The sequence below is a fragment of the Ovis canadensis genome, chromosome 8 (genome assembly GCF_042477335.2).
Source record: "Ovis canadensis isolate MfBH-ARS-UI-01 breed Bighorn chromosome 8, ARS-UI_OviCan_v2, whole genome shotgun sequence".
Taxonomy (NCBI): domain Eukaryota; kingdom Metazoa; phylum Chordata; class Mammalia; order Artiodactyla; family Bovidae; genus Ovis; species Ovis canadensis.
Window position 1 is genome coordinate 35,001,520 of NC_091252.1, and position 288,358 is coordinate 35,289,877.

Below are 288,358 nucleotides of genomic sequence, written 5' to 3' on the forward strand. Positions count from 1 at the left end.
TAAAACCCCGACTATCTAAATCAGTAATGAAAGCCGACAAGCTCCTAATTGAAGTGACCTTGTTTGGTCAACAGAGACAGACAGCTGAGGCAGAGTTCATCTCTACCTTAGTGGGGTTTACAGCCTCCCAGGTGCCATCCAATGGTGGCTGTTTACCAGTAACCTTAGTAGGTCTTTTGTGACAACTTTAAAGCTACAGATTATAAACCAGGCAAAAATTACTTTCCTTCCTGTAGGTGCTCTCAGTCTAAGGTAGGCAGGGGATGAAAACAGGCACCTCCAGAAGGTGGGGTTTGACCTCCCTGCAGATAAGAGGCTCATGCCAGCCTTTTTGCTTTTGTGAGAAATCAAAATTCAATATATAACCTGAAATCTCCCCAGTTTATTCAAGTCAGATCACAGGTTCCAGAAGGGAAGATGAACTTTTCATTTATCTTCACTCTACACTTAGATACTGTGTGCAACTGCCTCAGCCAAAATCTTGTGGATTTTGATGCATTTTATCTGTTTACGCAGATCAACAATGCTTGGCTACTCTCAACGGTAAACACTACATCCTGTTGATAGAGGGAGGGCAGTGTCTGCGGGAAGCATGAGCGCAGTGTTCCAGGCCCCTCTTCTTTCTCCTTTTTCAGAGGCTGCAGGGGAATATGTGCCTTTGCACCATGTTACCAGCGACCCTAAATCATGATTAATTTAAAGCCCTTTCTCTCCTTGGTTAGGCCTGATGCAAGCAACTGCTTTTCTGTCACATTGATTTTTCTGTCCTTGCAGATTCAAAGCCAGGGTTGAGTCTTCCTAACAGGGTGAATTCTCTGACAAGGAAGTTTTGCAACCTAATTTACCACTGGAGTCAAGCTTGTCAGTGAGTGCCAGAGGGGAACTGTCGCAATCCACTGGTTAAGTATGCATTTAATTGTGTTTATCCAAGCAAGTTTGTGATTTCTTCACTCTCTCCAGCAAATATGTTATTTGTAATACCTATCTTCTGTAATCTAGGTGTTTGAAAAATGTCTCTAACGTGTGTGGGCTAGAATGCATTTTATTTTCCTGTGAGTCTATTCATTGAACAAGGGCAGTCTCTGAGGAACCATCAGAAACTGCTTGCCATTTTTCCAAATCCTCTCTCTCTGCAGTGACCATGACTTAATCCTGAAGGAAAACAAGGTAATCTTTTCAAATAAACATTCTCAAGGATGTTTAGAGGGAACCCAATTGCTAGTATGCAGAACCCTCCCAGTGATTGAAAATAGTTACACTGAGGGAGTACAATTACAGTAAGCTGGAGTGTTTGTAAGCCTTCGGTATTTTCAGATGATTAACAATAATAAGTTGAATTGCAAGAAAAGATATGTGTGTGTGTGTGTGTGTGTGTGTGTGTGTGTGTGTGTCTGTGTGAGTTCAAAGAGTCATCCAGGGTCTTTTTATTCAGTGCTGTTGGTGGAAAATGAGGCAGAGGGAAATTAAAAGCTTTCACTAGGTAAGGGACATTGGCAATGTTTGAACCTAAGCCCGTTAGGTTTCACTGGACTAACCTGCTTCTTGTGAAAGTAAATAAGGGAAGAAACATTAAGTGGAAAGAGAGCACTGAAACAAACACACTTGGCTGCATGCAGTTTATTAGTGCAAATTCCCAGTCTCAAGGAGCTTGGCCAGCAACAGGGAAGATTTAGAGGAAGGATTGAATAAACTCGAAATTACCTGGATGATAAAATCAACTAAATGCAGATGACATTTGCTGGAGTCTATCATATTACTTAGAACATGATTTTGTATTTTTATAATATTCAAAACATTTGTCAAATACCTTTCTCTTTCCCTTTTTGGTCTGCAGACTTTTGAAAGATAGACCTCGTTTCTCATTTGGGCCTGAAGTCTCAAGATGGAATGCTCATCCTGGCACAAGTGAAGGCAGAAATGATTAAAAGGAATGAGTCTGGTCTTGATTTGACATTCTGATCTCCCATTGTTTGTGGCCTGATATTCTCTAATTTATATATCTTTTAAGTTGCCTGTATAGTCAAAGCATCTTTTTATGTCCCCACCTATGCATGACATAAATGCATCATTACCTTGTTAAAAATCTTAGAGCAGTCTGTTTGTTTCTGTCCAGTAGAAGTGCATTATGGGCCACATGTATAATGTAAAATTTACTAATAGCCACATTAAAAAGTAAAAAGAACAATATATCTTATTTAACTCAACATATCTAGAACATTACCTTTTCAATATGTAAATATAAAATTATTAAGATACTTTACATTCCTTTTGCATACCAGTTTTTTGGAATTGGGTATGCATTTTAACTTATTAGGCATCTCAAGTCAGACCTACTTTCAGGCTATAATGCTGATGATTACATTCCTAGTGATCAATGGATACACAAGACCATTGTGGTAAGAAGAGCTCTGTCGCCATATGTAAATGTAGGGTATGTTTCTCCCTGCTTAGCAAGCAACTGTGGTTTGGAAACAACACCATCCTCAGCGGTCTCTATGAAAACTTGGATTGACCAACCGTCCCAATCTGACCAGGGTTTCCTGGGACATAGGGCTTGCAATGCAATAACCAGGACAGACCTGAGTAAACTAGAAAGGCTGATCATCCCACATTTAACCCATGCTTGTCCAATCGACATATGTTATCATCCTGGTCACTGTGCTGCTTAGAATAGTGGCCACCTTTGAGGCAAAAAGGGTTGAAAGCAGTGAAGTTGCTGCCTCTTGGCAACAACCTATGGATTAGTGGGGATTTTTTAAAATAGAAAACAAAAAAGACCTACTGTTTTTCCTTCTTCTCCTACTCTCAGCCCTTTGTGCTTCACTTGTGCTGTGGTTATTGCACTCCATTCTAAATGACTCTCCTGATGGATTATGACTCATTCTAGGTACTGGAAAAATCTGAAGTTCACAAGATTTCCAACCTGTGGATTTAGGGACCCTTGGGAGATTGGAGAATTGCAAAATCAGGCATCTGAAAGTGCATCCATCCATTTATCTCTTCTTAATCAACAGATTCTAAAAGTGAAGTCATAGCATGTGGATTATAACACTTTTTGACAGTTCCAAGAGAAGGAATGAGTAAGCATTCAATACATGTTACTGAACTGCTAATATGTAACTTGACAAGGTTAAGTGCCCTATGTGAAGCGCTTAACATATTTTATTGCACAATATTTGGATTTCACATCAATCTTACAAGGTTGGCATTATTATCCTTGTTGTTTTGAAATAGGAAAATACAATATATATAATTTTCTTTATTCACTATTCATCTAAAGTTCTTTTAAAAATTATGTTCTCAATGGATTTAGCATTTAGTGGAGAAAACAGGCTTCTGGGCATATGGCTGTTATGAGCATCTAAAGAGATAAGAAATACCCCTGGAGAAGAGAGAAGAGCAAGAATGCTTAAGAGCAGAGGTTGGGAGTGGGCATGAGGCATAGAGGTGACCAGCAAAACTCCCTGGAAGCATGGTGCCTGATGCCTGACACACTAGTTTTTCTGCTGTATCGTAAATTTCTCTCCCTTTCCCGAGAGAGTTCCATTATTCTACAATGACAAACTTTGGTTTATTTTTCTGCATCATAGTGACATAAGTGACAGAACTCTGAATTATGAAGCAAAAGAGTTGGGTTCTCCACTAGGTTCTCTGGATTTGCTTTTTATGAGGTCTTTAGGTGAAGTCTTTTAAGTATTTGGGACTAGAGTTTCTTCACTTGTGAAGTAAGGCAGATCAGCCAGTTTATCCACAACACTCTCCATTCCAAACTTAAGATACTACGAGGCCTTCAGATAGTGTCTTCCTTTTCCACTTTTACTGTTCTTCTATTAAGAATCATTACCTGGAAACCATGGTTCAGAGGCATGAAATTGCATCTGAGTGTAAAGGGAACTCAGCTTACAAGGAAAACATTTCATTTTGTTTTATTTTTGCCAAGGACAAAAATTCCTTCCATTATACCTGCAGGGTTTTTTCACTTAAGTATGGCCTAGGATGAACTAGTGAATATTTGGCAAATCAGAGTAATAATGGCAGAGGGACAAAATTTCACCAAATGCCTCAACCTAGCATTACCAGATTCACAATTGAAGAATAATGAATTTAACCCACCATTTATTAATACCTGAAAGTTTCCTATACAGAAGCCAAGACAAACAAACCTCACATTCTCACATGAATGTGCTTTGGTGACAGACCAAAATCTTAATCTTAGAATCTGGATTTTCTAAGAAATCAGCTTTCTTCTTGTGTTTAGCTTTGTTGTGCCTGGGAATGCATTTAGGTATATAGCTATGAATCAGGAAAGAGGGAGAAGGAGGGAGAGAGAAAGAGAAACTGTTGTGATGTGTTCCCGATTTTAGCATAAGTTTCCAGCTCGAATATAGAAATTATTTATAAGATTACATTAAAAAATAAAAGGATGGAAAGGGAAAAACTGTTGAACATGATCTTATTTGTACACTTAGCCTTTCACACTGAAGTTTTTTTTTTTGAGGGGGAGGAGTTTCAAAAAACTTAATATTAGTTTTATGTTTTGATTTAAATGAAATGAAAACATCCCATGTTTTATGAACAAACATGGTAATTAACTTCCATTGTGTATTAACATACAAAGTAATATACGTTAGTTATAGAAGACTCTGCTTTCATAAAATGGATATTTTTCTTCACTGAATATTGAAGTTGATAGCTTTTTTCTCTGCAGCTAACCATGTGATAGATTTGGCCACATGTAACTCAGCAGAAAGGTCCATTTACTGACCATATCATGATGCTCTTCCATATCCAGCTGTTTCTTAAAAGGATACTACTACAGGTTTAAACCCTGAATATTTAATATGGCACACTTACAAAGTCATCCAACTCCCCATGACAGAGTTACAGACATGGTGCACACTTATCCAGAGTCAGTATATCCAACATCTGTTTTCACCAGTTATTGGAAAACACTAGCGTGAAAGTCTCTGGCATTTTCCACCTGAACTTTGCTACTGTAAATGTGGCCAGCCCACCTTCACACGGCATTGTGATTGGCATATAGGAGCCAGTGGAAGATAACATCAAACCTTAGCAACAATTGTCACCAACAACTTCCTGTTTGGTATGAGTACCACTCGTGACTACCACATTTATAAAGAACTCCACGCTTTCATCATACCGGAAACAGGTGTATCTCTAAGACTTGACTTCCTCTCTACATCTTGCCTTCCCAACTTCTGTCCCTTCTCATCACCCTGCACCCCCACAGCTTAGGCTTGCTTCTCTTTGCTCAGGCTGCAAGCGGGCTCACTTTTATCTGCTTATAAAGCCAAGCATTAATTTTGTAAAACTGTTCTGCCACATATTTTAGCCTCTTCCTGTTTGAAATTAATCTGTATGTTAACAGCTTGCAAAGCCTTTGAAGCCAAGCTTTTGCACAAACTTACATCCACTGTGTTGCTAAGTCACCATATCAGTGTTATCTGCCTTGTCACCTAGCCCACAAAGCAATAAGCAACTTAAACTTAGAGATTTAGGGTTCTTTCTTCCTCCATCTAAAGTACCAGATTTGTATGCAAGAAAAGTGGCTTAGAGGCCTGGTAGTATGAACCATGGGATTATTAACTCTTGAGAGTTACGTGCAAGTTGAGGATTACAATTTGCAATCGCATGCAAACTCCTGTTGCAAATCCTTTAAAATATTTGCCTTTTATATCTTTTGTCTTTTCCCTCCTGAAACTTTCTGCCCTCCAGCATATCATTTTTACATACAGAAAGGATGGTATTTGACCTATTGAAAGGCTGGCTGTGATGTTTAGTTCACTCATCCGGAGGCTGGTACAAAGGAAAGGTCAAGCTTGCCCTTAGCTCTGCTGGGTCAGTCCCTGTCCCTGTTACCCACTGTTCAACAACCTACCCTGACCCATTCCTTAAGGAACTTGGCAGAAAAGCCTCCCTTCTTTGTCTTGCGTTCATTCTTTGGAAGTAAACTGCAGACCTACTAGCTACACAGCACCTTGCTTCACTATGAGAATCACAGATAAATATGACATCTGGTTCCTGTTCTTAGACGGTCACCTCTGTTCATGCCCTTCCGGCCCTCTGGGCTCACAGTCTAGTTGGCAATCTGCAGAAAGAGCTTTCTCTTCCTGGAACTCTCTACTGAATTATGAAAGCAGTTGGACTTTACCATCTTTTCTAGATTTGCTTTCTTTTATTCCTCTAAGCTCACCTATGTGGCAGCCAGATTGTACTGTTTAATGTCCCCTGAACCCACCCTGCCTATAAAATTCATGGAAGAGCATGTCACTCTATTGCTCATCACTAGGGATATAACCCTTCTACTTAAAGGTCTATTTTAAGTATATTTTCTTTTTGCCTGGATTAAATTATTTTTTTCCTTTTTTTTGACTCAGTAAGTGACAGAAAAAAAATAAACCACAATAAATTTTAGAGTCTAAAGGATCTCATTCTGCATTTGGGGTCTACTGCTTACTAACCATGCCCCATTGGAAAAGTCAAGGGGCCTCTCTGGGCCTCAGTTTCATCATCTACAAAATGGAGAGAATAATACTGCAAAAGAGTTAAGGCTTTTTAATTTAATTATTTCATAATTCAGGTAGTTTGCATAAACGGCTTAGCACAGTGTCAGGCACTTAGTGGGTACTTCTTAAATGCTAGTCAGCATCCCTTCTTGGAAACCTCCACTATTAAATTTTGTTTTGGGTCTAAGTTTGCAGGATTATTTCCTGTGTTAGACTCCAACTTTCTTAATAATCGGTACTACAATTTATTCACATGGGATTCCCTGTAACTTTGCACAGCAGCTTTGTACCCAGCAGATGCTCAGGCACATTAGATACATCACTGTGTTACTGTAAAAATACAGATAATTCTAGGTCTGTAAAGAGCAAACCTGTACACAAAGCTCAAGTTCTTTAAAGCCTTTACTGTGCTCAGCAAGGTTCCCGAGTGTAGGATAGTTACAGGGAGAAAGTGGCAGCTATATGTGCAGGCTCACGTAATTTAGGGCCGTGTGGTGACCTCTCCCTGAGGTCACACACAAAATGAATCAGGAGAAGAGAGAACAGAGGCACAACCAGCTGCTCTCAGATCCATGGACATGCCAACAAGGGGGAGAGACTCAGTGTTTCCTGATTAATCTTTGATGATTTATTCTTTGGACGCCATTTAAAAGGAACATTTTAAAGTAAATTAATTGAACTCCCATGACCTTTTACCCTACTTGTATCATCAAAAGAAACCAGATCTTGAATTTTTAAAAATACCCTGTTTTCTGTGACTTACAAGCTACTGAGGAATCTCAGTTGGGTTTTCTTTTTCTTTTCTTTTATTTATAAATACAAATCCAGCTTTCTTGGCTGTAAATTGAAACATCCCAAGTCTGAAAATCCCAATTTTTGTCAATAGGTGTTGAGTGAAGGGTGTCATAGGGATGAATAAATGATAAATATAATCTAAGACACACAGAATGGGCAAGTATTAGGTTGGTGCAAATATAACTATGGTTTTGGACTGTGAATTGTAAATCATTATAGCTAGGCTCAAACACACATTTTTGCCGATGAGAAATAAGTTTTTGTTTATTCCTGTAACATTAAAATCCATGCTTTGGGCTTTAACGAACTCTTGCAAAGCATTTTATGCCTCATGCTGGTTGTGGGAGTGTTTTCTCTGCAAAAAGTTGTCGAGATGCTTGAAGAAGTGGTAGTCGGTTGGCGAGAGGTCAGGTGAATATGGTGGATGAGGCAAAACTTCCTAGTCCAGTTTGTTCAACTTTTGAAGTGCTGGCTGTGCAAACTGCAGTCAGGCATTGTTGTGGAGAACTGGGCCCCTTCTGTTGATCAATGCCAGCTGCAGGCATTGCAGTTTCCAGTGTATCTCATCAATTTACGGAGCAGACTTCTCAGATGTAATGGTTTCCCTGGGGATTCAGGAGGCAGTAGTAGATCAGATGGGCAGCAGTGTTGTTGATATTGCATGGTCACCAAACAGTGACCATGACCTTTTTTTTTTGGTTCAAGTTTGGCTTTGGAAAGTGCTTTGGAGCTTCTTCTTGGTCCAACCACTGAGCTGGTCATCTTTGGTTGTCATATACAGTCCACTTTTTATCGCACATCACGATCCAATCGAGAAATGGTTTGTTGTTGTGCAGAATAAGAGAAGACGACACTTCAAATCCATGATTTTTTGATTTGCAGTCAGCTCATGTGTGCATGCGCGCCAAGTCACTTCAGTCGTGCCCAATTCTGCGACCCTATGGACTGTAGCCCACCAGGCTCCTCTGTCCATGGGATTCTCCAGGCAAGAATACTGGAGTGGGCTGCCAAGCCCTCCCTCCTCCAGGGGATATTCCTGACCCAGGGGTTAAATCTGCATCTCTTATGTCTCCTGCATTGGCAGGTGGGTTCTTTACTGTTAGTGCCACCTGGGACCCACTTAAGAGCTTTTTCACCTTCCAATTTGCTTCAAATGCCAAATGACCCCATTGAGTTCTTTGGCAACTTCTCATGTAGTTATAAGATAATCAGTTTTGATGATACACTCAATGGGCCGTTGTTAACTTCCGGCCGGCCACTGTGCCCCTCATCCTCAAGGCTCTAATCTCCTTCCCAAAGTTGCTTGAACCATCACTGCACTCTATGTTCCTTAGCAGTTCCTGGGCCAAATGTGTTGTTGATATTGCAAGTTGTCTTTGCTACTTTATGACCCATTTTGAACTCAAATAAGAAAATTTCTTGAATTTGCTTTTTGTCTAACATCATTTCCATAGGCTAAAATAAATATAAAATAGCAAGCAATAAGTCATTAGCAAAATAAACATAAAGCGAGAAATGTGTATTAAAATGATGTATGACATAACCACGTTTATTTAAGAATATATTCCAATGTCAAATGGCAGATTTCAACAATGCAAAAGCTGTACTTTTGTGGCACCAGTCCAATATTTGTTGCCTTCAATACAGTCATTTCCCCTGTTGGCCTGATAATATTTCTGAGTTTGTCCCATTTCAATATAACTTGGGTAAATTCTCATTAGTATGAGCTGGCATTTTTCAAAGTGCAGGTAGCCCGTCTATAAATGAGTTATAAAATCAAGATTTCTTTAAATTAGTAGAATAGAGTAATATTGAGAGTAAAATAGAAAATATGTAACTTTCATTTGCATGTTATATATGTATTATGAAACATAATTAGTCAGGTGCTGAGCTGGGGTGTAAAGTGTATTTTTCACTGTGACCATATCTCAAAAACTTTGGAAGGTGTTGTATCTGTTTGGCGTCATGGTGCTTTGTTTACAAATTTCCCTGGGATGGTGATATAACTCTGGGCAATGAAATGTCAAGGGAATTCTGATGGGGAAGGTTGGATATGCTTAGGGATACAAGAGGAGATTCTTCTCTCAAAAGCTCGATGCAGAATCAAGCTACTGTCCTTTGTTTCATTGGATGTTGTTATATCTGTACATGCTTCCTGAAACTGAGGCACCAACTGGCAAACACAAGAGGATCTCACATGAGATCATGTTGAACATAGCACAGTAAGAAGAGGAAGGAATCTGGGTCCTAGGTTTGGTCTTAAGCCATGATATTAAACATTTCTAGAACTATTCTACTTCTGGGTTTGTTATATGAAATAATATTGGGTTGGCCAAAAACTTTGTTTGAGCTTTCCATAACATCTTATAGACAAACTTGAATGAAATTTTTGGCCAACTCAATACATTCCCTTACCTTTTAAGCCACCTGAATTAGTTTCTTATGACAGCATAAATAACCCTGAGAGATAAAGACAGGTTATTTTAGGAAGTAAAGGTAAATCAAACACTCATGTAAAGGTCTGGTGGAAAGAAAGTCTGGAAAGGTACTCTGGGTCAGATCATGATGGATTTTGAATTCCAGTCCCAAACATTGGTACTGACTCAGTACAGGCTTATAGCTGTGAGTATAGATTTAGAGTGGTCTGTCTAGACTCAGTCTTTGTTTTCTACTTGTTAGTTGAATTACCTTGGGAAAATGATTATTTTAAGCAGTAATGTTAGAACGTTGATTTGGTATCATTGTCCAGGGTGGACTGAAAGTTGGAAGAAACTGGTGTCAGTGAGTCTGGTCATTAAGACTGGTGTGATGACCCAGTAATGAAGAATGAGAGCTATGCTCTGGAGATGGTGAAGGAAATAGGAATGGAAGGATGAAGGAATTACTAAGAGTCTGGACCTGGTGATAGACTGCATATGGGAGATGTGGCTGAGGAAGGAGTTAAATCTCACCATGAGATTTCAGTGCTTGAAGTCTGGAGTGGGGAAGGGATAAGGAGGTCTAGTGTGGTAAGAATAGGGAGTGGGCAGGGGAAATGACTTCCTAAGATCCTCTTTGTGAGTTTGGCACTCCATTTGGTTATAACTCCTCATCTGAAATCTCATTTTATGTACAATGTGCCAAAATTTTGAGAAGTTAAGGAGCTTCTCCTAAGCGACATAATCAATGACTAAGCCAAAATTTAGTCCCAGGCCATTTTTACTTCAAATATCTTGAGAGCCACTCATGACCAGGACAAGAAATAGAAAAATCAGGAGGAAATGAAAAGGTTTTAGTGAGAAGACAAAGTTCAAACTATCGATGCTTAATACAGATAGGAAATACAGGAGAGATTGTGGATAGGGCTTAAATAGAGATATTTTTAGAATGATGGCTTTTTAAATTGAAAATAAAATATGGAGTGAGAAAGAATAGGTAAGTACTGAAGACAGAGAAGTATGAAAAATGAGTGGGAGGACAATTAGGATGGTCCGGATATAATGAATTCCAAGGGAAAAGTGTGCGGCAAGAGATGAGGTTCCATAATGATGCTGCTTGAAAGATTAAGAGCATTAGGGGCTGAGAAAAGGGTACAACAAGAGGTAGCTTTTTTTTGGTGGCTTTCAGGCAAGAGATCCCAATAAGCTTGGCAAACATATATGCTGCTGCTGCTGCTGCTAAGTCACTTCAGTTGTGTCCGACTCTGTGTGATCCCATAGACAGCAACCCACCAGGCTCCCCTGTCCCTGGGATTCTCCTGGCAAGAACACTGGAGTGGGTTGCCATTGCTAGATTATAAGATATACGAGTTAGTTAGGGTTAGGCACCCTCTCTGTGTCTTCAGTGATAGGACTGCTGTTGCTGCTGCTAAGTCGCTTCAGTCATGTGAGACTCCACAGTCGGCAGCCCACCAGGCTCCCCATCCCTGGGATTCTCCAGGCAAGAACACTGGAGTGGGTTGCCATTTCCTTCTCCAGTGCAAGAAAGTGAAAAGTGAAAGTGAAGTCGTTCGGTTGTGTCCGACTCTTAGCGACCCCATGGAGTACAGCCCACCAGGCTCCTCCGTCCATGGGATTTTCCAGGCAAGAGTACTGGGGTGCCATTGCTAGATTATAAGACGTATGAGTTAGTGGATGAGAAATTGTAGACTATTAACAAAAGGTCTCAATGGTAAGAAAAGGTTTAACAGGAAGGGGAAAATCTTTTTTTGTTTACAGTAGAAAGAAAAGAAAATAATTTGAAGATAGCTTAGAAAATAGCTGAAGGTGTCTAGAGAAAGGGTTAAGGAGAGAGAAAAGAAGGAGGAGGAGGAGGAAGAAAATGAGGAAGAGGGATGAAGGTAAGAGAAGGAAGAAAAATAAGAGTGAGTATGGAGGTATCTGTATGTAAACGGCTTTGTAGTCCAAAAGATGTGAGTTCAAACATGAGTAAGTAGTTATCTTCAGGACAAAGGAAATGGCAGGCTGTGACTTTTTCCTGCAACACTTAATGCCTTCAGGAGAAAGTGAGGAGAAAACAGGCTTTGTAACTTGCAACCAGTGACTCAGGAAAATGGTGCAAGAGTATTAGTGAAAGCAGCCCTGAAGTGATGCTGGAGTTCATTTCCCCACACAAGTTCCAAAGGGCACTCCCCAGAGGAAGAGTTCAGAGCTCTAGCTGTGGCTCTGCTCTGTTTAGGTGAGAGGTCTTAATTTCCTTTTTTTTTTTAAATCATAAGGACATCAGTTTCTGTTATCTATATAATGGAACGCTATGGCTATGGCTCTTTATGGTTTGTTATAATTTCATATTATATATATATATGTATAAATAAGACAAGAAGATGACACTGATGATAATGGTGATATATAACAATAATAGTTATAGCAACAGCATACAAAATTATTTGTCTCTATAGTGGGACAGACATATTTATAGTTTCTGCCTACATTATCTCATTTAACCCTCCCATCAGCCCTATGGGATTTCTATATTTATACCCAGTTTACAGAAAAAACTCAGATATAGTGATTTAATTGCCTAAATTTAACAACCAATAAGTGACAAGGCTAGAATTCAACCTAGGTAACCTGACTTCAGATAAAGAATTTTGAAAATAGCCTTCTATTTTGCCATGTATTACTACAATATAAATTAAGTCTTACACTCTTAAAACCGGGTGTAAACAAATTTCAACAGAAGATATGTTTCAAGTTTATTTATTTTTATTACTAAGGCATCTGTTTTGCAGATCCCATTGACTCTTGACTCCATGGTGTTTCCATAGTTTTGTTTGTTTTCCCACTCAGAAAACAGCACCTCCCATCTTCCTGTAGCTTCTTAAGGAAGATAAATGTCTGAAGTTGTTTGGTATTTGTTTCTGTGAGCAGCAGCATAGTTGATCTGGGAAGGATGCTTTTCCTCTAATGAGCAGCGTTGGCAGCTGATGCCTCAAACTTGTTGGCTGACCCTGAGCTGATGAGTATCAGGCAAAGATGATGAAATGGAAGGGAATCCAGATCATCTTTGACTTACCATGGGGTTACATCCCAATAAACCTATTGTAAGTTGAAAAGCATTTAATACAGCTAACTAGCTAAAAATCATTGCCTCACCTACCTTAAATATGCTCAGAACAATTACATTAGCCTATAGTTGGGCAAGATCATCTAACAAAAAAAAGCCTATTTTATGATAAAGTATTGAATTTTTCATGTAATTTATTGAATAAGGTTCTGAAAGTGAAAATCAGAGTTGTTGTATGGTTAGGAAAGGTTAGGAATATACGGGTTTTATTACACTCATGACCATTGACTGACTGGGAGACACAGCTTGTGGCCATAGATCAGCATCAGCATCAGCTCTTAGCGACCCCGTGGACCGCAGCCTACCAGGCTCCTATCAGTATCTACTGCATATTGCTGGGCCCAAGAAAAGATCAAAATTCACAATTCCAAGTTCAGTTTCGACTGAAGGTATATTGCTTCTGTACCATTATGAGGTCAAGGAATTATAAGTTGAACCATCAGAAAATTGGGACCATCTGTATAACTCTTTAAAGGCTAGAGAAAATTCTTCACTATTGCATAAAAATGAGGAATCAAACTTTGAATGGGTTTCCTCAGAGTGTCATTTTAATGACTCTGCCTGAAGTAGTCTTTGGGCTAAATTGCAAGCAAATTGTGTAGGGTAGGTGATATTTTACACTAAGAGCTAGCTGCAGAGCACCAACATAGGATTCCAGACTGTTAATCAAGTCTTAAAAGGTTGTTCTAAAGAGCCAGCTGGTAGGATATCAGTGCGTTCATTACTGCTGCAGTTCTAGAAGCTTATTTGTAGTATCTTCAAACTCAGCTGGCTGTGTCTTGGAATTACTGGAGCTACCTGGGAATTTGATCAAAAGAAAGGTTAAAGAAGTTAAGCCAGGTGACATCCTCTGTTAGCATCTTGAAGAAAGAAGCAGGGGCACAGCTTAATTACTCCACTGTATTTACCTCCCTGGGGGACAGTGCTAGGGACTATGAGACAGTGACACAAGGCTTATATGGAACTGGCTATCATAGAGTTGACAGGTTATTATCCAGGGCTCTGGATTCGTGGGGTCTGTAACTCATGTAAGATATTGTCAGAAGATTTTCTTTTCCATTTCCACATAGTCTCTCATGCATAGCCACAATCCTGGATCAATGTTCTCCAGGGTGAACAATAGTGTTTTGAGACTCAGAAAAAATTCATGTTCTCTAACCCTGTTCATATGTTTTTAAGAGCAGCTTCAATAGAAAAAAAGGTTATTGATTCAGAGCCACAGGTCTAGAGGATAAATAGCAAAAGTCATGTGGAACTCAGGCAGGAAGGCAAGGGACGTGGATATCAGCCCACACAGTGGTCTCAGAAAGGGTTAGGCACCCTCTCTGTGTCTTCAGTAATAGGGCTGCTGCTGCTGCTGCTGCTAAGTTGCTTCAGTCGTGTGAGACTCCATAGTCGGCAGCCCACCAGGCTCCCTGTCCCTGGGATTCTCCAGGCAAAAACACTGGAGTGGGTTGCCATTTCCTTCTCCAATGCATGAAAGTGAAAAGTGAAAGTGAAGTCGCTCAGTCGTGTCCAGCTCTTAGCGACCCCATGGACCACAGCCTACCAGGCTCCTCTGTCCATGGAATTTTCCAGGCAAGAGTACTGGAGTGGGTTGCCATTGCTTTCTCCACAGTAATAGGACAATTCAGGTCTAACTGAGGGAAAGTCAATGGTAATCTCAAAGGACCTCAGTGATGTGGAAACATAGCCTGGCTTTTCCCATGGCAAGGCTGCTTCCTACTTCAATTTTGCTTGCTCTTAAAATATGTTTGTATTTTTAACATATTTACGTATGTTACAAGGTGATCTTCCCAACCCAGGAATCGAACCAGGATCTCCTGCATTGCAGGATTCTTTACCAACTGAGCTATCAGGGAAGCCCAGTTAAAATATGTTTGTTCAAAATCTATTTCCACACTTTTTTTTCTAAGGGTCTACTCCCCATTTTTGTCAAAAAAAAAAAAAGTACTCTCTTGTTAAACTCTCAAGAGTCCCTTGGGCAGCAAGAAGATGAAACCAGTCAGTTCTAAAGGAAATCAATATTCATTGAAAGGGATGATGCTGAGCTGAAGCTATAATACTTTTGCCACCTGATGCAAAGAGCCAACTCACTGGACAAGACCCTGATAACTGGGAAAGTTTGAAGGTAAGAGGAGAAGGGGGTGACAGAGGATGAGATGGTTAGATGGCATCACTGACTCAATGGACATGAGTTTGGGCAAACTCCAAGAGATAGTAAAGGACAGGAAAGCTAGACGTGCTGTTGTCCATGGGGTGGCAAAGTGTCGGACATGACTTAGCGACTGAACAACAATGTTAGACAGGATGTAATTGTACAGAGGACTTGATAGTAGCTCTTGAAAATCTCATTCAGAATGAGTAGGAATGCTGTAGGCTTGCTTTTTTTTTTTTTGACATTTCAGGTGTTCTTCTGACTTGTCTTACATATTAGATTTTCTTAGATGTTAGCTACTTTGATACTATATGGAATTTACTTAGGAATATTGTGTTTTCATACTCTGAAATTCAGGCTAAGCTTGCTTTATAATGTATTAAATATTTTGAAATCAATATTGTATTTCTGCCCTACCCTCCTCACCTTTCCCTCCCCTCACCCCCCACCCCCGCCAAGACTCTTCCAATAGATTTGGGCCAGAAGAGTTGAACTCATGACTGAATGCTCTTCCCCTCACCTTGTCTCCATATGCGACATGTCAGACCATAGACCCAGGCTAGATAGACTCTAGATTGTTCCAGTCCTAAGATGGACCTTCTAAAATTTTCCAGTCTTGTGTGAGCAGAAAATCTCATATAAGCACATATTTATACAACATATTTTAACTATTTTTTTTCTAAATCTCAATATTTTGCTTTTCAGTATAATTAATATTATGACTCCTCTGTGAAGACAGAGGCTTACTTTGGTTATGGATGTCTCCTTGATGTATTTTTAAAAATACAGATCACATTGTGGCACTTCTTTGCTTAAAATTCTTTATTGGTTTCCCATTACATTGAGTAAAAACCCAAATTATTTCCATGGGTCTAAAGACCTGTATGATGTGGACTCTGTCTCATTGGAGGCCAACATGCTGGTCTCTCATTCTTCAGTCAGAGAGGGCTCTTTCTGTTTTTGCAAGCTCTTTCCCACCTCAGTGGGTGACACACTAGGTGACATTAGCCCCCTGACCTACTACAGAATACTACTGAAAGAACTTCCCTGGCGGACCAGCAGCTGAGACTCTGTGCTCCCAATGCAGGGAGTCTGGAATGCTCCTTTGCAAAGATGACTTCCTCTTATTTAAAAGTCACATCTTCAGCTATGTCTTCCCGAACCATCCTATTTAACTAGATTTCTTCCTCTCTTCTAGGAGCTCCATCCCCATTTTCTGTATTTTAGCAACAACTTTCTTTCCTTAAGAATACTTATGAGAGTTCATTTATCATGTTTATTGTCTGTCTTCTCTGCTTAGCCATGAGATCTATGAGATCAGGGGCCACATGCCTGGGATATTCCTAGGGCTTAGCAAAGTACATGAAACATGGTAGATATTCAACAACTATTTGTTGAATGAATACATGAGGTTGGGTGGGATGTGATGATAAATGTATCACATATTTGTATCCTGAGTGTGGAATAATAGACAAAAATTAAACAGTTGAGTCCAGATGATAATAATCTTCAGTAGCATTCTGTTTTTTTAAATATTTATTTGGCTGTTCTGGGTCTTAGTTGCAGCTTGAGGATCATTGATCTTTAGTTGTGGCATAGGGAATCTAGTTCCCTGACCAGGGATTGAACCCAGATTCCCTGCATTGGGAGCACAGAGTCTTAGCTGCTGGTCCATCAGGGAAGTTCCTTCAGTAGTATTCTGTAGTAGGTCAGGAGGCTAATGTCTCCTAGTGTGTATTTTAGACAGATTGATCTGGCAAAAGTACAGCCAGCTTGATTGTAGTAGAAAAATAGCTGCAGACAGACCAGTAATAGTAAGAGATGGAAGAGACTGAAACTGAGAAAAGTGTTTTAGACAAGGAGCAGTGTTGATTAAAAACTTTGATTTACTGAAGCAGGTAGGCAAGAAGAAGGGAAAAAAAAAAACTTCTTTTGATGGATATTTTATTCAGAATATAAGTTTTGGGAAGGTTGTTAGGGAAAATAGAAGGAAAAAAAATATTCCTTGTCTCAAGTCTCCATCCTGAGGAATTACTTTCAAAGATGTGACTTAATGTAGTTCAGCATCATTTCAGTACTTTTGTTCCATGGAAGGTCTTCTGGTCACACCTGGGATAAGAATCTTGAACAGTTACTTAATTTTTAAAAAAGATCCTCTAATGTCTCCCAGTACAGAGTCATATTAACTGAAATGTACTGATATTTGATTTTGGAACCTTTTTAAATGGAGTGTTGTAGGAAAGGAAGGCTAGGCTGTGTTTCTTTGGGAAAGATGTTCTTGGTGGGATATAGGATTATGAGTTGTGTCTCCTAGGATTGAGTTGTGGCTCTTTCCTATAATAATTGCCCCTAGAGAAGGCAAGTCATTTGACCACTCAGAACCCTATTTTCTGTTCTATAAAATGGAAATGGATCATACCCTACCTTACAGTAAATACTTTTAAGCTTGGAGCTACTTAACAAACTCTCATGACCAGGAATCGCAGATACTCTGCAACTCCATCTTGCCGCACAAATCTACGTATCAGCATTCTAACTTCTGTTTATCCAGAAGTTAGTGGAAAGGGATTTACAGACATGAAGGATGGAGAGGAGGAAAATAAGAAATATAACTAGACTAGTGTGACCAGGGAATGGTAGACTAGTAGTATAGGGTTTGTGAGCGGTACACTTACCTTTGCAATTAAGATCATCAGGAGATTGTTAGCACCAAATAGTAAATGATCAAATATTGTAATTTGTAAAAAAAAAAGAAAAAAAAATGGTGGAGAGGGACAATTTTGTGAGGGTATAATAATCAGGGAAGGAAGGAGAGAATCTTCCTGTCACGTTACTGTTGTTGACAACAATTCTGTGGCTATGAGGCAATGGTTTCTGAACTTTCCTAGGTCAGGGACTTTTTGGAGTCTCTGATAAGAGGAATAGATCCTAGAAAAATTCCATGTATATGTGTGCGTGCTAAGTTGCTTCAGTCGTGTCTGACTCTGTGCGGCCCTGTAGCCTGCAGTCTGCGAGTATCCTCTGTCCATGGGGTTCATGAGGCAAGAGTACTGGGGTGGGTTGCCATGCCCTCCTCCAGGGGATCTTCCCAACTTAGGGATCGAACCAGCATTTCATGCATCTCCTGCATCGGCAGGCAGGTTCTTTACCACTAGCACCACCTGGCAAACCCCTACCATGTATATATTCAACCCCATTTTTGTCTACAGATCATCTGAAATCTTTTTAGAGAGGAGGTGACCCATGGATACCAGGGTAAGAGATCTGGCCATAAGACAGAAATTAAACTTTCTTTATATATCACTCTGTTTTCTATTTTATTGTTTTCATTTAATTTTCAATGGGATTGTTCCCTTGGGTCATAAGCAATCACGAGGGGCCTGGCATTGTTCTAAGAACTTCCTTAACTGTTAACAGCAATCCTGCAGGCTAGTGGGCTTCCCAGGTGGCGCAGTTGATGAAAAGCCCACCTCCCAATGCAGGAGACAGAAGAGATGCGGGTTTGATCCTGGGGATTCCCTGTAGTAGGAAATGGCAACCCACTCCAGTGCTCTTGCCAGAAAGATCCCATGGACAGAGAGCCTGGTGGGCTACAGTCCATGGAGTTGCTGAGTTGGACACTACTGAGCATATAAATGCAGTAGGGTTTGTGGTGTTTTTTATGAAACGTTGACTAATAACCAAGTCAAGTTTTGAATAGATGAGTCTGGGGAGCCTGACTATAGGTTCTAACAGGAGACCATCAGCTACTTGATGCCTTTCACAACAGATTATAAAGTAGCCCCTGGTCAAGGCTGCCCTTTTCTCTAAGGTACACCCCTGGGAGGGGACGACTGCACAGCGCAGAGGAAGAAAGATCACTCTTAGAGTCCTCTCACATTCAGGGTACCTTACAACATGTCAGACCACTATCAAGCCCAAGGTGTGTGGGTGTGCATGTATTTTTTAAAAAATACAGAGAGTTTTGCTATTCAAGTTGAAAGAATGACCAAAAAAGCCAAAGTTTTATTGAGATCAGAACAATTTCTCAAAGATTTGTTTTTCCAGGTCATTAGAATTTCAATTCCTGATCTAGAAAAGAGATACATAGATCTATATTTATTCTTCTACCTCTTACAATAATAGATATTTAACTTTGATAACACTAGTAATCAATTCCCAGGAAGCAAGCTGTTTCTACAACATCAAAAATTGCACAAATATTCTTTGAATAGGCTTCCCTGGTATCTCAGCTGGTAAAGAATCTACCTGCGATACAGGAGATCCTGGTTTGATTCCTGGGTCTGGAAGTCCCCTAGAGAAGGCATAGGCTACCCACTCCAGTATTCTTGGGCTTCCTTGATGGCTCAGTTGGTAAAGAATCTGCCTGCAATGTGGGAGACCTGGGTCCAATTCCTGGGTTGGGAAGATCCCCTGGAGAAGGAAACAGCTACCCACTCCAGTATTCTGGCCTGGAGAATTCCATGGGTTGTATAGTCCATGGGATTGCAAAGAGTTGGACATGGCTGAATGACTTTCACTTTCATTCTTTAAATAAGCTAAGTGTATAAATGGTTGAAATGCTAAAATTGAGGAATTCTGGGTTTATGATTAACGCTAATATTTGAAGCAGTTTTACAGAAGTGCATATAATTGGAAAAGCAGGTTTGTTTGGGTAAAATCAAAGTGTTTATTAGTAAAGTTCTCTGAGATACTTAGATGAAAGACATTGTAGAGGTATAAAATACCATTATTATTATCATCATCATTAATAGCCAGTCTAGTACTCTAACGATTTTCTTGAAGTTGCTTTGTTGGTTTTTCATGTATTAACTTTTTGGACATGATTGCAATTAAGGCATTAGAAACTGATGATTTGGGTTAACTCTGGGAATAAGAAGAAAGCAAATTAAGCAAGCATCACCAAACCAAAAAACTCTTTAAGATGAGCAAATTTTCCATGGCTTAAGAGTACTTTCATATTTACTTCTAAAGCTACCCTTTCATATAAATTAATATTCCAGAATGGAAGGTTGGTTATATCAGAGAAAAACAGAAATTATGCTAGATCTCATAATACAAGATTTCTCCAGTATTTATGGATAATGATGATAGTTCAGGTTGCATTAAATTTGAATTTTAGCAAATCATGTCAAAAGAAATGACATTATCTTGTCCAAAGTCAGAAAACCCAATGACTCTGAAATTGGTTCTTGGGAATAGGTCCATATGGTTAGTTAATGTTTTTTGATGCTATCTGGGTGGTGTTCTGGAAAGCAAACTGCTTTTTGCTGTGAAGAACAACCAGATTCCAAATATTTTCATAGTTCTTTTACTGAACATTGATATTTTGCCCTACTTTCAATTTTTCTGTAGACATAGGCATTTTGAATGATGACATGTTCAGATAAAGTAATAGTTTTCCTGAAAGAATGATTATACCTCCAACTAAAAAATCAAACTTGGAAAAGAGAAATAGCAATATAAAGAAGCCAATATGGCTTTTAAAGGAAAGGTTTGAGTCACTAAAAAAGAACTAGATAATTCTATTAGTTACAAAGTGATTTTTAAAAACTATGTTAAAAGAAGCATAAAAAACTGAAAAAAAATGTTGCAAGCCATCTTTCATGAGCTTCCTTGTTATCAGGTCTTGGATGGATGATTTTACTACTGAAAAGCTGTATTACAAGTCTTGACAACTAAACTCCAGTAGAAAAAAGAAAAAGGTTAGTGGAGCATATTGATAAAATAAAATTTCAAATTAAACAATGTTTAAAGGAAAAACTCTACCTTCAACTTAAAAAATTGTTTTAAAAAGACTTTCAAACATAAGCCAAAGCATTTTCCTACTTTAGAAAATAAAGTCTATGTAGTCAAGAGTTTCTTTGATCATTGAAATGTCCGAAAGTATCTAAAGATCATTATTTTAAAAGTAAATTTAATGTTCACGATGGTAAACCTATTGCAGCAATTTTTTTCAAATTGGAATGTTCTGATAAGTGAAGAGAAACTAAAAAGCCTCTTGATGAAAGTGAAAGAGGAGAGTGAAAAAGTTGGCTTAAAGCTCAACATTCAGAAAACGAAGATCATGGCATCCGGTCCCATCACTTCATGGGAAATAAATGGGGAAATAGTGGAAACAGTGTCAGACTTTATATTTTTGGGCTCCAAAATCACCGCAGATGGTGACTGGAGCCATGAAATTAAAAGACGCTTACTCCTTGGAAGAAAAGTTATGACCAACCTAGATAGCATATTCAAAAGCAAAGACATTACTTTGCTGATTAAGGTCTGCCTAGTCAAGACTATGGTTTTTCCTGTGGACATGTATGGATGTGAGAGTTGGACTGTGAAGAAAGCTGAGCACCGAAGAATTGATGCTTTTGAACTGTGGTGTTGGAGAAGACTCTTGAGAGTCCCTTGGACTGCAAGGAGATCCAACCAGTCCATTCTGAAGGAGATCAGTCCTGGGATTTCTTTGGAAGGACTGATGCTAAAGCTGAAACTCCAGTACTTTGGCCACCTCATGCAAAGAGTTGACTCATTGGAAAAGACTCTGATGCTGGGAGGGATTGGGGGCAGGAGGAAAAGGGGACGACAGAGGATGAGATGGCTGGATGGCATCACTGACTCGATGGACGTGAGTCTGAGTGAACTCCGGGAGTTGGTGATGGACAGGGAGGCCTGGGTGCTGCGATTCATGGGGTCGCAAAGAGTCGGACACGACTGAGTGACTGAACTGAACTGAACTCTTGTGTTTTTCAGTGTGTGTAAGTTCTATGAGAACTTTTTTTTAATGATTTCTGTTTTCATTTCACTAAATTAAAAATGCATATGCAGTGTATGCCAGATCACCTAAAGACTGCTGTATGGACGCAGGGTTTCTATTTGTGTTACAATTGTTTCAACATTGAAAGTTCACCTAAGTAGTCAGTATCTAACTCTTCATGTCCTGTGACCAGTCTCATGTCAAAACAGGAATTGTCCCCAGTTAGCCATTGAGATGCTTTTTGCCAGTTGTAATGTCCGAACTTGTCTTTTACAATAATGAATTATAATAGAAAAACCTTTTTATTGACTAAGCTTTTTAACAAATCATGGTTGTTTATTTGATATAAAATTGGAATCATGAAGAAACTAACAAGAGTGAACTTACTACATAAATGAACTTGATGTTTTTTGCTATGTGGAGTGCTACATCAAAGATGATTTTACCGTAATTGGTTACAGAGAAGCGGTGGCAGTTTGGGACCTCCCCTTTTCACACGGAGGAGTGGACACACGCAAATGAATAGAGCCTGAGGGGATGAAGTCAGCATACTCACCATATTCAGGCCAGGAGTGAACGGCAGGTGTGGATCTGTCTTGTCTTTGTATGTTCAGGTGCTTCTTGTTGTTGTTCAGTTGCTAAGTTGTGTCTGACTGTCCCTCACCATCTCCCGGACTTTTCCCAAGTTCATGTCCATTGAATCGGTGATGCCATCCAAATATCTCATCCTCTGTTGCCTTCTCCTTTTGCCTTCAATCTTTCCCAGCATCAGGGTCTTTTCCAACAAGTTGGCTTTTCACATCAGGTGACCAAAGTGTTGGAGCTTCAGCTTCATCATCAGTCCTTCCAATGAGTATTCAGGATTGATTACCTTTGGGATTGACTGGTTTGATCTTCTTGAGGAAACTTGTAAATGTTCAATATTAGTAAATGCAGAAGAAAATATAAGAAAAATATTTTTAAAATTCAGTGAAAATTTAGTTTTTTTACATTATTATATTTTGGGATTTACTATTACATTTTACCAACAATGGGTTGATGGTAAAGATAAGTTAATGATCAAAAATTTCTCTTTTGATTGTACAATACTGAAGGTTGAGAAAATTGATATAGAGGAATTCAATTTAATTTAGACTCACTGTAAAACAAACTGTCAAAGTTATTTTTGAAATAAACAGCAAAGCTTGATAACAGCATCTTCCCTCCTGCCTTCCTCCCTCTCTCCCTTCCTTACATCCATCCATCCTTCTTCCCACCCTTTCTCCCTCTCTTCCTTCTTCTCTTTTGATCTATCTCACCCTCTCCTTTCTCTTTCTTTCTCTCCTTCTTACCCTTTTCTCCTGAAAGTTGAGAAAAGCAAGATAACACCCAGCTATTAATTCTGGATAATTGAGATATTATTTATCAAAGTAAAAGAATTTCTAAAACAAATGTCATGTACATTTTCTTTTTCCTTGAGTCTTTAAGTATCAAGAATGGTTTGAGTTTCAGGACATTTGGGCCATATTTTTTTCCCCTACTGATTTATTCAGCTCATACTCATGTGAAGACTTAGCAAGTCAGTATGAAATTAGACCTTAATGCTGGGAAAGACTAGGCAGGAGGAGAAGGGAGCAACAGAGGATGAGATGGTTGGATGGCTTCACTGGCTCAATGGACATGAGTTTGAGCAAACTCTGGGAGATAGTGAAGGACAGGGAAGCCTGGCGTGCCACAGTTCATGGGGTTGCCAAGAATCGGACATGACTTAGTGACTGAACAACACACGTGAAATTAGAGTTCATTACTCTTCAGAGACCCAGGTGTCCCTGGAAACAACTTCCACTGAATTCTTAATTCTTTAAAAAGAAATTTAAAAAACTTAAATCTTTAAAAAACTTAATTCTTTAAAAAGATTAATTCAGCTCAGTTCAATAAATAATATTTGAGAATGTACTATGTCCAAAACACTACACTAAGCCCCGGAGGTAAAAAGATAAGTTGGAAATTATTTCAGCTCCCAGGGAACTTAGAATCTGGTGTGGGATGTTAATACGGAGAATGGAAAGGTAAACATTAATTTAAAAAAATGTATATTTTATGTTAATCTACTAGTGCTTCTTAATGCTTTTTATAAAAACTTTCTGGCTTTTTTTTGAACTAGATTTCTGAACTTATGAAAGAGTTACTTCTATTTTACTGGTTTCACAATGTGAGCGAAGAGGCATCATTATTACATATGATATTCTTTGCAATATGAAAATGCCCTCAGGCTGGGATTCATGGATAATAGTGAAAGCAAAATAAGTAAAAAGTGAAACTGTGTTGGAAGAAGGCTGAGTCCCACATGGACACATTAGCTAGTGTTGAATGACAAACGATAGCAGTGTTTGGTCTTTTTCAGTCCTGATGGCAGGAATGAGGAGCTCAGGTAGCCATAGGTGGTATGAGCCATTAAGGAGATGTTCCTGGAACAATCTCTGTGTTAAAAATAAAAATATAAGCCTAACCAGTACAGATGTAAGATAAAACTAATAGTTAAACCTTAAATAACATGGCTGTTGATTATTTTGCTTTCATTTAAAAAGTGCTCAATATTAATGGAAGGTGGAGTATTTAATCTACACTTGGAGCAGGACACATAACTTAGTATAACAGCTATTCAGAACCAGAAAACAAAACAGCAACAACAAAAAACAACCGTTGTGCTATCATTGCTTATGTAATCAGATGTGAATAAGGGCAAGAATATTTGCAGGGTGGGTGGTAGAATGAAAGTGATGAGCCCTGAATGTCCTCTTTAAATCTGAGTTCATCAATTATGTCTTGGTGGGTGGTAGTATCATGGAGAAAGTCTGTGGTCAAATATGTTTGAGGAGCATTGGGATAAATAAAGCTAAACAGACTTGTTTATTGTTGGACATTTTCTAGCCTTGCTGATGTGCCCTATAACTCTCCAGGAGGGGAAAATTTTAGAGAGAATTCCCTAAATGCATTCAACTATGAAACACTTCTAGAAGAACTCACAGGGGAAGTGAGTCCTTGGAACATAGTTTTAGAAACGTCTATACTAGTATAGAGCATGTGGAAAACACTATTATTTTAAATTTTTTTTATTTTGAAAGAAAAGAAAGCCAATTTAATTATCTCCTGGGTCCAGCATGAAGTTAGGTAGGTGCTTGGTATGTGTTATCTCATTTTATCCCAATCCCTGGGATATATTGTTACTTTTTCCCTGCCATGCCCCTGACCACCCCCCAATTTCCAGTTGCAGCTTAGGAAACTGAGGATCTCAGAGGTTTACCTGGTAAACCAGTAAGATTAAGGCTGGGATTAAAGTTTATAGTTTTTTAAAAGCTTGAATTTGGAAATTTTGACTTGCAAATGAAATAAGTTGAGTCATGAATTGCACGACATGATTGATTCATTGCTGAACTCAAGAAGCACTATTATGTGAAGCTCTGGTGGGACAGTGATGAAGATGTAGCTCCTTCCTAAGAACTTAAAGTATGGTGGGGAAAAGCAGACCCATGAATAAATAATATCAAGGCAGTATAGTAAGTGATCAAAACAGGCTCACACACCTCTTTGCATTTGTTCATAATATTTTCTCTCCACAAAGTACAGTGAACCTGAGCCCTCAATCCCAGCCTTTCACACCGATGAGAAGTTGTAAGACTGAATTGCAATGCATGTTCTCCATGAAGTATTTTCTAGGCACCTTGCCCTCTTCCTCCTTTGGAATTAATTATTCTTCATACTATGTTCCCATTGCATTTTGCTTTTCCTCCACCAAAACTTAGTTTTCAAAGTGTGAATTGAGATGTGTCTGATTATCTTTCCCTAGATTGACAGTATTGTGAAGAGTGATATTATCTCAGATATTCTTAGAGCCACCAGTGCCCAAAGAAGTGCTTTGCTTGAATATAGCAGACCCAAAGTAAATGGTTTTGTTTTGTTGCTTGGCTGTTTTGAAATAAAATAAATCCTTTTTCTTTTTAAGTTGAATTTTACCCTTGTTTACAAATCATTAGCAATATGAACTGTAGCATCAAGAAAATTCTTAGAGACAAAAAACTGTAGAATGTTCTTCCTGTTTTATTTTTTACTTCCCATCATTTTGTCATTAACTCATAGACTATGAGGAAACATCAGAGGAAATACGGCATGGACTATGTTGTTCATTAGGAAACCCACAAGAGCCTTCTCATGAACTATTAATAACAATCCAGTTTGATTATGAGGCAATTTTAGCAATTATGGAGAGAACATGAAGACTAGGAAGAAGTCCCTCATAGAGCCTTTAGCATCAGTCTTTTTTGAAATCTTGAGTTATAGACAAGTCCCAGGGGCATCTAAGGCAAGCCTGGGGAAAATGCAATTATTTTAACTAGTAATAATTAAATTAGCAAGAGTGTAAGCATTTACTTTTGTCAAATCTTGTTCAGACTTTAGAGACTTTGCAAGAGATTTAAATATATGAAAGGATCTTTCTTCTCTGTTTGTAATCTGAAATTAGTTGGTTATTTAAAAAACGGTTGAAGTTGGGAATCATAAATGTAATATATGTGATTCTTGAACAATCAGCATAATGGGAGCCTAGTTATTTGTTTATAAATGATCAAATCTACATGGCAAGTTTAAAACATAAATACATTGCCTCATATGTTTTAGCCTTTAAAAAGAAGAGGTAAAAACAATGAAGTGTCTCACAGTAAGTACAGGAATAAATACATAGAAACATAGGAAGGGGAAGGGTTTGTCAAACCTGTAACCATTTTGGTTTCATTTAAGCCATATTTTAACTCTAGATATTCCCTGAGAAAATTGTTTAAAGCAGGAGTCAGCCTATTTTTTTCTACAAAGAGCCAGATAGTAGATAAAGGCTTTGCAGGCTCCTACATTCTTTACACATAAATGAGTGGGCCTGCCTGTATCCAATGAAACAGTGAAAAGCAGCCAGTGGGCTTGATTTAAAGCTTGACACTGCTGCACATCAAGGTCATCTGTGGGAAGTGACTGAATCTCTGAGAAGCCATCTCTAGCTTTGCAAGCTCAGAACAGGAACAGCAGTCTCCTTCTTCGGAGAAATGCTCACCCCACACCCCCACTGCGATGATGTCAGAGTTTGTGCTGGCACGTTCCTCTCTGACTGAGGGTCTCCCTTGGCTGATTCAACTCTTCCTCCTTCAATGGATACATTTGTCATTGGCCCATGCTAACGTGAGTTGTCCTTCTGTGTCTTGGTCCTGGGAGGGTCTTGAAATGAGTACAAATGAGTAGGCGCCTCGCTGCTGAAGATGAGGCTAGCAGGAAAGGGGGGCAGCTGCCACTTCTTTGGCTTTATTGGTGCACCAAGCTGAAGACCCCATGTCTTCCTCAGCTGAGGCCTTCCTGAGCTTGCAGAGATGGACATGATTGTGGATGAGCAGTCATCTTCCCCTCCTTATAAAATCCCCCTGAAGTGGGATCTCTCCAGCTAATGCCACTCTGGGGGAGATATTTGGCATGCTCGCCCTTGATCCAGCCCACAGGTTGTAAACTTGATCACTTCTCCATGCTGTGCTGGAATTTACTCCCGCTTGGCTATTCTCCAAGTGTTGTAAACATCCTAATCCCTCCGGGAAGCTTTTGTGAAAAATATTTTGTTTCTCAAAGAAGTCACTGGTCCCCTTTCACAATCCTGAGCAGCATGGTCTTTGGGGAAACTTTAGCAGAAATGAGCAGGCGACACCCAGATGGGCCTGTTTCTTCTTGTCGCTTGAACCATTGGCCGCTCTTGGCACTGTGAGAGCCCTCCTTATGCTCTCACGTGGCTGGTGGATTTTCTGGTTAACGTGAAGCTTTGAACAATCCGAATCCCTCCATGATTTCGGAGGATTGTTTGGACTGTGTTATGGCAACAGGGTGGGCCCCCAAAGAGGATGTTCTTGCTCAGCGTTCACTGATTCCTAAAGGCACACAGCTCAGCCTGCTACATGTTTACTGAAATACCCCTGTGGTTTGTCAAACTGCAGTTAAGTTGATGTTATTTTCCCAGGCACTCCCACTAAAAACAAAAACTGGGCTGATGGCTCAGAAACAAGTGATTCATGTGCATCCAACATGAAGGAAACTAAAGGCAAGTCAAAATGAAAGCTGGAAAGAGCTCTAATTATTTGTAAGTCCTACTGTATGATTATTAAACTTGTTCGCATTAATGAGATCTGTCAGTCCTGACTGAATTTGTAGTTTTATAAAAAGGGGATTATATATCTACCTCATTGAAGCTGAATATGAATTGTGCCATATAATAACAAATGATGATTTATGAGGGACTTTCCAAGTATGAATACTAAGATAGGTGGTTTTCTTTGATCGTTATTACAAACTCTCAGGCAGGTATTGTCCCCATTTTATGATGAGAAAAACTGAGGCTTCGAGAGGTCAGATAACAAGCCCTCAGTCAAACCAGCAACAAATGATGGAGTCAGGACCAAAATCTGTGGAAGTACCACACATAGCACTAAACACCTGAAGGGAACTGAAGAATCATGAATTTACTGGCTTTTTTTATTGGGGGCCAGGTTTACGTTTTTTTGGACTAATGGAGTTTGCACCCTTGTTGAATATATTTGCAAATATGTAATGCACAATTTCTCTGAGAACCCTAAATTAATGTTTTATCCTCTAAAACAGTGGATCTCAGCCAGGGGCAGTTATTTCGAATTCCCATTTCCTTACCCACGAATATATGGAAATGCCTGGAGACATTTTTGGTCCTCACAACTGGGAGGGAGCTGCTATTGGCATCAATACAGAGGCCGCAATTGCTGCTAAAATCCCACAGTGTACAAGATAGTCCTTCTCTCAGCAAAGAATTAACCTTCCAGAATGTCAATAGTGCCAGGTTTATGAAACTCTATTTTAGGGTGCTCTGGAAATTAATAGATTCTTGGAAAGATCAAGAACTTGGATAAGCAGAGCTAAACAGCTCATATCCATAGAGAATTCTATATCTAGCAGTTTTCACATATCAGCCCCTTTAGCATGTCTCCAGCAAGACTTGTCTGTGATGTCACTGAATATTATAAAAAAGCCAAACTGATATCAAAATGGGGCTCCAGTGTTTCAGAGAAGATAGCTTTGGCAGCCATGTTCCTTGTTTCTGTTCTTTGGCAGCCATGTTTTAAAATCTTTTTTCATTCTTATGCTGAACATTTTTTTCCAAAAAATGGCAATGTCTGAAACTATGGCTCTTCTTTTGAAATACAGCATATGCTTGTTTAAACGGTCCATGTAGCCAGAGTTCCAAACATGAGGCTTTTCACATTTGTTTCTCATCATTTTTGACAATTAGCCTCCCTTATTTCAATAAACACCTCACTCTTAAAGAGTAGTTCTTGAGTACCATTTATCTTTTCCTGGGTGGAGTTAAGATTTCCCATGAACAATCATGTCACATTTTTCTTTGCAAAATGTTTTTCCAAGTGTTTAACTCTGTGGGCAAACCTACAGGGTAGATAAAAAAGGATATCTTGAGAATTGAAAGTCTTCTCTAAGCTCCTGATGCTAATCCTTTAGTTTCCACATTAAGGAAACCACTCCCCGACCCTGACTCCGCCTCTGAAAGAAGTCAGGACTTAACATTAAGGATATAGTTTTACTTCAATACAGGCAAATAACATTCTTGTTGGCAACTATCCAGGAAATTTTAACCTAACATATATGTCTCTGAGTTCAATAACCTTTTACTGTATCAACTTCAGAATTTGAAGAAAAACTAATAGAAAGTTAAAATAATTAAGTTATAAACCTGTTGTTGCTGCTGCTGGTGCTAAATCGCTTCAGTCGTGTCCAACTCTATGTGACCCCCATAGACGGCAGCCCACCAGGCTCCGCCATCCCTAGGATTCTCTAGGCAAGAATATTGGAGTGGGTGGCCATTTCCTTCTCCAATGCATGAAAGTGAAGTCGCTCAGTTGTGTCCGACTCTTCACAACCCCATGGACTGCAGCCTACCAGGCTCCTCTGTCCATGGGATTTTCCAGGCAAGAATACTGGAGTGGGGTGTCATTGCCTTCTCTATAAACCTGTTAGAAACACATAAATATTGATTGATACACTGTTACATCTATGGGACCAATCAATTTAATTAAATAACATCATTTCTAACTCCTGAAAAAGTTTGAAAATGGCTGATTATTTTTATTGAGTTTTAAAATTGGGTTCTAAAAGTCATATCTAGGACTACTCTTAGGTTATGAAAAAAAAAATTGAGGGGCACTTCTACACTGGTATTTGAGAGACTATTTTTAAGGCAGGAGATTGGCTTCCAAGAGACATTTAAAGTACCAAAGACTTGCATAAAAAAGATGAAACCATAGTCTCCCCACTTCATCTTAACTTCATCTAAACCAGACAAAACCATGAAATTGAGTTTTTCTCCTTCCTAGTTCTTTACTGTCACATAGTAAAGTCATCCTTTGTGTCTATATTCCTTTTTAAGAGGAAAAAAATCCAAAATTTACAAAAAAAATTGGAATTGATCTCATTATGAATGGGCATACAGAGCTTTACTAGGGAAGTATTGCCCCCAGAGTTGGCCGTGACAGTATCAGCTGAAGGAAATGCCCTTTTGCTTATAAACATAGAATGCTGGTTTAGACTGAGCAGTAGTTGTTTTTTGCCTCACTTCTCTGACAGCTGAGAAACAGAGTTTCTGCATTTGCTAAACCAAAATTGTGTGTGTGTGTGTGTCAATAAAATGCATAATCAATTCCGTGGTATATAGACATATAGGCAAACTCAGACAACAGGTATAATGTGTACCAGGGTTGGACATACCACTTGTTTTCCAAGGAATTTCTCAATTGGAAACAAATTTGTCAGTCCGCCTCATAAAGCTTCTTCCTCCTCTTCTTCCACTTCTTCCCCTCCATTACCTCTTCCTCCTCTTTGCTCGACTGCAGTCAAAATGAGAAGATTTAAGGATAGTTGTTTACCTCCATCAGAGTGTGAATTTTACAAAGAACTATTTTATAGTCTGGATTTGTTGGTTTGTGATTTTATTGGCTTGCCTAGCAGGCTGCTTCTCCCTGGAGAAATTAAGTCTTCAGACTTCTGGTTGGCAAAGTCTTTGAGTCCCTCTGCTGTGCTCCCCTTGGGGGATGGAAGTGTCCCAGGTTGGTCTACAGTGACTTTGCTCACTGAGCAGTGTGCTACTGTTCCATGGGAAAATGCCAGTTGGCAGCCAGGCATGAGTGGTCTGGACAATTAGCAGGCTTCTGTTCAGTTGCTGGTCTTATTGACTACAGAGCAAGCATGTCACTTAGATGAGAGAGGAATTTGGGCATGTGAAGGAACTGGCCAGGATCCACTGGCAATGGACTGGTCCTACCCCAATCTCCATAAGCCATCCAAATATACCAAATACATAAGACTCTCAATCAAAACAAAACAGAGAGCTTGCTGTGCATGCAAATTCAAGACAAGAATGGTAGTACTTCTATTCCAGATAGATTTTGTCTGTAAGCCCATTTTGATGTAGGAATGCTAAAACTCTCCATGTCAATAACTTAGGAGGGACTATTCCTAGATTTTAAAAAGTGAGTTACGGTTGGTGTTAAGCTCACTTGGTGATATTTCTGTAGCAATGTTGAGCCTCCTTGGATTATATAGCTCTTGAGCAAAATAGTTTACAAAAGTTTCTGGGATTATAAGGAGTTGAGCAAACACTGACTAGAGACATCTTGGATAATCAGAAGACACATTTAGGATTAAACTAGATTATTAACAGATGGTTGGGAAACATCTAGAAAAAGAAGCCGTGAAAGCTCAGAAATTCCACAGATTCACTGAAAACAAATCATACCAAAGAAACACCATTTCCTATTTAAATCAGCTTTGTTGAGTGGTAGATAAGAAAAATATTATAGGTACAGTGTTTCATTTTAGTAGGACATTTGATAAGAGTCTCAGTTGAGGAGATTGTTTTGTAATGAAACAATCATTGGATTTGGAGTCAGAAAACTGACCTGACTCCCACTTATCAGTTCCGTGAACTTTCATAAGTATGTGGCTGTTCTGAAGCTAGATTTCTTCATCTCTTAAATTGTTGTATTTACTTATGTATTTTCAATCTCATTCCAAAATTACTGAATGCTTGAAAGCAAGGTTAATAACTGTGGCTTGGATGAAGCTCTACTTAGACGATGAACTCACAGTGAGATAAAGAACTAGACTCATCAGTTATACCTCAATTAAAAAAAAATTTTTTTAATCATTAGGAAAGAGAACTAGGTTTAAAGGCTATTGGTCAATGGATCAATATTGGCTTTATATAAGGATTTTATTGAGCGTCCCACACAACTCTAACTTTTTTCTTGTTCAATGTATTATTGAAACATTTTGTAGAAATATAGAATTGATTATACATAAATATAGGAGGATAGCTTCCAATTATAGAAACAAATTATCAAAATATTTTATACCTGCCATGCTGAGCTAAAACACAATGCCAGGTTTATTACACATAGACATGTTATGCATAGATATATTTTTATTTATTTTTTTAAGTTTAAATTTATTTATTTTAATTGGAGGCTAATTACTTTACAATATTGTATTGGTTGGGAACTGACTACAATAGGAAATCAAGAAAAAACGCACTAAGGAATTAAATTGAAAATAAGACAAACAGCAGAAAAATTCAGATGATTTCCTCCACTTGTGCAAAAATTTCACCTTATATCAGTTAAACAAACATTCACTGAATTTTCCCAGTCCCTGCCTTTATGGAACTCATCCTGAGCTAGGAGTTGATACTAAGATTTGCTCCATGTTGTGACAAAGGTATGCAAAAGGGACTGTTGGAGCTGAGAAAGTGACATGAGTGAGACATTTTACATGTGGTGTACATATATATGTTTAGGTGTGAGTGTACCTGTATGGGTCAGGGGAAGCTCAGCAGGTTGTGCTGAGCGGATTCTGAGGAATTGGAGTTATCTAGTTGGACAACACGGGGAAGAGCATCCTGTATTAAGGAGATCATGGCATGGAAATGCATGGCATGGTTTAGGAGTATTAAAAATTTTATATGACTAAGGCTTGGATTTGTATATGAGCCAAGTTATGAATGGCTTTTTTTCAGTCATATATATATTCTTTTTCATATTCCTTTCTGGTATGATTTATTATAGGATATTGAGTATAGTTCCCTATGCTAGACAATAGGACCTTGTTGTTTATTTTATATATAGAAGTTGTATCTGTTAATCCCAAACTCCTAATTTATCCCTTTTCTATCCTCTCTTCCCTTTGTTAACTATACATTATTTTCTGTGCCTGTGAGTCTATTTCTGTTTGTAAATAAGTTCATGTGCATCATATTTTAGATTCCATATTATGCGTTATTCTACAGCATTTGTCTTTTTCTGTCTGACTTCACTTAGTATGATAATCTCTAGGTTCATCCATGTTGCTATAATGGCATTATTTTATTCTTTTTTATGGCTAAGTAGTATTCCATTGTTTCCAATCTTTTTCCATTCATTCATCATGGACGTTTAGTTTGCTTCCATGGTTTGGCTATTGTAAATAGTGCTGAAATGAGCATTGGTGTGCATGTATATTTTCAAATTATGATTTTCTCTAGGTATATGCCCAGGAGTGGGATTGTTGGATCATATGGCAACTCTATTTTTAGTTTTTTAAGGAAACTCCACACTGTTTTTCATAGTGGATGCACCAATTTACATTTTAATATACTAAATTATTTGAACTTAATCTTACAGGTGGTGGGGAAAGCCTCACTGATTGGTGATCACTTGGTGGCATCACTGGATTTGTGTTTAAGAAAGCAACTTTAAGGACTCAGTGCTGCATGGACAAGTCAGAAGAAGCTGGAAGCAGGGAAATATTTTAAGCAATAGGTTAGTTATGAGCTTTTGGTTGCAAAGGATAGAAACCTAAATTGATATAGTTTGAGCAAAATAGAAAGTTGATTGGATTGTATAACCAAGTGAAGATGTAAAATAGGCTTTAAAAATGACTCTGTAAGAATCAATGACCTGAGCGCCATTTGGATTTTCTTTTTCTATCTCTTGTCTTTAGTTCTTCCTATGTCAGCTTCCTTCTCTCATGTGAAATTCTTTATTAGGCTTGATTTGTGACTACAAGCAGCTCTCTTCAGGGAGTTTCAATAATCTTGTATAAAGGCAAAGTTGGCTAGTTGGGTCATGTGCTCATCTATGGACAAATTACTAAGTCATGTGATGGAATATTTTGACAGGCTTAGAGCTCACCTGCCTATCTAATACCTACTTCTTAGTGAAAACAGAACCTTGAGTTTGTTTTGGGATGTAATGCATCCAGCACCGTGCAATTTATCATGATTCGTTTAAGCCAAGCATTACAATTTTATTCTGTATTTTATTCAATTTTTGCACGTGTGTATTTTGCAACTGAAGATATCCTTGAAACCTACTTCATTCCAATGAGATTTCCAGGAAAGTATGCTGCATAAGTTTCTGAAAATCCATTTACTTTATTGATAAAAATGATTGGAATAAACTGGGGCCCTCTTTCCTCCTGCTTTTTTTTTTTTTTGCTTGACCTTAGAACACATATATAATTTGAGTTGCAGGAGCCAACTGGTGACCATGAGTTAACATGCATGTGGGAAATGCCAAGAGAATTACAAAGGCATAGACCCAAGTTTTTTGAGCCATTAAAACTAATGTGAGCAACTTTCTACCTCCAGCATTATTATTAGGTCAGAAAAACAAATCCTTGTTTGCTTAAGCTACTGTTAAACAGTTTTAATTACTTGCAACCAATTACCTTTTAAGTGTTATAGTACTTTTAGTCAAATACTTTGGCCGTGGAGTAAGGTCAAGCGAGAAATTGACAGCGACAATTCAGAACACACATCTAATACGATGAGGGAGGAGAACTAGTTTCCCCCTGAAGACAACAGTGTGTAAAGGATAGAAACTGTCTCTGTAGGATCATTTTAAGTGTGAGAATGAGTGACAGGATGAGCATGTCTCAACTATTCAAAGACATATGCATGGAAGAGGAATTAGACTGATTTATAGTCTTGGTGTCATTTTTATCTCAGAGTATGGCAGAAACATAAGGAGACCCTACAATTTGGAGGTAGGATGTTTATAACTGAATAACTGCCAGGAAACATTTAGAGGTGAGTTTATCCTTAATTTTGTGGGATGTGAAGCTATGTTCTCCTGGGTATAGTGAAGAGAGCTATAGCCTATATTTTATCCCTGCCTTTTTGTTGCTTACTGGCTCAGTCATGTCTGACTCTTTTGTGACCCCATGGACTGTAGCCCACCAGTCTCCTCGGTCCATGGAATTTCCCAGGCAAGAATATTGGAGTGGGTTGCCATTTCCTTCTCTAGGAGATCTTCCCAACACAGGGTCCAAGCCCGTGTCTCTGCATCTCCTGCGTTGCAGGCAGATTCTTTATCACTGAGCCACCAATGCTGCCTCCACTTAGTGCTGTCTGCTTGTGTGCAAGGATTGTTGTTGTTCAGTTGCTAAGTTGTGTCCAACTCTTTGTGACCCCATGGATTGCAGCGCGTACACAGATGCAGGGTGCTTGTTTGGTGGCCATGCTAAAGAGGAAGAAACTTATTCAAATTTTTTGCCACCTTTGACTATCTGATGTTCCAGATAAAAAATTTTTAGAAAACATAGAGACACAACCCAACATTTTCCAGGTCTTTCAACTTGTTTTCCATCTTTGGAGACAGCACGTATTTGTGGTTGAGTCTAGGCTCAGGAGCTAGGTGATCTGAGTTCAAATTTGACTTCACTTACTTATTTTGTGACCCTGGGCCAATTACTCAACATTGTGTATCTCAGTTTTCTCATAAATAAAGAAGAGATAATAATAATAACAACAACAAGTATACCTATTTATATCAAAGGGCTGTTGTAAGGATTAAATAAGTTAATTCATGCAAAGTACTAAAAATACATTAACTCACTGATGCTTTTCTTTCATTGACTTTTGCTATGTTTTATATAAAATAATTCACAGTTTAAAATAAAATTGGAAAATATTTTTTCTTATCTAGTATGTTTCAGACACTATTAGACCATATACAGAATATTAACCTTGCCCACCAAGAGCTCACAGTCTACTTGTGGAGATGAAGTACAAAACTCACAAGAAAAAAGAGCACATACAATTAGAAAGAGGAACATGTACAACAGTGCAAGCAATGTCACATGGTGGTAACATTGTAAGGCAAATTATTGGTGTGTGGGCTTTTTATGTTTGCTGAATGAATTTGTGAAAAAACGTTGGTAAAATTTAAGTGCTCATTTGATATCTCATTATACTTGATGCTGGGAGATGGCTTAAAAGAAAAACCAAACGTGAAAGGTAAAATAGACAGAGATTAAGTTAGACCTAACATCTCCTAAAGTATGAAAAATTACAGATTATGTGGGTCATTAATAAATAAGTAAAACATCAAGCAGCCTTCCAGCATTTGTGAAGAATTACTCTTGGAAACAGATAGGCTGGAAATATGGTCTGAGTTTATGAGAAGTTTATGTATATATCTGATCCCAGGCCAGGAACAGATTCCAAGCATGTCCACAGAGTTGGTTGCACATGTGAGTGTCCTGGGAAGCCCAGCCATAATTCTATTTCCCTGAGTTGTTCAGTTTCTGACTGAAATGTTCTTGGAAATGTAAATACGCTGAACACTGTAGAAATCAGAATGACTTATATGATTATTTTTCTGTAGAGCTGTGTTTTAATCTTTGTAGCAAATAGGGTTAGTATTTCTCAAGACTTATTCACTCAATTCTGATTAAAGTTCTAATAGTGTTAAGAATCATTTACCTTTCTTCTAAGGCATTTTAATAACTTTCACACTTTTCAAAACCACAGTTTACTGTGCTTCTGCAAAAGGAAACAGAAAAATAAATGGAAAGAGCCAGGCATGAAGTGAGTTAAACTGGAGAGTCCAGCCCCTAAATTCCAAGTATTTTAATGGATATTCTTGTTTTTCTCTGTTTTTAGGAAAAACTTGCCATCTCGAAATCTGAAATCACATTAGTTTGTAAAGGCTATTCTGTTAGAACTGGAGGTTCAAAAAGTCTTGAGTGAGAGGAAGCTTTTGAAATTCCACCTGCACAGAAATCTTTCCACAGCCTGGCTGACAGTTGCTCATCTAATCTCTAGCTGAGTCTTTCCCGTAACAAGTAACTTATTTCTATACAGGTCCATTCTATTGTTGAATATCTGGTATGAAGTCTTCTATATACAGCCCGGATGTCATTTGCCTCTTCAGTCTCTGAATATTTGTAAAGTTATGTTTCTATTAAAACCCAAATTATGATGACTTTGAGTATCTATGGGACTTTGTAAGAGTCCAAGTCTTTTTAGAAAACTTGGGTATATTTTTCATTGCCCCCCACCCACGATGGTGTTGTTTCACGTGTTCCCTCACAGATCCAGTCTAGTTCTTGACTCTGCCCCTTTAATCAATGTGCTATGTTACTGGCTCAAACCCAGATGGTCCTTATAAAGTATCCACTCATTCAGGCCCAGCTGCCTGTTACTAATGATCACTGCTTTGGAACTCCCATTTTTCCTTTTGCCATCCAACGTGAGTACAGAACAAAATCTTCTTGTAGTTCTCTACAGCACAGGCTGTCATTTTCATGAAGATTTATCAATGGTTTGGAATTATTTGCCATTAGATATAGTTACCCTTGAGCCTATAGGCCATAAAAGTCTCACAAAACATACCCTATGTAGCCCCTGGCTTTCTTCCTCCTGGCAAGATCAATTCATCTCCACCAGTTGGAGCGTCCTGGGGTCCCCCAATCACTAGGCCACGAGAGAAAAAATTCACCTTTCACACCACTCTCAGATCTACCTTATTCTGTCCTCACACCTGCTTTTTTCCCTAGGTAATTATCCTGTGAGATTCAAGGACAATTATGTTAATATGTAACAATCCAACATCAGTCATTTCCTAAAGTGTGAGTTTTTCAGTTTTATGAAATGTTACGTAAAGGACCTTCTATCAGGAAAGGGTCTTGTTGGAATTAACAAAATACAACTGTGGGTGACTTAAACAGGAAAGAAATTTGTCAGAGGGAAATCAGGTGGCTCTCAGAATCAGGCTTAGATAACAGTGACCTGTGAGGTTAGACTGGAGGAAGCCGTTCAGGTCTAGCTACAGTTGGGGTCTGCTTAGAGAGTTGCCCCAGCACAGCCATCTCCGGACACTTGTTTTAGCCATCAGCATCAGACTCAGTCTTCTCTTACCTTCAGATGCTAAACTAGTGTTATCGAATAGAAGTCCCCAGAGTGACAGTATGTCTTCACTGTTCAACAAATAGACACTGGTCAGGTGTAGTTATTGAGCACTTGAGATGTGGCTAGTGTGTCTGGAGATCTAAATTTTCAATTTTATTTGACTTTAACTAAAATAAATTTAAATAACCACATGTTGCTATTAGCTTACTATATTAGCTCAGTCCTAATCTATCAGAGCCTGTTAATTTGGGATTATCAGTCATTTTTTTCCTAAAGCCACATTTCCAGGTGTAAAAAGAGCCACTTATATTTCTAATCCTTGACTCTTAGATCTCTATATTTGACCATCTCTGTATTTGACCTACGTGAAAAATAAATAGCATCCTCCCATAAGCATTGTGCATCAGCCATTGCACAGAGGTGGCATGAATGGGCTCTTCCAGCATTTAACAAGGCTAGGTGCATCTAGTGATCAGATAATGAGAAGATCAGTAGATCTGTCCATGTTCATAGGTCTTAGTTAAACATTATAGCTCTGAAGTTAGACTTTCTAGATAAGAATTCTGGCTCAGCCATTTGCCCACTTGGTGACTTAAGTGACTTCACTAAAGCGTTTGTGCCTCGGTTTCTTCATGTATATGATGAGAGTATCCAACTCAACACATAAATAAATTCATATAAAATACAGAAAAACACCTGATACACTATAAGCTCTCAGTGAATATTGGCTATTATTGTTATTAATGCTATAGATATCAAAATGATTTGCAACAAAAGTGGATACTAATCCACTGAAAACATGAATCGGTGTGTCTATGGAGCCACTGTGAATCAAAACATAGACTGGAAAGTTAAGGTCAAAAGACATGGTTAACTCAATGGCCTGACCTCTAGAAGGGCAATCTTAACCTTCTTAGTTGAGAATCTATCTTGTATTGTGAAATTATGCCTTCTAAAAACAAGTTAATAAATTGTTTGGTGATAAAACTTCTATTCCGTATGCTGAGAGATTTAAAAAAAATTGCCGATTTAGAGCAGAGTGTGGAAACACACACACTCAATGAAGGAAACAGTGTCAATACGACTAATCTGTGCTGACTCTGAAATACACATTAGTAGCTTTAGGAATTATTCCTGTCGTTATAGTGAGGGTTTTTATTTTTATAAAAACAGAAACCAAAAATGTAGAAAAGAACTCCAACATTCAGGTTACTACATGGAGCTTTGCAGTGGTGAAAGAAATTGTGCTTCTCCTATGTTTAAACATTTATTTCAGTCTTGAACTCTGCTTAAACCTCACCATGGGCCTTCAGCAGCCAGCGTTTAGAACCACACAGTCCTGTCTTAGGCAAGCTTTATATTTTTTCCTTTGCAAAAAGAAAAGAAACACAATAATTCCAGTCTCTCAAAAATGGTTTCCTTTGTTTTTCTAAAAAATTTCAAAAAAAATTGAAGGAAGTGTCTTGCTGTAATTTTTTGTGTGTATCCCTAGAAGACACTGTCTTATCTAGCCAGCACAATTTTCCATCTGGTTTTAAAAACTAACAGAACTTATTTTAGAGAACTACCATGTTACAGGCAGCAAATGAAAGACTTATAACTTATTCCACAGGAAAAAAAAAAAAAAAAAACAACCTGGAGAGTCTACTCCCTCATATGAGATCAATAAAAGTGCCCCCACGTGCATGTGTATATAAATTTTGCAAGTCTTCCACACATGTGTTTTTCAAATGCCACTAGCTTGTAGAAAATAGCAAATCCCCTAGTTTTCTAGGAACCAAGTCAATAAGATGTGGAATCTTCATCAGTCAAAAGCCAAGTACTTTGAAGTATTCATGCATACCAGCTGGAAGAAAAATACCATTGCTATACTTAAACCTAAACACATGTACTGCATGATATTATTACTAAATTGGGTATATTAAGGTTCACAAATTCCTGGGTGCAACTATGCATGTTTAGGCAATTTCTAGGCTGATTAAAAAAAAAGAAAAGAGACAAGTGATATCTAAATTGATGTTTTAATTTTTTTGTAGTGGATCTTCTAAATTAATATGATTTATTCTGAATACTTTAAAAATGGTTTTGAGTTGATTTCCTGATAATGAAGATGAGTTTTTCTCGATCCAGGTGCCTCATGGTTCCATGAATGAGGACACTCACTTGTGAGACAGGTGGCCTAGGTGAGAGGAACTTTCATTTATGCAAAATTCTAGTTCTGTCACACTAATGTGTTCATAGTGTGAACCTTAAAAACGTTCACACTAATGCCATGTTTTACCCAACCGTATGCATAAACCTGAAGCTGGAATATTTATATTTACTCACATTTTCCACAATTGTCTTTTGAAAGAAAAATTTACCTTTACACACAGAATATTCTGTTTTGAAATAGTAACTGCTAGAGTCAACAAAGTATGTTCTATTAGGGGATTAACTTGTCCTTGTCCAGGAGGATAAAGGGTCAAGGGAGCTAGTGGAGAAGAAAATAAGGAGACTTGATTTGTCTCTTCTCTTCCACGAGTGGTAATGAGGTCCCTTTCCGTCTCACTTTGTGTTAGAGACACAAGACTGTTTATCTCACTAGGGAATCTTCAAAAGACAAGAGGCTATTCTGGGAGAGCAGAGCAACTGATGGTCCTTTTTCCCTTAGATGTCTCTGGACATACACTCCAAACATGAAACTTTCAAAGAAAAATAATCCTCTGAAACTGCCTCTTATTTACTTAACAAATCTCTTCTTCCCTCCTCTATCCCATCACTCATGGCTAGAACAGCCTCTTAGTACTGAAGGAAGGGATTGGAATGTAATTCAAATGAGTTAATTCTCTGATGAATGAGAAACAGAATCTCAGAGGTTAATGAAGGCTTCTGGGGTTATTTCTTCTTGTTTTGGAAATTAAATAATGAGGACACATTATCAAAGAGAATTATATAAGCATATATGCTATTAAAATACAAGGGACCTGATAGAAATCCAACTGACCAAGAATCTTCCAAGTAAATAGTAACCCTGGCAGCTGGGAAGACCAAGTCTAAATAGCTTTTGCGAGTACACACTGAGACTGCCTTCATAAGACAGCTTTATACAGTTTTAGCTGGTAGGGGGCTATTTGCTTTATAAAATCACAAATCAAGTGTTTTGTTTGAATGTCTAATTAACTTATTCCTCTCCTTTCCTAACCCATGTTTTTAAACACACATGCAAACACAAATTCATGCCACACGTAAGATTTGGTATGATACTGGTGTCACGTTTGAATGTGAATAGCTAATTTTGGGAATCATTTAGCAAATCCATCATGAATAATGTCTTAATCCAGAGGGTTTGTTTTCTTTTTTAAATTTTTTATTTTCTTTTTTTTTTAACACAAGCATATAATTTCTGGTTTAAACATTATATATTCTTGAGTAGGAATGAAGTGCCACGTAGTCTTTCAACACAGTTCCGAGTGTTTGACCTACCCTAGGAATATCTCCCTACTCCAAAGGAAAGGGTGGTCAAGATATTAAATTTATTCTTTAGAGGGTTAGTTGAGGTTTATTCTCTATCTTTCCCTCCCATGAAAATCTCTGGTGTCTGCTACCCCATGCTGGGAACCAGTAGACAAAAGCCTGGTGGTGAATCAAAAGTTGCAATTCAAGCCCTGAGAGAGAATTTCTATTAAAATGGACAACAGATGTGAACAAAGGAAAGAAATAGATCAAAGATGTGAACTCCATCCATGAGATTATTTGCAAACACAAAGCATGTAGGTTTTTTGTTATTTTTAACTTTTATCAATGCAAACTTCTGGGTGGAGGAGGAAATAACACCAAAAAAAAAAAAAATAATGAAGGGAATAAGCAACCATAGAATAGAAAGAATCATGTCTATGGAAAAGAATGGAATTGAAAAGAAAACATTTTTTGAGCACCTTGTTTATGTAGGCACTGGTGGGGATGCTGAGAGTAGAGACACTTATAGCTTGACATGAGCTCTGCTTTGGAAAATCCAAGAGTCCAGTGGAGAAGTCAAAATTATGAAATAGCTGTAATGTAAGAGAAATGCAAGAATCCCAGAGGATGCAAAGTCAAATTATTCATTATATATGCTGATATAAAACTTTGGTATCCTTTTAAGAATTCTGAATTGTTTTCATAATTAAATCATGACCTGAGCAATGGTTAGCCTTCGCATAAGAATTGAAACAGTTTGGAAACAACTCAAGTAATTGTTGGCTTTATGACTTACTCCTGTGCTGAAGAGTCTGAAGCAGTTCTGTAGAAGAAACAGTGGAGGCAAAGGATAGTGAATTCAAAGCCAGTGACTTTTAGCACCTTACCAGATTGCTACTTACACTTAGTCATTTCCTATAACTTCAAACTTAACCGCATCTCTTATTACTTCCTGACCAATTAACATTCACACCACAAATGACAATGCCTTTTATTTGCTATTTGGCATTCCCTGCTACTGCTGCTAAGTCACTTCAGTCGTGGCCAACTCTGTGTGACCCCGTAGACGGCAGCCCACCAGGCTCCCCCGTCCCTGGGATTCTCCAGGTGAGAACACTGGAGTGGGTTGCCATTTCCTTCTCCAATGCATGAAAGTGAAAAAAGGGAAGTCGCTCAGTTGTGTCCGACTCTTAGCGACCCCATGGACTGCAGCCCACCAGGCTCCTCCGTCCATGGGATTTTCTAGGCAAGAGTACTGGAGTGGGGTGCCATGGCATTCCCAACCCCAAGTAAATACTCACAAATTAATACCGCTTAGTCCAGACTCCACAAGTCTTTGAATGCAATTTAGAGGTTTCTATTGAAAAGTTATTGGGTACTTGTTGATATAGCTTTCATTTTTATAATAAAATGTTAAGGCTGGTGACAACTGTAATTATCTTAAAATAGCCCTATAGCAGTGATGAATGAAAAGGATGATGGTGCTTACTTCAAATGCTCATTATGCCGATATCAAAAAACTTGAGGGGAGAAACTACCTGAGTTAGTAGAAGAAAATGGGAGAAAGTATTGGGCTTGTCCTTTCTTTAAAAATTTATTTTCATTTTAAGAAGAATCAAGTTTAAATACACTAACTGCTTATTTTAGGACCTTGAAAATGCTCTAAAGTCTATGGAGAAATGTCTATTTAGTTCTTTGGCCCATTTTTTGATTGGGTCGTTTATTTTTCTGGAGTTGAGCTGCAGAAGTTGCTTGTATATTTTTGAGATTAGTTGTTTGTCAGTTGCTTCATTTGCTATTATTTTCTCCCATTCAGATGGCTGTCTTTTCACCTTGCTTATATTTTCCTTTGTTGTGCAGAAGCTTTTAATTTTAATTAGATCCCATTTGTTTATTTTTGCTTTTATTTCCAGCATTCTGGGAGGTGGATCATAGAGGATCCTGCTGTGATTTATGTCTGAGAGTGTTTTGCCTATGTTCTCCTCTAGGAGTTTTATAGTTTCTGATCTTACATTTAGATCTTTAATCCATTTTGAGTTTATTTTTGTGTGCGGTGTTAGAAAGTGATCTAGTTTCATTCTTTTACAAGTGGTTGACCAGTTTTCCCAGCACCACTTGTTAAAGAGATTGTCTTTACTCCATTGTATATTCTTGCCTCCTTTGTCAAAGATAAGGTGTCCATATGTGTGTGGATTTATCTCTGGGCTTTCTATTTTGTTCCATTGATCTATATGTCTGTCTTTGTGCCAGTACCATACTGTCTTGATGACTGTGGCTTTGTAGTAGAGCCTGAAGTCAGGCAAGTTGATTCCTCCAGTTCCATTCTTCTTTCTCCAAAGAAGACATACGGATGGCTAACAAACACATGAAAAGATGCTCAACATCACTCATTATTAGAGAAATGCAAATCAAAACCACAATGAGGTACCACTTCACACCAGTCAGAATGGCTGCAATCCAAAAATCTGCAAGCAATAAATGCTGGAGAGGGTGTGGAGAAAAGGGAACCCTCCTACACTGTTGGTGGGAATGCAAACTAGTACAGCCACTATGGAGAACAGTGTGGAGATTCCTTAAAAAATTGCAAATAGAACTACCTTATGACCCAGCAATCCCACTTCTGGGCATACACACCGAGGAAACCAGAATTGAAAGAGACACATGTACCCCAATGTTCATTGCAGCACTGTTTATAATAGCCAGGACATGGAAACAACCTACATGTCCATCAGCAGATGAATGGATAAGAAAGCTGTGGTACATATACACAATGGAGTATTACTCAGCCGTTAAAAAGAATTCATTTGAATCAGTTCTGATGAGATGGATGAAACTGGAGCCGACTATACAGAGTGAAGTAAGCCAGAAAGAAAAACACCAATACAGTATACTAACACATATATATGGAATTTAGGAAGATGGCAATGACGACCCTGTATGCAAGACAGGGAAAGAGACACAGATGTGTATAACGGACTTTTGGACTCAGAGGGAGAGGGAGAGGGTGGGATGATTTGGGAGAATGACATTCTAACATGTATACTATCATGTGAATTGAATCGCCAGTCTATGTCTGACACAGGATGCAGCATGCTTGGGGCTGGTGCATGGGGATGACCCAGAAAGATGTTCTGGGGAGGGAGGTGGGAGGGAGGTTCATGTTTGCGAATGCATGTAAGAATTAAAGATTTTAAAATTTAAAAAATAAAAAACTAAAAATTAAAAAAAAAATTGTATTTGAAGAAAAAAAAAATAAAGATCTTTTCAAGGCTCAAAAAAAAAAAAAATAAAGTCTATGGAATAATTTTGGAAGTCTCTCTTTTTTTTTTTTTTTTTTGATAAGGATATTCACATAAGTGTGGACTAAAAAAGATGCCCAACTTGAGAGTTGTTAGTTAAGTTTTATTTGGGGGCAAAATGAGGACTGCAGCCCAGGAGACAGACCTCAGATAGCTCTGAGAAACGGCTCCAAAGAGGCAGTCAGAGAAGGTCAATAGGTAAGATTTTGGTGAGGGGGGAGTTCAGTGCAGGAGCTTACTATACAAAAGGTTTTCTCCTAGTCAGGAGAAGCTGATGTCACCAGGAGGGTACGTAGTGATTTTCTAGATATGAAGAGATGGAAGGATTGGAATCATGAAATCAGTTCCTGAAGATATCTATCTAAAGAGCTGTTTGACCAGGGTCGCTGGAGCACAGAGTGCCTCACTCCGCCCTGAACTCCCTCAAGGGGTGCTGGAGGTCAACTGCAGCAGCGCAGAGTTCAGTCCCCACAGAGGCAGACGGCAAACACCACTATTGTTCAGTCGCTGGCAAATGCTCTTGGCAAGTGCCAATTTGTAGTTGATATAAGGTTAAAGAAGTCTGTAGTTAAAACTTTCCTGAACAGTGATCTCAAATGGCAGGGATTCTAAACCAAGTCAAGAAACTGTTTCAAATTCTAAATTAGAAAACAAATGAATTATTCTTCAATTTGTAATAAATTACAGTGACTCTATGGTAGCATTCAATTGTATTTTTATGTGCTAATTTCTTTTTTATGGTAGGCATTCACACCAATATTATTCAGTAAAGAGCATTGCCCTAGGAGGTTAAATGATTGTAAAGGCTGCTTCTAAAATTTTATATGTTCAAAGTTAATTCACAAAATGGAAGATAAATTTATTTTTGATTTCTCTTATTCTGAGTAGCTAGGGCTAGTAAAAACAGAGATATTTAAACAAATGGAAGAAAAAAAAAACAGTATGATTTTAATTTGCTGCTGCTAAGTCACTTCAGTCGTGTCCGACTCTGTGCGACCCCATAGACGGAAGCCCACCAGGCTCCCCCGTCCCTGGGAGTCTCTAGGCAAGAACACTGGAGTGGGTTGCCATTTCCTTCTCCAACGCATGAAAGTGAAAAGTGAAAGGGAAGTCGCTCAGTTGTGTACAATTCTTAGTGACCCCATGGACTGCAGCCTACCAGGCTCGTCCATCCATGGGATTTTCCAGGCAAGAGTACTGGAGTGGGGTGCTATTGCCTTCTCCAATGATTTTAATTTATTTCTATGTAAAAGTAGATTTTATTTAGAAGTCATCTGTTTTGTGATACAGTTTCCAAACATATATTGTGGTAAAAGCTAAGTTCTTACCTTTAAATAATGTAACTTCATGGATAAACACCTTAATTAATTGGAAAGGGTAACATCCAGTTTCCCTACCCAAATAGAATGAAATAGGACATAGAGTAAAAAATCAATAGCACTTCAGAGTGATCAAATTATTTTCACGGTGAGTGGATGGATTCATGGGCAAAGTCAGTTTTAAAAGAGATAGGCAGCTACTTAAGGTGCACATGAAAGAAAGTTAGAATGGGAATTCAACCTAACAACACAGTGATTTTAATTATTTGTAATGATGAGGGATGGACCGAGGAAGAGCCTGTATAAAAGAAAATTATAGAAAAGAACCCCCAACCAACATTTCTTTTTCTAGTCACTTTCAACATATATCTTCCCACCATATTTTTTCAAAATTCCTATCTGCTTATAGGTAATGAAATTGTCTAAAGTCAGTGTAACCTGTTCTTTTAATCCTCTTGATCTGATGAATACAGCAATATATCAAAGAGAAAGACCCAGCTTTGGGGAGAGAAGCAACATTCTGGAATAACATCTAATATGGATGATCAGTCCTTGAGAAACTAAAGACTAGTTATGCATAGTTATAAAGGGAAATTTGGAATGACAGGGATATCAGAAGAGTTTAAAGACCATTAAGAAAAGGTTCATGCACAATAGCTGAGTATTCCATAATAGACTGGACATCAATGAAATGGGATGGTTTTATGCCTGACTCCCATATGTTCATAAAAGAAGCAAATCACACAAAAGAAACAAATTGCTTTCCCTCCTAGTGAATATCATGGGTCCAAAGCCTGGGTTCCATAAAGTGTATTTTCTTTTTCTCCAGCTCCACTTTCTCTCATGTCTTGCCTTGCACTCCACCCTTCAGAAGCACTGAAGTGTTCATTGTGTCCTTGCTCTCTTTACTCGTTTCCTCCAGTACACATTTCTGCCGTGCTAATCCTTAGGAAATTCTCTCTCCAAGAAAATCTTTCCTGTGTTTTATTGCGACCATTCATTTTTAATGTATGCAGTTCAGTCATTATATTATATAGCAAAATTTCCCTGATCTTCAATTTGAACTTGGTTACATCTTTGGGAACTCTTAAGTAAATCCTATGCAATTGCATATATGAAAATATCATCCATTTCCTTGTCTGTCTTCTCAAGTAAACTTTTAGCATGTCTCATATAGGTATAGCACATAGTACAAAACAGTGCTCAGCATACACATGGTGAAATAAACCAAATAGAATTGAAAGTTGCACTGTATTAGAGTTTGTCAAAATGTTGTCCACTACCTGGTGGGTGTGTGCGTGCTCAGTTGCTTCAGTCGTGTCCAAGTCTTTGCAACCCTATGGACTATAGCCCATCAGGGTCCTCTGTACATGGGATTCTCTAGGCAAGAATACTGGAGTGGGTTGCCATGCCCTCCTCCAGGGGATCTTCCCAACCCAGGGACTGAACCCATGTCTCTTATGTCTCCTGCCTTGGCAAGTGGACTCTTTACCACTAGCTCCACTTGGGAAACTCCTACCACCCCAGTGGAAGTAAGTGTTAATTGATCCGTCGAGTCTGACACTTTTTGGCTTCCATGGCGGCTCAGGTGGTTAAAAAAAAAAAAAAAATCCGCCTGCCATGCAGGAGACCTGGGTTCGAGCCCTGGGTTGGGAAGATCTCCTGGAGAAGGGAATGGCAACCCACTCCAGTATTCTTTGCAACCCCATGGAATATAGCCCACCAGGCTCCTCTGTCCATGGGATTTCCCAGGCAAGAATACTGGAATGGGTTGCTAGTCCCTTCTCCTTTAAAAAGTGTTTTATACTCGGCAGTGAAATTATGTACAGAAATTGAGTAGGCATTTGGAAGCTTCAACTACAATTTAATATTGTTGCAGTATTTGAAGCCATGACTTGTCTCGCTGAACAGGGTACAGTCCAGGTTGACTACTCTCAGACTTCTGTGGTGTGTAATATATGGCAGGATGTGCATAATAGTCATGTGCTATAAGAATGCACGACAACATTCAGGTTAGTCAACTGTAACCCCAAAAGGTAGAGAAATGTGAGAGAACATAAACATTGTATATTCTTATAACTTGCCATTTTCAATCATTATATTTTAATCAAGTTAATTTTCTAATATAATAACAGACAAAATATATTATTTATATACATTTCTCATTAATGTATGGTAAAAATAAGCTTCATTGGATAATTTTTGGTTAAAAAAGAAGCCTTTCTCTAAATATGGCTATAGAAATACTTGAAATGATGATGCTGATGATGGCGGGGATTCCATAGACATAAAGATTGAAACAGTTTCTGCTGCTTTTATTTGGAATAATGATTTGTCATATGCTGAGTTCCATTTTATAGCCATAAATGATGGTGGAATGCTGAAATCACAGTTGTTTATTAGCTAATATGTTTGGCTAAGGTAAAGAAATCATTCAAAGTCAAGTCAATAACATATGAATCATAAACTACAGGTTTAAAACCAAAAGGATTCTAGAAAACAGACTATTAAATTCAAAAGCTTAGAGAAGCAGATGTTTAATATTTCACATTTGTGTATTACTGATTTTAAGTCTTTTTGTAAAGTAGCCCTTTGTAAAAATAAGAAATCATATACAACTATTGAAGTAGTAGTGAAGGCTGACTCAAAAATGCTTTCTTAGAAACATTGGGAAAATCTGCAAAGTAAGATTATGCATCTGTTTTTACTGATGTTTTTACTGATCTAAGTTTGATGTTTTCAGGAATTTCTTAATTCTGTGGAAGGCCTAAGCATAGAATAAACAAAACTCTCAGGGTATTTTTTTTATTTGCCCTTGACATATTATTACAACAGCAATTCCTTTAGTATCTGTGCAAACTGAACATGTTGGTAACGTGAAGGAAGAGGTTTTTTTTATCCTCATTAATGACAGTTAAATGTTAGCTCTGAACTGTGTAAAAGTAAAACTAAAATAGATTAAATTTTAAACAAATCTGGTTTGGGGTTTGTTTTGCATAGGAGCATTGATATGATAATGTGGAGCTTGGGTTAGGATGTAGGTAATGCACACAGAAGTCTTGCCATTAAAATAAAAGGACACCTAGTGTAGACTCTTAGTGTAAGAGTACCCTAGCAATGGAGGAAGATTTATGGGTTAGGTAAGTTTAATGGATTAAAGTAGAAACTATTCTCTTTATTATGATAATATGGAAACTGATTGTAAGGTACTGTTAGTGTACCCTGAGGTGAGAGGATGAAAGGGAGGAAATTCTGCCAAAAGAACTTAAACTATGAAATACATTCTTTGTGCATCTGCAAGATAAGAAACAGTTTGGTCCCAAATGTTTAAAGATGGGAATTGGACCACTGGAATTTCTTGTCTCTCTGTTTTTGTATTTTCAAATGATCTTAATACTTGCATGCATGTGAGGAAGGTATGCAACCTGCTTTTCAGTGGCTGATAAAACTGAAAAGCAAAAATAAAAGTTAAAAGCTTGAAAAGAATAGAACTTCTATAGATTATAATAGATTTTATGAAACAACAATTATTAATAAAACAGACAATGATCTTGATATTGCACATCTGTGAAAAGTTATCACCAAACACCTTACAAATTTAATAGAATGTTGCATTGTCTGTGATTCTGATTATCAGTTCAGTTCATTCGCTCAGTTATGTCTGACTCTTTGTGACTGTAGTGCTCCAGGCTTTCCTGTCCACCAACAACTCCCAGAGCTTGCTCAAACTCATGTCCATCAAGTCAGTGACATTATCCAACCATCTCATCCTCTGTTGTTGCCTTCTCCTCCTGCCTTCAATTTTTCCCACATCAGGGTCTTTTCCAATGAGTCAGTTCTTTGCATCAGGTGGCCAAAGTATTGAAATTTCAGCTGTGGCATCAGTCTTTCCAATGAATATTCAGGATTGATTTCCTTTAGGATGGACTGGTTTGATCTCCTTGCAGTCCAAGGGACTCTTTAGAGTCTTATCCAACACCACAGTTCAAAAGAATCAGTTCTTCTGTGCTCAGCTTTCTTTATGGTCCAACTCTCCCATCCATACATGACTACTGGAAAAACCATAGCTTTGACTAGATGGCCTTTGTCGGCAAGGTAATGTCTCTGCTTTTTAATATTCCATCTATGTTTGTCATAGCTTTTCTTCCAAAGAGCAAAGGTCTTTTAATTCCATGGCTGCAATCACCATCTGCAGTGATTTTGGACCCCCCCCAAAATACAGTCTGTCACCGTTTCCATTGTTTCCCCATCTATTTGCCATGAAGTGATGGGACCAGATGCCATGATCTTAGTTTTCTGAAAGTTGAGCTTTAGGCCAACTTTTTCACTCTTCTCTTTCACTTTCATCAAGAGGCTCTTTAGTTCTTCTTCACTTTCTGCCATAAGTGTGGTGCCATCTGCATGTCTGAGGCTATTGATATTTCTCCTAGCAATCTTGATTTCAGCTTGTGCTTCATCCAGCCTGGCATTTCACATGATGTACTCTGTATATAAGTTAAATAAGCTAGGTGACAATATACAGCCTTGAGGTACTCCTTTCCCAATTTCAAACCAGTCTGTTTTTCCATGTCTGGTTCTAACTGTTCCGTGTTGGTTCTAACTGATTCTAATAATAGAAAAGCCAGAATTATAGTTTATCTGTCTATATTTCTTTAATTATCCTAGTAATTTATTTTTATTTTATTATTCAAGTAAAGTTATAAATAAATTACTAATAGAAACAGTTCATTCACCATGAATCCTATGAGAACTGTTCTAGATCTGTGATACTCAGATTTGAATGTGCATTTGAATCAGCTCAGGACCTTGTTAAAATCCACCTTCAGATTTACAGAGCTCAGGTGGGGTCAGGGAATCTGCATTTCCAATAGCTCACAGTGATACTGATGCCCTTCCTTGGTCTGGGGACTACATTTCAAACAGCAACTTTCCAGATAATAGCTCTTGTCATTCTTCAGAGAACATTTTTAGCTATTAAAGTCACTACACACTCTTGTTTTAGGGAAAATGGTATTTAATTTTTGATTAAGCATTTAATGTATAACAGGAGTACATAAGAAGCGCCTAGGGACCAGGCAGTTTCTCTGCATTTTCCACAGTACCTGGTGGGCAGTGCCTCTGGTCTGATGGTGAGTAAGCTCAAAGCTTGCTCAAGAGAAAAAGGAGGCCAGGGGAACTTTGCAATTTATCAGTAGCAGTTCCCTGGGAACTTAGCCATACTGTTTTTAAGTGAAGATATATCAAGCTCTTTAATAGCATATTTTCCCTAGGTTTTTGATCTGCTTCAAGTCATGCGTGGGATAGAAGTCCGTCCACCCTGTAATTTCACTGAAGGCGAACTGGACATGGTTTTTTTTCCTATCAATTTATCAGTATAAGTATCGGTGCACAAATGTAGAAATTTAAGGCTCTCATGTGTTACTCACTTTTAGAGATTAATACATGATAAAAGCCAGAAATATAATGATTTCTTCATGAATAGTTGTATCTTCTAATGAGAACAAATGAGACTATGGTGTTTGACCAACGTAAATATGTCCCTTTAGTTCTAGGTAGTTCACAGGCTAAGTGACATATTTAATACTGATACCAGTATTAAATATGTTAAATATAAAAATGCAACCAAGAACCTTTGACATGAAAAGAAATGAAAGTGTAAATCTACATAGTCTGCGAATCAATAATTTAAAAAATAGTCTTTGTTGTGGAGAAGGAAATGGCAACCCATTCCAGTACACTTGCCTGGAAAATCCCATGGACTGAGAAGCCTGGTAGGCTACAGTCCATAGGGTCGCAAAGAGTCGGACGTGACTGAGCAACTTCACTTTCACTTTCACAACTGCACACATTTTTACAAATATAACAAAAATGAAGGAAAAAAAATAGTCTTTGTTGATTTGTAAACACAGCACAATGTACTTACACAGAAAACTATGTGGAAAGCTCATGACTTTGTATGTAAATAAATAAATAAATGCAGATATAAAAAAGTATCCTAGCATAGTATCATTATGATTCTTCCAAAGAAGTATGATTTCTCAGTGTTATGCCAATTTATATGTTACCTTGTTCTAGAAAACACATTCTTATCATCCCACCCTTATACTGATATTTGGTAGTGTTTATTACAGAAAAGGGGCTTCCCTGGTGGTTCATCTGGTAAAGAATCCACCTGCAATGCAGGAGACCTGGATTCAATCCCTGGGTTGGGAAGATCCCCTGGAGAAGGGAATGGCTACCCACTCCAGTATTCTGGCCTGGAGAATTCCATGGACTGTATAGTCCATGGGGTCAAAAAGAGTCAGACACGACTGAGCAACTTTCACATTAAAGGATACTCTGATGGCAGACCCCAGACAAATATTATACATGCAGAAAAAAGATCATTAAAATTTAAAAAAATCTTTAGAATATTTGAAGAACGTTTGATACTGTGAAGTAAAAAAGTTTTTCTTTTTGCTTATCATTCCTAAAGAGCTTTCTTTGTATACAAATGTTTTATACATCACAGAGTTAAATTTAAACAGTTATAAAAATGAATTGTGCCACTTTATAGTAATTATCAACTCTCAAAGCAAGTTTAAAATTAAATTATAGCATGAAAATTCATTAAAGTATGCATAAATGTTAACAAATGCAATTGAATTATAGAAATTATATGGTCTCATTTGAAAAGAAATTCTAAAATAATAATAAAAAGCTTCTAGACCTTTCTTTGTTGGCTAGCACACCAAGAAATCCCCATTCAACAATGCAACATTTAATAAAATGTCCAAGATGAACACATGGCTTTATTTTTCTAGCTCTCTCGAAATGGCATTTGAAGTTTTCTATTTTTTCCCCAAAGTGTTTAAGATGAAATCCCTTTTGAGTCCACATCATTTCCTATTTTTTCCAACGACAGTAAAATCTGATTATTAGCAAAACGATAAGAGTGCTTTCTGGCAACCAGCTGTCACAGAGTCATGCTGGGCACTAGAGTAAAGAAAGAGTTACAAGAAAACAAAGCAACCAATCTGTAACTCATTTCAGATATACTTATAGAAAGTTTGAAATAGCAGAGGCCACAACACAATCGGATTGTAACAGGTGAAGAGAATATCTTTAAAAACTTTTACTTTCATAATGACCTAGTGATATACATAGTGATGTACAAAGCTAAATTTAGAAATATTACATGAGCATTGATCTAGGATTTGAAAATCTCTAAAGAAAGGAATCATTTGTTGGATTGAGTGAATAATCATAAAATGTTACTTTCAAATAACTATCCACTTCCTTTGCAAAGGTATTTTTTTTATATTGTTAAATAATCCACCCCTTGTTTTAAAATATTCTATAGTTATTTTCATGATTTGATATTAAAATATGGCTTCCAGAGATCTCTGTTTGGTCAAAATTGATCCTTCTGAAAAGAATTGCTTTTTTTTTTTTTTTTTTGCAGTTATCCAATACAGGTTGTTGTACCTATATGAATTTCTCTTCAGTTGACCAAAAAGTCCATTCAAAATAATTTTTTGGTCAACCCACTATCTGTTGGGATTCTCTGTTGGATTCTTATGTTGTTGCCAATGCAATCATTCTTAAAGGAAATGTTGGGATATCTTTGTAAAAATGCTTCTCGATGGTGACAAAACTTGTTGATGTTTTCCTTTTATTTCCAATCTGACTTTAAAGTCTCCAGCCTTATTAACCTAATGCTTTGGATGTTGTAATTGTTGTGAAAAAGACAGTAGAGAAAAAGACCACCATGCATAATTAAGATAGATAATAATGGAAAAATAAGTGTCTCCTATGAACTTTGAATGTGCCAGCAAACATTTCATTCACCATTTAACTGATCCTTTATATAACAAGATTCTAAGTGGAACTGATGTTAACTGAAAATGGGCATTTAGATACAGATTTTGTGAAAATGATTCTTAAGCCCCAATTCTCTGCTAATTTCATGTTAATTCTGAGTAGTATTTATGCCAAACTGAGGTTAATTTAAGTCAACCATTTATGAGTGTTTCAGTTCAGTTCAGTTTAGTTCAGTCGCTCAGTCATGTCCGACTCTTTGCGACCCCATGAATCGCAACACACCAGGCCTCCCTGTCCATCACCAACTCCCGGAGTTCACTCAGACTCACGTCCATTGAGTCAGTGATGCCATCCAGCCATCTCATCCTCGGTCGTCCCCTTCTCCTCCTGCCCCCCATCCCTCCCAGCATCAGAATCTTTTCCAATGAGTCACCTCTTCACATGAGGTGGCCAAAGTACTGGAGCTTCAGCTTTAGCATCAATCCTTCCAAAGAAATCCCAGGGCTGATCTCCTTCAGAATGGACTGGTTGGATCTCCTTGCAGTCCAAGGGACTTTCAAGAGTCTTCTCCAACACCACAGTTTAAAGGCATCAATTCTTCGGTGCTCAGCCTTCTTCACAGTCCAACTCTCACATCCATACATGACCACTGGAAAAACCTTAGCCTTGACTAGATGGACTTTTGTTGGCAAAGTAATGTCTCTGCTTTTGAATATGCTATCTAGGTTGGTCATAATTTTTCTTTCAAGGAGTAAACGTCTTTTAATTTCGTAAAGCAAATACTAAGTAAGTTGGTCCAAACATTATGTATTGTGATTTTTTTTCATGATTCATTTTTTAAAGCTACTGTGCTATGTATACATAATTTGAATCAAATAACAAACATGGATAGGCATTTTATTTACACAGGCTGCCTTAATTCAAGATGTGATAGCCATCCATGGTAAACATTTACATTGTTAAACAGGCCTTTCCCAACATTTGAGGGGCAAGGATAAGAATAAAATTGTATACTAGACATATACCATGTGTCCAAATATTTAAAAGGTATAAACTGAGTTATCAAATTTTTAATTTGTTCAAACTTCATGCTCTGTGAAATATACTTTCATATCAAAAGAATTCTGTAAACCTATAATTTTTTATATGCTGAAAGTTGAGATGATATCAAAGAAAATTGAATTTAATTATTATTGCACATATTTGAATATTCTGTTTATGACCCAAGTATGTTTGATGGCTAATAATATAAATACATGTTATTTATTTTAGCACATTTCTGCTCTAATGATATTGCTATTATCAACATTTTTGCATTATTTTTGTGTATTGGCCGTCACGATCTAAAGCATTAAAAGTATACCTATTGAAAACATTTTTATCAAGATGCAAATTACATGTAAAATATTAAAAGTGGTTTTTATGTTTTTAAGAAAGTATATTTTTCCAAAATATTAAATTTATCTACTAACATAAGGGCAAGTACAAATTTTTGTTTTCATGTATCAAATGTAACAATTATTTAAAAATTTAAAAGTTTATTTTTTAAATATATTTTTAAAAACTGATCTTTAAAAATTGATATTTGTTAAATATTTTTGTTAAAGTATTCTAACATTCAGTATTCATCTAGTTGTCCTTAAATAGTCCTGTAAATAGTCAGGATCATGCCTTAGGTATGTTGCTTGACCACAGATATATAAATTTAAGGGTGATATAAATTGTTTAATCCTGCAAGAAGTTCATTAGTCACCATATGCAACTTTAGTGTATCCAAGGTAATCTCTGAGTGCCTTCAGAACCACAAATTGAGACATAAAGAGAATCCTAAATATGGATGCTTTCAGTGCTACTGGAAAATCATTATGCAAATGTACTGCGTTCATACTATGTGAGAGGAAGGATTTGGTTAATTCATTTTTCTTCTTTCTTTATGTTTTGGCCTCCCAAATCACTTTGAAGCAGTGTCCATCTCCAGTGTTGGCAATGACACATCTCACAAATATTTAAGCACTGTGGACTTCCATTTTGAGGGTATAGGGCAAACGATGGGTTAAAGGGTTTCCCTGGCACTTAAATGGTGCTGGTCAGGAAGACAGTTATTTAGGGTTCCAGGTGTAGCTCAAGGGCTCAAACTGAGCTCTGCCTTCTGAGTGACATAGTCTCTTATGTTCCCTCTAATCTAAGTTTTTTTCTGTCTGTGATATGCAGAATTTTTTAAAGTATAGATCCCAAGGCAGGGCCCTTCCTGCCCAGGTTCCCAGAGCAGAATTTCATTTTTCCCCCAAGTATGATGCAGAGGGCCTAAGAAATCAGCTTGGGAATTCAGCATACAGTCACACCAATCAAGATATTTTAATGATGGAGAAGTTCAAACTCACTTCAACTTGGATTTACTAACATTTAAAGGAAGAAAAGATACTTTGTAGGGTACATATTCTGTGATTTGCACTTATGTAAAGTATAATTTGCCTGTTTGGGAGTTAAATGGGCTGGGCGTAGAACATGGCCATTTACAACTAATATTTGTAGTTCCATACCAGTCACCTTCCTGTTAAAGGTGACCTGACATGACCTTGAAAAAATTCTCCTGCAAGAATTCCATGTGCTTTGTAAACTATCTTGTAGACTCATGTTTTAAATTAATTATTTGCACTTAACATTCATGGGAAATAGATGGGGAAACAGTGGAAACAGTGTCAGACTTTATTTTTTTGGGCTCCAAAATCACTGCAGATGGTGATTGCAGCCATGAAATTAAAAGACGCTTACTCCTTGGAAGAAAAGTTATGACCAACCTAGATAGCATATTTGGAGAAGGAAATGGCAACCCACTCTAGTGTTCTTGCCTGGAGAATCCCAGGGGCAGGGGAGCCTGGTGGGCTGCTGTCTATGGGGTCGCACAGAGTTGGACACGACTGAAGCGATGCAGCAGCAACAGCAGCAGATAGCATATTGAAAAGCAGAGACATTACTTTGCCAACTAAGGTCTGTCTAGTAGTCAAGGCTATGGTTTTTCCTGTGGTCATGTATGGATGTGAGAGTTGGACTGTGAAGAAAGCTGAGCGCCGAAGAATTGATGCTTTTGAACTGTGGTGTTGGAAAAGACTCTTGAAAGTCCCTTGGACTGCAAGGAGATCCAACCAGTCCATTCTGAAGGAGATCAGCCCTGGGATTTCTTTGGAAGGACTGATGCTAAAGCTGAAACTCCAGTACTTTATCCACCTCATGAGAAGAGTTGACTCATTGGAAAAGACTCTGATGCTGGGAGGGATTGGGGTAGGAGGAGAAGGGGACAACCGAGGATGAGATGGCTAGATGGCATCACTGACTCGATGGACATGAGTTTGAGTGAACTCCGGGAGTTGGTGATGGACAGGGAGGCCTGGCGTGCTGCGATTCATGGGGTTGCAAAGAGTCGGACACAACTGAGCGACTGAACTGAACTAAACTGAACATGATATTAATTACCTCTATGCATTATAATTCTGTCAGGGGAAAACATATTTTTATATTTAAAACAAGTAAAAAGAGACAGAGATCCTATCTATCCAAATGGCAAAAGTCTGGCATCTGGTAACTTATAGTATCAACCTGCCAAATATGTCCTGCTGCTTTACCATGTGGCCACCTGCCAAATAGCTCTGTATTGCATCCTCAATAGGTTTAACAAGAGGAAATGGAAAGGGACTCAACTATAATGCTATGGTTCAATTAGTAAGCACTTGTTCAGAAAATCTTAATGGTTTAAATTGAATATCCTGTCCAGTAGAATGTGCAGGCTTACAGCTTGAAAAGAACACAGCTAATTCTGTTTAGATATTTTAAAATACCTATTTTAAGGACATCGCTTATTTATTAATTACATGCTTAGGATTCATATTTTAGATAAAGGGCCCATAAAGTACAAGTATTTGAGGGTTGAGTTAATAGGAAGTACAGCATAAGCATAAATTCCTCCTCTGTTCCATTATTTATGATTTGGGGTTTAAACAAATTGAATTTCTCAGAAGTAATGCTTCCATCAGAGTCTAGTGCTCCCATACTTAAATCACTTACATGTAGGTATGTTTAAATGTAGTAAAACACATCACTCATTTTGTTTTTCATATCCATAGGTTAAGAGTCCCTAAGTGAGGGACATGAAAGCCTTATAGAATTGGGCATTTGGAGGAAAGAAACAAGAGAATTCATATAAAATATCCAAGAGAAATACATAGGATGGGAGTGGGAGGTGGGAGGGAGGCTTAAGAGGGAGGTGATATATGTATACTTAATTCATGTTGTTATGCAGCAGAAACTAACACAGCATTGTAGACTAATTATCTTCCAATTAGAAATTAAAGAAAAATACATAGGACAAAAGAAAGGTTTAACTTAGAATCATGACACATTTATGGCGAAAGTTTTCCTGGTTGTTGTTCAGTTGCTAAGTTGTATCCAACTCTTTGAGATCCCATGGACTGCAGTATGCCAGGCGTCCTTGTCCTTCACTGTCTCCCAAAGTTTGTTAAAACTCATGTTCACTGAGATGGTGATGCTATCCAACCATTTCATCCTCTGTTTCCCCCTTCTCCTTCTGCCCTTAATCTTTCCCAGCATCAGGGTCTTTTCCAATGAGCTGGCTCTTCAAGTCAGGTGACCAAAGTACTGTAGCTTCAACTTCAGCATAAGTGGCCAAGTATTTGAGTTTCAGCTTCAGCATCAGTCCCTTCAATAAAATATTCAGGACTGATTTCCTTTTTGATGTCTGGTTTGATTTGTTGTCCAAGGGACTCTCAAGGTCCTCCTCCAACACCACAGTTCAAAAGCATCAAAGGAGAAAAGGAAAGTTATACCCGTTTGAAAGCAGAGTTCCAAATAATAGCAAAAAGAGATAAGAAAGCCTTCCTCAGTGATCAATGCAAAGAAATAGAGGAAAACAATAGAATGGGGAAGACTAGAAATCTCTTCAGGAAAATTAGAGATACCAAGGGAACATATAATGCAAAGATGTGCACAATAAAGGACAGAATTGGTATGGTCCTAACAGAAGCAGAAGATATTAAGAAGTGGTGGCAAGAATACACAGAAGAACCATACAAAAAAGATCTTCATGACCCAGACAACCACAATGTATGATCACTGGACTAGAGCCAGATATCCTGGAACATGAAGTCAAGTGGGCTTTAGGAAGCATCCCTATGAACAAAGCTAGCAGTGGTGACTGAATTCAATCACCAACTCCTGGAGCTTGCTCGAATTCATGTCCATTGAGTCAGTGATACCATCCAACCATCTCATCCTCTGTCATCCCCTTCTCCTCCTTAATCTTTCCCAGATCCAGGGTCTTTTCCAATAAGTCAGTTCTTTATTCATGTGGCCAAAGAATTGGAGTTTCAGCTTCAGCGTCAGTCCTTCCAATGAATATTTAGGATCGATTTCCTTCAGGATTGACTGGTTGGCTCTCCTTGCAGTCCAAGGGACTCTCAAAAGTTTTCTCCAACACCACAGTTCAAAAGCATTAATTCTTCTGTGCTCGGCTTGCTTTATGGTCCAACTCTCCCATCCATACATGACTACTGGAAAAAACTAGTTTTGACTAGACAGACTTTTGTTAGGAAAGTAATGTCTCTGCTTTTTAATGTTGTCTAGGTTTGTCATAGCTTTTCTTCCAAGGAGCAAGCATCTTTTAATTTCATGGCTGCAATCACCATCTGCAGTGATTCTGGATCCCAAGAAAATAAATTCCATCACTGTTTCCATTGTTTCCCTATCTATTTGCCATGAAGTGATGGGACCAGATGCCATGATCTTCATTTTCTGAATGTTGAGTTTCAAGCCAGGTTTTTCACTCTCCTCTTTCACTTTCATCGAGGCTGTTCAGTTCCTTTTTACTTTCTGCCATAAAGGTGGTGTCATCTACATATCTGAAGCTACTGATATTTCTCCTGGCAATCCTGATTCCAACTTGTGTTTCATCCAGCCTGGTATTTCACATGATATAGTCTGAATATAAGTTAAATAATCTAGGTGACAATATACAGCCTTGAGGTACTCCTTTCCCAATTTGGAACCAGTCTGTTGTTCCATGTCTGGTTCTAACTGTTGCTTCCTGACCTGCATAGATTTCTCAGGAGGTGGTCTGGTACTCCCATCTCTTTTAGAATTTTCCACAGTTTGTGGTAATCCACAAAGTCAAAGGCTTTGGCATAGTCAGTAAAACAGAAGTAGATGTTTTTTTCTGGAATTATCTTGCTTTTTCGATGATCCAGTGGATGTTGACATTTGATCTCTGGTTCCTCTGCATTTTCTAAAACCAGCTTGAACATTTGGAAGTTCTTGGTTCACGTACTGTTGAAGCCTTACTTGGAGAATTTTGAGCATTACTTTGGTAGTGTTTGAGATTAGTGCAATTGTGTGATATTTTGAACAATTTTTGGCATTGTCTTTCTTTGGGATTGGAATGAAAACTATCATCTTTCAGTCTTGTGGCTACTGCTAAGTATTCCAAATTTGCTGGCATATTGAATGCAGCACTTTCAAGCATCATCTTTTAGGATTTGAAATCGCTCGGTTGGAATTTGTATTCGTATTGATGCTTCCTAAGGCCCACTTGACTTTGTATCCCAGGATGTCTGGCTCTTGGTGAGTGATCCCACCATCATGGTTTTCTGGGCTGTAAAGATCTTTTTGGTATAGTTCTTAAGTGTATTCTTGCCACCTCTTCTTTCATATCTTCTGCTTCTGTTAGGTCCATACCGTTTATGTCCTTTATTGGGCCCATCTTTGTATGAAATGTTCCCTTGGTATCTCTAATTTTCTTGAAGAGATTGCTAATCTTTCCCATTCTAACGTTTCCTCTATTCTTTGCAATGATCATTTAGGAAGGCTTTCTTATCTCTCCTTGCTATTCTTTGGAACTCTGCATTCAGATGGGTGTATCTTTCCTTTTCTCCTTTGCCTTTCACTTCTTTTCTGAGCTATTTGTAAGGCCTCCTCAGATGACCGTTTTGCCTTTTTGCATTTCTTTTTCTTGGGGTTGATCTTGATCACTGCCTCCTACACAATGCCATGAACACACACTGTCCATAGTTCTTCAGGCACTCTGTCTATCAGATCTAATCCCTTGAATCTACTTGCCACTTCTACGGTATACTCATAAGGGGTTTGATTTAGATCATACCTGAATGGTCTAGTGGTTTCCCCTACTTTCTTCAATATAAGTCTGAATTTGGCAATAAGCAATTCATGATCTGAGTAACAGTCAGCTTCTGGTCTTGTTTTTGCTGACTGTATAGAGCTTCTCCATCTTTGGCTGCAAAGAATATAATCAACCTGATTTCAGTGTTGACCATCTGGTGATGTCCATGTGTAGAGTCTTCTCTTGTGTTGACAGAAGAGGGTGTTTGCTATGACCGTTGCATTCTCTTGGCAAAATTCTGTTAGCCTTTGCTCTCCTTCATTTTGTACTCCAAGGCCAAACTTGCCTGTTACTCCAGTATCTCTTGAACTTCCTACTTTTGCATTCTAGTCCCCTATGATGAAAAAGCACATTTTTTCTTGGTGTTAGTTCGATAAGGTCTTGTAGGTCCTCATAGAACTGTTCAATTTTAATTTCTTCAGCATTATCGGTTGGGACATAGACTTGGGTTACTGTGATATTGAATAATTTGCTTTGGAAATGAACAGAGATCATTCTGTCATTTTTGAGAGTGCACCCAAGTACTGCATTTCAGACTCTTTTGGACTATGAGAGTTACTCTACTTCTTCTAAGGGATTCTTGCCCACAGTTGTAGATATAATGGTCATCTGAGTTAAATTTGCCCATTCCCATTCATTTTAGTTCACTGATTCCTAAAATGTTGATTTTCATGCTTGCCATCTCCTGTTTGACCACTTCCAATTTACCTCGATTCATGGACCTAATATTCCAGGTTTCTATGCAACATTATTCTTTACAATATTGAATTTTACTTCCATCACCAGTCACATATACAACTGGGCATTGTTTTCACTTTGGCTCAGCCTCTTCATTCTCTCTGGTACTGTTTCTCCACTTTTCTCCAGTAGCATATTGGGCACCAACCTGGGAGTTCACCTTTCAGTGGCGTATGTTTTTGCCTTTTCACACTATTCATGGGGTTCTCAAGCCAAGAATACTGAAGTGGTGTGCCATTCCCTTCTCCAGTGGACTATGTTGTGTTAGAACTCTCCCCCATGATCTGTCCGTCTTAGGTGGCCCTGCACGGCCTGGCTCATAGCTTCACTGAGTTAGGCAAGGCTGTAATCCGAGTGATCATTTTGGTTAGTTTTTCTGTGATTGTGGTTTCCATTCTGTCTGTCCTCTGAGGAAGCCTCTTGATGGCAGGGATGGGCTGTGGGGGAATCTGGGTCTTGCTCTGAGGGGCAGGGCCATGCTCAGCAAATCTTTAATCCAGTTTTCTAGTGGAGGGTGGGGCTTTGTTCTCTGCCTGTATTGTGGCCTCAGGTAGGCGTAATGGCAGTCCTTCAAAGGACTTGTGCCAGGACTGTTGTATTCAGTGCCCCAACCCCAAGGCCGGCCACTGTTGAGCCATGCCTCTTCTGGAGACTCCTGGACCCTCACAGATGCGTCTGGCTCAGTCTCTTGTCGTGCCCCTGCTCCTTTTTCCTGAGTTCTGGTAAACACAAGGTTTTGTTTGTGCCCTCCAAGAGTCTGTTTACCCAATAGTGTGGAAGGTCTGTAATCACATCCTACTGGCCTTTAAAGTCAAATTCCCTGGCGGTTCTCAGTCCCTTTGTGGGATCCCCAGGTTGGGAAATCTGTTGTGGGCCCTAGAAGTTGTGCATCAGTGTGAGAACTTCTTGGTACAATTGCTCTCCAGTTTGTGGGTTGTCTGTTCAGTGGGGCTTACACTCTGCAGCTCCCAGTTTGGCTGCAGCCAGAATCCCTGCTCCTGTGGCATGCCACTGTTGACCCGGGCCTCTGCAGGAGACACTCAGCTGCTCAAAGGCAGCTCTGGCTCAGTCTCTTGCGGAGTCCCTGGTTTCTGCTGTGTGTATGGTTCTGTCTGAGCCCTCTGAGTGTCTCTGGCAGGTATCAGGTTTTATTCTAAACATGATTTTGCCCCTCCAGCCATCTTGTTGGGGCTTCTCCTTTTCCCTTGGATGTGGGGAATCTTTTTCCAGTGGGATCCACCATTCTCCTGTCGATGGTTGTTTAGTGGTTAGTTGCAATTTTTTTGGAGTTCTCACAGGAGAAGATGAGTGCATGCCCTTCTACTCTGCCATCTTGGGAAGCCATGAATAAGTGTTTTCTGAGGGCAATTGAATTTACCCAGTGTATAGAAGTTGGGATTGAATTCAACAGACTGGTAAATTCTTTTGATCCCAGCCAATAGCCTTAGGGAGTAAATGTCTCAAGATGGGAGAGAAGAGTAGGGCTTAGGTAGCACAGGGGAGTCGGTGTGCTGCCCCAGCACTTTTTTCTGGAGGCATTTACCCAGTTAAGGATATGGATAAAGGGATGAGATCAATTTGGGCCTGTCTTATGTATATTATCTGTAGCAAAGTGTCACACACACGGCAGGCACCTGCATGGTGGTTCCCTGGCTTTTAGTAGGAGCCTTAGATGAATGTAGTTAATGGGGAGGTTTGGTATTAATGAAAACAACTTTTAGATTCATTTAAATATTTTCTGCTGTAATTTATTTATAACACCACGTCTCTAGATTAGCAGCTAGAGATTGGTATTAACTTACTAGTATTTTTTGTAGGGTAACAGAGACGGGCAACAAGAGCAGCTATGTTTACATTTTCCTTTTTGTAAAAATACTTCAATGATGAAATGATCAGATCTCAGTAAGTTCTCTTCCTATACTTGGTTACCAAGAAAAATTAATTCTTCATATGTGAAATATGAGCAATGATGTAGCCTCATAGGGTCTTGAGGGAATTAAACAAGACAGTATCTAATATTAGCATAGTTCCTGGCTCAAAGTTGCAGATTAATTAACGATTCATTATGGGTGCAATATATATGTCTTGTTAAGAATAAACAATAGCAAAAGCAATAGTGGGTACTCACATTCCTGTGATGCTTTATTGAGTTCTTTAGATAAAGAAGGAAACCTGCTTAGGATTCTCTATATGATCAACATTCTTAGGATTTTCAAATATGTGGGTAGTTGAAATATTTGTATTTGAACCAAACAAAGAATAGAACAAACAAATATTGTGTATTTTAATAAATTGATTCCATACCAAAAAAGTTGAAGACTTTAGATAATGAATTCAAATAGCCTGATCGTATGATCATCTTGATAAATGCAGAAAGAGAAGTTGGTAAAATTCAATGTCCATTTATGACGACAAAGTGGATATGGGGGAACATGTGTATGTGTGCTCAGTTGCTCAGTCATGTCCAACTCTGCAACCCCATGGACTATAGCTTGCCAGGCTCCTCTGTCCATGGAATTTTTTTAGGCAAGAATACTGGAGTGGCTTGCCGTTTCCTCCTCCAGGGGACCTTTCTGACCCAGGGATCAAACCCGTATCTCCTGCATTGGCAAGTGGATTATTTACCACTGTGCCACCTGGGAAGTCCACGGCAGAGGGGGGAGTATACCTCACTATAATAAAGGCCACATTTGACAAACTCACAGCTAACATATTCAACCATGAAAAGCTGAAAACTTTTCCTCTAAGATCAGGAACAAGGCAAGTATACCCATCCTTGCTGTTTTCATTCAACATATTATTTGGAGTCCTAGCCACAGAAATCAGACAAGAAAAAGTGATAACAGATCCAAATAGGGAAAGAAGTAAAACTGTTGTCATTTATAGATGACATTATACTATACATATAAAACCTTAAAGACTCCACAAAAGAACTGTTAGAACTAATAAATGAGTTCAGTAAGTTGTAGGATATAAAATCAATAAGTAGAAATCGGTTGCATTTATATACATGAACATATATATATATATGTATATATTATATATACTATATATAGTGGGATATTACTCACAATGAAAGAGAAGGAAATCTTGTCATTTGTGACAGTGGGTAGACCTAGAGGGTATTATGCTAAGTAAACTAAGTCAGAAGGTCAAATACAGTATAATTTCACTTATAGGTAGAATCTAAAAAACAAAGCAATGAACAAATAAAACAGAAAGAGACTCAAGTACAGAAAACAAGCTAGTGGTCACCAGATGGGTGAGAGTTGGTGGGTCTGGCAAATTGGTGAACGGGATTCAGAGGTACTCCAGTTACAAATAAGTCATAGGAATGTGATGTGCAGCAGAGGAAATGTAAACAATAATATTGTAACAAACTTGCATGGTTACTGGACTTATTATAGCAATCAATCCTTAATCTACATAAACATTAAACCACCATGTTGTACACTTGAAACTAACAATATTGTATGTCAACTATACCACAATAAACTATTTTAAGAAAAAGAATTCAAAATGACTTTAAAGTGTAATTACATCTTTTTTTTTTTTACACTTTGGAATTTAAAAAAATTATTGAAATATAGTTGATTGCAATGTTGTGTTAGTTTCAGGTATATAGCAAAGTGATTGTTTTATATAAATATGTGTCTTCTTTTTTTACATTCTCTTCCATTGTAAGTTATTAGAAGATACTGAGTATAGTTCCCTGTTCTATACAGTGGATACTTGTTGGTTATCTTGGTTATCTATTTTATTTTTAGTAGTCTGTATGTTTTAGTCTCAAATTCATAGTCTATCCCTCCTCCCATCTTTGGTAACCATAAGTTTGTTTTCTGTGTCTGTGGATCAATTTCTGTTTTGCAGATAAGCTTATCTGTATCATTTTTCTTAGATTTCACTTATAGTCAATATCATATGTTTGTCTTTGTCTGGCTTCATGTAGTATGATAATCTCTAAGGTCCATCTATGTTGCTGAAAATGGCATTATTTCATTCTTTTCTACGGCTGAGTAGTATTGTATATATGTACCACGTCTTCTTTATCCGTCTGTTGATGGACATTTAGGTTGTTTCCATATCTTGGCTTTTGTAAATAGTGCTGCTGTGGACATTGAGGTGCATGTATCTTTATGGATTATGTTTTCTTCCAGATAAATGCCTAGGAGTGGGATTGTAGGATCATAAGGTAGCTCTATTTTTAACATTTTTAAGGAAACTTCATGCAGTGTTTTATAGTGGCAACATCGATTTACATTCCTCCCAACAGTGTACAGGAGTTCCTTTAAAGTCACTGGTCATTAGCTGAACCTGAAGTTCTTTAAAACATTTTCTATTTATCTTTAGAACTTGTAATATATAAATGATAATGTATACACTAGACATTTGAAATAAAAACTTAAGTACACTTAGTCTTTACTATGAACATGTACACGGAAAATCATTGCTGTGTAATTTCTGAAGCTAGGAAATTTTCGTATTGCATTTGCTATAGTGAGAAGGGCTCTGAGGTCAGCATCACAAGGCCTGTATTGTCATGATCTTTCTACATCTAATACGCTTACCAAACCTGGTTCATTTGCCCCAAGCACAGCAAGGCAAATGTGGAGGTTTACAGCAGATTAAGGAGTCATTCACAAGGCAGCTAAGCTAGGAAACCAAAAAACATCTCACATCTACCTCTCCAAAGGCCAGGGGCTCAGGATGCTTATGGAATAAAGCTGAGATGTGGTGGGCAAGACTGGCAAAAGGTAACTGGAGACAAGAAAAAAGGTGGGTTAAGGGGACTTCTGTGTAGATCTGCAACTGAGCTCTGGCTCCTTCAAGGTATGCTTGCTTGGTGTGCTCTGAGGGTGGGTTTTGGCCCTCTGAGGTCAAAACTTCACCAAATGGACAATTGCGCATGGACAGATGGAGAGCTCATGGGCTTACCCAGTCTTAAACAGCTGCAGCTCCAGCAGGATGCTGCCAGCTCCAAGTTCCTAAAAAACAAGTTGGACAAATGGCTTGGTGCTTGGATAGTATGCTTGGAGAGCAAATTTTTAATAAAAACAACCAAAGTGTGAGTGAGTGATGGCAGGTTATAGGTGTAATGGATTTAACTGGTGATTAACCTGGGCTTCAATACCAGGTAAGTTTCTTACTCTGAGACTCAATATTCTTATGTTTAAAATGAAATATGGTTCCTTTGTACTTTGCAGAATTAAATAAGATCATAGATGTGGAATGCTCTGAAAAAGGTGTCAAGTGTGGTAGAAAGGGATTTACATGAGTGTTGCTATGCTCCTGTTCAGCTCTTGCTATGCCAACTGCTGTTGCAAGGAAACCTAACTAGGCAGTGTCATGGTTACCTAATTTTCAGGAATTGACTTCCCCAAACCTAACAAGCATGACATGAAACACAATGCATATTGAGACCCTCTTGCTTTGCACCTCCCTGAGAAGAGCATGGTTTGGTCCACACACTAACTACTATCTTCCTCTTTACATTTCAAAATTTGGCCCAGCCTATGCAGCCTGAGTGTTCCAACTGAAATTATCTCATTTTTCTCTGTTCTTTGCACAGGTGTTAGTGCAACTTAAGGACTAAATTGTTTATCCTTTGCTTTGTATCCAAGAAAACGTTGGATCCTTAAGGGTAAAGTGTGTATTCAATGTATGGTTTTACACCCAACAGAGTCTAGCAGAGTGCTTGGCCCCAAATAGGCAGTGATGAGCAGGTATTTCTTTAATGGTGAAGATATGTTACAGGATTTGAAATCTCATCCAGCATACAACATTTGCTAGGAGAGAGAGAAGCAAGGGAATGTTGGGGCAATTAGAAGATAGGAGATGGGCAAAAGGTAAATTGAAAATAAATGGGTTTAACCAGTTTAAACAAGGACAGGGAACAATATTTTGTAATACCTATAAGGGAAAATAATCTGAAAAAATATATGTATGTATAATTGAATCACATTGCCGCACACCCAAAACAGAGCATTGTAAATGAGGTATATATGTCAATTTAAAAAAAAAGAGAGAGAGAGAAAAAGCAAAACTAAGTTTGGACATGATGAACATGAGAGAACTGAAACGAAAGATTAATTCAAGCCTGCAGGTCAAATTCAAAGATCTGTAACAGGAGATTTTTTTAAAACCAGGAAAGAACATATACTTTTATTAAACTACAATTTAAGTCCGTCGTACAGCAATCAAGTATCAAAGATGCAGTAAGATATGTGAAAAGAATGAAGAGAAGGGAACTATTATTTCACGCGCATATTATGTGTCAGCATCTGGAAAAATGCTTTATATATATAAACTCCAGTTTAAGAGAAAGGATGTGGTTTTCTGTTAAGCTATAGACAATGCAAGGGTGAAAGCAACTCTAGGGATGATACTTGGATTAAGGAAGATGGTGCATTTCTGGGGTTTAAATTTTGTGGTGTTTTTCCTCCCTCAATATTAAGAGTTATAATGCAGGACAAAATATCTGCCATTGCTTGTTAAAAGAAAGCCTGAGAGTGCTGAAAGGAATAGCTAGCGACAGATACCAGGAAATATTTTCTATATTATTGTAAGATTTGCAAGGCATGTGCATGATCTCTGCAATTCATAAGCAAACAGAGAAATCATGCTGGGTTCTTTGACTTCTATCAAGCTCGTCAAAGAAAGCAGAACAAAATGAATTGCAAAGACATATTTTTGAGGAGAGATGTTTGAACAATATATGAGATAACAAAATGAAAGGGAAGTTAATAGCCATGATTTTTTTTTTTTCCCTAGGAGGGGGAAGTCAAATAAATAGTCTTTTGTTTTCTTTTCTAAGAGAAATGTGAATTCTAATGAATCTTAAACTACATATCACCTTTGGGGAGCTATTAGTTTTTGTATGGAGTGGTTGATAGAATGACATTTTCCTATTGAATCTAGATAAGAATAGTCCAACACTGTAATTGTTTTCAGAAGTTTGAAGTCACCAAAAACATATTTCAGCAGAGAATGTAAAAGAAAAATTATGTTTAAACCGTGGGAAAAAATACAGAAGTGACATTTTGAAAGGGAATGGGGTGTCATTTAAAGTTATTTCAATGACAGAGGAAAATTCGACTGGCTTTGATTCTCATAGCAGATTCTCTTTCCTCCCCTAGTCTGTGTTATCATGGGTTGGATAGTATGCAGGTAAATTCTTGCTGTTTTCATCCTTGAATTCCAATCAGTCTCAGGATTTGTTTTCACATGTACTATCAATCAATAGAGTAAAAGGCACACATTAATATATAACTTGAACTTTCTTCTCCTCCTGGAGATACAAGAAGTGAACTAGCTTAAAAAAATGCATAAGCCAGTCCAAACTTGGTCGATATCTCTTTTATTTCCTTAAGTCAATTTTGTCAACTGACAAACAAAAAAAAAATTACAAATTTATTAACACTTAAATGCATAATTTACTCTCAGGCATGGAATGATCCAAAACAAACAAGCCAGTGTGTGTTCATATAACTAAAGTTATATGAATTTTTGAATATACTACCTCATAAATCTAATACATTGCTGAACTTAGGAAAAAATAGTGTTGACACTTAAGGGGCCCACCGTTAATTATCTCTCATTGCAGACATCATGACCTCCCTTTATTCTATAGGATTTTTTTCCTCCTTATGGTGCTGTAAATATTTCATATATTTTTTTCCCCTATTAGGTCTGTGGTGCTCCTCACTGGCTATGGTCTCAGTAAATTTTCTAGGATATTCTGCCATTTCTGTAAAGATGTTTGCTGTTACTTATTTTCTAATATAAATCTGTAGTTGGTTTTAGTGTATTCAACTCTGCTAATGAGGAAATAGAGCTTTAGGCAGGTCGATGTGTGGGCGTGGTCGTCTCAGTTCCCAGTGATGCACTTGTTCTGGGGGATTGGCTGTAAACCGTGTTGTTTGGCTCTGCTCTTTCCTTCGCTGCAGGCTCATCTAGCAGGACTGATGCCATTTCCTGTGACTTCTGCCCTCACGATGCCTCGCCTGACTCTCCAGTCTAAACTGGAACCTCTAAACTCTCTTCTTCACCTTATACGTTCTCCTCAGCATTTAATAATTTGGAGTTTTACATTTGTGTGACTACTAATGGATGTGTCACAAACTCTCCTATAATCCACGAGGGAAGGAACTGTGTTTCCAGTACCCGCTACAGAGACAGATGCAGAGAGGGCGCTCAGTACATATTCGTCAAAGTATGAGTTAAGGTGAGATTCAGACCCAAGTCTGCCCTACGGTAGAGTCATGGATTTACCCATTAAGGCGTGGTGGCAGGGCTCCCGCGGCCAGTCCTTGCATGTGGAGTTTGGAGGGCTGGTGGCTCCACATGCACTACCCTGTAGGCTGTATCCTGAATTGTCCTATTGAGACTAGATTGGAAGCTCGTTGAGCGCATGCCCCACAGTTTACATTTATTGTAAGTGAAGCATACAGTTGGTTGGTCTTCAGTAAATACTGAATATCAAGAGCTGATCTTCAAGTGTACTCTACACGGAGCATTCTCTCTCTCATTAACCGCGTATTCCTACCACGGTTCCTTGGCATTCTCTGGTCTGCTTTAATAACTGATGATCATATTCATGATTGTGTCACCAGGCTGTGCATGGTGTTAATGTTTCCTTCTTTCTCCTTTATTTTAAGACATTTGGAGTGATCAAGCTTTCAAATCCTTGAAAAGGTGAACGTCACTGTCTATGGCAAGCTGCGTATTTTTATAACGTACCGCACAACTTTGAAAGCAACACAGAAATTCAGAGTACTCAGATTGAAAAATGAACACTTTTTATGTTTAAAAGTGAATGAGTTTTACATATTTTTGAAGTTACATGCATTTTTCTTCCCATTTATAAGAACTGGGCACAAAGCAGGAGATTTAATACTCTTCTGCTTTGGGTCTTTGTTGATTTTTCTTCCCACCTCCACTCCATCCCATCCGCTCCATTCCTTTTTTTCTTCATAGTTTCGTGCTAACTTTGGAGCTGCAGACATGTCATAGATCACAGGATTTTATATATGAGCTAAGAGCAAGAATGCTAAAATAATTTCTTTCTCAGGCCTCAGAGATAGATGGCAGGTCAAGACACTTGAGTTCATAGCCAAACATACTGAGGCACAGAGCAACATGGCAGTAATTTGAGTTGCAAGTGCCAAAAGTGCTTGTTCAGCACTAACAAGAAATAGGAGAACAGGATCAGTATAATCTCATATTCTTATTAAATTAAAAAAAAAAGCAGAGTAATGCCAAGGTTATGACATGAACTGACAAGACCAAAAAAAAAAAAGAAAAAAGAAAGAAACTCAGAAAACAAAACACACACAACTCAGAGATTTTCAGATGCTTCATCTTCTATTTGCAGGCATGTGAAAGAATAAAAATAAGCCCCATGGCATGAGTTATAGATGAAGTATCTGCCTTTAGCTTGGAATTTCCTGGCATTTTTCAGCTTGTGACACAGACTTGATGTGATTAAACAAGGGCTTTTCTCCAAATGTAAAGTTTTTTTTGTTGTTGTTTCAAAGCTGAATCTAATATGCTCTAACTTTTTTAAATGGGAGCAGATGCCTCTGTTCTGTGAGCTGGCTACCAGACTCTCAGAACTAAGTGGCGAGTGGAGGCCTGTTCTGGTAGAGGTTAAGGAAACAGTCCTCCATATTTGTCTTTTAGAACTACACATTACCCCTGCGCTCCCAAGCAACAGGGCCCATGTCCCTCCACAGGATGAGGCTGGGCAGGGAGTGGCTTCCCTTGGATTGGATTTTGTTTGGACTCCCTTGGAGAAGTCTCTGAAGAAGCACAGTCTTGGGGCCAAGATCACCAGTGAGCGACAGTATCGCTGTCCCCAAGAGATGAAAAGAAAGAGGGTCAGGGGGAACCTCTAGTAGGGGAGTACAAGATTGTCGAAATTACTATTGTCATTTTCTTTTTCAGCATATTAAAAAACAAAGACATTACTTTACCAACAAAGATTGATCTAGCCAAAGCTACGGTTTTTCCAGTAGTCATGTTTGGGTGTGAGAGTTGGACTATAAAGAAAGCTGAGCACCGAAGAATTGATGCTTTTGAACTGTGGTGTTAGAGAAGTCTCTTGAGAGTCCCTTGGACTGCAAGGAGATCCAACCAGTCCGTCCTAAAGAAAATCAGTCCTGACTATTCATTGGAAGGACTGATGCTGAAGCTGAAACTCCCAATACTTTGGCCACCTGATGGGAAGAGCTGACTCATTGGAAAAGACCCTGATGCTGGGAAAGATTGAAGGTGGGAGGAGAAAGAGACAACGGAGGATGAGATGGTTGGATGGTATCACCGATCCGATGGACATGAGGTTGAGTAGGCTTGGGGAGTTGGTGATGGACAGGGAAGCCTGGCGTGCTGTAGTCCATGGGGTCGCAAAGAGTTGGACACGACTGAGCAACTGAACTGAACTGAAAGCTGGAGGGGTGCTAGAGAAATGGGGAGAGGTAGGCTGAGTGAAGTGGTGAACAGTCTGGCAATCTCCTGGGGCAGGGGCAGCCAGGATTCTCTGCATCCTTGGTATTTTGTGGGATGAGTCATGTAGGGATGGCAAATAGGGCCAGACCCTGGTAAGTTCAGCCCCACCCCTGAGGTAGTGGCTGTCATCATCACTGAGGAGCACAGACTGGACTAGGAAACTCCGTCCTGAGCAGTCCGCAACAAATCATGAGGGGATGCAGAATAGGACCAGAGACACACCTTAGGTGAGTCCTTCCTTCTGCAGTGGGAGTGAAGGGAGGTAAGGAATACTCCTTGCTTTCTTTTCAGCTGCTGTGATCTTGAACATATGCAGCAAACGTAAATATGTGCTTAAAACCATCTGGAAAAGACCCCCTGCCCCTAAACTGTTCCAATGTCAAATGTCACCACTTAGTGATATATTTGCATTAATAATGCTTTCATAATATTAATAATAAGTATTATACTTGAGTTCTCTTGGTTTTGGTTTTTGTGAATCTATTGTGTTTTTGATCTGTGGTTTCCCTGATTTTTTAGTATGTTAACCCATTACTATATCTACTTGCTTTTGACTGGGAGTTATACAGACTCAAATAGCATTCTTCTTTTTACCATCTGATCTCTCTCTCCAATAATAATCAAGCAATAATTCAATAAATCTGGTGAGGGTTGGAAGGAAGGAATCTATATCTCAGGTTAGCTATAGATTGTTGTTTAATAAAATTTTCTCTACCTGTAGATCAGCTCTACGAAGGAAAGCAAGCTATTGATTGATGGGAGGATTGCAGATTTATCGAGTGGTCTATGACTAGGATCTTGAAGAATTCTTGTCCCACTGATGTGACCATGCACACATCACCAAGCTTCTTGGGGCTCAGATTTGTTGTCTGTGTAAATGAAAGGTGGACATGGTGGCCAACTTGGATGATTTCTAAGGTTCTTTATGGGTCTGGGTCTGATACTCTATGGGGAAATGATTCTGAGAAGGAGGCAGGGGGCTTGAGAAGCACAGGATGTGGGGGCTGGCAAGGAGATTCGAAGTGGTGCAGTGTTTCAGATAAGTGGATCACATTTCTCTAAAAAGATTTGACTGGAATCTATACTTCTTTGTTTTTGAGCCACGTTCTTTTGGGCTTACTCTTTACAAAGAAACACCATCCACAGTCCTGGATGGTGTGTGTGTGAGACAGAATAGTATAAGTGTCATGCAGAAATGTGATAAAATTGATTTAAGGCCATGCTCGAGTATATGACCTGTAAAAACATTTGAAACCCCTAAAATATGAAACCTGAAAGTCCACAAAGGCAGCTCAATCTAACAACACCTTCACAGACAATATTTATCTTGGTAAAATGTTGATAACATTAAGGAATTAGTCATGAAAATATCATTGCACTTTCCCTTAGAAGCTTTAAAAGATGATGGGCCTAGAAGAGTTACAGACTCTGACCCACAGGGGTTGAGTGGGCAGGTAGAGAAATTTTCCTGAAGAGCAGAGTCACTTAGCAGCAGGCTATCAAAGGTGACATAGAGCAGAATTAGCTGCTCCCTTTTAATGCTCCTGAAATGTTTTCCTGGGGCCTGTTACAGCCGTTACCAAATATCTCACCTGTACTACATGGCTGTCTCTCTTCTCCTCTGATGACTCCTCAAGGAAGGGAACCTGGTCATTTATTTCTCTCCCCTCCAGAACTGCTGTTCCAAAGACTAAAACTCAGACCACTGAAACCACTCATGCCTGTTAGTCTCTGAACTAGCTTGCCCAACTACCTGAAATATTCACTCAGAAGTATAATCATCATCTCAGACTTGACGCTGTAAACAGAGCTCTTGCTTTCCCCCTCAACTTCTTCAGAATTGGCTGTGTCTCCATTTCAGTAGTTGGCACAACTCTCCACCTAGTCATTCAACCCAAACCCCCAAAACTATCCTTGATTCTTTTTGCCATTTACAGCCTGACCTCTGATTCTTCAGCACCATCAGCAAAACTTATCCTGAAACCACCCACTCTTCTTCCCTTCTTATGACCACTTTGAAAAGTGAAAGTGAAGTCGCTCAGTCGTGTCCAACTCTTTGCGACCCGTGGACTGTAGCCCAGGGGATCTTCCTTGGTCTAGGGATTGAACCCAGGTCTCCCACATTGCAGGCAGACGCTTTAACCTCTGCACCACCAGGGAAGCCCACTTTAACTCAAGCCAAATTGAAGACTACTATGATAGCATGCTTCAGTTTCTATGCTCAGCCCAAACCATTCTCCACGTAGCAGCCAGAGTGATCTTTTGAAAAGTTAGACCTAAGTAGGTCACTTTGGTGTGCCCTGGATTCCTGTTGCATTTAGAGTAAAATACGAAATTTATTCCAGAGGTGTGCTCCGGCATGTCTTGCTGTGTACCCTGGCGTGTCTTAGTTCTTTGACGTCCTCTTGAGCTAGTCTACCCATCACTCACTGTCCTTTAGTCACATAGGCCATCTCTGGTTGTGAACACAGGACTCCATCATTCGCTTGTTTCTTTAGCAACAGATTCTCTGCTTCATGAACCTCACGGGGCTGGCTTCTTCATATCAGGCTGCTGTCAGCCCAAATGTCTATTTTTTAGTGAGTTCCTAACTGACCATCCTACCTAAATTAGCATCCACCCCTGATACCTCTTATCTGTATTACATCATCCTGTTTTGTTTTACTTGGAGCATTTATCACTAGTAAACATTATTATTTGTTCATTTTTTATGTGCTTACTTATTATTTTCAGCTGTCCCTCATGTGGAAGACCTGTATGAGCAGGAAACTTGCCTGTTTTGCTCTTCACTGAAGTCAGTCCTAGAACAGCACCTAGGTCATAGTTGTTGTTCAGTTGCCAAGTTGTGTCCAACTCTTTGTGACTCCAAAGACTGTAGACCGCCAGGCTTCCCTGTCCTTCACAATCTCCCAGGATTTGCTCAAATTCATGTCCATTGAGTCAATGGTGCTATCCTGACCCAGGGATCAAATCAGCATCTCTTATGTTTCCTGCCTTGGCAGGCAGATTCTTTATCACTAGAGCCACCTTAGGACATAGTAGTGCTCCATAAATAAATGATGACTGAATAAGTGAATCCATCCATATTTCCAGCTCCATTCCTGAACTCTGCCTTTAGTGAGAAGTATACGATGACCCTTTTGGTATGGAAATCAGAGAGGATGGTGAGAGAAGACAAGAAAGGCATAAAATGTGGCCTTGTTTCCCTTACCTGTCTCACCCCTCCTTAAGACACCAGAGTGTGCGGGAGGTGAGCTACATGATGTTGCTGGGAGGTCTGAGCAGCCCCTTCTCATCCCACTTTTGTTAGTATCATAGTTTGATCAATGAAATCAGAAGTGACACATTAGGAGTAGAAAAGGAAACAGGAAGTTTAAAGTTCATGTCCTGAGCTTCTCAGGAGTTATTTTACTGGGCTCACCATTCTTATTGGTTTAGATGAAACTGAGGGTGTCTTGGAAGGCTGATCTTGTTCCTGGGCCTCTGGATAAAGGGAAATGGCTTTGGTGCATTTGGATGAGTTTCTGTGATCTACACACACACACACACACACACACACACAGTATGAGGCCTTGACCTTCAGAGGGCACTTATACCTATGTAATTTGGGACATACCAGGACTCTCTCTCTGATATCTAAAAGCTTGAAATGTATTTGGGAAGGTGACATATGCACAAGGAATATGAGATACTTATTTAAGGAAAAGACTTAAATACTACAAATTGTTACAATGTATGTGAACAGTGATGACTCAAAAAGCAAAGAGAAATAACTATGAGTAAAAATTATTAGGTCTTCATCCACATTTTCCCAAGCTATGTAAAACCATAGGGGATTTAGTGAGGCTGCAGAAAATAGTTTTCTCAATACACTGGAATTGAATATTCACCAGTTTGGTTTTTTTTTGCAACTTTTTTTTTTTTTTGCACATTCAATTAGTAACAGTTAACATAACCAATATGTCAACTGTATTTTAAAATAATGAACTAATGGATAGAATGTTTTTACATTCTTAAATATTAAGATTTTTAGAAGAGAAAATGAGTATTTGTCTTTCTGTAGACATATTTATCTCTTCACTTTTTAGAACTTATTTTCCAAATAGAGATCATATAATTCCTTTATTATTTTTCACATACTTTGCCCTTCTTTACCTTTTAGCAACTCAGAAAGAAAGAGAAATCAACATACATTTCTTTTCTTTTAAGTTCAGTGGCTCTAATGAAAATCTTGGAAAGAGAAAAATTTGAAACCAGTTGTTTCATGGTAATTGTGGGTTTATCTGGTAAATTTCAGGGCTCTCCAGGTGGCTCAGTGGTAAAGAATCCACCTGCCAATGCAGGAGGCACATGAGACACAGTTTTGATCCCTGGGTCACAAAGATCTCCTAGAGGAGGAAATGTCAGCCCGCTCTGGTATTCTTGCCAGGAAAGTTCCCTGGAGAGAGGAGCCTGATGAGGTACAGTCTGTGGGGTTGCAAAGAGTCAGACCAGGCAGGCACACTGGTAACTCTGCTCTTGGTAACACCCAAGATCACTCTGCACATAAACGTACACAGCTGTGGGTACATAATTGTGGATGAGATCCTGACTTGCCCCGGTTTATCAAGCAAACTTTTGCAATGTGATATGCGCTGTTCTCTACAGCTTGTCTGTAAGCTGACTGGCCCTCCTTAAGAGCTTCCTTTGCAAGTTGCACAGGCTCTTTCAAATCATTACAGAACATTGTTAGTCTTGTATGGACTTTGCCTTCATGCTCTTCAGGACCCTATTGCTCTAATATGATCTAATTTTTAAAAGGAAAATCCCTGTGACTTGAGAAAATACAAAGTAAATGCAGGACAAAGTAACTTGGTTAACATAAGCTCTTCTCTGAAAAAGATAATGAAAACCTGCCATTTGATTATTTAGGCAAATTTGATATATTTCAGCCTTCATTCATTTGCACATCTTCAATAGGTAATTTTTTTATCAAAGACTACTAGGTCAAGAATTTCTAGGGTCATCCCCTGCATAAGACATTTGTGGGTTGAGTAGCTTTTATAACTGACTTCTTTATCAGAAAGACTTCATAGGCAGCTGCATATTTTATTGCCTTTCCCCATTCTAGTTAACAAGGAAGAATAATCCATTGAGAAATGCATAAATACATATTCAGCTTATACTGTGGCAATTTAAAAAGTGTTTCTGGAAACGCCATGAACACTTTATGGATTGTGAACTCTTTCAATTTTCAAATTTATAACATAACCATAAAAGTTTTGAAGACCTTTAGGGGGGAAAAAACAAGCTCACTTCTTCCTTAAAACTTATGTCTGAAACTGATTAGTCTCATGAAATGCCCCTTTATGTAGGAGAAAACTTTAGAAAACCTAGGACTTACCATCGAGTCAAGACCATTTATATCTTAAGTCATGTTTGTTTATACCTGGCGTAGTCACCCTGGCTTAGACATCTCTTTTATGATCCCTGGTTTTAAGTGGTTAGTGTACAGAGCTGCATGTATAGGAGAGCATTCACATTTATGTTTGTCCTGGCATGTCCCTTCAGTGAATTCTCCCAGGGTAAGTAGGGAGAAGTACCTGAGGCCTTCACTGGATGTGTAACTAACCTGTTCCCAGAGCAGACAGGGCACCTTTTAAGGCAACTGCTGAGATGTATCCTGTCAACTCTTACTACAGCTCAGTACTGTTTGTTACTTTCCAGTATTATTCATTTGATATAATTAATTTTATTTATATATCATGCAATGACATTCCTATTTTTACTGCTTCCTGGAGCTATTCCAAGCAAAAGCTTAATTTGCATAACAAGTACACTGTTTCATCTTTATGTGACTTTCTTTCCCTTTGTGAGGTCCTTCATATGCATAGTGCGCTTGCAGATTAAAAAACTCTTGGCGCAGCAAAGCCATTGCTATTTATTTACTTTAAACAGAAGGTCAAGAAAAATATTGATTAACTACAGTGGGACTGTCTTCCTATTTTAGCATGACTACTAATACTACTAATACGACTATTAATGTTAATAGAGAGTTCCAGAAAAAACATCTACTTCTGTTTTACTGAGTACTCCAAAGCCTTTGACTGTGTAGATCACAACAAACTGTGGAAAATTCTTAAAGAGATGGGAATACCAGACCACCTTATCTACCTGCTGAGAAATCTGTATGCAGGTAAAGAAGCAACAGTTAGAACTGGGCATGGGACAACAGACTGGTTCCAAATCAGGAAAGGAGTATGTCAAGGCGGTATATTGTCACCCTCCTTATTTAGCTTATATGCAGAGTACATCATGTAAAATGCCGGGCTGAATGAAGCACAAGCTGGAATCAAGATTGCTGGGAGAAATATCAATAACCTCAGATATGCAGATGACACTACCCTTGTGGCAGAAAGCATAGAGAGCCTCTTGATGAAAGTGAAAGAAGAGAGTGAAAAAGTTGGCTTAAAACTCAACATTTAGAAAACTAAGATCATGGCATCTAGTCCCATCACATAGATGGGGAAACAATGGAAACACTGACAGACTTTATTTTTTTGGGCTGCAAAATCACTGTAGATGGTGACTGCAGCCATGAAATTAAAAGATGTTTGGTCCTTGGAAGAAAAGTTATGACCAACCTAGATAGCATATTACAACTTTACCAGCAAAGGTCTGTCTAGTCAAAGCTATGGTTTTTTCCAGTAGTCATGTATGGATGGGAGAGTTGGACCATAAATAAAGCTGAGCTCCAAAGAACTGACTCTTTTGAACTGTGGTGTTGGAGAAGACTCTCAAGAGTTCCTTGGACTTCAAGGAGATCAAACCAGCCAGTCCTAAAGGAAATTAGTCCTGACTATTCATTGGAAGAACTGATGCTAATGCTGAAACTCCAATACTTTGGCACCTGGTATGAAGAACTGACTCACTGGAAAAGACCCTGATGCTGGGAAAGATTGAAGGCAGGAGGAGAAGGGGATGACAGAATGAGATGGTTGGATAGCATGACTGACTTGATGGACAGGAGGTTGAGTAGGCTCCAGGAGTTGGTGATGGACAGGAAAGCCTGACGTGTTGCAGTTCATGGGGTCGCAGAGAGTCAGACACGACTGAGTACCTGAACTGAACCGAGTCTGACTACAAATGCATGTGTGTAAGTTTTCCCTTTCTTCCTCTATCCTGTAGCAGTAAAAATAGTGTAGACTTCAGAATATAGAAAGAAGTCCTTGGTATTTTAAATTTTTACTTGCTCATCTTAAATTGACTTGGCTTGCTAATTTTAAATTGGTATGTATAATTGTTAAAGTGCAGGATCATTATACAACTCCAATCCATGGAAAACATGAGTTCACATCAGAAACAACTGAAAGGTAAAGAGAAGGAACTGTATGAGAGCACAGCTGATGCGACCAGTCTTAATATTTCTATATTTCAAAATCCTAAGAGATCTTTGGTTCAAGGGTTCCTGCATGGTGGCAGGCTTATGTTTGAGGGAGGTGGCACTCTTTGTATTATTTCTATAATGAAAAGTGTTTTAGTTCCTAAATTTCCCTATCCTTTGTGACTGAAAAGAAATGGGACTTTTATTTTACACATTTATTCATTCCCATTGTGTTTCTAATGTTTTTGCTGTTAGACAATGCAGACAGTCTATACGGTACACATAATTTCTATTTCTGAGGTGCAGAAACTGGGGTTCAAAGAAGATAAGCAAATGTTCACGGCCACAGGTATTAAGAAAAAACTGGAATTTACATGTAGGTCTCTGATTATAAAATCCAGATTCTTTCTTTTGTGGGATGCTGTCAGTGAACCCAGGGCCTTTTGCCTTCTTTCATTATTCTTCATGCTTTGAATATTTAATTGTCCTTTAACATTTTTCTGGATGCACCCCCAAGTTTTCTAAGTCCCATTAAGGGTGAGACCCAGGTCTGCCAGAACCGTCTAATAAAGGAAAAATTCTCTGAAAGAAGGTCCTACCTGGGGCAGAGAACGCTGTATAACATAGTTCTCCAAACATTTTCAGTGAAGCAGAGTTAGTATAAGTGTCAAGGTCAGGCTTAAAGCGGAGCAGCAAGGGAATGAATGCCCCCATTGGTCATCTGAGGCCCAAGGAAAGTGGGCAATTTGGCTTTAGCCATTGTGTTTTAACTGTATATGGAGTAAGAGGGTCTGGCCTGAGGAAACGCAAGGAAACTGAGACTTAACTGGATTTAAACTGAATTTATCTGATGAGTTTGGGGAAATCCATGTGCCCAATTTGAGTTGCCTGTGGGTTTGTTTAGCTGCAGGGGTAGGTGAAGGTGTTAGTGCTAGAGCCTTTGTGTGGTGGAAATTTCGCTGAACTTACTTGTTGTACAGGCTGCACAGACTGAGGGGCTGTGGGAAAACTGAAGAAGCTGGAAGGTCTCCATGAGCTCGTGAGAGGGAGGGGTGACAGGGTTTGCAGTGACTCCGTGTGGCATGGTGTGGGGGTAGAATGGTCTCCCATGTCTGTGGGGAGTGTAGCACGCTCTGGCATATGCAGCTGGCAGTGCCAGGGGCATCAGGGCCTCTTTCCAGGAGCATTTAACGTGCTGTCAGCAATGGTGGAGGCCTGGCATGTTGGTGAGCGATGGAGGAGCATTAGGCAGGAATGCCCTGGGGCCTACAGTCCAGTTGAGTGGCATATCTGAGATGGCTTCTCAGACCCCCAGAAATATTTGGAGGGGGCATTACAGGGACATCATCAGCCTGTGTGTGGAGGTGGGTCAGGTTTGGCTTATTACTTTTATCTCCTAACCTGACCACAGCTGCATCCATGATACAGTGAGCCAGAGGATCATAATTAGTGGAGAGTGTTAAGAATTCTAGGAAACCAGAGGGTAATGGGTCTCCACAGTACAAGGGCAGGGCCCGCTGGTTTCTGACCAGGGTTTGCTGCTGGTGATGCAGCCCAGTGGCGTGCCACACGGCTTCTAGGGCTCTACCCTGAATGCCTTAGTCAGCTCCAGGTTCCTTCAGGAGGGACAGAGTTTGCATTGTTTCTTTTGTATTTTTAAGACACTCAAACCAAAGTCTTTTCTGTTTTCTGTCTTGTGCTTTATGTAACCAGAAGTTACTACTGTGTCAGAATACATTCATGAAGAGAGTACCTTTAGGTCTGCAGTGTTTGCTGTTGAATAATTTTGTGCATGTGTGCCTCAATTCAAAATTCCTCCCATGCAGTTTCTGTGTAGAAGAGTTTGTGTGTGTGTGTGTGTGTGTGTGTGTGTGTGTGTGTTTTAATCGTCGGTTTTGTACCTTAAATGCTGAATACAGTGTAGCTTCAATCATCTCATCAGAAATTCTGTTGATTGTTGGGGAAGAGTTAGTCCAGCTTATATCTTGTTGACCTACAATCAGGACATCAACGACCTCTGCAAAAGGTCCAGGATGATTACAGATTTAGTAGAAAACCTGAGATAAAGAAGAAGAGGGAAAGTTGGAACAGGGCAGAATGTGTGTATGTGGAGACCCAAGTGGTATATCTCCCTTCTCAGTTCCAGATGGCGACTAGAATCCTCAGTCACATTTTTTAACATGCATCCCTCCAAAATGGATTAAAAAAAATGATGTATAGTTAGAGTATCTAAGACCAGAGCTTTAGAAATATGAGTGAGAAACCTGTGGTTAGACAATGGCAAATGACTCTAGGATGAAAATATGACTGTTTATTTCAGTTATACTTCATGTAGGAAAAAACAAAACAAAACTGTCTCTCTTATTTTCGTAAGGCAAAATATTTAACCCAGCACTTTCCAAAATGTGTTCTTAGAAGTATCAGTCTGGTCAGATGCCAACCAGAAACTGGTTTTTCAGAATTTCATGGCTTCATAAGTTTGGGAGGTACTGTTACAAAAAGCAAATCACATTTAGACACTCCTAGAATTTGCAACAGAGAAGGCAATGGCACCCCACTCCAGTACTCTTGCCTGGAAACTCCCATGGACAGAGGAGCCTGGTGGGCTGCAGTCCATGGGGTCACTGAGAATTGGACATGCCTGAGCGAATTCGCTTTGACTTTTCACTTTCATGCATTGGAGAAGGAAATGGCAACCCACTCCAATGTTCTTGCCTTGAGACTCCCAGGGACGGGGGAGCCTGGTGGGCTGCCATCTATGGGGTCACACAGAGTTGGACACGACTGAAGCGACTTAGCAGCAACAGCAGAATTTGCAAGACTTTAATAAACCAATATAGTCTATAATCTCCAGTCAGGGGAAATAGCTCACACACACTCTGCTTTTCTCTGAGGTCATTTTTTTAGGGGAGTGAAACCACTTTGAGAAATGTGGGTTTGCTCACTGAGAAGGAGTAACTCAACCAGGCAAATTAAGGATGAAGACAACTAACAGAAAAACTACCTTTCCCATTGAAATCATTAGCAAATTAAACGGTGATAAGATTCTTCATGGCTACATATTTTCGTCTGAGTTAGTTTCCAAAAAGTTACCCAGAACAAGCGCCTCTTAAATGTAAGATACTGGTTTTGGTGCTCATAAAAACTTCCTAGAAAATCAAGCTTTTACACTAAAATTATACAATTGACCTGAAGAAGTTACTGTTCCCTCCTTAAAATGAAAGTTAGTCACTTAGTCATGTCCTACTCTTTGTGATCCCATGGACTATAGCCTGTCTAGCTCCTCTGTCCACGAAAATGTCCAGGCAAGAGTACTGGAGTCAATTGACATTTCCTTCTCCAGGGAATCTTCCTGATCTAGGCATAGAACCCTGGTCTCCTGTATTGCAGGGAGATTCTTTACCGACTGAGCCTCCTTAGGAGATCTAAGAAACATAGAAAATGGCTGAGGATATTTCTAGCTGATAAGAGAAGAATTAGCAGGTATTGTGTGAGAGCTGACATTATCTCTTGATTGCTGAGATGTCTATTTCAGAGACAAAGAAACATCTGCCATCTGAAATAAACATATTGCCAGATATATGGCACAGTGACTGATAAAACAAGTAGGAAGAAACCAGGTTGCCCCACTCATTAAGTTCCCCTTTTAGAAAGCCCTGTATAACTTGGATAGCTGTCTGCTTGAGTGATCCTGCTTATCCCTTCTTGCATTCTAAGTCCCCCCTTTTTCTTAAAAAAATCCGCTGATAAAGAATGAACCTGTGTCACCCTGAAAGAAAATGAAAGTTGTTAATTTGTGTCTGACTCTTTGTGACCCCATGGACTATACAGTCCATGGAATTCTCCAGGCCAGAATACCAGAGTGGGTAGCTGTTCCCATCTTCAGGGGATCTTCCCAACCCAGGGAGCGAACCCAGGTCTCCCATATTGCAGGTAGATTCTTTACCAGCTGAGTCACCAGGGAAGCCCGAGAATACTGGAGTGGGTAGCCTATCCCTTCCTCAGGGGATCTTCCCAACCCAGGAATTGAACCAGGGTCCACCTGCATTGCAGGCAGATTCTTTACCAGCTGAGCTCCCCGGGAAGCCCCTGTGAAACCCTAGGTGCCCCATTCTCCAACCCCAGTAAAGGTAGCGACTTAAGTCTCCACTGCCTCAGTTTCTCTCTGTGACCTCACTGGCTTGTGGGTGTTCTGGGTACTCCTCTGAATGAATCTTATTCTTCAGTTTCCTTATGATTTTTTGGTGTGGGTGTGTGCTGTAGTCATAATGATCTCAGGGACTGGCCCTGCCACAACATTGGGAAAAACTGGGGGGAATGTCTGTTGGAGGCTTGCCCCAGCATGTATAGTCCAGGGGGTACCCCAGCATTTCTAGTTGATAGCATTACTCTCAATAGGCTGAAACTTCCCCCAGTGGCTCAGCAGTAAATAATCCACCTGCAATGCAGGAGACGCGGGTTCAGTCCCTGCGTTGTGAAGATCCCCTGGAGGAGGACATGGCAACCCACTCCAGTATTCTTGCCTAGAGAAACTCATGGACAGAGGAAGTTGGCAGTTTATGGTCCATAGGGTTGCAAAGATTTGGACACAACTGAAGTGATTAAGCATGCACAACAATGGTAAGTAAAGTGACTTAGGAATTCTCCCTACATAGGAGTCAGTCCCTCCCAACATTTCCAACCCGCCATCTTGGGGCAGAACCTTAAAGGCTGAGAACATGGAATTTCCAGGTTCTGCTTGGTGCTTGTCTAGACAGACTGCCCCAGGTGCTGAATGCCAGGCTGGGTTCAAGATTTGTCTTCTGGGGAATCTGTAAACATTGCTTTATGTACCAAAGGAACAGAACTTGATAATGTCCAAAGACAGCTGAAGCAGAAGTTTATTTTAAAAATCCATTATGCAAGAAATTCTAACTCAAAAGCAATAATTAAGGAACATTTAGAAAATCAGGCAAATATGCACTATAAGACAATGCAATACTAGAGGCATCTTCATCGCCTGGTTATGGGAATGGGACTTTGAGAGGTGTGAACATTGCCTAATTTGGAGAAAGTGTGGCAGTCCAAGCTAGGAGCACAAATAGAGGCTATGGAACCCTCCACTGGGTCTTTAAGCAGGAAGCAGTGGAGACAGACCATGCTCTCTATCATTTTAAAGGCCCCGAGTTCACCATCAGAAACTCACTGGAGGAAAAGCCAGGAAAATGCCCACATCTTCACCCTCTCTAATTTCTCATTATAGTTTCCTATTTTTTCCTCTCTCAGGTCATACAATATAATGTAAAACCAAGATGGATTTTAACAGAGGATGATCCAGATATGTAACTAATCTTTAGACTTCCTAGAAATAAGTTTTTCACTTTATTATACGAAAAATTAAGGTAACGTAAAATTTAGACTTTACAGACAATTTATAATTAGCTAAAATTGTGACCTTTTCCAATACTCACATCTGAATGACATTATTCTTAAAACTGCTTAGGGTTTGTTTTAATGTTTTTCCAGAGGTTAGTGCTATAAAGCATTGTAGGTCATGTGGAATTTTAATTTTGAATCATGAGAAAAAATATTTTGCTTATAATAGGATCATTACTTTTTTTCTTTCCTTTGAATATGAGCTACAAGGAGAATAAGAGAAGAAAAACATGTTCAATGTTTTGTTAGTGAAAATAATTTTGATAAATGTTATAGCTAAAGATTAGAATTCTGTTTCATACCTTTAATACAAATTGAGGGTGCTTTAATACTTTTGCATATCATTATCCACTGATATTTCTAAATGTAATGACGTGAAAGCCTATTGCCATCTAAGAATAAATAATGCAAGTATGCTTGAATTTCTGTACACGTCACACTTTATCGAGTGAGTATATTTCATATGATAACAACTCTGTCCTAGAATACGGAATACTCAAACTGATGGAAGTTTGATTTTAAATGTAAGCATAATATCAAGGAATATGGACACATTTTATAATTGTTTTTATATCACTCAAGAAGTCCTGAATGAGTCTGGGAAAGTGTGCAAGAGACAAAGGAAGACAAGATTAATAGTGTTTTTCAAGAATCTTATGGCTCAGTTGGAAGAAGAAAATAAGTGTGTGGAAAGCTAAATGATTAACAAGAAGAGTAAAAGTAAAAGGTAAGATGAATAATAAAGACATGACTTATTAATGGAGTTCAGAGGAGAGAGAAAGAGGATCACGTAAGAGTGGTAGAGACTGAACCTGACGTAAAAGGATAGGGAAGATTGTATTAGGGAGGACCACTTCCACTCTTTGCATGCGTAAGAGAGTGAGAATATGGAAAGATTGTAGCAGCAACAGGACACTATGGTTCTAATGCAGGGGCTAGTGAATAATACAGTTTATTTGGAGTCAAGAATCCTTAGAGATGGAGAGCTGTATTTCTGAAAAGAAAATGAGATTGGATTATGGAGACTCTTGAGTGCCAGACCAAATTTAAACTTTGTAATATAATGTGAAAGCACAGGAATACAATGGCATCAGTTGATTTTAGGAAGAGTGACTAATGTGTGGGAGAAGAAGGGAAACCTGGAGGCAAGGGATATAGCTATTTGTCTGCTGGTGTTGGCCGACCAATTTTTGGACCACTGAGTTAGACGGTGGTCATGGAAGAATGGGAGAGAAGCCGGGCCTGCATGATTGTGACTGAAAGTGGGAAAGAGAGGAATCAGTGATCACTGTTTCTAAGGACACCATGAACTGGCTCTCTTTAAGTACCATAGAAATGAATGTTGCAGTACATTTTAACCATGAGTTGACACATTCACTGGCTCTTAGGGGTAAAAGTGAGATCAAGTAACTTTGGTCAAGTTTTCTGTTTTTAGTGAAGTTTGTGTATCATTATTTTATAGACGTGCTCATTCAAACTAGTTGTCTGGGCTCTGAAAGCATGGCCCTGGGCCCTGTCATATTGCCTTTCCCCAGAAGAGGTATTATAGGTGGGAGCAAAGATCTTAGGGTGATATTTTAAGTGTGTGAACATCAGTATCTGGAATTTTATTGCAATAACTTAAAATATAAAATGAAAATTGCAGCATGCTCAGCCGCATATTTCTAGTCGAATGCAATGCTTTCGCATACCCAAAGGATTTGAGGACAGTTTTCTATTTCAAAAAAATATTTTCTTAGCAATTTCATGAAAACTTAGTATAGCAATGTCTGTCTGTCTATCTCTCTCCCTAAAAAATATCCTGATCATTTTGAGTGAATTGTTTCTGAGAAGTGTAAAGCAGCTCAATCTTGTTTATGAAAAGAATGTGAGAGAAGTTCTGAATTTCTCCAAGGGTTCTGCACAACACTGTCGTATTATTACAACCTCAATATCCTGTGTTAGCCACACTTATTGAACTCGTCACATTTTAGTTTTATGGGAGAGCAATGAATGTAAAAGGCACATAAAACCCACAGCCAAATGGTTGACATCTGACCTTTAATCATCTCCTAGACTCTGCCTTAGTAACACACCACCTCTTCTTCTCTCCATACACAGTGGGTATATTAACTGCTTCTTAACTTACTAAGCATCATGGTGTTGTTTAAAAAAAAATCACTGGCTTTCTTGATCCTGGGGGCCTTCTGCATCCTCACCCCTCTGTTTTGTTTTTTACCACTTATTTTCTGATTTTTGGCCCTTCAAATTGCCACTTCCTTTGTGATTAAAATTAAGATTTGGAACCTCAAGCAAAGGTGTTAAAAATAACATACTGAACACTCACAAGATCAAGAAGAAACTAAGTAGTTTGTTTCGAATTTTGAAACTCTGTCACCAATTATATAGTTCCTAATTTTTACTAATATATCAATAATTATATAATTTGAAATTTTAAAGTATATATATGTGGCAGAAAATTAAAGAATTCAAGATGGAATTTGTAGAAAGGGACCTCAGAAGAGGCCTGTCCATCCATCACTTGACAGGGATGAAGGTTGAGAAGTTTGGAGGTTGTCACTAATGTCACATGGCTACTTATGGTTGAACTGGGACTGAACCCTCTTAAGCCCCAAACTGCTCCCGTACAACTTTGCCCTCAGACATGACATCTCTGTCAGATAGACAATGCTGTGCCTTAAATAGACAAAGATTGAGCAGGAGTGCCACACTCTGCAGAGTAAACCTGGAACTGGATCCCATCTATGAAGCAAGTCTCTTGTTTGCTGTCTCAGTTCCATGAACGTGCATGAAGTATGGATCACAGACACTCCACCTGCCTTAGTTTTGCCTTCATGGGATGAGAAGGGGTATAAAAAGTTTGGAAACCTGACCCACCTCAGTCCATAAAAAGACTTTTGTCTGGGAACCTAACCACAAGTGATTCATTAATAGGCGATTGAAAGATTTTTTTCTTTTGGTCAGGAACTCTCATTTTCCCCCTTTTATAGAAATGAACAATTTGAAACACAACTAAAGTATAAGATGGTATCAATCCCCACTTAAAAATAGTTCTATCTGCTATACATAAAGATATTTATTTCTTATGATAAAATATTTGTTAGCTCTTCCATAAGTATCCCCTTAATTAAATATACCATTTGTTTTGTCAAAAGTGCAGTACAAAACGTTCTTTATAGAATATTTTTGTGCATCCAAAAATAGTAGTTCAGTTAGTTAAAAATATTTTTTTTAACTCTAATTTTGTGTTTCTAGTAGATGAATATGCTTCAGGTCAGACAGTGTTGTGATTTCATTTATCGATGTTCAAAAGAAATTAGTAACTCGGGATTTTTATCATTTATTCTTTAATGCTTACTAAAGATAAGTACTGGCATTTTTTAAAAAGTTCTTACTTATGTGTGGATTACATTTCACTTCTATAGTATTCTTCCCAAGGATCATATGTTATGTTTGACCTTTTAATAACTGACTTCAATTCAAATAAGAAAAAGTAATGGCATTAAACTACATTAAACATTTATTAATATAGCATTTAAACTCAAGGAAAATGCCAGACTCCAACATTCTGACAATGAAAATTCATCCTAATCAGCCTTTGTCTCTACCCTTTGTAAGAAATGCAAGAAACTGGGACACCTTCTGTGTTAATCTGAATCACAGCAAGTACCACCCACTTGTGAAGTTAAAAATCTTCTCATCATATTTACTTTGTATTAAAAAAAAATAGATATAGGTTCTCTCCAATTGCTTCTCCAAGTTGTGGTGTGAAAGAATCAATAGACAAAACGTGAATCATCGCTAAGGGCTTGAAATCCTAGGGACGATCCCATTCAGAGGGAAATATAAGATAGACTATATTTAGTGGTGGTGGTGATATTTATAACTGCCTCAAAGTCACTCAGGTAGAATCCCCACAAACATTTTAATATTAATTTTCAACTCTCTTTATAATTGCTTATATGCCTTTAAGACTCTACCTCACTTGGTAAAAACAAGACTTAAGTCCTCAACCTTCTAAAAGTAGCCTGGGCAAGCGATTCAGATGAAGGTCTTGATTAACACACTCTCTCTCCAGGTCTGCTCTAACAAATCAAGCATTTCCTGGAAACCCGCCCACAGATTGTGGAACTATTTTTAGTAGCTCACCTCCCAGTAAAGGCAGCTATTAGATCCCCTGCCCCTTTCAGGTGCAGTAAAATAGAACATTAAAGAGTGTAATTCAATGATTACAGCTGAGGACTGTAACCAGGAGCCCAGGGTCTCTCTCCTGCTGGGCACTCTGGGACATGCCTCTGAGAGCCTTCCTCTGCCCGCTGCCAGGTGAAACCTACACAAGGCACGCCTGTACCCTGCAGAAGTGATGCCACCTCAAAAAAGGCACTGCTGGGCTTATTCTTTGTTCACACACATAGCGTGGAAAAGAAAGGAGGGGGAATTCGTTTTTTTAGAGAGATCCTGTGCATTCCTGTAATTATCTTAACAGTCTCAGGAGGTAGCTGGGTAGCATCATTCTCTCTGTATCATGCACAGAGCTTATCCATCAGTGGTTTGTGTACCTCTGAAGGACACATGGCCAACATGCAGCAAAGCTGGGTTTAAGCCCAATCCATGCTATTCCTCTCTACTTTTGCAGAGGAAACTGACAAGCCCTAGAACAAGGTGGTTGAATCATTTATTGTCCAAAGCAGAATGGGAGGCGACATAGGAAACATTTTCCCATGAAAAGCCTCATCGTCTAGGAGGAAATGGAAGGTGGGACTTTCAGGGAAATATGTAGCTGCGTAGGAGGTAGAGAGTGTCCAATCATTCTCGCAGAGCTGCAGAGCTGCAGAGCTGATGCTGATCACTTCTGTCTCCCCCCACTGTGGACTAGTTTGGACTTCAGTCACTGGAGCAGAAAGCTGTGATGGAAAATGAACTTTCAAGGGCTGTTTATCTCATTAAGCAATGTTTCTTCTGCCTCTCCTCATACTCTAAATGTTTTGTTTATTTTAGGGGAGAATTTTTTTGAAAATTCAAGCTGAAAAAATTTGGCTTGCAAACATTTGCATGTTTATGAAGGGCAAAGACTATATACATTTTGAATCCCTGTAGCCTCTATGACATAAAAATAGTTAACCAAGTATGAGATGATCTCCCCAGTCCAGTGCAGGGAAAGCATTGTGGATACCTAGTAACTAGCCAACATTAGCCGTTAGTCAGAGAAGGCAATGGCAACACACTCCAGTATTCTTGCCTGGAAAATCTCATGGATGGAGGAGCCTGGTGGGATGCAGTCCATGGGGTCTCTGAGAGTTGGACACGACTGAGCGACTTCACTTTCACTTTTCACTTTCATGCATTGGAGAAGGAAATGGCAACCCACTCCATTGTTCTTGCCTGCTTGCCTGGAGAATCCCAGGGATGGGGCAGCCTGGTGGGCTGCTGTCTCTGGGGTCGCACAGAGTCAGACACGACTGAAGCGACTTAGCAGCAGCAGCAGCAGCAGCAGCACAAGCAATTAGTAGCAATTAAGGCATAGTGGCATGAAGTTAAGGTTTTAAGCATTTGGAGTCAGCCTGGTGGTGGTACTCATAGGCCCTCAGATCTCTGAAGAGAAGGAACAGCTACTCTATGGTTACTTCCTGGAATGGAATCATTTTAGAACCAAAGATTTGTTGAACATTTTGCACATAGTTTTTTTGTTAGTTTGCTTTTATACCAGTTTGTGTGTTGTTGCAATTGCTTCGCTCATGCAGAAGACACCCTTTTATTTAAACCATGAAATCTGACTGTAGTTCTGAAAGTGAGTGAAAATAATCTGCTAGCAGAAAAGAATTCTCAACAAAATCAATGCTTGTTTTTGTTTTGGCCAGAGCCCTTTCCAGGATGCACTGTGTATGATAAGGCAGCGGTTAATGGAAGCCTATGCTTTAAAAGGAGACATTTAGAGATAACAGACAGAGAAGGCAATGGCACCCCACTCCAGTACTCTTGCCTGGAAAATCCCATGGATGGAGGAGCCTGGTGGGCTGCAGTCCATGGGGTCGCTAAGATTCGGACACGACTGAGCAACTTCACTTTGACTTTTCACTTTCATGCATTGGAGAAGGAAATGGCAACCCACTCCAGTGTTCTTGCCTGGAGAATCCCAGGGAGAGGGCTGCCGTCTCTGGGGTCACAAAGAGTCGGACACGACTGAAGTGACTTAGCACCAGCAGCAGAGATAACAGAACTGGAAGGAATCAAGAAAATTACCACTCTAGGACCAAAAAAAGAAAAAGGAAGTCCACTTGTTAATGACTGTTGAGGGCATCAGTGTGGTTGGAGTCTAGATCAGTCAACATGGGCTACTTTATGCCATGGTGCCCAAATATTTGAGAACCTCAGTGCCTTTAACAGGAAAACTTGACTGATCAGTCATATTGCCCGTTATGATTGACTGGGCTTTACTCTGCAGAATCCTAGTCATTCCAGGCAGAGCAGCCTCTACCTGGAAACACGCTAGCGACCGCAGCAGAGGGGAAAAGTGTGGCTCTGCGTGGGAGTGACCACATTGCTTCTGGTTGCTATTGACTTTTGTGGATCATACGTCAAGCCTCATTTCCAAGGAGCAGGGAAGCATAACCCTTTCCCAGGGAGGGAAAGCAAGCCTCAGTAACTGGTGATACAATCTATCACAGAGTCCAGTAAATAATTGATGCTTACAGAGTTAAGCAGTCTGAGTAATGAAGAAGAAGTTAAATGAGTCCCTATACACTTCATTCAACAAATATTTATTAGATTCTTTAAATATTAGGCAGTGTACTGAGTACTATTTTATAAGGCAGGTAGATGATAATATGTGTTCATCAAGCATTGCACTTAAAGGAATACATTTCATCTATCTGAGAAGAAAGTTTGTGTGGCTTAGCTCATTTCCCTGAGACAAAGCAAAGGCGCAACATGAACTGTTTTAGTTCTGTAGTGAGGCATTGCAGATTTGCAGATTATAGGTCATAAAAACTCAAGGTGCTTATAAAAACTCTAGGTTATTATGCCGCAGTTTCTGTAGGTCAGTGTCTTAACACGGTGTGACTGGCTTCTCCACTCAGGGCCCCATCCGGCTGAAACAAGGTGTCAGCTGAGGTTCCCATCTGACACTTGGGGTCCTCACTGTGGTTAGCAGAAGCCATTTCCTGTGGTTGTAGAATATTCAGGTTCTGGTGTTCCTGCTGGTCGTTGGCTGGGAGCCCCTTTCAGTCCTAGGGGCCACCCTGGGCTCCCTGCCCTGTGGCCTCCACAGGGCACTCACATGTGTTTACTTTCTGCCAGGCCAGCCTAAGTGTGTATCCCTGACTTCTTCTGGTTTGACCAACTGGAGAAAAGGTGCTGCTTTTAAAGTGCTTGTGTGACTCATTCAGATCCACCTAGGTAACCTCTCTATTTTAAGGAGAGCTGATTTGGGATCTTAATTACATCTGCAGAAACTTTTCATGGATTAACCCTTCACTAGATGAGTATTTGATTGAATTATTGGGATCTATGTTATGTGAACACTAGACTCTGGGCAGCAGGGCACCTCCCAGAGTTCTGCCTAATACCTGGTCCCACTGCAGGGACGTGGGAGTTAGTATGACTTGCATGGGGCAGGACCGATGAGAGGCCTGTTCTAGTATCATGTGGTTCTCCTGAGTAAGAACTAGATTTATTTAGATTGGTATCTAATTGAGGGCATTTTGTGATTAGTAAAAGCCTGGCTCTGTGCTTCTGATGTGGTTTCTCTAAGAGTTGCACTGAACGTAATCCCTTAAATGCTAAGAGGGTTAGCATCTGAAGAGGGTAGCAACTGAAGTAGTCAAGAGTTCTGGCAGTGTTCTCAAACTTGGTAATTGGGGAAAGTTTAATAAAAAAGGCTTCCCCCGCCCCGTTCTTCCTTCCTTCCCTCTCTTAGCTGTAGGCAAGCTAGGAATCAACAAGCTAGAGTGCAGTACCTCTCCTGGGCCAGAAGGGAGAAGGAGAAGGTGTGGGGCCAGGAAGCTGGAGCGGTGAGACAGGTGGAGAGGGACACCTGACTGGAACTGTGGCCTTTCATGGAAAGATCCAACCAATCTATGGAAATTGAGCAGGGTCTTGGTAGGGAGTAAGTAGCTTGACTGCATTCTCCTGCCACCCTCTTATATTTAGCCAAGAGGGCAAAAGAGGCTGTTGGTTCAGTCCTCAGAGGCAGCCTCCTGGGGCAAGAGGAGCAGATCTAGAAGGACAAACAAGAAATATGCGGCCCAGTTACCAAAGAATGTTTCTTGGCTGTGATCGGGGTCATGGGCTCTGTTGTGACTTGCAGCTGCAGTGTTTCTTCGTCTGTGTTTCATAGAATGCTTTAGTGAGCTTGATTATAACTTACATCCCATTAAACTCACTCATTCGTATGTATGGCTGTCTTTCTGCTAGCTTGAACTTACCGAGTGCAAGGGTCATATCATTTTCATCTTTATACCTATAGTACCTGTGTGCTTGGCTCAGAGGAGGTTATTAACAAATGCTTGTGGAATTATAATTATATGAAACCAACAGTAAGTTATTATCAAAGACCTATAAATCGATTTGGTATTAGAGGTCTAAACAAATATACACTGTTCCAATTGCTAAGATGTTCTAGTCCATGTGAGCCGAGAGAGAAGGTGCACTTAACCATTGATGCAACGTCTTACCCTATGACAAGCTGATGTTCCACTTCATTCTCTACTTAAAGGTCAGCAATTCCAGGTTATCCTACATACTCCATTCAATAAGTATTAAAATCAATCAACACAGAAGGACAATAAAAGGTAGGGAAATGAGATCGCTTGGAGCTGCTTGTAATCAAACGGCAGCTGGCTGTCTATCTCTTGATGGCCTCAGAATGAGAGGGTTAGCTGTCCTGTCTTCCTGCCATTGTCACGTGTGATTCTGGCTGCCAGCAAGGAGGGGCATATGCTTAGTCTACGGAAAAACTGTTTTCTCCTGCTTTACTTGTTAACATTTTTTTTCAAAGCTAGGTAAAGATAAACGTGGTCAGCTTGATTGATGATCATTGTTTTGATTCCTATAGAATCACATGCTGAAAAATCTCAGGGACTGACAGTCTGGAGAAAAATGTAAACGTCATAATTTTGTTAATTGTTTTAGCATGTGTTTCTTCCACATGTCTAAAAGCAACTGTAATTGAGGATTGTGGTTTCTGGGCCACAGCCAAAATTACAATGTGACTAACAACTGAGGAAAATATAGTGGGATATCATGTGGTGTTGGATCTTTTATCTTTTTTTTTGATTAACCTCTGCCAAAGTGAGTATTTTCCAGTATTGAAGTATGTTACTGGAGTATGAAAAGAAGAATTGTATGTAATTCTTCTTTTGTATGAAAATACAAATTGAATTCTTGGACTGGTGTTTTTCATCAGATAAAAAATAACATATAAAACTCACTTTTAAATTCTGTGACTATCTATTCCATCCTGGAGTTTCCTATAACACCAATACAGTATACTAACACATATATATGGAATTTAGGAAGATGGCAATGATGACCCTGTATGCAAGACAGGGAAAGAGACACAGATGTGTACAACGGACTTTTGGACTCAGAGGGAGAGGGAGAGGGTGGGATGATTTGGGAGAATGACATTCTAACATGTATACTATCATGTGAATTGAATCTCCAGTCTATGTCTGACGCAGGATGCAGCATGCTTGGGGCTGGTGCATGGGGATGACCCAGAAAGATGTTATGGGGAGGGAGGTGGGAGGGGGGTTCATGTTTGGGAATGCATGTAAGAATTAAAGATTTTAAAATCTAAAAAATAAAAAACTAAAAAAAAAAAAAAATTGGATTTGTGGAAAAAAAAACCCCAGCTCTCATTAAACATTTCAATGATAAGAGTCTTTCTCAAGGAAACAAATATCAGGAAATTCAAATACAGGTAAGAAACCATAATCTGCCCTCACCTTCTCGCTCCAAAGCATAATAACTCTATTGCGAATGCCTGAAACCAGTGGGTGATCTGACCCTGAGGCTTCATATACAATTTCTTATTTTTATGACAGGAATTTCACAACTTCAAGGCAAAGTTGAAAAACAGTCTATTTCTCCACTTAAGCGAGTGATCAGGTTGCTGCAGGAACAAAGCAAAGGGCTGAGCTCACATGCTCAGCCAGGAGCTCTCTTGCAAGCTTCCTGGTTTGGGATAGACTGCAAATGCTATTAGTATATTTCCTGGTATTTCAGCCTTCTGCGAATTGCGCAGTAACTAGATCTTTGAACAACGAGCATTTGGTAGCCAGAATCCCACAAAAACTTTCCCATATTTTTCAGAACTGTCTGCTTGTTTGGGGGCTGTTCTCTCATTGTTTTATACCATTCCTTCTGTTTCTCTCCCCACATGTCTGTAATTCACAGATATTTTTGTCACATTTAAAACTGACTCTACATATGTGACTAAGCTGACTGTTGGTGCGTCCAGCAGGTCATAGGAAGCTGTTGCTGACACAGTCTCTTCATTTTCCGGACACACTCACACCCCCTCCTTTATCCAGGCTGACTGGCCCCACAGCTGCTGTGAGCTGCAGAAGCGAATGGAAAGTCTATCCTGCCAGTGGCTGGAGAAAAGTTTCCAAAGTATCATTTGGAGTAAAATCAGATAGAAAATCCAAGTGCAGAGAGCAGAGGAAGAAAGGACAGCTAAGATAAGCGTTCTAGCTTCATGGAACTGTGTAAGGGCTTTGAAGAGCCTGAATTGTTATGTAAAAATCTGCCAAATGATCATGTACAATTTTTTTCTTCTAAGAAAAGTTTACATTATATGCTCAAGGGGTTTGGTTAATATTAAATTTTATAATCAAGAGAGAAGGAAGATTAAAGGTCAGTAAGAAATAATAAAATTAGGATACAAAGAAAGAAATAAGGATGACAGAATAGCCCTTTACTCTTCTCATCAGTTACTTTAGACTTGACCTTGTGAGCTGGCATGTAAGGATACCATTTATACAGCAAACACACATCTAATTTAGAGATGAGAAAATGAAGATATAGAGAGGTTAGCAATGTGTGTGCAAGCTCACACTTAGCTCATAAGTGTCAACCATAGGCTCTGGGGGCTGCTCTTAATCACTAGTTTAAACCAAGAGGCTTTCTCTTTTTTCTCTTGTTATGTGTTATAGCATTGTTTTTTAAAATAATCTGGAGGATAAAGTTATACACCAAACTATTATTCTGGGTGTCACAATTATGGGTGATTTAAAATTTTATCCTTATCTGCATTTTATATAAAATTATTTTCTTATCTCTAAGAAATTAAAGTTCAAGGTTGTTAATCCCTCATCAACAAAGGGCACCAAGACTATGAACAAGAAAGAATAGTTTGGTATTAATCTATAATGACTACCATTATAGTGAAATGTGACTTGTTCATAGTAATTAGTAAGATGCTTAATGAAATCGGTGAATTAAAAACAGCCCAACAAAGAGTAATTTTAATGTAAATTTACAATACTGGACTAAATAAATACCTTTTATTTCTGTAACATGTACACTGATGCCCCATGACCATGTGTCCTGGTTGTGTCTTCATAGGCACCAAGAAATGGGGACTTGGGCTAGTTATGTGGTAATTTCTGCTTTGAAAAATTTCCCGGTAAAACCCATCTTGGTGGAGATCTTAAGGAGCTGATTCATCCATTACTTATTTGCTACAACAGACTAAACACAGGGACTTCTCTGATGGTACAGTGTTTACAGCTTCAGCTCCAATGCAAAGGGTGTGGATTTGATTCCCGGTTAGAGAGGTGAGATCCCGAATGCCTCATGGCCCAAAATCCAAAACATAAGACAAGCAGTGTTCTAAAAAATTCAATAAAGACTTTAAAAATGGTCCACATCAAAAAAATCTTAAAAAAAAAAAAAAGAAGACTTAGGACAGTCGCTTGAGGAAAATTCACAATTTTCTATCAATTATCTTTTTAGTGGAGGCAGTTGAACAGTTTTTCTTTGAGGCAGGGTTCCTGGTTAGGCTTATTTCCACAAAAGGATCTAAAACTAAATAATTGCCCCTTCCCAAATCCTGACGTGTAGGCTGCTCCTTGAACCAATCCACTCAGGATGTGGACCTTCTGCTCTCCATTCAGACTTTGCCTCTCCACAGAGAATGAAATTGGGTGGCCTCCAGCCCCTTTCTCCAAAGCTCTGCTGAGGAAGTGACCCTTCGGAGGGTGGTTTGAAGGTGATTCCCTGGGCCCTCAAATTTCTCTGCATGCATCAGACCAGACCACTGAAAAGCAGTACCACTCAGACCACATTGTCTTACCCCATTCAGAATTATTATTCCCTAAGCTTTTGTGGCATGTCCTCAGTTCTTATCAATGTATACTATGAAACTATCAGCCGCCTGACTATGTTTCCAGATATCACCTACTACTTAGGCAAGAGTACACTTCCAAAATATTACTTGAAAAATTGCTCAGATTTAGCGCTAGGATTTTTTTTTTCTTTGATGAAGTGATTTTTTTTTCCTAACAATAAGAATATTTGTGGAGGGGGGGGGCGAGGCCTGGAGAATCCCAGGGACGGCGGAGCCTGGTGGGCTGCCATCTATGGGGTCGCACAGAGTCGGACACGACTGAAAAGACTTAGCAGCAGCAGCAGCAGCAGGATGAGGTTGAGTGTCTCTGGGAGAAGCCAAGATGACTTTCTACTGAAATTCTCACTGAGTTGTCAGTGTTCCAGGTTTGATCAGACTCAGTGAAGCCAATTCACTCTGCTCAAACTTCCAAAAGTCAGAATCCTAATGTGGAATGCCATTGTCCTTCAAGTGAGGTCTTTTCCTGCCATCTTTAAGTTTGCTAAAAAACCACAAGAAGCAGAACCATGAGAGATAGACAATTTTAGGAGAAATTCTTTCAGGGCTTAGGGTCTAGTGAATTGTCCTGGCCAATCAAACATTCATTTCTCCATAATTCAAGGCCAAATTTTTTCTCCTTTCAGGGTGATGCTGGATAATCCTGTTCCATCTTCTGTGTTTTTAGCTTTCTCTTGAGTTGGTACAGGAGGAACATCCCCTTTCTAGTCTTACAGTGGTTTTCCCAGGTGAACAAAATATAGTTAGGATTCCGCTTAATATAGCCTATAACATCATAGATTTGCCTTGTTATGTTAAATTTCAGTTTAACCTTAGTTTGGATATTTCAAAGTCTTGTGTGTGTGTATTTATATCTATGTAAATATAAAATTTATATAAATGTATATCTCAGAGCTGACAGATCACACTGATTGTTGTGAATTTTACTGAGCACACTCAGAGGGCAAACTTCTTTCAAAATTTGGGTCTTGAGAAGTGCACATCAGTATTTTCTTCATTACTGCCAAAAAGATTATGTAACTGATTTTATCTCCTGTTGTTTCTATTCAAAAAAACAACAACAACTTACAAGGAATTAAGGTTAGATCACGTAGAAATGTATAAGCCCTTGGAACCCTTGTGATATTTATCGAAGTTTGGCCTTAAATACTCTATTCTCAGTTATATTTACTTTCATCTTTTTATTGGTTTTATTTTTGTAAGTCTATTCACAGTCATCTGTAAACAGAAGTGAGGCAAAGAACATAACAAACAAATGAACAGATCACTTGTCTGCTCAGCCCCTCTCTTTAGGGTGTGGCAGTTTTCTATGGTCTGTTGGGTAAAATCAGAAATCCTCACTAATATACAAATTTTCCATTGGTGAAATGAGAAATGCTATAAACTTTTATAGTAAAATATAATTTAAATACAAGTAAAAATATTAGAAGTCAAATTCTGCTCTTTAAAATGATCAGTTTATGGAGTATTCTAGTAATTATGTTATCTGAGAGTTATCTTTAATTTTAGGCATAAATTATACTTATATACATATATATATAAAGAGAGAGCGAGAGAGAGAGAGGGGATATATATATATATAATGTCAGTAGTATGGGTGTGTATTCATATATAATAGAAGTAGATTTTATACTAAGATCTGTTCAGACTTTATACAGTCACTCTAAGCAGTCAAATTATCATTGGTGAGAACTGGGAGGGAACTAATCCTCTGAACTTTTATATTCTTGTTTCAATTCTAGATAATGAGAGGTTGAAAACTTTAAGAACAGATGCATACCGTGTGCTATGTTTTGTGCAAAAGTAGTACTCTTGCCTGGAAAATCTCATGGACGAAGGAGCCTGGTGGGCTGCAGTCCATGGGGTCCTTAAAGTCGGGCACGACTGAGCAACTTCACTTTTGCTTTTCACTTTCATGCATTGGAGAAGGAAATGGCAACCCACTCCAGTGTTCTTGCCTGGAGAATCCCAGAGACAGAGGAGCCTAGTGGGCTGCCGTCTATGGGGTCACAGAGTCAGACACAACTGAAGCGACTTAGCATCAGCAGTAGCAGACAAATAAAAGAGTTACTTTGTTTATCTACAGAGATAGAAATCGTATACCCCATTTTGTTGCTAATTAGACATGAAAGAAGATGGCTTTCCTATAAACATCAAGTTCTTCTTGTTGCTTCCAGCTCCCTCAGTGTCAAGTTTCTGATTATTTCTAAGAGCTTCTTGTAGAAGGCATTAGGAATGGACAATTTATCATGTTCCCAGTATTAATCTGGGAAACAGTGATGGGACTGATGATCTAATACAGTTAACAAAAACGCCACCATGTATTTTATCTTTATTTTTTCCCCCCATCACAGGAAATGGGGAAGGGACTCTTTCCAGTAGTGAAGAACAAAGGCACTTTGGGGGGTGGGTTGGATTTCATATATTACCTTCCGCAAGGTTTTTCTTTTTTCCTTAGAAGGCTGTAATCAACACACAAAAATGCACAATGGTTATAATAGTTGAGCAAATTTATGTCTTTAATTATATATTTCAATACAGTTTACTTTTAGGAATAGTTTTGTGAATGCTATAAATAACTTATAAATGGAAGAATTACACTGAGAATGAAAAGAACTTTGAAAATAAATATTGGCATAATCCGGCTATTATGAAAAAGGAATGGATCCAATTAAAAAATGATGGCAGGTCTCATCTTGATATCCTATTCTTTTTAAAATTATATTTAATTCATAATGTGTTAGTTTCAATTATGCAACAAAATAATTGTTATGCATCTATGTTTTCCAGGTTCTTCTCCATCATAGATTATTACAAGATACTGAGTAGAGTTCCCTGTGCTATAAGTAGGCCCTTGTAGTTTACCTATTTTATATATGTGTGTCTGTTAGTCGCTCAGTCGTGTCTGACTCTTTGTGACCCAGTGGACTGTAGCCTGCCAGGCTTCTCTGTCCGTGGAATTCTCCAGACAAGAATACTGGAGTGCGTTGCCATTTCTTCTCCAGGGGATCTTCCCAACCCAGAGACTGACCCCGGGTCTCTTGCGTGGCAGGCAGATTTTTTACCATCTGAGCCACCAGGTGATGCCCTTATATAGAGTAGTACCTATGTGTTAATCCCAAAGTCCTTATTTACCTCTCCTCACACCAATTCCCTTTGGTAACTGAAAGTTTGTTTCTGTCTGTGAGTCTATTTCTGTTCTTAAAATAAGTCCATTTGTGTCATTTTTTTATATTCCACATATAAATGATAGACATGATATCTTTTTCTGGCTGACTTCACTTATTACACTTCACTTAATATCGTAATCTCTAGGTCCATCCATGTTGCTGCAAATGGCATTATTTCTTTCTTATGACTAATATATTATGTATGTACACATACACATATGTATAAGTATTTATACACCACATCTTCCATTCATCTGTTCATTGACATTTATGTCTATTTGTATCAGTGAGTACCAGAAAACATTGATCCAGTGTCTAGAGATGATGCCTGACCCATTTTCCTGAAAAATTCATCCCATAATTTGACAATTAATAGACCAATTATATCAATGAAGAACACTGCATTTCTTCCTTTTCTCATAGCTAAGACTAGTGGTTATAGCCAGGTAGAGGATTTTCAGGGCTGATGACGCTCTTTAGAAATTCGGGGCCCATTCGTGTCCTTTGCGCTTTCCCCACTGACAAAGTACATACTTTTATATCTGACCAACAAGGGAAGCCTTTTGGAGGAAAAGAATGGCAGAGTATGAGGATACTTGGAAAAGAGTGTCATGTGCGGACAGCGTGACCACAGATAACCATCTCTAAAATCAGATTGGTATTCCAGCTCTGCCTGTCCTAAACTGTGTGATTTCAGAAAGACTTTTTAAAGTGATGTTTTTTCCCCTAACTAAGCCTCAGACATTTTGAAAATCAGAAAGAAGTATTTCTTTCTTCTGAGTCATTGACCAACTACCCCCAGCTGATTCAGCATGCAGAATGTGCTTGCTGTTTACTTGATCTGCTGCAGAAAAGCTCCCCTGGAAGGCTAGCCCCTTAACTGAAACTGGTCAGGAAACTATCGCTAATCAAAGGAACTCAAGAGGTTATTACCATACTGTCATCATCCATGCATTAAGGAGTCTATTAGCAATTGCTAAGGCATCTGTCTTTCCAGATGCAACACAAGCCACTCTGGCACTGGAAGAGATAGAAAACACCTGGATAACCAAGAGGGCAGGGAGCAGTGCAAGTACCTATCTCCCCGAGACAGCGCCATTTGTATATTACTTTAGATGACTTTAGATAGCCGCAATAACATAACCAATAGTTTGTGGCCATCACCACTTATGAGAAAGCAACAGTTCATTAAGGACTCGAGCAAACTGCCATATTGACCCAGGGATCAAGACGTGACAAAAAGTATACTTTCCTTCCGAAAAAAGCAATGAAGGATAATTTCTTTCAGTTGAAAAAACTAAGTATTTATTATGTTCAAAATACTATGTTAGATCATCGGGGCTTACAGAATTCTGCAAAACAATTCTTTTTTTCACAACTTAACTGGTAGTTGTGAGAGCCCTAAACAATTTTAATTCCAAGTAAAGTGAAAGTAAGCATTACTGACTGGTTAGATGTTCAAAGGGAAGGCTGGTCTCTTATATTATGCTCGAGTGTGGGCAACCTTGAAGAAGTGATGTTTGAACCAGGCCTTGAAAGACAAAATTTGGGAGGAGGAATGGAAGAGAGAATAAAGAGTGAACTTGCTCTCAGATGGAGGGACCAGTGTAAACAAAGGCAGAGGGGCAAGGAAATTTAAGAAATGATGCGGTTAGTTTTCTGAAACAGGAGGGTTATAAGATGGGACTGAAGAAGAAAGCTAAAGAAGTGGATTGTTTTGAGAGCATAGGGGGCCTTGGATATTAGACTAAGGAGTTTGTTATTTAATAAGGAATTGTCTGTAATAGGGAAATGTTGAGGGGTTTTACACTGTGGGAAGATGTGATAGCAACCTGTGTTGTAGAATTTGCAGTTTGAGAGAGGCATATGTCAGTGTTCATCAGCTTTTTCTCCATTATCGCCCTTATAAGGAACATTTGTAGACATCAGCCTGATATTGCACAGGTTTCCCATACAGTCATGTTCTTTGAGAGCGGATCTACTGCATCTTGTTTCCATCACTGGCCAGGATATTCTGTTTTTCTTATCTTTTTAAATTTCCTTTAGTGTGTTTGAGCCTTGAGTAGCTGTTGAGATAGAGCAATCTAACATCATTAGGCACTTGGTGAGTGTCATAGGAGTAAAATTGCAAAAATGAGACTTCCCTAGTTTTGAACCCAATGAAGAGCTGTGTAATGTTTGAATCAGATTTTTTTTTTTTAGAAGTTACTATTGTTATAAAAACATCATAACAAACAGCAGGTTGCAAGCATATTTTGATCATTCTTACTGAAGAAAATAAACATTTATTGCCAACTGTGTAAGGGCAGGTTTGATGACTGATGGAAAAATCACACTGCTTTGTCAGTTCACATAAATAATAATTCATCAAAGGAACATGTGTTGATGAGTGCAGTCTGGTTTGGATTGAAACCGTAGTGCATTCTTGAGCAACAGCTAAAGTACCTGAGCCTCATTAAAAAATCTCCAGCACATTATCTAAGCATATAAACAATTCTTCCTAAGCTATGTAATGAATCTCATCAGAAATGCTCAGGGATGACTAAGGTGGCCTCTATTTACCTTGAGAAAAACATATCTGGGTGCCCAAGAAAGTCTGATGAGTGCTTAAGAAATATGATCTGAGTTCACTTTTACAATAGATGGTCAACAAATTGATCTGGGACCAGATGAGTGTTTACCAGACGCTAAGGAAAATAACAAGCATTGGCTGCTCAGCTTTCTCTGATAATCATTGTTCAGTGAAAAAGGATAGACTGTGATATTTTCTCTGGTGAGCATTCCACTCTTGGGCCACCCCAATCTAAAGGCCCTCTGTGCTGTCGATGAACTGACGAGATTTGGCAAGCTGGTGTGTGAATCTGGTGGCCAGGTGTCTTGGTGCGGTTGAGACAGGAGCTAACAGATTCGACATGTAGGAATATTGCTCCCAGATGCTCCCCCAAGGGAAAGAACAACTTTCTTTCGGTGACCTGTCCTTTCAAGATCAGTCCTATGCTGCAGGCACTGCAATTAATTAGCTCTGTGAGAGGAAGCAATGCATCATGGGTGTCTTTCTGCCAGAAAAAATAAGCAGTTCCAGAGGGTGCTGCCGATTTCTTAGTAAAATCCAGTGGTCTGTGTCTGGAGGTTGTCCAAGGCAAATCAAATAAAGAAATCTTCAGATATTGAGGTGATAAGGGAGAAAGAACACAATAATGATGAATGGTGCTGATTTTGACCTGAAGAGAAACCTAACAGGCAAAGCCGTGTCCCAGATAGTCGTGGCCCTTGCTGCCAAAGTCTGCAGAAAAATACAACCGGAATTCGATGCCCCTGATGTCAGTGCCGTGATGTCCAGAGCCCCACTGCCTGTCAGTTCTCAAATACTATTGTATCACTTGGAAACAAATATCTGTCTGACAGTATTTTGACATTTGTATGTTTAAGAGACTTTGTTACTCAATATGAATTGCATTAGCAAAGCTTTTTCAGCTTGTCATTTCAGCAGAGTTCTCAGCGTTCTTGCTGTCTTCCAAACTCTAGAATGAAATGCCTATCTTGTCAACCACTTTCATGATTCCAGATTACACATCCTGAAAAATGAAACCATCTCTGTGCAGAACTGGATTGACAACATCTGAATCCATGTTGCTAATGAGACAGTTTAGGCAAAGTAACACAGATACTGGGCAGGCATGGGTTATGTTGCCCAGGTTTCAGGGAAACTAGCCCAAGTCATGGCTCTCTCATCCTCTAAGGGTCTCTGTCCTATACCCAGGGTCTAAGAGGAAAGTTTGACTGATTCCTTCTTGGAATATAAATGTATTTTATTCATTCATTCTATTACATGAAATTATTATTGTTTACTTCCCCCAAATTAAATAGATTTCTGTGTTTCTATTTCCCATTGTTCATTTTTAGCCTTCTGTATCATCTCTTGGGGCTTCCCAGGTGACTAAGTGGTAAAGACTCACCTGCCAAAGCAAGGGACAGGGGTTCAAGCCTTGGGTTGGGAACACGCCCTGGAGGAGAAAATGGCAACCCAGTGTTCTTGCCTGGAGAATTCCATGGACAGAGGAGCCTGGTGGGCTACAGTCCATGGGGTTGCAAAAGAGTTGGAAGTGACTGAGCCTGCTCACATGCATTATCTCTTTATTACTCTGAAGAGCAGGAAAGAAGTCACTCTGTTGTGTGAAAAATATGTCCTATTGTAGGTTCTGGTTAGGGTCATCTGGGACAGTTCTGATAATGTTTCAGATATTCCATACGCCTCACTTCAGGTTACATAAACCTTCCTTTTTATTAGATTTCAAAGAGAAAAAAGAAAAAGTAATGTGTTTAACTCCTGGGATTTAAAAACCTGTAATTAATTTGAACCAAGCTGTATTACTTTTTGCAAGGCTCTCTTTTAAAATTTTTGTTGGTTTATTAGAAAAAAATCAAAAAGACTTTTACAGTTTTCTTTTAGAAATAGGATGGATTAACTGGCCTTAGTACTTCATAGGGCTTCTCAGATGGTAAAGAATTTGCTTGCAGTGTGGCAGACTGGGGTACAGTGCCTGGGTTGGGAAGATACCCTGGAGAAGAGACTGGCAGTCTGTTTCAATATTCTTGCCTGGAGAATCCCCATGGATAGAGGAGCCTGGTGGGCTACACTCCATAGAGTCGCAAAGAGTCAGACATGACTGAGTTACTAAGGACAGTACTTCTGTATTATATTAATTTTATATTATACTGTATGTGAATTTCCATTCTTTTTCTTTGAAGCTTGTGTCAGTGATCATTTTACTGTCTTTCAGCTCTGAATCCACCCTTCTCTGCCCTGCTTTGGGAAAATGAACTGGACCCTGTAAACATTTTCCCTTTGCTGCTGGTGTGATGCTCAACTTTGCCAATAGAGGGCACTAGAGGGATACTACAAGTTGATGGTGCCAGGTTGATACTTCCCTCTGGGTTCCATGCTTCTATTTGTTATTCAGCGTGGAAGTCTGGAAGTTCCAGCTACACTTTGATCAACCAGGGGCTGCTTCTGGGTACCTCTTATGGACCATATCTGTGGTAGCTTTGGTTGAACTCTCAGACTACACCCTCTTTGAAGAAATCCGAATCTCAGTTTGGGGTCCCTTTCCCTCAGCTAAGAGGTAGTGGCTGCCTTTTTGCACATCGAAACTCCAGACTGCTTAGAGTTCTCTTTTAGCCCTTTTAGTAGTTCACCTCCTTTTATAAATTAATAACTACTTATATTTCTTTATTTTCTACTCAAACTACTGATCTGATTTCTGTCTCCTGACAGGACCCTTACTGATGCAAGTTGTTTACAGGTTCTTAATGTTCTTAATGTATACATATCTAATCCATTTAATATTTTTCAAATTTTCCAAGAGAAGGGGAGGCCCTTGCTTCTGTATTTGTAATTTTTTTATTCCCTTCAAAACTTTGTATAATATTCCGTATTAATTGGGCTTCCCTGGTAGGTCAGTTGGTAAAGAATCCCACCTGCAATGCAGGAGAGCCTAGTTCGATCCCTGGATCAGGAAGATCTGCTGGAGAAGAGATAAGATTACCCACTCCAGTATTCTGGTCTGGAGAATCCCCATGGACAGAGGAGCCTGGTGGGCTACAGTCCACAGGGTTGCAAACAGTTGAACATGACTGAGTGTCTTTCAGTTTTACACACTGACTTTCACTTTCGCCACATTAATTAAACACTTCCGACCAACAATGATGAATAAGACAAGGATGTCAAGAATCTCATTGTCCAGTAGGAGAGAGACACAAACAAGCAAGTAACTTTAGACTGTGATAGATATGCCAGTGAAGAATGGGCATGGTGTGGTGGCCCCACCCTGTGTTGGGTGGGGCTGGGGCTGGGGCTGGGATGGACCTCACTGAGCAGTTGCTACTGAACTGAGTTTCTGAGATTGAAAAGAGGGGTGGTCCCGTAGATTAGGGAAGAAAGGGCAATGCAGACAGAGAGAGGATGTGAAGTTTCAGGAATCCATGAAGCAAGACAAGGCCAACTTGAGGAATGTCAAGTAGTACACTATTGTAACCTAAGGGAATTGTGTCAGTGTGTGTTTTCAGGACTATAATGTGAGTAGGGGAGGAGGCAGCATTAAGAGTGGTGGGAAAATGAGGCTGAGAGAGAGGAGTGGGTTAGCTCCAGACCAGACTGGACTTTGCATGTCCTGCTGAAAAGTTTGGATTTTATCATGGACAGCTACAAGTTCAAAGAACTCAAGGGATATAAAGAATATAGAGACAAAGTTAATTATTAGTTTTTTGCAGTGAGTATATTTAATCCTTTACAATGTGGAATACATTTTTGAAGGATGCAAAGAAATTCAAATCCTTAGCCTCGCCTTGGAGTTAAAAGAGGGAGATTTAAGTGTTAGGAAGGAACAAGAAGCATTAAATTGACAGCTAAAGAGCAAAGTGTGCCCTGGGGTTTGAGGCAGGAGAAACTGGGTAATTAAGAAGAATAGAACTGTCTGGTAGGGCCCTTGGGCACCTAACTTTCTTCCTCTGTCTGCATTGTCCTTTTCTCTACATCTGTAGGGACTATTCCTCTCTTCTTTGAAAACTCAGCTCAGTGACAACTGTTCTGTAAAGTGTATTTGATCCCCATCCCAGCCCCACCCGACATGGGGCCCCACCACAAACTTATCAAGTACATTCTTCTATGGTGTTATCTTCATACTGGAATAGTAAAAGGTTGCTTACTGGTATGCAGAGTTACTTGCTTGTAAATATGTAGAGGGACTGCATTGTAGGGAAAGAACAACCTTTTAGTAAAGGGAAGCATGGTCTCGGAGTGATTTTGGTAGCAGGAGAAAAGCTTCTGAAGCTGAAGCTCCGATCATTTGGCCGCCTGATGCCGACTTATTGGAAATGATCCTGATGCTGAGAAAGAGTGAGGCCTGGAGGAGAAGGTGGCAGCAGAGGATAAGATAGTTAGATAGCATCACTGACTCAGTGGACATGAATTTGAGCAAACTCCGGGAGACGGTGAAGGACAGGGAAGCTTGGTGTGCTGCAGTCCATGGGGTTGCACAGCTTAGCAACTGAATAACAACAAGGTGGATTTTTGCTGGTAGATTGCTGATTATAAAGATTTTTCTATGTTGTTAGCAATAATGAATGGAAGGGAAGAAACCAAAGATGAAAACCAGATGCTGTTGAAATGTTCTTTTGGATCGAATTGTAAAGTATATTTCAAGCATTGAGAAGCTACATGTTTTGGCTGTTGGTTGGAAAGATGTAAAGAGTATTTGTGTTTAATTTACATGGGTGCTCTCTCCTTGGTAGCTCAGGTGGTAAAGAATCTGCCTGTAAGGTGGGAGGCCTGGGTTCGATTCCTGGGTTGGGAAGATCCACTGCAGAAGGAATAGGCTACCCACTCCAGTATTCTTGGGTTTCCCTGATGGCTCAGCTGGTAAACAATCTGCCTGCAATGTGGGATACCTGGGTTCGATCCCTGGATTGGGAAGATCCCCTGGAGAAGGGAACAGCTACCCACTCCAGTATTCTGGCCTATAGCATTCCATGGACTGTATAGTCCATGGGGTTGCAAAGAGCTGGACATGACTGAGCAACTTTCACTTCACTATCTCCAAAAGAAACAAGCCACAACACACCAAGTGTCATAAATCAGAATGTCATGCTGAAAAGTGTTTCACATTTCCATTCCTCCCTTAGGAAATGGTTGACCTCAGAATAGGAATTCAGAAATCTCCCTGCCTGCTTCTTTGCCTCTAAGAAAACCGACACTGGTTCCCCAAACCCCTGATTAAGAAAGAAGCTGGAAGAACAAGCAGAAGTGTTTTGAGACTGCGAGTACCCCTGCCAAAACCCAGTGGGAGTGTCTCTGGAGAAAGGAAGGTCATAGAAGTTTAAAAGTTTGATTATTTTTCAAAGTTTTTGCTACCTTCCCAGTAAATAGTACCTTCCATTCTTCATTCTTACTAGCAAATTGTCATTTACCACCCAATAATTCTCTTATTAAGGCCTAGAGGATTATTATTTTCAGGAATGGGTGAATTTAATTGCCTTGCTGTCTCCCACAACTTTGCCAGAGTATCTCAGGGGCCAAAGTTCTTCTCATCTCCCACCTCCCAGAATATATTCTCTTTTATTATGAAGCATGAAACCTGGACTACCTTGAATCAAATGTATGAGAGGAGAAAAATGCATCAGGGCAAAGGGATCGCTCAGTTCTAGGCTTGTTTCTGTGAAGGTCTCACTAGTTCTGACCATTGGAAAGTTATTTAATCTGTCTTGTCTTTTTAATTAGTAAATGTGCATATTAACATATTTCTCTGACTCCTTATAAGATTTTTGTCCGGATGAAACGAAATAATAGACATTGAGAGTCATTTTGAAAAACTGTGGTGTTACCAAAATGTAAGAAATCCTTTTGTTATCCCGATTACAGTAACCCGCATGATTAAGAAGTGTAGGTGGTAGTGTTTGGAAAGATTTGCTGGGTATAATGAGACGGGGCATCACGACATACACAGTGGCCTGTGTGTTTTGCTTCTCTTTGTGCGTGTACAGTAATGACCTACCAGCTAGTGGCCCAATGATCTCCTGCGTGGCTGTATCTTCATCTTTCCTCGTTCATTAACAATTATTTATTAAATGCCTATTGTGTACAAGAAGGTCTTCCCTGGTGGCTCAGGTGGCAAAGAATCTACCTGCAATGCTGGAGACCTGGGTTCAGTCCCTGGGTTGGGAAGATCCCCTGAAGATCCCCTGGTTGCATGGCAACCTATTCTAGTATTCTTGCCTGAGAATTCCATGAATGGAGGAGATTGGTGGACTTCTAGTCCATGGGGTCCGCAAAGAGTCAGATATGACTGAGCAACTAAGCACAGCTCAGCTCAACATGTAACAAGAAAGGTTTCTAGATATTGGACATACTGCTTAAAGGAAAGAGACAATGTAGCTTATACCCTAATTAGAGGAGACATAAACAAGTAAATGCACAGTATGGCAGATGGCATTATGTGCTCTGGAGGTAAATAAAGCAGGAAAGCAGAATGTTAGGCTGTGGGGCGTTATGGCCGACTAGCCAAATCTTGCCCATGGCTTGCTTTTACAAATGCTAACCATGACCATTCATTTATATCTTGTCTGCTGCCTTGAGTAAGTAGTTGAGATGGAGAGCAGCTTTTTTTTTTTTAACCATGAAGCAAACAATATTTACTCTTTGGCTTTGTGCAGAAACTGTTTGAAGCTCCTGATATAGGCCTTTGTAGGCCATCTCAAAGACTTGGATTTTTACCCTGAGTGAAATGGGTTACCCATCGAGGGTTTGTGGAGTTACGTGATCCAGGTTATGTTTTAGAAAAGTTTGTCCTGGTGCGTCTTATGAGACTAGATTCTGGGGGCAGGAATGGAAGCACAGAGCCCAGTTAGATGGCAGTTGCAGTGATGTAAGGAGAGTGACTCACTCCAGGGTAGAAAGGATAAGAAGGGGGGGTGAGTATAAAGCTGGTTTCCAGATAAAATTTTAAGGTAATACAGTAAGGATTTTGGCCTGAACAACTGGAAGGGTGGAATTGCCATCAGCAGAAATGCAGAAGCGGCCAGAGGAGCAGGTCTGGGGATAGAAGTGAGGGGTTTGGTTTGTACATAGTGAGTTTGCACTATTGCATAGCCCTTGAAATAGTTGTGCCAGTGAGGCAGGTGACTGAATAATGCTGGAATTCTGAGGAGAGGGCAGTGCTGGGGATAAAAAAATCTCACAGTTATCAATGTACAGTGGTTGATCAGTGCCATGGGACAAAACAAAATCGCGTCCTTGACTTTACTGCTCTGCTTTGTTTTGTCCACTAGTGCCCAGACAGACTCTGTTTTTGGTGGAAAGATAAGGGAAAACTTTGTTTGGGTACAGAGTTTGATGCCTGTGTATTTCTTGATAGCTCTACAAGTCATTGTCCTCAAGCTACATTTAGCTTAAAGGAAGTAGGAAAGGGAAACATTCGAAATTTAAAAATGATACATTGATCTTAGTTTTGAAAAGCAAAAATCCTGCAAGGTGTATGTCTGCTTTCAGCGTACATCCTGCTCAGTTTCTCGGTTGTGTCCAACTCTGTGACGCCAGGGACTATATCTCACCAGTCTCCTCTGTCCTTGGGATTTTCTGGGCAAGAACACTGGAGTGGGTTGACATTCCCCTCTCCAAGAGGGTAGGATAATTTGTCCCAGGTGCACTTTTTCTCAAAATAGGTAAACAAGAGTAGGAGAAGTTCCATTTAGTTAAAACCTACTGGATTCCAGGAGTTTTACAAACAATAGTTTATTCCACAGCTCTCCTGTTGAATTTTGAAAAATTGGGTGGAGTTATTCCAGTATATCTATCATTTGATTCCTCCCGATGGATATTCAGTGAAGATAATTTCTGGCTCTTACCATTTCATTCTCTCTTCTAACAGAGAGAAATTGAAAATAAAGTCCCAAATTAGTGCAAACACATTCTTGACTTTCAAAAAGGTTCACTTTTAGGTCACTTCTAAATTAACTTTCTATTTAATTAGAACAGGTTGGTCCAGCCCACTAACTGCTGTTCTAATTCCAAGGCTAAATATAGTTCCGTAAAGCATCAACTTAAAAAGTATCTGTAGTGTAAACTCCCTGATACTGTAATGATTATTTTTATTTAAAATAGGCACATTTGTAACCATGGTCTGTGTAGGATGAGGGGACAGAGTGTACATTGTTCAGCTCTCTAGGTTAAAGTGCATAGCATAGATACTACACATAGCTGAGGAGAGAAGAGAGGCAATCTGCTGATTGAGTCACTGATCTGGAATTGCTCCCTATTACCTAGAACCGGGTTTCTCAACCATGGCACTACTGACATTTGGGCTAAGTGGTTCTTTGCTTGGATGGTGGGCTGTGCTCCATAGAATACTGAGCAACATCTCTGGCCTCTATCCTCTTGCTACTGATTGCAGCCATTCGTTTTCTAGTTGTGATAACCAAGTGTCTCTAAAGATTGCCAATTGCTTCTGGGGGGCAGTGGGTGTTGAGAACCACTTACATAGAGGGTAATTTCTGTTTCCTTAGTTAGGCATTGGAAATTTTCTGTGATTTACCTTCAAGTGTTTTCAAGCTTTCCCTCCATAAATCTACCTTGAAATGCCTGGTCTACTTATCATTCTCCTTAAAAGTTTTTTTTTTTTTTTTTTTTTTTCCTTTTGGAGTTGGTGCCTCTGTAAATGCTCACTCACTTCCCACTATGGAATTCTATCCCTTTCTTCTAGCCAAATACTATCAATGCGTATAAACATAATGTAGTCCTTTGTGTTTCATGAAACGATAGCATCAAGCCATAGAAACTGAAGGAGGTTAGCCTAGTTGTTTTGCACGTGAGGGCAATGAAATCAGGGGAGCCACTGTTGACTGAGTTCATGGGGGCTACATGGGGAGCAGGCAGCAGATGCAGAGCCCGTCCTCTAAATCTACCATGCCTGACATCCCACCTGCTTTCTGGATGTCTCTGGTCCCATTTTACTTTCACTCTGAAACTCTTAGAGATTTTGTTCTTATGATTCACTTTCGTAATCAGAGTCCTTCCACACTGAAACATAAACATGCCATTTAATGCTTGAATGAGATACAAGGTTCTTACATAGACATGACAGAGAGAAATAATTTCATAGATTTATCATAATTCAGTAATAGAAATTATATTTTTGAAGGAGAATTTTTTAAATAAATAAATTTATTATTATTTTTTAATTGTCCCACAGGATTCTGAGGCACTATTCATTTCTTTCTTTCTGTAACTTAAACTTTTTATTTTGTATTGGAGTATAGCCAGTTCACAATGTTGTGGTAGTGTCAGGTGAACAGTGAAAGGACTCAACCATGCATATCCATGTATCCATTCTTCCCTCAAACCCCCTGGAGGGGAATTTTTTAAAACTCAATATTTTATTAAAAGTTCCTCACATTAGCATTGTCCAATAAAAATATGAGACAGATATGTAAAGATAATAGTTTCTTGTAGTCACATTAAAAAAGCAAAAGGAAACAAGAGTATAATTTCATTAAAATATTTTAATTAACCCTATTATGTCCAAAATGGCAAGTAGATGGGGAAACAGTGGAAACAGTGGCTGACTTTATTTTCCTGGGCTCCCAAGTCACTGCAGATGGTGATTGCAGCCATGAAATTAAAAGACACTTACTCCTTGGAAGCAAAGTTATGACCAACATAGATAGCATATTAAAAAGCAGAGACATTACTTTGTCAACAAAGGTCCATCTAGTCAAGGCTATGGTTTTTCCAGTGGTCATGTATGGATGTGAGAGTTGGACTAGAAAGAAAGCTGAGTACTGAAAAATTGATGCTTTTGAACTGTGGTATTGAAGAAGACTCTTGAGAGTCCCTTGGCTTGTAAGGAGATCCAACCAGTCCAATCTAAAGGAGATCAGTCCTAGGTGTTCATTGGGAGGACTGATGTTGAAGCTGAAACTCCAATACTTTGGCCACCTGATGCAAAGAGCTGACTCATTTGAGAAGACCCTGATGCTGGGAAAGATTGAGGGCAGGAGGAGAAAGGGACGACAGAGGATGACATGGTTGGATATCATCACTGACTCAATGGACATGGGTTTGTGTGGACTCTGGGAGTTGGTGATGGACAGGGAGGCCTGGTGTGCTGTGGTTCACGGGGTCGCAAAGAGTCGGACATAACTGAGCGACTGAACTGGACTGAACTGAACTGAATGCCCAAAATATTATTTCAACATGTAATCATCATAAAATTGTTAATGAACTATTTTACATTCTTTTCTCTGTATAAAGTCTTTGAAATCTGGTGTGTATTTTATAGTTACTCATACGTCAGTCGGAGAAGGACATGGCACCCCACTCCAGTACTCTTGCCTGGAAAATCCCATGGATGGAGGGGCCTGGTAGGCTACAGTCCATGGGGTCTCAAAGAATCAGGCACAACTGAGCGACTTCAGTTTCACTTTTCACTTTCATGCATTGGAGAAGGAAATGGCAACCCACTCCAGTGTTCTTGCCTGGAGAATCCCAGGGACAGGGGAGCCTGGTGGGCTGCCATCTATGGGGTCACACAGTGTCAGACACGACTGAGTCGACTCAGCAGCAGCAGTAGCAGCAGCAGCAGCAGTAGCAGCAGCAGCAGCAGCAGCATGCATCAGTACAGAGTAGATACTTTGAAGTGCTCAGTGTGCTAGTGGCCTGTAGCATTTCGTAGTGCATTATACTCACATGGATCTCCTCACCTCATGGATGCTCTTGTGTATGAACTACTCGATCATAGAACCAAATGCAGTCTTTCCCCCGTATACCTGCTCCTCAGAACTCTCTGTCTGGACTAGTATCAGCCACCTCCATCTGAGCCAGACACCTCTGTACCACTGTGGCTCACGGTCCCCATCTTGAGCCTTTTTTTTTCAAAAAACATTGTCATCTGATAGATCTCCAATTGCTCTCAGTGTTGACACAAAAGCTTCTCAACTCACTCTCTCTCTCTCTGGTTTTCACCCTACCTGAGGTTATAAATGGCTTCCTAGTCCATTTCCCTTTGTGTAGCCTCTCACCCTGTCCACCGGTCTCTACACTTACGTGATATGTGATCATTGATCTGACCATTTCCTTCCCCACGTTTCCCATAGGTTTAAGAATTCAGTCTCAGGATTCAGTGACGCAATCAAGCACCATGCAGTCAGCCTTCTCATCCCCGGCTGCCCGTGTGGACCTTGTTCCAGCACCGCAGGTCCCGCTCTGTCCCCTGACAACACTCTGCACTTGACGCACTTTTGCTTGTGACTTTGTTGCTCTGTCCTAGACACCCTTTACCATCTTTACCTTGACTTTGATTGTGGAGACCTTAACTTGTGTAACTAAAGTCAAATGTACCTTAAATACAAAAAGCTTCCAAACTGCCTGAGAACATGCCATCACAGATAAAAGCATGTCCATTTATTTTCTCATAATTACATGTATGTATGTCTGCTTTTGCCAGTAGGTTATAAACACCAGAAGGCTGATTTTGTTTTATTTGTCTACATTACATAAGATGTCAAATCTGAAAGTGGGATTGTCTTATAGTAGGAAGTCCCCCAGTTCCTTTTCAGTTGAGATGACTATTTCTGTCTTGTCAGATTCAAAACGAGTCATGGGTCATGGTCCAAGGGCCTCCTCTTCATCCTTGAGTCTGTCATATGTTGCCCATCCTACATACCCACTCACGCCTGCAGACGGACAGACACCAGGACAAGACACAGGCGCTTTCTCATGTGCGTGGACGCAGATGACAGCAACTCGTTAGAAATGAAACCCACCTTTACCAACCCCGTGGAACTCTGGGAAGAAACTACTCAGCTGCCCAATGCTTGGTTTTAGCTAGTGTTGTAAAATCAAATCTTTTGAACAAAGTTATTGACAATTTGAAATATTGACTCTTTAGGGTCTTACCATTTCTAAATTGCCAGGCCTAAATTTTGGTGCTAGCCCATGAGCAGCAAAAAAAAAAAAAAAAAAAAAAAAAAAAAAGAAAACCAAAAAGTTCATCGAAAAATAGGAAGAGGGAAGTTGTTGAAAAATATCACACAGAATCATAAATACCTAATATTAAATTTCAGTAACTATATTCCAGTAGAAATGATGATATTTTATTATTTAATTAAATGTAATACTATTTTTAGGCATTGGTTTGGTGGTATATATTTAAGGAGAAATAGGGTTAAGTGGGTTGTGACTTGCTTCTAGGTAATTTGGTGATGGAAGGAGGTATGGATGACATTTAGTTGTTTCTGTCAACCAGTGTGAAAACCAAACATAAAGGTAAATTGTTATCTGTAAAAGATGTTTTCATTCTTTAGGCATGTTCCTGTGGCTAAGGCTAAAATGAACCCATTTGAGATCTTCTTTAAATAGAAATTTTTAATAATTTTAAGTAGCAGTTAAATAGATATTAAAGGATGTCATGACTTCATATTATTTTTAATGGCTGTAAAAAAGGGTCTAATATTGAATTAATAGCATTCTATTCTATGACTTTTCTTTATTTAGAAATATTTTGTAATATTGTAATATTTTGTTAAATATCAACCTGTCGTGTTGTACATGAAATTAGTAAAAGTCAGAAATGGATTCATAAAAGATGTTCCAGTTTGAATTCTGGATTCTCTTTTGACATGTTAGAATTTTCAAGATTTTTTTTTTCTAGTACACACCTATGACCCACATACAACCTTCTACTTGACCCAGATTCAAAATCCAGTCCTTTCAAAAGATTCAGGGAAGTTTGTTTTTTATCTGCATTTGATGTAAGGACTGCTTCACTTAAACAGTAATTGCTCCTGTGAAGCAACCAACTCGAGGTAATTCTAGTTACTGCTCTTGTATGGAGAACAAAGACACACAAAAATACACAAAGACACAGTCTGGGTGAAGTTACCTGGCTCAAGGGCTTTTCTGTATCACAACCAAAGGGGTTTTATTGTCTGTTCCCTTGGTTAATTTAGTTTTCCTCTAAACATTGTAAAGACTAAGAAGGTTTAGGGAGAGAAGGAGGAAGATAGTACTATCATTACAGAATTCATGTGTTGTGTTAGGCAGTGTTTTAAATTCTTTACATGAATTACTTCGATTTATAAAAATTTTGAGTTAGGTATCATTTTTCCCCCCAACCCTTAATTTAAAGATGAAGAAAATGAGCTTTGGAAGAGTTAAGACATTTGTCCAAAGTCTCAGAGCTAACAGGCCATGGAGCTGGGATTCAGCCCATTGTCCCTACTGCAGCAGGCGACCTCCACCATGACAAGACTGAGCTTCCCAGAATGCAACATGCCACTGACGTTTACTAAGGGTGAACTTTAGCAGACTTAAGTAGACATACCCAGTGTATGCTGCAGCTAGCTTGTATCAGCTTACAAGAGCTGGTTGCTGAATTTTCAAGTGATGGTTGTTACATACAGACATGTTGTTGGTTGTCACTAAGTGGTGTCCAACTCTTTTGTGACCCCATGGACTATAGCCCACAAGCCTCTTCTGTCTGTTAATAAGCATTAAAATCCATAAACTCAAATTCTAATAAATTTTTTAAAAGATAGTAAAAACTAAAAACATCACTTCTAAATTATTTTCCCGCAGTTTGCCATTGCCTCTGCTTGAGATTACTCGTATCTGCCGCATGTGCGTGGAGGAAATGTAATAACTATATGATGATGTACGGCTGCGCTCTTATCTCAGCTCCACCTCCAAGGACCTCATGTTGACTGCTCGACATTAGCCATGGGAGGAGCCTTTGGACCATGGAGTTGGGTAAACACTACAGATCTGTATCTTCCATCCTGGGAAAGCCGTTTGTTACTATTTACCAGCACACTACTGTGCACAGCACTTGGAGTTGATACGCACACCTCAGTTCTTTGATGCCTTTTGTTTCTGTGAACTCGTGAGCATTAGATGCGTATTTACCCAGCATTCACTGTGTGTGCGTCAGGTGTTTACACTATACACTTCTGCCACCCTTGTTCAATGTATACCTCTTAAAGTAGCTATAAGGTAGATGTCATCACTCCCATTGTGTAGATAAGAAGCTGAGATTTAAAGTGAAATAACATTCCCAAGTTCGTACAGTTGGTAAGTACTGGAAGAAAAGCTTGACTCTGTGCTTTGTGAATCCACGTTTCACAATTCTGCAGCTTATTATGGGGACAGTCCAAGAGGTAGTTGTGGTCAAGGAGAAGCATTTTATTAAAGCCATACATTTTCTTTCTATTTTACTACTACCGTACTCATTTGAGTGAATAATCAGCACATCCACTGGAATGCAACATGACAGTTTGTAATGTTGAATAGAAAAGTGAAGGCTAGAATAGAGGATAAGAGGAGCTTTAGAGGAAAAAGCACAAAACACATGGCAATTCAGACTAGCTGTCTCATACAAAGAAAAAAAAAATTATATTGTCCCTGCCCTACAAACTGGGCTACACAACACATCACCCCCTTCTGGGGATACAGTGTTCCAACAATAACTATTAAGGACAGAAAGAGCTGAAGGCTTCTATTCTTGAGTCGATTTTGCTATGAGATGCCCACCTGATACTTTGTAATATAGAGCCATGGCTTCCTTCCAAGAGGACATTTTAGAGGGGCTTAGTGGACAACCTTAGTTTTTATCATTTCAACAGGTAATTTTATAGGTCAGTAGCACAAACCCTAAAGTTTCAATGTTTTAATACAAGACCCGTGAGTGAACACAGTTTACTTCTTGCTCCCATCATAATCTGATACAGATCAGGTATTTGTGGCTTAGTGTCCCTCTAGTTATGGCTCAGGGAGTCAGCTACTTCCATTTGCAATGCCTCTATTTCAGAGTTCTTCACTTCCAGCTAAGGCATCTATGGAGAATTCACATTTTTCTTAGCTTCATGAAGCTGAGCTTTCACTCACATTCTTCTACTGTGCCCTCATTCACATGGCCACAACCTATTTATAAGTGAAAGTCACTCAGTCGGTACGACCTTTTGCTACCCCATGGACTGTGTCCATGGAATTCTCCGAGGCCAGAATACTGGAGTGGGTAGCCTTTCCCTTCTCCAGGGGATCTTTCCAACCCAGGGATTAAACCCAGGTCTCCCGCATTGCAGGAGGATTCTTACCAGCTGAGCCACAAGATACAGTTAATTTCAGAGAGCACCATTGATGGTTGGTGCTAGGGACCGTCTTCTCCATGTTCCTTAGAGCCTAATAAGCTTTCTTTCATTCCATCCACTCTTACTTTACTCTCGAGTCAAAGTAGATTTCTGTCTGCCAAACACACCAGAAGAAATAAAGCATGACATTAAGACTACTGTATTTCTGTTCCTCTTTATAATGGCAAGATTTTGACAATGTAGTCTGAAGTCAGTGTAGCTATTAAGCAGCTTCACTTGCAGAGCCTTCTCTAACACAAAGGCTAATCAGAGTTCTCATTATATTTGCTCCTTGGCATTTAAGTTCAGGAATTAAAGAAAAATATTGGAGAAATCTATCATACTGTTTTTATAGTTTAGCCAGTGAACCACTCAGTTGCTCACACTTAACTTTGTTCTTTATGTGGTTTATGTGAATTCTCGTTTCTTTTAATTAGGAATGCTAAATATTTTATTGACATGTTTAACTTTTGCCCATTTTGGTGGGTTCTTGTACATTATCTTTTGGAACTCCCGAGGCCCAGTGTAAAATTTGCCCTTGTAGATTAATGTACAGTCGTCAATGGTTACTGCTTCAGAGTAGCCAAATAATCATTAAGTATTAAGTATTAACGTGAGGTTTATGAAAAACCGTTTCTAATCTCTGCCTCAAATCTCACACAAAATACAATGAAAGGGCAGAGAATGGTTTGCTGAGAACTAAGGAAATTCCTGGGACACAGGGCTCTTTAAGTTAAAACTGGGATAGTTCCAGGCAAACCGCAACTGGTCAGTCACCTTATGCGGGTTCCTCCTTGAAACACAGATCTGGTTTCTTCTAACTGACTTTGTGTTTTTATCTTAGGCCCCAGCCCCTGTCCTTCAAGTGGAAAAGAGACTTTTTAAGATAGTGTCCTAGGCATATACAGGAGAAGAAAATCAAGCATTTCATTCAAGTAGATTCATGATGGATTTGTTTGGATCACTGGAAGTTTCACCTTGGCAGAGAAGATTCACCATAAATGTTTCAGCAGAGGAAGTTTCCAGTTTTCACAATTGGGTCTTTGTATCTAAAAAGTTTCTCTCTAGATTTTAAATTAAGATAATGTATGAAATTATTCTCCACTAGTTATTCCAACTTGGCTTTCAAACTAGTAATTTTTTTTTTTTTTTCACAACAAAGAAGGGAAATAAATAACAACCCAGAGAGAGGAACTTTTGACCTGACAATCAAAGCTTATGCCATTCAAACCTCTCTTCTCCATGCCTTTTGATGCTATCTAGCATATTTCAATTTTCTTTTCCAGTGGCCTCAGTAAATGAGAAGAAATGTTGACACTGCTCATATGGCATTTAAAAATTATAACTTCAGCAAATTTGCTTAAGAAAAATGGACTTTGCTGTTAAAAGTGACCTCTTTTCCTCCTATTTTAGTAAAAATTTGTATTACCCTAAAATATTCTGTCCCTTATATGAAACGTAAGGCCTTGTTGTCATTTCATCAGCCCTCTCTGGCCCTGCTCTGCAGAAATTCACTGACAGATTATTTTCTCTCAGCAAACACGGGGCTCCAAGTTATAAAGATAAAATTAAATGTCATGTAAAGTCATAAGAAAGTCTAATTCACCTCCAAACAGTGAAGAGAGGAAAGAAAAGTTAGATTTTATAGAGTGCTTGGTGGTCCCTTAGGTATAGTTAAGTCAGATTGAGAATAAAGGGAACCTGGAAGAAAGCAGAGTTGAGACAGATGGAAACAGAGGGTAGATGAAAATAAAAGGGCTAGGAGAGCCAGAGAGCCTGTTGTGATGACATCATTTGTGAGCATGGATCTCACCATGTCTAATCCACCCCTTGAACTTTTCAGATAATGTCAACTCATATTTCCTTTTGTTCTTAGCCAGTTTGCTTCCAAACAAAAGATTTCTGACTGACAAGCTCTCTCAGGAAAGGTTGCATTCTAATTGTTGACTTTTGTGCAGCTCTCCGGGACTAGAAGCATAATTGAGTGACACCCTCTCAATTTTGTTCCCTTGCAATGCAAATTCTTATTTATTCATGTACTCAAACAGCAAATACACATGTTTTCTGAACCCACAGAAGAGGCAAGGATCAGGGGTGATGGGGGGATGAGGAATACAAGCTCTGAGGTGGACTGATTGCCCAAATCTGCACAGTTTTTCCACTTATGTGACTGGCTCGCCCCTCAGCCAACTGACTCATGACAAGATTGTTTTAAGAATTAAAAAGAATACTTGTAAGATATAAGATATTGAAAATAGCAGGCACCTTATAACTGACCTATCATTGTAATTGGTATTAATAATATTGATATTGTCATTTTGGATACGTACAAAGTATTCAGCTAGTGTCTCCATGATATAAATAGAAAAGGAAAGGACACAGATTCACAACAAGAAGTTGTAAGTGCAGGCTGTAAAATAAACACGCTTAGTGGTTCAGTTCAGTTCAGTTGCTCAGTTATGTCCAGCTCTTTGTGACCCCATGAACCGCAACACGCCAGGCTTCTCTGTCCATCACCAGCTCCTGGAGTCTACCCAAACCCATGTCCATTGAGTCGGTGATGCATTCCAACCATCTCATCCTCTGTCGTCCCCTTTTCCTCCTGCCCTCAATCATGATGCAATCATCTGCATATCTGAGGTTATTGCTATTTCTCCCAGAAATCTTGAGTCCAGCGTATGCTTCCTCCAGCCCAGCTGGATCTCCTTGCTGTCCAAGGGACTCTCAGGAGTCTTCTCCAAAACCACAATTCGAAAGCATCAGTTCTTTGGCGCTCAGCCTTCTTTATGGTCCGACTCTCACATCCATACATGACTACTGCATGCAAGTTGTATAACTGAAAAGGGAAAACAACACATAATGTTTGCCATGTAAAAATAATCATATGCCCTTATTTTTGTCCTTATTTTATATAAAAGGTACCAAGTTTTATCCATTGTTCTATAGCTTTTGTTTTTCACTTGATATCCGTGATATGGCAGAAGACATGCACCTCAATTTGTATGTCACAGTGAATTATATTTGATAAGGTACTTAATTATAACTTGTGTGATTTAGCTAGCCATTGGGATTGTAGCTGAACTTAGGCTCTTACACATTCAGCAGTACGTCACTTTTGAGGCACTGCATTTTCACTTAAATACAGTTCTTAAAGGTGATATTGCTGTGTCTGCAAGCACACACATTTGTAATGTGGATAATGATTGCCCACTTGTCCTTGGAGGGCATGCAGACAGTAATGTATGAGGTTGGTCGTTCACTGATAGCATCTCCAAAAGTGCTAATCAAAAGTTCAAATACTTCCCACTTTGATGGGTAAGAAAAAAGAGTGATACAATGTAGACTTGATCTTCAGTTTCCTTTGTGCAAGTGAAGCTGAGCAACTTTGATGTTTGAGAGCCATTGTCTTTCCTTTACTATGAATTGTATTCTGACCATTTTCCTATTTGGTTATTGGTCTTTTCCTTTATAAATTTTGGAGAATTAACATTTTGTCTATGATAGAATGGCGTACTTTCTGTTCATTTGTCTTTTGAATCACTGTTCTTTTTTTTTTGCAAAGTAGTCCTTTAACAAATTTTGTATCAAATTTATAAAGTGTTCCTTCTGTGGCTTAGGTATAATTTCAAGTAAATTAGAAGGTCCTTTTTATCTTTTTTATGAAGGCATTTCCCCACATTTTCTTCTAGTATTCTTGTGCTTTAATGTTTTTCACGTTCCAATCCTAATGAATTAGGAATTGAACCTACTATGCAGTGGGAAGGACAGATCCATTCCAATATCATGTACTGATTTGCTACATGTAGTATATAATGAATTATCATTTGTATTTAGTCTATTTCAGGACTCTATCTCATAAGTCTTTTCCCACATGTCAGTATGAAGCTGTTTTAAATATTAAATCTTTATAATCTACTTAAATAGTTGGTTTAATCTCTACTGATTGTCCTTTTTCAGAGATTTGCTGGCCACTTGTTTGCTTAATTTTCTATGCAAAATTTAAAATCATCTTGTCTATTTATACCCTCCCTGTAAAGCTGATATTTTTATTGTGCATTCTAAGTCACTTCAGTTCTGTCTGACACCTTGCGACCCTATTAACTGTAACCCACCAGACTCCTCTGTCCATGGACTTTCCCAGGCAAGGATACTGGTGTTGGTTGCCATTTCCTTCCCAGGGGATCCCCCTTCAGGGGATCTTCCTGACCCAGGGATCAAACCCAGGTCTCTCATGTCTCCTGCACTAGCAGGCAGGTTCTTTAACACTAGCCCCACTGATTGTATTAAATTTAGAAATTAAGTTTGAGAGAATTAATATCTTTATTATGGAAAAGGTGGTCTTTCAAGAGCACACAATGTGTCTTTCTGTTTGCTTAAGTCTACTTTGAAGTCTTCCAGTGTTTTAAAATTTTGCTTCATACAAGTGTTAAGCATTTCTTAAGTTTATTCCTAGGTTTTTTTCCTTCTGTGTTGCTTTTGTACGACAAAGTAATGTCTTCAGTGTTCTAAGCATATAGCCATATATCTACAAATAGTTGATGTATACTTTTAAAACATGTATACTTCTAAATTCTGTTTCTGTTTGTATTGCTCAGTGCCTCTACCACAGTGCTAAGTGATAGAGGGGTAAGAGAATCTTTGTCTTGTTTCTAATCATTAAGAGTCTGTATAAGTGAGCTGACTGAACAGTCTCTGTAAGACTAATGCTAGAGTTTGAAATCCACAAATCAGATAGTCAGGTAGGGGAGATGGATGTAAAGAAGGAAGAATGAGGACAAGCTGGAACTCACAGACACAGCTGGGGACCCATGAAGATGGACTGAAATACATGTCATTTCCAGGAACTGTTGGTATCTTTCACTTCAGAGCTGAACAGATGACTGGCCTTCAGTCCACACTTAAAGAAAAACCAGTAGAGAAGCTTACTGTATTATATTATCTTATTATTAGTGACCTTATCTAGTGCTGTTTACCTACTTTGCACAACTGGAAAGAGAAGGGAACACGTTTATGTATCTTACTCTTACTTGTCATTCAGGATGGATTTGCTATTTTTTTTTATTGCCATTATATTCACCATTTCCCTTTGTTAATCTTCCTCTCTGCTTCCATCACTTGGGGAAATGTTATTTTCTTACGCTGTTTAGCACTTGTTCTCCCTTCTGCTGATAACTGTACCCTGAATTTCATCTGGGTGCCACCTTTTCTCCCTCCCTTTGTCCCTGGACTTCAGGTCAAGTTGATTCAAGCTCCTCTGATTCAGGGTGAGAACATGGCTCATATCTGGTCAATCACATTCCCATGGCTATGGCAATTTACTCAAAGATGAACAACTGACCTAATCAGAACCAATACAATAGAGCAACATTTGATTGGAATTCTTGAAGAATATACTTACATTGGAAATAAAATTAAGAGAAAATGGAAGCTAACTTGTCTCTTGTGGAGCCTAGAAGCAAAGCCATCCATTGGAAGACAGCAGAGATGAAAAGATCAGGATCTTTTGATTTTATTTGAGCCCTAAATCCAGCTATGTATGAAGTAAGCTCCACCCATGAGCTTTTCAGTTATAGAAGCCAATAAATTTTCACTTTCCTCAATCAATTTTGAATTAAGTTTTCTATCATTTCTGACCCAAACAACCCTAAGGCATAACATATAACCAACAGATGCTCAAGTGCACCCATTGATTATAACTGTGATTCTCTTTTCCATGTTCATAGCTACTCCATATATACCGCCCTCTAGCCTTATTCTATGAGCACCTTTAGAGCAAGGAGTGATTTTTAAGTTTCTTATCCCCAGGGATGATTATTAATATATTTTGCAAATATCAGAGACACAAATAATGTTTGTTGAGTGAAAGAAAAATAAGTTAAATGTTTTTTTTTGCCCAGTGAATTTTTTTGAGCCTGGTGAGTAGCTAAGTTAGACACCTGCCATTTCCACGTCTGGCCAGGGTTCTCATCCTTTCTTCTTTGGGGTGTGTGCTTTTTAGTGTTTGTTTTCATTCACATTGGTGAGAAATTGCCTGATTCTTTACCTTTCTATTTTTACCTTCAGGAGTTTGCCCTTCTCTTTTTGATTTGTGTCACACAGCCACCTGTGTTATTATTCAGTTTTTTAATCTTTGATTACATTATGTATTTTTTTTTCTTTTTTGATAGTAATTCAGTCATTCAAGCTGTTTTCTATGAGCATTTCCACCCACTTACAGGATCTCTTACTGAATTTACTTCCTGACACCTGGGAGTATTATTTACAATCTATCTTTTAATATGCATTTAAGGCTATTTTCTACCAAGCCCAGATGACAACTGAGTAAAACTATACCCTATGAATCTTTCTAAAGATGAGGGAAATAGACAACCCCCTCTTTCTGCAATTAGTTATTCACTGAAAATATGTCAGATGGGCATTGTGAGTCTACTTGTGAGCTAGGAGTACTGAGAGATATAAAGATGGAAAACACGGGCCCTGCCCTTTTAGAGCAAAGTAAATATAACATGAGGCAAAGGGGAAAATTGCTGCACAAATGTATGATGATTCAGTGAAGAAGTGAGAGAGAAATGAATGCATTTGACTCGGAACTCAAAGATGATCCAATCCAGGCCATGAACTGTGAGTGAGAATTTTAACTGTGGGGCCTGACACCCAGTGGAGGAAATGGTAAGAATAAAGGTAGGGAAGTCTCTGTTCTCATCCCAGTGCTTCATTTTTGCCGTGGTAGATGCTGGGAAGAAAGTAGCTGATAAAATGGCAGAAATTCCTGCCATCATGGCATTTATATTTCAATGGGGATGATGGACAATAATTAGGATGACTAAGAGGGCTAGGTAGCATTTTAGACAGTGGTAAGTATTTAGCAACAAATAAAGCAGGAAAGGTAATAGAAGATGTTAGGATTTGAGATTTCTGATAAGATTGTCATAGGAAGTGAGATAGAGCTAAGTACTCTCAATTTTTGCAGTTGGAATCTGGCTTAGCAGGCTAACATTGACTGGTACCAGTTTTGGCAGCTGGGCACTACCTCTTCCTGAGTATGAGCTGCCAGCCAGTCAGGAAGGGCTGAGGTGGGAGGCGAACATGGATATGGTGCTGCCTCTGCCCTCCAGGACCTTACAATACCATTGTCACCTATGATATAAAGTGATTATGAAAGTGCCAGGAAGGATAGGGAAACTGAGAAGTGCTTAAGTAGGAATTCCATTTAGCACCAAAAGTGGCAAAGAGCCAGAAAAGTATTCAGTCCTATAGAATTCTAAAAACAGTTCACAAGAAGAAGAATAGCTGGTTACGGTGGCTTTTTGAATTTTCTTTCATTATGAATATGAGACAATAACCTAAAACAACTGAGAAAAAAGACAGACTTGCAGGTAGCATCTTAGAATACGTGTTACTTGAAGTGTGTGAGTGAAGTGAGGTACAGTTTGACTTCCTTGGGTAGTAAGATAGTGGTTGCCCCAACACGCGGCAGGCTTCATGTGGGCCCTGGCGGCCAGAAACACAGGGCCCTTGTCTGGCATCTTATTCCTGATGTCCTTGCCTGTCAGTCAGCCTCCAGCCACCTGGGTTCTTTCCATTATGTTTTTGTTCCTTGTAATAAAATGGATTTTCTTTCTCAGAGAACGAGCATAAAGATACCCAGAAAATAAAGCCAGGTGCCTGTTCGCAAGACTGTAGCAAGCCAGCGTGCAGATGAGGCTTCTCGGCCTGTCCTGTAATTTCCCCCAGAGGAAAATGCTGCTGCTGACATGAATAGCAGAGGCCAGACAATGATTCTTAGGGAAGATAAACAGGCCTGTGACTCCCTCCTGACGGCTCCCACTCCTCTCCTCAATGAGCGATCATGGAGCAAAAGGTCAGGGGGATAATTCTGCACCTGCAGCCTGGGACGGCCAGGCTCAGTCCTCACACAGAACTCTCCCATAATTGATGCTAATTATTATTGAACCAAATGCACCCTTTCACAGAGGGGCATGTGGGAGGCTCTGTCACTGTTGGGGTGATTTTACCTAGAGCAAGTTTAGAATTCTTTGCACAGATGGACACACACCCAAGGAGACCCAAGTATCACATAAAAGTTCTTCATAGAAAATATTGTCATTAGAAATTCCTGCAGCTTTTTAACGAGAAGTTCGGGACTCAGGTGAATGACAAATGCTACCCAGTACCAGGGCCAGAATACCGAGTGGAGGAGCATGATTTATTCATAGGGGCTTGAACTCCACTGCTGGGCCTCTGGGCTGCTTGTAGGATTTTGCACCCTGCCATCTGGACTCTGAGACAGGTTAACAACAACTTTGGAGACCTTGGAACCCACTGGGGATTTGCTTTCATGGACATCCATCTGCTTTCTGGTGGTTTTAATGAGAGTAGGGGCCCAGTGAACAGGATGAAGAATGGAAAAGAAATGGAAGAGAATTCACCCAGCTGTACATAAAGCAGAATTGACTTTAGCAGAATACCAGTATGGAAGTGAGAACTCCCCTTCACATTAACCACTCCCTGTTTAGGAGAACAATTTTAAACAATGTTACGTTTACTTTTTTCAACACATCAGTTCTATTTTTCCTCTCTTGTGATGATAAATCAATGGTTTTTAAAGGATGTCCTTATATATAAAAATAGTATTGCTTGTGAGAGTGCACCGTGCCATCTGGACCCTAAGACAGGTTAACAACAACTTTGGAGACCTTGGAACCCACTTGGCTAATTCTTCAAATATACTTTCACCCCTTACCCAGGACTTCTAATTATACATAAATGTGCATATAAAGGGATAGAGTGTGCTCAAATGTACAGTTTTATTATAATCATACCCCTTAAGCCAAATATTGGAGGGAAAAGAGTCACATAGTCACTCATTCATCAGAAAATTATTGCACCCAGACTATATTGTGAGGCTTTTTTTCTGGATTCTGACCCAAAGATGAGGAAAACCTTATCCTTCTCATTACTTTTCTTTCAGTATTGGAAAGATGTTCCTCCACTATCGTCTAGATTGCATTGTTTCCAGTGAAAAACCTACTATCAGTCTTAGCTTTGCTCCTTTGTAGGTAGTTAATGTGTCTTTTAATTTTTTTTCCTGGCTGCTTTTAAGATTTCTTCTTTATTCATTATAAGTAATTTAACTATGTTAGGCCTTGGTGTAGTTTTTTTCGGGTTTCTTATGCTTGGGTTCATTGAACTTTTAGGATCTATGGTTTTATTGTTTTTTTAATCAAATGTGATAGATTTTTGTTCATTAATTCTCCAAATATACTTTCACCCCCAACCCAGGAACTCTCAGTTCAATTCAGTTCAGTTGCTCAATCGTGTCCAACTCTTTGCGGCCCCATGAATCGCAACACGCCAGGCCTCCCTGTCCATCACCAACTCCCAGAGTTTACTCAAACGCATGTCCATCGAGTTGGTGATGCCATCCAGCCATCTCATCCTCTGTTGTTCCCTTCTCCTCCTGCCCCCAGTCCCTCCCAGCATCACAGTCTTTTCCAATGAGTCAACTCTTCGCATGAGGTGGCCAAAGTACTGGAGTTTCAGCCTCAGCATCAGTCCTTCCAATGAACATCCAGGAATGATCTCCTTTAGAATAGACTGGTTGGATCTTCTTGCTGTCCAAGGGACTCTCAAGAGTCTTTTCCAACACCACACTTCAAAAGCATCAATGCTTCAGCGTTCAGCTTTCTTCATAGTCCAACTCTCACACCCATACATGACCACTGGAGAAACCATAGCCTTGACTAGATGGACCTTTGTTGACAAAGTAATGTCTCTGCTTTTTAATATGCTATTTAGGTTGGTCATAACTTTTCTTCCAAGGAGTAAGCATCTTTTAATTTCCTGGCTGCAGTCACCATCTGCAGTGATTTTGGAGCCCCAAAAATAAAGTCTGACACTGTTTCCACTGTTTCCCTGTCTATTTCCCGTGAAGTGATGGGACCAGATGCCATGATCTTTGTTTTCTGAATGTTGAGCTTTAAGCCAACTTTTTTACTCTCCACTTTCACTTTCATCAAGAGGCTTTTTAGTTCCTCTTCACTTTCTGCCATAAGGGTGGTGTCATCTGCATATCTGAGGTTATTGAGATTTCTCTCAGGAACTGTAATTATACATAAATGCTCAAAGTTGGTCCACAGTTTGCTAATGTGCTGTGCTTAGTAATTCAGTCCTGTCCAACTCTTTGTGACCCCATGGACTATAGCCCGCCAGGCTCCTCTGTCTTTGATTGATTGTCTATGAGGATTTTCCAGACAAGAACACTGGAATGGGTTGCCATGCCCTCCTCCAGGGGATCTTTCCATCCCAGGGATCAAACAGAGGTCTCCAGCATTGCAGGCAGATTCTTTACCATCTGAGCCACCAGTTTCCTCATACTGTATTCATTTTTTCAGTCTTCTTTTGCTCCATTTTTAATTTTTTGATAGTTTATATTGCTATATCTTTAAGTTCACTAATTTTTTCTTACACTATTTAATCCATTGTTAATCCTGTCCTTCAGATGTATTTTTCATCTCCAGAAGTTCTATTTGTACTTTCTTTGTATCTCCCGTGTCTCTTTTAACATGCCCATGCTTCCCTTTACCTTTTGTGAATATACAGAATATAATTATAATAATATAATAATCCTTATATCCTTTCTACTCATTTTGTCATCTGAGTAATTTGAGTCTTTCCATTAATTAATTTTTCTGCTCTTGAAAGGCCTGATTCTTTGCAAATCTGGTGATTTTTATTTAATGAGTTTACTTTTTTGAGAAAGAAATGTTTCTTTAAATGTTCTTGAGTGTTTTGGAGGGGATTCAGCCAAGTTTTTACGTGACTCTTTCAAACCTTTCTTTTTTGTTTTGTTAGATGGAACAAGAATGTCATTTGAGCTAGGAAAAATTTTGCTCCACTATTCAGGCAAAACCCTTCTGAGTACTCTATTTAATGTCCTATGTGTTTAAACTTAAATTTATTTATTTTAATTGGAGGCTAATTACTTTACAACATTGTATCGGTTTTATGGGAATTCTCCACTGTAGCTTGTGGGAACATGAACTATTCTTGGACTTGTATAATCTCTAAAAATTGTTCCCCCTGCTTTGGTGAATCTTTCTTCACTAGGGTCAATTTCCTCATAGGCATGTGCCGATTAGTTCTTAGTTAAAGCCTTACGGGTCTTCTGTATATCTCCAGAGCTGGTTTTCTCCATTCCGGGCCTCCGCCCTGGGAATTTTACCCACATTGATCTCTCTATTTCCTTAACTCTGTCCTCTCAATCTTTGAACCTGCTTCTGAATCACATGGGGTGCCTGTTAAAAAATGGAGATTCTGAGGTTATCCACATGATTTGAATGATAATTTCTGGAGATGAGGCCCAGAATATTGTAGGTTGATCACACAATGCTATTGATTTCTGAGAACCACAACCCTGATGAAGTCGTTCTCAAGGTTTATCAGTTGCCATCTCCAACAGTCTTCTCTGGATCTTAAGTCTCCTTGACTTTGTCTGATATACAGCCATACTCATTCTCCCCTCTTGGATGTCCTCAGGATTAAAGTATATTAAAACAGCTATTTGAGACTTATCCCAGCTCAACAATCAACCAATTTGGGGCCTAGGAGAGGAAAAACTTGGCCTATAACTTAAGAGACTCAAGTTTTGGACTGACGGGGTGCCACTGACTTGCCTCAATTACACTGGGTCTTGTTTTCCAATTCCCCATCTGAATAATGAGACATAATAATTACATCTACCATACCAAGTAGCTATAATAATCAAATTAAAATGGAAAGAATGCTAGACATACTATAAATATCTCTCAACTTTTTCTGTATATGTGTTTCAGCTCTTTGGCCTTGTATCTACATTCTGAGTATCCCTTAGGGAGATATTCCAGCTTACGTGTTCTGTCTTCTTCTCCATCCAGTGTATCACTCAGCAGATCAATTGTTTTTATTTTTTGAACTTTGTGATCATGGTTTTCTAAGATCTCTAGTTTTTTTTTTTTTTCATAGAATGAGTTAAATATCAACTAAAACCTCTCTGAGGATATAAATTATACCTATATATTGCATATAAGCTGTCTTCTGTTTATTTTAACTCAGTTTCCATGAGTGTTCTTTTATTTGGTGAATATGGCACTTTGTGTGTGTGTGTGGTGCTGGTTTTCCTTAAATCTTAGTGAATCTTGATTGTTCATATTTGCAATTGATAATCAGTGTTTAATTGTGAACATATCTTCTGATTAGAGTAGCTTTCTCTGAAAATTGTGCGAAGGATAAGGAAGTTTTCTGCCACAGTGTGCATGTCCTAAGTCGTTTCAGTTGTGCCTGACTCTTTGCGACCCCATGGGCTGTAGCCCACCAGACTCCTCTGTCTATGGGATTCCCCAGGCAAGAATACTGGAGTGGGCTGCTGTGCCCTCCTCCAGGGGATCTTCCCCACCCAGAGGCTGAACCTGGGTCTCTTATGTCTCCTGCATTGGCAGGTGGGTTCTTTACCACTAGCACTACTTACGTCATTAATAGGAAGCTGCTATGGTGTGGAGGCTCCCTATTCATTCCACAGTCTTGAATTAGTTGGGGCACTGCTTTATTTCTCTAGGTACAATATTTATTCTGGGAGTCTTTTATGCCAAAAACACACAGTTTCAGAAAATCTTGTATTTATGCTTTAGCACAGGAAACTAAAGTCTACTATCCTCCTTGTTTGTTTATTTCTCTGGTTTCCTTATGGAAGGTGACATTTCATTAAGCTTTACTCAGTTTTTCTCTGTACTTTGACAAGAGTGCTAAAATTGCTAACCTGGAAGATCATTCACATTTTCAAGATCTAGATTTTCTTTGGAGGGAGTGAAAGAAAGGGTATTTGGAGGAGTCATACCTACTATCTGTTGCTTAGCATAAATGGGCCTAAAAAAAAAAAAAAAGGTTCAGCGGATCTTAGTTAGTCAGAATCTGTTGCTTCAGTTTCTCTGTTTATTTTCTAAGGTCCTGTTGTCTGTTGACTCTGAGCTTTGTTTATATGTGAAATTGCTTAACAGTAATTTTCTCATCTGTGTGTTTGGACTGTTGTTTTCTCCAATTTTGTTTCTCTGACATTCTGACTCCATCTGCTTCCTTTCAGGAATTCCTCAAAATTTCCCAGGAGCTGGTGGCGTTCTTTCTGTTTGTGACAATTTTTGTTAATTTGTTTCTTTCAGAACATTTAAAGATGTATGTGCTTGGCCCCCATCCTGAAGTAATCTTTATCATAGTATCTCTAGTTTTAATAATCTAGGAGAAAAAGTTCAGTAACTTAAATATGCTTCTAGAGATTTTTTTTACTGTATATGTCCCCAGATTTTGAATACACAGCTTATTTGGAACTTGTAATCATCTTTACATGATTGTCTTAAAGAAGATCTTTTATCTGACCTCATAATTGGTTGGGAGAAGGCAATGGCACCCCACTCCAGTACTATAGTCTGGCAAATCCCATGGATGGAGAAGCCTGGTGGGCTGCAGTCCATGGGGTTGCTAAGAGTCGGACACTACTAAGTGACTTCCCTTTCACTTTTCACTTTCATGCATTGGGAAAGGAAATGGCAACTCACTGCAGTGTTCTTGCCTGGAGAATCCCAGGGACGGGGGAACCTGGTGGGCTGCCATCTATGGGGTCGCACTGAGTCAGACACGACTGAAGTGACTTAGCAGCAGCAGCAGCATAATTGGTTGATGAATTAAAAAGTTGGATGAAACACATAACCATAAAAATGATACATGGACTGATACATTTTGTTTCATTTGGATATACACATGTACATTCTTGTGTCAGTCTTTTGATTACCATCCATGTTCTTTTTGAGTATCAATCAGACAGTTCAGTCACTCAGTCATGTCTGACTCTTTGCGGCCCCATGAATTGCAGCACGCCAGGCCTCCCTGTCCATCACCAACTCCCAGAGTTCACACAAACTCACGTCCATCGAGTCAGTGATACCATCCAACCATCTCATGCTCTGTTGTCCCCTTTTCCTCCTGCCCCCAATCCCTCCCAGCATCAGAGTCTTTTCCAATGAGTCAACTTTTCGCATGAGGTGGCCAAAGTACTACAGTTTCAGCCTTAGCATCATTCCTTCCAAAAAACACCCAGGACTGATCTCCTTTAGAATGGACTGGTTGGATCTCCTTGCAGTCCAAGGGACTCTCAAGAGTCTTCTCCAACACCACAGTTCAAAAGCATCTATTCTTTGGCGCTCAGCCTTCTTCACAGTCCAACACTCACATCCATACATGACCGCTGGAAAAACCATAGCCTTGATTAGATGGACCTTGTTGGCAAAGTAATGTCTCTGCTTTTTAATATTCTGTCTACGTTGGTCATACTGTTGATACTGTTCATGGGGTTCTCAAGGCAAAAACTCCCCAGGTCAGTAGGTGCCCAATATGCTACTGGAGATCAGTGGAGAAATAACTCCAAAGAATGAAGGGATGGAGCCAAAGCAAAAACAATACCCAGTTGTGGATGTGACTGGTGATAGAAGCAAGGTCCAATGCTGTAAAGAACAATATTGCATAGGAACCTGGAATGTCAGGTCCATGAATCAAGGCAAATTGGAAGTGGTCAAACAGGATGTGGCAAGAGTGAACGTCGACATTTTAAGGATCAGCAAACTAAAATGGACTGGAATGGGTGAATTTAACTCAGATGACCATTATATCTACTACTGTGGGCAGGAATCCCCTAGAAGAAATGGAGTAGCCATCATGGTCAACAAAAGAGTCTGAAATACAGTACTTGGATGCAGTCTCAAAAATGACAGAATGATCTCTGTTCGTTTCCAAGGCAAACCATTCAATATCATGGTAATCCAAGTCTATGCCCCAACCAGTAACACTGAAGAAGCTGAAGTTGAATGGTTCTATGAAGACCTACAAGACCTTTTAGAACTAACACCCAAAAAAGATGTCCTTTTCATTATAGGGGACTGGAATGCAAAAGTAGGAAGTCAAGAAACACCTAGAGTAACAGGCAAATTTGGCCTTGGAATGCGAAATGAAGCAGGGCAAAGACTAATAGAGTTTTGCCAAGAAAATGCACTGGTCATAGCAAGCACCCTCTTCCAACAACACAAGAGAAGACTCTCCACATGGACATCACCAGATGGTCAATACTGAAATCAGATTGATTATATCCTTTGCAGTCAAAGATGGAGAAGTTCTATACAGTCAACAAAAACAAGACCAGGAGCTGGCTTTGGCTCACATCATGAACTCCTTATTATGAAATTCGGACTTAAATTGAAGAAAGTAGGGAAACCACTAGAGCATTCGGGTATGACCTAAATCAAATTCCTTATGATTATACAGTGGAAGTGAGAGATATATTTAAGGGACTAGATCTGATAGATAGAGTGCCTGATGAACTATGGATGGAGGTTCGTGACATTGTACAGGAGACAGGGATCAAGACCATCCCCATGGGAAAAAAATGCAAAAAAGCACAATGGCTGTCTGAGGAGGCCTTACAAATAGCTGTGAAAAGAAAAGAAGCAAAAAGCAAAGGAGAAAAGGAAAGATATAAGCATATGAATGCAGAGTTCTGAAGAATAGCAAGAAGAGATAAGAAAGCCTTCCTCAGTGATCAATGCAAAGAAATAGAGGCAAACAACAGAATGGGAAAGACTAGAGATCTCTTCAAGAAAATTAGAGATACCAAGGGAACATTTCATGCAAAGATGGGCTCGATAAAGGACAGAAATGGTATGGACCTAATAGAAGCAGAAGATATTAAGAAGAGGTGGCAAGAATACACAGAAGAACTGTACAAAAAAGATCTTCACAACCAAGATAATCACGATGGTGTGATCACTCACCTAGAGCCAGACATCCTGGAATGTGAAGTCAAGTGGGCCTTAGAAAGCATCACTACAAACAAAGCTAGTGGAGGTGATGAAATCCCAGTTGAGCTATTTCAAATCCTGAAAGGTGATGCTGTGAAAGTGCTGCACTCAATAGGCCAGCAAATTTGGAAAACTCAGCAGTGGCCACAGAACTGGAAAAGGTCAGTTTTCATTCCAATCCCAAAGAAAGGCAACGCCAAAGAATGCTCAACTACCACACAATTGCACTCATCTCACACGCTAGTAAAGTAATGCTCAAAATTCTCCAAGCCAGGCTTCAGCAATACGTGAACCATGAACTTCTAGATGTTTAAGCTGGTTTTAGAAAAGGCAGAGGAACCAGAGATCAAATTGCCAACATCCACTGGATCATGGAAAAAAGCAAGAGAGTTCCAGAAAAACATCTATTTCTGCTTTATTGACTATGCCAAAGCCTTTGACTGTGTGGATCACAATAAACTGTGGAAAATTCTGAAAGAGATGGGAATACCAGACAACCTGACCTGCTTCTTGAGAAACCTATATGCAGGTCAGGAAGCAACAGTTAGAACTGGACATGGAACAACAAACTGGTTCCAAATAGGAAAAGGAGTACATCAAGGCTGTATATTGTCACCCTGCTTATTTAACTCATATGCAGAGCACATCATGAGAAACACTGGGCTGGAAGAAGCATGAGCTGGAATCTAGATTGCCGGTAGAAATATTAATAACCTCAGATATGCAGATGACACCACCCTTATGGCAGAAAGTGAAGAAGAAAAGTTGTGACCAACCTAAATAGCATATTGAAAAGCAGAGACATTACTTTGCCAACAAAGTTTCGTCTAGTCAAGGCTAAGGTTTTTCCTGTGGTCATGTATTGATGTGAGAGTTGGACTGTGAAGAATGCTGAGCGCTGAAGAAGTGATGCTTTTGAACTGTGGTGTTGGAGAAGACTCTTGAGAGTCCCTTGGACTGCATGGAGATCCAACCAGTCCATTCTGAAGGAGACCAGCCCTGGGATTTCTTTGGAGAGAATCATGCTGAAGCTGAAACTCTAGTACTTTTGCCACCTGATGTGAAGAGTTGACTCATTGGAGAAGACTCTGATGCTGGGAGGTATTGAGGGAAGGAGGAGAAGGGGACGACCTAGGATGAGATGTCTGGATGGCATCACTGAGTCAATGGATGCGAGTCTGAGTGAACTCCTGGAGTTGGTGAAGGACTGGGAGGCCTGGTGTGCTGCGATTCATGGGGTTACAAAGAGTTGGACATGACTGAGTGACTGTACTGAACTGAACTGAACTGAGGTTGGTCATAACTTTCCTTCCAAGAAGTAAGCATCTTTTAATTTCCTGGCTGTAATCACCATCTGCAGTGATTTTGGACCCTCAGAAAATAAAGTCTGACACTGTTTCCACTGTTTCCCCATCTATTTGCCATAAAGTGATGAAGCCAGATGCCATGATCTTAGTTTCCTGAATGTTGAGCTTTAAGCCAACTTTTTCACTCTCCTCTCTCACTTTTATCAAGCGGCTTTTTAGTTCCTCTTCACTTTCTGCCATAAGGGTGGTGTCATCTGCATATCTGAGGTTATTGATATTTGTCCTGGCAATCTTGATTCCAGCTTGTGCTTCTTCCAGCCCAGCGTTTCTCATGATGTACTCTGCATATAAGTTAAATAAGCAGGGTGACAATATACAGCCTTGAGGTCCTCCTTTTCCTATTTGGTGAGTACAGACAACCTGTTTATGGGCTTCCTAGGTGGCTCAGTGGTAAAAGAATCCTTCTGCCAATGCAGGAGATGTGGGTTCAATCCCTGGATTGGTAAGATCCCCTGGAGGAAGAAATGGCAACTCACTCCAGTATTCTTGCCTAGGAAATCCCATGGACAGAGGAACCTGATGGACTGTAATCCTGGGAGTTGCAATGAGTCAGACACAACTGGGCTACTGAGCCTGCATGCACACAACCTGTTTATAATTCCAATTCATCTTTCTTTCATAAACATGCCCATAAAGTATCATCTGTTTTCTAGATTCAGTTTCTCCACAATGTGTAAGAAGTTAAAACCATGTGAGTAGAGGATTCCTCTGTATCTATCCATCCTGTTCTCTCAATCAGTCATAGTTGCTTAGCCCACAACTATTTTGCAATAATTATTTTAACAATTCTCCTTATTGCAGTCCTTCAAAATAATCCTTATTGAAACAACTCTTTGTACTGTTATTTATTTATAAGAAGAAAAGAAAAGAAAGAAAGATATTTATTTATATATTTACCATAATAAGTATATTAGGCATAAACAGTTTTGGAACTAAAATAATTAATTCTTATGAACATATACTTTAATTGATAGGTATAAAAATGCAAGGGACTTTTTAATAATGAAAAATCTCAGCTGTGAGTGTTCAGAGATTGTGAGCATGCTGCTATGTTTAAAATGGGAAGAGAACTCTGGTTGATCTGAAAATTATTTAAAATGGACACTGGTTAAAAAGGCTTTGTTATGAATGTGCTATCATCATTTATTTCACCAAAAGTTTTAGGCATTCTGCTAGGCTTTGGGGATGTAGAGATCAATATGATGAATAAGAATAGATAAAAAAAGAAACGAAATATAGCAATAGCCTCAGAGACATGTTAGTTTATGCATATGTGATAAAAAGGGCATCATAATTAGTGGGAAAGGAACCAACTGTTTAGTCGATGATGTTGAGAAAATTATTCACTTTATGAAGAAAAATGAAATGGGATTCCTATATATTGCCACATACAATAGTAGACTACAGATGGACTACAATATTTAAGTATGAAAGACAAAATTGGAAGGAATAAAAGAAAATATAGGATAATATCTTTCTGATTAAGAGATGGAATGGGGAAAAACTTCTTAAATAAAACTTAAAGTACAAACCATGAAAAAATGTTATTTTATATCAAAATTAAGCATTTCTGTTATGTGAGGAATTGAATGGGCTATGTAACAAACAGATAGCAAAAATGGAAGGATGTATTTCAAATGCCTAAATCTGGGAATGGATTAATATGTCAAATACACAAAAACTTTCTGAAAATGATCAACAACAACAAAAAGACAAAAATCCCAATAGAAATATGGACAATGATGTAGATAAGAGAAACCACCAAAAGACTAAGTATATAACATGATTCTGAAACACAGTACTAATCCAAGAAATGCAAATTAAAAACAGAAATATAATTTTGCATTGCTGGAAAGGCAAGATTTGGGAAGCAAGCAATGCCAAGTGTTGGAGAGGATGTAAATGTATTGATAGTCTCGTGTGCTGTGGGAAGGAGGGTGACAGATTAAGCCATTTGGAAAGAATATTTTCATACTCCTTAGTTAAACAAGAATGTGAAGCTCCTGTGACCCAGAAATTCATCTCTTGAATTATGTATATATTTACCATACGTGTATATACACACATACATTATACACATGTGCATACATACATATAAAATGTGGTAGTGGTATCGTTAAGTCATGTCTAACTCTTGCAATGCCCTGGTCTGTAGCCCGCTAGGTTCCTCTGTCCATGGGATTTCCCAGGCAAGAATACTGGAGTGGGTTGCTATTTTCTATCCCAGGGGATCTTCCTGACTCTGGAATCAAACCCAGGTCTCCTGCATTGCAGGTGGATTTATATGTGTGTAGACATATGTTTGGGCTTCCCCGGTGGCTCAGCAGTAAAGAATCTGCTTGGAATTCAGGACACCTGGATTCAATCCCTGGGTGGGAAGATCCCTTGGAGAAGGGACTGGCTACCTACTTCAGTATTCTTGCCTGGAGAATTCCATGGACAGAGGAGTCGGGCAGGCTATAGTCCATGGGGTTCTTTGTACATATACACACATTATACACATGCTAAAGAAATTCTCATGAGGTCTAAAGGGGCTTGTAAATGAATGCTTATTGCTGCGTTACTGTGGTGGTAAAGATTTGGAAGCAACCAGTAAATGTCTTGGGAGAACAAATAGGTAACTTGTGGCAGCTGTTTACCACAGAACATTGCGCATCAATTAGAAGCAATTGATATTGAATGTACATGTGGAACCATCAGTTCAGTCACTCAGTCGTGTCCGCCTCTTTGTGACCCCATAAACTGCAGCACGCCAGGCCTCCTTGTCCACCACCAAATCTTGGAGTCCACACAAATCCATGTCCATTGAGTCGGGGATGCCATCCAACCATCTCATCCTCCATTGTCCCCTTCTCTTCCTGCCCCCAATCTTTCCCAGCATCCGAGTCTTTTCCAGTGAGTAAGCTCTTTGCATCAGGTGGCCAAAGTATTGGAGTTTCAGCTTCAACATCAGTCCTTCCAATGCACACCCAGGGCTGATCTCCTTCAGAATGGACTGATTGGATCTCCTTGCAGTCTAAGGGACTCTCAAGAGTCTTCCCCAACACCACAGTTCAAAAGCATCAATCCTTCGGCACTCAGCCTTCTTCACAGTCCAACTCTCACATCCACACATGACCACTGGAAAAACCATAGCCTTGACTAGATGGACCTTTGTTGACAAAGTGATGTCTCTTCTTTTCAATATGCTGTCTAGATTGATCATAACTTTCCTTCCAAGGAGTAAGCGTCTTTTAACATCCTGGCTGCAGTCACCATCTGCAGTGATTTTGGAACCCAGAAAAATAAAGTCAGCCACTGTTTCCCCATCTATTTGCCATGAAGTGATGGGACTGGATGCCATGATCTTCGTTTTCTGAATGTTGAGCTTTAAGCCAACTTTTTCACTCTCCTCTTTCCCTTTCATCAAGAGGCTCTTTAGTTCTTCTTCACTTTCTGCCATAAGGGTGGGGTCATCTGTATATCTGAGGTTATTGATAGTTCTCCCGGCAATCTTGATTCCAGCTCGTGTTTCTTCCAGCCCAGCGTTTCTCGTGATGTAATTTGCATATGAGTTAAATAAGCAGGGTGACAATAAACAGCCTTGACATAACTCCTTTTCCTATTTGGAACCAGTCTGTTGTTCCCTGTCCAGTTCTAACTGTTGCTTCCTGACCTGCATACAGGTTTCTCAAGAGGCAGGTCAGGTGGTCTGGTATTCCCATCTCTTTCAGAATTTTCCACAGTTTATTGTGATCCACACAGTCAAAGGCTTTGGCATAGTCAATAAAGTAGAAATAGATGTTTTTCTGGAACTCTCTTGCTTTTTTCATGATCCAGCAGATGTTGGCAATTTGATCTCTGGTTCCTCTGCCTTTTCTAAAACCAGCTTGAACATCTGGAAGCTCATGGTTCACATATTGCTGAAGCCTGGCTTGGAGAATTTTGAGTATTACTTTACTAGCATGTGAGATCAATGCAATTGTGTGGTAGTTTGAGCATTCTTTGGCATTGCCTTTCTTTGGAATTGGAATGAAAACTGACCTTTTCCAGTTCTGTGGCCACTGCTGAGTTTTCCAAACTTGCTGGCATATTGAGTGCAGCACTTTCACAGCATCATCTTTCTATGGATGGATCTTAAAAATATATTGAGTAAACAAATCAAAACACAGAATTAGTTAACATATTAAAACCTAGAATATAACACAATATCACTTATAAAAATTCAAAAATATACATAAAACAGGGCACAACAGAAACACGAATTCAAAAGTGTGCATTTTCACTTTACCCTTTGCCTATGGATGGCAAAAGAATTGCAGTTCTATGAGTAAATAAATAGGTAAAATTTGGCAGTGGGTGATTTTAAGATGACCATGGGTGACAATGGGTAATGTATTCAGAAGCAGGATTATCTCAGCCTTCCTCACTTGAGATCCAAGTTACTTAAAAGAAAAGAAACCCCTATAAAACATCTATTCCTCAGAGGACTCATGAATTGTCAAAGTCATCAGAATAATAGAATATAGCAACAATCATGACAGAGAGAAGTGCAGCGTTTGGCCAAACGTCACTAATGCAGTTAAGTTTATGTCAAATGGACTGAGCCACGGGTACCTAGGTATCTAATCAAATAACTTTAAAGTGTGTGTGTGAGTGTTTTTGGATGAGGCTAGCATTTGAATCAGCGGACTGAGTAGAGCAGATTGTCCTCCCTGTTACGAGTGGACCAAATCCAATCAGTTGAAGGGCTGAATAGAACCAGAAAGCTGAGTAACAGGGAGCCCCTTTTGCCTGAATGCCTTCAAACTGAGATGTTTTTTTCCCAGTCTTCAGACTCAAACTGAAGCATCCACTTTCCTGAGTTTCCGGTCTGTGGACTATAGTCCCAGGGGTTTCATAATCACATGAGCTGATTCCTTATAGTAAATCTCTTTATATGTAATATTTTTATATCCTATTGGTTCTGTTTCTCTGGAGTACCCTCACTAATGTAGTCCCCACTGTCCCAAGGTCCTTCTCTTGTACAGTGCTAACCTTATGAATGCTCACTTCTATCCTGGAAATCGAGCCCTCACATTTGTGTTCCAGGCAACAAGCCAAAGAAGAATTGGAGAGCCAACTTCCTGCCAAGTTGACTCACCCTACAACTTGTGCCACTTGCTACTGGCTGGTTCTGTGGCTATTTTATCTGCAAAAGAAGGTGGGAAATGAAGTTTTTCAGTGTGGTACAGTGCCATGCCCAGGAAAAAGTAGGTTCTACTCTTTAGGAAGAAGTGGTGTTTGAATAGTGGATTGGTCCTTAGTGGTCTGTCTCAGCAACAGCCTTTTGCACACAGTTGGCATTCCAGAAATATTAGTTGAATCAAAATTTTAAATTTTCATAAAATTATCCTGTATCATAGAATTGTAGAGAAATGAAATACTGATCTCTGAGCCTTATTACTCTGCTTCTGTTTTGATTAATTCTTGCATGAATTAGTTTAAAACATACATTCTAAAAGATGCTTTTGAGTGACTTCTGTGTTGTTGTTAGCAGTCACTCAGTCGTGTCCAACTCTTTGAGACCCCATGGTCTGAAGCACCATAGTTTTTCCTGTCCTTTGTCTCCCAGAGTTTGCTCTAACTCATGTCCATTGACTTGATGCCATCCAACCATGTCATCCTGTGTCATCCCCTTCTCCTCCTGCCTTCAGTCTTTCCCAGAAGCAGTCTTTTCCAATGAGTCAGCTCTTCACATCAGGTAGCCAAAGTGTTAGAGTTTCAGCTTCAGCATCAGTCCTTCCAGTGAATATTCAGGATTGATTTCCTTTAGGATGGACTAGTTTGATCTCCTTGTTGACCAAGGGACTCTCAAGAGTCTTCACCAGCACCACACTTCAAAAGCATCAATTCTTCAGCCTTCAAACTTCTTTATGGTCCAACTCTGACATCTGTACGTGACTACTGGAAAAACCGTAGCTTTGACCAGACAGCAAACTGATGTCTCTGCTTTTTAATATGCTATCTAGGTTTTCTTCCAAGGAGCAAACATCTTTTAATTTCATGGCTGAAGTCACCGTCCACAGTGATTTTGAAGTCCAAGAAAATGAAGTCTGTCACTGTTTCCATTTTTTTCCCATCTATTTGACATGAAGTGATAGGATCAAAAGCCATGACCTTAGTTTTTTAAATATTGAGTTTTAAACCAGCTTTTTCACTCTCCTCTTTCACATTTATCAAGAGGCTCTTTAGTTCCTCTTTGCTTTCTGCCATTAGGGTGGTGTCATCTGCATATCTGAGGTTACTAATATTTTACCCAGCAATCTTGATTCAAGCTTGTACTTCATCCAGCCCAGCATTTCACATGATGTATTCTGCTTATAAGTTAAATAAGCAGGGTGACAATATACAGCCTTGTCTTAACTCCTTTCCAAATTTTGAACTAGTCCATTGTTCCATGTCCAGTTCTAACTGTTGCTTCTTGACCTGCATACAGATTCTCAGGAGGCAGGTAAGGTGGTCTGCTATTCCCATCTCTTTCAGAATTTTTCAGTTTGTTGTGATCCACACAGTCAAAGGCTTTAGCATGGTCAATGAAGCAGAACTATATATTTTTTCTGGAATTCTCTTACTTTTTCAATGATCCAATGGATGTTGGCAATTTGATCTCTGGTTCCTCTGCCTTTTCTAAATCTAGGTTGTGCATTTGGAATTTCTCGGTTCGTGTAGTGTTGAAGCCTGGCTTGAAGGATTTTGAGCGTTACATTGCTAGCATGTGAAATGAATGCAATTGTGTGGTAGTTTGAACATTCCTTGGCATTGCCTTTCTTTGGGATTGGAATGAAAACTGATCTCTTCCAGTACTGTGGCCACTGCTGATTTTTCCAAACTGGCTGGCATATTGAATGCAGCACTTTAATAGCATCATCTTTTAGGATTTGAAACAGATTAACTGGAATCCCATTACCTCCACTATTTTTGTTCATAGTGATGCTTCCTAAGGATCACTGGACTTCCCAGTCTAGGATGTGTGGTTCTATGTGAGTGGTCACACCATTGTGGTTATTTGGATCATTAAGACATTTTTTGTACCGTTCTTCTGTGTATTCTTGCCACCTCTTCTTAATATCTTCTGCTTCTGTTAGGTCCATACCACTTCTGTCCTTTATTGTACCCATCTTTGCATAAAATATTCCCTTGGCATCTATAATTTTCTGGAAGAGATCTCTAGTCTTTCCCATTCTACTGTTTTCCTCTATTTCTTTGCACTGATCACTGAGGAAGGCTTTCTTATCTCTCCTTACTGTTCTTTGGGACTTTACATTCAGATGGATTTATCTTTCCTTTTCACTTTTGTCTTTTGCTTCTCTTTTGTATACTGTGAGTTTTTCAATTAAGTTAATGAATTATTATAGAAGAATCTTTAGCAGACAAAAGGTAAAATTTTATCAGGCAGATAGAAATGATATATACGTATAAATTATGTAAGTAAAAGTCAATACTTCTAAATGGTTCTACCATGTTTGAAAATACATACACTTTTAAGAAGTGTAAACATTACCTCATTGATCTTATCGTATTAACTGGCTAAGAAAAAACTTTTTTGTTGAAAGTAAAAGCTAAATTTAAATCTCAGCTCTGAGTTATCATGAATTGTAAACAAATGGACGCTATGTGATGAAAGCTTTACCTGTACAAATATATTTACTCCCATATATATTATAAATGCATATATTTTATGCATTTTAAAGATAGTTTTTTTTCAGTGTTAATTTGTGATACATTTGTTGACTATTTTATACATTTTTATATAAAATATACAAAATTCAGAGCATAGAGAATGTCAGAGCCCTTGACTTAATCTTGCAAATCAACATTGTATGCTTAAGGGATGGTATGGGAAGGGATGTGGGAGGGGGATTCAGGATGGGGAACACATGTACACCCATGGATTCATGCTGATGTATGGCAAAACCAATACAATATTGTAAAGTAAAAAAAACAAACAAACTGTGACATGACTGTAAAAACAAAACAAAACAAAAAAACATTGTATGCTTAGAAAAGAGGTGGGTCAATACAATAATTCATTTGTCATATTGATGCACTAGAAGTCAATTATATTTAAAACAGACACGCACGCACACACACACACACACACACACACACAGCACTTAATGGCTTAAGGTTAAAAGCAAAAATGACCAAACTAGCTTACTCATGGAAAAGAGAAAACTCACTTAGCCACTGCAGAAATAACACTTCCTGATTTTGCAAAGAGGTCACGAGTGGGCCACCTCCGCTCCTGCCCTGGGATAATTCCCAGTGTGAGCGACGCTATTGCTGGAGATGCAAACTCTGGTAGAAAGGTCTCCAGGGCTATGGGATCCCATGGCAATGGGCTGAGAGAAACGACTCGGCCCTCTGCTGCCAAAGCTCTTTGCCAGGCTGTGAAGAGTGAGGAAGCTGTATAAACTATGATTAGTTCTTGGTATTAACAGCTGGGAAACATGTTGCTCATCTATTAATGCCACTTGTCCACTCTGCATATTTGCTGGTCTACTTTTTCATCTGTATTAGTCAACCATTGCCACCCTCTTCTTACCATCTTACAGAGAGAATGGGAATCTGTGATGTAAGAAATGGTCACTACAATTAGATTATTTCTAAAAACAAATAAGATGGAATGCTGTATGCAGAAAGAATTGATATAGGCATCTAAAATGTTTGTAATTTCTCACAGCTGAGAGAATCAGTTTTTTGACTTTAATATTAAATAATAGAAAGTAAATTTTAGCTTTTGAAGACAATTTATTTTTCTACTCTGTGATGTATTTAAAACTGAGAATATATTTGACTCTAAGTACAATTCTAGTGTTTTGTCCAAATTAGTTTGGACTTAACTAGAAATAAATTCTTAGAATTTATTTATAAAACAGCACATATTAATAATATTCCCTTTATCTCTATAAAGAACAAAATATATAAAGAATTATAAAAGCTACTTTTAAATGGCAGCAACTGAAAGAACTCCCAGTTCCTTCAGTTCAGTTCAGTTCAGTTCAGTCGCTCAGTCGTATCCAACTCTTTGCGACCCCATGAATCGCAGCACGCCAGGCCTCCCTGTCCATCACCAACTCCCGAAAACTCACTATTCTGTAATTCAGTCAATATGATTACACTCTTTTTGAGATTAGCTCTTTGCAAAATTTCTCATAGAAACTACTACTTGAGATATGAATATTGTAAGGCAACTACTATTGAAAAAGAAAGAGAGTTCCAGAAAAAGCATCTATTTCTGCTTTATTGACTATGCCAAAGCATTTGACTGTGTGGATCACAACAAACTGTGGAAAATTTTTTTAAGAGATGTGAATACCAGACTACCTTACCTGCCTCTTGAGAAATCTGTATGCGGGTCAAGAAGCAACAGTTAGAACTGGACATGGAACAACAGACTGGTTCCAAATTGGGAAAGGAGAACGTCAAGGCTGTATATTGTCACCCTGCTTATTTAACTTATATGCAAATTACATCATGAGAAATGCTGGGCTGGAAGAAGCGCAAGCTGGAATCAAGATTGCCGGGAGAAATATCAACAACCTTAGATATGCAGATGACACCACCCTTATGGCAGAAAGTGAAGAGGAACTAAAAAGCCTCTTGATGAAAGTGAAAGTGGAGAGTGAAAAAGTTGGCCTAAAGCTCAACATTCAGAAAACTATGAACATGGCATCCGGTCCCATCACTTCATGGGAAATAGATGGGGAAACAATGGAAACAGTGAGAGACTTTTTTCGGGGGGAGGGGTGGGGTGGGTCTCCAAAATCACTGCAGATGGTGACTGCAGCCATGAAATTAAAAGACACTTGCTCCTTGGAAGAAAAGCTATGAACAACATCGACAGCATATTGAAAAGCAGAGACATTACTTTGCCAACAAAGGTCCATCTAGTCAAAGCTATGATTTTCCAGTAGTCATATATGGATGTGAGAGTTGGACTATAAAGAAAGCTGAGTACTGAAGAATTGATGCTTTTGAACTGTGGTGTTGGAGAAGATTCTTGAGAGTCCCTTGGACTGCAAGGAGATCCAACCAGTCCATCCTAAAGGAAATCAGTCCTGAATATTCATTGGAAGAACTGATGCTGAAGCTGAAACTCCAATACTTTGGCCACCTGATGCGATGCTGGGAAAGATTGAAGGTGGGAGGAGAAGAGGTCAACAGAGGATGAGATGATTGGATGGTATCACCGACTATATGGACATGAATTTGAGTAAGCTCCAAGAGTTGCCAATGGACAGAGAAACCTGGTGTGCTGCAGTCCATGGGTTTGCAGGGAGTCGGACACAACTGAGAAACTGAACTGAACTGAACTGAACTATTATCTGGTATTTGGTCCATAATTCTGGAAGTAAAAGAACTGAAATCCAGCTTCGTGAATGAGTTTGACTAAAATTTGTAGCAAAGATTCAAGCAATAATTTTCTATTACTTTCATGAGAAAGTGATATATTTCAAAACACAACTCTCACAGCATTACCTTAGCAAAGCAGGGTGATATTTAGTGGTATCTTCCCCACAGTTAAGTTCCAGAAGACTGAATCCAACTGAATAGTGAAGAGACCACATAGGGAAGCTAAAACACAATTTTTTTTTTAGAATAATATCCCTGGTATTTGGGCTTTTAAGCTATAAGATTTTTTAATGTCCCTTTTGGGGTCCTCACTTGGAGAAGGCAATGGCAACCCACTCCAGTACTCTTGCCTGGAAAATCCCATGGATGGAGGAGCCTGCTAGGCTGCAGTCCATGGGATTGCTGAGAGTAGGACACAACTAAACAACTTCACTTTCACTTTTCACTTTCATGCATTGGAGAAGGAAATGGCAACCCACTCCAGTGTTCTTGCCTGGAGAATCCCAGGGACGGGGGAGCCTGGTGGGCTGCCATCTATGGCGTTGCACAGAGTCGGACACAACTGAAGTGACTTCAGTAACTTGTATGTGATGTGGCCATCTGAGCATTTCATAGCTAAGGACTGACCTTGAAACCAATTGCTCAAAACATCTGTGTTATGAAAAGTGAATTATTTTGGATCATCCAATTAAGTCAGGTCTAATTAGGACAGCGGCTCTGTCCAAATTGGGGTGACTAGGATCTCTAGCACTGCCCTCTGGTGGCAAGCTTTGCTCACCCAGTCTCACAGGCATGATTGGTGGCTCTTTTGTCAAGTCAGCTGAGCGAAGCTTTTAGAGTGTCTTCAAATTGGTGTACTCATTCAACAGCTCTTCCTCTTGGGCACTGGATTTCAAAACATCATCTCCAGAGCAGAAACATCAACATCACTTGGAATTTGTAAAAACTGTAACATTTTTGTGGGGCCACCCCCTACTGTCTGAATCAGAAATTCTAGAGGTAGAGAGCAGTGCTCTGGATTTTGTTTTAACAAGCAGTTCAGGTGATTCTGATGTCCACTAAAGTTTGAGAACTGTCTTCCTGTTTTGTCCAGTGATTTGAACTCTTCAGAAACACCCAAACCAAAATGTTTTGCCAGATCCCCAACTTCTTTCCCTTAGTCTCTTAGCCTTCACAAAGACCAGAATTGTATGTTTCAGTTCAGTTCAGTTGCTCAGTTGTGTCCGACTCTTTGCGACCACATGGACTGCAGCAAGCCAGGCTTCCCTGTCCATCACCAACTCCTGGAGTTTACTCAAACTCATGTCCATTGAGTCAGTTTGCTTAATAGTAAATTTAAGCAATTGTAACAGTGCTGTTTCAAGCATTTGTTTTTACGCATCTCTGCTTGTGTGTATATTTCTACAGTATAAATTTCTAGATGGTAAGTTGCTGAATCAAAGAGTATACATGTAAGTATTAATATATTTACTCTTTGTGACCCCATGGACTGTAACCTGCCAGGCTTCTCTGTCCATGGGATTTTCCAGGTAAGAATACTGGAATGGGTTTCCATTCTCTTTTCAAGAGTATCTTTCTGAGCCAGGGATTGAACCCAGGTTTCCTGCATTGCAGGTAGATTCTTACCAATGAGTCACCAGGGAAGCCCAAAAAATAACAAATGAAAAATTAATATATTTCCTTATTTCCTATATTCTTGATGCTCTGGAATCTGGAGCCTTTCTGAACCTGGAGAGACTATTCCTCTGAGGGTCACCTAATTTCAAGAGAGAGCAACAATTTGCCTGCAAACTCACCTTTAATATATAAATCAATCAATCTAAAGCCCATACTCTGAACTCTTGTTCTTACACTCCAGCAGGAAACATTCCTCTTACCTGCTTATCCTATAGCACAGAACCCACAGAAAATTTTCAAACTATCCAGTCCTAAGTCTGCTCAGCTAGCATACTCTGCCTTGTTTGTTTCTGCCATGAACTCTGATACCAGAATACTTGGATTTAAATTCTAGCGTCTCTGCTTCCTGGGTATGTGGAACTTTTTCCTTGGTAAGTTATTTGATTGCTCCATTGACTCATTTTTTTCCTCAGAATATGGTTGATAATAACAAAATCTACCTCACAGAGTTTTAAATATTGATAAACATAGAATACTTTTAATAATACATAGCATGTAGTAACTATTTGCTATCATTTTTGGTCAACTTATTTAATCAACCTCAAACAAGTTGAAATAGTTTAATCTTCATAAAGAACATTTGTAAAAGCCTATCTATTATATTTCTAGCAAAATAAATCATTAAACAATTTTTATTAAAATTGTACTGAAGTTAAACTGTATTGAAATTGAATAATATTTTGAATATTTTCCCACCTAATTGTTCAGTCTCTCAGTCATGTCCAACTCTTTGTGACCCTATGGACTGCAGCACACCAGGCTTCCCTGTCCTTCACCAACTCCTGGAGTTTGCTCAAACTCACATCCATTGAGTCAGTGATGCCATACAACCATCTCATCCTCTGTTGTGCCCAGCTCTTTCTGCCTTCAATCTAATAGATTTTTAAAATAATCTCTATTAGCCTCTTTTTTAGTTACAAGGTGATTGAAAAATTTTAGGGTATTTTGAGGCTTTGATTACCTTTTGCTGTGAAATATTTAATTTTTTCTCTTTTTGTTATTTATTGTTTGACTAATGAATATTAGTCCAGTATTTAAAATTGAAGATCTTTTTGTGATTATATCTTAATATTTTTATACCAGTATTAGCCAAACATTTAAAATTTTATAGGATCAACTGGTAATGCTTTTCATTTATGATTCCTGGCTTTATTTGTTTAAAAGTCTCCTATAGTTTCTTCAAGTACTATAAATGAAGTATTCCTTCATTTACAATTCAGTCCTTCTAAGCTGGATTTTGACCACCTTAAAGTTTTTTCTTTTTTTTTTTTTTTCAATATTCCGACAAGTCAGTGTCTGTATGGTCATAAAAATTCCCTGAAACTTTCTTTGTATACTTGTTCCTGGTCTCATCTCCCATCCTTTTTTAGCATTTTCCCATATGTGAAATATAGGATAGAATCTCTTACCTTGGGAATATCTCAAAAGAAATTTCTTATTTAAGCAGTCTATCCATCTCAACCATTGACATAGAAATTTGTTTGCAAATTAAATTTTCCATGATGACAATGGTTAAATCTCTGTATGTCCTAGACTTCACCCACCTGACCAAATAGATAAATTGATTTCTAATGTTCTTTTCCAAGAGTCCCAATCATGCTAATCATTTCTGCAAATCCAAGGACAACTTGTTCACCACTGTGGCCTTCCTGCTTGGCTCTGCTTCATCCTTCCATTTTTTTCTTTCACTGATGCTAATACTGTTATACTGAAAAGTGATTTCTACTCAGTGGGGATTTTTTCTGATCACTATCCAAATCCTCTTCTCTGTCTCATATTTCTACTGATTTGTTCATTAATTTTAACATTACATACTGAGTAATTATAAAGGGCTTATCAATGGCAGGCTCTTGCGATACCTCAATGATGCAAATCCCAATGGCAGAGATTCTTGTTCTTATGAAGATTTTGCCTCGGAATTGTTATGGTGTCTGGAACACAGCATGTACATGTATGTGCATAAATAATGAAATGTGCTTGTAAATAATTGGTTGGAAATGTTAATTGATTTGGATGCAGCTATGTTCTCTCTGTGTGTGTATGCTTTTTGATTAAATTAATAGGCTTAATTTTCTGGAACAGTTTTAGGTTGTAGATAAACTGAGCTGATAGTACAGAGTTCACATATACCTCTTCTTCTGCCCTCCTCATCAATTTTTCCTATTATTAACATCTTACATTAGTGTGGTATTTTTTTTGTTGTAACTGATTAACCCATATTGATATACTACCATTAAAGTCCATGGATTATATCAGGGTTTATTCTTTGTGTTGTGCAATTCTGCACATCTTGACAAATATATATTGTGATGATATTTATGATTGCAGTATCATACAGAATAATTTACTACTCTGAAAATGCCTTTTGGGATCCTATTCTTATTTTTTTCTTCCTCCCCACCCTCAAACCCTTAACCCCTGGGAACTACTGATCTTTTAACTTGATGGTTTTGCCTTTTCCAGCATGTTATAGACTTGGACTCAGACAGTATGTAAGCTTTTCAGGTTTATTTCTTTCATTTATTAATATGCATATTGATAAATGTGTCTGTGTGCTTAGTCATTCAGTCATGTCAGACTCTTTGTGACCCCATGGACTGTAGCCTGCCAGGCTTCTCTGACCATGGGAATTCTCCAGGCAAGAATACTGGAGTGGGTTGCCATGTATCCTTTAGGGGATCTTCCCAACTGAAGAATCGAACCCAGGTCTCACGCATCGCAGCCCAATTCTTTACCATCTGAATCACCAGGGAAACACAAAGCAGTAGTACTGAGTCATCCCCAGCTCTGTGAAGTGAAAGTTGCTCAGTCATGTCTGACTGTTTCGGACCCCATGGACTATACAGTCCAGGCCAGAATACTGGAATGGGTAGTCTTTCTATTCTCCAGGGATCTTCCCAACCCAGGGATCAAACCCAGGTCTCCCACATTCAGTTCAGTTCAGTTCAGCCTCTCAGTCATGTCTGAATCTTTGGGACCCCATGAACTGCAGCATGCCAGGCCTCCCTGTCCATCACAGACTCCCGGAGTCTACCCAAACCCATGTCCATTGAGTCGGTGATGCCATCCAACTATCTCATCCTTTGTTGTCCCCTTCTCCTCCCACCATCAATCTTTCCTAGCATCAGCATCTTTTCAAATGAGTCAGCTCTTCCCATCAGGTGGCCAAAGTATTGGAGCTTCAGATTCAACACCAGTCCTTCCAGTGAACACCCAAGACTGATCTCCTTTAGGATGGACTGGTTGGATCTCCTTGCAGTCCAAGGGATTCTCAAGAGTCTTCTCCAACACCACAGTTCTAAAGCATCAATTCTTCGGCACTCAGCTTTCTTTATAGTCCAACTCTCACATTCATACATGACTACTGGGAAAACCATAGCCTTCACTAGATGGACCTTTGTTGGCAAAGTAATGTCTCTGCTTTTAATATGCTGTCTAGGTTGGTCATAACCTTTACTTCCAAGGAGTAAGCATCTTTTAATTTCATGGCTGCAATCACCATCTCCAGTGATTTTGGAGCCCTGAAAAATAAAGTCAGCCACTGTTTCCACTATTTCCCCAACTACTTGCCATGAAGTGATGGGACCAGATGCCAAGATCTTAGTTTTCTGAATGTTGAGCTTTAAGCCAACTTTTTCGCTCTCCTCTCTCACTTTCATCAAGAGGCTCTTTAGTTCTTCTTCACTTTCTGCCATAAGGGTGGTGTCATCTGCATATCTGAGGTTATTGATATTTCTCTCAGCAATTTTGATTCCAGCTTGTGCTTCTTCCAGCCCAGCGTTTCTTATGATGTAATTTGCATATAAGTTAAATAAGCAGGGTGGCAATGTACAGCCTTGACATACTCCTTTTCCTATTTGGAACCAGTCTGTTGTTCCATGTCCAGTTCTAACTGTTGCTTCCTGACCTGCACATAGGTTTCTCAAGAGGCAGGTCAGGTGGTCTGATATTCCCATCTCTCTCAGAATTTTCCAGTTTATTGTGATCCACACAGTCAAAGGCTTTGGCATAGTCAATAAGGCAGAAATAGATGTTTTTCTGGAACTCTCTAGCTTTTTCCATGATCCAGCAGATGTTGGCAATTTGATCTCTGGTTCCTCTGCCTTTTCTAAATCCAGCTTGAACATCTGGAAGTTAACAGTTCACATATTTTTGAAGTCTGGCTTGGAGACTTGTAAGCATTACTTTACTAGTGTGTGAGGTGAGTGCATTGTGCAGTAGTTTGAGCATTCTTTGGCGTTGCCTTTCTTTGGGATTGGAATGAAAACTGACCTTTTCCAGTCCTGTGGCCACTGCTGAGTTTTCCAAATTTGCTGACATATTGAGTGCAGCACTTTCACAACATCATCTTTTAGAATTTGAAATAGCTCAACTGGAATTTCATCACCTCCACTAGCTTAGTTCTTAGTGATCCTTCCTAAGGCCCACTTGACTTCACATTCCAAGTTGTCTGGTTCTAGATGAGTGATCACACCATCATGATTATCTGGGTCATGAAGATCTTTTTTGTATAGTTCTTCTGTGTATTCTTGCCACCTCTTCTTAATATCTTCTGCTTCTGTTAGGTCCATACCATTTCTGTCCTTCATCAAGCCCATTTTTGCATGAAATGTTCCCTTTGTATCTCCAATTTTCTTTAAGAGATCTCTAGTCTTTCCCATTCTATTGCTTCCCTCTATTTCTTTGCATTGATCACCAAGGAATACTTTCTTATCAGTCCTTGCTATTCTTTGGAACTCTGCATTCATATGGGTATATCTTTCCTTTTCTCCTTTGCTTTTTGCTTCTTTTCTTTTCACAGCTGTTTGTAAAGCCTCTTCAGATAGCCATTTTACTTTTTTGCATTTCTTTTTCTTGGGGATGGTCTTGCTCCCTGTCTCCTGTACAATGTCACAAACCTCCATCCATAGTTCATCAGGCAATCTATCAGATCTCATCCCTTAAATCTATTTCTCACTTCCACTCTATAATCATTAGGGGTTTGATTCAGGTCATACCTGAATGGTCTAGCAGTTTTCCCTGCTTTCTTGAATTTAAGTCTGAATTTGGCAATAAGGAGTTCATGATCTGAGCCACAGTCAACTCCCTGTCTTGTTTTTGCTGACTGTATAGAGCTTCTCCATCTTTGGCTGCAAAAAATATAATCAATCTGATTTCGGTGTTGACCATCTGGAGATGTCCGTATGTAGAGTCTTCTCTTGTCTTGTTGGAAGAAGGTGTTTTTAATGACCAGTGCGTTCTCTTGGCAAAACTCTATTAGCCTTTGCCCTGCTTCATTCTGTATTCTGAGGCCAAACTTGCCTGTTACTCCAGGTTGTTTCTTGACTCCCTACTTTGCATTCCAGTCTCCTATAATGGAAAGGACATCTTTTTTGGCATGCATTTAAGGTTCCTTCATGTATTGTGACTTGATAGCCTATTTCTTTTTATCATTGAGTTATATTCCATTCTATGGATGTACGATAGTTTGTATCCATCCACCTATCCAGGACATATTGTTTGCTTCCAGTTTTTGATTATTACAAGTAAACGTGCTATAAACATTCATATGTTTTGTGTATATATTAACTTTTTTATCATTTGGGAAAACACCTAAGAATGTAATTGATGTACCACATAAAAAGGAAGAAAGATAGCGTTAAGTCATGTCTGACTCTTGTGACCCCATAAACTGTGGCCTGCCAGGCTCCTTTGTCCAGGCAAGAATACTGGAGTGGGTTGCCATTTCCTTCTCCAGGCTACCACATAAGACTGTGTTTAAATTTGTAAGAAGCTACCAAATTGTCCTCCAAAGAGGCTGTACCACTTTTTACTCTAATAAATGAGAGTTCCTGTTGCTTTACACCCTCACCAGCATTTTGTATTGTCATTTTTAAGATATCAGTCATTCTAATAGTTGTATAGTGATATGTCTTTGTGTTGATTGCTCTAATGATATAACATCTTTTTAAAGTGCAAAAATTTAGAAAGGCTATTGTATTAAGCTGATGTGAATAATTAACATCACATTTTCAATGTAGAAAGAGATAAACATTATGTCACTTCCTCTTTTCTTCATTCAAATATTTTCAGTGGGTCCAATCACTTATAAGATGACATATATAATTTAATATTAATTTAAAAGGCCCATGATTGTCTAACTGTAATTTTGTTTAGCCCAAATTCCTATCCCTTCCTTTTGGTTTTTGCCAAAGAGGTTTTTGCCAAAGAGGCATACGTTCCTCTTTTGAATTTTGAAAATATAGGCTGAAAGTAAAGTGAAATGTTAGTTTCTCAGCTGTCTGATGCTTTGTGACTCCATGGACTGTAGCCTGCCAGGCTTCTCTGTCCATGGAATTCTCCGAGGCAAGAATACTGGAGTGGGTAGCCATTCCCTTTCCCCAAGGATTTTCCCAACCCAGGGATCAAACCCAGGTCCCCTGAAGTGCAGATGGATTCTTTACTGTCTGAACTACCAGGGAAGCCCTGTGCAAATATGAGCTATATTCTATCAAGACCCTGTCCCTTTGGACAGGTAAATCCTTTTGTTAGAAATGTCCTCTTGCCCTCCGTTTCTTTTGCCTTGCAAAGACAAAGTGCCTGCTTATTCTTCTATATTTGGCTTCCCTCTTTCTTTGATCCTTCTCTGTCTTCCTGATCCTACATTGACTCACATAAATGGGTCAGTGCCCTTCAGAATTTTATGTGGTCTTTCAGGTTAGTACCTACTGATTGTATTGTAAATGTCCTCTTGGTTGGGAAAAAAGATTATGAGTGTGAAATTATTTCTTACTGAGAATTCCTTAAAAGGATTCTTTGCTGACTGAATGAGGCAATGAGAGAAAGAAAGCAAATGAGAGAAGTTAGTGTTACATTCTTTGTTTTAGAAAAGATTTTAGGAAGGCAAAGATTAAATGTGTGAAAGAATAGGACTGGAGCCAAATAGGCCAAATTACTAAGATATGAATATGTACATACAGGGCTGAGACATAGCATAAAGTCAGGTGTCAAGCAATAAAAACCCAGTCCCTAGCAACTAAGTAGAACCATTACAGAAAGAACAACCTATTTAAAGGTGATTTTAGCATGTGGGTAGTTAACTCAAGATTTAATTTGAGTATTTAGTTCTACTCAGATAGATAGAGCCTTTGATTGTTTTTAAAGAGCTAATTCTGAAGTGGAGTAACTGGTAAGAATTCCCACCTTGCTTCTCCATGTGGAACTATGGCAGTAGTTTGAGAGGGAGAAAGATCTCAGGAGATGGCTGAATGTGGGGCTGATGGAGGCTGGATGTGGGCTCCCAGGATTATCAAAGATTTCTATACCTTAAGCATGGTACCAGACCTGACTGTACTTTGTGGTTTGAGATGTGGAGAATCTTGTGTTAGTGGTAGTTCGTGTGGACCTTAAGTGTTGACTAATAGAGGCTCCCTGACTCTTTGGTTACATATAAGATAATTTGGGGTGTGTGAGAATGAGAGGGTAAAGATCTGTAACAGCTGAGGCAGAATGTCCCACCAGTTTAGTAAGATAGAATCTCAGTCAAAATTAGTTTAAAGAAAATAAAGAAATATAAAAAAAATTGTCATTATCTTCTTATAGTGTATTTGTCTACAAAGAAAATACTAGATAATGGAGAGAATTCTTTTTTCTAGAATTGGTGACTATTCAATAAGATTTGTGATTAATATTTAGAATTCAGTTGTGTTTTTATATAACAGCAATTACTGTTTAAATAGTGTTTATAACAGCAATAAAAACACATATGGTACCCAATGAATAAATGTAACAAAAGATATGCAAATCTTCACGGAGAAAGAGATAACATTTTATGGAAGTGTATTAAAATGTAGTATAGAAATACAGGGAGTCACCATGTCATATATAGAAAGACTGTTGCCAATATGTGCACTTCTGATAATTATACACACACACACACACACACACAAAATGCTATATCATTCAAAATCTTAAATGTTTTTGAGAAAAATTAAAAGTTGGCTTTGCAGTAGATATCAGTTTATAAATAACTAGCAAGTCTGGCAGTACCAAGAGTTGGTGAAGCTTAGAGTACTGAGAACTCTTAGATAATATTGATTGGCTTATGACATGGTACAGCTACTTTAAGAATAATTCACAATTTTAGAACATAATTCCTTTGATTCAGGAATTTCACTTATAGGTGGACAAAATATGCATTATATTCTTCATAAGCTTTGCTTGCAATTGCAAAAAATTGGAAAAAAATGTCAGTCAATAGGAGAGTGTATATATTTGGAGGTCCCATGACCACCCTCAGGTTTAGTAATTTGCCAGAACTGAACAGAATTTAGCAAAGCTGCTATGTTCATGGTTATGATTAATTACAGGGCTTCCCTGATGGCTCAGGAAATAAAGAATTCACCTGCAGTGTAAGAAACACAGGAGACACAGGTTTGATCCATGGGTTGGGAAGATCTGCTGGCAGAGGAAATGGCTACCCAATCCAGTTTTCTTGCCTGAAAAGTCCTTTGGACAAAGGAGCCTGGCAGACTACAGCCCAAAGAATTGCATAGTTGGACATGACTGAGCAACTAAACACACACACATGGTTTATTATGGTGAAAGGATAGAGACTAAAATTAGCAACAGAAAAAGGCACATCAGGCAGAGTTCCGGAGACAAGGCATGAGTTTCTAGTTGTTCTCAGGCAGTGTGGTAGTATAGACAGCACTGTTTCTTTTAGCAATGATGGTGACAATATATTCAACTAGGGAAGCTCATCTAAGTCTTAGTGTCCAGTGGACACTATTAGATTGTCACCTAAGCTTGGTGGGTGGCTTGTGTAACTGATCTTAGGCTGACCTTACTCTCTACCCACTTTATAGGTCAGACTTTGCATGGTTCAAGTCCTCCACCATAAATTACTTAGCATAGACTACCTGGCACCACCCCAAGGGCCCTCAGTAAACAAGGACACTGTTACCATTCAGGACACTCCAAGGGCTTAGAGGATACCTCCCAAGAGCTGGACAGAGCTCAAATCTTTCCTTTGAATGTGCAGGTGTGAACAACTCACACTTGCTGAGTTGTCCTTTACTATACAGTGTATAGGTTTCCCTCATAGCTCAGTTGGTAAAGAATCCGCCTGCAGTGCAGGAGTCTCCCAGCAATTCATGAGCTCTCAGTTTGATCCCTGGATTGGGAAGATGCCCTGAAGAAGGAAATGGCAACCCACTGTAGTGTTCTTGCCTGGGAAATCTCATGGACAGAGGAGCCTGGTGGGCTAGAGTCTGTGGGGTAGCAAGAGTCAGACACAACTTAGTGTTTAAACCACCATACAGTATATAAATAAATTGTGTTATATATCTACAAATAACAGTATGGATAAATTTTATAAAACTACTGTTGAAAGAGAAAGTAAACTGGAGGAAAATGAGTACAGTACAAGCTCATTTATAGAAAGTTAAAATTATGTAAGATATTGTTTGACATGGCACATGAATACATAAAAATGTAGGACGAGTATTATGGAGAAGGAAACAGCAACCCACTCCAGTATTCTGGCCTAGGCAATCCCATGGACAGAGGAACTTGGCAGGCTACAATCCATGGTGTCGCAAGAGTTGAACATGACTTAGCAACTAAACCATCACCACCAGAACAATATTAAAATGTTAATGAGAATAATAAATTCTAAGTACAGGCTAATTTTTAACTCTGGGGACAGAAACTGCAGTGATCTTCTAGGAAGTACATGGTAGGGCATTAATTAAATCAGAAATGTTTTATTTTTCAGGCTGGGTGGTGGGTACATGGGTGTTGGTAAATTATTATTCAATGACTTGATATGTGTAGACTATTTCAAATTTTTAAAAAAGAATAAATTTTTCATATAATTCAGTTTGTTTAGTAAGCATAAGCATATTAGGTTGGTACAAAAGTAATTGCGGTTTCAGACCATGAGTTTTAAATCTTTATAACTAGCCTCAGACACATCTTTATCAATCAAAATAGGAACCATTACTATCAACACATTTTTGTCACTGAGAAATAAATTTGTTTATTCCTGTAGGGTGAAAAATCTGTGCTTCAGGATTGGACAAACTCTTGGAAAGCATTTTCTGCCTCTTGCTGGTTGTGGAAGTGTTTTCTCTGCAAAAAGTTATTGAGATGCTGAAGAAATGGTAGGTGGTTGGTGAAAGGTCAAATGAATATGGGGGATGAAGCAAAACTTCATAGCCCAATTTGTTCAACTTTTGAAGTGTTGGTTGTGTGGCATGCGGTGTGTGTTGTCCTGGAGAATAATTGGGCCATTTCTGATGACCAGTGTTGGCTGCAGGCATTGCAGGTTTTGCTGCAGCTCATTGATTTGCTGAGTATACTTCTCAGATGTAATGAATCCTTTCACCAGGATTCAGAAAGCTGTGGTGTATCAGACTAGCGGCAGAGTACCAAACAGTGAACATGAGCTTTCTTTGGTGCAAGTTTGGCCTTAAATCTTCTCAGTCTAACCACTGAGCTAGTCTTTACCAATTGTTGTATACAATCCAGTTTTCATCGCATGTCGCAATTCAATTGAGAAATGGTTCATTGTTGCATAGAATAAAAGAACATGACACTTCAAATGATTTTTTTGATTTGCAGTCAGCTCATAAGGTGCCCACTTATTGAGCTTTTTCACTTTTCCAATGTGCTTCAAATGCTGAATGACTGTAGAATGGTTGTTGCTGAGTTCTTCAGCAACTTCTCCTGTAGTTTTAAGAGGATCAGCTTTGATGACCCTCTCAGTTGGTTGTTGTCAATATCCGATGGCTAGCCACTATGCTCCTCATTTTCAAGGCTCTTGTCTTCTTTGCAAAACATCTTGAACTTCCACTGCACTGTACGTTTGCTAGCAGTTCCTGGGTCAAATATGTTGGTGTGGAGAGTTGTCTCTGCTGCTTTATGACACATTTGAACTTGAATAAAAAAATTGCTTGAATTTTCTTTTTGTCTAGCATCATTTCTATAGTCTAAATAAATATAAAATAAATAGCAAGTAATAAGTAATTAGTAAAAGTACATAAAGTGATAAATGTGCATTAAAATGATGTATAACATAATCACATTTAAGAAAGTATTCCAATATCAAATGGCAAAGTTTAACAATGCAAAACCACAATTACTATTGCACCAACCTAATATTATAGTTATTTGCTACAGATTGATTTGATTTGTTATGATATTCTAAGGAGTCAGGTTTATTTTGAGGATTTATCATAGCATTGAATTCAGCTTCAAGATGGGCAGAAATAAAGAAAGACAGAAATTGCCAAGTTAATCTACCAACCTCCTTTTATGTATCTTCTTCATCTTAACTTCTTAAGCACAGAGCCTATGCCTCATGTCTTTTCTCCTGGCATCCAGTGGGGAAGTATTGAATGGACTGATACATTAATTAAAAATTTATACATGAACTTTTCTAAGAATAACTACTCAAAAGTAGGGTCCTAAGATAAGGACCATTATGAGTCAGATTAGAAATGGGTTGATTTGGAGAGTATATTCTCTGAATCTCAATATTGCAGGTATCAAAGACATGGAACAAGGCCTGTTCATGACTCTTGGCATATGTTCTGGAATAGGGTTGAAGAGAGAAGCTCTTAGATAGATCACATGTAATATGAAGCTAACCCTGGCTTATGCTGAAAATAAAAGGGCTAATAAATCAGACCCATTTTCATTGATGTTGCCAAATCACAGAAGCTAAAGGAATATTATATGGTGATAATTGTCCTAGGATTAAATTTAAAATCCACTTAGAACCCTTTAGACTGAAACCCCCAGTGAATTATAATTGGCTGCTATAATTGGCTGTGAGCCTAATTGGCAGATGTACATGGAGAGGGAAACTTCCAGTTTGCTCTGGTGCCTTGGGGAATGTCTAGTTTGAAGTCCCAGAAAAGAGATTATTTCAGTTCTGCTAACACTTGAGTTGCTGACAATCAGGTATGATTTGAGGGTTACCAGAAAACCATAGTATCCACCAACCACAGGAAAAATCAGACATTGCCCTAAAAGCTGAAGCCAGAGAGAACCCATTCCTGTGCATCACACAGGATTTAGTGTAAATAAATCAGGGCTGTTCTGCCAATCAAGAGGGGTACCATTTCCCCTGTTGAGGAATGACATGTTATAATTTTAACTAACTTGGCACTAGTAAAAAATGATGGGTTATAAAATCATATATATAGTGGCATCTAGGATATTGAAATTCTGTTCCTTAAGCTGCAATTGTGTGTGTGTGTGTGTGTGTGTGTGTGTGTGTGTGTGTGTGTGTGTGTGTGTGGAGGTGGAGCTGGGGGGTGGTGGTATGTGATCTCAATTTTAACTTTCCTGTTATATGGCTGAAAGACTAGTCAGATTCTGTAATGCCTGTTGTTTTAGCATCATGACTGAGGATAATTTAGGATGCTCCCTGGTAATAACATATAAACCCATGGCTGAATCATGGCAATGTATGGGAAAAACCACTAAAATAGTGTAAAGTAATTAGCCTCCAATTAAAAGAAATTAATTAATAAAAAAGAAAGATTGAAAAGAAAAAAGAAAAAAACTAAGACATACTGAATGCTGTCTACGTACCAGCACCCTGATAACCACTTTAGCCATATTTTGTGGTTTGCTACTCGGAATAGCCTTATGAAGAAATCCAGAGAAGTTGAATAACATACCCAAGGTAGCATAGATTATGGATCTTTGAATCCATATCTGTCAGACTGTAAAACTCAGGTTGATCTTGATCTTAATGCCATGATGACAGTTTTCTCTTTTAGTCACTGTTGCTATTGGCATACAAGCAGGGCAGTTTAGTTTGCTAAATGTGCCTATTAAGAAATAGGACATTCACATTGGCCTGTTTACTTCAAAAAATCCTGTGAGAATGAATTAGGTTGAGTCATATTTTAAATTTTCCAGCAAGTGCAAAAGAACAGGAGAAATATGACTTATCTTTAATCTCCTGATTGAGCTTTGGCCCCCATCCCCCCATGCCCTTTTGGATACTGAGCTGAGCTCATGAATGCTGGAACAATAACCATTTCTTGCAGCATTCACTTTCAAAGTCCACAATATAAATGACTAAGGATATAAAATTTCCAGAATTTTGCATTAGGAGGAGAGGAAAATTGCATTAAGAGAAGAAAAAAGATTGATGGTACTTTGTCATTTACAAAAGCCTTTGGACATGACTGAAGCGACTTAGCAGCAGCAGCAGCAGCAGCAGGCTGTGTTATCCATGGACTCTCACATTTAATCCTTGCTCTTATACTATATGAGGCTTCCCTGGTGGCTCAGATGGTAAAGAATCTGTCTGCCATGTGGGAAACCTGGGTTCAATCCCTTGGTTGGGAAGATCCCCTGGAGAAGGGAATGGCAACTGACTCAAGTATTCTGCCTGGAGAATTCCACAGACAGAGGAGCCTGACAGGCGATAGTCCATAGGGCTGCAAAGAGTTGGACAGGACTGAGTGACAAACACGTTCACTTTCATTATACTGTAAAGAGTGGTATTATTGTTTTATCATCACTGCTGATTAAACTAAGGCACAGAAGGAAAAAATGACATTGCCAATGTCATGTCCCAGCAGTTCCACTCAAGAAGGCAGGCTCCTACCCATGTGCAACACAGCCTCCGCTTGATCAGGCCGATCAAACTGATATGAATGGAACTTGGGTCTTAAAGGCGAAGATGAGAGCTGGAGAAAACTCCTTATTCAAGATATAAATGTAATCCTTCAAAAATTCCTGTGTTAGAAAGGCAAAAAAAAAAAATAAATAAAAACAAAAACAAAACCAAAAAAAAAACCCCACAAAAAAACAAGAAAAAACATGAATGACTTCATTGGTAATATATTGAATTAATTTTTTCATCATCTAATAAAAAATAATTATTTCAGAAGCTGGGGAGGCAGGCAAAGGACTGCCCACTAGGATGTCCAGGAAAGCAGTTGCTAGCTGGAAAGGAGCAACTCGTGGGGTACTGGGTGAGTGCCCATGGTTAGACCCTCGGCTTAATTAACCAAGAAAGAAACAAGTATCTTGAAAAGGACCCTGCCCTCCCTCCGTAATTGACCAGTTAGTAGACTCTCAATATTTTTCTCTTCTTTCTTTTTTCAAGAGACCCTCAACCTTTTAATTTCATTCATTTCGAAAGCTGCCTTGCCATTACGACCTATTCATAATGATATAGATTTAACAGAAAATGATAGTTTTTTTAAAAAAAGCGAAACTCTTTTTTTTTGCCATTATTATGGTTTCTACATTTATTGATATATGTAACAACTATTTATTAAGCCCCTACTTTTATGCCAGCCTGTCCTTTGAGAACTAGGAGTATGGAGGTGAATAAGGCAAAGTTCCCACCCATGTGGGGCCTGTGTCTAATGGGGAAGATAGGAAATAAAATGCAAATTAGATACAGCGCCAGACAGGGTCAGGCATATGAAGGAAATAAAACCATCTCTGTGGAGGAGGTATCTAAGCAGACTACATGTTGCATGGAATGGGATCATGTAGAGAGCTAGGGAAATGTGTTCAAGGCAGAAGGCATATTGCGGGTATAACTCAGGGCACAAAAGAACTTGATGAGTTCTCTGTAGAACAAGATCATGGTAATCTCACTTAGCACTGTATGTTTACTGATATACACTACATTTCCAACATTTATTTTTTTTAGTATTTTTTGTTGAACATGGTTAAAATGATGGTGAATATATCCATGTTCATCAGCATTCTGATGATGATTTTGTTATATATTTTCATTTACTGGAGAAACTTGATATTAAATTCACTTTATTTAGAGACATTATTAAGAACCATACTACGGTCATTTAGGTTTTCTAATTAAAACTTGTCCATAGTTTACGTTTTTGGAGTACTTTGATATTCAAATGATCCTGTGAAAATGAATCTTAATGTTTGATGAATTTTTTATTATGGTATTCAAAACTGAAATATTAAAGTATTTTGGCTTAAGTATCGTAAAATGAACTATAACATGAAATATGGATATTCTGAAAGTGTGTATTTTAAAATTTCAGTACTCAATTTTGACTTCATTAGTGTATTTGTAAGTACCAGTATGCTCTAGAACAATGATAAAAGAAATTTAAAGAATCTGAAAACTTACAGTGTTTTACTGTACTGTTTGGCATTTTGGAATTAATTGAGTTTGGCCTGATTATTTTCTGTGCTGATAGCTTCCACATGGAAACACAAATATCGGTATTTCTGGAGCATCATCACTAAAAAGCAAAAATAAAAATCTATCAGAAATGGACAGATCTCCATGAGATAAAATTTATTGATTAGTAACAGATTTAAATCTCTGTTTCATTCTGCTTTTGTCTTCGTGATACTAAGACAGGCTACCTTGTCAAATAGCTAACGACACACACGAGTCTATGGTTTTGGTTTTAAGTCAATTTAATTATTTTCCTTCTGTTTTCTAGGCTGTTTTGGCAAATGCACACTGGAGTCATTGCTGAACAAGCCTCCCATATTTTCACAAAGCCTGACAGCATAGACATCCGTAACCACCCTTCCCATGGGAAGCTTTTTCTTCTAGAACAAGGACCCCCCAAAAAAGAGTCTGCTTCAAATTCCCATCCTCACCTCTTTTTACTCCCTTAGCTGAGACTGACAATAAGGAGAGGGCAAACGGCAAGGATGACATTTCTGCTCTAAACAGATTTACATCTTAAAGGAGAGAGCCTCATTTAAAATAGTAATTCTATTTGTCTATTTTTTCCTTAAGCTTTCTCTTTCCTATCTTAAAAAAAAAAATGAATAGCTATCAATAAGACTGAGTTTCAGGGAAAAACTGTTACTATAGAAGGCCAGCCAGATGACCAAGACTCAAATGGTTTTTAGGAACCCTTTATATAGATCTTGTGGTAACAGGCTCCTTAGGGAGCATCTCAGTTAGAGATAAGTTCTGTTACTGTACTTAAGTCCAGCATTGTTTCCACGCATCTACGTGAAGAACTTTATGCTCCCGAATTCCTTTGGGCCTTGGGCTTTATTTTTATCTATTCTACACGGAAGACTTATTATTATTATTTTTTTTTACAAGCTTCTACTGCTGGTAATTATTTTAGTGGTTTTATAGATAAAGATGCAGGAACACAATTCTTTTTATAGATTAAAAATTACCTTTTCATATTCCAAAATCACTGGAGAGATTGTTTTATATACCTTTTTTTTTTTTTATATTTAATTGTGGTCTAGCTGCTCAGGATTCATGAAAACAGAACAAAATGTTGTCATCATTGATAGTAATTTGAAAGGAAAATTTCACATTCATGTTACATTCTTACAGAACCAAATAAGCTAGTAAGCAAAAAGTCATAAAATAAGCTTAACAAACCTTCATATTAAGACAAAGTTAACATTTGTCACTTGGCAACTGGATAAAAATTCAACTCACAAGACAGAATTTGGGCTGCAATCAATGCTTATGAAAACCACGTGCAGTTTGTGCAAGCCCTGCTGGATTTGGCAGCGTTGGGAGTCAGCTGTGATTCCTGAGCATAATAAATGCATTGGTTTGAATTCTCCTGTCTGTTGTATGTGAGGTTTGTCTGGAGCTCATTCAGATTCAAGATGCACTTTAAGATAGAATTACGAGGGGGAACTGAAGGAAAGGAAAAAAACCTCCCATTTGAAATGCTTTTATTGGAGGATGGCCCTACTAGGTGATTGTTCCTCTGGACATATGTCATTTTCAGAAATGAAAATAACATTGCCTACTTTGGTTAAGATTCCACCCACAGAAACTGTTCCATCCTTATCAGACTCAGCTTCGGCAGCGGATGAAATCTTAGTCCTTTATGGAACGGGAATCATCTGGTGTCCTACTGCTAAAATAGTCTAGAGATTACTCACTTACTTCTCTGCAATTATAGCCATCTGATCCTTTGATATTGTGGAAGGGGGAGATAATGACATGACTGTAACACAAATCCATATTGAAGAGCCCAGTGTTTAAAATTCCCTGTGTTCACACACCGGAGGTTTACTTGGGAGCTGATGATACTTGTGAGCTGATGGCACATCACAGATAATCATCAAATATGGTTATCAACTTAGTATCTGGACAAAGAATGAAAACAGGAAATAACGTCCTATTATTAACTCCTAGTTGTTGAATATAGGAAACACTTAAAACATATCAAGCACTCTTAGTAATCTTTTCAGTAAAATACACACGACTCAGTGGAGCACCCTCCACAGAGTCCTTTCTAGTCAGATGAAAAGGTCATTTATCTTCTTTTAACAAATAAGACTTTGGAAAATTCAAGGCAAGTAGGCCAGATTATAGCATGACGCTCTGAAGGCAAGGAATGGTGTTGCTCCTCCTCTGTTTTTTCGGCTCTCAGACCACCTTCTCATCTCTTCTGCTTTTCAACAAAAAAGCCCCAGCATGGTGAGTTGGAGGTTGATGAAAATATGTCCAGGAGCCATAACTGCCACTGTTAAATCTGAATACTTCCTTTATAAAAGATATCTAAGGTGTCATTCCAGACCCATCATTTATTTTTTTTTACTTGAATATACAAATGAATAAAGAACATTAGATTAGGATATAGGAGACAGGTTCAATGTAGTCTCTGCTGTATACTCATCACTGAACTTTCTATATAGTCTGAGTGTTAGTTTCTGTTTTGGAAATTGAAGATACCTGCTAGACTCATGTCAAGAAGTTACTAGGTGAATCACAATGAGGTAGGTATTTTGTGAAGTGCTGTATTTGTTGTTTAGTTGCAAAGTAGTATCTGACTCTTGAGAACCCATGGACTATAGTCTGCTAGGCTCCTCTGTCCATGAGATTTTTCCAGGCAAGAATACTGGAATGGGTTGCCATTTCCTACTCCAGGGGATCTTCCTGACACAGAAAGATCTCCTGGATCTTCTGGATCCAGGAAGATCTCCTGGGTCTCTAGGATTGGTGGGTAGATTCTTTGCCACTGAGTCACCAGGGAAGCCCAAAGTACTATAGAAATGCATTTTATTCTTACGCCTGTATCTAATAAATAAACCAGTGAACATGCATCACATGATTCAGAAATATTAAGCTTCCTTCGTGCTTTTATTTTATGTATACTAAATCTTCCCCTTTTCATTTCAGTTTTATCCATGTATGGTGTTTTTCTTAAATGCTTTACCCCATAAAGATCATGTAAACTTTTACAATTATTTGATTCCTTTTTTACTTTATTATTTGTCATTTGAGTAAATATTGCTGTGCATTATTCAAAAGGTTTTTTGGTTGTAAATGCAGTTGCCTTCAATAATTTTGTAAATTCACAAGTTCATTTCTATTCTGCTAATATGATACATATGAATATGTAAAATATAGTACTGGGCAAATCTGACTTCTTCGTCAGGATGGTTTGCCACAAATATGGCTCCTGTGAGCTAGAATCCTATGTGGTGACCCCCATACTATGCTTCATATGCTTCTTGGGTCACTCTGGCCCAAATGTCTTTCCTCCTTGGTTAATCATATCCTTAGTTGTTTTTGCCTCTAGAACTCTGATTTTTTTAACTTAGTTGACTATAGTGGACTTGAACAAGTCTTTCTTGGTATGTAAGCACAACATGCTGAAATAACAGGGAAAATACTTATGAGTGAGGAGTAGCTCATATATAAAGACAAGAATGTCTGCCCCTATTTTAATTCAGATTTGTGCAGTAAAATTGGTTTGGAAGGGGGAGATGGTCTTCAACTGCAAACAATGATATATGCTGTCAAATCAAAAATAGATAAACAAATAGAGCCCCGAGTCCATCAAGCAGCACGGTGCTGCACGTGGAGCCATATTAGAGGAGAGGACGCTCTGACCGATTTTGCTGCATTTGTCAGTGTTGCAATCATGTTTCTTTCCAATGCATGTGGTTGCGGTAGCCCAGAGGTCTATATTCAGATGGTTCCCTGGAAATTAAAAAATATTGAATTGAAATTACCATTTTCCAGTGGGATCCCCAGGCACAAACTCTGTTATTGCCATTTAGCAGCCAGCATCTCTGTTCAAGCTTCTGTCTAAATTTGCAAACATCATACAGTTGTCTCCTTTGGTAATTATAGAGCCTCAAAGTACTGAGAAGGGGTGGCACTTAATAACATGCATTACAACAGCATGGTAACTTAGGCAATAAAAACACTGCCTAACGGACACCATTGTAATGGGAGCTGCATGGTGGGGTGTCTATAATAATCAGAATAGATTTAATGTACATATTTATGCCAGCTTTAAAAAGGTTGCAAGCAACAGCAGGAGAGGCAATATGTTACAAGGGTGAAACACTGAAATAGGGAACAAAACATATTCTTAACATATTCTGCCACAATTTTGTTTCCTAAAGGGTGACATAACACTGTGAGTCTATCAATAGAATCAGCTATTTGTTTTCAGTTCTAGTGTGTTTGGGTTATGAATTATGAAAGGATTATCCTGATTTAATTTTAATTAAATTTCAAAACATCAGTGTAGTTGTGTGTCAAACCACATTGCAACTGTTTAACTTTGTTGACCAAATAGATTCAATTTATGTATGTTTTCTTTTTAATCTTATCCCCCAAATTGTTCAAGACACCTAAGTAAAATCCAACCAATCTTTGGACATTATTGCATTGACTGTACAAGGATGTGAATTTTGATAACCTAGTACACCACAGTACTGCCAACAATGTAGTTTCGCAGTGTTGAACAATAGAATATTCAACTGCCTTTAAAAAGCCACAGACTGACTCCTTAGGCATAATGAGAGCTAGTTTAGTAATTTCTTCTTGTTAAATGAAACAGGGACCTTTAACAATCTCAGATATGTACACCAAGAAAAGATTTTTGTTAATAGAGACTTGATATCCATTTAATAAAATTAGAGTCTTTAAAAGGTTTCCAAAAGGAGCTAAACTATAGTTTCTGTGTGTTTTTTTTTTTTAAATGAAACAGATTTCTCTTACAAGAGCTATATTTTTTGCTATAGGTGGCTCTTAAAGTCTTTATGTCTTTTAAATCTTTTATGGGCTTCCCTGGTGGCTCAGCTGGTAAAGAATCCGCCTGCAATGTGGGAGACCTGGATTTGATCCTTGGGTTGGGAAGATCCCCTGGAGAAGGGAAAGGCTATGCACTGCAGTATTCTGGCCTGGAGAATTCCATGGACTGTATAGTCCATGGGGTTGCAAAGAGTCAGACATGGCTGAGCAACTTTCACCTTAAATCTTTGTAATGCTCATGTCTCTGTGTGCCCCATTTACAAGCAGTAGGAATTCCATTTAATACCCGGATAACACTAATCCATGTTCTCTCCCTTCAAATCACACACACAAAAATGTCCAGACAACTACAGTGTAATATATGGTAATCCTCAGCAATGCTCGCATGCTTTACAGATCAATGCTGGTGCCATTGTCATTCCACCAGGTATGTTGGCCACACTACATCTGCTCCAAAGCTTTGAGGTCATAGTTTGTTGTCTTCCAAGATAGTTGCCTGTCCATCCCATATTGCATTGTCCCAAATGTAGGTATAGATTTTTCCTCAATTTTCTAAAATATGGTTAACTGTGGGGTATAATAATTTTAATAGATTTATTGAGGTGTGATTTATATATCATAAAGTTCATCCATTGTATTAATATTACTATTACTTTTGGGGGGCATATACCACATAGCTTGCAGGATCTTATTTTCTAAGCTAGAGATTAAACCTAGGACATGGTAATGAAGGCATTGAATCATAACCACTGGATTGCTAGGAGGTTTCCCAAATTTATCCATTTTAATGGTACAATTCAACAAGTTTTAGTATGTTTATAGAGTTGTAGAGTCATTGCCACAATTTAATTTTAGAACATTTTCATCATCCTGAAAAACTTCTGCCCATTTATAGATATTCCTCATTTATACATCAGCCCTAAACAACTGCTAATCTGCTTTAGGTCTCTATATTTCTGGACATTTTATATAAATGAAATTATGCAGTATATAGTCTTTTGAGCCTGATTTCTTTTACTTAACGTTATTTTCAACATGTATCCAGATTGTAGCATCCATCAGTACTTCATTCCTTTTATTGCTGAATATTATTCCGTTGTAGTGTACATTACGTTTTGTTATTTGCTCACAGGATGTAACATTTTAAATCTTCACTGAAGGGGTACTTGTGCCATGTCAGAATAATAATACCAAATTTACCTCACAGTAGAAAAACATGACAAAATGTAAGCCACTACTACTGCTGTTTTCAGATCTTGGTCAGTAGGCTCACAGGACCGTGATACCTGTTAGAAAAGAAACTAATGAGGTAAGGTCTCTGATGGCCCTGGTTTTCTATCTAGAAGCACTTTCCAGACTGTGGACAAATTAGGGGAAATTCAACTCAGGACAACAATCTTGCTGTGTTGAACAGATAAGAGTTCATAGGAGAGGGAGCTTGGGTGCTAGGAAAGAGTACTAGAAAGAAAACTTTGCAGAAAAAGAGCTACAATAATATTGCTAAAGTTTCTTTTGAATATTTTGGTAAGAGTAAGCATCGAAACCCTGTGAGGACAGGCAAAAAAGTACCTGAGAGCTGTAATAGGACATTTCTCAGTGTTCATACAAATTTGGGAAGTGTTTAAATTTGACTAATCAAACTTGAGAGAACTCACTAAATACCTTATATATGCAGTAAAGATTAAAGAAAGGTCATGCTTGAGGAATAGGGTTAAACTAGTCCTCATACAAAGGCAGTTCTGCATATTTCCTAAAATAGCTTATGAACAAGTCTTGAAAGAATCAGTATGACCTGAAAGTATATCAACTGCTACCTCAGCAAGATTCAGCAGTCTTTAAGGGAATATAACTGAATCTAAACACTCAGCAATGATAAGCATCCATATAATAACAAAGGGTTGATGCTTTTGAACTGAATTACTAGGTACATAAGGAAGAATTGATGCTTTTGAACTGTGGTATTGGAGAAGACTCTTTGAGAGTCCCTTGGACTGCAAGGAGATCAAACCAGTTAATCCTAAAGGAAATCAACCCTAGATATTCATTGGAAGGACTGATGCTGAAGCTGAAGCTCTAATACTTTGGCTACCTGATGTGAAGAGCTGACTCATTAGAAAAGACCCTGATGGTGGGAAAGGTTGAAGGCAGAAGGACAAGGGGAAGACAGAGGATGAGATGGTTGAATAGCATCACCGACTCATTGGACATGAGTTTGAGCAAATGCTGGGAGATAGTGAAGGACAGGGAAGCCTGGCATGCTGCAGTCCACAGGGGTTGCAAAGAGTCAAACATGACTGAGTGACTGAACAACACTGAATATATGTACTCCAAGAAAAATTCTTCAGATGGAAGAAGTGACTTCAAATGGAAACTTGGACCTACAAAGAAAATGGGAAATGTCCTTAAGTGGTAAGTAAATGGGGCTTCCTTGATAGTTCAGTTGGTAAAGAACCCTCCTGCAATGCAGGAGATCTTGGTTTGACACCTGGGTTGGGAAGATCCCCTGGAGAAGGGAAAGTCTACCCACTCCAGTATTCTGGCCTGGAGAATAGATGAATATATGTAAAAGTTTTCTTATTTTAAAGTATCTTTAAAAGACAGCTGTTAACACAGATTAGTAGCTATGGATTTGGGGTTTTACAGAATAATTAAAAGTATAATGTATGACAACACTATCAAAAAGGATTGGGGAGAATATAAAGTTCTGATATGTACAGTAATAAAGTGAAAGTTGACTGTTAAAGTCTTCCCTGGTGGCTCAATGGTAAAGAATCTTCCTGCTAATGCAGTAGATGTGAGTTTAATTTCTGAGTCAGGAAGATCCCCTGAAGAGGAAAATGGCAACCTACTCTAGTATTCTTGCCCGGGAAATACCATGGCAGAGGAGCCTGGTGAGCTACAGTCCATGGGGCCATAGAAGAGTTGGACACAACTTGGTGACTAAACAAAGCAATACTGAAAACTTAAAGATAAATCAATCATAAGTCAATTGATCAACCAAAATTATATGCTAATAAGCAAATAATGAGATATAATGGAACACTGAAAATTGCTCAATTAACCAAAAAATGGCAGAGAAAGAAGAAAGTGGGGACAAACAGTAGATGAAGCAGATAGTAAACATCTTGCAAGATGCTGGACTTAAATGATAGCCATATTGATAATTACATGAAATGTAAATAAATGGTCTACCCAGTTAAATTAAAAGGTGTAGTTTATCAAAATGGGTAAAAAGCAAGATTCAATTTTATGCTATCTATAAGAAACCCCCTTTCGATATAAAGACACAGATAAGTTAAAGGTAAAATAATGAAATAGGTATACCATAAAACTGCTAATGAAAAGTAGAATAACTATATTGTTATTAGATAAAGACTTCAGAGCAAGGAATATTTATTTCCAATAATAAAGAAAAAATCAGTGATAAAACAGAATTCATCAAAAGGTATAACTATCTTAAGTATATATATGTACCTAATAACAAAACTTCAAAATTCAGGTAGCAAAACTTACATAGTTTAAAGGAAAAATAGGCAAATCCATTATTATCATTGATTCTTGTTGGAGATTTTCACTCTCTTCTCTCAGCAATTGATAATAAACTGAAAATAAGTAAAAATATCATAAGCAATATTATCAACCAGCTTGACTTAATTGACCTTTCTAGAATACCAAGTAGCATGGTTCACATTCTTTTCCAGTATTAAAGTAAATTTTACTGGGATAGAACATATTCTGAAATTTTGCTGAGACTGTACCCTGGAACATAAAATGAGTCTTAATAAATTCAAAATACCTGAAAACATAGAAAGTCTGTTCTCTAATAATAGTTTAAATAGAAATTAAATCAACATTCTTTTAAATAATCTATAAGTGAAAGAAAAGATAACAAAGGACATTTAAAAGATTTAGAAATTAATAATAAGGAAAATACAAGATATCGAAATATTTGGGACAAAGCTAAAGCAATACTTAAAAGGAAATTTGTATATTTACATGTTTGTCATGCTGGGCTGCTGTCTATGGGGTCGCACAGAGTTGAACATGACTAAAGTGACTTAGCAGCAGCAGCAGCAGAACGCTCATGTTAGAGAAAGATGATAGATCTGAAATTCAGTAATGAGTTTCTACCTCAATAAACTAGAAAAAGAAGAGCAAATTAAATGTATATTTCATTTAAATTTAAAAAATTAAATGAAATAAAAGACAATCAAATTCAAGGAAATAGTGGCAAATAATAATACCAATTAAATTCAAAACTTGTTATTTGAAAGATCAATAAAAATAGACATGTAGCTAGATTCCAAAAAGGGAGGAAGAAAGATAAGTTGCTGCATATATTATAAGGATAATGAAGAAATATTATGAATAACAACATGCCAATACATTTGATAGCTTATAAGAAATTAACAGATGCTTTTAAATATACAAATTAGAAAAATAAACTCAAGAAGAAATTGAAAATGTCAATAGATTTTACCAGTTTAAAAATTTTAATGTTTTTAAAAATATTTCCATATAGAGTATTTAAGAACCTGTAATTTCACTGAATTCTCTCAACTCTTAAAGGAAAAATTAATATCAATTGTATATAAACCTTTTTTTAGAAAGTAGAAAAGGAATAATACTCATTAAGTGTGTATCTGAAGCTAACATTTCTCTGGTGCCAAGGTCAGACCTACACATTATGGGAAAGCAAACTATAAACTAATATTTCTCAGGAACATATAAGAAAAAATCCTTGCTAGTAACAATTTAGTGGCGTATAAAAATAATAATAAATGATGACAAGGTATTGTTTGTCTCTATGTTATAACGTTTCAACATTTGAAAAATACTGGTTTATTTACTTATTAACAGAATGAAGATGAAATACCATATGAGCATCTCAATAGATGAAAATGGACATCTGACAAAATCCATTTCCCATTCATGATAAAATTTCTGTGCAAGCTAGGGATAGAATGAAATTTCCTAATTCTAAAAAAAAACACTTAAAAAATGTCAGCAAACAACATACTTAATGATGAAAACTTGACTGCTTTCTCCTAGAATTGGGACCAAGGCAAGGATATTCACTCTCAACTTCTTTTCAACATTGTACTTGTATTACTGGTCAGTACAATAAGGTAAGAAAAATAAAAGACCTCCAGTTTGGAAAAAAATTATGCTGTCTTTATTCCCAAACAAAATGATTATGTGATACAGAGACTCCTAAGGAATGTACAGAAAATCTGTTAAAATTAATAAGGAAATTTAACAAGGTCTCAACACCAAAGGTCAGTACAGCAAATAAAAACAATATTACATTTCCAATGAACAATCAGAAAATATAATTTAAATATTTCATTTATAATAGTATCAAACACATGACATATTTAAAAATAAATTTAATAAAGCAAGACATAAACTGGTGCACTGAAAGCTACACAACATTTTGAGAGAATTAATCAGAATGGAGAGATATATATATCAGGTGCATGGCTTGACCAACTCAATATTTTTAAGATATCAATTTTCCTTAAGCTCATCTATAGATTTAACACAATTGCAGTAAAACTTCCAGCCATCTCTTTCTCTCTTTTTTTCTTAGAACGTCCCAAACTGATTCTAAAATTTATTTGAAATTGCATTACAAACCACTTTGGTATATGGTCTCTGATCTTTCTGCAAACTTGCACCATGCCAAAGAGCTACTACAGTCAAAGGATATCTCTCTGCCATAAGCACAGTTCAGTCGCTCAGTCATGTCCGACTCTGCAACCCCATGAATCGCAGCAGCCAGGCCTCCTTGTCCATCACCAACTCCCGGAGTTCACTCAGACTCACATCCATTAAGTCAGTGATGCCATCCAGCCATCTCTTCCTCTGTCGTCCCTTTCTCCTCCTGCCCCCAGTCCTTCCCAGCATCAGAGTCTTTTCCAATGAGTCAGCTCTTCGCATGAGGTGGCTAAAGTACTGGAGTTTCAGCTTTAGCGTCATTCCTTCCAAAGAAATCCCAGGGCTGATCTCCTTTAGAATGGATTGGTTGGATGTCCTTGCAGTCCACGGGACTCACAAGAGTCTTCTCCAACACCACAGTTCAAAAGCATCAGCCTTCTTCACAGTCCATACATGACCACAGGAAAAACCATAGCCTTGACTAGATGGACATTTGTCGGCAAAGTAATGTCTTTGCTTTTGAATATGCTATCTAGGTTGGTCATAACTTTTCTTCCAAGGAGTAAGCGTCTTTTAATTTCATGGCTGCAGTCACCATTTGCAGTGATTTTGGAGCCCCCCAAAATAAAGTCTGTTAAATAAAAGCTGTTTCCACTCTTTCCTCGTCTATTTCCCATGAAGTGATGGGACCAGATGCCATGATCTTCGTTTTCTGAATGTTGAGCTTTAAGCCAAATTTTTCACTCTCTTCTTTCACTTTCATCAAGAGGCTTTTTAGTTCCTCTTCACTTTCTGCCATAAGGGTGGTGTCATCTGCATATCTGAGGTTATTGATATTTCTCCCAACAATCTTGATTCCAGCTTGTGTTTCTTCCAGCACAGCATTTCTCATGATGTACTATGCATAGAAGTTAAGTAAGCAGGGTGACAATATACAGCCTTGATGTACTCCTTTTCCTATTTGGAAGCAGTCTGTTGTTCCATGTCCAGTTCTAACTGTTGCTTCCTGACCTGCATACAGACTTCTCAAGAGGCAGGTCAGGTGGTCTGGTATTCCTATCTCTTTCATAATTTTCAACAGTTTATTGTGATCCACAGAGTCAAAGGCTTTGGCATAGTCAATAAAGCAGAAATAGATATTTTTCTGGAACTCTCTTGCTTTTTCCATGATCCAGTGGATGTTGGCAGTTTAATCTCTGGTTCCTCTGCCTTTTCTAAAACCAGCCTGAACATCAGGAAGTTCACGGTTCACGTATTGCTGAAGCCTAGCTTGGAAATTTTGAGCATTACTTTACTAGCATGTGAGATGAGTGCAATTGTGCGGTAGTTGAGCATTCTTTGGTATTGCCTTTCTTTGGGATTGGAATGAAAACTGACCTTTTCCAGTCCTGTGGCCACTGCTGAGTTTTCCAAATTTCCTGGCATATTGAGTGCAGCACTTTCACAGCATCACCTTTCAGGATTTGAAATAGCTCAACTGGAATTCCATCACCTCCACTGGCTTTGTTTGTAGTGATGCTTTCTAAGGCCCACTTGACTTCACATTCCAGGATGTCTGGCTCTAGATGAGTGATCACACCATCGTGATTATCTGGGTCATGAAGATCTTTTTTGTACAGTTCTTCTGTGTAATCTTGCCACCTCTTCTTAATATCTTCTGCTTCTGTTAGGTCCATACCATTTCTGTCCTTTGTCGAGCCCATCTTTGCATGAAATGTTCCCTTGGTATCTCTAATTTTCTTGAAGAGATCTCTAGTCTTTCCCATTCTGTTGTTTTCCTCTATTTCTTTGCATTGATCACCGAGGAAGGCTTTCTTATCTCTTCTTGCTATTCTTTGGAACTCTGCATTCAGATGCTTTGTATCTTTCCTTTTTTCCTTTGCTTTTTACCTTTCTTCTTTTCACAGCTATGTGTAAGGCCTCCCCAGACAGCCATTTTGCTTTTTTGCATTTCTTTTCCATGGGGATGGTCTTGATCCCTGTCTCCTGTACAATGTCACGAACCTCATTCCATAGTTCATCAGGCACTCTATCTATCAGATCTAGTCCCCTAAATCTACTTCTCACTTCCACTGTATAATCATAAGGGATTTGATTTAGGTCATACCCGAATGCTCTAGTGGTTTCCCTACTTTCTTCAATTTAAGTCTGAATTTCATAATAAGGAGTTCATGATCTGAGCCACAGCCAGCTCCTGGTCTTGTTTTTGTTGACTGTATAGAGCTTCTCCATCTTTGACTGCAAAGGATATAATCAATCTGATTTCAGTGTTGACCATGTGGTGACGTCCATGTGTAGAGTCTTCTGTTGTGTTGTTGGAAGAGGGTGTTTGCTATGACCAGTGCATTTTCTTGGCAAAACTCTATAAGTCTTTGCCCTGCCTCATTCTGCATTCCAAGGCCAAATTTCCCTGTTACTCCAGGTGTTTCTTGACTTCCTACTTTTGCATTTCAGTCCCCTATAATGAAAAGGACATCTTTTTTGGGTGTTAGTTCCAAAAGGTCTTGTAGATCTTCATAGAACTGTTCAACTTCAGCTTCTTCAGTGTTACTGAAAGTGTCAAAGACTTGGATTACTGTGATATTGAATGGTTTGCCTTGGAAACAAACAGAGATCATTCTGTCATTTTTGAGATTGCATCCAAGTACTGCATTTTGGACTCTTTTGTTGACCATGATGGCTACTCCATTTCTTCTAGGGGATTCCTGCCCACAGTAGTAGATATAATGGTCATCTGAGTTAAATTCACCCATTCCTGTCCATTTTAGTTCACTGATTCCTAGAATGTTGACATTCACTCTTGCCATCTCTTGTTTGGCCACTTCCAGTTTGCCTTGATTCATGGAGCTGACATTCCAGGTTCCTATGCAATATTGCTCTTTACAGCATCAGACCTTGCTTCTATCACCAGTCACATCCACAGCTAGGTATTGTTTTTGCTTTGGCTCCATCCCTTCATTCTTTGGAGTTATTTCTCCACTGATCTCCAGTAGTGTGTTGGGTACCTACTGACCTGGGGAGTTCCTCTTTTGGTATCCTATCATATTGCCTTTTCATACTGTTCATGGGGTTCTCAAGGCAAGAATACTGAAGTGGTTTGCCATTCCTTTCTCCAGTGGACCACATTCTGTCAGACCTCTCCACCATGACCTGCCTGTCTTGGGTTGCCCTGCCGGCATGGCTTAGTTTCATTGAGTTAGACAAGGCTGTGATCCTAGTGTGATTAGATTGACTAGTTTTCTGTGAGTATGGTTTCAGTGTGTCTGCTCTCTGATGCCCTCTTGCAACACCTACTGTCTTACTTGGGTTTCTCTTACCTTTGACCCTAAGCACAGCTAACCTCAATTAGATATAACCAAGCTGCAATCCTCTGATGGAATTAATTCATATAAATAGTGAAAGACAGAGACTCACAAGGGTACCGGCTATATTTCTTAATAAGATGAATTGGTTGAATTTTGAGCATGCAGCAGATTAAGTTAAAATTCTGGTGGTGTGTATATGATACATTTGTCCAGGTATGTGTCACCATCTATTCGGGGCATTGCAAGTTGAGAATATGCCACAAAGGCCACCTCTTCCTACATTTCACAGCAACTTTGGTTTCTCCTGAGACCACAAATGCCTCAAAAGCTTGAAAAAATTTTTTTTCACAATGCCTTCCCTGGCCCGAGTGGCTATTTCTGAGATTGTGAGAGGGATATTTGTAAGAGGAAGAACTGCTTACATTACAGAATTTTCTGCAGTATTTCACCATTAATAGCGGTGGTTTCTTTCTACAGCAACAACTGCTTACAGGAAGGCAGACTTCATTAACATTCTTCAGTCCTGCTGAGTCTCCCCTGCAGCTCTCAGCAGTCATTCACATTTCCAAAAAGCTTGAAGGTCAAAATTCTGACTCTCTATGTGTCAGAATCACTTCATGACTTCAACTTATATTCAGACCACATCAGTCTCCATTTTTGCTTCTGAAACCGAAACCCAAAAAAGACTCACTTTGCTTAGACCCGCCAGATTACAAGAGCCAATGGATAGTACAAGTCTTTAGTCATTCAGGTAAATTAAAAAGGTTTCTTCCTTAAAGAACTAACCAGATGATGCACCAAGATACGATTATGGGCATGACTTAATTACTTAAGTTGTAAATTATGATTTATAATCAACCTAATTCCAAAGGACATTCTACACAAAACGTGTTAGGAAACTTCCTAAGGACATGAAAATGAATATATTAAATTAGAGGTCAACACTCAAAATGGCCCAATTATTTTAATGATAATTTATTATTATTTATTAATTAATTTATTTTGACTACTGTCCTACATATGGGATTTTTGGTCCCTGACCAGGGATTGAACTACGTCCTCAGCATTGGAAGTATAGAGTCTTAACCACTGGACTGCCAGAGAAGTCCCAGTTAAAATTTAAATTTTAGAACAGTTTTACATTCCTTTAGGGTTTGTGTGTGTGTGTGTTATTTGATGCTTTTTAAAAACATTATTCTTGTGTTCTTTTCTCTCTAGTTTTTGTGTATTTTATTTGCTGTAGGTTTTGATTTGTGGTTACCACAGGGTTCATATGTGTTGCTGTGTAACTATATCCACTTGTTTTAAACTGTTAGTCATTTAAGTTCAAATACATGTTGAAAGAGCTGCATTTTTTGTTCCCCACTCCCACATTTTGTGTTTTTGGTATATTTTATATCTTCATGTTTATCCCTTTACTCTGTTTTGTTATTATACTTAATTTTACTTTTTTTCCGCTCTTAATCACTGTAATAGTTTATTGCTCTACTGTCTTTATGTTTGCCTTTACTAGTGGAATTTTTCCTTTCTTACAGATTCTTATTTTGGTAGCCTTTTCTTTTCCACTTAGAGAACTTCTAACATTTCTTTTAGAGTTGGTTTGGTATTGATGAACTCTTAGTTTTTGCTTGTCTGAAAAGTTCTTATCTCTCCTTCAATTCTAAATGATAATCTTGCTGGGTATAGGTTGCAGGGTTTTCCTTTTCAGCACTTTGAATATATCATCCCCCTCCCTTCTGTCCTACAAAGTTTCTGCAGAGAAGTCAGTTGATAGTCTCATGCATCCATGCATGCTCAGTTGCTTCAGTCATGTTTGACTCTTTACAACCCCACACACAGACTGTGACCTACCAGGCTCCTCTGTCTATGGGATTTTCCAGGCAAGAATACTGGAGTGGGTTGCTGTTCCCTTCTCCAGGGAATTTTAGTGAATCTTAGGTGGTTCCCTTATATATGACTTTGTTGTTCTCTTGCTGCCCTTGGAATTTTCTCCTTATCTTTTGCTTTTACCTTGTTTAGGACCCTCTGTGTTTCCTTTTTCTCTTTCCTTCTTCAGATTTGGGAAATTTACATCCATAATTTTACCTAATACATTTTCAATTATTTTCTCTTCTTCTAGAACCCCTGTAATGCAAATGTTTATACACTTGATAGTGTCAAGTATAAACGGTTGTCATTTTTTTATTACTTTGCTTTTCTTTTTGCTGTTCTGATTGGGTGATTTCCATTATTTGGTTCCAGATCACTTAGGCATTTCTGGATCATCTATTTTGCTATTCCATCATTCTAGTGTGTTTTCCATTTGCTGTATCCTTCAGTTCTGACTAGTTCTTTTTATATTTTCTTGTTCCTTGGTAAAATTCTCACTGTGTTTGTCTATTATTTTCCCTAACTCAATTAGCCTTTTTAATTAATGACACCTTGAGTTCATTATTTAATGAATTATTTGTTCCATTAGTTGTTTTTTCAGGTGTGTTCTCTTGTTCTTTTAATTACAACAAATTCCTCTATCTTCTCATTTTGCTTAATTTTCTTGATGAAATTAGGTGAAACAGTTACCTCTCAGTGTGTTGAAGGAGTGTCCTTGTGTAGGAACATTCTTATATAGTCTGTGTGTGCCCCTTGGCTATGATAGAGGAGCTGGATTTGATATGAATCACATTTCTTCCCAGGGCATGCTGGTAGCTGTCTCCTTAGTAGGAGGTAGAGTGGAAATGGAGAGGCTAGAGCCACAGCCAGTCATGAGCCAGGACTTTTCCTGGCTCAGGACACAGCACCACCTTGCTGAAGGTCAGGTCAGGTCTCAAGCTGCTGGACCAGAAGCCCTGAGGGTCAGGTCTGAACTGGCTCCTTTTCTTCTAAGTGCCACCTTTGTCCCAGAGTGGGCACTTGGTGAGGGTATGGACTCCAGCTGTGGTGGTCCTGGTCCCAGTCCAGGCCACTCAACATGCTGTCTCCATGAGAGCCACTATTGGCTGTTCGTTCCCTGTTCTGATGCTGTTCTGTGTCCAACCCCATCTCGCACAATTGAGCACTCTTCCTGCAGCAGTGCTCCTGACCTAGTGTGGACCTGCCTCACAAAGCAAGCAGGGCCACTTTGCTGGCTTGGCTCAGGCTGATACAAATGCTGGACTGAGCACAGGAAACTGGCCGGACTCTCATGCAGTTCCAGTCTGCTGTCTCTGCCTTCATTCTGGAATGGGCAAGCATGTCTGCGCTCTTCAGGAGTGGAGTCTGGGTTTCTTACCACCCTCCTGGTAGTCCCTCTGATTTTCTAATCAGCTATGTGGACTGATCTTCCCAGTGCTGGACTACAGGGCTGGGCTGCTGAATACATGGCTCTAACCGCTCACTCCTCAGGGAGGATCCCTCAACCCATGGAATACCCCTCCTCTTCTGTGTCCTCTCCCAGGGTCACAAGTCTCAACCTGATAGCCTCTTTTCCCTTCTTGCCCAATTCTATGTATATCTTTCTTACAGCCTTAGTTGTATAAGAATCTTTCTGCTAATCTCCAGTTTATTTTTAGTAAAAACTGCTCCATATGTGGTTATATTTTCAGTATATTTCTGTGGGGAGGTGAGCTCTGTGTCCTCCTGCTCATCATCTTTATCTGTCCCCCTGAATAGTTTTAGATTTATAGAAAAATTGTGAAGGTGGTACAGAGTGCCCATACACTGTAACAGAGACCTATACAGTGCACTTACACAGTGATAGTGCCCTTTATCATTAGAATCTAACATTATTAGCATCTAATATGGCACATATTTTACAATTAATGAGGCTTATTATTAACTAAAGTCTATCAAGGCTGTATATTGTCACCCTGCTTACTTAACTTATATGCAGAGGACATCATGAGAAATGTTGGACTGGATGAAACACAAGCTGGAATCAAGATTGCCAGGAGAAATATCAATAACCTCAGATATGCAGATGACACCAACCTTATGGCAGAAAGCGATGAAGAACTAAAGAGCCTCTTGATAAAAGTGAAAGATGAGAGTGAAAAAGTTGGCTTAAAACTCAACATTCAGAAAACGAACATCATGGTATCTGGTCCCATCACTTCATGGCAAATAGATAGGGAAACAGTGGAAACAGTGACAGACTTTATTTTTTGGGACTCCAAAATCTCTGCAGATGATGACTGTTGCCATGAAATTAAAAGATCCAACCAGTCCATCCTAAAGGGGAATCAGTCCTGAATATTCATTGGAAGGACTGATGCTGAAGCTGAAACTCCAATCCTTTGGCCACATGATGCGAAGAACTGACTCATTTGAAAAGACCCTGATGCTGTGAAAGATTGAAGGGGGGAGGAGAAGGGGATGACAGAGGATGAGATAATTGGATGGCATCACCAACTTGATGGACATGAGTTTGAGTAAACTCCGGGAGTTGGTGATGGACAGGGAGGCCTGGCATGCTGCAGTCTGTGGGGTCTCAATGAGTCTGACAGGACCGAGTAACTGAACTGAACTAATACTTTATTCATGGGCTTCCCTGGTGGCTCAGACTGTAAAGAATCTGCCTGCAATGCAGGAGACCTGGCTTTGATCCCTGGGTTGGGAAGATCCCCTGCAGAACCACGTGGCAACCCACTGTAGTATTCTTGCCTGGAATTCCATGGACACAGGAGCCTTGGAGGACTACGGTCCACGGGGTTGCAAAAATCAAACATGACTAAGCGACTTTCACTTTCTTACTTTATGTATATTTCCTTAGTTTCTACTTAATGCTTATATTCTGTTCCGGGATCCCATGCAGAATACTATATTTAATTGTCATGTCTCCTTAAGCTCCTCCAGACTATGATAGTTTCTGATTTGTTTTTGATGAACTGGATAGCTTTCAGGAGTACTGGTTAGGTATTGTATAAACTATCTCCCATTTGGGATTTTTCTGATTTTTTTTTTTTTAATGAACAGACTGGCGTTATGGACTTACTGAGGTAAACTGCCATTTCATCACATATCAAGGGTGTATGATATCAATATAACTGCTATTGATGTGAATGCTATCATCTAGCTTAGGTAACATTCATTAGAGTTTACTTCTGTAAAGTTACTCCATACGGACACTTTTGGAAGGAACACACCTTTCCAAACTGTACTCTTTGTAAGGAAGCGATGCTGTGCTCTACTTTATTGGGTATTCTGCATAAGGGACTTGTCTGAGCAAATGAACATACGCATGCACACACACACACATGCAAGACTTGTCTCTTCCTTCTCATTTGTTTGCTCAATCATTTATCTCAGTATGGACTCATGCATATTTATTTATACTGTGAATTATAGTCTAATACTGCATTATTTATTTTCCTACTTAAATTATTTTGGCTTTAGCTACTGGGAGTTCACTCAGTTGTCTCCTCTGTCTCTTAGAGGGCCATTGTTTTATATTTGATTGTTTTATATTTGATCACGTCCTTACTTTGTGGCACTAGAAGATGCTGCAAGTCTTGTATTCTGCCTTCTCCAGTCCTAGAATCACTCATTTCTCCAATGACCTCTAGTTCCTTTTATTGGAGAATGTTAATAAAAACCAAGATCTGGATTCTGGGAAGACTGTCTAATTTTTGTAATAATAGTTTTCTCTGTCTGACTGAAGTGACCTTCATGTCTATAGACTGGTACATGTCTATTTTACTGGTAGATATCTGGGTTATTTAAATATGTTTTGAATAAGTCACTTAAAGAAGAGCATTAGGCTAAGTAATATTCTAGTTTCCATTGAATAATTGAGGCAAACAGTACAACCGGGAGTTTAAATGTATGCAGACTCTAGATGTTTAGAATCAATCAACATTAGAGCTGTGCTTCTCAGACTTTAATGTGAATGCTAATCACTTGGGCATCATTTAAAATGCAGTTTCTCATTCAGTGGGTCTGGAGTGTGACCCGAGATTTTGCATTTCTAACACTTTTCCTGGTGATACCACACTTTTATAGTAAGCCCTTAGAGCAGGGGATGGCTTTTTTTTTTTTTCCTCTGTAAAGGGCTGGATGATAAATATTTCAGGATTTGTGGGCCATGCAGTCTTTGTGACAACTACTCAACTCCACTGTTACAGAGCTGTACATGAAACATGGAGAATACGTATGGCTGCATTTTGATGAAACTTTATGAACAGTGACATGTAAATTTAATGTAATTTTCACCTGTCACTGAGTATTAAGGTAAAGGCTGTTCTTAACTCTAGGGCTATACAAAACAGGTGGCAGGCCATAGTTAGATGACTCTGTCTTGAGCATTTATTCCCAAACCTAGTCACATTATTAGTATCTTCAGCTAGGGAGTTTTAAGAACAGTTGTCCAGATTTTATACCACAGGTGTGCCACGATCAGTGTACTTTACAAGCTCCATGTGTGATTGTGATGCACAGCCCGGTTGGAGAACCACTGCTGCAGAGGGCTTTGCATAGCTTTCCCTTCATAACCATTTTTTCTCTGCTTGCACACTTCTAATGAGAGGAAGCTTATCACCTGGCAGGTAGATCATCCCATTTATGAACACCTCTAATAATTGTGGGAATGCTTTTCCTACCACTGCACCTCAGTTTGTTTCCTTGTTCAGTTCAGTTTAGTTCAGTCACTCAGTCATGTCCAGCTCTTTGTGACCCCATGGACTACAGCACGCCAGGTTTCTCTGTCCATCACCAACTCCCGGAGACTGCTCAAACTCATGTCCATTGAATTGGTGATGCCATCCAACCGTTTCATCCTCTGTCATCCCCTTCTCTTCCCACCTTCAATCTTTCCCAGCATCAGGGTCTTTTCCAATGAGTCAGCTCTTCACATGAGGTGGCTAAAGTACTGGAGTTTCAGCTTTAGCATCATTCCTTCCAAAGAAATCCCAGGGCTGATCTCCTTTAGAATGGATTGGTTGGATCTCCTTGCAGTCCACGGGACTCCCAAGAGTCTTCTCCAATACCACAGTTCAAAAGCATCAATTCTTCAGTGCTCAGCTTTCTTTATAGTCCAACTCTCACATCCATACATGATTACTGGAAAAACCATAGTTTTGACTAGACGGAGCTTTGTTGGCAAAGTAGTATCTCTGCTTTTTAATAAGCCATCTATGTTGATCATAACTTTTCTTTCAAGGAGTAAGCTTCTTTTAATTTCATGACAGCAGTCGCCATCTGCAGTGATTTTGGAGTCCCCCTGAAATAAATCTGTCACTGTTTCTATTGTCACTGTCTCCTTGTAGCTTCTGTAAGGTATAGTTCAGGCTGAGTAGGAAAAGGAGAGATGACCTCAACAGAGGTAGGTTACCTTTATTCAGGCAAGGAGGGGTGACAATCAGTCTAACCACCAGGCTGAGTGCAAGAGGGATCAGGGAGACTTAATAGTTAAAGGAAGGTTTGTGGAGGTGATAAGGGAAACTTTAGTCAGGTGGGACATTTTGGGTAATCTTTAGTTGAGATGGCATTTATAGTTGAACAGGAGGTAGAAGGTGCTGGGCAGGGGCTGATAAGTCCCCTGAGTAGGGGGTGATAAAAGTTCTGGGCAGATGAAGTAGGTGGGAGGATTCTGGGCAGGGGGTGATAAGTCCCAGGTAGATGCAAGCTCCCAGGTAGGAGCATCAGGGTGGGACTTAAAGTTCGATTTTGTTTTCCCTGAAGTTAGATGATTCAGCAAGGGCCTTTGAGAAGGCTGTTTTCTCTTGTAGGCCCAAGGACTCCTTCAGCTTCTACTTATAAGCTCCCTCTTCCTTTCAAAGCCAAGAGGAGAGGAGCACATCTAATCCTGCTTCTATGTTATAATCCTCTAAAGTCTTTGAAGAAAGCTAGTTTTTTTCACAGTTCCTCCAAATGTTAAATCTTCTCTTTTGCAGGATAGGATTTGTATTTCTAGCTTCCTATCACTTAGATCACACTCCTCTGGAACATGCTTTGTTCCATTTTACTGTATTGCTGCAGAACACGTGAAGTATGCAAAATGCTGGAGGAGTATTGGCTCCATTGTTTTGCCATCTCTCCTTCCAGTACTGCCACTTAAGATTACACTAGCTCTTTTCTTTCTTTGGATGGTCAGTTCACATTGCTCGATGTTGCCAACAAAAATTCCTAAAACTTCAATGTAAGTAAATAAGGTCTCCTTCATTCTCTACCTATGTAGGGGTGTTCTGAATGCAACTACTGTATTCTATATTTTATCCCTATGAAAATTCTCTTTAAATTTTTGGTTTGCCATTCTTGCCAATTAAAAAAAAAAGTTCTTATTTATCATCTGTGGTAGATTGTTGCAGAAATGGCCACAATGGCATTGTAACTTATTTATACAACAGCATCAGTTTATTTATATTTCTCTTTTTCCCCTGTACTTGGCTAGTCCCCCCTAACCTGATTCAAGGCTTGGCCCTGCAGCTTGTTTCAGCCAATGAGACAATAGTAAATGTGACACAGTAGAAACCTGAGAAGGGATTGCTACAGGGTCTTGCATTCTCTGCTGCTGCTCTGTGGAATCATGAGACCACAGAACGAACAAGCAAGCTAGCCTGCTGGAAGGTGAAAGATCACTGGGAGCACTGGGCACTCCATCCCACAGTTAGCCAGTCCAAAGGAACTTGCATTTGATTGTAAATACGTGAGTGAACGTTTGACAAGACAAATGAAGCTCAACCCAGGTCAGCAGAACTGCGCAAGTGAGCCCAGCCTAAACCACAGAACAACAGAACTATGAGCTAATAAATATGTGCTGTTTTAAGTCACACAGTTTTGGCTGATTTTTTTTTTTTAATGTAACAAAAGTTAATTTATACATCCTCTAATGTCATAGCATGCATTCTTTTCACTTGCATGTCACTCACAAATGCGGTGTTTTTCTGTCTCCACATTATTGAGTAGATTCTGACCAAATAAAGAGCTCTGAGATATAACTGTAATGTTGACGCTGGCCAAGTCTCTTTTGTGCAGCCAGATTTTCAAAAATATTCTAACTACTTTTCATGCAGCCGACAATTTGCAGAAGAAAAGATTGCACTGGAATAAAAGCTGGATTAGCTTATAATATTAACATATTTCCTTCCTTCTGGTTAGTCTGGAAGACAGTGCTATGTTTTCTAATATCACAACATTATCTGTGGTCAGAATGTTTAAAGTATCTGAAAGTAAATTATCTTTGTAAGAAAAAGTTAAGCATAGCTTTTCTGAGAAAAAAAAAGAAATGAACATTTGAAGAAGTCATTCAAGTCTTCTCATATTGATGAATTTTATGTTTTCTAAGTGCAATGAGAAGGTTTTCTTTTTCTTTTCCTCCCCCACTTCCCATTTTGATTCTGTATTTTTGTTTCCCTCCTGAGGCCTGTAACTGGTGCCTTCAGTCTGAAATAGAAGTGCTGAAATCTTGAATGTGGAGATTCGGGGAAAGAATGAAAAAGACATTTCCTGCATGATTAGTAGCAGGAAATACCAGAAATTGCATCCAAAATATTCTTTTCCCTACAGAATTTTTTGTTCCATATATAATTTTTATTTTTGTTTTTTTTTTTTAAAGCAATATGTTATCTGTTTCAGTGCATTTATTCCATTTATATTTGGTTCAATTACTACATTTTTAAAAAGACACAAGCCCTTAGAACATCTTTGGAGTAACCAGAGACAGCAAATGATCCTATAATGAGACAGCTTAATGCAGTGGAGAGTACACTCAATTGGTAATCAGATAGCCTGATAGGATTGTCCCGTATACTAATTTCTTTTTTTTTTTCTACTCTTTATTGGTTTTGCCATACTCATATACTAGTTTCTAGCTATGTGACACTGGGGATCTTTCAGAAATTTTGTTTCTGTTTGTATAAGATGAGGATGATAATAACATCTAACTTTCTAGATAGGACTGTCTGTGTAACTGTCAAGTACATTACAATGAATTAACAAATAATAGCTTTTATAAACTAATAAGAAATAGAAAATATTTAATGAGCACTTGTTTTGTATGAGGCACTGTGTTAAGAGGTTGGCTTGAATGGCATGGTAAGATATGATTCTTAGGGACCGAAACTTATTAGTTCTGTTCTTATTAGTCCTTATATAGAATGTCTGCAGGGCTTATATTTTGTTGTCCACCACACACGGCTTCCATTACTGGCCAAAGAGGGCTGCTTGGAACTGAATTATAGCATCTCTGTTTACGAGAGCAACTAAAAATGGGGATATATTTTCTTCCCTTTAAGAACACTTTCATCTTTCTCATGTGGCCACACTTAGCTATAAAAGAGGCTGGAAAATGTGGGCTTTATTCTGAGCAACCATGTGTCCAATTAAAAATGTAGAATTCTATGATATTAGAGAGAATGGATACAGGGAGGGGATGAACTAAAAGTCTCTGTTATAGCATTGATGTGAACACGTTTTTCAAATGCATGATTTCATTTTAGTAGGTGAGTGGGAGCAAAAGTAAGGAGAGGTACCACTAACACATACCCAGTTCCAAGTTTTGCCTAGGGCTAGCCCAGAGGAGAAATCTGATTAGAAAGTGATTTTTTTTGGCAGCCTGAATATTAATACACTCTAGATCTTCTTCTCTTGTTCCCTCTCTTTTCTTTCTTTTTTTTTTTATTCTTATAGGTCAGGAAAAGAACAAATTTCTAAAGATATTGACTCTTAAAATCCAAATCTAATTTATCCTTCCATTTAGAAGCTACACAAAATTTGACTTTTGTGAATAAAAGCATGCCATTCATCTGTAAAGTAAAAAATACTAAATTGAACCTTCTTTCATGGTGGATCAGTTAAATAAATTTGAAAGGCAGTCTCAGGGAAGACTGGAGGAAATGACAAAACCACTAATTTCTACTTTCATTAAGAACTATGCTTTAAAAAATCTTCATTAATTTTTACTTTTTTTCTTCCAGATCTTCATATTTTGTTCTCTGAAACATTATAATTTCCTGCTCTCAGTATTTAACTTCCCCTTCCTTTTTTTTTCTTATAATATAGGATAGTAAATACTGTAGACATGATATTCTAATCACAAAGTCTTTCCTGGTGGCTCAGATGGTAAAGAATCTGCCTGCAATGTGGGAGACCTGGGTTCGATCCCTGGGTCAGGAAGATTCCCCTGCAGAAGGAAATGGAAACCCACCCTAGTATTCTTGTCTGGAGAATTACATGGACAGAGGAAGCTGTTGGGCTATACAGTCCATAGGGTCTCAAAGAGTCAGACACAGCTAAGCAACTAACACTTTTCTAATGACAAAAGTTCATATATTGATATGAAGAATCACTAGCTTAAGAATTCACAATATGTGCTGTAATCACTATATTCATTTCTTAGGGCTGCCATAACAAATCACCACAAACTTGACTTAAAACAACAGAAATTCCTTCTCTCTCAGTTCTGGGGACCAAAAGTTTGAAATCAAGGGGTTGGCAGGGTTGACTCCTCCTGGAGATTCTGAGGGAGAATTCCATGCTTCTCCTCCTAGTTTTAGCGGCTGCTGACAGGGAGGCCTGGCATGCTGCAGTCCATGGGGTTGCAAAGAGTCGGACATAACTGAGCGACTGAACTGAACTGAACTGACTGTCCTTGGCTTGTGGCTCCAACACTGTAATATGTGCCTCCATTTTCACACTGCCTTCTCTGTGTATGTCTTTGTGACGGCATTTAGGGCACTTCTGAATTCATCTCAAGATTCTTAATTATATTTGCAAAGTTTTTTTTTTTTTTAAGGTAACATTTAAAAATCCAAGGGTGAGGACTTGTTTTTGGAAGGCCAATACTCAGCATATTACAATAATTTATAAATGTTGCTTAACACTTAATGTTTTGCGATGTTTAAATACTCAATATAAACAGAATTCAACTCCTTAACTGGATTTAACAAGCTGTACATTTGGCAGACATTGTCATTTTATGGAAATTTTGGGTAAAGTGTGTTTTTCATAGAACAAGTAACTTTTTGTGTGTGTGAGGAGGCACTTTAAGTGTTTATCATCTGACATCTAGTTTTGGAAGTAGAAAAGAGCTCCATGTAGCTAATCTGAAAAAGCATTGGCTCTTCTCCCCCTGACTGCATTTTATGTTTTCTTGCAAGTCCTGGTTAGAATACTCAGCCTCTCTCTCTCTTACTAAAAGAGTAAACCTTTCCCCATTGAACTCAGGACACTTTGGTTCAGAGAGGCTAGTATTTATCATGAACATATATGTTATTGATATGCGTTAAAGAAGCCCTTATACAAACTGACTGCAAACAGAGCCAATTTCTGATTGATAGATGGTAAATCTGGAGACTATCCTGAAGTAACTATGTATTTTAACACAAAATTTAAATAGGATATTTGATGGAATTTTCTTTTATTTTTTCCTATTGGTTTATATGTGTATATATGTGTATATGGTATATATATTTCAATGAAGTATAATTACATATAGGTGAATATTTTGATGGCAGGGTCTCTGGGAGGTGGCAGAGAAGATTCATCACGTGCATAATGTATTCAGTTGTACATCTTTCAATTCAGGCATTTGTTAATTTTCCTTTAGCTCTTCTCCCAAAATGATTCTATTCTTATTCAAAGAAAAAAATGATGAAAATATAGATTTTAACCAAAGATTATCATTTTTGAGATAATTTTGTTTGGTCAAAAGGAAACACAGAATTCAATGAAAAAGATGCGATAATTCAGGCCAGAGACAGACAGGATGAACTAGTCTTTTCACTATAGATTGAGGAATAAGAGCATACTTTCGCTATAAAGTAGGAGAAAAAATGAAATATGCTGAATACCTCTGAAAAGGGCAAATGAAATTACATGGTAGGGGGAATAATTTTGTATTTTTTTTTAAGTTCATTTGTCCTTGTTACAGGCCAGACTTCATGTCTGGGTCTTTTCTGCCATGATCTTGAATCATATCAAGCTGTCAGGCTTGGAATAGTTGAGCTAATAGCGGCTCGTACCATGGTTTTCACTTCTAAACAATGTAGTAGGAAATAATCCACCTTGATAAGACCAGTAGTGTTACGACTTAAGAACCAATATCTCATGGAGTACTTACCTGAGGGGAGACAGGAAGATTTAAGGACTTCAGTTCAGTTCAGTTCAGTCGCTCAGTCGTGTCTGACTCTGTGACCCCATGAATTGCAGCACGCCAGGGCTCCCTGTCCATCACCATCTCCTGGAGTTCACTCAGACTCAAGTCCATCGAGTCCGTGATGCCATCCAGCCATCTCATCCTCAGTCGTCCCCTTCTCCTCCTGCCCCCAATCCCTCCCAGCATCAGAGTCTTTTTAATGAGTCAACTCTCCGCATGAGGTGGCCAAAGTACTGGAGTTTCAGCTTTAGCATCAGTCCTTCCGAAGAACACCCAGGACTGATCTCCTTCAGAATGGACTGATTGGACCTCCTTGCAGTCCATGGGACTCTCAAGAGTCTTCTTCAACACCACAGTTCAAAAACATCAATTCTTTGGCACTCAGCTTTCTTCACAGTCCAACTTTTACATCCAAACATGACTACTGGAAAAACCAAAGCCTTGACTAGACGGACCTTTGTTGGCAAAGTAATGTCTCTGCTTTTGAATATGCTATCTAGGTTGGTCATAACTTTCCTTCCCAGGAGTAAGCGTCTTTTAATTTCATGGCTGCAGTCACCATCTGCAGTGATTTTGAAGCCCCCCAAAATGAAGTCAGACACTGTTTCCACTGTTTCCCCATCAATTTGCCATGAAGTGATGAGACCAGACGCCATGATCTTCATTTTCTGAATGTTGAGCTTTAAGGCAACTTTTTCACTCTCCTCTTTCACTGTCATCAAGAGGCTTTTTTGTTCCTCTTCACTTTCTGCCATAAGCGTGGTGTCATCTGCATATCTGAGGTTATTGATATTTCTCCTGGCAATCTTGATTCCTGCTTGTGCTTCTTCCAGCCCATTTCTCATGATATACTCTGCATATAGGTTAAATAAGCAGGGTGACAATATACTACCTTGATGTACTCCTTTTCCTATTTGGAACCAGTCTGTTTAAGGACTTAGCTGGCACATAAATTTATTGACACAATATCTCCTCTTGTTCCCCATTAATGTTCACATATTCCATATTTCTTAAGATAAAGCAAGAAATTCCATTGTCTGACTTGCCTCTCTGTCAGAGCAAGGTTTGGTGAATTGACTTAGTTATTCTGCTGTCAATCTCCTTTCAGAAGCCCTATTTGAAAATGAAATTTCTGTACAGAGCTATGCACCAGACTGGCCTGAACACTGCTGATAATATGTCTTTACCTCCAAATGACAAGTGGAAGTGATCTATGAGGAAAACATCTTGTTTTATATGCTACATCTTTGGCAATTAGCATGACATGAGATTAAGAGTAATACTCTTCTAAAGTGTAGGACTCAGAGCACTAAGAAACTGAAATTCTAGATTTTAATTCTGACTCTGTTCCTAATTAAGTGGTCCTAAGCAAATTATTTTCTTCTTTTACACTTACAAACTAGAGATAACAATGAATATTTTAATTACTTCAATTACAGTGCATGGGAAGAATATGTATGTCTGTGTATGTATTCATTTTGAAAAAGTGTATAGGAGTTATACAAATGTAAGATCTTAAAATAAGAGTAATGAATACTTGCTTAGAGAAAAAAAGTGTATATATGTAGATATGTATACATACTTACATAGAATGTATATACAATATTTCAAGACACACATATGAGAACAGTGTTGTTTATTTTTCTTTTGGCCTCTGTTCCATGGACATCAGGCTATGACTTCATTTAAGTATTTCCATCTGGAACAAAAAAGTAAAGAAAAGTTGAGGAAGTCATATCATGCCTTCTCAATCTTCCAGACCACATCTCCCTAGAGTGCAGGTTCTGGTATGCTTGGGAAGAGTTAACAACATTCTATACCTAAAAAAAAAAAAAAAAATCCTCTTTCAACAATACAAATTCCTCTGGAATAGGCATCCAGAGACAAAATTCAACATGTTTAGAAAAACACCTAACGTGTGTCTCCATTACTGGAGTGACCAGCAGGAACCCTACTCTGCTGGAATATTGATGGGAAACACTTGCAGAGAAGATGCTATTAATAATTACAGATCAGTAAGAGCAGTGAAACTTTGAAAAAAAAATTTTCTCCAGATTAGACAGTGAGAAGCCATAGAAGAAATTTAACTCTTGGGCCCTGTAGGCAGAAACTGTACCTGTATCGGGTATATTGTAGATATCCAACAGAGAGGACCTCCCTTTTTTGGTAGTCTTCTCTAATGAGTGAGCTTTGTTTGCTACTCTCTGAATAGTGTTAGAGTCCATTCTGAGCATTAGTTGTGTCTACAGAACTTTTAAACATTTTCAGTGAAAAATGATATTTTGGTCAATCATTCAGAAATGTGTACGATGCTAGGAGTTGTTTTTTAATAGTTTGTAGATGGTATAAAAAAACATCCTGAATGTCACCAGTAGGGTAAACAATAAGTATACAGGAGCACTCTGATTGCATGATGGAAAGGAGAGAGGCAAAACCAAATGGGCAAGAATAAGGGGAATGAGAGAAAGGAAAGGGGAAAATTATGAGCCATCATCAAGTGCCGTAAATGGCGCATTGGAGTCCATGCCTGGTGCTGATAGGACCTCACACAGATCTGTGACCCTGGCTCTAGAAAACTGCTCTTATAGTTCTACCCACTCAGAAAGAATAAACTGTGCTTACAACTTAGCAAGTGAATAGAGAATAAAGTTAATATTCATATTATATGCAACACTTCTGCAGCTGCTAACTAATGCCAGGACTATGCCATTCCATAACTACCTTGAATAAAAATTAGGGTATGGGCAGTAGGAATAGTACTAGCCAGTCAAGAAACTCTAGTGTGATATTATTAAACACAATTAATTGAACATTTGAAAGTAAAAAGGAAATAGCAAATTTTTTCTAAAAGGTCAGTAGCTTGTTACCCCATATGTAATCGTTTTATCTTTTAATAACATTTTTGTATAATTTCATTCTTTAGCAAAAGGCTGAATCCATGCACGATGTCATAATTCTGTTCTGATTTAAATTTCATAATTGATTAGTGATTTGCATTCTACACATATTCTGATAAAATATAAATTTTAGAGGAACCTTAAATTGTCTTAACCATTTCAATTTTTCTGAAAAACTATAGAATCTCATTATGAAGTTCCTAAAGTATGATTATTCACAACCTTCTGTGGAATAGCTTTTGGTTAGTTATACTACTCCAGATGCCTAGGTGATTAGAATAATATAGATAGCAAGTAGAAACAGCACATACTTTAATTTTTATCTTGAAAACTGCATGTCTTTTTATTTCATCAGCTACTAATAATTGCTATAGCATGTACCTATCTTAAGCTACAAACTCTGTTGTTGTTTTTTTTTAATTGAACTTACTCTTTGTTTTGAGCTCTCATTCTACCAGGTGATGAACATTTTCCCCAAAATTGTATCTCCATTATAGGAGGCTCACAAGGTTCCAGAATATTACAAGTTGATCTGAGCAAATTTATTCTTTGTGATAGTGACAGCCTTCTAAGAGATTTAATTCAAGGTAAAAAGAAAGTCTTAGTCCACATTCCACCGTATATATATATGTGTGTGTGTATATACACACACACACTATACATACATCCACACACAGAGAGAGTAGAAGAGAGAGAGAGAGTAGAAGAGAGAGAGAGAATGCTCCATTAAACAAATCTTCATTAGTTAGCCAATACAAACATAGACCTATTTTGCAGTCTCTATGGGGTCCAGTTTTCTAATCTCTGTTCTTTAATGTGTTCCAACCACCACCTTACATGAAATGTGCCCTAAAGCAGATATGATAATTTTCCAGAGGCTGGGTTCCATGATCTTTTCTGTTCTTAACAGGTGTCAAGAACTGTATAGGATTTGAGATTTACCCTGCCTGCAAGCTCACATGTTAATCTACCACGGTTGTGAGTACTGGCAGAAGACATGAGACTCGGATCAGAGACAACAAGCAGTTACTACCCACAATAGAAATAGCCTGAGTATCAGTATTTACACTGGTTCTCACAGGCAATGTGAATAGTCAGATCACACATTCAGAAGGGATAGGCTACCCACTCCAGCCAGTATTCTTGGGCTTTCCTGGTGGATCAGATGGTAAAGAATCCGCCTGCAATGCGGGCGAGCTGGGTTTGACCCCTGGGTTGGGAAGATCCCCTGGAGGAGGGCATGGCAACCCACTCCAATATTCTTGCCTGGAGAATCCCCATGGACAGAGGAGCCTGTCTGGCTACAGTCCATGGGGGTCACAAAGAACTGGACATGACTGAGGGATTAAGCACAGTTAGGTAGGAGAGTAAACCTGAGTTTTGATAACTCAGAATCATTTATATCTCAGAATCTTTTAATCATTTATACTGAGTTTTGATAACTCAGACTGCTTTATGCTCTGGGAGAGATAATATCTTTATCTTTTTTCTATAAAGTGATATTATAATAAGTAAAGGGCCAAACAGTAAGTATTTTAGATTTTCTTGGCCAAATACAGAATCATTTGTATATGCTTCTTAACTTTGTCTTATAACACTAATAATTTAGAAGCCAGTTTAACTCACAGGACATTCAGAAATAGGCTACAGGCTGAATTAGGCCCACTAGCCATCATTTGGCAATTTCTACCAAAGCAAATAAACAAACCAAAAACCCCCAAAACTTGTCAACTGCCCAGGAGAGAAACCCATCTCTTTCCTAGGCCCTTAACAATACAATAAGCCATGAAAAGGTAGTCCAAAATGAGAACAGTCAGTGCCTTTCTTCAAAAACATTGCAGCAACCTGAAAGACCATGGAAAATTAACTCTAAGTAATATCTTCCCCTGTCAGACGTTACTTTCTACAACAATTTCTACACTGTCTTGATTTCTGGTGAATTTTTCTATGAGTTTGCCACTTCATAAGCAACTCTGATTAACCTAACCTACAAAACTGGGACCAAATTTGTTCAGGTGTCTTGTATAGCATTTACTTCAGGCTGTTACCAAAATAAATCCAAGCAGTCAAGGCTAAGAGTGTATCTAAAATATTTTATTCGATCCACATTTGTAATAGATTAACTATCAGTGAAGAAAGTATATTTCAAACAGTCTTCATGCTATCAATAAATCACTAATCTCACTAATGAAAACCCATTTTTGACATTCTGCTAATTAGCTAAATGTCTTGTGTGCTCAGAGATAATGATAGCTGAAGTGCTCATAATAACCTCCCCTGGATAGTTATTTCTCTGATACAATGCTTGCTGACCACTTCTGAGGTAAAGATTCTTAATTAAAATACCACCTGCACATGAAATATCAAAATATTCATCCTTCACTATTCTAGTGAAGATTACAGATGTCCTACCCCTAGGCTTGAAGGTGGCATTTTTGTCTTTATCATCTACCTCTGCAGGCATTTGCTGAATTATTTGATACTGAGCAGTCATCAGTCATTAATCTCTACAGATGTATCCTTTTTCCCCAATCACAAAACCTCTCAAGATCCACCCTCTCAAAATTAAATTTATGTTTTCTTGGAATCTCAGGAAATTCTTAACTATACCTGTTCTGCTTTAAGGGCTAGAAAAAAATAAAATAACGTTTGAATACTGCCTGGGCTGTACCAATACATGTGAGAAACTCATGAGATTGTCCCAGGTCTATCTGCCAAGATAATGCCCCTAGTCATTGCTATGCAATTGCTTCTGTGTTATGTTGAGGTATGAAAAGTTCTGGAAGTATAGCAAACTAGGTTTTCAGTTCAGTTGTCTACTCCCATGGGAAGTAGCTTCAAGCGTTTTCTCAGAGACTCATATTAAGGCTTCATTCTGTAGCTAAATATTCAATCTTCTCTCCTTTTCAACCTCATCTCAGTCACTAGAGAAGTGCTGTCCGGTAGAATTTTCTGTGATGTTGGAGAGTATTAATATCTGTGCTCTCCAATATGGTAGCCACTAGGCACATTTGGCTTTTGAGGATTTGAAATGTGGCTAGTGTGACTAAATAACTGAATTTAAATGTTATCAATTTTATTTCATTTAAATTTAAATAACCACAAGTGACTAGTGGCTACCATTTTTGAACATGTACTGCTGTTCTAGAATCTTTACATAATCTAGGTTGGGTAATGATTTATAGGAAGGAAGGGAAATCTAATACAAGTCTTCTATTTTTTAAAACTTTTTTATGCCCTAAACTACTATTCTGAAAATTGTAAGTCAAAGATTGGCTTTGTTCCAGAACAGAAAGCCCCAGGCTTAGAGGGGTATGCTATCAAACGTTTAAGGAAGAAATTACACCAATTTTCTACAATCTGTTTTAGAGGCTAGAAGCAGAGGAAATAATTCCTAACTCACTCTATGGGGCCAGCATTACCTAATACCAAAAGTAGATAAAGATATTACAAGAAAAGAACACTGTAAGCCAATATTTCTTATGAGCACAGATTAAATAAAATATTAGCAAATTGAATCCAAAAAAATTATAAAAAGAATTTTATATCGTAGCCAAGTGGAATTTATCCTAGGTATGCAAGACTGGTTCAACATACAAAAATCAATTACTATAATCCATTACATCAGCAGACTGGAAAGGATCAATTACATGATCGTATCAGTAGATGCAGAACAAAAGCATTTGACAAAATGCATTCATGATAAAAATTTGCAGTAAAATAGAAAGAGAAGAAAACTTTCTCAACTTGATGAAGACTATACAAACCTAAATCTAACATATACTTAATGGTGATAAATTCACCGTTTAAAAAATTGCCTTTATTTACAAATGATATTATTATCTACAAAAGAACTGGCAAAAAGAAAACTCTTAAAACTAAGAGAGATTATACCAAGGTTGTAAAATACAGGGTTAATACACAAAAATCCATTTCTTTCCTGTATGCTAACAATGAACAACTGGAATTTGAAATTAAGAACATGATGCCATTTACATTAGCACCACTGAAAGTTAAATACTAGATATAAATATAATAAAATATGCATAAGATATAAAACAAGAAAACTATAAACCTCTGATGAATAAAATTTGAGAAGTAAATGAATGATAATATGTCCCATATTTATGGATAGGGAATACTCAATCTTGTCAAGATGTCAGTTCTCCCCAACGTGATCCAAATAAAAATACCAGCAAGTTATTTTATGGCTATCAACCAACTGATTCTAAAATTTATATGAAGAGGCAAAAGACCTAGAATAGCCAACACAACATTAAAGCAGAAGAACAAAATTAGAGGACTGCTGCTATCCAACTTCATAACTTAATATTAAAAGGTTACAGTAATCAGGAAAACATAGAATTGATGAAAGAATAGACAAAGAGATCAATGAAATAGGGAGCCTAGAAATAGACTCCCATTAATATAGTCAACAAAGGAGCAGAGCTAATACGATGGAGCAGAGATGATCTCTTCAACAAACACATCTGGAACAACTGCACATCCACTAGTCAAAAATGAACCTAGACACAGACCATGCACTCGTCATCAACATCAACTCAAAATGGATCGTAGACTTAGTTAGCTATAAGGCTCAAAACTGTAAAAGGTTGTTAAAGCAACATAGGAACAAGCCCAGAAGACAGAACATGGTGATGCTTTTTTTTAGGGACAACACCAAAGACATAACCCATAAAAGAAATATGAGATAAGCTGGACTTCCTTAAAATTAAAAAAATTCTGCTCCATAAAAGACAATATCAACAAAATTAGAAAACAAGCCACATTTTCAAATAGTGTTCAAAATATTTTCAAAAGATACATCTGATAAAGGACTGTTACCCAAAATATACAAAGAACTGTTAACAATGAGAAACAACCTCATTAAAAAATGGGCTAAAGATCATAAGGGACACCTCACTAAAGAAGATACACAGAAATGAGCATATGAATAAAAGCCCTACACTGTATATCATCCGAAAAATGCAAATTAAAACAACAGGATACCACTGCATGTCTATCAGAATGGCCAAAATCCAGAACACCGACAACACTGAATGCCAGTGAGCGTGTGCAGCAACAGGAATTTTTGTTTATTGATAATGAAAATGTAAAATGGTACAATGACTTTGGAAGACAATTTGCTGGTTTCTTATAAAACTTAGGGCTTCCCTCATAGCCCAGTTGGTGCAGAATCTGCCTGCAATGCAGGAGAACTGGGTTTGATTCCCGGGTTGGAAAGATCCACTGGAGAAGGGACAGGCTACCCATCCCAGTATTTTTGGGCTTCCCTTGTGGCTCAGCTGGTAAAAAATCCACATGCAATGTGGGAGACCTGGCTTCGATCCCTGGGTTGGGAAGATTCCCTGGAGAACTGTAAGGCTACTCACTCCATTATTTTGGCCTGGAGAATTCCGTGGACTGTATAGTATATGTGTGTATATATATATAAATATATATATGCTATGCTAAGTCACTTCAGTTGTGTCTGACTCTGTGCCACCCCATGGATGGCAGCCCATCAGGCTACCCCATATATATAAAACTAAGCATACTCTAGCCACACGGTTCATCAGTTATATTCCTTGCTATTTACCCAAAGAAGCTGAAAACTTAAATCTACACAAAAACCTACACAAGGATGTTTATATCAACTCTTTTTTTATAATTGCCAAAACTTAGAAGCAACCAAGATGTCTCTTAGTAGATGAATGGATAAATAAACTTTGATATATCCAGACATGGAATGTTATTCAATGTTAAAAATAAATGAACTATCAAGCCATGAAAAGACACAGAGGGTGTACTATTAAGCGAAAGAATCCAATTGAAAAGGCTGCTATATGACAATCTAGGAAAGGCGAAACTATGGAGACAGTAAAAGATCAGTGGTTGCCAGAGTTGGCAGGGAGAGATGAAAAGGCAGAGCACAGAGAATTACAAGTGCAGTAAAAATACTCTGTGTGATAATCGTAATGATGGATTTGTTGATTGATTTTTCCAAACACATAGAATGTACAACACCAAGAAAAGGTAAACTACGGACTTTTGAGTCATTATGATATGTAACTGTAGGTTCATCCTTGTTTAAAAGAAAAAGTACCACTCTGGTAAGTGATGTTGAGGATGAGGGAGACTATGTGTGTGTGGGACCAAGGAGTATATGAAAAATCTCTAGGCCTCCTTCTCAATTTTGTTGTAAACCTAAAAATGCTCAAAAAGTAAAATGCTTGAAAAATAGCATCCACCATTTTTAACAGTGAAGAATTGGCCTTTGAATTCTGCTACATTACTCTTCTGTTCAGACAATGAATCTTGCTATCCAAATGTGGGAAGGACATATGTGAGTCCAGGCAATCTTGATTATGAATTTGAAATTTAATTCTTTAGATATTATAATACCTGCACTTTTCTTGGGTCTCAGTTTAGGAAAAAATCAATGCAAGGAACTGGAAGATTCATTTCTGAAATAGAAAAGCATAGAAGAAATTTCATAGTTGCTTAAATTTTAATCTTTCTTTACTACTTACAGTGTTACCTTAGGAAAATCACATAATTTTTTAGAAACAAAATTTATCAACTTATAAAATAGAGGCTAATGATATTTTCCCCAAATGATTGTGATATTTCAAACTAAATAAGATCATTCATACAAAGCATCATCACATTTCCATTATATTGGCCACTCTTCCTCTATTTTTGAAACAAGATATATCTAACAGTTTCTTGGTTTGCAGTGGACTCTCTGTTCAAATTAAACTTTAAGAAATATATAATTACATATACAATGTTTTTATCAAATCACTGATAATTTTATTCTCCAAGTATTATTTAAACTATAACATTATTGATATACCACTTTGTGACTGCTATTATTTTTAATAATTATACATTTCCATGTGTGATATCAGCCCAAACTTTACCTATATATCCTATAAATAAATATTTATAAGAATCTATGATATACTCACTTACATATACATATGTATTCACTGCTTAAGCACTATCTGCTTTCAGAAAGATTTATTTTGCAGTGCTAAAAAAAAAGGAAAAGTTAACTCCATATCTGAATTTTCAAGTCGATTTGTGAAACTGGTTGTTTTCAGAGGGTGATACAGGCTATATTAAACTTTATTATAACTGTAAGCCCACATAGTTGAAAGCCTTTACTTTCTTGAGAATGAAGACATCTGATGAGGAGATATTCATAAAAAGATGTTATGAAACAACTCTACCTAGAATAACACATTGAAAATGTCATGTACCTTCGCGTAACGCTATCGAAAGAATATACAGCAAATTCATGGCTGTATATAGGAGTAGGAGCCAGCCCTAGTGAATGAATGAACATTAACCACATGAAACATTGCCAGGAGATGCCACAAGGGAAAATTACAGATAGCAAGTGCGAAGGCCATTCATTTATTTATGAGCTTAGTTAACCCGTATTTATTGTCGTCTATATTGTGCTAGATGGTTTGCCAACCTTTTCTCAGTATCAATCCCCTGAATTGTACTCCATTGCTATGATAGTGAAGAGTCCACTTGCCAATGCAGGGGATGTGAGTTGGATTCCTGGGTCAAGAAGATCTCCAGGAGAAGAAAATGGCAACCCTCTCCAATATTCTTGCCTGGGAAGCCCATGGACAGAGGAGCCTGATGGGCTACAGTTGCCAAAGAGCTGGACTCAACTTAGTGCCTAAACAACAACAAACCATTCACTGAGGTGTTTTTTTTTTTTTTTTAATTTGATGGTGATATCACCCCCACTGAGAATGCATGTACTGTCTGCCAGTAACAGTGGTGAACAAGGCAGGCGAAATTTTTGTTCTCAGAGAGCTGGCAGTTTAACAGGTAGACAGACACACAAATAGACAATTATACATCATGAGGAGTGCTACCACAGGGGTAGCAAAGAACCAGTTAACTTACTCCAACTGGGGAAGCCATCTTCTGGCCCCAGCCCCGACAATCAGAATGGGAGCCTTTCTTCCGCTGAGTGGTCAAGAGGTTGGTACAAGTGATTGCAGTTTGAGGCTTCAGTTTGAGCCAGTTTGGTTTTGAATACTTTCAAAATTAAAACACCAGTATTATTGTTAACAAAAGAACAGATAAATTCAGTTTAAGATTTCCCTCCATGACGCTTGTGGGTTACAGTAGATTTATGTTTAATCCCTGAAAAATGCTACGAGGCTGCCTGAAGAGGCTAGCAAGCAGAGAGGGTTGCTTGGGGGAACTGACTGTACTCCCACTGAAAGATGATCAAAGGCACTTTATTCTTTAAAACCAGATGTGGAACTTGCAGTAGAGCTGATGGCCTGGGGCTATTTTAAAAGGGATGACGCCCAGGAGGGCCTCTGCCAGAGGGCATGACATCTGCAGCAGAAAACCGAAGGTGAACTGATGGATGCGAAAGCCAGGGAGAGGTTGCTGATGGCAGGAGGGGCCCTGCCAGAGCCAAGGGGCTATGTTCAGAGAAGCCAGCAGAAGAGTGAGGAAGACAAAAGTGCCCGCGAGAGATTTTCAACAGCTACTATGGCCGAAGGAAACTGACGCCACAGAACATCAGGGCCAGACAAGTAAACTTGTCCTGCCCGTCCTCTCCCTTCCCACTCCTTCCTTCCACAGCCCAGGAAATGAAAGGAAGAAGAAGGCTAAGATAGGGAAACATACCTATCTGTGTACCTCTTTCCCTTCACAGGTATACAACCTAATATAGGGTCAAAGGGGGAGATGAAAGAAAATTCAACCTTAAATAAATTCTAGAGATTATTTTTCTCCATCTCTCGGACATCGTAGTTACTGTGAAAGTGTTAGTTGGTCAGTTGTGTCCGACTCTTTGTGACCCCATGGACCATAGCCCACCGGGCCCCACTGTCCATGGGATTCTCCGGTGGGTCATCATGCCCTTCTCCAGGGGACCTTCCTAACCCAGGGATTGAACTTGAGTGTCCTGTGTTGCAAGCGGATTCTTTACCATCAGAGCCACTAGGGAAGCCCTGAAATGATACTTTGTGTTCTAGAATAGACTGGAACAGTTTTTATTATTGAAGGGTAAATAGTAAACTGTAAAACTTGCTCAGGTTTTGAAAAGTGGGAAAATTATCTCCACAGGGAGAAGTTAGTTCTGAACGGGCTGTGTGGGGAGAGCACAAGGTTGTTTCTGATAGCCGTCCAGGAGGTCTGTGTGTTCAAGGGGCCAGTCATACTTAAGCGTGATGAGAGCCGTGGGCAGGTCAAGAGCAAAGTGACACTGTTTTAGAAGTTGGTGTGAGACCAGCCAGGCCTACTGGGCATGTGACAAACTCAGCAGGAGCTAAGGGGAGGTTGCGGCCACAAGGCCAGGGTACTGAGCTGTGGAAGAGTAGATCCCAGGTGAGAGGAGGCAGACCTCACCAACAGAAGTGGGATATAAGTTCAAAGATGGCTGAGTCAGCCACACTTCATTGATACCAACCAAACACTGATGCTGGAACCATGGAGAACCTGAGTGACTCTGCACTCAGACTCTCCTCCATCTCCCCAGATGCACTATACCCCTAAACTCTACATTAGAAGAACTAGAAGAGCCTGAGCAATGGTCCCCCAAGCTGATTGTTACCTAAAGGGACTATTTTATCACACAAATTTATCAACCAGATTGGACATTTGTTCCTAGTTCCAAGGAACTAGGTTCCCTGCCACCTAGACAGTGAGGATGTCTGAGGAGAATCAGAGCAGTTTTAGACAAAATAAGCATTTTCCCTGCCCTTGAAATTGCAAATAAGTCTATTCTGTGGTGCCTCACCTCCACAGTTGGCCCAAGCACTTTAAATAACATAACTAAAATGTGGATACATGGTATAATTCTTATTAATTTGCTTTCTCCTTTTACCAGAGATTAGTACATTTTCCTACCATCAATGAAGAGAAGTAGAGACAGTCCTGGCTCCAGTTCTTATTTTCAATGTGGTCTTTTCCATGAGGTTCTTGCTTTACTTTACAACACTTGGTGTACAGTGGTAATCGATACAGGTCAACTGAACCAAAAAGGCATCTTCTATTACATCATGTGTTTGAAACATGATTTCCAGCCTCTGTAGGTACCCGTCGACTTCCTGAAGTCTAATTCCCAGTTTATTAAGCTGAACATCTTAACTATAGCATCTGCTTTCACTCTTACTGAAACCCTTTTTTATTTCATCTTTTTTATCTCTGCAGTTCATATTCTTGTGCTCTGCATATGATTTCCAAATGGGAGATTTATCTCTCTCTAGTTATGAAATATTTTAGGTATTTATCTAGAACTCTGCATTAATCTTTGCTTGGATTGGTTTTCTTAACTGTCTAGACTTCTATCTCGTACTGCTCTTTGCATCCTACTTCCCTTGGAAATCTTCTAAAGAAAGCCTCTGCAGATAGTGTGGCCACAGGTGTAATCTTAGAGATCTCGAGTTCTTTCTGTTCAGGCTGATACTGACCATGATGGCCATTTGCTGTACCTTCCTATGTGTCCCCTGTGATGGTCACAACTTTGCGGTTATGATACCTAATCATAGTTCCTAACAATTTCCCTTTGAACTCAGCCCTCCTGAAAGGACTATAATCTTCTCACCATAGTTTTGGACATGAGTAACTTTGAGCATTGGATGGCTATGAAAACTCCCTCTAGGGAATTATATTTTTTCCCCATTCCTGATGTTTGTGCCTTTGTTTTCTTCCCTCCCATATTGACCTGTATTATGAATGTGATTGCCAGGAGAAATATCAATCACCTCAGATATGCAGAAAACACCACCTTTATGGCAGAAAGTGAAGAGGAACTAAAAAGCCTCCTGATGAAAGTGAAAGAGGAGAGTGAAAAAGTTGGCTTAAAGCTCAACACTCAGAAAACGAAGATCATGGCATCTGGTCCCATCACTTCATGGCAAATAGATGGGGAAACAGTGGAAACAGTGTCAGACTTCATTTTTGGGAGCTCCAAAATCACTGCAGATGGTGATTGCAGCCAGGAAATTAAAAGACACTTTCTCCTTGGAAGAAAAGTTATGACCAACCTAGATAACATATTCAAAAGCAGAGACATTACTTTGCCAACAAAGGTCTGTCTAGGCTTTGGTTTTTCCAGTGGTCATGTATGGATGTGAGAGTTGAACTGTGAAGAAAGCTGAGTGCCGAAGAATTGATGCTTTTCAACTGTGGTGTTGGAGAAGACTCTTGAGAGTCCCTTGGACTGCAAGGAGATCCAACCAGTCCATCCTAAAGGAGATCAGTCCTGGGTGTTCTTTGGAAGGACTGATGCTGAGGCTGAAACTCCAGTACTCTGGCCACCTCATGCAAAGGGTTGACTCATTGGAAAAGACCCTGATGCTGGGAGGGATTGAGGGCAGGAGGAGAAGGGGACGACAGAGGATGAGATGGCTGGATGGCATCATCGACTCAATGCACATGAGTTTGGGTGAATTCCGGGAGATGGTGATGGACAGGGAGGCCTGGCGTGCTGTGATTCATGGGGTCGCAAAGAGTTGGATATGACTGAGTGACTGAACTGAACTGAACTGAACCAATGTGACATTGCAGAACTGAAGATGTATGACTTCTAAGCTAGGTCACAAAAGATATGTGGCTTCCACCTTGCCCAGTCTTGTATGACTTATTTTTAGTGAAACCAGCCATGGTATGATGAGGGCACTCAAGTGCCATATAGATAGATTTGTGCAGTGAGGAATTATCCTCCTGCCAATAGCCAACATCAACCTGCTAACCATGAGAGCAAACCACCTTGGAAGATCTTTCTTCTTTCAGATGCAGCTACAGTTGCATTTTGACTATAACTTCATGTGAAACTGAGCCAGAACCCCACTTAGGTAAGGTGCTTCCTGAAACATGGAAATTATGTGTGATAGTGAGCATATATTGTTATTTTAAGCTACCAAGTTTTACAATGACTTTTTATGCAGTAATAGATAACTCTCATCTTAGGTCTATAGTGGGTTTAATGTGAAAAGCATGATAAAGTATAGTGTTGACTTGAGGAAAAAATAATTTGGGAAATAATAACAAGGTTACTTAAAAAAATCTAACAAGAGACAGTGATCTTGCAAGATGAAGAACAATGGTGATGACATCAAGTTTACACCGTGAGTTAAAAGAAGTAGTCATAGATTAAGGCTGCCAAGAAGAGAAGAAAATATGTTTAAGAGAAATTAGCATATGGAATGGTTTTCAAAAAGGAAAAATAAATTCCTATTACTTTGTTCATGGAAAGAAAAAGATGCTGAAGGAGCTAAAGGGGTCCTCATCATGAACTAAAATTGTGTTTACCCTTGCAAGAGTTACCAGTGATTATTTTTTAAATTAATTAATTTATTTTAATTGGAGGCTAATTACTTTACAATATTGTGGTGGTTTTTGCCATACATTGACATGAATCAGCCATGGGTGTACATGTGTCCCCCATCCTGAAACCCCCTCCTACCTCCCTCCCCATCCCCTCCCTCAGGGTCATCCTAGTCTACTGGCTTTGAGTGCCCTGTTTCATGCATCAAACTTGGACTGATGATTTTTTCACATATGGTAATAAACATGTTTCAGTGCTGTTCTCTCAAATCATCCCACCCTTGCCTTCTCCCACAAAAGTCTGTTCTTTATATCTGTGTCTCTTTTGCTGTCTTGCATATAGAGTCATTGTTAACATCTTTTAAATTCCATATATATGCATTAATATGCTGTATTGGTGTTTTTCTTTCTGACTGACTGACTTCCTTCACTTATAATAGGCTCCAGTTTCATCCACCTCATTAGATCTGATTCAAATGTACTCTTTTTAATAGCTGAGTAACATTCCATTGTGTATATGTACCACAACTCCCTTATCCATTCATCTGCTGATGGACATCTAGGTTGCTTCCATGTCCTGGCTATTGTAAACAGTGCTGCAATAAACATTGCAGTACACGTGTCTCTTTCAATTCTGGTTTCCACAGTGTGTATGCCCAGCAGTGGGATTTCTGGGTTGTATGGCAGAACTATTTTCAGATTTTTAAGGAATCTCCACACTGTTCTTCATAGTGGTTGTACTAGTTTGCATTCCCACCAACAGTGTAAGAGGGTTCCCTTTTTGCCACATCCTCTCCAGCATTTATTGTTTGTAGACTATTTGACAGCAGCCATTCTGATCAGCATGAGATGGTACTTCATTGTGGTTTTGATTTGCATTTTTCTGATAATGAATGATGAACATTTTTTCATGTGTTTGTTAGCCATCTGTATGTCATCTTTGGAGAAATGTCTGTTTAGTTCTTTGGCCCTTTTTTTTTTTGATTGGAGTCGTTTATTTTTCTGGTTTTGAGCTGCATGAGCTGTTTGTATATTTTTGAGATTAATTCTTTGTCAGTTGCTTCGTTTGCTATTATTTTCTTCCACTCTGAAAGCTGTCTTTTCACCTTGACTGTAGTTCCCTTTATTGTGTAAAAGCTTTTAAGTTTAATTAGGTCCAATATTTTATTTTTGCTTTTATCTCCATTAATCTGGGAGGTGGGGCATAGAGGATCTTGCTCTGATTTATGTCAGAGAGTGTTTTGCCTGTGTTTTCCTCTAGGAATTTTATAGTTTCTGGTCTAACATTTAGATCTTTAATCCCTTTTGAGTTTATTTTTGTGTATGGTGTTAGAAAATGTTCTCAGCTCAGTTCAGTTGCTCAATGTTGTCTGATTCTTTGCAACCCCATGAATTGCAGCACTCCAGGCCTCACTGTCCATCACCAACTCCTGGAGTTCACTCAAACTCACATCCATCAAGTCGGTGATGCCATCCAGCCATCTCATCCTCTGTTGTCCCCTTCTCCTCCTGCCCCCAATCCCTCCCAGCATCAGAGTCTTTTCCAATGAGTCAGCTCTTCGCTTGAGGTGGCTAAAGTACTGGAGTTTCAACTTTAGCATCAGTCCTTCCAAAGAATACCCAGGACTGATCTCCTTTAGAATGGACTGGTTGGATCTCCTTGCAGTCCAAAGGACTCTCAAGAGTCTTCTCCAACACCACGGTTGAAAAGCATCAATTCTTCGGTGCTCAGTTTTCTTCATAGTCCATCTTTCACATCCAAACATGACTACTAGAAAAACCATAGCCTTGACTAGATGGACCTTTGTTGGCAAAGGAATGTCTCTGCTTTTGAATATTCTATCTAGGTTGGTCATAACTTTCCTTCCAAGGACTAAACGTCTTTTAATTTCCTGGCTGCAGTCACCATCTGCAGTGATTTTGCAGCCCCCACAAAAAAAGTCGGACAGTTTCCACTGTTTCCCTATCTATTTCCCATGAAGTGATGGGACCAGATGCCATGATCTTGGTTTTCTGAATGTTGAGCTTTAAGCCAACTTTTTCACTCTCCTCTTTCACTTTCATCAGGAGGCTTTTTAGTTCCTCTTCACTTTCTGCCATAAGGGTGGTGTTATCTGCATATCTGAGGTTATTGATATTTCTCCCTAGTTTCATTCTTTTACAGGTGGTTGACCAGTTTTCCCAACATCACTTGTTAAAGAGATTGTCTTTTCTCCATTGTATATTCTTGCCTGCTTTGTCAAAGATAATAGGTGTGTGGATTTATCTCTTGGCTTTCTATTTTGTTCCATTGATCTATATTTCTGTCTTTGTGCCAGTACCATACTGTCTTGATGACTGGTTTTGTAGTATAGTCTGAAGTCAGGCAGGTTGATTCCTCCAGTTCCATTCTTCTTTCCCAAGATTGCTTTAGCTATTCGAGGTTCTTTGTATTTCCATAAAAATTGTGAAATTATTTGTTCTAGTTCCGTGAAAGGTGCCTTTGGTAGCTTGATAGAGATTGCATTGAATCTATAGATTGCTTTGGGTAGTATACTCATTTTCATTATGTTGATTCTTCCGATCCATGAACATGGTATATTTCTCCATCTATTTGTGTTCTCTTTGATTTCTTTCATCAGTGTTTATAGTTTTCTATATAGGTCTTTTGTTTCTTTATGTAAATTTATTCCTAAGTATTTTATTCTTTATCACAATGGTGAATGGGATTGTTTCTTTAGTTTCTCTTTCTGTTTTCTCATTGTTAGTGTATAGGAATGCATGGGATTTCTTTGTATTAATTTATATCCTGCAAGTTTACTATATTCATTGATTAGCTCTAGTAATTTTCTGGTGGTGTCTTTAGGGTTTTCTTTTTAGAGGATCATTGTCATCTTCAAACAGTGAGAGTTTTACTTTTTCGTTTCCAATGTGGTTTCTTTTTATTTCTTTTACTTCTCTGATTGCTGTGACTAAAACTTCCAAAACTATGTTGAATAGTAGTGTGAGAGTGGGCACCCTTGTCTTGTTCCTGACTTCAGGGGAAATGCTTTCAATTTTTCACCATTGAGGATAATGTTTGCTGTGGGTTTATCATATATGGCTTTTATTGTGTTGAGGTATGTTCCTTCTATGCCTGCTTTCTGGAGAGTTTTTATCATAAATGGGTGTTGAATTTTATCAAAGGCTTTCTCTGCATTTTTTGAGATAATCATATGGTTTTTATCCTTCATTTTGTTAATGTGGTGTATCACATCAATTGATTTGTGAACACTGACGAATCTTAGTATTCCTGGGATAAAGCCCACTTCGCCATGTGTATGATCTTTTTAATGTGTTGTTGGATTCTGTTTGCTAGAATTTTGTTGAGGATTTTTGCATCTATGTTCATCAGAGATATTGGCCTGTAGTTTTCTTTTTTTGTGGCATCTTTGTCTGGTTTTGGTATTAGGGTGATGGTGGCTTCATAGAATGATTTTGGGATTTTTACCTTCCCCTGCAACTTTCTGGAAGAGTTTGAATATGATAGGTGTTAGCTCTTCTCTAAATTTTTGGTAGAATTCACCTGTGAAACTGGCTCCTCCTGGGCTATTTTTTGTTGGAAGATTTTTGATTACAGTTTCTACTTTTGGGCTTGTGATAGGTCTGTTAAGATTTTCTATTTCTTTCTGGTTCAGTGTTGGAAAGTTAAACTTTTCTAATAATTTGTCCATTTCTTTCAAGTTGTCCATTTTATTGGCATATAGTTGCTAATAGTAGTCTCTTATGATCCTTTGTATTTTGTGTTGTCTGTTGTGATTTCTCCATTTTAATTTCTAATTTTGTTGATTTGATTCTTCTGTTTTTTCTTGATGAGTCTGGCTAATGGTTTGTCTATTTTATTTATCTTCACCAAGAACCAGCTTTTCGTTTTGTTGCTTTTTGCTATAGTCTTTGTTTCTTTTTCATTTATTTCTGCTCTAATTTTTATGATTTCTTTCCTTCTACTAACCCTGGAGTTCTTCATTTCTTCTTTTTCTAGTTGCTTTACATGTAAAGTTAAGTTATTTATTGATTTTTCTCTAGTTTCTTGAGGTAAGCTTCTATTGCTATGAACCTTCCCCTTAGCACTGCTTTTACTGAATCCCATAGATTTGGGGTTGTCATGTTTTCATTTTCATTTGTTTTTAATGCATATTTTGATTTCTTCCATGATTTTGTTGGTTATTCAGAAGCATGTTATTTATCCTCCATATGTTTGCATTTTTAATAGTTTTTTCCCGTAGTTTATATTTAATCTTACCACATTGTGATCGGAAAAGACGCATGAAATAATTTCAATTTCTTTGAATTTACTAAGGCTAGATTTATGTCCCAGGATGTGATCTATCCTGTAGAATGTTTCGTGTGCACTTGATAAAAAGGTGAAATTCATTGTTTTGGGGTGAAATGTCCTATAGATATCAATTGGGTCTAACTGGTCCATTGTGTCAATTAAAGTTTGTGTTTCCTTGCTAATTTTCTGTTTGGTTGATCTATCCATGGGTGTGAGTGGGTATTAAAGTCTCCCCCTATTATTGTGTTACTGTTAATTTCCCCTTTCACACTTGTTAGCATTTGCCTTGCATATTGAGGTGCCCCTATGTTGGGTGCATATATATTTATAATTGTATCTTCTTCTTGGGTTGATCCTTTGATTATTATGTAGTGTCCTTTTTTGTCTCTTTTCATGGCCTTTATTTTAAAGTCTATTTTATCTGATATGAGTATTGCTACTCCTGCTTTCTTTTGGTCTCCATTTGCATGAAATATCTTTTTCCACCCCTTCACTTGCAGTCTGTATGTGTCCCTTGGTTTTAGGTGGGTCTCTTGTAGACAGCATATATAGGGGTCTTATTTTTATATCTTTCAGCCAGTGTTTGTATTTGGTTGGGGCATTCAACCCATTTGCATTTAAGGTAATTATTGATAAGTATGATCACATTGCCATTTACTTTGTTGTTTTGGATTTGAGTTTATACACCTTTCCTGTGTTTCCTGTCTAGAGAAGATCCTTTAGCATTTGTTGAAGAGCTGGTTTGGTGGTGCTGAAATCTCTCAGCTTTTGCTAGTCTGTAAAGCTTTTGATTTCTCCTTCATATCTGAATGGGTTCCTTGTTGGGTATAGTAATCTGGGCTGTAGGTTTTTCTCTTTCATCACTTTAAGTATGTCCTGCCATTTCCTTCTGGCCTGAAGGGTTTCTATTGAAAGATCAGCTGTTATCCTCATGGGGTTCCCCTTGCGTTTTGTTTGTTGCTTTTCCCTTGCTGCTTTTAATATTTGTTCTTTGTGTTTTATCTTCATTGGTTTGATTAATATGTGTCTTGGGGTGTTTTGCCTTGGGTTTATCCTGTTAGGGACTCTCTGGGTTTCTTGGACTTGGGTGGTTATTTACATCCCCATTGTGGAGAATTTTTCAACTATTATCTCCTCAAGTATTTTCTCAGGCCCTTTCTTTTTGTCATCTTCTTCTGGAACTCCTATGATTCGAATGTTGGAGTGTTTAGCATCCCAGAGATCTCTGAGATTGTCCTCATTTCTTTTAATTATTTTTTCTTTTTCCCTCTCTGCTTCATTTATTTCCACCATTTTATCTTCTACCTCACTTATCCTGTCTTCTGCCTCAGTTATTCTACTGTTGGTTCCCTCAGAGTGCTTTCGATCTCAGTTATTGCATTATTCATTATTGATTGACTCTTCTTTATTTATTCTAGGTCCTTGCTAAACATTTCTTGCATCTTCTCAACCCTTGTTTCTAATCTATTTATCTGTAACTCCATTTTGTTTTCAAGATTTTGGATCATCTTTGCTATCATTATTCTAAATTGACTCCCTATCTCCTTCTCTTTTGTTTGGTTTGGTGGGCATTTATCTTGTTCCTTTACCTACTGAATATTTTTCTGCCTTTTCATTTTGTTTAGATTGTGTTTGGGGTGCCCTTTCTATAGGCTGGAAGTTTGTGGTTCCTCTTTATTGTGGAGCCTGCTACTTGTGGGTGGGGTTGGACTAGTGGCTTGTCAAGGTTTCTTGGTTAGGGGAGCTTGTGTCTGTGTTCTGGTGGGTGGAGCTGGATCTCTTCTCTCTGGAGTTTAGTGAAGTGTCCAGTAGTGAGTTTGGGGGTGTCTATAGATTTGGCATGGCTTTGGAAAGCTTGTCTTTTAATGCTCAGGGTTGTGCTCCTGCTTTGCTGGAGAATTAGCATGATATGTCTTGCTCTGGAACTTGTTGGCTCTTGGTTGGAGCTTGGTTTCAGTGTAGGTATGGAGGCTTTTGGATGAACTCTTGTCTATTAGTGTTCCCTGGAATCAGGAGTTCTCTGATGTTCTCAAGTTTTAGAGTTAAGCCTCCTGCCTCTGGCTTTCAGTCTTTTTCTTACAGTAGGCTCCAGGTTTCTCCATCCATACAACACAAATAATTAAACATCTAGGTTAATGGTGAAATAATTCTCCACAGCAAGGGACACTCAGGGAGGTTCACAGAGTTACATGGAGAAGAGAAGAGGGAGGAGGGAGATAGAGGTGACCAGGAGGAGAAGAGGGGGAGTCAAAAGGGGGGAGACCAATCTAGCCAGTAATCAGTTCCCTAAGTGTTCTCCACAGCCTGGAATACTCAGAGAGATTCACAGAGTTAAGTAGAGAAGAGAAGGGGGAGGGAGGAGAGAGAGGTGACCTGGGGGAGAAAAGGAAGAGTCAAAGGGGAGAGAGCAATCAAGCCAGTAATCACACCCCTAATTGAAAATGGATACTGAAGATTAGATTCTTAAAGGTACAAATTGATAACAAATACCCAAAAGCAAAGATTAAAAATCTAGAGTAGAGGTTAGACTCTCAAAAATACAATATTAAAAATGCAAAGCAAAATCAATCACAGAATTATTATATATATATAAAATTTGCTTTAAAATAGGGTCTTTTTTGCAAGGTAATAGTAGGTTATAAGAATGAAAATTAAAGGAGTAATAAAGAACTTAAATTTTAAAAAAATTAAAAAATAATAATAGTAAAAATACATCTAGGAATTTCTCTGGAGCTGCTGTGGGCAGTGTAGGATCAGTTCAGTTTCAGCTAGTTCCTTGTTCCAGCTTGTACTTGTTCTCAAGTTCTATAGGCCCCCTCCTATACTTAGTCAATGTTAACTACAGGGTTTTAATCTGTTGTGCCTTTCCCTTCCAGAGCATTTCCCTCTTCTTTGTTTATTTTGGCTTTCTCTACTTTCAAGTCTCTTCAGTGTCTAATTTCCACCCTGAAACAAGGGGGAGAAGGTGGTCACTTACTTAGGCTCACCTGCTCAGTTGTGTTGTGAGGAGGGAGGAACACTGCAAAGAAATATCACTGGTATGTGTGGGGAGTGCTCACAGTATATGGACCACACTGGGTTTGCCCCAGCTCACAGCAGCGTGTGCTTTCTGGATCTACACTGCTCGGGCTCCAGGGTGCTCTGCAGGGCATTGTCCAAAGTGGGCCCAGGTCTAAGCCACTCAATTCTTGCTCTCAGGTACTCCACAAGGGCACAGACTTGGTTGGGCCTATGTTTTGTGCATTTCCCAGGTTGGAGCAGCTCAGGTGACCAGGTGCTTTGTGAGCACATTATCCCAGATGGGCTGAGCATCTTAATCACCCCCACCCCTGGTCTACGCTGCTCGGTTTCCCAGGTGGGCGGCGAGAACACTGTCTCAGGTGTGCTGTGTGTCTACTCTGGGGAGCTGATCTCAGGTTGTGACCCTCCTGGCAGATATCAACCATCCAGGATCCCGGGAAGATGTGGATAGAAACTGGGAGCTTGTTCACAGTTTGGTGGAGGATGCCGGTCTCTGGGGCTGAAATTACAGCAGCCCCTTACCTTCTGGCTCTGGCTGTTGCACGTCTGTCTCTCTTCCTCTGGCAGGGGAGAGGTGCCTGTATGCAGTCCTTTGGTATTTGCTCAATCCGTGTTCTGTGAGCTGGCCAGGCTGCAAGTTAGAGCCTTTTGTGGGAAAGTTCTCTCTCTCTCTTTTTTTGTTTTCCTCTCTGGAGATCCCACAGTTTGGGTTGCTATCTCACATTAGCTCCCTCACATTGTCCTCAGGGCATTCAGGCCCAGTCCTTACCCTAAGGACCGATAATGCCGCCTGCACCTCCTTGTCCAGCCCCGGCTCGCTGGTGGCAGACGCGAGCGTCGGCTACTTCACTGGCAGTTGTGGTTAGGTGCCTATTCTGTGGGGTTTTTATTTCCTCCCAGTTATGTTGCCCTCTGAGATTCCAAACTCCCCATGGACCTGCCTGTGAGAGGGTTTCCTACTGTTTGGAAACTTCTCCTCCTTCACAACTCCCTCCCCAGGACAGGTCTTTGTCCCGAACTCTTTTGTCTCTCTTTCTGTCTTTTATATTTTGTCCTACCTCCTTTTGAAGAGAGGGGGCTGCCTTTCTGGGTGACTGGTATCCTCTGCCAGCATTCAGAAGTTGTTTTGTGGAAGTTGCTCAGCATTCAAATGATCTTTTGATAAATTTGTGGGGGAGAAAGCGGTCTCCTTGTCCTATTCCTCTGCCATCTTGGGACCACCCCCTTACCAGTGATTTTTTTTTTAATTGTAATTCTCTTACAATGACTCAGACAGCACTCATGAACTACAGTAAACAATACATCAATACACATATTACTTTTGTCCAGAAAAATAAGCAACACATATGTTACACAGAAGATATCTATCAGTTGATAAACCATTCAATTACAAAATAAGAGCACACATTTTGGCAGAAATTAATATGTGGTGATTTAGGTTGGTCAGAGCTGATAAAGCCGCGCTCCACCCACAGGCAGACTCTAAAGCTAATTGAGTTTTATCAAGTTGCCTCAGCAATGCTGGAGTACATCATGAAATGCTTGAAAGCAGCTGTTACAACATATTTCAATTCCCTGGAAACCTCTTCCCACTCAAAAGGCCACATATTATGAGGGACTATTCTAGTCTATATTCTAGAAACATATATACCTGGTTTACACACCCCAAACTTGACAAATGTATTTCTCATTAGCACAGGACCAACAACCAGCTAATGAAAACTAGAAATTATTAACCATACAATACAGGACAATTTAATATTTGAGACTAAAAGATACAGTAACAAAGGTCCCCTGCTGCGATTACCAGAAACATATGCACTGTCTGTAGAGAAATATTTACAAGGTCATGGGCTAGGTTACAGATGGACCGGCATAATGTTACCATAGGAATCAACTAAAATAGATTTCTCTGCAGGGAATCTTGACAGCAGCATAGTTAAAAGCAACAACCCCTGTATATCCATTTAGTATAGCAATTTTGGTCATATATGAGACCTCTCAGAGTGACAAAAATGCAATGAGTAGGCTTTTCCCAGTGCAAATGTGGAAATAGGCTTTCCTAATACTTCTGTAGTCAACAGTATAATACCAAGACAGTCTCAGTAAATGAAATTTCTGTCAGTTTTGGCTAAGGGCTTAAGAGGTGTGGTCATTGTCATTCAGTATTTGTGTTGGATTTTCTGAGTTCTGTTTAGTACTTTATTCTCCTTTGTCTTCTTGCAGTCATTTGCTATTGCAGTGATTAAGGGGGAGTTTACCTCAGGTAGAGTTTGTATTTAATAAACAGCTTTCTTGGGAGGCTTGTTCATCTCCAGTTTCAGCAAATGTCCATTTATAGGAGAAACCAGTGTGATGAAAGGATTGTATAGTGTATCCACCTTAAGGAAGTCTGAATAAGTGGAGCCTAGAGCATAGTTAAAAGTTAGTGTGCCTCAGAATGATCTGTGAGCTTGTTAAAGTACAGATGCTCAAGACCTCAGGCTTACTCAGTCAGGCTTGCTTCTGGGATGTGACCTGGCATGTATGTGTGTATGTATGTGTGTGTGTGTGTATTTTTAATGAGCCACTATATAATTCTGAAATGTACTGGTTTTTGAGTACCAGTAGATCGTGTGGAAATAAGGGCAGTCAGGGATCAGAGCTATTAGTCAGTGTCCTTTGCTTCTCACATTCAATTATTGAGAAGAGGTTTCTCTGTTCCTTAGGTACCAGGTATATGATGCCTCAGGAGAGACCCAAATAGTCTTCCTTACTCATTCTCAGAACCAAGCTTGTCCCTTATGGAAGGGAATGAGGATCAAGCACCAAAGAGGAGTGTCTTTAAAATAAATCATCACTTAACTTTGAGCATCAACTTTTAGATGAAAATGGTATCTATTTGCATCTTTCAAAGAAAGAAGAAAACTGTTCATGAGAGTCATCACATTTCATAAAATTGTTTTTCTTTGATTTTTTTTTGAAATACACTTGACATATATTATCTTGGTTTCAGGTGTGCTACATTCATGATGTGACATTTGAAAATAATGTAAAATGCTCAGTATGATAAGTCTTGAAACCATCTATCCCCCTATAAAGTTATTACAATATTACCGATCATATTCCTTATGCTGTATACCTACATGGATTATTTATTTTAAAATGGGAGATTGGTACCTTTTAATTCCTTTCACCTATTGTACCCCCTCCCCTCTGGCAACCACCCATCTGTTCTCAGTACTATTCACAATAGCCAAGATATGGCTATTAGGGGTATTGGGGAACATAAATCTTTTCAAAAATGTTTTTGTTTACTTTGGGTAGATACACGAAAATGAAAAAGCTGGATTATACATTAGCAATATTTTAAATTTTTTGAGTAATCTCCATACTGTTTTCCATAGTGGCTGCACCAGTGCCCACCGACAGTGCATGAGGGTTCCCTTTTCTCCACATCCTCGCCAATACATGCTGCCTTTCGATAACAGACATTCTGACAGGTGTGAAGTGGCATCTTTTGTGGTTTTGATTTGCATTTCCCTGATGGTTAGTGATGTTGAGCATCTTTTCACATACCAGTTGGCCATCTGTATGCCCTCTCTGGAAAAAAGTCTATTCAATTCTTTCCATTTATGTTGTTTGGTTTTTGATGTTGAATTGTGTGAGTTCTTTGTATATTTTTTATCTTAGTCGCTTTTCAGATATATGATTTGCAAATATCTTCTCCCATTCATTAGGCTGCCTTTCCATTTTATTAGTTTCCTTTATTATGCAAAAGCTTTTGTGTTTGATATAGTCCCATTTGTTTATTTTTGCTTCTGTTTCCCTTGCCTGAGGAGACAGGTCAGATCATTTTATAATTTTTTGCCGTTTTATCTATAATGTATAGATCTACATCTATAATTGATGTAGATATCTTTCAGATCATCTTGTTTATGGTTCTATATCTTCCCTGAACCTAAATGTCTGTTTCCTTCCCCACATTAGGGAACTTTTCAGCTATTATTTTTTTCAAATAAGTTCTCTGTTCTTTTCTCTACCTCTTCTCCTTCTGGGATCCCTGTAGTGTGAATGTTAGTATGCATGATGTAATCCCAAGGGTCTCTTAAACTACCTTCCTGTCTAAAAATTTTGTTTCTTTTTCTGTTCAGCTTGGGTAATTTCCACTACTCCATCTTCCAGATCACTGGTTCATTCCTCTGCACCATCTAATTTGTTGATTCTTTTCTAGTGTATTTTTTTTAATTATGGTTATTGTATTCTGCAGCTCTATTTAGTTCTTAGCCTTTTCCAACTTTTGTTTAAATTCTCACTGTGTTTTTTTCATCCTTCTCCCAAATTTGTTGAACTCTTGTGATCATTACCTTGAACTCTTCATTAGGAAGATTGCTTATCTCCACTTTGTTTAGTTCTTTTATTGAGGGTTCGTCTTGTCCATTCATTTCTCTGTTTCTTTGTTATGGCTAATTTTCTGTGTCTATTTCTACGTATCAGGCAGGTCAATTATATTTTTCCATCCAGGAGATGTGGCCTTTGGTAGAAGCTGTTCCGTGAGCCCAGCTATATCCTCCTCTCTGATCATCAGAGCTATATGCTCTAGTATATATAGCTTTGTGGGCTTCCTGCCCCCTTCAGCTGTGCAGGTACTGACTACTGTGCGTGCACTGGGTAGGTAGGGATGGACCCTACCCCATTGGCTGTGAGACCTTGCCTTGTGTGATAGCTATGAGCCTGCTGAGTTAGGGAAGGCAGATACACACATGGCTGGCTATATGGGCCAAGAGGTCATGGGCCTAAAGGGCTGGTATTGATTGGTCTGTTGGTAGTCTGGGCTGGGTCCTTGTAAAGCTATGTGTGTGGGTCCCGGAGAATAGAGAGGTTGGTCTGGCCAGTTGGTGGGTGGATAAGCCTCTGATGCTAATATATTGGCTGGAGGGAGGTTTCCAAATGGTGTTTGACAGTGTCATTATCTCTACAATAGAAAGAGCTCCCAAAATGAGTCTCACCAATGTCTCCATCCCCAGGGAGCTTCTAGATTGCCTCCTGCCTCTCTGACAGCTTCTCCAAGATCAGCAAGTGGGTCTAACCCAGGCTTCTTTCAAACTCTGAACTTGGAGATAGAACATGTGAGATTTTGTTCACATTCCTTAACAGCAGAGTTTTCATTTCCCATAGTACTCCAGCCATCCTGAATGTAAGCTCTGTTGGTTTTCTAAGCCAGATACTCTTGGGGCACATCTTCCCAGTGCAAGACCCCTAGGATGAGGAGGCCGCTGTGGGGCTCTGACATCTCACTCCGTGGGGAGGACCTCTGCCATCGTGGCATTCCTCCCATTTGTGTGTCACCAGCCTGGGTTGTGAGTCCTGATTGTGCTGCGTCTCCACCTCTCCTATCCATCTCATTCCTTCTTCATGTTTTTAGATGTGGAAAATCTTTAGTAGTAGTTTTCAGTCGTTCTCATAGATAGTTGCTCTGAAAATTGTAATTTTGGTGTGTCAGTGTCAGGAGGTAAGTTCAGGGTCTTCCTACCCAGCCATCTTGGCTATACCACATTTCATAAAATTAAAAATTGAGCTACGTCACAGTATGACTTATGACCTTCCAAAAATTATAGTCAAATCTTTCTATATTTCTCACAAATGCCTTTTAACAAATTATACAGTAGAGCAGGGCTTCCCTGCTGGCTCAGCAGTAAACAGTCCTCCTTCCAATGCAGGAGACACGAGTTCAATCTCTAGGTCAGAAAGTTCCCCTGCAGGAAGAAATGGAAACCCACTCCAGCATTCCTGCCTGGAAAATCCCATAGACAGAGGAGCCTGGTGGGCTACAGTCCATGGGGTCACAGAGTCGAACACGTAGAGCAGGTGGTATTAAACATTCTGCAGCATGAAAGGAACAAATTTCCTCATCTCGCCCTGCAGATTTCTCATTCTTATAAACAGTTATTTTTGGGATTTCAATCAGATGAGCTACCATCTTTCAAACTGTGGTTTGAAAGCTTAAGATACACTATTTTATAAGGCACAAGAAACCAATTTATTTTCTCTCTCTCTCGCTGACCATAAGTTTGCTTTCTAGTGGTTCTTTGATTAAGAATGATAACTCCAGTATCTCATATCTGAAGACACATAGGATTTGGTCAAAGGAAACAACTAACACCTCCACTATCTCTGACAGCATCACATGGACGCTTCAGGATGTTTACGATAATTTAAAAGCTACAGGCTTTGTAGTGATTGTGGATCTAAGATCTGATATTAGTTTGGCTCTCTGCAGAAGTAGTGGCTGTAAATGGATTCTGCCTTCACTATATTGTGTGAAAAGTATAGCTCCGATCCAGTTGCTTCATCAATATCCTAGATCACAGATAACATAACAGTGTTCTGCTGGAAATGAGCATAGGATTGCATTTTTGAGAGCATGCATTTTTGTTCCTAAGCAAATATTACCATTAGAGATTTACAAGGTATGAAGACGGCATTAAGAAAGCTATCCTAGATATTTGTGCAAGTGCCGAGTCATGTAGATTAAGTTTTGTTCTTTGTCTCAGGTTGTTCAGGTTGTCTCTGGTTGTTCTTTGTCTCTTCACAGGTTGCCTGTTGTCTCAGACGAATGAGAAGCATATTTGCATTTTCCAGATTAAAACTCAAGTCAGTAATAGCTTTGGCCAGATACTGGCACAACATGGTAGTCAGATATCAAGTTCAGTGGGCAAGCATGCCAGGTTAGTAACAGGAACATAAAGCCAAGAGGTAAATTGTTTCCAAGACCTTGGAGGCTTCAGGGGAGGGAAGCATAAAGAATGACCAGGGTCAGTAACAGCATTCCACAAGGAGTAACAAAAGTCATTTCAAAAGACTATAGGAATAGAAAGTCCAGACTGTATTGCTGTGTCAGATGCTAGAGAATATAGCTGGATACCAAAGATAAGAGTCAGGGTCAGGTGGGGAAGATAAGATAGATTTTACCAAATGATTTTCTTGCTGTCTCTTCTAGACTTCCTTTGGCTTGTTATCAGTGATAAAGCTGTTGTTCTGGATGATGTCTTAAAGACACCAAATAATTCTTCAACCCTGCTTTAACATCTCACCACAAGCGACAAAAAATAAAAAACAGAGTGTGGATTCAAGCAGTTATCATTTTTAAGTTTTATTTTTAAAACTGGCTCTCCACTTTGCGTGAGGCAGGTGGACAATTTTTTAATGCAAAGCTCTGGGGAAGATAGACTCCAGATAAAATTCTACTTTGCCTTAGCTGTTATGGAAACTAGTTTACATAAAAATCCCATCATATAGCTGAAAGGTTTTACTATTACTATCATATTCAAATGTGAAAAGTCAGAGGGATTAGATGGGAATATCATTAGAGTAAGAGTCAGATGACTAGGATTCTAATCTCAGGTAAATAAAAGTATAAACAGGCAAACATTTAATCTTTTAAATTAAAAAATTTTTTGGAGTATAGATGATTGACAATATTGAGTTAGTTTCAGGTGTACAGCAGTGAATCTGCTATTCATATATATCCACTCTTTTTTTTATGGATAATTTTCTTGATATTATCTTCATACCTTGCAAATCTCTAGTGGTAATATTTGCTTAGAAATAAAGCTGAATGCTCTCAAAGTCCCAATCATATATTTTTTTTAAAATAGGCCATTACATAGTATTGATTAGAGTTCCCTATACTACACAGCAGGTTCTTATTCATTATTATTTTATATAGAGTAGTGTGTATATGTCAGTCCCAACCATTTAACTGTTTTAGACTTTAGCTTCCTCATTTACTGAAAGATGCTAATCATTCATTCATTGCCTAGTAGACTTTTAGTGAGATGAAACTGTGATAATGCACATAAATAACTTCCTATCTTTCAAAATCATTATAATAGATGGTAACTTTAAGTTGTTAAGAACCATAAAAAGTTAGGACTGACATTTATATTATCATTTTATAAATACTCTTACAGCATCTTTTCATAAATAAGGACCCCATAGTTCTACTTGGATGAATGATTAAGCAGATTCCCCTGCCCTCTGGTAACATACTTTCATGTAGGGAAGAGAATCATGTGTAGTGACATCTCCTGCTTGCCTCCCAAGCACCCACTTCTCCATCTCCCTCCTGCGTGATTCTGAATTTTCAGTCTGAATGGTTCTGAGATTACTGCCTCCACTAGTTATTATTATTGGCTCAGATCTATCTAAGGATTGGTTTTGTTGTTGTTCAGTTACTCAGTTGTGTCTGACTCTTTGCCATCCTGTGGATTGTGGGATTTGGTAACCAAATTGAGGCCCATCTAATCAAAGTGAATCTCAGACATTTTGCTTGAAATGTTGGAATGTAGACTCTTCCTTGCTAGGCTTATATTCAAACGATGAGAAGCCTGGTACAGCAGCAACCACAGAGACAGAGCCAAGAGCTACTTTGCAACCAGCCAAAGAGATGCAAATCCTAGTGAGGAAACCTAGTGACATCGTTTAGGTTCATGATAAGAACCTTACCATTCTCTCTCATTTTCCTAGAGATTTTGATACAAAAGCCTGTAATCTGAGACCCCAAGGCATTTTTAAAAGTCTCTCAGAATGATCTCATTTGCATCTGGATTTGATTATTAAGGGATGGAACCAAGAGCACTTGTAGTTTTCACTACCGAATGAAAGGTTTCTTTTGGGCACACAGTTCTAGAAATCAGATTTGTTCATAAATCTTTGTTTCTTTGAAATTAATTTGTTTGTTTGACACACTATCCTTGCACATGCATTTACATTTCCTCTGTTCACTAGTTTTACTATTTACCTAGTAATGATTGTGCTTTTATGTGCTAAGTTACTCAGTTGTGTCCAGCTCTCTACGACCCTTTGGACTGTAGCCTGCCGGGCTCCTCTGCCCATGAGATTTTCAGGAAAGATTACTGGAGTGGCTTGCCATTTCCTGCTCCAGGGGATCTTCCCAACCCTGGGATCTACTAATGATTGCTTAGTGCTAAGGGTAACCATGAGTAGTGCCCTGACACGAGAGAAGGAAGGAGGAAGGGGTGTGTTCCCTACTGGTTTCTGATAGGTGATCTAGGTAACTTAGTGCATGGTATTGGAATGCTCCTGTTGGCACTGTGTGAGACTGATCGTAAACCACTATCATACATGAAAAAATGATGGGTACGGATGTAATGAACGAACTTCTCTATGAGGTTAATGAGGCTTTCTAGGTAGAAAGAGGATGCAATCACTTCCAGTTGAGAGGAAGGGGGCGCATCTGGGAAGACTTTACAAAGGAAGAAGAATTTGCAGTGACCTTGAAAAACAGACTTTGGATGGAGAAGCACAGTCATAAACACAGCAAAGAGGTGGGGAAAAGCATGTTCGGGGGACAGTCCACAGCCTGGCTGGACAGTTTCAGCTAAAGGTGTAAGGAATAGCCATGTTTATCCTCCCAGTGTAGAATGCTGTTAGACAATTCTATGCTTGTTCTTTCATGAAAATGAGCTTTGTAAAATGCTTTTTATATGCTGTTGGCACCTCATCTGTTCACATGGGCAGCAGCCTTATATCTGAAGGCAGTGTGGCTGTAATGTAGCAATGTTGGTGCCCTATTAAGTTTGTTGAAAAGGAGTTCTACCTGTCGTGGATAGTTAGTCGCTTTGGCCCGCTCTTAAATCAACATTTAAATAAGGAAACCAGGAAACCCAAGGGACAAAAAGTCCTTGCCACAATTGTGTATCTAAGGGTTTTCCTTAAAAGAAGTGAAATAAATAAATAAATAAGTGTTGAAAACTTTGGAGGGTTAAAGGAGTGCAAAGTATTTGCTTTTTTGCATGCTGTTCTTGGACCCAGGCCATTTTCACAGTACTCAGCGGTGTTTTCGTGTTTTCCCTAATTTATTGGTGATTTCATTTCATGACCTTTAATCCAGGAAATGCCACATAAGAAACACACTGTGGAAACTTTCCTATCATAAATTTTAAATATATAAAAAATGGTCATCCCTGGGTACTCCAAGTATCCTGAAAATCTTGTTCCAATGCTGATCACAGAAAATCATGAGACATTCCAAAGGCATAGGAGAGAACATTTTCCCTCATTTGATCAGATTACACCTATTATAATGTTTCAATTAAGACACATTTATAATATAATGCATTTGTCTTTAATGTAATATGACTTAATAGCTCCTTTAGCTATCTCAGGAATAAATGTTCATTCCATAGGACCAGCTAGCCTGTCCCAGGTTTCTTCCTCAAATGGAATTTTTTGCTTAGCACATTAAGTATAACACAGCTCTGATATCTTTGATACCTGCTTTTCTCCTGTCCTTTACACCCCACCTAGCATTTCAACTGATGTTTGTTCCCATCTAGAGTTTCCTTTAATTTTGGCTTCTGGTGTCATGCTTCCTGGTTTCTTATCTAATCCGATCCTTTCTATGACTTAGCCTCACTCCCAGATTCCAAGTTACCTGCTTTGGTCCCTACTGTGGCTCACCTGTTGAGTTAGGTCTCTCATCTGCCCCTTTCTGTGGAACTCTCTGCTTCTGCTGCATTTTACAGATGACAGATCTGGCTGCCTCCTGACAGAATGTCAACTCTAATTTAGCCCTTTCAGATGGAGGAAGATCTAATGCCTCTGGCAAATGTTCTGGGAAATATTCATTTTTTTCCTTTCATCTAAGTTTTATCAACATTAAAATTCATGAAGGACATTTTAAAAAAAATAAAACAAAATTTCTAGACATAATCTTCCCAGAGTATACCCACATGGAGGAAAGCAGACAACCTCGTACAATCTTAGGATCTTTGTTTCTTTATCACAAGATATAATTTGGAATTATAGTGACCACATCATGAAAATGTTTTATACAGTAAAGTTAAACTGTACTATCACAAAAACTCATCTAGATATTCAAAAATAATTCTTGAATTATCAGAGATTTGTTTAGTTAGTTAAGATGCTCACTATCAATTTGGGGCACCATGATGGTGATATAGGTTTTCCTGACTTTGCTTCCCTCCCAAGAAGAAAAACTAACATTTATTCAATGTTAGTGAACATGGAGGGTAGAGCTGAAGCACACCCATGAGCCTCTGAGACCAAGACAGGCTGCATTAAAAGATAAGAATAATAGCTCCATGTCGGCTGTGTTGTCCTATCCCAGGACAGGCTAGCACAGGATCTGTGGAGAGATGTCTTTGGAGCCTCCATTTGCCCCAGTGGTGAAAGAGAATCCAAGGAGGGCAGCCAGATTCCCCCAGCATTGCAAGTCAATTTCTGGGAGTCCCTACTCTCACCACGGGGATTATAGGAAGAGCTGAGAATCCAGTCTCTGGGAATCTGACTGGAATAGAGAAGTGGGGAGGGGCTTCCCAAAACCAGCAGAGGAATCCTGGCCGACCAAGTTCATGCTGACAGCACCATGTAGTCATCCCAACTAGTGACTTTGCTTGTCTGCAGAACCAAGTCAGGAGTGTACTCTAATCAAGGAACTTGACTGGGTGCAGATTTATCTGATCCAGACTCTCAAGAGAGGAGTTTTGCCCAGTTTTCCATGCCTAGGCAAGGTGCTGAGTCACTGCCCCACCCACTGTGACAGTGGAGAGTGCCATCTAGCCCTGTCTGACTGGAAGGGCTGGTGACAACTCCAGTGTGGCCCATCGGCACTTGAGTGGAGACAAGGGCAGACAGAGCTAATGGTTTGCAAGGCCAAGCCAGTGGTCCCGTTCAGCCAGAGAACTTGGAGTGTGGGTCAGCTTGAGACAGCAAATGGAACTTTGCTGGTTCTAGAACTGCTGCTACTGCTGCACTCAGGCAGGAAATCTCATCTGTAGTTGTGCTCTTTGTTGAACACAGTCTTAAAGCTGTCCAACCAGGGAACCTAACCAGAGCATATGGGAGGATTTATAGGCCATTCAACAGCACTGCATACAGCGGCACTTACACAGCACAGCCTATGGCTTCTCCAGTCAGTAGAGCAAAATCAGTGGACTCACCTGACCAGGGAATTCAGTGCATACTCAAGCATGATTTGGCCCCCTGGACAATGAGCTGCACAGACCTTGGGCCTTGGTCTGCTGTCTTGTCAAATCAGAGAAGTGAAGTTGCTCAGTCCTGTCTGACTCTTTGTGATCCCATGGACTGTAGCCTACCAGGCTCCTCCATTCATGGAATTTTCCAGGCAAGAGTACTGGAGTGGGTTGCCATTTCCTTCTCCAGGGGATCTTCCCAACCCAGGGATCAAACCCAGGTCTCCTGCATTGCAGGCAGATGCTTTACCATCGGAGCCACCAGGGAAGCCCCAGAGCTTCTACAACTAATGAATACAGAACTCAGTCCTGACTCTCTTTATAAGCCTGACTTGAGGCTTCAGGCAGTATGTAAAACATATGAAGAACTCATACAACTCAACAGCAAAAATTTCATAACTCCATTTTAAAAAATGTATAACCTAACCTAAATAGATATTACCTAAAGGAGATATAAAAAAGACAAACAGGTACCTGAAAAGATGTTCAATATCACTAATCATTAGGAAAATACAAATTAAGACCACAATGAGGTATCATCCATTTCATGCCTATTTAAAATGGTCATCATCAAAAAGATAAGAGATAACAAATGCAGACTTGGATGAGGAAAGAAGGAAACCTCCATGCACTGTTGGTGGGATTGTAAATTGGTACAGCCACTATGGAAAACAGTATAGAGGATCCTTACAAAATTTTAATTAGAATTACCATATGATCCAGCAATTCTGCTTCTAAGAATGTATTCAAAGGTATTGAAAATTCTAACTTGAAAAGATATCTGTACCTTACCCCCTATGTTCATAGCAGCATTGTTTACCATATCCAAGGTATGAAAACAACTGAGGAATCCAAGGATGGATGAATGAATTAAAAAGTTGTGGGTATATATGTGCACACGCACAAACTCACACACACACACACACACACCCATACTCCTATAATGGAATATTATTCAGCCATAAAAGATGAGGAAATCCTACCATTTTTGTCAATGTGGATAGACCTTGAAGGCATTATGCTGAGTGAAATAAATCAGAGAAAGAAAAATACTGTATAATCTCACTTACATGTGGGATCTAAGAGAATGAAGCAAACAAAAACATCAAACTTGTAGAAAAAAAGATCAGACTGGAGTTACCAGAGGTGGTGAGTAGGCCAAGGGAGAGTTAGAGGAAGGCAACTAAAGGGTACACACTTCCAGTTGTAAGATAAATAGCTCGAGGGATGTAATATACAACATGATGACTGTAGCTAACACAGCTGTGTAATATGTAGGAAATTTAAGACAGTAAATCCTAAGAAATCTCATCACAAGAATATTTTTTGCTTCTTACTATGTAGATATGAAAATATGAAAGTTAGCTGAACCTGTTGTAATCATTTCACAATATATGTAAATCAAGTGATCAGCTATACACCCTAAACTTATACAGTGATGTATGTTGATTATTTCTCCATAAAATGATGGTTTTATATGTATAAAAGATGCTCAACTCATATTGCAAGTATCTGTATTTTTATAAATGTAAGTGATTCTATGTGCAGCCCAGTACTACTCTTGAATGTGTTTTGAACCATCTAGGGACCTTGTTAAAATGTAGGTTCTGATTCAGGTCTCAGAGCCTGGTTAGAGACTAAGAGTCTATATTTTTAACAAGCTTCCAGGTGTTGCTAATGCTGCTGATACTTTGGTTAGCAAAGCTCTAGACAATGACTTCATCTGTATTTTTAGAATTGTACATACACAGCTTCTAACACACAGTCTGTATATACTAACTGAAGGAAGGAGTGAAAGAAAAAAATAAAACATTGACAATTTGGGGAAGTTAATGGCTTATTAATTTAAAAACATAGAGCCCTAAAAAATGAATATAGACATAGGGCATTGTTGAAAGTTCATTCAGTGTGAAAATGTGTTCAACTTTTTAAAAGATGCTATATCGTGATTCTGATATATTTAGCTAGAGTCAGCATGTATGCATTGAGACCCACTGTATATGAGAGACTGTGCTCAGTAATACAAAGATGACAAATGAATTAAACAGTCATGTATGTAAAAAGGTTATTCTGTACTGCAGGTCACAAAAACTAACATTGTTTAAGAAATGATACCTAATTTGGTTTTCATATCTATTGACAGAATGATCCAGCTATTGTAGATGCTGTTATATTCACTTACTCAGTGTCTCAGACAGTTTTATCCTGAAGCTGGATGCTTGTTGAGAAAGAAAATGAAATATTTTTCTGTAGGGTAGAACCATTTAATGGTATAAAATAAGCCATGTATTATTTTAAAAAATAATGATAATCATGACAGTAATAGTGAATCTAATACAGATAGTAAAAGCTAGCATTTAATGAGCACATAGAATATACTAAGAACTTAACAAAATTATTTTCTTTAGTACTTCTAAAGTTCCTGTGAGGTAGATACTATAATTTTCCTAGTTCATGTATGAGAAACCAAGACTCAGGAAGAGAAACTAACTTGTTCAATGTCACATGGTTTAGTATATGATAGACTCAGAATATGAAAACATGCAGTCTGGATTCTCTGGAGTTTATTCTCTTACCTCTGAACATATACTGCTGTAAGAAAGGCATAAACAAATATGGTGGAGATTCCAAGGAAAGGGGGCCATATTTGAGTGAGCTTCCCTGGTGGCTCAGACGGTAAAGCGTCTGCCTACAATACAGGAGACCTGGGTTCAATCCCTGGGTTGGGAAGATCTCCTTGAGAAGGAAATGGCAACCCGCTCCAGTATTCCTGCCTGGAGAATCCCATGGACAGTGGAGCCTGATAGGCTACAGTCCATGTGGTCACGAAGAGTCAGACATGATTGAGCGACTTCACTTTCTTTCTTTCTATGGGCATTCCAGGTGGTGCTAGTGGTAAAGAACCTGCTTGCCAATGCAGTAGACATAAGAGATGTGGGTGCAATCCCTGGGTCAGGAAGATCCTCTGGAGGAGGGCATGGCAATCCACTCCAGTATCCTTGCCTGGAAAATCTCATGGATAGAGGAGCCTGGTGGTCTACAGTCCATGGTGTCACAGAGTCAGACATGACTGAGTGAGTAATACTTGAACAACTTTCACATTAAACCTTGAAAGATAATGAGATTTCAGTAGGTGGAATAAGGTGGGATGACAATCTAGGGAAATGAAACAGCCTGAAAAAATGCTCTGAGACTAAAAAGACCATGACTTTGAAGTTTTAATCTTGGGTGAACAAGAAAATGATGGTACAACAATAACACTAACAGGAAATTAACAGGAAAATGAAGTTTTTTCAGTTTATTTATCAATAGATCGCATCAATCATTACAGAATTGGGAGCAATATTCTTGAATTACAGAAAAAAAGCCAGGCTGAAGATACTGATTTGAAAATTGGTCACATATTTAAAAAGAAGCTACTTGAATGAACACTTTGTCTTCAGAGTGGAAATAATTAGACAAGAGATGACCAAATGGCAAATGCTTTCATTTGTCTCATAAGACAAAATGCTTACTTTTGAGGCAATTTTGGCCATTTAATATTTTAAATTTTACCCCCAATAAAATAGAATTACATTGAGGAGGATATATATAATTGTTAAAATTTAGCAAAAAATTACTTCTTTGATGTATTTATTTATTCAAACCTAACTGTAATCATTCACTACTAGAAGGACATGTAATAATTAGATAAGATGAATGAGTGCTTTGGTTTTATTCTTAAATCCATGATGTATTAATAAACTTAACTGGAATGTAGATCAAGAAGGATGACATGCCTTGTTACACATTGTCAATATGAACCACGAGCCAGAATGGCAGGGTGGTTAAGAGCTCTGGTCTAGGTTCAGATCCAGATTTGTGAGATTATCAGAGTCCTCCTCTAGAAAATGAGAGTGATAATAATAATAATAATAATAGTACCTACCTTTTAGAAATTTGCAGGAGAATAGTTAAAATGAGACATGTAAAATTACTGGAATGACATCTGACATAAAATAATGGTATGAGAGTCCCTTGGACTGCAAGGAGATCCAACCAGTCCATTCTGAAGGAGATCAGCCCTGGGATTTCTTTGGAGGGAATGATGCTAAAGCTGAAACTCCAGTACTTTGGCCACCTCATGCGAAGAATTGACTCATTGGAAAAGACTCTGATGCTGGGAAGGATTGGGGGCAGGAGGAGAAGGGGACCACAGAGGATGAGATGGCTAGATGGCATCACTGACTAGATGGATGTGAATCTGAGTGAACTCTGGGAGTTGGTGATGGACAGGGAGGCCTGGCGTGCTGTGATTCATGGGGTCACAAAGAGTCGGACACGACTGAGCGACTGAACTGAACTGAACTGAGCTGAATAATATTTGTTATCTATCAAGGATTATTTTCAATAAGAAATTAAGAAATGTTAATATTGTTATTACTGTCGATAACTCTTATGGCAGTATTATTTTTACAGGGACTATATCCTGTTAAACATTCATACATTATCTGAAAGAGATGGCCATGTCAGTTGCATATGCTTTTTTTTGTTTCCTATTCTCTTCAGTTTTAATCCATTTAATATTTTTAATACTGTAGTGGTATCAAAGTTGATATTTAAAGATGAGTACAAGGAAGGAAAGTATGACCAACCTAGATAGCATATTAAAAAGCAGAGACATTACTTTGCCAACAAAGGTCCATCTACTCAAGGCTATGGTTTTTCCTGTGGTCATGTATGGATGTGAGAATTGGACTGTGAAGAAAGCTGAGGGCTGAAGAATTGATATTTTGAACTGTGGTGCTGGAGAAGACTCTTGAGAGTCTCTTGGACTGCAAGGAGATCCAACCAATCCATTCTGAAGGAGATCAGCCCTGGGTGTTCTTTGGAGGGAATGATGCTAAAGCTGAAACTCCAGTACTTCGGCCACCTCATGCAAAGAGTTGACTCATTGGAAAAGACCCTGATGCCAGGAGGGATTGGGGGCAGGAGGAGAAGGGGATGACAGAGGATGAGATAGCTGGATGGCATCACCGACTCCATGGACATGAGTTTGTGTGAACTCCGGGAGTTGGTGATGGACAGGGAGGCCTGGTGTGCTGCAATTCATGGGGTTGCAAAGAGTCGGACACGACTGAGTGACTGAACTGTACTGAACTAAAAGTTATAGCACAATAGACATTTCCCCAGAGGTAGAGTGCATGTTCCCAGTTGAAGTGATAACATACTTTTTGGTGTTTTGAGTGACACAAGATGACATGAGGCCATGTGAATCATAAATTCAGTTCTGTTGTAAGAATTGTGAATATATTTTTAAAATTCTAAATAAATTGTTGTCCTCAAAATCTGTCCTATTCTAACTCTTGGAGAAAATTGAGAGAAGTTTAGACACTTTTTGCACACTTCCTATTATTATTTTCCACAACTGACCTGTGTCTCAAGTTCCTGAAGCATGGTATTGATAACACTTTAAATCATTCAAACACTATTCTGTTGGTTAAATTTTATAATTGGCATTCTTATATTTTTCATAGAAATAACATTTGTTTCCTAGAATTCAAGAACTTCTTTTTTACCATTATCTGTTTGCATTACTATTCTTTTAGTTACTGATATTTCAAGATTCCTTTAATTTTGTAAGTAATGGATTATTACTTCATGTAGGGAGGAAAGATCACTGAGACCAGTTTTTCTTCCCCCCCTCCCCCACAAGAATCTATGGTACTCACAGAATTAGGGAGCCACTTATATAAGAAAAAAATTGTGTCCATGATTAAAACATAATTTTTTTTCCTGTGAATGTAACCTAAAGAGTCAAATTTATATATGTATAGAGACAGATGCACTATTTGTTGTAACCGTTCAGTCACCCAATCTGTCCAACTCTTTGTAACCCCATGGACTGCAGCATACCAGGCCTCTCTCTCCCTCATTATCTCCTGAAGTTTGCCCAAGTTCATGTCCATTGCATTGGTGATACCGTCCAGCCATCTTATCCTCTGATGCCCTCGTTCTCCTTCTGCCCTCAATCTTTCCCAGCATCAGGGACTTTTCCAGTGAGTCAGGTGTTCACATCAAATGACCAAAATACTGGAGTTTCAGCTTAAGCATCAGTCCTTCCAACGAGTATTCAGGGTTGATTTCCCTTAAGGTTGTCTGGTTTGATCTCCTTGCTGTCCAAGGGACTCAGAGGACTTTTCTCCAGCACCACAGTTTGAAGGCATTGATTCTGCAGTGCTCTGCCTTCTTTACGGTCCAGGTCTCATGACCATATATGACCACTAGGATGCCCATAGCCTTGACTGTATGGACCTTTGTCAGCAGAGTAAGGTCTCTATTTTTCAACACATTTGTCTACGTTTGTCATCACTTTCCTGCCAAGAAGCAAATGTCTTCTGATTTCATGGCTGCAGTCACTATCCACAGTGATTTTAGAGCCCAAGAGGAAATCTGTCACTACTTCCACCTTTTCCTTCTCTATTTAGCATGAAGTAATAGGGCCAGATGCCATGATCTTAGTTATTTTAATATTTAGTTTTAAGCCAGCTCTTTCACTCTCTTCCTTCACCCTCATCAAGGGGCTCTTTATTTCCTCTTCACTTTCTGCCATTAGAGTGGTATTATCCTCATATATGAGGTTGTTGATGTTTCTCCTGCCTATCTTGATTCCTACTTGTAACTGTCCAGCCCAGCATTTCTCATGATGTGCTCAGCATGTGAATTAAACAAACAGGGTGATAGCAGACAGCCCAGTCATACTCCTTTCTCAATCTTGAACCAATCAGTTGTTCCATATGGGATTCTAACTGTTACTTCTTGATCTGCATACAGGTTTCTCAGGAGACAGTTCAGATGGTCTGGTATTCCCATCTCTTTAAGAACTTTCCACAGTTTATTATGCACACTGTCAAAGGCTTTGGCGTAGTCAATAAAACAGATATAGATTTTTTTTCCTGGAATTCCCTGTCTTTCTCTATGATCTAGAAAATGTTGACAATTTGATCTTTGGTTCTGCTTCCTTTTCTACACCCAGCTTGGACATCTGGAAGTTCTTGGTTTGCACAATGCTGAAGCCTAGCATGCAAGATTTTAAGCATGACCTTACTAGCATGGGAGATGAGTGCAATTATCCAATGACTAGCACATTCTTTAGTATTACCCTTCTTGGGGATTGGGGTGAGGATTAACCTTTCCCAGTCCTGTGGCCACTGCTGGGTCTTCCAGGTTTGCTGACATATTGAATGCAACACCTTGATGGCATCATCTTTTATGGATTTGAATAGCTCTACAGGAATTCCATCGCATCTACTAGCTTTATTAACAACAGTGCTTCCTAAGGCCCACTTGGCTTCACTTTCCAGAATGTCTGCCTTTGGGTGGCTGACCACACCATTGTAGTTAATCTGGTTCATTTGGACCTTTTTTAATACAGTTCTCCCATGTATTCTTTCCAGCTCTTCTTGATTGCTTCTGCTAGGTCTCTACCATCTATGTCCTTTATTGTGCCCATCTTTGGGCAAAATGTTCCATTGATATCACCAGTTTTCCCGAAGAAACCTCTAGCCTTTCCTCTTCTTGGTTTTGTCTTTCCTAGTTTTATGCACTGTTCATTGAAGAAGGCCTTCTTGTCTCTCCTTGCTCTTCTCTGGAAATCTGTGCTTATTTGGACATACCTTTCCCTTTCTTCCTTTTCATTTCTCTTCTTTCTTTAGCTATTTGTAAGACCTCCTCAGATAACTGCATTGCCTTCTTGCTTTTCCTTTTCTTTGGGATAGTTTTGTTTGCTGCCTTCTGTGCAGTATTACAGACCTCCATCCATAATTCTTCAGGCACCCTGTTTACAAGTTCTAATCCTTGAGTCTATTCATTACCTCCACTGAATATTCATAAGAAAGAAAGTAAAGTCGCTCAGTTGTGTCTGACTCTTTGCAACCCCACGGACTGTACCCTATGAGGCTCCTCCCTCCATGGGATTTTCTAGGCAAGAGTACTGGAGTGGGTTGCCATTTCCTTCTCCAAGGGATTTTCCCAGCCCAGGGATTGAACCCAGGTCTCCCACATTGCAGGCAGATGCTTTACTGTCTGAGCTATCAAGGAAGCCATAGGGGCTTTGATTTGTATCATACCTGGCTGGCCTAGTGGTTTTCCTCCACTTTCTTGATTTACACCTGAATTTTGCTATGAGAAGCTGGTGATCTGTGCCACAGTCAGCTCCAGATCTTGTTTTTGCTGACTCTATACAGCTTCTCCATCTTCGGCTTCAAAGAATGTAATCAGTTTGATTTCGGTATTGGCCATTTGGTGATGTCCATGTGTAAAGTTGTCTCTTGTGTTGTTGAAAAAGGGTATTTGCTATGACCAGTGAATTCTCTTGGCAGAATTCAGTTAGCCTTTGCCCTGCTTCATTTTGTTCTCCAAGGCTAAACCCGCCTGTTACTTCAGGTATCTCTTGACTTCTTACTTTTGCATTTCAATCCCCAGTGATGAAAAGGACGGTTTTTTTGGTGTTGGTTCTAGAAGGTCTTCTGGTCTTCATAGAACTGATTAACTTCAGCTTCTTTGAGATCGTTGGTAGGGGCATAGACTTGGATTACTGTGATGAATGGCTTGCCTTGGAAGTGAACAGAGATCATTCTCTCATTTTTGAGGTTGCACCCAAGTACTGCATTTTGGTTTCTTTTGTTGATTATGATGGCTGCTTCTTTTCTTCCAGGGGATTCTTGCCCACAATAGGAGATATAATGGTCATCTGAATTAAATTCGCCCATTCCCATCCATTTTAGTTCACTGATTCCTAATGCACTATATTTGTTATTAATACATTTTCAGGTTTTAGTGCACCTATGTGGACATTGTTTTAAAAATGCAATTGATATTTCTAAAAGTTTAATAGATTTACTGGAACTTAAAAAATAAATTTGGTTAAATATTTGAGGGAAAATTAGATTATCCTGTTCATAGGTTCAAGACAATTATAGTAGAAACACCAAAAATTCAAATTCCCCAAGAGGTCAAGAATTAATACAAATGTATTAAAAGGCCTGATGTAAATCAATGGGGAGCATAGGGCATTTATGGCAGCTTGCATGCCATACCTAATAACATTATAGAAACACTTAAGTAACTAAGTAAGTGGAAGTCCCTCAGTCATGTCTGACTCTTTGCGACCCCATGGACTATACAGTCCTTGGAATTCTCCAGGCCAGAATACTGGAGTGGGTAGCTATTCCCTTCTCCAAGGGAACATCCCAACCCAGGAATTGAACCAGGGTCTCCTGCATTGCAGGTGGATTCTCTACCAGCTGAGTTACCAGAGAAGCCCTTGGAGCCAAGCAAACCACCTATGTTCTGGCTATGTTTTTATTCTCTGTCTTGTGATTTGCTGCTACTTATTTTAGGGGATTTGATTTATGCTAGTTTTAAATACCATTTCTTAGCTTCACTGATCCACATCTGTTGCCTAAGTTCTAGTCTAGAATTGGAATAAAAATTTATATCATTAAGTTATATTAGATATTTCAAAGACAATGATAATTTGAATTAATTCAAGGAATATATGTTGGGTATAAATTATATGCAATTTATTAATATAATCTGCTGAGCATAACATAGAGGAATACAACTTGGCATGATTCAATAATAAGCTTCAGATTGGCGAGAAGAAGAGAGTTAATTTATTCTTTACTCTTCTTACTCACCTGAAAGGTTTAACCTGGTTACACATATACCTTTGTCACGTCTTTGATTTTCACAAGTGTAAATTATATTCCTAACTTTAAAGATTATGTGGAGGAGAGCAATGAGAAGCAGTAGCAAAAATAAATAAATAAAACCACTTTCTTGCTAATGAGAAATTCTGGGTATATGAAAGACACAATATAATGAGGGCTCTGATAGACCCACTGGTACCAAAGGGAGGAGGTAAGCATCTAATGGAGGGGGTGGCTGTGGGTTAATTATCTCTCTCTGCAGAGTGAAGAAGGGGAAATTTTAGATGGAGGCAATACCAGATATAAAGGGCAGAAGATTTCCAAAGCAGAGGTCAGTTATAAATTATATGCCTATTTCCTGCTTCCAAAAATCATGGTCAAGAGCATGAGGCTGCAAAAAAATAAAATGAAATGGGCATTATCCTTAATAACTCAAACAACATGTTTGATATGTATTCACTTATTTAAAAGAATTAAGTAAATCAGCACCTCAACAGTGTATAATAAAAGAGCAGGTTCATGAAAACTTTCCTTTCTCAGTCATTTGCACTGAAGCCTTACATTGCCTTCAGCCTCGCGCCTCAATTATTTTGCTTATATTTTTATTGCTGAGAAGCTTACTCAGTGCTTCCGACACCTGTGGCCAAGAAATATTTTATGATGCCTATGGCCAAGAGATATTTTATGAGTATTTTTGATGATGATAACCCATTGTAAGGCAGCTTGAGGAAAGAACAAATTTATTAAATAAAAATGAAATGATACTTGAAATTCAGTACTCATTGACACCCAGTAAATACCAACTTGTGGACCGTATAGGACTCCGCCACACTATAGCACAGGAAGCACATTAAGTGACAGCAAGCAACCTTCCCCTCAGCCCACTACTTTACTACATATTAATTAATTTATGTATTGATTGCCTTACTCCTGTTGTCTTTTCAAATAACTCTCCCATTCCCATCACTCTACATCTTATCTGAATAAGATAAACAGAAGACTACTGTGTACTCTATAGGATATTGAAAAGGATAAAAGATAATACACATAAATCAGTACCATGAGCTCATAGACAGTAGAAGGATAAATGTTGCTGGTACAGTGGGTAATGGTGTGAGCTGCATCACCTAACCTTGAATTCTATCACTGGCTTCCTGGTTGATCTTCTGGTACCCAGAATCTGCAATCACATTCTGCTTCTCATTTCTTAAATGTCTGAACTTAGAATGTCTTTCAGAGCATCTGTTTGATGCATGCTTTTTTTTCACAATCAGACCAATAAATACAAGATTTTTTTGAACTAATAGTAAGGCATTTTTACCTTTTAAGTCATTCTATGCAGTGTTCAGTTAAAACAAACTGTTATATAGCTCTCCCTTTGAGCAAATTTTCTCTATGATTTCTACTCACTGATCTTAGATCTTTCTGCCAAAAAGAATAATTCAATTTTCATGTTTGGATTAAATTTAATTAAAACTGCTTTAAAAAATTACATATGGTCAAAATTTTCCAATTTCCATTTGCTTAAAGAATAAGTTCAAAATTTCCCTACCTACCATTGAGAAACCTTTATGACTCAACCTCAACTTACTTGCTTTGCCTTGCTCCTATTAATATTCAAAAAATTTTAATATAAACCCTTTCAGAATTTTCCACAGTTTATTGTGATCCACACAGTCAAAGGCTTTGGTATAGTCAATACAGCAGAAATAGATGTTCTTCTGGAACTCTCTTGCTTTTTCGATGATCCAGTGGATGTTGGCAATTTGATCTCTGGTTCCTCTGCCTTTTCTAAAACCAGCTTGAACATCTGGAAGTTCACGGTTCACGTATTGCTAAAGCCTGGCTTGGAGAATTTTGAGCATTACTTTACTAGCATGTGAGATGAATGCAATTGTGCAGTAGTTTGAGCATTCTTTGGCATTGCCTTTCTTTGGGATTGGAATGAACACTGACCTTTTCCAGTCCTGTGGCCACTGCTGAGTTTTCCAAATTTGCTGGCAGATTGAGTGCAGCACTTTCACAGCATCACCTTTCAGGATTTGAAATAGCTCAACTGAAATTCCATCACCTCCACTAGCTTTGTTTGTAGTGATGCTTTCTAAGGCCCACTTGACTTCACATTCCAAGATGTCTGGCTCTAGGTGAGTGATCACACCATCGTGATTACCTTGGTCATGAAGATCTTTTTTGTACAGTTCTTCTGTATATTCTTGCCACCTCTTCTTAATATCTTCTGCTTCTGTTAGGTCCATACCATTTCTGTCTTTTATTGATCCCATCTTTGCATGAAATGTTCCCTTGGTATCTCTAATTTTCTTGAAGAGATCTCTAGTCTTTCCCATTCCGTTGTTTTCCTCTTTTTCTTTAGTCAACTCAGTCTTCTTGCAATTCTTCTGTTGCACTTCATTTATTCAAATACTTCCACATTTCTTCTCCTCCTTCAATTGGCCCAACTCATCACTTCCTCTCTATAGCCTCAAGGCCTGAGGGTCCCTGAGATGTCATTTCTCAATGAAAAAACTCATTAGGTTTTGTTGCTCTTTCTCATTTTTGATCTTCTGTAGGAAACTTTCCCCATGGGTAAACATTATCCAATTCCAATCTTTTGATGCTCTCTGCTAGCTTTAAAATTCATGTTTCTCTTCTTCTATTATATTTATATATTTAATTACATACAATTTGATATCTTTCTTAGTTTTATAGTTATTCAAGTTGGAAGATAACTTCTATAGACCATTTTTAGTATTTGATTTGTTATCATTTAACAATTTCTTATTTGCGAGCCTGATTTCCCAAATAACACAATAAACTTTCTAAATGTAATACCTCTGTCTTGTATTCCCTTTGTGGTTCAATGTACCTCATACTTTCTTATAAAGCACATGCTCAAGTGTGATTTGCTTGAAATTACAAGAGAGTAATTACCTGCTGCACACCCGGTTCTATATCGGTTATTGTAAAGAACACAAAGGTAAGGCATGAACATCTTCCTCAAAGAACATGGTGTTGGGAATAAATCGTTTTCCCAACGATGTTCCCCTTCCTTATCAGAAAACCTGATCAAACTATATTCCAGCATGTTTAAAGAAAGAAGAGTTTGTTTAGTTCATTTTTATTGCATGCATGTCTCCTCCTAGTTACAAAGTCAAATAAAAGGTAATCTTGAAAGAAAATTTTATTCGCAACTTCTAGAAGGTCAAGATGTCAATGTCCTAGTAGATTTTGGCAGCACCTCATAGAATTCTTTTTTGGTTGGAAATATTTTTTTCCCTTAATTCTAACCTTCTGTACAAGTTTAAGAACTGACTTATCTTGCAGAAGCTCATGCAAGTCAGCAGTCTTATCTTGAATATGTAGGCCAATATAATATTTATTTTAAACTAGCAGCTAACAGTAATTTCTGCAAACCATCTGGAAGGACAGTTTATCCGATTACACACTCTCTCCTCCCAACTTGTCCCAGATAACAGGCAGTTGACTGAATGGAAGATTATCCCTGTACTTCCCAGAGGAGCCCTTTTGGACACAAACTCCTAAATGATTTGATAAAGTAAAGTTTGGCTTGGCAATTTCACCAAAGATTAACAATATTTACACGTGTAACTATTGAAACAAGAGACTGTTTAGGCTGTTGTTTCTATTATTTGTTAGTCTTTTAGCTTGCTGATTTTGCAGAAAGCCAGAAGGACTGAGTCATAGGTCTCATAGTTGGTTTTCCATAAGTCAACGTTTTAGGGGCTTTGTTGTTAGAGAGCAGCAGTGGTTGCAGTGTGGAATGACTCTGAGAATGTAGCATTTAGACAGGATCACTGAGTTATAACACCGGTCTATAGAGTTAATTTTTCTGAATGTGGTCATAAAGGAGCAGGATACAAAGGTTTTTCTTAGCTACAAGTGGCACCCAAGTTTTGGCAAAACTAGAAAATGCACTCACATAAGGTGGTTTTGTTTTGAGGAAGGTTTCCTTCAGTGAATATAGAATCAGTTATTTCTGGTGCAGAATCTTACATATATATATGTCAGAAATTAAACAAATGGAAAAACAATTTATCCTCCAGTAGATTGAGCTAAATTATGTTGACATTTAAGAGAATTAAGTCTCAAGGATTGCACTTTAAAAACACATTTTGGAAAGTGACTAGAGATGGCTTCAATGACTCTCTAAGCTGGTCTTGCCTCCTGCTGGATAATTATCTGATGCCTGCTCAACAATTTCCACTAAAACTTCAGAAGGCTTGGATCTGCTTTGTATCTCACAAACAGTAACAACTGTAATATATTACCATCTTGGCCCATGGTTAGATTCACATCTGTCGTAGAATACTTTCTGTGCCACTGTAGACTACACAAGAACAGAGGTACTGGAAAGAATAAATACAGTAACAGCACCTTTCATTAATTTCCTTAGAAGGCAAAGTAAAACTGATGTGTGTATATGTGTGTGCATTTATTTCCTATGGAGGCTTTCATTTACAATTTTATTTAGAATTGATTGTGGTCAGCCATTGTATTCTGGTCATACAAATTCAGTTTACTCCAGAATTTCAAGATTGGAATTAGCAAGTTTGTTTTATGTAACAGGGATTTTTTTTTAAATAAAAATATAATTGGCATAAAATAGGATGCTTATTTCAGGTGTACTACATAATAGCTTGATATTGAAATGATGACCATGATAAGTCTAGTAACTATTTGTCCCCATACAAAGTTATTGTGAGATTGTTGACCATATTCCTTATGCTATGCATAATATCCTCATGACTTATTTGTTATATAACTGGGGGGTTGTAATTCTTAATTACCTTTACTATTTTGTGACTCCTCTCTTCCTTCTAAAAACCACCTGTTTGCTTAATCAGTGAGTCTGTTTTCATTTTGTTTTGTTTTTTAGATTCAATATATAAGCACAATCATGTAGTATTTGTCTTCCTCTGACTCATTTCACTTAGCGTAATACCCTCTAGATCCATCATTATTGTACAAATGGTAATATTTTTTTCAGCTTAGTAATATTCCATTGTGTTTATATACCACATTTTCTATATCCATTCATTTATCAATGGATACTTAGGTTGATTCTGTATCTTGACTGCATTAAATAATGCTGCAATGAACATTAAACTGCATATACAATTTCAACTTAGAGTTTCTGTTCTCTTTGAGTAAAGAAAGTGAAATTGCTGAGTTATATGAAGGTTCTGTTTTTAATTTTTTGTTAAATCTTCATCCTGTTTTCTGTAGTAGCTGATAGGGATAAATTTAATTTAGACATTGAATATTTATTCCACTTTGTTTCTCCTTACTTTTATAATTTTTGGATGACTCTAATGGTCCACCTGTAAAGGGTTGGCTATAGAATGCTATTTAGCTATCTAAGGATCTCTCAATTCATTATTTATTTATTTATTCACTTTTTCAACAATATATATGTACATTTATATATGTACATAACAGGTACTTTAATTGGTTCCATAAACAGAAATAAAAAAATGTAACCTCTGAACTCAAGAAGCTCTTAATGCAGGAAAGAAGACCTACATCTTCCACAGCAGATCAGAATGCAAAATAGGGAATAGACAATGTACTGCTTGACTACGAAGGAGGGAATGAGTACTTTCTCCAGGTTGGGTATATGTCAGAGAAAGGACATTTCAACAGAACAAACATTTCTCTGGAAAGATGTCAATGGTTCAGAAGAGAGGATGGATTGAAATGCACTCATCTTATCATATGACAACTGTGGACTCTAATGGAAAAAAACAAAAGCCTCATATATCAAAACCTTTCACACCTCCAAAAGTGAAAGTGAAAGTGAAGTCGCTCAGTCCTATCCAACTCTTTGCAACCCCATGGACTGTAGCCTACGAGGTTCCTCCATCTGTGGAATTTTCCAGGCAAGAGTACTGGAGTGGCTTGCTGTTTCCCTCTCCAGGGGATCTTCCCTACCCAGGGATTGAACCCTGGTCTCCAGCATTGCAAGCAGACAATTTTACCATCTGAGCCACCAGGGAAGCTCTTACATCTCCAAAGTACTTCATAAATATCTCTTTATTTGATTCTCAAAGAAATGAATCAGATGGATATGGTGGTCAAATGAATGCAAGATGAAAAGCTTTTGCGGGAGATGACTGGAATGTCTTCCCTGGGCTTCTGTGTGGAAATCAGCTAGAAGGGTTATATAATTATGACCTTCTCTGGGACTTCTTTGTGTTGATGATCCCCAGTGTAGGAAGCAGTCAGGACTAAGTACCTCCTTTATCTAGGAACTAAGGCAAATTATTAATATAATAGCAAAGTGTTCTCTCTCTTTATCACACATAATATGACTTGTTTAGTGTTTAATTCTAGGAGTCTTAGTCATGGAGTTAGAAGAGAAAAGTGAGTATAACTCTCCTGAAACAGGGATGCTAATTTCTGACAAGTCCTGTCATTCTATCAGTTTATACCCTGCCACAGTCTGTGGAAGAGAATCAAGAATGAGATTGATCCTCTTTCACCTTCCCAGGGAGAGTGGGTTCTTCCTAGCCTTGGGAGGGAAAATGAGTGTGAAATGCATGTTATTTGCTTTCCTTCAAAAATACATAACTGGAAAGAAGAGAATACCATATAATTTTGCTAATCACATGTTCTACTAAGTAAACAAAGAATATTTAAAGATAGATTTATTTAAAGTCATCACCTTTCATAATTATTTCATTCTGCATCATAATTTCCTAATTAGGCAATGTAATTATAGGTTGAAATTCCTATAATCATATGCATTTAGGTTAATTATGTTAACCATTAATTACTTTGAACTACTGAAATGGTAACCTGTGCAAATGAAATGCTTATACAGAAGCAGCTCAGGTTTCAAAAATTGTACCATATGTAGGCATACTTCAAATATACTGAAGTTTGGGCTTCAGACCACTGCAGTAAAACAAATGTCACAATAAAAGATTCATAAGAATGTTTTAGTGTCCTGGTGCATAGAAATTTTATGTTTACCTTATACTGTAGTCAGTTAAAGTTGCAAAAGCATCATATCTTAAAATGTACAGTCTTTAATTCAAATTTTTATTGTTTAGTCACTAAGTTGTGTCCGACTCTTTTGCAACCCCATGGATTGTAGCTTGCTAGGCTCATTCTGCCCATGAGATTTTCCAAGTAAGAATACTTCCATTTTCTATTCCCAGGGATCTTTCCCACCTAGGGATCAAACACATCTCCTGCATTGGTTCATTCCTTCACTGAACCACCAGGGAAGCCCATATAATAACTAAAAAACATTTTATTGCTAAAAAAACACTAACCATCATCTAAGCCTTCAGCAAGTTATAATCTTTTTGCTGGTGGAGAATTTTGCCTTGATGCTGATGGCTACTGACTGACCAGGGTGGTAGTTGCGGAAGGCTGGAGTGGCTGTGCAATTTCTGAAAATAATACAACAGGGAAGCCTGCTACATCTATTGATGCTTCCTTTCACAAACGGTTTTTCTGCAGCATGCAATGCTGTTTGATAGCATTTCATCCACAGTCAGAGCGCTTTCAAAACTGGAGTCAATCCTTTCAAACCCTGTCATTCCTTTATCAACTAAGTTCATGTGATAGTCTAAATCCTTTGTTGTCATTTCAGCAATCTTCACTAAAGAGATTCTATCTCAAGAAACTATTTCCTCTTCTATCAGAAGCCACTCCTCACCCATTAAAGTTTTATCAGATTATAGTAACTCAGTCACATCTTCCGGTTTTACTTCTCAGTTCAGTTCAGTTCAGTCACTCAGTCGTGTCTGACTCTCTGTGATCCCACGAATCGCAGCACGCCAGGCCTCCCTGTCCATCACCAACTCCCGGAGTTCACTCAGACTCACGTCCATCAACTCAGTGATGCCATCCAGCCATCTCATCTTCTGCCATCCCCTTCTCCTCCTGCCCCCAATCCTTCCCAGCATCAGAGTCTTTTCCAATGAGTCAACTCTTCGCATGAGGTGGCCAAAGTACTGGAGTTTCAGCTTTAGCATCATTCCTTCCAAAGAAATCCCAGGGCTGATCTCCTTCAGAATGGACTGGTTGGATCTCCTTGCAGTCCAAGGGACTCTCAAGAGCCTTCTCCAACACCACAGTTCAAAAGCATCAATTCTTCTGCACTCAGCCTTCTTCACAGTCCAGCTCTCACATCCATACATGTTTTTTGCTATTTCCACCACATCTGCACGCAATGTGGGAGACCTAGATTCAGTCCCTGGGTTGGGAAGATCCCTTAGAGTAGGGAAAAGCCACCCACTCCAGTATTCTGGCCTGGAGAATCCCATGGACTGGATAGACCATGGGGTCGCAAAGAGTCAGACAAGACTAAGTGACTTTCACTTTCACCACAAAGCAAAAAACCCCACCACATCTGTAGCTGCTTTCTCCTCTAAAATCTTACACTCATCAAAGTCATCAATGAGGATTGAAATCAACTTCCAAACTCCTGTTACTGTTGATATTTTAACCACTTTCCATGATTGTTATTAATGGCATCTAGAATGGTGAATTTTTGGGGTGCAATTTTCAATTGACTTTGCAAAAATTCATCAGAGGAATCACAATCTATGGCAGCTATAGACTTACAAAATGTATTTCTTGAATAATATGACTTGAAATCATTCCTGACCCATGGGCTGCAGAATGGATATTTATTATCAGGCATGAAAACACCATGACCTTCATTGTACATCTCCATCAGTGCTCTTGAGTGACTAGGTGCTTTGACAATGACAGTAATATTTTGAAAGAAATCTTTTTTTCCAGAGCAGTAGGTCTCAATAGCAGCCTTGAAATAGTCAGTTAGCTGTGTTGTGAACAGATATGCTGTCATCCAGGCTTTGTTCCCCCATTTATAGAGAATAGGCAAAGTGCATTTAGCCTGATTCTTAAGAGCCCTAGCATTTAGGGGATGGTAAATGAGTATTAGCTTCAATTTAAAGTCACCAGCTGCATTAACCCCTAACAAGAGAGTCAGCTTGTGCTTCGAGGCTTTGAAACCAAGCATTGAGTTTTCCTCTCTACCTATGAAAGTCTGAGATGGTATCTTCCTCCAATATAATATAAGGCTGTTTCATCTATATTGACAATCTGTTGTTATTTCCTGGATAATTTGCTACAGCTTCTACATCAGTAGAAGTTCACCTTGCACTTTGATGCTATGGAGATGGCTTGTTTCTTAAGGAAAACCAACCTTTACTATCTTCAAACTTTTCTTCTGCAGCTTTCTCACCTCCCTCATCCCTCAAAAAACTGAAGAGTTAGAGCCTGGCTCTGGGTTAGAGTTTGGCTCACAGAAATTTTGTGACTGGTTTGATTTTCTTCTTTCCAGAACTTTTTTTTCATAGTCACAAGTTTGCTTTTTGGCACAAGAGGCTAACTTTTATCCTATCTCAACTTTTGAGATGCCTTCCTTACTAAGCTTAATCATTTCTAGCTTTTGATTTAAAAATGAGAGATATGACTCTTCATTTTATTGAACTCTTAAAGGCCATTGTATGGTTATTAATTGGCCTAATTTCAATAATGTTGCATCTCAGAGAATAGGGAGGCCCAGGGAGAGGGAGAGAGGTGAAGGAGGAGTCTGTAGAGCAGTCAGAACACAACATTTATGCATGAAGTTCACCTTCTTACATAGATAGAGTTAAAATAATAATTGGTGCAGGAAATGGCAACGCACTCTAGCATTCTTACTTAGAAAATCCCATGGACAGAGGAGCCTGGTGGGCTACAGTCTATGGAGGTCACAAAGAGTTGGACATGACTGAGTGACTGAACACACAATTATAAGAATAACATCAAAATTGCTGATCACAGATGATCATAACAGATTTAATAATAATGAAAAGATGTGAAATATTGTAATAATTGCCAAAATGTGATACAAGGACAAAGGGCAAGCAAATAATGGGGGAAAAGTGGTTCTGATAGACTTGCTTAATACAGGGTTGCCATAAACCTTCAATGTATTGAAAAAAAAAAGCAGTATCTGTGAAGGAAAATAGAGCTCAGCACAATAAAATGAGGTATGTCTGTAATAAAGAAAAGTCTAACACTGCACTGATTAAGATCCTGTTTGAAACTCATTAAGTCAAAGAAAACGACAGTTAACTTTTCAGTATTTGAACAAATTCAATTAGCATTCCTTTAATGTTGATTTCAAGATGCTCACAGAGTTATGTTTAGATAAATTTATAATTTATGTCTATTCATAGTACAGCAATAAATGCCTTTGGGGTGAATTAACTATCATACATGTTATAGCAAAGTAGTGAATGTTTCCTAATGGAAAACACAATGAAGAAAAATTAGCATTCACAAATTGTATTTCCTTTACTTTACATAAATAAAACTGCCATCATTTGCTCAGTTCAAAATGTCTTTGTCATTGGTAAGTGAAAAGATGTTTGTATTTACATAATAATATATGAATTTCATAATGCTATTGTTTGACCTGGTTTTGTTTGCACCTAAAATGTATACTAGTCTTTTACCAGAGTCAACAAAGAGAATGGTATCCTCCTGTATTCTCAGAACACAAGGACTTTTCTTAAAAAAATTTTAAACTGTTCTGTTCAGTTCAGTTGCTCAGTCATGTCTGATTCTGAGACCCCATGAACTGCAGCATGCCAGGCTTCCCTGTCCATCACCAGCTCCCAGAGCTTGCTCAAAATCATGTCCATTGAGTTGGTGATGCCATCCAATCATCTCATCCTTGGTCATCTCCTTCTCCTCCTGCCTTCAATCTTTCCTGCTATCAGGGTCTTTTCCAAAAAGACTGTTAGTCAATTGCTAAGGCTAGGCTGTGCTGTGTGTGCTTAGTTGCTCAGTTGTGTCTGACTCTTTGAGACCCCAAAGACTGTAGCCTGCCAGGCTCCTCTGTCCATGGGATTCTCCAGGCAAGAAAACTGGAGTGGGCTGCTGTGCCCTTCTCCAGGGCATCTTCCCAACTCAGGGATCAAACCCAGGTCTCCTACATTGCAGGTGGATTATTTACCATCTGCGTCACCAGGGAAGCCCAAGAATACTGGAGCAGATAGCCTATCCCTTCTTCAGGGAACTTTCCATCCCAGGAATTGACCTGGGCTCTCTTGAATTGCAGGCAGATTCTTTACCTGTTGAGCTACCCAGGAAGCCCCTCAAGATGAGATTCCTCTATCCATGGAATTTTCCAGGCAAGAGTACTGGAGTGGGTTGCCATTTCCTTCTCCAAGGGTAGGCTGCTGCTGCTGTTGCTGCTAAGTCACTTCAGTCATGTCCGACTCTGTGTGATCCCATAGACTGCAGCCCACCAGGCTTCCCCATCCCTGGGATTCTCCAGGCAAGAACACTGGAGTGGGTTGCCATTTCCTTCTCCAATGCATGAAAGTGGAAAGTGAAAATTGAAAGGGAAGTCACTCAGTCATGTCCAACTCTTCACTACTCCATGGGCTGCAGCCTACCAGGCTCCTCCGTCCATGGGATTTTCCAGGTGAGAGTACTGGAGTGGGGTGCCATCTCCTTCTCCAAAGGGTAGGCTAGGAAGGACTAAGTACTAATTATTATAGGACAAAAATAAGCTTGTAATTTGGGGCAGATTTCTTCTAACAGTCAGATGGGTAGCACTAAATCTGTTTTAAAGTTTAACTTACTCAGTTTTTTGGGTATACATTTTGTTCCTAATATTATAGTGGGGACAAAGTTGAATATGAGTATGGAAGGTAATTTAAATATATTTTATACCACAAGTGAATATTTGCTTGATAATTGTTGTTAAGTCGTTGAGTCATGTCCAACTCTGTGACCCCATGCACTGCAGCACACCAAGCCTCTGTCTCTCACCATCTCCTGGAGTTTGCCTAAGTTCACTTCCATTAAATCAGTAATGCTGTCCAACCATCTCATCCTCTGCTTCCCTCTTCTTTTTTTGCCTTTCCAACATCAGGGGCTTTTCCAGTGAGTCAGCTCTTCACATCAGGTAGCTAGCGTATTGGAGCTTCAGCTTCAGCATCAGTCCTTTCAATGAGTATTCATCATTGATTTCCCTTAGGATTAACTGGTTTGATCTCCAACCAAGATTTACTGGTTTAATTCATAATTTAATCTCTATAAAATTATACAAGTTTAAGTATCATTTTAAGCTCTCTACTACAGAATTTCAGGGAATCAGTTGTAAACTTGTTCAAACACATTGAAAAGAAAGTGAAAGTGAAGTCGCTCAGTCGTGTCTGACTCTTTGTGACCCCATGGACTATAGCCTACCAGGCTCCTCCCTCCATGGGATTCTCCAGGCAAGAGTACTGGAGTACTGGGTTGCCATTTCCTTCTCCAAACACATTAGTAACTATCAATTTGCATTTGTGAAATTCATCGTGTTGTTTGAGACTTACTATTCAGAGTGTGCTCCACAGACCACCAAGGTTGGTGCCACTCAGAGCTTGCTAGAAACACACGATCTCAGGCTCCACCTTAGAGCTGCTCAATCAGAATCTGAATTTTAGCAAAATTTCCAGATAATCAGTGTGCATGTTAAGGTTTGTCATGGGCTGCTCTGGACCATAGGCATTATCTTTTCATCAACAAAAAAGAGCACTCAGGTCTTCACTTACTTGGCGATCTTATTTTCATGAGCCCTAGAACCACAAATTCAAAACCTTGTTAAAGCACATAATGTTCGTTGAACAGGGTAGTCTAATGGGTGAGTGAACCATTTCATTATACTATACATTCTAGGGCACTCTTATTCAGAAATGGTGACCAGTTGCTCATGATGTAATCAAAATATATGTATGAACTTGAGTCTCATTAAAAAAAGTTATATAATTAAAAATTTTAACCTGAAACATGAGTGTTTTTATCTAAGATAGCCTCTTATTTGCCAAACTTCAGATATAAACTTAAGGCAGTATATTTGAATGGAGTTTGAGGTCATCTTTTCTGTTAAAACTGAACCTGTAGTTCATTATTTGATACCTGATCTTAGTTTCTTTAAAATGGATATCAAACAAACCCTAAGGACACTTGCACAGTAATCTGAGTACAATATTTTAAATTTTTTCTTACTTTAAACATATTTGCTGTCTCAAGTTGAGTAAATTATGCTACTTATTTGGTGGCCTATTATTATCATTTCTTTGCTTAAAGTCATGTTACCACTTGACTGACTGACATGAATACCTCTTTTCTAATCTTGTGCTCTTCTCCATCCTCATGTGTTTAATGTAATGACAGCCATTCTAGTGTGTTTAATTGCATATGCTTTTTATTGGGTGTGCTAGAAAAATGTATTATTTTGTGTGCTATATTATAAATGTAGCATAAATTACAATATATCTCATTTGTTTCTGCTTTCATTCAATCTCCAATTTTTAACATCCACCTTTGTTGGTTTCTGGGCAATTTGTCTACTTACAATGCTGAGTGATACTTCTCATTGTGAATTCATTACATTTTCTATATTCAATTCTCCAGTGATGGACACTCACCTACAAATAATGCTGATATACTGTGATATATGTACAAAAATTGCATATGTCTCTTTTTGGATTGGTGCATGTTTTTCTCATAGATACACAGGAGAGAAATTGTTGGTCCACAGCACATGCCATATTTCTTTTCAGAATTTATGTACCTGTCTATATAGTTTCACCAACAGTATATAAGAATTTCTGTATTTGCACATCCTCACCAACACTGCTTTTGTTAGTATCACATCTAATAGATGTAAAAAGATATTTCATTTTTATTTAAAAAATATATTAAATTTTGAAATGATTTTAGATTTATATAAAAATTGCGAAGTTAGTGTAGAAAATTCTTTTGTACCCTTCATCTAGCTTCCTTTAATATTAACCCTGAAATAATACATTTATCAAAACTAAGGGTCTAATATTGGCATAAAAGTATTTAGGTAAACTTTTTACTCTGTTTAGAGCTCACATTTTTCCACTTAAGCCCTCTGTTCCAGGATTCACTCCAGAATGTTACATTGCATTTAATTATTGTGTTCCCATTCCTCTCTTGGGTATATATCTGAAAGGATCAAAAAGATTAACTCAAAAACATGCATGCACCCCCAATGTTTATGGCAGCTTTACTTACAATTGCCAAGATATGGAAGCAACCCATGTCCATCAACAGATGAATGGATAAAGAAGATGTGGTGTATATCTATATATCTATAAACATGTAGATATGCATACATACAGAGGGATATTAGCCATAAAAAGGATGTCATTTTGCTATTTGTAGCAACATGGGTCGACTTGGAGGGCATTGTGCTAAGCGAAATTAGTCAGACAGAGAAAGACAAATACTGGCTGATAACACTTATGTATAGAATCTGAAAAATACAACAAACTAGTGAATAAAACAAAAAGGAAACAAGCTCAAAGAGCAAACTAGTGGTTGCCAGTGGGGAAAGGCAATATAGGGATAGAGGGGGGAAAAGGGTTACTATGAGATTGTATTAAACCATTTATGTAAAACTTTTGAAATACTGTAAAGCACTATAAAATGAAAAGAATCTTTCATTCAATAAATATATATGTATATAAAATATTATATGCTCTTTTGGACCCTTTCTATCCATGACACTTCTCTAGTCTTACCTTTTTTGTATGAACTTGAGACTTTTGAAAATCACTGGCCTGTTATTTTGTACAATATCCTTCATTTGGGCTTGTCTGTCTGATGTATTCTCCTAATTAGACTTGGTTTGGGCGTTTGGAAAGAGTGCTAAAGAGATGATGTTCCCTTCACGCCATGTTATATCAAGAAACCCAAGATATTGATGTAATTTATCATCAATAATTAAGTCAAGTGGATCCCATTGTTTTAAATTGCTTTTCTCCTTTTACTAGTAAGTTTGAGTGAGTATTATCTTCATAAACTTAAAAATCTTTTATGTTGCCTCTTCTGTATGTTTCCTATTTACATGTTTTGCCCATGTTTCTATTCCTTTTTGGATCCTATATTTTTTTGGTTGATTCACAGACATTTTTGTTGTATTAGAGATACTAGTCCTTTGTCGGTTTTAGACATAGCCAGATTTTTTTTCTGTTTCAGATTTATTTTCAATAGGCCTGTCTATTCATGGAAATCTTCATTGGCCAGGCATCCTTACTTTCTTTGCAATCACGTTCTTTTATTTTTTCTTATAGTGCAAGATTTGCAAGATTTTGAGGTTTTAAGAACTACTTTTCTGCCCTTAGATCTTTATTTTTTCTATTACACATATAGTTTTATCTTTTAAGTATTCATTCCATCTGTAGTCCACATTGCTTGCTATGTTAAGTAAAAATAGTTTTTTCTTTCTCACATTGTGAATTAGTTTCCAAGCTTTATTTTCTAAGCAACTTGTCTTTTTCAATTAATTGGTGTTGTTAACCTTTGTTGTAAACTAGGAATCTTCTCTGAGTTGTCTATGTTGTACCACTGAGCCATTGTTCTTTCGCTCTGGCAATATCACAGTAGTATATTTTTTTCACTTTCATCTGTCTTTGTAGTATGTATGGCTTAATACTTGGTAGGGCAAATCCTAAATTTAATGCTTTTTTGAAAGCTGACATCTATTCATCATCCCTTATTATTTCATATATATGTGTATGTAAACTACACAGTATACAGAAAACTTATGTTAATTTTCTCAACTATTCAAATGGAATTGGTATTGGCATTGTACTGACTTTATAAGTTAATTTAAGGAGAGAACTGATGAAAATGTGTCTGTTCAGAAAATCCCTTTTACCCTTATTTCCCAGTCTAAAGTTTTAGTCATGGAAGTTTTGTAGACTCCTGGCTAAGAAAAGTTTTCATAATTTTGTGCCTATTGTAAAAAATGTTTAAAAAATTATTTTCCAAATTTATTATTGCTAGTAGAGAGAAAAATGCTATCAGTTTTCATAAGCTGATTTAGTAAATGATTAACTCATTTACTCCCTGTGTTTTGCAGCTATCTTTTCTCAACTTCATAAGTTAATACAGTTAGTATTTATGAGTGTCTGCTTTGTGCAGGCGCTCTTCTAGCCACTTGCAGTAGATCAGATAACAGGATACTCCCATGGAGACTATATTCTTTCTACCTCATAGAGATAGATAGACAAGCAATAAAAACTAATCACTAAATTATGTACTATACTAGAAGTGGAATGTGCTAGTGAAAAGAAAATCAGGACAAGGGGCATCAGGAATGTGGGGAAGCATTTGCAATTTTACTAGAGTTCAGGGTAGACCTGTTTGAGGAAATGACATTGAACACAGATTTAAAGGAAGTGAGTGAATCTGTTATACAGAGAAGAAGGAGCCTTTCAGCAGGAAGATCAGACAGTGCAAAGGCTCTGGCAGCTATGCTAGGATGAAGTCCAAAGGCAAAAGAGAAGAGACAAGGATACCACTGAGGAGGCTATGCCCAAGCCAGGCAAAAATTCTGGCTTTGACCAAGCTGGTACCAGTGGAGATGGTAAGAAACAGCTGGATTTTAGATATATTTTGAGATTTTGACAGTTTTTTTCCCTAAAGCAGGAAGCTTGTATTAAGTACTTCTGAAGTCTTAGGCTGATTCATTTTTAGATATCTCTTTTCACATTCTCATTCCATAAGCATGAATATATTTTAATTAACTAGATTATTAAAATAACAAGCATCACAGTATGAAACTAGCTTTGGAACAAATCCAACTGATGTAAGTTTGTATATGACTCAAGACAAATACATATCAGCATAATGCAAAGTTACCTTCTAGTGGAAGTATGAATGCGCCCTGGGCCACAGCCAGAATTTTACATAAGAAATAGAGAACATTGCTTAACCTAACAAGTAAGCTAAGTCGGGGTCAATTTAGACAGTTTTTCATTCTCTGTTGGTCTGTGTGTTATGGATGTATGTATGTCTGTGTATATATACATATACAGTCTACCTAGTTCCAGGAAGAATTTAGTACAGCTTTATAAACATAGAAAGCATAGTAAGGTGAAAATATAATTTGAAGTAAGTAGATGAGGAAAGCAGACATAAAGAGGAAATGAAATCAGGAAAAATAACATAAACATAGGCAAGAAGAGTGGTTTTGTTTGTTTTAGAACAGGTGAGTTATAAATCTTGTTCCAGTTTTTAAGTTTTTAAATCATCAAAATTCTTTAGGTTGGTCTCATACAGAAATAATAAACTATGTTTTTGAGTTATTTGACTCTGACATTTTTCTTTATTTTTTTCATTTAGAAACATCTTAAATATATGCTATAGGATTTGGATGAGAGTTGATATAAAATATGAGGGCTTCCCAGGTGGTGCTAGTGGTAAAGAACCTGCCTGTCAACGCAGGAGACAGAAAAGACTTGGGTTCAATCCCTGGGTCAGGAAGATCCCGAGGAGGGCATGGCAACCCACTCCATTATTCTTGCCTGGAGAATCCCATGGACAGAGGAGGCTGGTGGGCTACATTCCAGAGGGTCACAAAGAGTCAAACACGACTAAAGTAACTTAGCACACACACATAAAATATGAAGATATTTCTATATCTATGTATATAGATAGAGATATGTGCTATGAATAATATCATTCATTAAATTATATAGTACTATCTGTAAAAATGCTCAGCATAGTTCCCTTCAAGTACATATTTTTGTCTTTCTGTGCTGAATTGCAGTGCTTACTTTCAAAGAACAATGAGTACTCGGCAGCTTGTTTTCTCTTTCTTTGACTTCTAGAAAGTTTAGGGGTTATTGCTGGAGATTTTCTTAATTTGTTTTTTTCTGGCATGAAAATCTCCTTCATCTCAGGCCCTCATATTATTTGGATCTTTTAGTGTTTCAAATAATTTTTTGTTTTATTTGTGATATAGCCACTTCAAATCCTTTTTGGAAGCAGTGTGTGTTGAATTGACTAATTTATAACTCCTTTCCTTATAATAGCTTCCCTGGTGGTTCAGATGGTAAAAGCACCTGCTTGCAATGCGAGAGACCCGGGTTCAGTCCCTGGGTTGGGAAGATCTCCTGGAGAAAGAAATGGCAACCCACTCCAGTACTCCTGCCTGGAAAATTCCATGGATGGAGGAGCCCCATAGGCTACAGTCTATGGGGTCACAAAGAGTCAGACATGACTAAGTGACTTCACTTTGCACTTTCACTTTTCCTCATAATAAATAGAAATCAATCTTCAGCAAAATACATTAAATATTTTTTTAACATTGAAAGAGGCAAGACTAAAATAGACCTTGGGAATGGGGACTGGAAAAGGGATCAGACTCTTGCTCATGTACCTCTGGCAGATCTATTTCCTTCTTCTGTGACTGTCTTTCTGTGCTTCCTTAGTTCCCACGCTGGGTGGAAGAGGTTCATCCTAGTTCCTCAGGCCTAGAGCTGGTCAGGCCTAGATGAAATCACCTGAGAGAACTGGCCTCAGCCTGCCTGCTCTTGCTCTGTCTCCCGCTCCCTTTCTTTCTTTACCCTCTCTCTGAAAGATGCCAGATAGACCCAGCTTTGGTCAGGAGACCACTTGGAACCTATGAACTCTGCTTAAGTGAATGAAATGATCTGACTGCTGGTCCTTCCACTGGTCCGTGAGATGTTCACACTGTCAGGCTTTCTCTACAGATGAACAGAAAATTCCATGGTTTAAAGGCAGAATACAAAAACCAAAACTAAATCAAATGATAAATAAAGCTAAAAATACACAAATAAAAACACTAATGCTTTTGCTTCTGATACAACTGTTAATACTGCAAATTGAGAGTCTTGCTAATTTAACATGCCTAAATGCTTGCAGACTTACCTGATTTGAAGATCCCTATATACATATTTATATATGTACATGCACACATATGCATATATATACATGTAAATATAAATACAAGGCTTCCCTGGTGGCTCAGTTGGTAAAAAAAATCTGCCTGCAGTGTGGGAGACCTGGGCTCTATCCCTGGGTTGGGAAGATCCGCTGGAGGAGGGCATGGCAACCCACTCCAGTATTCCTGCCTAGAGAATCCCCATGGACAGAGGAGCCTGGTGAGTTGCAGTCCATTAGGTACCAAAGAATTGGACACGACTAAGCAACTAAGCACATAGCGCACATAAATACAAAAATTTGCATTCTTTTTGAAAGCTACAAAAAATAAGAATTTAGTAAAGAAATATTTATGAAGCACCTACTGTGTTCCAGACAGTGTCTAAGCTACTAGACTCTGGGTATACAATGTCAAATAAAACAGGCAATGCTGTTTGTGACTGTTGAGTAGGAAATATCTTCCTATCTATCTGTATATTTATCTGTATGTAATACCTGTATATTTATATTTATAAATATCTTCCTATCTATCTGTTTATGTAGAAAAATAGACAGGTGACTTAACATCTCTTAAACAAAAGAGTTTAAGGTGGCATATATGTTTGTGATGGAGCAGGAAATGGCAACCCACTCCAGTGTTCTTGCCTGGAGAATCCCATGGAAAGCTGAGCCTGGCAGACTACAGTCCATGGGGTCGCAAAGAGTGGGACACGACTGAGTGAGCAAGCACATGTATTTGTGTACATTCTGCACTTTTACACATTGTATTCATGCACACATTCTGGTTTGCTCTGGTATCCTCTGTGAAAGTAGGTCACTCAAAACTATTGAAGAGCTAATGGACCCTCTTTTCACTTTCAAAATTCCTGAGGTTTATTGAAGGCACACAGTTGCAAGATTATTTCTCAATTTGTGTTATTATAAAGATATATTCATTGATATACACAAATTAACACAAATGGAAACAGTGTTAAAGTTAAATTTATGTTCATTAGTGGAAAAGCAATGTCGTCACAGTCCTTAGGCCCGCTGGGCCCCTGAGACAGCCCAGATGCTCGGTCATGCTTCAAAGGCTGCTGCCCCTCTGAGGTCAAGGCTTTGGCCTCCTCCACAGGCGCCAGAGCCACAGAGAGACAGCCCAGACTGCAGTCTGCTTTGGGGAGCAAGAGCCTAGAATTTCTCTATAGGAGGAACCAGCAGGGATTTCATCAAAAGGAGGGACAAGTAAGTGTAGATTTACAAAGGTCTGCTCAGGGACAAATCAAAGATGGACACTAACATCTTTGGCTTCAGTCCTGGATTAACTGTAATAAGAAAGATGCTCAATATGCTCAGTGATACTTGAAAGTTTAGTTCTTGGAGATGATATGGCACTGCATTCATAAAAATATATGTGTGTGTATATATATTATTTTTTTCTTTTCAAGACAAAGATATCATGATAATATTGACTTTACATTTGAGTTTTAAGAGGGGTGGGATGGAGAGGCAGGTGAGAGGGAGGCTCAAGAGGGAGGGGACATAGATGTACCCGTGGCTGATTCATGTTGATGTTTGGCAGAAACCAACACAGTACAGTAAAGCATTTATCCTTCAACTAAAAATAAATAAATAAATAAAATACAGACTCAAAAATTCAAATTTTAGAATTTTAAGTATGTAATATCTATTATTAATGAAGGGAATTAGTATGGGGAATGATAAGTGTATTTGTCCCCCTTCACACTAGATAGCATAGTTCAGTTTTAATACAATTGACTTATTGAGACACAAGCTCCTATTGAAAAGTGATTTTTACCTTTCTCTATGAAAATTGTGGTATTTCACAAATGTAGTTTCTCCCTTTGAAATTTCTGCCCAAGCATTCTAAGTATTCTACATATGCAATAAAAACTAATGGACACACACACATGCATACAGACACAAAGGGAGGAAGGTAGATATACATCAGATTGATTGAATTGGTGGCAAATTTGGTAATCAAACTAGCTTCATTAGGTTCATTATTTACTTTGTCTGATACGTGTTGTGGCTTACTTGAATAAGTTTTCTACTCAAGTGGGTTAATGGCACTAATCTAGATAGCCCTTTTAGGTTTCTGAAGTCACACTCCCTTGCCTGTGAGATGATGAGGTCTTGCCACGTGGGTAGGCTCTGAATTCTACCCTGTCATCAGAAGACTACCTCTCTTTCCTGCATATTGTTGAATTATCCCCGATTGCTGGTCAATATAAAGTTTTGGAACTTAACAAAGCACTTCTGGAAAGAAGACATATAACAGAATCATATCTAATTTGCTTAGGAAGTAATATATTTTCTAAGAGTAAAACTCCTGTATCAGGCAGCATTGCTTGTTTTATTTGTTGGGAATGACATTTAATTCAGATCATTTTCCATGTGGCAGGGAATGTGAAACTAAGTAATGGAGATTTTTCCAAACAGGATGTGGTGTGATACTTTGGATAGTGGGCACACTGACAATAGCTAATAAAGTAAAAACTGCCGGGCAAGAAGAATTTAGAAGGTAAGGGGCCTTTTGAGAGGAAGGCTGAAGCTGTAACTCTACACCACCAGCAATAATGGGTGGACTAAATATCTAAGTCAACCAGAATCTAGTCCCATGGGAAGCAGTGAAAGGAACAGGTAGGAATTCAGAGGTTTCTCTAAGCCAAAAATGTCATTTGCTGTCAAAGTCAGTTTAATTCAAGCAGGAAAACAGTCCATCTGGTATTACGATTTATTTTGAAATTATAGGAAGATTGTCTTTTCTCTTGTTACTCCCCACATAGTAAACAGGCCCTTAACACTCCTTTTGAAAATCTTAGTAAACAGACATTAAAGCTTGAAAGAATTCATAGTTCATTTGTAGTATCTCTCTATTTTTTCCCTTGTGAGTGAAACAATAATATTCCTGGAAGATGGGAAAAAAATCATGGTGAATTTTATCAGTATAAGAACCTTCCTACAGCAGAGCTTTCATAATCTCAAATGCCATGGTTTGTTATGATTTGATTCTCTCAGTCACATATTCCATTATTGTATGTTCATGAGTAATCTTGAACTCCTTCCTCCAGAAAGAAACTACTTTCAATAGACATTTGATTGAGCTCATCGTATAAGCAAAATCTTTAGGCCGGGTTCTAATAAGAAGCACCAAACAAGTCTTGTGCCCACAACTTGCTGTCGTGTTTGTTAGCAATTAATGTTAAATGAGGTATTGGGGATATTTTGATGTGATCTGATTCCATTATGCAGATGAGTGGTAACAAAGACACTACGTTTACTATGATATAGTGAGTAACGGAAGATAGAAGCCCCAAAGAATTGCTTGCATGACATTTCAAGTGAAGAAATAAGGAACTGAGATGGATGGTAGATGAGTAATTACTGCTACAGTCTCCATAAGCCATAGTGAAATAAGTTCAGTTGATTCAGTAAAGTCTTAAGTCTACCACGAGTACCAGTTCTTAGGTTTTATTTTTTTTTTTTTCATTAATTTCCCTTTTGCCTCACTTTCCACTAACCCCATTCAAGGTATACATGGAGCTACCTATTCCTACTTGACTTCATTTTGACACTCCATTAATATCCGGGAAAGGTAAAGATCCATTGAAAAGGTGAGAATTGTCCCTAGCCCCACTTTGGGAGTATAGCATCCTTGCTTTCCTGAGCTTCTCCTGTCAGTCTCCTACCCTGCTGCCACCTGAAACTAAATAAAGAAGGGACCTTTCAGACCATCTTCCTTTCAGTCTTGAGCCCCTCAGTTCAGTTCAGTTGCTCAGTCGTGTCCGACTCTTTGCAACCCCATGAATCGCAGCACACCAGGCCTTCCTATCCATCACCAACTCCTGGAGTTCACTCAGACTCATATCCATTGAGTCAGAGATGCCATCCAGCCATCTCATCCTCTGTTGTCCCTTTCTCCTCCTGCCCCCAATCCCTCCCAGCATCAGAGTCTCTTCCAATGAGTCAACTCTTTGCGTGAGGTGGCCAAAGTACTGGAGTTTCAGCCTCAGAATCATTCCTTCCAAAGAAATCCCAGGGCTGATCTCCTTCAGAATGGACTGGTTGGATCTCCTTGCAGTCCAAGGGACTCTCAAGAGTCTTCTCCAACACCACAGTTCAAAAGCATCAATTCAAAAAAAAAAAAAAAAAAAAAAAAAAGCATCAATTCTTCAGCGCTCAGCCTTCTTCACAGTCCAACTCTCACATCCATACATGACCAGAGGAAAAACCATAGCCTTGACTAGATGGACCTTAGTCAGCAAAGTAATGTCTCTGCTTTTGAATATACTATCTAGGTTGGTCATAACTTTTCTTCCAAGGAGTAAGCATCTTTTAATTTCATGGCTGCAATCACCATCTGCAGTGATTTTGAAGCCCCCAAAAATAAAGTCTGACACTGTTTCCACTGTTTCCCCATCTATTTCTCATGAAGTGATGGGACCGGATGCCATGATCTTCATTTTCTGAATGTTGAGCTTTAGGCCAACTTTTTCACTCTCCACTTTCACTTTCATCAAGAGGTTTTTTTTGTTCCTCTTCACTTTCTGCCATAAGAGTGGTGTCATCTGCATATCTAAGGTTGTTGATATTTCTCCCGGCAATCTTGATTCCAGCTTGTGCTTCTTCCAGTCCAGCATTTCTCATGATGTACTCTGCATATAAGTTAAATAAGCAGGGTGACAATATACAGCCTTGACATAACTCCTTTTCCTATTTGGAACCAGTCTGTTGTTCGATGTCCAGTTCTATCTGCTGCTTCCTGACCTGCATACAGATTTCTCAAGAGGCAGGTCAGGTGGTCTGATATTCCCATCTCTTTCAGAATTTTCCACAGTTTATTGTGATCCACACAGTCAAAGGCTTTGGCATAGTCAATAAAGCAGAAATAGATGTTTTTCTGGAACTCTCTTGCTTTTTCCATGAGCCAGCAGATGTTGGGAATTTGATCTCTGGTTCCTCTGCCTTTTCTAAAACCAGCTTGAACATCAGGAAGTTCACGGTTCACATATTGCTGAAGCCTGGCTTGGAGAATTTTGAGCATTACTTTACTAGCATGTGAGATGAGTGCAATTGTGCGGTAGTTTGAGCATTCTTTGGCATTGCCTTTCTTTGGGATTGGAATGAAAACTGACCTTTTCCAGTCCTGTGGCCACTGCTGAGTTTTCCAAATTTGTTGGCATATTGAGTGCAGCACTTTCACAGCATCATCTTTCAGGATTTGAAATAGCTCAACTGGAATTCCATCACCTCCACTAGCTTTAGTATCCCAAATAGTGTTCCATGATTCAGACTCATAATTATATCTCCCTTTCTCTAGGATCAGAAGCAAATAAATGACTTAGGTACTAGGGAAAAAAAACTCTGAAGCTCTTACTTCTAATCTTCAGATCTGGCCAAGGATCTGAACTGGAGGAGAAGGAGGTAGAAAGAGAGGATTTCCCAAGAAGAGCAATCTGAGTTAGAAAAGGATAACTAGACAGAGAAGGTGAGTAGGTTTTCCAAATCCAAGTTCTTAAGTGAGGAAAGAACTAGAGACAGTGATGGATTTATTTGTGTATGTACCATCCTATCTATGGATGAAGAAATCTGTTTCTCAGTGATTTGACGTATGATAATAAGGCATGGAAGAAAATAATTATTAATGTTTCCTGAGACAATCATTGTGACATCTTTCAAATGTACATCATCCCCACCCACTTAGATCTAGTGTTTCTGACATCTGCTAGTGAGTTCTTCTGAGCTCACCAGGGCCTTGGTTTCCTCTTCCTTCCTAAGCATTTTGAGATCTCTTATTCTCTGCTAACTGTAAGGCAATGTGTGTTGAAGGTATTTGGGTGAAGTCTATTTAAAAAGCAAGAATATATATACCTGTCATTTTGATGTCTTAAAGAACTTGGATGGGGTGGTTACCAACCTCTGGCAGGAGAGTTCTCTCTTCTTTTCTTCCTTCCTTCAGTGGATTATTTCAATGAAAGTCTTAGTTCCCATTTTGATTCTGAGGTCTATTTCTTTCCTTAATATTCCTGTCTTTACATCCACTTAAATGCTTTAAGAAAGTATTTAAGGAAAATTAGTGATCAAAATGCCCTTGCTAAGTCACTTCAGTCGTGTCCGACTCTGTGCAACCCCATAGACAGCAGCCCACCAGGCTCCCCTGTCCCTGGGATTCTCTAGGCAAGAACACTAGAATGGGTTGCCACTTCCTTCTCCAATGCATGAAAGTGAAAAGTGAAAGTGAAGTGCCCAGTCGTGTCCGATTTAGCAACCCCATGGACTGCAGCCCACCAGGCTCCTCCATCCATGTGATTTTCCAGGCAAGAGTCCTGGAGTGGGTTGCCATTGCCTTCTCTGTCAAAATGCCCTAGTCCTAGCATGTTCTGATTGAGGTAAAAACAAAAAGAAGAATGGGAGGAATGAAGAAAGAAAGAAGGGAGGAAGAGGGGAGGGAACAATTGCAGAAGAACAGTCCATTTTCCTGGCTGTCGAGCCAACTGACTATAAGCACATTACCTTCCTTGAATTTTGTAGATTCCCAAGCTAGAGTTGATTGTCTCTACTTAACAGACGGGGAAACAAAGATTTATTGAAATTAAGACATTTTCTTAAAGTCACAGACAATACACCAAAGAGAAGAGGAGGAGGATTAGATTAAGAAGTAGCTGTTTGTCAGAGGACACTGTCCAAAACTGATCTTTTCCGACAATTTTCAAAGATTATGTGATTATTGGGAGACATAAGAAAAGGTATTAGAGAAAACTCAGTGAACTCAAGTCCACTCACCCTTCCCCCAAGTAGTCACAAAACACAGAGGAAGACATGTGGGAGAGACTCTAGCATCTCATTCAGGGTGCAAGGGTAAGACAAGTGATTTCCGCTCCAGCATTCAGTCTACCCCCATCCAGGCTACCAGACCACCATCACTGTCCGTTTTGAGGTGTGTGAGAACAGAACCTTTATAAGTCTAACAAAAATGGGTGAGAACAGTAACTGCTACTAGGCCCAGCTACGTAATTTGCTGGGCTCCATGTTCAAACATTATTAAGAATTTCAAGACAATAAGAGCAGAGCTTTAAACTAAATGTAGATTTCTGAGCACAGAGCCTTGTGCAATTCACTTGCATGCCCGTGCAGCTGGCCTGGCCACAGGAGGTTTGGATAGACAGTCACCGCTTAGGATCTGAGACTGCTTCCCAGTGCCCTTCAGATAAACAAGCACCTAACAATGTGTGGTCAAATTGCTTGCCTCATCCCTTCTCTCTCCTCTGTGAAGAAGGGGTTGCCAGGAGCACCTGGCCTTTGGGTCCTGGCCTTCACTACTTCATCTGCCCCCTTTGGTCAATGTATTCTTGGTTTTTGAGTCGCTAAGTCAGTCTGACTGTTTGCAGCCCCAATGGACTGTAGCCTACCAGGTTCCTCTGTCCATGGGATTCTCCAGGCAAGAATACTGGAGCGAGTTGTCATGCCCTTCTCTAAGGGTTCTTACTGAACTAGGGATCGAACCTGCTTCTCCTTCATTGGCAGGCAGAATCTTTACTGCTGAGCCACCAGGGAAGAACCGCCCCCTGCCCAGTGTCCTTGGTAGCTTATCTCAAACTCCATTTTCTTTATAAGTTTTCCTGACCAAACCAGGCAATTGAATTGTTTCCCCTCACATGTTATGCTGTTTGTATTATATGTTAGTCCCTGATGGTGTTTCATGTAGCAGTTCATTTATTTAACCAATTGTATGTCTAATGATTTACTGTATGAGACTTGTATATCGTCTCGCAAATGGTTGTTTATTTCCTCCAGGCTGGGATTCCACCAAACACTTGACATCAGGGTAATGAGGCGAAGGGAGGAAAAAGCAGAGAGGACGCGGCTTCCTCCCTCCCATTTTCAACAGGCTTTTGGGGAGTCAGGAAATACCAATGTGCCGAAGTCCCTATGGCATGGCCCTGACCTGCATAGCACTAAAATAATTCTGAGTCTCTCCTACAGGAGTGGGCTGATTTCCCTGGAGCTGCCCCGTTCAGTATGGCCCACTGTGAAAACACAGCAGAGGCCTGTGAGGGCTAATTGTTTTCTGACAGATTTATAGTTCACTTAATCAAATGTCACTGTAAAGACCAGATGGAAGGCTGTGAACCAGAACAGCAAAGAGAAATATGGGCCTCCATTCCCCTTTTTCCCTTTTCTGGAGGACAGGCAAGCCTCGGAGGGGGCCACCGGGAGGTGGAAGCTTGGATAAACTGCTCCCACCCTTCCCTTGTAGGTAGGGTGATGGGGGAGGGGTAGTGAGGATATCATGCAGCATGCCTGAATGTATGTTTCATGTATTAGACAACAGTCCTGTGCGGCACATCCCCCCATGTTCTTTTCTAGACACCACACATCGGGGGCATTACAATAACTGTTCAGCTGGAGAGCTCCTGATAATTATACACACTGGAAAGCTCTCTGAGCCACTCTTCTCCCTGCTGCAGGCTACAGGAGGCAAACATAGAATACATTTGGTTCTTCCCATGCATTTTGACAACTTTTAAAAAGGCATCAGGGTAATGTTTGCATGCATTATGTAGCTGGAAGAATGAAAACTCCATTACAAGGACTGAAAAGAGGAGGCTGTCTTAAACTGACATCCATCAGGCATGTTTGACATCACCACTTCAGCACTCAGGTTTCAGGCATCAGGCACAGTATGCAAATATGTGTTGCTTCCTAGTGACAGGGGAGGGTAAAGCCTCAGACAGAAAGATTTAGAATGCAGCTACATCTAATGCCCAGAGATATTAAAATACCCTTTCTCTCTTTGTGGACACAAGTAAGTGTTTGGGGCTAATGTAACTGCCAGTGACCGTAATAGCATCATGGTGTCCTATTGATCTGAGGGTTTAATATCCTTATCTAATGGAGTGCAGACCGTATGAGACGTTTATAACCCCTGTGCCTTCTCCCAGCAGATAGTAATGTGCACTTGGCTGTATGTAATTGGGCTATAATTCCTTTGTGGGCTTCCCGCACATCTTAACGCGCAAAGAAATCGCCCATGATTTAGTAATGTCAGTAGTCTGGGGTGGATTATCTGTATATATGCAACTGTACACTTGATTATTTATAATCTGCTTTGTTAAAACTTTAATGACCCAGAAAGATGTTCTGGGGAGGGAGGTGGGAGGGGGGGTCATGTTTGGGAATGCATGTAAGAATTAAAGATTTTAAAATTTAAAAAATAAAAAACTAAAAATTAAAAAAAAAAATAAAAATAAAAAAAAAATAAAGCTCAACATTCAGAAAACTAACAAAAAAAAAAAAAAAAACTTTAATGATAATGCAGCATCACTTTTCTGCTTTAGTGGTATTTTAAAATTTGCTTTAAAAGGTAAAAGTATCTGTTTAATTCTTTAAAACATCTTTTGCTAGTAGCTTTACTGCCTCATGTGTTTGGATGGTAAAATATCCCAGACGTTTATGATTTCTTAATAGAATATAAAATCCAAAAGCCAAATAGTTTGGATAAAAATATTGATGTGAAACCTTTAGTGTGATTGTTTTAAGATCTTGGTCTGAATTTTCTTTATATTTCTGTTCTTTTACCAAAGATTTATGAGTGAACATTTTTCTAAAGAGTGTGTATGTGTATGAGAGAAAAAAGAGAGTTATATTTTGATACTGAATACTATGATCATCTTTATCTCAAAATACATTTTTATAATAAAATGTGGAAAGATAGAGCAACAAAATACTCCTTTTGCTATTTAATTTCTTATTAAAATGAAATGTACAAATTGCTTTCATTGCTTCAAATAATAAAGTCAAAGAGTCTAGGTTAATTTCTTCTAAATCCTTTTAAACCCATTCTTCCCCCAGTATTTTTTTTTTTTTGTCTAGCCATAAACAAACAAGACAGTCTGAGTTAGTCTCTGTGTGTGCACATTTGCTTGTGTGCACAAATATATGTGTGAGCATGTCTGTGTGCATATAGGCGCATGTCTGTATTTGCATGTGCACAAGCTATTTTGAGTGGATTTTTTGTCTGCAGAATTAATTGTGTGCATGTATAGGCATGTGTGTTTGTGTTCATGTGAGCTTGTGTGTTGGTACCCATGCATGTGCATGAATAGGTGTGTTTAGAAATAGAAGCAGTTTGTGCTGAGCACATATTAAGTTAATTTTTATATCAACTTAAATTCACTGAGCACACACTCACATCTCTAGCATTTTATTAAATGCATGGAAGACAAACTGAGTATGACCCAGTTCTGGACCTTGAGAACATCCAGAATAGGAGAGACAAGTTTGCATACAAAGAGCAATAAGGTAATGCAATGCATGTTTTACTGATTTAATGGACAGAGTGCTTAGTTAGCTGATAGGCTGGAATTATACATTCAGAGGAAGGCTAGACAATAGAGGAAGGTGATGATGATTGTGTAAGATAGCCTTGAATGTTGAATAGAATTTTAGCTTTTGAAGAAAGGAGAGGAAGGTGATGTAGATAAGGGAGTTAGCACAAAAATGGAGTTGTGAAAGTGCATAGTGTGTTAGAGGAAAGATTATTTATCTGATAGGAGAATAGGTAGAAGGAAATTAAGATGCCTGACTGCCTACTGCCAAATAGAGAGATACAGTGGTGAGAATGGTGGCCTTGGGTTGTCTAGCTGTGAATGTCTCTTTCATTTGCTGGCTGTGTAGTTTTTTTTTTTTTTTAATCATTTTATTCATTTATGGCTGTGCTGGGTTTTTCGTTGCTACACGGGCTTTTCTCTAGGTGTGAAGAGTGGGGGCTACTCTCTAGTTTGCTGCATGGACTTCTCATTGCAATGATTTCTCTTGTTGCAGAGCACAGGCTCTAGGTGTGGGGGACTTCAGTAGTTGCACACGTGGGCTCAGTAGTTGCGGCTCTGGGGCCTTACTACACAGGCTCAATAGTTATGGCACAAGGGCTTAAGTGTTCCTTGGCATCTGGGATCTTCTCAGACCAGTGATTGAACCCACATCTACATCGCCTGCATTGACAGGCAGATTCTTTACCACTGAATCATCTCATCTAGGAAGCCCTGGCTGTGTGGTTTTGTGCAAATGACTTAATCTCTCTGAGCCTCACTTTCTTTTCCTGATAGTAACTGCAGTGACGATTCATTGAAACAACATACTTCTTAATGACCAGTCTATTAGTAGATATTTGATAAAGAATATTTATTATTATTCTGTGTGTAGCCCAGAGATAATATTAATATCTAAGAGTTATTGAGGTTACTAAATTCCTCTCCCTGGTGGCTCAGATGGTAAAGAATCCGCCTGCAATGCCGGAGACCCAGATTTGATCCCTGGGTTGGGAAGATCCCCTGGAGAAGGGAATGGCAACCCACTCCAGTATTCTTTCCTGCAGAATCCCATGCACAGAGGAGCCTGGCAGGCTGTAGTCCATGAGACCACAGAGTCGGACATGACTGAGTGACTAACACACGTACACATTGAGGTTACTACATGATAGACACTGAGCTAAATATGCCTCATTCCATTTAATCGTCACAATAGCTTTTTGACATGGTCGTTATTGTTTTCCCCTCTTATAGTTGAGGAAATATCTTAGGAAGGTCACTGAGAAAAACAGAACCACACCTGGTCTGGAGACTGAACATCAAGACTCTCATGAGAAGGACATTGGTAGGAAGTAAACTAGAATGAGAGTCTCAGAATCAAATGGTCAAGTGCTATAGTGATAAGACAAATAATTTGTATTTTCTCCCCTCAGCAGTAGAAAGAAGTGAAATATTTTTCTTGGAGAATCGACAGTATCAGTCGTTGATTCATTTAATAACTATGTATTGAATTCAACTAGTAAAATATGCATAGCACGTTTTACTGCTTTTTGAATGCAGAGTTCTCTTACTTGCTGTAGTGTGATATTTTCATGTCCTGACTTGTGTTTTAGTAATCTTTGCACCCTGAGTTACTAGATGCCTTTCCCCATGTTAAACACTGAGAGCAAAGTGGTGACCAAAAGCATATGTGGTCTCTGATCTCATGGAGCACACAACTTAGTTGGGGGTTGGGGCAAGGAGGTATCTAATATGTACGCAGGGTAAAATTGCCACTGTGACCAGGGTTACAATGGTGAGGTCCACAGTGATGTGAAAGCAGATATGAGGAGAATTGGACCAAGACATAGAGATCAGAAATGTTTTCCTTGAGGAAAAGATGCTTGAATAAAGAGCTGAAAGATAAGTAGACATTAACTGAGCAGAGGATGGAAAGGGATAGGAATAGCATGTGCAAAGATCATGTGAGGGGTGGAAGAATTTGTGAGTCCAAGGGACAAAGAGGGGACAGGAGTGTCTGGAGGAAACAGGCCTAAAACAGCACCATCCAATAAAAATATAATGAGAGTTAGACATGTAATGTCAAATTTTTAGTGGTCACTTAGGAAAAGTAGGAAAAAAAAGGTAAAATGAATTTTAAGTGCTTTTTTAACCCAATATACCTGTAGTATTATCATTACAAACTATAAGCAATATTAAAACTATCAATTTGATATTTTGCCTTTTTTTTCTTGCACTGTTTGAAAACCAGTGTGCATTTTAAATTTATAATACATCTAAATTTAGATACTAGATTTTCATCAGGAATATTTGATCTGTATTTAAATTTCATAAGATTTATAGTTGAAAAAATAACTGCACATGTCAGGTTCTTCCAAACATACTTAAAAGTTCTTGAATAACTGAATCAAGTTTCTATTTTAAATTTAAATTAATTAAAGTTAAATAAAATTAAGAACTCAGTTCCTCAGTTGCATTCATTGCATTTCAAATGCTTGATAATCATAAGAGAGACTGGTAGCTGCTCAGCTGGACAGTGAGAAACGGGAAAGTAAGACTGGATGGATCATACAGGCCTTGTAAACTTCATTCATATTTTTGTCTTTCTTTCAAAATCAGTGGGACACTCTGAGGAATGCTAAGCATGGGGTGATGTTAGGAGATGTGAGCTTTGAAAAGATCACTCAACATTGTGGAGAATGACTTGGGGTTGAGCTGGAGGCAAGGAGAAGAGGGTTGATCAATGAAAATGCCATTGGCATAATTTACACCAAAGATAGTGGTAATTTGAACAAGGGTTTTGTTGGGAGAAGATCAGTTCAGTTCAGTCACTCAGTCGTGTCCGACTCTTTGCGACCTCATGAATCACAGCACACCAGGCCTCCCTGTTCATCATCAGCTCCCGGAGTTCACTCAGACTCACGTCCATCGACTTGGTGATGCCATCCAGCCATCTCATCCCCTGTTGTCCCCTTCTCCTCCTGCCCCCAATCCCTCCCAGCATCAGAGTCTTTTCCAATGAGTCAACTCTTTGCATGAGGTGGCCAAAGTACTAGAGTTTCAACTTCAGCATCATTCCTTCCAAAGAAATCCCAGGGCTGATCTCCTTCAGAATGGACTGGTTGGATCTCCTTGCAGTCCAAGGGACTCTCAAGAGTCTTCTCCAACACCACACTTCAAAAGCATCAATTCTTTGGCACTCAGCCTTCTTTACAGTCCAACTCTCACATCCATACATGACTACTGGAAAAACCATAGCCTTGACTAGATGGACCTTAGTCGGCAAAGTAATGTCTCTGCTTTTGAACATGCTATCTAGATTGGTCATAAATTTTCTTCCAAGGAGTAAGCGTCTTTTAATTTCATGGCTGCAATCAGCATCTGCAGTGATTTTGGAGCCCCCAAAGTAAAGTCTGACACTGTTTCCACTGTTTCCCCGTCTATTTCCCATGAAGTGATGGGACCGGATGCCATGATCTTCGTTTTCTGAATATTGAGCTTTAGGCCAACTTTTTCATTCTCCACTTTCACTTTCATCAAGAGGCTTTTTAGTTCCTCTTCACTTTCTGCCATAAGGGTGGTGTCATCTGCATATCTGAGGTTATTGATATTTCTCCTGGCAATCTTGATTCCAGCTTGTGTTTCAGTTCATAAATTGAAGAGATATTTAAAGGGCAAAATCCAGAGAAGCTGATGTTGTTAAGTAGCTAAGTCTGAACATGATATTGTTGTTGTTCAGTTTCTTTCGTATCCACAGAAGTTGATAATACATTTGAAAAAGAGGATGACATTGAAAGAAGACCAAAGTTGCTATCTACTGCTGCTTTATCTCTGCATCAGGAATTTAGACAGGGCTCAGTGGGGATGGCTTGTCACTGTTCCATCATGCCTGGAGTCTCATCTGGGGAAAACCAAATGGCCAGAAGTAGTGAGTACAACCATCTGGAGGTTCCTCTTTCTCCTCTCCAGAGCCTGGGCTGGGATGAATTAATGACGTAGGCTCAGCCAGAGCTGTCTGCCAGAATGACTATACATGTCCTCTGTTTATATGTCTTAGGCTTCTTCATATCATGGCAGCCTTGAGGTTGCTGAAATTCTTACACGGTAGCTTTCCATGAGCATTGTGTCAAATGAGTTGGAAGCTGTGTGACCTTTTATATTCTAGCTTTGGAAATCACATGCCTTCAGTTCCACTGTATACTACTAGTTGAAAAGGTCACAGGCTTACACAGGTCCTGAGAAAGGGAACAGAAAATCCATCATTCAATGGGAAGAATTTCAAAGAATTCACATCCATGCTATGTGTGTTCAGTCGCCAAGTCCTGTCTGACTCTTTGTGGTCCCACGGACTGCCACGCTTCCCTATCCTGAAATATCTCCCAGAGTTTGCTCTATCTCATGTCCATTGAGTCAGTTACGCTATCTAACCATCTCATCCTCTGCCACCCCATTCTCCTTTTGCCTTCAGTCTTTTCCAGCATCAGGGTCTTTTCCAATGAGTCAGCTCTTCCATTTAGGTGACCAAAGTATTGGAGCTTCAGCAACAGTCCTTCCAATGAATATCCATGGTTGGTTTCCTTTAGGATTGACTGATTTGATCTCCTTATAAAGTCACATAAATGCAGTTTGGAATATTCTCATTTCATGATGCATCTGATGAGAAAAGCTGATTTCATTGGAAAAGACTCTGATGATGGGAAAGATTGAGGGCAGGAAGAGAAGGGGACAACAGAGGATGACATAGTAGGATGGCATCACCATCTCAATGGAAATGAGTTTGAGCAAACTCCAGGAGATAATGAAGGACAGGGAAGCCTGGCATGCTGTAGTCCATGGGGTTACAAAGACTCAAACACTACTGAGAGACTGAATAATAAGAAAAACATTTTGTAGTGCCTTTGAGTCATCTAAGACAGATGTTCAGATATCCTGATCTGGAATTCAGAAGAGAAGTCCAGGATGAGACTATAAATGAACAAATTGTCTGTACTGATGTGGTAATTACAGTATAGATGAGAACCCCTCAGAAGAGAATCTTGGTTGAATACAATGCCTTGAGGCTTTTCAACCAGTTACTGTTCTGAATGAAGGATAAAAGTAGAACAGTCAGAGCAGCAGGGAGAAAGGCAGGAGGGTGTCATACCTGGGAAGCCAGGAGAAGCGTGTGTTTCAAAAAGGAAAGAGTAGTAACAGCTTTAAATCTCCGGAAATGTCAGGAATGATAAAGGCAGATGATGTCTATTGTGTTTGTTGACAGGGCTGTGTTGTTTACCTTTTAAGAATCATTTTGATGCTTTAGAAATAAAGATCTGGATGCAATACAAAAGCGGGGTTGCTGCAGAGAGAGATTAAACTGTACGAAACTAGTGACTGGTCGATTCTTGTTGAAAAGTAGTAGCCACATTTCATCAAAGTGAAAATATTAATTAGATTGTAGAGAGGCACAAATGAATGGATAAAATACATTGTTTTTGTTTTTTTGAGATGAACATTGCCTTTAGTTAGTCTTGTATCTTAAATAAAATTTCACCTATAATATTTAGAGTATTGGAGAAGGAAATGGAAACCCACTCCAGTATTCTTGCCTGGAAAATCCCATGGACAGAGGAGCCTAGTGGGCTACAGTCCATGGAGTCACAAATAGTCAGACACAACTGAGCATCTAAACAACAATTTCGAGTAATAAAAATTTATACTGAGTTTTTTGTTCTTGAATGGTAAATATAATTTTTTATTTCCTTTGTTCACTGGGTCAATCTACTGTACTTTGTTTTTGTTGGACTGTTTTGACTTTGTTCATGGGTGTATATGTATATGTGTATATTGCATTATTTTAATTATTATTTGCCTGATTTTATAACTGCCATTTGTCTGGAGTACATCTTTGGTTTCTCGCTTTTTTGATGTTTGTTTTAATCTCACTTAATGCCATTACAAACTGCTTGTGGAATCTTTGTTCCTGACCAGAGATCAAGCCCTGAGCCTTTGGAGTAGGAGCACTGACTCCAAGACCCTAGACTACCAGAGAACTAACCCTAAGGAGAATCAAATAGAGAGAACTCACACAAAGGAAACTAGTGGAATACAAGACCCAGAATCACCCAACCACCAGTAGCACCCTGTGCAGAATGCCTTATCTAAACAACAAACAAAACAAAAATACAAACCCAATCATCAGCAGAAGGATTACCACTCAGCCATGCCCATCAGAGGAAGAACAAACAAATAAAAACTCAGCACAAATCTCACTGTATATGAAGCTTACACAAACCACTGGACCAACCTTAGGAGGGCAGAAACCAAAAGGAAGAAAGAATTCAACCTTGGAAGTTGGGAAAAGGAAACCTCAAACACAAAAAGTTAAAAAAAAAAATGAAAAGGCAGAGAAATACTACACACATGAAGGAACAAACTAGAAACACAGAAGCCCAAATAAATGAAGAGGAAATAGGCAAACTACCCGAAAAATAATTCAGAATAATGATATAAAGATGATCAAAAACCTTGAAAAGAAAATGGAGAAAATGCAAGAATCAATTAACAAAGACCTAGAAGAATTAAAGCATAAACATACAGAGATAAACAACACAATTACTAAAATTAAAAATCTCTAGAAGGAATCAATAGCAGAGTATCTGAAGCATAAGAACAAATCAGTGAGCTGGACAATAAAATAGTGGAAATAACTTCTGAAGAGCAGAATAAAGTAAAAAGAATGAAAAGAACTGAGGATAGTCTTAGAGACCTCGGGGACAATATAAAATGCATGAACATTTGAATTATAGGCATCCCAGAAGAAGAAGAGAAAAAGAAAGAGTATGAGAAAAATTTTGAAGAGATTATAGTTGAAAATTTCCCCAACATAGAAATGGAAATAGTCAATCAAGTCCAAGAGGCACAAAGAGTCCCATGCAGGATAAACCCAAGGAGAAACATGCCAAGGCACATACTAATCAAACTAACAAAGGCTAAATACAAAGAAAGAATATTAAAAGCTGCAAGGGAGAAGCAACACGTAACATACAAGGGAAACCCCATACAATTAACAGCAGATCTTTCAGCAGAAACTCTGCAATATTGAAATATTGAAAGGGAAAAATCCACGACCAAGATTTCAGTAACCAGCAACAATCTCATTCAAAATTGATGGAGAAATAAAAAGCTTTTCAGGAAAGCAAAATTTAAGAGAATTCAGTACCACCAAACCATCTTAACAACAAATGTTAAAGGGACTTATATAGTCAAGAAATAAAAGAGAAGAAAAAAGATCTATAAAATCAACCCTAAACAATTAAGAAAATGGCAATAGGAACACATATATCAAAATTACTTTAAATGTAAATGGATTAAATGCTCCAACCAAAAGACACAGACTGGCTGAAATGATACAAAAACAAAGACCCATATATATGCTGTCTACAAGAAACCCTCAGACCTAAAGACACATATAGACTGAGTGTAAGAGGATGGAAAAGTATATTCCACGCAAATGGGAAGCAAAAGAAAGCTGGAGTAGCAATCCTCATATTAGACAAAATAAACCTTAAAATAGAGAAGATTACAAGAGATAAGGAATGATACTACATAATGATCAAGGGATCTATCCAAGAGTAAGACATAACAATTGTAAATATCTATGCACCCAACATAGGAGCAACTCGATACATAAGACAAACACTAACAGACACAAAAGGAGAAATTGACAGTAACACAATAGTAATAGAAGATTTTAACACCCCACTCACACCAATGGACAGAAAATTAATAAGAAAACACAAGTCTTAAATGATACATTAGATGAGATGGATCTCATTGAAATCTTCAGGACATTCCATCCAAATGAAGAATACACCTCTTTCTCAAATGCCCATGGAACATTCTCCAGGATAGACTACATCTTGGGTCACAAATCAAACCTCAGTAAATTTAAGAAAATTGAAATTGTATCAAGTATCTTCTCCAACCACAACGCTATAAAACTAGATACCAGTTACAAGAAAAAAACTGTAAGAAACACAAACACATGGAGATTAAACAACACATTTCTAAATAAGCAACAGGTTACTGAAGAAATCAAAAGGGAAATCAAAGAATTTCTAGAAACAAATGACAATGAAAACACGACAACTCAAAACCTATGGGATGCAGTGAAAGCAGTTCTAAGAGGGAAGTTTATAGCAATATAATCCTACTTCAAGAAGCAAGGAAAACATTGAATAGACAACCTAACTTTACACTTAAAACAACTGGAAAAAGAAGAATAAAAAAAAAAACCAAAATTAGTAGAAGAAAATAAATCATAAAGATCTGAGCAGAAATAAATGAAAAAGAAATGAAAGAAGCAATAGTAAAGATTGACAAAACTAAGAGCTGGTTTCATGAGAAGATAAACAAAATTGGCAAGCCTTTAGTCAGACTCATCAAGAAAACAAGAGAGAAGAATCAAATCAACAAACATAAATGAAAAAGGAGAGTTTAGAACAGACAACGCAGAAATACAAAGGATTATAAGAGACTACTATCAACAACTATATGGCAATAAAATGGATAACCTGGAAGAAATGGACAGGTTTTTAGAAAAGTTCAATCTTCCAAGACTGAACTAGGAAGAAATAGAAATTATGAGCAATCCAATTACAAGCACTGAAATTGAAGTTGTTATCAAACATCTCCCAAAAAACAAAAGCCCAGGACCAGATGGCTTCACAGGAGAATTCTATCAAACATTTAGAGAAGAGCTAATGCCTATCCTAGAACTCTTTCAAAAAACTGCAGAGGAAGGAACACTTCCAAACTCATTCTACAAGGCCACTATCATCCTGATACCAAAACCAGACAAAGACAACACAAAAAAGATAAAGACAACACAAAATAGCCCTGAATTTCCAAAAAAGGAAAACTACAGGCCAAAGTCACTGATGAACATAGATGCAAAAATCCTCAACAAAATTTTAGCAAACAGAATTCAGCAACACATTAAAAAACTCATACACCAGGATCAAGTTGGGTTTATTCCAGGAATGCTAGGATTCTTCAATATGTGCAAATCAATCAATGTGATACACTATATTAACAAACCAAAAGATAAAAACCACATGATAATCTCAATAGATGCAGAAAAAGCCTTTGACAAAATTCAGCACCTGTTTATGATTAAAACTCTTTAAAAAATAGACATAGAAGGAACCTACCTCAACATAGTAAATATATGATAAGCCTATAGCAAACATTATTCTCAATGGTGAAAAACTGAAAACATTCCCCCTAAGATGAGGAACACAGCAAGGGTATCCACTTTTGCCACTATTATTCAATATAGTTCTGGAAGTGCTAGCTATAGCAGTCAGAGAAGAAAAAGAAATGAAAGGAATCCAGATCAGAAAAGAAGTAAAGCTCTCACTGTTTGCAGATGACATGATACTGTACATAGAAAGCCCTAAAGATAGTATCAGAAAATTACTAGAACTAATCAGTGAATTTAGCAAAATTTCAGGATACAAAATCAATACACAGAAATCACTTGCATTTCTATATACTAACAATGAAAAACCAGAAAGAGAAATTAAGGAATCAATCCCATTTAACAATGCAACAAAAAGAATTAAATATCCAGGAATAAACTTACCTAAGGAGACGAAAGAACTGTATATAGAAAATTATAAGACACTAATGAAAAAAATCAAAGATGACATAAACAGATGGAGAGATATTCCATGTTCCTGGGTAGGAAAAAATCAATATTGTGAAAATGACTATACTACCAAATGCAATCTATAGATTCAGTGTGATCCCTATCAAATTATCAATGGCATTTTTCACAGAACTAGAACAAAAACTTTCACAGTTCATATGGAAACACAGAAGACCCCGAATAGCCCAAGCTGTCTTGAGAAAGAAGAATGGAGCTAGAGGAATCAACCTTCCCGACTTCAGATTATACTACAAAGCTACAGTCATCAAGACAGTATAGTACTGGCACAAAAACAGAAATATAGACCAATGGAATAAGATGGAAACCCCAGAAATAAACCCATGCACCTATGGGTACCTTATTTTCGACAAAGGAGGGAAGAACATAAAATGGGGCAAAGACAGCCTCTTCAATAAATGTTGCTGGGAAAACTGGACAGCTAGGTGTAGAAGAATGAAATTAGAACACTTCCTAACACCATACACAAAGATAAACTCAAAATGAATTAAAGTCCTAAATGTAAGACCAGAAACTATAAAACTCTTAGAGGAAAACATAGGCAGAACACTCGATGACATAAATCAAAGCAAGAAATTCTATGACTCACCTACCAGAGTAATGGAAATAAAAATGAAAGTAAACAGTGGGACCTGGTTAAACTTAAAAGCTTTTGCACAACAAAGAAAGCTATGAGCAAGGTGAAAAGGCAACACTCAGAATGGGAGAAAACAATACCAAATGAAACAGTTGACAAAGGATTAATTTCCAAAATATGCAAGCGGTTCATACAACTCAATGCCAGAAAATCAACCCAGTCAAAAAGTGAGAAAAAGACCTAAACAGACATTTCTCCAAAGAAGATACACAGATGGCTAACAAATATATGCAAAGATGCTCACCATCGCTCATTATTAGAGAAATGCAAATCAAAACTACTATGAGATTTCACCTCACAATGGTCAGAATGGTCATCATCAAAAAGTCTACAAACAATAAATGCTGGAGAGGGTGTGGAGAAAAGGGAACACTCTTGCACTGTTGGTGGGAATATAAATTGATATAGCCACTATGGAAAACAGTATGTAGATTCCTTACAAAACTAGGAATAAAACCATCATATGACCCAGAAATCCCACTCCTAGGCACATACCCTGAGGAAACCAAAATTGAAAAATATACATGTATCCCATTGTTCATTGCAGCACTATTTATAATAGCTAGAACATGGAAGCAACCTATATTCCCATTGACAGATGAATGGATAAAGAAATTGTAGTACATATACACAATGGAATATTATTCAGCCATAAAAAGGAATGCATTTGAGTCAGTTCTGATGAGGTGGAGGAACCTAGAACCTATTATACAGAGGGAAATGAGTCAGAAAGAGAAAGATAAATATCGTATTCTAACACATATGTACAGAATCTAGAAAAAATGGTACTGAAGAATTTATTTACAGGACAGCAATGAAGAAACAGACATAGAGAATAGACTTATGGACATGGGGAGAGAGGAAGAGAGGGTGAGATGTATGGAAAGAGTAACATGGAAACTAACATTACCATACGTAAAATAGATAGTCAATGGGAATTTGCTGTATGACTCAGGAAACTCAAACAGGGGCTCTGTATCAATCTAGAGGGGTGGGATGGGGTGAGAGATGGGAGAGAGGTTCAAAAGGGAGGGGATATATGTACATCTGTGGCTGATTCATGTTGAGGTTTGACAAAAAAAAAAGAAGATTCTGTAAAGCAATTATCCTTCAATAAAAGAAAATTTTAAAATGTATATAGAAAAAACAATGTATACTTTATTTCACACAACGTTATGGACTTGAGAGGTATAAACATTGTCAGAAATCTGACAAAATTTTGTTGTCAGATTTGGGAAGATAGCTATGTGCTACGTATTTGATTCTGGGTATGCTTGGGTTGGGAAGATCCCCTGGAGAAGGGATAGGCTACCCACTCCAGTATTCTTGGGCTTCCCTAGTTGCTCAGAAGGCAAAGAATCCACCTGCAATGTGGGAGACCTGGGTTCAATCCCTGGGTTTGGAAAATCCCTTGGAGGAGGGCATGGCAACCCACTCCAGTATTCTTGCCTGGAGGATTCCCATGCAGAGAGGAACCTGGTGGGCTGTAGTCCGTGGGGTTGCCAAGAGTCAGACACGACTGAGTGACTCAGCACAGAACAGCATGACCGACATAGCTTCCCAGGTGGTGCTAGTGGTAAGGAACCCACAGGCAAATGCAGGAGACGTAGGAGACCTGGGTTCGATTCTTGGGCCACAAAGATCCAGTGGAGGACACAGCCACCCATCTCAGAATTCCTGCCTGGAGAATCCCATGGACAAAGGAGCCTGGTGGGCTCCAAGTGGTAAAGAACCTGTCTGCTATGCAGGATACATAAGAGATGTGGGTTCGATCCCTGGGTCCAAAGGTCCCCTGGAGGAGGGCACAGGCAACCCACACCAGTATTCTTGCCCAGAGAATCCCATGGGCAGAGGAGCCTAGTGGGCTATTTTCCATAGGTTCGCACAGAGTCAGACACGACTGAAGCAACCTAGCATGCACGCATCCTATAAAAAATGTAGATGTTATTGGTGTGTAATAAAATTTCAACAGTTTTAAAATGGGATTCAAAATTTAGTTACTTAAAATACATACACACAACATACACATAAGCACAAATCTAATATTATGGGACAAAATATATTATCTCAACATAAATATGCTTTTTATGTACATTTTGATTTGATACTTTGTATGTATACAGTCAAAAACAAGACCAGGAGCTGACTGGGGCTCAGATCATGAGCTCCTTATTGCGAAATTCAGACTTAAATTGAAGAAATTAGGGAAAACCACTAGACCATTCAGGTATGACCTAAATCAAATCCCTTATGACTATACAGTGGAGGTGAGAAATAGATTTAAGGGACCAGATCTGATAGATAGAGTGCCTGATGAACTATGGACTGAGGTCTGTAACATTGTACAGGAGACAGGGAGCAAGACCATGTTCATGGAAAAGAAATGCAAAAAAGCAAAATGGCTATCTGGGGAGGCCTTACAAAGAGCTATGAAAAGGAGAGAAGCAAAAAGCAAAGGAGAAAAGGAAAGATATATCCATCTGAATGCAGAATTCCAAAGAATAGCAAGAAGAGATAAGAAAGCCTTCCTCAGTGATCAATGCAAGGATAGAGGAAAACAACAGACTGGGAAAGACTAGAGATCTCTTCAAGAAAATTAGAGACACCAAGGGAACATTTCACGCAAAGATGGGCTGGATAAAGGACAGAAATGGTATAGACCTAACAGAAGCAGGAGATATTAAGAAGAAGTGGCAAGAATACACAGAAGAACTGTACAAAAAAGATCTTCACGACCAAGATAATCACGATGGTGTGATCATTCACCTAGAGCCAGACATCCTGGAATGTGAAGTCAAGTGGGCCTTAGAAAGCATCACTACGAACAAAGCTAGTGGAGGTGATGGAATTCCAGTGGAGCTATTTCAAATCCTGAAAGATGATGCTGTGAAAGTGCTGCACTCAATATGCCAACAAATTTGGAAAACTCAGCAGTGGCCACAGGACTGGAAAAGGTCAGTTTTCATTCCAATCCCAAAGAAAGGCAATGCCAAAGAATGCTCAAACTACCGCACAATTGCACTCATCTCACATGCTAGTAAAGTAATGCTCAAAATTCTCCAAGCCAGGCTTCAGCAATACGTGAACCATGAACTTCCAGATGTTCAAGCTGGTTTTAGAAAAGGCAGAGGAACTAGAGATCAAATTGCCAACATCCGCTGGATCATGGAAAAAGCAAGAGAGTTCCAGAAACACATCTATTTCTACTTTATTGATTATGCCAAAGCCTTTGACTGTGTGGATCACAATAAACTGTGGAAAATTCTGAGACATCGGAATACCAGACCACCTGACCTGCCTCTTGAGAAACCTGTATGCAGGTCGGGAAGCAACAGTTAGAACTGGACATCGAACAACAGACTGGTTCCAAATAGGAAAAGGAGTTATGTCAAGGCTGTACATTGTCACCCTGCTTATTTAACTTCTATGCAGAGTGCATCATGAGAAATGCTGGGCTGGAAGAAGCACAAGCTGGAATCAAGATTGCCGGGAAAAATATCAATCACCTCAGATATGCAGATGACACCACCCTTATGGCAGAAAGTGAAGAGGAACTAAAGAGCCTCTTGATGAAAGTGAAAGAGGAGAGTGAAAAAGTTGGCTTAAAGCTCAACATTCAGAAAACGAAGATCATGGCATATGGTCCCATCATTTCATGGCAAATAGACGGGGAAACAGTGGAAACAGTGTCAGACTTTATTTTTGGGAGCTCCAAAATCACTGCAGATGGTGACTCCAACCATGAAATTAAAAGACGTTTACTCCTTGGAAGAAAAATTATGACCAACCTAGATAACATATTGAAAAGCAGAGACATTGCTTTGCCAACAATGGTCCATCTAGTCAAGGCTATGGTTTTTCCAGTGGTCATGTATGAATGCGAGAGTTGGACTGTGAAAAAAGCTGAGCATGGATGAATTGATGCTTTTGAACTGTGGTGTTGGAGAAAACTCTTGAGAGTCCCTTGGAATGCAAGGAGATCTAACCAGTCCATTGTGAAGGAGATCAGCCCTGGGTGTTCTTTGGAAGGACTAATGCTAAAGCTGAAGCTCCAGTACTTTGGCCATCTCATGCGAAGAGTTGACTCATTGGAAAAGACTCTGATGCTGGGAGGGTTTGGGGGCAGGTGGAGAAGGGGACGACAGAGGATGTGATGGCTTGATGGCATCACCGACTTGATGGACATGAGTCTGAGTGAACTCTGGGAGTTGGTGATGCACAGGGAGGCCTGATGTGTTGCAATTCATGGTGTCGCAAAGAGTCGGACACGACTGAGCGACTGAACTGAACTGAACTGGTGCATATAGTTATTTATCTAATGAATTTAAAATATCTGCCATGAATTCCTAGAAACATAAATTGATATGATCTCATATTGGACTAACGGAATTTAAAGAAGATTCTGCAAAGATAACTATTTCTAGTATACCTACTTCAAGTATCTTTTAAAGGCTTGTTATACCAATGAAAAATGGTGTTTAATGAACTGATACTATAGTGTCTTCTCTTTGAATGTTGAGAGAAAGCCTTCAAATCTCGGTGCCTTTGTGACTGCTGATCTAGGTAGCGCTTCACTTGAGCCCATCACAGCATTTGTTTTCATGATCTATATTTAGAGCTGCTACTGATCAATACCAGTCCCAAACGAATGATCATGATGGTCACGAAGAACGGGTCATGTGCTCTACATTATGTTCCCTTTCAATTCATATTCTTGCCAAAACCTGGAAGGGGAATCAGAAATACAAAATAAACGTTTATTTTTCCAGTACGACTGGCTTCTGTCACAACAAAAAAGCACAGTTTAGTGAAATAATATTAATTATACATAGTCAAATATGTTGCTTCATGAGATAAAGATCAATCAACCATTTGACTGATTTTGTTGGGTTTTTTTAAATATGCTGATTAAGTTTCCCTTTATTTTTCAGTTCCTGTGAAAAGTTAGCATTTTTGCCTGACTTGGTAAGATGAGATATCCCAAGATGAAGAGCCGGAAAAGCACAGGTTAATGAAACGATGTTGGCCACTCCCTCTATCCTCCCATTTTCTCTGTTCCTCTCCTCCTCCTCCTCCCTCCCTTGTCATTTTCCTTCTGCTGTTTTCTTTTGCACCTTCATTATTTTTACCTATTTTTCTTTCCACTATTTGTTTTATTTATTTTTTTTCCTCTTCAATCTGCCTCCATATCCTTTGAGCTTGGCAGTTCATTGAATTTCACTATTGATAACAGATTTGACCGTAGCTGATGAATTTTCTGCTAGAGGTGCTGACTCCTAAGTAATGCACGATGTAGGTCACTACCTCTTAGCGTTAGTGATCAAAGCAAGGGACAAACAGGTGAAATCTGGGATTGATTTGCTTTAAAACAATCATTTGACTATTTCAATGTTTGCTTGCTATTTAGGAAATTTTATGAGCTATACACAGTCTTTCTGAAATATGAGTCATGTATTGGTTTCTCTCAGAAAGAAACAATCTTCCAGGCCTACAGTGTTATCTTTAGTTATTTTTATTATATTGTGATCTACATATATACCACATAAAATTTGACATAAATTTACCATGCTTATACTGGTTGTATAGGAATTTACAAATTGAATACAAAATAGTAAATAAGCATGTGAACTTCAAATTTTAATGTATGAATATGTTCCTTTGAATCTATTTTTGTCTTTATAATTATCTGTTGCATTTAGTCACCAGATTCGAATATGTCTGGTAGCATTTCAGTAGTATATAAAGCAATAGTAGTAAATTCAGGCTCTGGATAATCTGGCATTCATCAGAAAGAAGTACTCTAATGTTGTTTTATTATTATTATTCTTATTTTTAATTGACAGATAATTGCTTTACAGTATTGCATTGGTTTCTACCAAAAATCAACATGAAATGTGGAGTTCTTGTTAAGTCTATAAAGCTGTCTTCTCCATTTGAAGAAAAAATTAGCATGTGATCTTATTAAAATTTGTATTAAGTGGGTATGTAGTCCAATTATTTCTGGAATCAGAAACTGGAAAATAGTATTTGAATTTGGTTTCAACTCTTTACAAGAGAAGAAAAATTTTTACTTTTAACAAGGACGTCAGTGGACTATTGCTGAAAATCACTAAATATTAGAAATGGATCCTCTATTGTTTTTGACTAGGAATATTCAAGCCCTCATGAAGCTATTATTTGGCATTTAGCCTTGGCCTGAACATTTTATTTTAGGACTAAGCCATTTTTTTGTTTTCCTTTTAGTCTAAAAGAATAAAGACAGTGTATTGAACTACCGCAAACTGTCATTTTTGCCATGTAGAAACAAAGTCTTGGCTTATTAAAAAATTAGGAAATTAAGTGCTTTTATCATAAAAATATCTATCAAATATAAAGTATTTAGAAGAGGAATTTTGTATTTATTTCTAGCATAATGATTTAGTATGAGAACAGTAACTTAGGGTAGACCTGCTTTGCTCCTAGATATATTCATCAGAAATTAAATGTGTTCAGGATCTGTCACAGGCATGCTTGTAAATAAGTACAGAAAGGTGTACACCAAAATCCTGTGGAAAATCTGGTAATACATGGTAATTCAGATAAATTATAATAAACAATTTTTAAAATAAAATTTAATTTGACACTAGTTTTAGATTTACAAAAGAATTGATATAATAGGAGTTCTCCAATTGATACAATAAGAGAGAGTTCCCATACAACCCAACCCCAGTTTCCTCTATTATTAATAGTCTGTATAGATGGGGTACATTGTCCAGTGCATTGAATCTGTACTGATATTATTATTAGTTATCGTCCTCAGTTTATTCAAATTTTTCTTAGTTTTACCTGACATTTTTTGCCCCAGCATCCAGTCCAGGATGCTGCATTACATTTTGTTGTCAGGTCTCATTAGGCTCCTCTTGGCTGTAGCTGCTTCAAATACTCTCCTTGTTTTATTTTATTTTATTTTATTTTATTTTATTTTTATTTTTATTTTTTTTTAAATTTATTTATTTTTTTAATTTTAAAAATCTTTAATTCTTACATGCATTCCCAAACATGACCCCCCCTCCCACCTCCCTCCCCACAACATCTCTCTGGGTCATCCCCATGCACCAGCCCCAAGCATGCTCTCCTTGTTTTTGATGACCTTGAGAGTTTGAGGAGTAGTGGTCATGCATTATGTAGGACGTCACTCTATTGGATTTTGTCTGATGTTTTTCTCATGATTAGACTGGGATTATGAGTTTTGGTGAGGAAGATTGCAAAGGCTAAGTGCCACTCCCATCACATCATATCAAAGGTCTGTACTCTAAGATGACTTATCACTGTTGATACTGACCTTGTTCATCGCACTGAGATAGTGTTTGTCATACTTCCACTCTACAGTTACTTTCATCCTCCTTTTTACATGTCATTCTTTGGAAGGAAGTGACTATGTGCAGCCCATACTCAAGGCATAGAGCGTTATGCTCTGTCTCCTTGAACATAAATTATTTGGAAATCTCCTGTACAAATTTGTTTCTTCTCCATTTATTTGTTTACTCAGTTATTTATTTATCTTAGTATGGACTCATGGATTCATGGATATTTGTTTTATACTTGGGGTTATAATCCAATAAGCCTTTGGGTTGTTGCTCAGATTGTTCCAACACTGGCCAATATGAGCTCTTTCAATTGTCTCTTGTATCCCTTTGACAGGCTCCCACCATTGTGTTTGTTTTAGCATTTTCTTACTTTCTGGCACTACTGATACTCCAGGCTATCTTGTGTATTGTATCTCCTTCCCCAGTCCCAGAATTAGCCATTTCTCCAAGAAGCCTGTAGTTCCTTTTGTTACAGAACGGTGTTAAAAACTACTTTCTGGGCCCTAGATGTTCTCATTATTACTTAAGTGCCATTGCTTCTAGGTCTTCTTAGCTGGCAGAGCAAAGAAATGCATGTGTCTGTGGTAATCTGTGCATGGAATGAATTTTTCCCTAGAGCCTCCAGAAGACATGCAGTTCTGATGACACCTTAATTTTTACCCTATAAGACTTATTTTGGATTTCAAACCTCCAAAACTGTCAAAGAATAAATTTGTGTTGTTTTAAGTCACTAAGTTCATGATAATTTACTGTGACAATAATAGGAAACTAATATAGGAAAGACAAATGATGGTGAACATTTTTTTCATACATTAATTTCCCTTTATATCTTTGGTGAGATGTCTGTTCAGATTATTTACCATTTATTAAATTAGGCTATTTTTTTAATTGTTGCATTTTTAGAGTTTGTGTTTTTGGATACACAAATCAGATACCTTACCTTTATCAGGTACCTTATTCATTAATATTTTCCTCTAGTCTGTGGCTTGTTTATTCATTCCACTAATATCATTTGTAGAACAATTTTAATTTTAATAAAGTCTAACTTTTTCTTTTATGGATTATGCTTTTGTTGTTGTAACTAAAAGTCATAAACAAATGTAAAAATCATACAGATATTCTTCCAGAAATTGTTTAGTTTTGCATTTAATTCTATGACCCATTTTGAGTTAATGTGAAAGGTTTGCACCCAGATTTATTTTCTTGCATATTGGCCAAAATTAGCCAGGCTCCTCTGAGCTTTCTTTTTGAGTAGGTTTTAACCTTCCTCAGACTGTGGATTTTAATACTATTCTCCAAAAAACAAGAACAGCTTTATTTCCTTTTTCCAATGTGCTTGGGTTTTATTTCTTTTTATTTTCTTATTGCATTTATTAGGACTTCCAATAGTATTTTAAGTAGTAGTTCCATATTCTTAATCTTAGGAATATATATGTATGTAGTTACTTATATGATTTGTTTGTAGGTATTCTTGATCAAGCTAAGTAAGGTCCTCTTTATTTCTAATTTACTAAAAGTTTTTATCATGAATTGGTATTAGAGTTTGTCAGTTGTTTTATTATGTACCAATTGTATAAGCATATGATCTTTTTCTTTGCAGCTGGTTGATATGTAGTTTATATTGATTGAATTTGGAAAGTTGGACTGGCTTTGCATACTAGGAATAAGTACCACTTGGTTATAGTATATAAATACTTTTATACATTGTTTCATTAAATTTGTAACATTTTCTGAAGGATGTTTGTGATTACATCCATGAGAGATATTGGTCTGTAGTTTTCCTGTCTTGTAATGTCTTTGTCTGACTTTGGTTTTGTGTAATGATGGTTCTCATAAAATGAATTGTGAGTTAGGAAATGGTCTCTATTTCTACTTTCTGGAAGAGACTCTGGGGAATTCAAATTCTTCACAGTAGAGTTGTGGACAATTGCTCTGACCCAAACTTTCCATGTGGGAGTGAGCACCTTCCTCATATGGGAAAGACTATAAATGTTCTGTATTATTCATGGCTGAATGTAACATCTCAATATATTTTCAGTTATATTCTATCGTATGTGATTAAAACTATGTGGATGATGATTAACTATTGATTTGATTTGTTTAGGCTCTATTACCTATTTCTCCTTGTGTGAGTTTTGGTAATTTGTGCTGTTCAAGGAACTGATCTATTTTACCTAAGTTATGAACTCTGTTGACATAGAGTGTAGTGTTCATTCTGTTCTTATTTTTTTTAATGTCCATGAGTGATGATACATCTTTCATTTCTAACATTGGTAATCTTTGTCTTCTCTTTTTTGACTTGGTTAGCTAGACTAGACCCACTCCAGTGTTCTTGCCTGGAGAATCCCAGGGATCGGGGAGCCTGATGGGCTGCTGTCTATGGGGTTGCCCAGAGTCGGACACGACTGAAGTGACTTAGCAGCAGCAGCAGCAGCAGCAGCTAGACTAGAGGTTTTGTGGGTATCCATTTCTCTTGGTGCACATAGTAGCTTGTTTGTTTATTTTTAGGAATTGTTTTATCTAAATTTTCAAATTTATGTTAATAGAGTTGTTTGCAGTTTCTTCTTATTTTTTGATATTAATGGAGTCTGAGTGAATAGCTTCCTGTTTTATTTCATATATTAGCAATCTGTGACTTCTCCCTTTTTATTTTGTTCTTCTTGCTAGCATTTATCACTCTTTGACCATGTGAAAGAACCAGCTTCTATTTTTGCTTGTATCTGTTGCTTTCCAATTTTTAGTTTTATTAGTTTCTGCTCTAATTTTATTATTTCTTTTCTTCTACTTGTGTTAGGCTCAAATTACTCTTTTTTTCTTTAGCTGCCTGAAGTAGAATGTAGGTTATGGATTTTGTATTTTTCTTATTTTTTAATGTACACACTTAATGATACAAATTTCTTTCTAAACATTGCTTTCACTGTAGTCACAAACTTTGCCAAGTTGTATTTTTATTGAATTTAAAATATTTGTAAAGTTAGGATATGGATTTTTAAAAACATTAAAACTGTAATACAGCAATAAAAATTTCTTACAGAAGTACTTTTGGATTCTGAGAATACCCAAGAGTTTGCACTCTCACATTTGAGATATCTAGTAATTGCTAATGACACTTTGTCATGATCCATATTGAAATCTTCTTGACTAGCAAGTTGGAAGTCTGACAAAAACTGTTTAGAAGGATAGCAGCAGAACTATGATTTCCATAGTGAGACCAGAAAATCAGTACTGTGTGTTGATACTTAATCTCAGAAAAATTTACTCTGCAGAAGGAAACCTTTGGACAAAATGTCACCGAGATGAAATTAGCCATTTTGTGCCAAAGAGCTTCCATATGAGGGCATGCCATGAGAAATGATGATAGTCAGACTTGGGACTCTTTCCAAAAGGTACCAGGTAGGTGATTCCAGCCCTTTCTAGTACTGTAGAAAAGCCAAAAAGTAGAGTGCTTCTTCTTTCTGATAATGAAAAATAAAGAAGTAGTTATACACACTACCATAGGCATGAAACTCTGTTCTCATAGCCATGTAAGGTTTTTCTCTGATCTACTCACACCTTTCATTACACTTTGCTTCTCCACATTGGTTTTATATTTTCTGGGTCCTTATTCTGTATTGTTATTGAGTTTAAAAATATTTTTTATATGTATCATGGTAAGCCTCTAAAAATAATTTTTTTTATAAAGTAAGTAGGCAATTCTTAATCAATCTCTCTGTCTTTCCATCTGTCTTTCAGTCGGTCTCTCTCTCATGCTAAGTACAGCCTATGTGCAAGGACAATTAGTTTTTACTTCATATTTTCCAAGTCCCCTAATCCGCTCACAGTTTTCCCCCATCCACATCCTATTTTCCCTCCATAACCTAGTAAGAAACAGTCTACATGTTGTATCATGAATTGACGCATGTTTTTCTAGAACCTACCATATTTCTAATCCTGCACAAGGGCCTCTCATACAAAAATGAATTAAATGACTTTCTTCTTCCAGAAAATACAGACTTGTTGGATTGACAAGACTAATAAAATAATTAGTGAGTGATATAATCAATATGTTATTAAGCCCTGAGTGGTCAAATAATGACCATTAACACCATGAAAACTTCATGTAAAATTGTTCACAGTGTTCCTTTTCCTTTGGGGAGTTTAGAAAGAGTCTATTCAAAAGATTCATCAAGAGCATCTCATTCATCAGCTGTTTTTATTGGAAGGGACAGAAAATGAGTGAAGACTAAAATATCCATGTAATTAATAAACTCAAGATAGGTCAGGTCAATGACCCTGCAAATTGTTTTTTAATGCATAGACACAGCAATTCCTCTCATTTTGTCTCCTTGGATGATTTTTGGAATGTGATCTCTATTGGAAAGGAGAAAAATAATTTTTGACTGACTTTCAGAAAGAGATGTCCCTACCTTGTTCTGTGTGTATGTATGTACACCCTTGCAAGTACACACACATGTACTTACTTATACACATTCACGGAGAGGAAGAGCCACTGCTTTGTGCTCAATGTGAATGTTTAACTGTTTATTGAATTTAAATGAATACCAATGTCATTCATCAAAAACCTCTCAGATCTTTTCCTTTACTCTCAAATTGATGAACAATACCTGGTGCTTCCCTGCGGCAAAAAGAAGCCTGACGAAAGGGTACAATTGGGTACAATTGTCTTTGCACTGGGTAGAAACTTAGAATGGGACTGACTGCACACAGGTGAAGAATTTGCAATGATATACAGGGGTGCACCATGCTGGTGGTCTTCTTCTCAAGTGGACCATCCTAATAGCCTCCTAATTGCTGCTTTAATGTTTCTCCAACTGAAGTTGTATACCACTTTTATGGTTTTTGCCTTGTCTGCGTACCATTTGTGTTGTTATTCATTTGATCCGTCCTTTATGTCATAAAATACTTAATACTTTTATTAGCAGCAGGAGTAGCAGTATTACAGGGCATTTTGTGTTACTTCTGCAAATGTAAAACCAGTATCTCATGGTCTGCATTGAAGAACTTCATTTTAAAAAGATTTTTCCTGGGCTTCCTTGGTGTCTCAGGGATGAGTGAAGAGTTAAAGTCATTCAGTCATGTCTGACTCTTTGTGACCCCGTGGGCTGTTCTGTCCAAGGAATTCTCCAGGCCAGAATACTGGAGTGAGTAGCTGTTCCCTTCTTCAGGGGATCTTCCCAACCCAGGGATCAAACCCGGGTCTCCCACATTACAGGCAGATTCTTTACCAGCTGAGCCACTAGAAAAGCCCATCAATGCAGGAGACATGGGTTCAATTCATGGTCTGGAAGGATCCCACATGCCAGAGAAGCTGAGTCCATGTGCCACAGCTATTGACCCTATGCTCCAGAGCCTGGGAGCTGCCCCTACTGAGCCCATGCACCACAACTACCAAAGCCCACATGCCCTCTAGCCTGTGTTCCACAGTAAGAGAAGTCACAGCAAAAAGAAGTCTGTATATCACAACTAGAGAAAAGCCCACTCAACAAAGACCCAGCACAGACAAAAATAAATAACTAAAGTTATTAAAAATATCTTTCCACAAAATGTTTGGGTACAAATAGCCAAAATATCAAAAAACCCACCTAAAGTAAGTTGATGGTTCACTAAGGCATGCATGTCACATTCCGGGAAGTATGAACATACAGAATAAGGTCTGCGTGACCAGAGCAGACAAAGCCTCGGTGATCCAGCCCTGGTTTCTCCCCAGCGTTGTCTCTTTTTGAACCATACTTCACATCACAATGCTTAGCTTGCTTGAATAATTCATATTTCCCCAAGCCACCTTGTTTTAGAGGTCTGGCTCATAGTATCTCCAGTTCAGTTCAGTCGCTCAGTCATGTCCGACTCTTTGCAACTCCATGAATCGCAGCATGCCAGGGCTCCCTGTCCATCACCAACTCCCGGAGTTCACTCAAACTTATGTACATAGAGTCAGTGATGCTATCCAGCCATCTCATCCTCAGTCGTCCCCTTCTTCTCCTGCCCCCAATCCTTCCCAGCATCAGAGTCTTTTCCAATGAGTCAACTCTTGCTTGAGGTGGCCAAAGTATTAGAGTTTCAGCTTTAGCATCATTCCTTCCAAAGAACACCCAGGGCTGATCTCCCTTAGAATGGACTGATTGGATCTCCTTGCAGGCCCAGGGACTCTCAAGAGTCTTCTCCAAGACCACAGTTCAAAAACGTCAATTCTTTGGCGCTCAGCTTTCTTCACAGTCCAACTCTCACATCCATACATGACTACTGGAAAAACCATAGCCTTGACTAGATGGACCTTTGTTGGTAAAGTAATATCTCTGCTTTTAAATATGCCATCTAGGTTGGTCATAACTTTCCTTCCAAGGAGTAAGCATCTTTTAATTTCATGGCTGCAATCACCATCTGCAGTGATTTTGGAGCCCAAAATATAAAGTCTGACACTGTTTGCACTGTTTCCCCAACTATTTCCCATGAAGTGATGGGACCGGATGCCATGATCTTCGTTTTCTGAATATTGAGCTTTAAGCCAACTTTTTCACTCTCCTCTTTCACTTTCATCAAGAGGCTTTTTAGCTCCCCTTCACTTTCTGTGATAAGGGTGGTGTCATCTGCATATCTGAGGTTGTTGATATTTCTCCCTGTAATCTTAATTCCAGCTTGTGTCTCTTCCAGCCCAGCATTTCTCATGATGTACTCTGTATAGAAGTTAAAATAACAGGGTGAAAATATACAGCCTTGAGGACTCCTTTTCCTATTTGGAACCAGTCTGTTGTTTCATGTCTAGTTCTAACTGTTGTTTCCTGACCTGCAGACAGGTTTCTCAAGAGGCAGGTCAGTTGGTCTGGCATTCCCATCTCTTTCAGAATTTTCCACAGGTTATTGTGATCCACACAGTCAAAGGCTTTGGCATAGTCAATAAAGCAGAAATAGATGTTTTTCTGGAACTCTCTTGCTTTTTCGATAATCCAGCAGATGTTGGCAATTTGATCTCTGGTTCCTCTGCCTTTTCCAAAACCAGCTTGAACATCTGGAAGTTCACAGTTCACATATTGCTGAAGCCTGGCTTGGAGAATTTTAAGCATTACTTTATAGGTGCCAAAAAACGTTCACTCCTTTATCTAGAAAATATCTTCATACCTCAGACCTAGAGCATCATCTTTTCTCTGAACCCTAAGGTGAATTTACTTCTTTTTCTCTGTCTCCTCCTTTAACCCTTAAATGACCTTCCTTGTTAGGGAGTCTTTCTTTCTCGAGCAGATTACAAATGCTTTCTGATAACTTGCAGGCACTCAATGCTTATAGAATGAAAAAAAAAAATGATGGCAGAGTAAGTGATTGAATTCATGGGGGTAATCTCTGTGGTACCCCTTAAGTTAGTGTTTCTCCATACTTGCTCAGGGCTCCCCTGGTAGCTCAGCTGGTAAAGAATCTGCCTGCAATGCAGGAGATCCCAGTTCAATTCCTGGATAGGGAAGATCCCCTGGAGAAAGGATTGGCTACCCACTTGAGAATTCTTTCGCTTCCCTGGTGGCTCAGATGGTAAAGAATCCATCTGCAATATGGGAGACCTGGGTTCAGTCTCTGGGTTGGGAAGATTCCTTGAAGGAGGGCATGGCAACCCACTCCGGTTTTCTTGCCTGGGGAATCCCCATGGACAAAGGAGCCAGGAGGGCTACAGTCTGTGGAGTCACAAAGAGTTGGACATGGCTAAGCAACTAATCACATGTACTTTCTCAAGCCTGGAATTCTGCAAAGGAGATAGAGTTCCTTACTTTAAGCCT

General features: G+C 38.7%; 1 long non-coding RNA gene across 1 annotated transcript; it reads left to right on the forward strand.

Moving 5' to 3' along the window:
* The first annotated feature begins 774 nt into the window (after nucleotides 1-774).
* Nucleotides 775-164,148, forward strand: LOC138444723 (uncharacterized). Its single transcript, XR_011258561.1, has 7 exons — nucleotides 775-904; nucleotides 1,000-1,167; nucleotides 1,835-3,080; nucleotides 116,752-116,922; nucleotides 157,625-157,736; nucleotides 161,490-161,576; nucleotides 163,044-164,148. It is a non-coding gene; the product is annotated as an uncharacterized lncRNA (long non-coding RNA).
* The last annotated feature ends 124,210 nt before the right edge of the window (nucleotides 164,149-288,358 follow it).